Below are 288,358 nucleotides of genomic sequence, written 5' to 3'. Positions count from 1 at the left end.
TAAAATGATTGATTGAGAACTTCACCCCCATCGGTCTACACAGCTTTCTTCGCCAAAGCGGGACAGCGCTATTTATACACTTTCCTGCGGCGGCTCGGTATCCCTTTCTTTTACAACCTTCCTATCTTTTAGGCATGCCCGTAAAATTTTCACATACTGGCAACATAAAGTTCGGGAACCAGTTAAATCACCAAAGGGCGCTTTCTTCACATAATAACTTCATCGTTGTACAATGTACAGCAACGAAGGCTTACCTTCTTCGCCAATGAAGTAGAAACACTTTCCTGTGACGCAAAAGTTGCCAGTCACGTCCGGTTTATATGAACAGAGTCGAACTTTTCAAGTAGCAATGTCTGAGCATAAAAAGCACGAGCACATAGTAAATATTTCTTCAATGTACAACATTTATTTTTCTTACTCAAACATATATTTGTGGTAGCAACAAGATGATTTGGGAGTTAACCGAGCTGATGATAGATACAGACCAAGGCAAAATATGACATTTAACATGAAAAAGTTGTGTTATTAAATAATGATTTGCTAACCAAGAACAATTATTCCACAGATTGACGACAATGAAGGTGAAATGAATTCCACAAGAGTTATGCCAACGTTGTTTAAATGTGCAAAAACAAAAAATTTGCCAATACAATGAATTTGAATATATGGCATCTTTGACTTGTTTCGCTTTGTAACTATGAGCAGAATATAAAAATTGTACATTTCCAATCAATAAGAATACATTCGGGGAACAACAAAACAACAGGCAATGGTTTGATGCTTCCATACAATACAGTATAATTCTTCATAATAATTCGAAGCTTCATTGAACAATTACCAATAACTATGGTATGGTTTCGACTAATCCAACTCATGTATCGTTTAAATCTAAATCAGCTACTAATAAAAGCGTACAAATTTGCTTCTAGTGGCAGCAAAATAATTTATCCACACCCTCACTTTAACTAATTGTACGACTTCTATAAATTATGGAAATAAAACTAAGACGTCATGTTGCAGATCGAACTCTGTGCTGTTTCGTATTGGAGAAAAAGCTCCGAAGAACAACAACTTGTCCTATTGCGACGATAATTAAAATCATCATTTGTAAAAACGACCAAATCTGGACTTTTTCACTCAACGCTGTTGCAAAAATTCTGCCTGTTGCTTCTCGCAAACGAAACTTGGTCTGAAACTCCATCACATTATTCAGCATTTCATGAATTGAAACCACATTTGACTCCATTTGTGTGAGGGCCGATGACCTGGCCATTTCCGGCAATAGTGGTGCTTCAGCCCCAAACTGCCAGTCAAAGTAGACAACCTTGTGTGTAATTGTCGAAAATTCATTGCTGAAGCAGACCTGAAAACAGAATTTATATCGTTTGAAATCAACTAAAATGTCATTGACATATCATTGTTTGGAAAAACTACGGTAATCTAAAACAGAGATAATAGAATAAAACCTCATCTTGATGCTAATCAACTGCTATGCCCAGGGTGAATATTTTTAGCTTTTGATGCATGTAAAGAGCTGAAATTATTATTAGTAGGTGACACTCAAACCTGTAACTAGTCTGGGAGTGGGCATACAATATGAATCAATCCTCCATGTCAGTGGTTAAAATGAAAAAGTATCAAACTATTCATTGGAATTTGGAATAGCCAATCAATTCCGATACATTCGTTTGGTGTATTATCTGACAAAAATAAATGTATTTGAAAACTTGCCACAGCTATGGGATCCCACATGTGGCTAGAGTGACCATGGGGGAAATGGAACAATGAGCCGTAAAAATTTTCCATGGTATGCCTCTGTTCTGACAATATGTAATGACACCATTACCATAACAGACAGGTACAGGGTAGATGAGCTCTCCGAACACGAACAATGTTGGACAAAGTAAAAAATTTATCGCAAAAAGGAAGACAACATAAAATCGTTCGCTTAAATGTACATGTACAGATTGCAAGAAGCCTCATTTAGATAGATATCTCAATGACAATTCTGATTATTCCAATTGTCACGAAAAAGCTGTTGTGAGCAGTAGTATAAACGGAACCAAAGGTATCAAAGACAAAGAATGATGAAAAGAGAATATGTCGAGAAAACTCTGTACGAGTCAATAGATACCAAAACATTTTTGGAATCATACGCGAAAAAGGTATATGACACACTTCAGGTAGCAATATGGAAGTCATATCATGTAAAATATTTCAGTGCGATGCATCCATCTCCTATGGACACATGTTTAAAATAACAGTGATTGAAAAATGGAAAAAGAGACAATAGAAAAAATACCCTATTGAACTTTATTCTTCAAAATATTGAGAATTGATTAATAAAACAATGTTGGTATTAACAACTCAATAATCGGGTGGTCAATAAACTGTTTCCTATAAATTTACCATCTACCCGTATTTATAGGGAAAGCCAATCCCTTTGGTGTTATAAAACTTTGTTAAGAAGACTAGAGCCAATTGTTCTATTTATTACTTGGTGATAGACTATTACACAAGCCTACCTTATAAACACCAACTTTTTGAGTTGTCCATTGTTGAGAATCATACTGTTGTTTCTTTTTTCCATAAAGTTCAAGACCGTCAGGGTCCTCTATTTTACAATCCACATCATATCGCCCTCCACTAATCACTTGAAACTCCAAAGTTACTATCACGTCCCTTTCTATCTCTTGATAAAAGCATTGCTTTGCGTTGTCAGGCAGTTCAAATGTTAATTCCACACCAAAAATGCATGGTATATGTAAAATTGCGAAAATGATAAATATGTGCAAATGATTGGTGCAATATAAATACATATTTTTCAGATGAACCTCAAACGTCAAAACAGCACTAATTTTGACAAATAAATTCAAACACCACAGAAAATGTTTGTATTCATATTAAAAATCAGTTGAACTTGTATGAAATAAAATATTGAAGTCGAATTTGAAATATATTTCATTACAATTATGATAAATAAAGTGCAAAATCATACCAAATCCATAGCAACATACAATCAACATAATTCGATATACGTCACATCACAAGGTCATCCAAAATGAAGTTGTTTGGTATCATCATTCAGCATGTTAGTTAAAATATGTTAATGTTAGCATGGAAATTACAAGATATCAAATAATTAGATAAAACTACAATCATTTATGGGCATTCTACTTTATTCCTGTATTCAGTACCGTGATACATATTCATATTGAATCTTGTAATCTCGTTTTACTTCCTCCAGTCATCAGCCCATATCTGCATATAGTTTTCTTCATTACATTCATGTGGCTTCCTCGCCCTCATGAACTAAAGTCAGAAAACTTTAAAACAAACTCTTGTTTCTTATCATAGGGACAGAAATATTAAATTATCCGTATCAATCATGCCCCAACGATATCTGCCATAAGGGGTACCGGTACTGAATTAACCACTTCCCAAGCTTGTGACACTTCTCCAAAGCGTAGAAGCGGTCAAACCAAAAACAACACGTCAGCGGCGACTGCGATGGCCAACAAATCCAGTTGGATGTTTAGAGAATTGTACCGAATGTCATATCGAAGTATTTCTGTACATTGCACAGAGCAGAACTACTGTATGATAGGGTCAATTAAATGACTTTAAATAGGATTCACACATTTATCCCGGAGGAAGCCGACATGGTCGCTCTAACATATGGCTGGTTATTTGTTTCAGAGGCATGACTTGAGGGTAGCATAGGATATACATATTTAATCCGGGGGAAAAGGCGATAAGACGGCTTAACCATATGGCGAACCATGGCCTTTCGTATGGGTATGGGATTAGTTAGTTATTTGTTTTTCGGAAGCATGGACTTGATGGGGGAGGAAGCCGTAACCGACCAGCGGTTACGTGAACCATCCTACGGAGGCGAGGAGTTCAAAAATCTCCTCGCACATAACCATTACCGCATGGGATTCGAACCTGCGAACCCACACAGAGTAATCAGAGGTGCGGTGGCGAGCGTATTCCTAACGCTTAGCACGATGAGCCACACCGCCGAGGGTAGAGGAAGCCGTGACCGACGCGCGATTACATGAACCATGCCCACTGGCGAACTAATTTAACTATACCCGACATGGACCGGTGACCGGACGAGAGGCCGTGGTTTGCCATATGATTAAACCGTATAAACTTTCTTTTTCCAGGGATAAATATGTAAATCCTATCCTCCTTTTTTACCCCACTATTGTATTGTAGAATGAACAGAATAAATATATCTTGTTTTTTACATATTCAATAATACCAAGACTGCAATATTATCCTAGTAGTATATATTTACGATATTATTACTAACACACCATTAATTATTTGATATTAACGGATTGAACTTGCAAATAGAATATATTTCGAATGTATGAACTACCCAATAGTAATTGGTTCATGTTTCAAATTAACAATACTGTATTGTGATGTAAAATTGTGTCCGATTAATTTTACTTATAACTTGAAAAAACATTACTAGAAGGTTTGCAAGGTTTGCAGGTTTGCAAGTTCTTTTGTATGTTCATTGTTTATGTGTTTCCTATGCTTTAATCAGGGAAATTAAAATATACTTTACAAATGGAAAGTCCAGTAGGTTTTTGCAAGTTATCACTGCCACTAACGATAAATTTCAAAATCAACTCAGAATAAACATGTTTCGTGAGCCCAACCACCCTTACCAGCGGAGACGCTGGTGAGGTGAATCCCCCATTGCCGTGGGAACTACCCACAACAGTATGTTGGTGCAGTGGTGTGCAAGTTAGTTTGGAACAGAACAATTACGGATTTACCGCTAGTGAACTCTCCTGGATGTAGAGAATTCTGGATAAATAACGCTGAATTTTTTGAGAGTACCGGTAATGCTTTTATGAGGAAACTGTAATGACTGAAAAACTGTACAATGGTTGTTTGAAAAAGTACCGCACGTCTTGATGGATGGAAATAAAATAAAAGAGTTTGTATTCAAAATCTCCGTAAAAATGGCAAGAGTGGAAAAGGAGGAATGTGAGAAAATATTGAAAAAAGATTTGGAGAAAAATTAGATAATGCAGTAAGGGAGGATGAGTTTTGACCTCCTTAAATAGGTATGTTACAAAAAAATTAAAGTTCATCCGATTTAAATAAAAACTGCACCAGTGGATAGATCTAAGTGAAAATAAGAAAACAATACCAAGTTTGCGAAAAATGGTCAAGAATTAACGGAGATATCTGCATTTAAGTACCGCCCGATAGGCCAATTTTTTCCATAAGGATTGTATTGCGCCGACTCAAAAACTGTGACCACGAGAATGTCAGACCGATAAACAACAGAATGTATCTCGGCTATTTTTGAAGGTAATCGAAAAAAATTTTGAACGAAAAGTTATTGTGAATAGAAGAACCTAATGCAAAAAAGTTTACAAATTCTTTTTAACGATATTAGCTGCTTTTCAATTAATTATGTACGAGAAAGTTTCTGAACTTTACATAACCTCTGGTCAGCAACGATCTTCCCACTACGCAAGTCCCCGCATACGCGGCAATTAACTGATTTAGCGTTTTTCATATCCGACCTTAATGAACGATTAATTATCATTTAATATTCCTTAACTCGTAGGAGATTTACCGCGCTTAGTGAAACGCAAAACGAGAGAAATCGCTGCGAGGGAAAATGTCGGCATTCAGTCGATAACTGATGCGCGTTGACAGACGCGTGCTAAGATCATACTTCTCGTGCCTTGAATTAATTTGAACCGTTTCGTAAACGTATGCGAATTGACTTTTTTCAATAAGAACTTTAATAAATATGAAAAAAAAACACATATCAATCTTTAATTTTTCGATGTGCCTCACATCTAAGAAAATTCAGATTACTTTAGGATTTTATTCTGGCAACGATCATTGAGGCCGTCGGAAGATCGTCGCAAATCAACCCTTGAGTTGAGCATATTAGTTTGACAGTGCCTCGTTGCGGGTAATAATTAACGATGTTCTGATTGAACAAACTTCATAAAAATTGGTAAGTATCAAGTTAGGAATGACATACATGCGTCCATATATATTTTATTGGTGTCCATAGACAATATCATTAATTTGCAGTACGTATAACTTTAGCGTAATTTTTAAAAGCCCCGAATGTTGGGAAATTTATGCGCTAATGAAAAAATTCGAATACCAAATCATAGTTGCGCATTTTATCTAAGTTATGTCCAAATTTCATGGAATTCCAAATGACAGCAAGCAGTCCGTAGTCGTTTTTATGAGCGGTATTCTGACACGGCGTTACGGTACTTAGCAGACGTGGTGCGTACATTTTTTGGCGTGAAAAAGCGCGTTTTGTAACATTCCTACCTTAAATCTGGAAGTAGCTAAGAAAGATAATCAAGAAAAAGATGAATAAGTTTCAAAAAATATGAGAATTACAAAAAATGCACAAAATCATTTTCAAACAATTAAAAACCAAGCTTATGAAAACAACAATTCAGCAATTAGAACATAAAAGAATGGCAACAATACTGAGTGTTACAAGAAAATATTTGAATATTATTTATTATTATGTTTTTACCTACAAATCTGCAAATGCAGAAATGCTGGGTATAAAATTTGTCTGCAAAGATACTGTTATATTTGAAACACATAACCCTGATTGCCTTATAGTTGTTAATCAAATAGGAACAGCCATCAAATGGCTTAATAATACTGTAATAATAGAAAATCAATTTACTTTGCTAAAGAGCTTGAAATACTTGGAAATTGCATTCAAATTGTACCGGTAATTAGCCTATGCTGTATAGGTATATCTAATAAGTTATTTTATTTTACATACTGTATTATACTTTACTGTACAACAAATTTATCAACTGTATGCCTGTATGATATCAACTTTTTCAAATATGCATGGTTTGGATATATACATAGGAGAAATAAATGCTGAATTTACTTTTTGTTAGTTTTGTTGCTCATGTAGTTATATTACTATGTTCTATATTTTATAACTTATATCTCATTAAAAAATGATTTTGACAAGACACTAAATCTTTGGTATTGCAGATTGCATTTAACCATGCTTCATAGATTTGTTACTTTTATCATGTGTGACTAATTATTGTCTTGTTTTTTTCTTGTATCACTAGAATGGAAATATAGGAAATACCACAACATAAGCTATGCCACGTAGATTAGAAGCACCTGTGTTCTTTACCAGCGCTGCCAAAGTGAAAATACCATTTGTTGGAGATGACACAAGAGCTGTGAAATTTGCAGAAACACAATTTTACCCAATATCAAATCCTTTGGAAAAACATCACAATGAAGTATCGAAACATTTTGTGAGACTGGTCAGTAATGATGTCAGATTTAATGATGATGTTATTTTAGAAAGATGTAGTCATTCGCTTCCTTTCAAATCTCATGATTTTTCTGACCTGTACAGTCCAGACTTCGTTTCAACGAAATCGAAGCCCGAACGAGAAAGAAGGAAAGAGTATCCAGGTAGATTTGATTCCAGGGGTTACAACCGAAAAATGCCTGGACATTTAAAAAAGTTGCATGAACCATCTGTATTGAAGAAATCTTCAGTGGAACAAATACATGATTTATATGAAACACAAAGCAGCAGTTTTAGGAAGAAGCCCCATTTTCCCAGGGAAACAGATGCTTTTACTGAGCTTATAAAGAGACAAATAGCTGATGAATTGAAACTTGCAGACAAACCATACATGTCAAGCTCTACTGGTATTTCTCCAAATGATTGGGACGAAGTAATTCTTGAAAATCTGAGTAAAGATACTGCTCATTGGATTGTTTACGAAGCTTTGCCTACAGGTTTACAAAAAATAAAGCTCGGTAGATTTTTACAAGACAAGTATGGAGAAAAAATGAGTAATACTCACATTGTTCGAGCTGAAGTAAGTGAAAGCGATTTGAAAAAACTTAAGAAAAGCAAAAAAGAAGAAATGAAAAAGGAGCATGATTTGAAGAGAATGGAGTCGAATGAGAGGCATCGCCAGGAAATTCGCTCCGATAAATTGTTTAAAAAGTCCATTGCCGAGTACTATAAATTACCACGATTTTTGACACAGCAACATTCAAAAGTAATCACAACAAGTAATGAAGTCAATAGTACTGCAAGAAATATTAAAGTTAAGCATCTGGTACATTCGCCTCCACCAAAAATGGAAGATTTTTTGAATAAAGCTGCTGGTAAATATATCAAAGCAACGGACAATGAGTTTGAACAGCAGTTATACACTGGCCAGGCAAAACCTGTTCATCAGAAATTCGGGGACAGGTCTCGGGTAGTTATGGATGATCTCTCAGAATATAAAGTTGATGTTTGTCCAAAGTATCCTCTTAACCCTAATAGTTGGGTACAAAAAAGGAAACCAACAGAGTCTGAAAATAAATATACAAAGGGATTGCAGAGGTGGATGAAATTGCCTCAACCTGCGGATTTTATGTCTGAGCGGGGACTCAATCCACCTAAAAGCGAGGAAGCTCAAATAGAGCAAATAAACTACAATAAATTGGACTCGATGGTTAATAATCTGCCTTTGATTACTTTGGTTGAGGAGTGGAGAAGCAAATGGAAATTGGTTGGGCAGTGGCAAGATATTCCGTTATCTGAGATTTTAATTGATATGGACAGTTTACATGATCACATTCGCCTAGGATCTGTAGCAGCATGTGCTATGGCATCGTTGCACAAAAAGCCGATTAATGACATTACAAGCTTGGCAGTTACGGTTATGCCAACGAATGATCTAGCTATGCAAAGTGATGATGAAAATACTGATGGCCATCTTCCTGAAGTTCTTATTAAAAAAGTAGAGGGAAAACTAAAAGATAGCAATAAAAGAGTATGTCTGGCAGCAGCAATATGTTTGTATTCATTAAATTCAACCGATGACACCGTTTTTAACATTCTTAAAAACAATGTGAAGCATGGATACAGTAGTGATAGACTTGCTGCAGCTCAGTGCCTTGCCCTTAGCAATGACATCAGCTCGGAAGTGATTCGCATGATGATACAATTACTGCTTGAAAAGAATAATACCTCATCATCAAAATTAACCATTGGCCAAAGAGAGCAGGCGACGATGCTTTTGATTCACATTAGCAATAATACATCATTAGTACATTCTTTACTGGCAGAACAGCTGAACAGCAGCAGCTGGAAAGATAGAGTAGTGGCTTGCCAGGTTCTTGCTAAACTAACTGGAAATATAAACAAAGATTTGGTTCGTAAACTCACCAATTTAATGTGGCATGACTGGAGCACCGAAGTCAGAAAGGCAGCTGCTGAAACCTTGGGTCGTACAGGACATGGAAGGGATATTCACTTTGAATTGCGAAACAAATTAGCACAGGGAAACGAAGTGATGCGCGTTAATGTCCTCAAGAAGATATCACATCTCGGTATCATGACTGCCGCCCTTCTTCCTGCTTTCATGCAGTGCTTTGCTGATCAGTATGTATCGGTACGAATGCAGGCATGCAAAACTGCAGGTAAATTACAACTTAATGATGAATCTATCGCAGCAGAACTACTTCGGTTAATGGAATTTGATCCATCTTGGAGAATCAAAGCTCATGCCATTAAAGCTATTCGAGAAACCGGATTCAGTACAGACAAAATACATGATGCGTTGGTATGGGCTCTGAGATTTGAAGATGAATCAGGCGTGAGGATGGAGGCATGTCTTGCCTTACGAATGTTTTATCAAAATCAAATTCCAGGAAAAGAAGTGTTACATATTATTCAAGATAGAGCTTTGGTTGAACCTGACCCTGCAGTTAAAGAAGAGGTCCAAAAAACTCTGGAAGCATTCGACACTACATCTTATGGAGATAATTTGGATATGATACAACAAATCAAAACGGAAGTCAGAAGGCTGTGTAATAAGGGTGTGATAGCTGCAAAGATCACAATGTATGAAAGAGAATTGAACAAATATCAGAATAAAGTTCAATACATGGGACTTGATCAAGATAGTTTAGATGATTTTCATAGCACAACAGAAGATTCTGATAATCAGTCCGTGGCACTAGGAACTTTTGTAAATGACAACAGACCGGAAATTATTGTAACCCCATCCACTGGTCACAGATCTCCAAAAAGCCGTTCAGAAACAAGACAAGAGTCCACACCAGTAAAAGTCGATTTGAAATAGATTTTTTTTTTCACCTTCTTCATTATCAGTTTTCACTGTAAATTACCTGGTTCGAACTGTGAATGGGTTTATTGGATTATGATATATTTTAACAAATTTCAATATAAGTATTTAGTATAATAGTCTACTTCAATATAAAAATAACCTCTCAATAACTCAAATTCCCATAATACATTATCACTGTATTTTCTTTTTTAATTCAATCAACTGTGCTTAAAAATGTTTTCAAGGCTATTATGATTTGAACCTCATCTCAGTTAATTAGCTCGCATGATGCTGAGTAATTAAGTAGCAAAAAGCAGAAATAACAAATTAAATAAAATATTTGAATCGTTTCGAAATTACTTATATTTGGGAAATATTTAGAAAAGCTTTATTTCGTGTATTTACAAATTCAAAATTTCGTCTTATACATAACATGGCCCAATTTGGCATAAACTTTAGAATGTAATCAGAACAGTGAAACAGATAATGAACCCGCAAGATTTGTAATATGACTCATGTCATATTGTAGATTTGCTCTATTATTCAAATTTTCATTTAGTTAATTAGGAATATATTTAGGATTCATTTTTATTTTATCCAATTTCTTAATGTATATTGTCAAATATTTATTATCATTGGTATTTCTGTCATATGTGTTACCTAAAAATAGTACCAGTGTTATCCTAACTAATAATACTATCTACCTAATTTATCTATTTAATGAAATTATTCTATATTGAATCACTGACCAATTTCCTTTTACAACATACCAGACTAATATTTCATTGGTATATTGGCAGATTGACTCTTCTTGTAATATAAAATGTTATTTATTAATAATTTCAAAACTGATAAATTAATATCCTGCATATTTTTTTCAAATTTCATATTCAATTTCAACGTTGTATAGTAGGTATTTGATAACATCATTTTTTGCAGTCTTCAAGTGAAAGCTGTATTGCGAAATGCTAAAAAGCTGTATTGCGAAATGCTAAGAGAATAAATTGGGTGAAAGATTTGCATATTAATGATTATAATTTGCAATGGCAGGAAAGTGATTAATTTTAATTTATTAATTTAATTTTTCATTTATTTGATATTTGTGTGGAGAACTTTGATACTGTACTCTGTAGGGTAGAGACTGTTATTTCTTGTATTGTCTATTTTTATGAGTTGTACACTCGTTGATAATTAAATCAATTTTTGGTCTTCAACTATATTTTAAAAAATGTCATTGGGTACATACCGGTAATAGTTTTATATGGGATATTAATTTATTTTGCAAATATACACTGTAATATTTGTGATCCTGAAATTACCTCTAGATTATAATATTTCTAACCGCCTGAAAAACTGTGAATTCTTATTTTTCTAACAGGAACCATAATATAACAAGCAATAAAAGATTTAGGCTTGTGTGTACAAATATGTTTTCCAAGTTGATAGAGTTATATTCTCTGAAGTGTATAATTGCTAATTATTGATTATACTCATCAGTATGAGTGTTTTGAGTAACCAGACAAACATGAAAGTTGTCAGCTGAAGATACAAAACATGAACATGACAAAAATCTTGAAAGTGATATTTCTGTTATGTGGATAGATCTTGAAATGTAGAAATGGTATAGTCTTCAATTCTTCCGGATAATACTAGGTTTACTGTTCTTTCTAACTACAGCGAGTAATGGAGATAGGCGAGCATAGGCCCAAGCAAGAATATCACATCATAATTCATGAATATCGAACTCCACTGGAGATATCTTTACTTTTTTCCAATGGCTGACTCTACATTTCAACAAGCTATTTTGAAAGTCTATATTATAGGGTCATAAATCATAATATTATTATGTCGAGAACATATCATAAATTCCAGTCACAATATCGATATATATATAATCCGGTTTCTCAACATGAATTCAGCCCTACAGAATTGTGGTGATTTTATTCATATCAAATCATTTTTTGTTTTAAGGCTTTCGTGGGCCGTACAAAAATTTATAATTGTTTGTTGGAGTAATAAACAAAGAATATGCCAATCCTCTCACATGTAGCAATGCTTCTTATGTTATCAAATTTACGCACCCCAGTTTATCAGAAAAACTCTGGACTACATATACAAAACAAAATGATGACAGTTCACAAATTGTTTTTATTGAATGAATTAACATATTCACACTTTGTAAAGCTAAACAAGAGGAAAAATGCAATGCAACATGCAATAATAAACGCTTTTTGTTGAAACCCATCGAACTAAATTCCATGTACTGCAAAAAGCTATCAAGGCAACATTAACATCAACAATTGAGCCATCTTTGGCTTCTTTCTCCTTTGACATAAATATGAAAAATCATAGCCATCATGTAAATAAGGAATCTTAAAATACAGCTCTGCTTAAGTACTGTGGTTAATGTAAAAAATATATATCAAGTTTGTTTTCATTAATATTATTTGAAGAATATTGTGCAATTACAGAAGTTTTGTTTTAACAATTAATACATAAGATATTTAATAATAACTGAAATGAAATATCATGAAGCAGATATACCATGCTGAAAACTTGAATATAGCAATATCATGGAAACGTAAATATAAAATATATTTGAGTTCAAGCTAGCAGGGACAGAGAAAGAACGCAGAACTTTATAGAGTTCAATAATTGATGAAAAAAAAGTTTATAATCAGAAAAGTTGAAATAGCTTCAATGTTTCACCAACTTCAAGTAGTGATTTTTTGGAGTTTATCTAAATTTCAACTGTCATATACTACAGTCACGTCATTTTTATATGAGGTGAATATTTGAGTTTAAATATAATCAAATTGTTGGAACTTTTAAAAGCATTGCTTTGGACAGGTTGCATTAGCGCCAAAACCAATTTCTTTGCATGCCATATCAGAGAAGTATTAAACTATAATGATTAAGATCCGGTTCTAAAACACAGTGGTAATATCACAGCAAAATTATAAATAATATACAGGTTTAGTATGAACTTCACACAAAATTCAATAATGAATGGGCCACATCCATATCACAAATGATAGTCTATCACATAGTCAGAGAAAAGGCGTGAGAAATTAAACAACAGTGTCACGGGCATTTATCGTTTCTACTTCAGAGTCGTTTGGCTTGAAAACTTCAGTGCTGGATTCTGCCTGATACAGTGATCTGTCATCCTGATAGTGTGCCATCAAGCGAAGAAGAGGACGTATATTGAGCCACCATTGTGATTTTGGAAGACGTTTTCTGATAAAAATATAAAACATTATTTTCTGAGCACGAATTTTAAAGTAATAATATGTGAATATTTCAAGTTACCAATATAATACGAGCGGTGCTCCCGAAGTATGCGAACCAAGATGGCGGACATCGGATCGTAACATGGGTAACAGGTTAGGCGATAATTTTTTTCCAATTTTCCTTATTTTAGTCCTATTATCAGTTCGAAGACTAGCCAAGAACCTCCCGTAGTATTTATACCTAAAATTATGGCCTAACCCCAACCTAGTACACATATTACATTCCGATGTCCGCCATCTTGGTTCGCATACTTCGGGAGCCCCATACGAGCTGGTGTGAACACCAGCTATGCATCCCGATGTAAATGGAAAGTTCAAAATGACATTCAGACGAGATGATTCGACTAAAGACTTTGAAGTGTCATTCTTGGACACTGTTGTAACAACTTGTCTAGTTTTGTTTACAAAAGGTTGATAAAAGGAAACAAACTTAATATTCTTACTCAAAATCTGTTTCTGCTTTTAATTGCTGGACAGGTTGAAAATACATTTGTCGTTTCTTCATTCCAAGTAAAGTTACAGACTCGTCTGTTCGGCAGTTTACGGTTCCTGTACAAAATTAGTTGAAACATTTGGGAGTTTGCAAGTTATGTGATTGGAACTATGAGACTTTTCATACATTTACTGTTAGCATAGATCAACTGAACTTGCCCAAATTAATTGATTATTGAGTAATAAAATGTTTGACTCGAATAGATAAAAACTTAATTTTGGAAGATAAATATTTTTCAAAATTCAAAACAGGTACCATTACATGTTTAATCAACACTATAATAAACATTATAAAAATATGACTAACATAAGAATTTAATTTTGGAATATACATGTCGGTTTTATGGCCATTAGAAATCTTTGAGAATTGGGATGGAGCGCTTCACACAAAGTACCACACATGTGCTTAAATGATAGATTTGAAATTATTCACAAAAAATTATATGAGGAAGAGCATTGACAAAAGTTTTTAAAAACATATCTCCTTATTGTAGCATAAATCAACATGGAAAACAGTTTCAATGCTACATGCATAAAATGGTAGAAGTTCAATAGTAATTGAAAAGAATACAATCCACCCTCTGAACCAGGGTACAAAATGGGATAATCTACTATTCTGAATACATTCTTAAACTATATTTTTTGAATGTGGAATATCAAGCCAATTATTCTCAATAAAGTCATGTTCAGCAAAGAACACATGTAAGTCAATGCATATTTGATGAGAATAAATTTCGAAATGCAGGAAAGTCAAGATGAACAATGATTTGATTAGTTTTATATTATTTACAGTTTCTAGAAATTAATTGAATCTTTTTGGCCATACTGCAAGACTTCAATCGCTCACCCTGATAAATTTTCAAATGAAACTATTCTGAATTATTTCTGATTTCAAGTGTTTAAAATATCAATCTTGATTGATTTGTCAGTACATCATTATATGGAAATTTTGATATATTGGAGAAAACATTACTTATTTGGCAAAAAAGTCTATTAATTTAAATTATCATTTAGAAACCAAATATTACACTTATATCATATTCTATTAAACACACATTAAAATTTTTCTATCAAACAAAAATAGATAAATGAAAATAACTAAACAAAAACATTATTGTTTGACTTTACCATCTTCTTTTAAGTTGTTTTGTATCTGTTGAGTAATCCAGAAAGCAGCTTTTGCAGCATTTTTTGTTGCATAATTTCTATCGAAAGGTGAAGGCACTCCACCCTGTGTATCAAAAGTTAACAAAGTGGTAGCAGAATTGTAAGTATAAATTTCATCATTAAATATGTTTCATTCAATATCATTGTTTTTTTCTATCCCATAAAAATAAGAATATTTTTAGCAGAGGATTTCAGTGAGATAGCACAATCCCTTGCAGATAATCAAACCATTCAGAACTGGGGTGTGCGACATTTTTTGTCGGTGGACCACATAACCAACTTCAGACATCTAGCTGGACAACACAAAAATTCTAGTTACCGTAGCCATGTATACAACGAATTAAAAAAATTGTCACAATGCAAGATTCAACGTAGCGACAACAGTAAGAAAACATTATGTATTTCTATCCATATGAGCGCCTTTTTAAACATAAACTGTCAAATCAGGATTTTAGCTGTTGACAAGAGCCACACTAAATGGGTTGGCGGGCCAGGTTTTGGCCCACAGTGCAAAATTGATAGTGCATCACAAGTATACCACAGTTAAGATGAGAAATTCTTAAATTGCTAACCAAAAAATTAGAATAGAATAATGAAATTCAGTTTGGTGGAAAAAGATAGAAAATGAACCTGTTGCATATGACCAAGTACATTAGCTCTGCAATCAAAAACTCCTTTTCCTTCCTCTGCATATAAACGGTAAATAAAATCTGTGGTGAAATGTTCACTAGCTTTCTCATTTCTCAAAACAAGGCCACGTTGGGTTTTTCCCTTCATTTTTGACCGTAAATGAGTAATGTTTTTCTGGAAAAGAAAGTAAAAATAAGAGCAAACTAATAAATAAGTACAAAATAGTCTCGCGAAATTTAATTAATTATGTATTTATTTATTTTCTATTTCTCACTTGTAAATCTCTTATTGTGAATAATTCCTCATTAATATAGGCAGCATCTGCTCCAGCTGCCAAACCAGCCATGGTTGCCAGATATCCACAATATCCTCCCATTGTTTCCACAAGAAAGGTTCGTCTCTTTGTTCCACTTGCAGACATTTTTATTCTATCGCAAGTCTACGATTGAATTTTAAATAAATTTTGAATATTGAAGCGGCATTGTGGTAGAAAAATGTAAAATAGGAAATGAAAAAAAAATTTCGAAAACATTTTCAAATCTGATTAGTTATTTTGATTAAAAGATTGAATTTCATATCGTAATTAAAAGAATTATTATGAATTTAAAATATTAATAAAAAAATCAAATTGCTATAAGCAACATTCATACTTAACAAAACATACTGAGCAAGCAAAACCTCTTTAGGTGCATTGATTGATAGTAAGAATTCTTCAAGTAATGCTTTTTCAATACCAAATTAGTCTTATCTTTTAGGGCAAAATAACTTTTGCATTATGAGTTGCAAATAGATAAGCATCAATTACTGTTAAGCATCATAAATTATGCGACTCTTTCATTAAATTTAATAATAACAAGCAAGATGCAATATCAAGGCGAATCCAGCATGAATCAGCACACCAACAGCGTTTCACTCAGAAATAGAAAACTATGAAGAAACAGGAGAAATATAAAAAAAGTAGACGCTACATAAAATAAATAAGAAACAAGCAACTGTATTGCAATTGTGCAATACCAATGAATCGATGCGAGATACCCACAGTATAGTCCTATTCAGCTGAACCAAGTGATATTTACGTCCACGTTCCAGCAACATGACTCTTGAATTTACAATTTGAAGGACAACAATATATACCGGTAGTTTAAATAATTCACAATGATATATTCTTATGAATTACACATGCAAGACTTTTGACTATTGGTGATTCATTTATTAGATTTCTCAGGTGAATAATAAAATGAATATAAAAAAGTTTCAATATTAATTCTTTTAAACACCAAAATTATGAACAATTGCCTGACATTAGAATTTGTACAAATAAATTAAAAATGCAAAACAATAAAATTTGAAATTATTTCACATTGTTAAAGGAAAACTTTAATATGACCAAACCAAATGGTGAGAACTCTTCCACATATTAGAATCAGAAGGATAACCATTAAACTTGCTAAGACTGATAACGGGTAGGTTAAAGAGTAAATGTACAGATAGATACCTCACAGACAGTGTTCAGAGTTGTATCAACGCCAATAGATAGTTCAGTGCCAGGAACATTGTTGGATAGAGTAGCCGGAATAACAACATATGGGATGCACAATTCCTGAAACTTGACTCTCATTTCAGCCAATTGCAGACAGCCGTGAAAAGCCTTTGTGCAGAGTATTTTTTATTTAATATACAATATTAAATAAAATGAGTGAGAGACGGGTGGCATACTGTACATGACTGTGATATGAAAGTTATGTCTCAGAAAAGAAGTGATATTAACATTGATGATGTTGTGTTGTGAATGAAGCAAAATGTTGAGCACTTGTATTCCAAAAATGTTATAAGATACCTGTCCTTTTGTAATATACCAGGAAAATGTGATAATAATGGAAAATGTCAACTTATTTATCAGTATTTTTAGTCACTATGGGATAATAATGTCAATATTACAAGTTTTCACATTGAAAGATTTTGTACAATAGCATTTTTCAAAATTGCAAATTAGAATTACTGGATACTAAGTAAGACTATTATATATAATGTTGATTGATATTCATATTAAAAATATATTCTGTGGCTTATTAAAGTAATGTATGACAATAATACTTCTCGTTTATTTATTTCTTGTATTTATATTCATGAATTGTCAAGCATTTTAGCTGCAGTTCTGAAGCTGTATATGGGCAACCCAAACACATTAGGTGAGTTAGTTTTTCTTCGACTGCAACCTCTGTTATTTGTTCAAAATTTATGCAGAATCAGGATTACAACTTTCATTTTGTACATTGTACTGAATTTTACAATAAAGTGGATGCCATGCATCATTATCATTTGGCAAGCCAGCTAGCTCCCAGTTCCCTGGATTCTCCTATTTGTTGTTATCATCAGTATTAGAAGAAATTATCTTGCTATATGCACATTTTGTCAGAGGATTAAAGAAAGAAAAAGGTGAAAAACAAATTGAAAGCTTCTACCACCAAACAAAACAAACAATTGCTGCACATAAATCACATTAGCGCGTGAATTCACTAAAATACGCTTTTGCAATCACAGATGCACATTGAAGTTGCAATACCAGGAAATAGCAATTCATCCATTCACAAGACAAAATTTTTATTCCGCATGCGTGGACATCACATAGGTTAAAAATATCATCAAGTTATATTTAAACAAAATAAATGAGTTTTAAAGAAGAAAAAAGCAATTTTATATTGCAAGCAATAATATTTTTAAAAAGATCATTTTTAAACAACATAAATCAGATTAGATGGATTTCTACTTTTCAAGCATTTAAAATTTTGTTTAAAAACAATTTGATGACATTTTGAGTAGATATGCAATGAGCACCTGAACAATCGTATTCAGGCAAGTGTCGCTGCCTATACACAAATCTGTTCCAGGGCAGTTGTTTGAGATGGTGCAAGGAATCGTAACACATGGAATACAGAATTCTGGATATTTTTCACGATACTCCTTGATTTCCAAAAGGCTCTGCCAAGCCTGGTTGAGGTTTTATAAATAGTTAGTTGGATGGTAGACTCGACATATCTCTTACTTAATTTACAGACATTGGTTCAAATAAGGTTAGCTGATCAATATCATAATTCAATCCTTTATTAAGCCTAAATTGTCTACTATTGATGGCAACATTGATTGAAACAGTGGGTTGACATTATTGATATTAACTTTCATGAGTTCCATATTATGTAAAGGAGCGTATTATTCATGCCATAATTTTGATATCATGAGGTATATAAGAAATGGTGATAATAGATTGATACAAATGATAACAGATGGAAAAAAAGAAAAGAGAATGTTATGTTCAAATATTCATGTTAAGATATGTGACTTAATGAAATGAATGTGTGAATTGTGTATTTGTTTAATTATGTCAAATGAAATTGGATAATAGAATAACATAAAAAAAATTATAACTAGTTAATTCTGAGAAAAATAACAGCTTGATTTGACTCATGTAGTATGAAATTTTCAATATGTGGTAACAACTGTACAAATAGCCTTACGGAAAGATTTACAGTCATTTTATAAACACAGAAACAAATCTGCAAAATGATATCTCTTTAGAGCTAGGGCATGGAGATAGATAATAACATTTTTACATAAATTTCACAACCTTATTTTTTTAACACATAACATTATCCTCAATAAGTAAGTTTTACAGTTTTCCACCTTCCAAATAGTTTTTCACGATTTCATACTGAGAAGTTCATTTCAACTCGACTTATCTTACATTATCACAATAAAAATAAAAAAAGATCTACCTCAAAGCCTCCAATGCAAATGATACCACTGATTGCGTGTTTTGCCATTTGTTTTGTAATTTCATCCATGTTGCATTGACTGGGTAGAGTTCTGTTTGAAAATCAAATCCTATTAGTCATCAGTTATTTTAGGACAAAGACTTTGTTGAAGAATCTTGCTGCACTTTAACATAATATATTTACCATACTTGGAGACATTATTGAAATATACCGGTATTCAATTTATATTAGTGTGAAGCAAGCAAGCATTTGAAAGAAATTAGAACAGTCATATGTAATATGTTTCCTTGCAATTTATCAACATGATAGATTAATAGATAGGTATGATGGATAAATTGACTCCCGAAACACAAACCACTAGCAAGAAAACTGTAAGTCTGATGATTTTTATATGGCTGATGAGAATGAATCCTTTTTTATTTGTTTGCTATCACACATCAACTATGTCGCAGAATTAAACCTATTGAAAGTGATTATGTACATAAAGTCTTATTAATGAACTCAAGTTGAAATTCATGTTTCTGTAGTAGGTAATCCATGACCCATATCTTGAAGAAGTTACAATAGGTTGAGGTTTATTATAACTACCGTGAGAAAATTCATTCCTGATCAGGTTATCGCTTGTGTAAATCTCCGTTTGAAACCAATAGTCACAATTTAAGATCAAGTTGATAAAAAATTGGCATATTATCCTGAATATTGGACAAATAACAATTTATATATAAACCGATACCAGTACATGTATTTGTTACACAAGGATACATCATATGTACAGTAAATATGAGGCAATGATACTTTTACTGCTCACATATTAGAAAGCTTTGATTTGTCTAATTTTCTATTGATCAAAACACATTGATATAATTTTATCAAATTTGACGATTTTTTTAGCACTACATGTTTTATTGCAAAGATTACTTGTACGCTGGTAATATGGAACATAGGTATTGCATGTCATAAAACTGTAACATCACAAACTCATTTATAAATGCAATATTAATTGATCAACACACCTCTTTGTGCCAAGGTTTGAACCACCCTCTCCAACCCAGTTTGCAACTTTACGCCAAGTACATTTTTCAATCTAAAAATATAATTCATATCAAAATATACCACGAAACGACCAAAAAAGATTCATGACTATTATGAAGAAGAGACAAGATTATTGTATTAAAGTTTTGAAATTCTTCAACATGGGTTATGATTTTGGATGGGTTGAAAAAGTAAAGAAATCTAATATTCTTACTTGAACTTTAAAACTTTGATTGTTCAAGAATATTAAAATTGCAAAATCATGACCCATACATGCATAGTTTTACAGGATAATACCAGTAAATGAATAATTAAATTACCAGGTAAAGTAAATTACTTTGAACATCGTAAACGTGAGACTAAAATTGTACATAAAACCATGCATTATGTTCGTACAAGTTGAAAAAAGGGTAATGAAAACTGCCTCAAAAACCTAAATTTGTTGAAATATAATTATTCTGAATATTTCAACATAAATATCTAAGACCTTAGTATGCAGTTAATCAAGATGGCGTTCTATTGGCGAAGAGACTTATAATTCAGCGGGGAATGCACTCCTTGTGGGATTGCATGCAAAAAATGTATTTATATCTTACCATTCCTTTCTCCAGGCCTTCAAATCCATTATGAATAACTAGGGCCGAATATCCTGAAAAGAGGCAAGTTCGAACTGCTGATCTTACAGCAGCATTCATTCCTGCAGCAGGTGCTCCAACATTCATTATGGCAATGCTGAATGGCTTCTGTCATGCAAAAGAATCAACAAACTTCAATTTGAGATTTGAATGTACCTTATCAGTCAGGCATTTATATTTTTCATATTTAAACTAAAATGAATCAAATTTAACAAATATTCCCAAATATATTTTGGAAAAGAACTATTAAATAGGTATTGAAAACAATTTTGACTGTTTTCAACAAACAATTATAACAACTCTCAAATATAAAAGAGCTTTGGATTTAACCAGGTTGTAGTAATTAACATATTGGAGTTGTTTTGTTCAAGACTAATAATATTCAAGGAAATTTCATTTAGCTCGAGGCAGATTAAAATCATGTGATAATAAAGAAAACCCAACATTTTTTGAGTGAAGTATGTATTCACAGCTCATGCTTGATTTGTTAAACTTAATAGTATATTGTTTTTAAATCATGCATGCGAAGTTCTCGTCGATTTTGGAAAATGGTAAACAACTTTTTTATTTTCCACATGAATTTCATAACAACAAACAAATGATGTTGATTTATCAACTTTCAACATTGAACACTTTATAAACTATTTAGAAACATCTTCTACAATTTCATGAAATGACATGTAATGTAGAGAGCAATGAATTGGAATGAAATGTGAAAGAAACCAAGGCAGCAGCAATGGCTAATAAAAAAAAACGGAAAAAGGTGACTGGAAGCATCTAGCGCTCAGCAACAGCCTAAACCTAAAAAAAAATGGAGAAGACAAAAAATATGATGAATTATTGTGAAGCACATGTAAAATGATATACAATTTGTATTCCACTTGAACATAATAAGTCAAATATTTCATGTCAAATGCCTATGAAATAATATTAGTTTGTGGATAACTTTGTGCCAAATAGGTAAATACTGTGATTGGAAGAGGGTTAAGATATATGGGTACCTGGAATAGGATTCAAAAATTCAACTTTATTACTAATCAATATAGCTAGAATGATGTCACTTGGCACAACATCAAAGTTTCATTTTTATGCAATGTTCATAACATGAAAAATATGAAGATTGTCACCACAAGAAAATTATTGACCATGTAAAAACAGAAACATGAAGCTAAAAGCACACAATATTGAAGAGCTAGATTCTATTTAAAAGCCAAAAGCTTAAAATATTGATACTACACAAGACTAAGAGCAAGCGCAAATTCAACTAGAGCCTATATACGATAGGATAAAATTTACATATTTATCCCGGGGGAGAAGAAAGTCGATAAGACGGCTTAATAGTGAACCACGTTATTAAGATATAAAATTATTATTCTGTTCGATTGCACAGATATTTTATTCATGGCTTTTTATATTTAATTTAGACATGTAAATGTGTGATAAAAAATTAGCAGGATTATCATTTCTTGAAATGATTAGCAGCATTGACAAGATTGTTTTTGTATTGCTGCTTCACAATGCAGATTAAAGCTCAAAGACAATCGCGCATGCATTCCACTCTTGAGGCAAACTCACCAATTCGCATTCAACATCTTCACCTTCACTAGTCAACTGGATAGAAGATGCGGTTCATGATAAAATGCAATAATGATCACAATATGAAACAATGAGCATGCCTAACTGAGATGGAAAACATCACACAAGTCATGAGCATCTCGTGACATTTAGTCTCTCAATATGCATATGTCTTTCAAGAAGTTAACAGAATCAGGCAGTTTTGGTACAAAAAAATTATTGCAATCCTTCAATTTTAAAATTTGTTATGAGATAATATATGAAAATCTTTCAAAGTTTTCTGGAACTATTAAACTATTCTGATTTCCATTTGGTGATCATTTATTACAAAAGTACTATGATGGTTCATGAAATTATTATCAGATATACAAGGTGTTCATGAAGCCCCTTTACAATTTCAATTTTGATATGAAGTCAGTTTTCAATATTCCAAATTCCCTCTGCAATTTTAAAATTTGAGACTTAATGGATATTGTGCGTTTTGACAAAAAAACACAACAAACCCTTACAGAACTAGCCAATAGGCATTTTATTACTTTAAAATGTATCATCAATATGTCTCTATGTAATCCTGTTTATGTAATTAATGAAATGATAATATAGTTGTGTTGTGTTCATGCAATACTTGAGATCATGAATTCAAATGAGTGATAGAAACTCATCTAAGTATTATAAACTATACTTCTATGATTGAAAGTCTACGTTCGTTGCTCAATAATTGCCTCATCCATTCAGAACCCGTTGTCTTCAAGTGTAAAAAAGTTTTAATTGGATTAAAAATAGAATATGAAGAAATTGGTACTGTAGCCAGGGAAGAGAGGAGGGGGGACACTATCATTCAGGCCGTGGACATTTTTATATCGGTTCCACAAATGTGTACATCTTGTGTCAAATTGACATCCGATATTTTTTTCTTACAGAACTTTACGTCTAGTGATGAAAAAACAACAATCTTTTGTTTTTGGAGCTCTGCGACAGATAAATATGTTATTTCAATCATTTAATGTTATATAACACCATTATCGAATGCTTATGTTGAATGCAATTATTATGACGATTTAGAGACTATTACCATTTACCAACCATGGATTGTATATCATACGCAATGAAATGTCAGCAATTTTAAAATAAATTGCACTCACAGCAATTGTTTTGTAAGCCAGTACAAGGTAAATTGCAAGCAGTGGTACGGGAATTTTTACAACCCCCTTATTGAAAGACCTGGCTGCGCCCCCGGAGAAATATACGAAATCGATTTTGAAAAGAAGATGAAATATTATTTTGTGGTTAAATTTAATATATTAAACTTCGGTACATATTTTTAATGAGGCATAATTATAAAATCATATTCTTTGTAATTTTACTCTCATTTCATGTAAGTTAACAATGGAGATACTCAATCAATCATTTAGTACTTTTACATACGAATGAGAATAAATCACTGCATATTTAAAATGGTTGAAAAATACAATGTTTAACTTTACTTGTGATACAATTTAGCTGAATTACTCAGTAAGAACCATACTACATAATGATACAAATTTTGTTGAAGTGGAGAGTTGGGTAAAACCCTAGAAGCCAATTACAAAAAATAGCATAATGTTGATATAACTGCTATTTAATATTACGAGAACTCATAGGTTGACAATAAAAAGTTCAGATAGAATAATCTCTGGTATTCAATCCCATATTTTATCTGAAACACATTTCACATTCGAGGGGATAACCATAAAACAAATACTAAAAACCATACATGCTCATATAACATTCCAAATTTGTCATTTATAAACAAGTAGAAATACAACATATTACAACAGACCAACCTTTACATGGTAAAAATTCATAGACTATTTAAAATAAAAATGTTAATACCTCTGCAACACAACCCTCATCAGTACTTCTAGTGACTGCCCCAAGCTTCTTGTAAATGTTCAAATTTCCCAAGAACGTTCTAAAATATACATGGCACATTATTATCTATATCTTTCTTCAATTAATGAAAAAGAACATATTTTTGTTATTTACCTGATATAAGATGTTCATACAAGATAATACACAATATGACAGGATTTACATATTTATCCTGGGGGAAAGGAAAGCCGGTAATACGGCTTAACCATATGTGAACCACAGCCTCTCTAGTCCTGTTACCAGTTTATGTCGAGTATGTGATTAGTTAGCCAGGTATTGTTTTCAGATGCATGGACTTGATAGTAAAGGAAGCCGTAACCGACCCCGACAGCGAGGAGTCCAGCAATCCTCTCGCACATCATTTACCCCGAATGAGATTCAAACCTGCGAACCCACACAGGGTAATTGGAGGTGCAGTGGCAAGAGTATTCCTAACGCTTAGCATGATGCACCACAATTTATTTCAGCATTCTTAAACTCCATAAACTTTATTTAAATGAACTCCATATAATCCAAAGTTTGTAGAGCAAAAATTTTATTTTTTATTGCATCCATTTTCTATTATATATCATTTCTTTAACAATACCTTCCACGCAGCCTTGCAGCTTCGGCAAAATCCAAATTGCTCATGGCCTTCTGAACTGCTTGTGTCTAAAAAATTGAATATCGAAAAAAAAAAATTTAGGTCTAGTATGATACAAACTGACTGAATTATATATATTTTGAAAGTAAATGATTGAAAGGGATCAAATAAGTGGTATCAAATATTGGTGATTGTTCATTTATAATAAAATAATTGATCAATTTCAGTTCACTACCTGATATGAAATTTTACAGAAGAGAATATTATAAAATACAAATTTTCCAATTTGCACAAAATAGTAATTAAAATCCAGACAGGTCAATACCAAATTCAATTTTGCTGCGCCAAAAGTCTGAAGATTGCCTGTTTTGATTAATAATTCATAAGGTTCTAATATTCATTGGAACAAGTATGAAGTAGCTAAGTGATCAATATTGAACTGAGACTAATAAATAAATTACTTGTTCAAACAGAAACTGGCGTTCATATCCTTATTAAAAATTTTATGAATATATTTGATAAGTTTCACTTATGTATTTACGGTATATTAAATTATTTTTATATAACATTTTATATTCTTAACAGTGACGTGTGACCTCACATTAAAATTTTGAACATCTGGGAATGTGTAAATTCACAACAAAAGGTTACCATAAATTTTGAAAATGTATCAGGATAACCACATTAGAAAATAAATTAGATATCCCAGAGCTTGATGAAAAACGGGTTATTTTCTCCTACAAAATCAACTCATGACCCGCCAGACAAAAAATTCCCATAAAATTTCCAAACACAAATGATATTTCTAGGAATGCAGTATTTGTATCAGAATTTGGTCTATAAGTCTATTAGCTCTCCATCATGTGTCATCAAATGTTTAAAATTTAGATTGTTCAATACAAGTACCATCCCTGTTTTCAGCATTCATTTTGCAAACCAATTTAGGTAGTTAATAGTATTTCTTCTTTATGTTTAAAAAAAACATACTGTTTTAACACATTCCATTAACGGTACACGAACAGCTTGATTTCCATCCAAAGATATAACATGAGCTGGTGTTGATGGAGTTGCTTCCAGCAAAGCAAGAACTGCTTCAGCACCCATTCTTGTTGCTAAAATCCTGTCAAAAGCACTTGGGGCTCCGCCACGTTGAACATGACCTGACAATGTAAAATTAAAATTAAGAAACACATAATAATAAATATGGGAAAACGAAAATCTTAATATTAAAATTAAATATTCGGTATTATGGAACATCCCTATTTTTGAAAAAATTCAGTCATGTAAAATAATAATAGTAGTCAAGCATGTTCAGTGGATCTACTACTATAGGGAAGTTACAAGTTCAAATAGTTTATTATTTAAATTGGGTTATGATTTCATCTACCGTATATCCCAAGGGAAAAAAAGTCAGTATGCTTTTCAACGCTCCAGAAGTGTGTGTACCAATATGGAGGTAACTAATTTTATTCGCTTACTTTACATCAAGGTGTGTAAAGGTCAAGTTGTGTATATCCAATTAACTAACACAGACAGTCCCCGAATTTGAAATAGAACTAAAACGATGGCCCAACCCTAACTTGGTACGTATCGACTTTCATAAAAACTATATCCATGCATCACAGCATATTATAAATAAATTAACAGCAGCATCGAACGCAAGATATATATAGATGAACTAACTACCTGGGTATTTTTACAATATTTAAAGTCTTACAATTGTTTTTCACAAATAAGTCTTTTGACTTAAACCTTTAAACCTTGCGGAATGCGATTTTAATTTGCAAACTACCAAATAAATATATCAAGCTAGAACCGATAAAACTCACCTAAAACTGTTATTCTAGTATCCAGTTGGAGTTTGTTTTTTATGACATTTTTAACCATTTCTGAGGTGATCGGCTCTCCTCGGTTGTTAATAGCACCTTCTGCTACTATGATAACGTTCAAACGATTCCCCCATGATCTGGCCTGAGTTTAAAATTTTAAAGTTCAATTAGATTATTAGTACAGACATTTTACAATATTTGAGCAATATAAAAGTGAAATCTATTTGCCTAACAACAGCGTCATTTTACTTGTTGGATTGCTACTTATATTCTCATTGTTTGACAAATAAAAAACTGTATTTGTCTTTTCCTGTTGTTCAGGTCCAATTTTCATACTTCTACTTTGGGCATAACAACTCTTGATTCTATTTGAGTATAACAGAATTGCACTGATATTTTTTAATAAATACCGGTACATTTAGCAAAAGTAGATTTAGGAAAAAGTTTCAAAAAAAAGTAATACAATATATAGCACATACATTCTCCAGTTTGTTACACATCTTTTCAGGCCAGTCATCACTTGGGGGATTTTCAGGAATAAAAATCCAATCAGCACCACATGCGAGGCCAGTGACGAGAGCAAGGTACCCACAGTGCCGGCCCATAACCTGTGTTAAAAATATAAAAACAATATAGCTGATTTTAATTACAAATCAACAATATGATGTGGATCAAAAAACAATACACGATGGCAAAAAGTAATTGTTTACCATCCAATTTGAGATTTAGGTCAGATATACAATTTTTGAAAGTGACACACTGAAACATAGCACGGTATCCCATCAAAATCATATTAGCTTGGTGTGTTTTTCAAAAAAACTTTGGTGTAACTGTAAACCATCAGTTTTGCCAGTAATCCCAATTTGATTATCAAATCATAGTTTCCCTTAGATATTTACCACTAATCAGTTAGTCATGCAAGAGTACTACTGCTTTAATGGTGAATACCTGACTTGAATGCAAAGATAGACCGGCAAATTACCAATGTAATAATGGCACGATTTACAGGGATGTCCAAAACAAACCAAATATTCGAATACATTCTAAATTTCTTTTCATTCGATATAGGAAATTTTTAAATTTAGGAATAATTTAGAACATTTTTATTTAAAAATTAGGGATCATGAGCCTTCAAAGAAGTAGATTACAATGTACAATATCTCAACTGGTAAGAAATAACACAGAGAAAACAAATCTGATCGCTCTAGATATGATCATGAAGAATATATCAAGAAGATGAAGTGATTAATGTAATTTTCCATATGCCGTCAATTTAGAATTTATTTAATATTTCATATTCAAAAATGTTTTCTCAGAATATATTCAAAGAAATAGTAAAATAATCGGTTTCAGCCATCCCTGGACACAATGAATATTATAAGAGTGAAGAGCCTTTCATGATTCAATATGAAGCAATAAATTTTGAAGTGCAAAATAAGCACTTCACGTTGTATTAAAAGTTCAAATAACGTTCAATTCTGTTTGTCAACCATTCAGTATTTTATTAGCTTGTTTGAAAACATTAATAAAAAGTGACCTCCAGTACAAAAGCACGTTGATGGCTGTGAGCAGTAGTTACAATACAATCAACACATTCAACAATTCTATGCAAAGCAGAATCGGCACCAATTGTCATGTCAGTTCCACAGAAATCATTGTCGATTGATCCGACCTGAATAGTAAAATGTAAAGCAAGTTAGAAGCTGGAAAAGTTTATTAAAAACATTGTTTCATCAAATGTAACCATACAACAAAGATTTGTTGGGTTAATAATGTTATCTTACTATTTTGTTGACTTATTTAGATGGAATTGAAATAAGAGCCATATACATTTTCTCTTGAATCTAAATGAATTGAGAAAACAGTGACACTGAAATTGACTTGGAATAAATTGCACACAAAAAGTGAAGATTATATTGTTACCAATACGTCACATTAGAAGACAGTTAAAGTTATTAACAAAAAAAGACTCAGAAATTATGAAACTTTTGCCAACAAGTTGCAAGTTCAAGTGCAATTACAGAATACTTGTGATTGAACAGAATATAAAGTATCTATTTCTATAGCAACTTTTATATCAGAAGACAGTCAAAGTTATTAACAAAAAAAGACTTAAAAATTATGAAACTTTTTGCCAACAAGTTGTAAGTTCAGGTGCAATTACAGAATACTTGTGATTGAACAGAAGATAAAGTATCTATTTCTATAGCAACAGCACTAATTTTCACTTTATTGTAGATATAATCTAAAACTCACAATACATAACATATATAATTTAACCTCTGCACATGATATTTTTCAAAATGTTCATGATGTAAGAAAAGTCAAAAATCCCAATTCACCATTTATAAACAAAACCAAGTTCGGCCCATTGGCAAAGTGGGCCAAAACAATTTCTCTGTAGTCCATAGTTAGTGACATTCGATTTTGAACTTCTGATAGTGACAAAAATTTGGATGAGTATTCATGGTATTACCGTATATCATAAAATCAAAGGGAAGTTCTCACAATTTGACGTATTTCCGTGCGATGGAAACAATTAGTAGTATGCCTATTAAATTTAATGAGGTATGATTTCTGTTCCTTAGAATAAGCTTCTTAGTTTCTTAGTTTGGCTGACACAAACATATTATTATGCTCGATTTTTTGCTTTTATAAGCTGAAACAATGAGAGGTTAGTAAATTCAAAACAAAGTTATATCCAGTGCTTGGTGACATTGAACAAAATTATAAATTTTATATAACTTGATTCACTATGAATGTGACTATGTAAATCACTGCCATAAAGACCACACAGCTGTATATTATAGACTGATAAAATCTGACCTTCTCAGAATGAATGGCAAGACAAAAATATGCTCATTAAATATGAATGAGATGCTTTTAAGAAATTGGGTTCGCTCAAACGAAGACCTCCTTAAGAATTGCCATTAACAAGTTTTTCGAAAAGATTTATTAAACCAACTCATTGAACGAAATTTTGGAATTTCCTGAACATTTAAAAAATATGTTTTACATTTCAAATCTCAACCTCTGATTTCAAAAACATAAATTTTTATTCACTTTCTGAATTGTAATTATATTGCAACTATAAAAATCATTCATACACTTACCATTCCAACAATATTCAGATAATCATACTTGATCTTTTGTTCTTCACTTATTTTCCCCTCATCAACAAGTTCTTGCAATAAACTCGGCCATTCATTTCGAAATAAATTAGCACCTGTTAGTGATCCATCACCACCTAATTATAAAAAAATTATTAACTTAATTTCAAATGAGCTGTGAAAATCTTCATGACTATTCAACTGAATTTTCAGTTTTACATTTGGTGCTCAATAAAAACCAAAAATAGCATAACACAGCGATTTCCAAACTTTTAATTCGTGCGATGCCATTTATCAGGGAAAACTTTATTTTGTGATCGATAATGTGTACTTCATGCCATTTAAAGTTTGTAAACATGTAGGCCTGAGGAATAAAGGCAAAAGGTTGATAGAACCAAAGGTTCAACAGATAAATAAACTGCAGGTCGCAAAATTGCAGCAAGTAGTATATATCTCTATTGTTACATAACAATGAAGGCAAACACAACATAACAGAAAGTAAACGACATAGAGAGGTAAAATGAATTTATTGATTCCTATAAACAGCATTAAAAATAAGAAACAATAAAACATTTATAATAAATACAATATGTAAAATACTTAATCATATTTTAGTTATGTTGAACAAAATTCTGTTAATTTTCGCGGCACACTAGTGTACCCTTTGGGTACCGCAGACATAACAAATTTACAGCAAAAAAATAAAAAAACAAAAAATAGAAACAACAGTTTGAAATAAAGTCAAATAAAAAGGTAAAAAGCAGTAGATATTCAATATTACCTATAGCACATATATTTGTGATGCCATTGGAAACAAGATTAAACGCTGCCTTCAATCTTCCACTTCTTTCCCGAAATTCAGTACATCTAGCACTTCCTATAACTGTTCCTCCCTGTAAAGGCAGGGATGATACTAATTGTATGACAAATTACACAAGGTTAAATTAAATTTTTTTTTTTCCGGATGGTTGTAAAATTAATATTATTTATCCTAATTTATCATCAAATCTATTTAACTATCATAAAACATCAAATTGTCAAGCTTTATCCCTCAACAGTTGTCTTGTTTCTCAAAGGCCTGGCCGATATGAGGCATTTTACGGGATTGTTTACTATTTTTTAATATTTTTAATACAACAGTTTTATTGAACTAAGATTCAAAGTTTTGAATTTGAATCAAAGAATTTGTTCCACATAATGATGCCAAATGACTATTACTCCTCTAGACATCATTTACATTTAGGTTTGTATATTTCCTTAATAACCCATAATTTGGTACATGTCATGTAATGAGACAAAAGAAAAATCAATATTAAAAGCATCTGGACAGATCTCCAAGGCAACTATATCAACAACAAGAAAGGATTTAAAAATGATTTTTTTATAATTCGAATTTACACTTCACTTTCGACTTATGATAAACTGATTTACATTATTAATTAATACCTCACAGGTTCTTTTAGTATTACGCAATATATTGCACTGTTATTCCTAACAGTTTTTTTACGAACACTTTTGACTAAAAACATGCCAAACCTCTAAAACCAATGTACCAGATAACTACAATCAATACTTGTCATAAAAGAAAGAAGCCAGATGTAGGAAGATAACATGACTTTCAAGTTTCAAGATACTGATGTGATTCCTAATTCATACAATGATGCTTATCCATTGTAGATTCCTCTATACCAGTGGTTCTTAAAGTATGGGTCGCGACCCAAACATGGGTCGCGGAAGGTTTAAAAATGGGTCGCGACAAGGTCGTCAATGCAAGGGCAATCTAAGAGGAGAAGGACGAATTTTCAGCTTTCCCAATGTTTCAATTTAGCTTCTAAACTCTGGTATTTAAAAATAATGAAATAAAAAATTTCATTCACGGAAAGAACTGTCTTGAGCTCATTGTTACATCACAATTCTGATATGCCAGTCACGTGTATTATTTTTATGGTATCGGTAACCATGCACGTCGCTTGTCGTTGAGTTGACCGCGTGGAATGTCGTCTTAGTGGATTAAAATAACCAAAAATGGGTGTCTTTTTGGTAATGAAAATTGTAATAGACGACGCAATGAAAAAGCTCGGTTCTCGACATTAGATTATTCAATATCTAGAGAAAATGTGACCTCATCTCGAGGCACCATTTACCGCGAACGAAGCAGTGCGTGCACATGTGACAAGTAAAAAGTTGTATATTGCGAGAGATACCGAAGGCCAGCTAGGATGTCGTGTTTGCGACGGACAGCGGACGCCTTTTCTGCTACAATTCGCGACAAGGCACTTGTGCGAGCGAGGATATTTGGCACTGACGGTTATCAAAACTAAGATCGCAATCGCTTCGATACCCGTGACAACTTGCGTATTGCGTTAAGTAAAATAGAGCTGTGTATTGAGCATATAATGAAAAAGAAAATTTCAGTTTCATCAATCTCACTGAGTCAATGGACTGTTTCTAATAAATAGTTGTCTGTATTTGAGTCAAACTGTACTAACATTAAAAACACATTTTGCGTTTTTTAGGATTGGGTCGCGAGTATTCATAAAACTCAGATTTGGGTCGCGCTCGAAAAAGTTTAAGAACCACTGCTCTATACCCATTAGAATTTCTGTACATAATCATTAGTAATTGGCAATGATAACGGAAATGTCTACTGAGCGTTAATCCCATATTATCACAGAAATTTATTGTTGAATGTTTTTTGATCGAGTGACAAATAAAATAAATAGAATTTTAATAGAGCAATCCCAGCACAAAATCCAGAATTGGAAATTCAAGCTGATTGAGAATAATATAAAAAAGATTGATATAGTTAAATCTTCTACTATAAGGTCTAACCTATTCTACCAGAATAAATCATATAAATATCAAAACAGTAAACAAAATGCACTTAATGGTGTTTTTGGTATTTAAGGTAAATATTGATTTACCTCAATCTGTAGATAATACATGTTTATATGTTTGTTTTGGGGTAATTTTCAGGATATGATTATAAATAAATATAGGCTACATTTTATGAAATGCTTCACATTAGTAAACAGATCACAGGTGAATACTTTTTAGCTTAGTGCTCAAACTAAACCTATTTTCAAAAAATCAGTACATACCATCTATTTGATATTTGAAAACAAGAAATGACATGTTCAGCAGTAACATGTGATGCAAACTAAGGAACATGAATTAAACTAAATTTTCTGAATGAACAAATATAATTATATCCTATTTAATGAGAAACTGCCTAGATAGCATTTGCTTTGATCAACAGATAATTCAAACACATATCAATAAAACTGATTTATAGCGCAAATAAACAAATCTAACTTAATAATTTACTTTGAAAAATATTATTTAGTTTTATCCTTTTATTTTCTTCAGATATGAAAACCTAATTTATAACATTTACCATTCAATACCAATGCTAGAATTGAAACAATCATACAGTATTACTACCAACATACCAGCTGAATGATTCCAGAAACATCATCCCAATTTGCTCTTACAATATTATCTCCTCCATCAACCATGCCTTGATAACCCTAAAATTAAGAATATTACCATAAATTATAATTAAATTTAGTATTCATTGATAATTAAAAATAATTAAAAATGTTAATATATACAATTGCATTTGAAAAACTTAATATTATCATTAATAACTTAGTAGATGAGTATCCATAAAAAATTAACATTCTGATTGAACTTAATAAACAATATTTTGGTAAGAACTTTTAATCTTAACCATAATCTTTTAAACCTCCACAATTGCATTACCGGTACACAAAAAAAAATTGAGATATGTTGAACAAATACAGTGAATTTCGGATAAATAGCCCACTATCAATATTCAAAATTATGGGATAACGAATGTGGAACAAATTAGGTCTGTTCAATTGCTTCGGTTATAAGATGTGTTTTGAGACAATACACAACATATTAAATCAGAAATAATTAAATAGAAATGTCACAGATGTTTTGCAATGCAGATATTATCTATGGTGAGCAAAATATAATTTTAATTCAAAAATTTATTCATCAAAAAAATTTGACAAATAATCAAAAGATTGTAGTTTGATCATCAAAGTACCTACAATATTAAGATTCCAAGTATAACATTATGACAGTGATTGAAGGTATAAAAAAAGCTCATGAATATATTTCAGAATTTTAATGGCATTGATGTTACCTCTTTTATTAAGTAGGCCTCCGAACCACAGGTAATTGCCATTCTGACAACAGCTCTAACAGCAGCATTCATTCCTAGGAAAAAGACCACAAGTAAAATTATGCAAAATAAAAAATTAAGGAAGATGTGAAAAAAATCTGACTGGTGAGAAAAAATATAAACATTAAAAGCAAAGCAAGTGAGTTTTGTCTAGTCAAATACACTGTGTAACAAAAAAAACAATTTCCTGTTAGTTTTCATATGTACTAAGTGATCAATGTGTGACTACAGAGGGGAACCAATTCCTGAAATTATATTGTACTATAGTAAGAAATTTAAAAATTAATTCACTCATTTGATCAATTTTAGTCGCCAGTTATTTTTTAGTTATTTAAAATGTCTTTCTTCTTTCATCTAATTTCTTCAAGATTTCTTACATGGAATACAAGGAACACATCTCTGGGATATCAAAACTAAAAAAAAGCAGTCTTATACGGTTTGTCTTACCATTTTCCACAAAGAAAAAGAGTTTAGAGGAAACCCTTCTATATTCTCAAAATCAAAATCATTGTCATTTTTCTCAAGTTTTGAATTGTACACAATCGGAAAATAAGCCATGAACAAAAATTGTGTTACACAATAATAAAAGATAACTAAACAAATACACAAATCTGAATAAATGTTGATTTTCCCAAAAAATAAATACATCTTCCATGTTTTTTTAGGTTTTAAAAATTTCAATTTTCTGATTTGTGTTGATTTAGTTTATATACACACAAGAAATTGAATTAATTTTGCTTTTCATTCAAATCAAATATTAAAGTATACATATCCAGTATCAAATAAAGATAATATTAAAAAGGTATTATGCAAAATAGTAACCTTGAGAATCTCCACCACTTGTGAAAACAGCAATTGCTTTTCCTTGTCCAATATCAGTTGTTGAGGAAATACGAGACAAATGTCGATTTTTTATATGGGCATTAGAATCACTTGTCTTTGCTGATGTCGCCATTTCAATTTTTTCGGTATAAATATTATTGGAGTTAAAACTGAAAATTTACTATATTGCAATGAGATTCTTATTAGTTTCTTTTCAAAATAAATCCAAGAATGCTTGTAATAAAGCTGAATCTAAGTAAAATTGCATATGAATGTATGATGAAATTTTGCTCCTTGAACTAATCTTGCTGTTGACTCATTCCAGCATTCCCAAACACCTCTATTGTATATAATCATCAAATCATCCGATTACAAATTCGGAACAGGTTAAAATATCTGAATCCTTTGGTTTCAGGCTTTCTTTACTTACCCTCAAATGTAGAATAACAAAAATAACTAGAATAATATAACTAGAAATAACTAGAATACAACCATCTTCAGATTATGCTGTAAAAACTTCTGCCTTATTAACTCAATGATCCTTCCTGATATTCAAGTTTAACAAATGACCTTTGAAATGATACTTGATAATATTATATGATTATGAGTACCTATAAACAGATCTGTTAATACATTTCCAAGCAACCGTAGTTGACATTCGCACCTAGAGTGCTAAAATCAACATTATAATATTGAATAAAATACATGACGAAGTTTCCTGCGTTGAATGTGGTTTTACTAGACGGCATGACGTCGAACAGGAAGACATCGCACCGGCGTGTGGGTGTACGTGACTGAGCTAACGTATGCAAGATGAAGAGTTATCATCGATTCAAATATTGAGTTATTAGATTAGTTAGCGAGTTTCGTTTCAAAGTTTTTGCATTAAAATTGCTCAATAAGTATATGCATATAAATCATTTGTCACAGCTCAATAACGACAATAAATTAAATAATTTATTAACTAGATGCGATTCGTAGGGAATTCCCCAGGGAAATGTAACCGTTAAAATCGTCAGATGAATACCACCGACTCTAGGTTCTCATCTAGTGGATATTTTACAAAGGCGCGGAGTGACGAAAAAAGCTACTTCCTTTCATCCACTGCAATCCATGATTCACCGACAATGACGGGCAATATAAAATCAACAATATCCGTAGCTTAATGACTTGCTATTTTAGAATCAATAAAATATTTGTATTGCATTCGGCATAGACTTATATATTACAAGCAAAGCCTCCAGGGAGTTGAAGACATATGACCACGTCATCAAGAGGGAATGGGAAAAGGTGGCAATTGGAAACATTTTGCTTCATATTCCCTAGTAGTGAACTAATGCACTAGGCGCATCTTATCCAATCGCCTGTTCATCATGGGGAATCAAGGCCGTTTGGACTTAGTTTATCCAGCCCGGGCATTATCAAGACCGCTTCCATTATTTCATATAAAGCTGAAACTTTATCGACTAGAAAACAATGTTTGAGTTATTTTAATTAGAATAACATACAGTATAACGTTAGCTAAAATCTAAGCAAACGTCTCGCAGACTACGAAAACGGACGATTGACTAATTGGGGGAATACCCGAAAAAGACCGAACAAGCAGAATTTTGTTGTTACGTCATATTTGACTGTGTGTTGACAATAAACAAATAAAAATGATTTACTCTAGCAAATTCGTATCTCAATTTGGGTTAGATTGTCAGATACTATATTGACTTTTATGTTTCAGTAAAATTTCCCCACGCATAAAATCTGACTGCTACTTTTAATATGGATTAAGAAAATTTTGATCATATGGCTGCGTTTATTAATGTTTGATAGTGGGCAAGACAAAATTTCTGACTTAACCAAGGAATAGGTCGTACACAACCCCGGTAAACATGTTTGCATAGATTAGACTAGAGGGTCATAGAGGATAGTCGTCGGAGGCCAAAATATAGTGGTTCATGTAAGCGCTGGTCGGTTACGGCTTCCTCCACCATCAAGTCCATGCTCCGAAAACAAATACCTAATTAATCTCGTACCCGGCATGGAATGGTATCCGGACGAGAGGCCGTGGTTCGCCATATGGTTAAGCCGTCTTGTCGGCTTTTCTCACACCCGGGATAAATATTTAAATCCTATCCTATTCGCCAACGTCTTCAAGCATTAAAATCGCGGTGGATATGAAGAAATGTACAATTTCTTTATAAGCGATAATGGATGCTCGTAGCTGTCAATTTCTATGAATGTCAGTAAAATGAGGGCAAATGGGAAAGGGGGATTTAATGACGAAAATTGCTCAATCATCATCACTAAGAGTCTAAGACTGGAAACGATTTTAGATGGTTACGATCTATATTTACCGTTAACTGAAATCTCAATTAACTGTATTGGTAAGCGGTGACGTGTAAAATTACGCCCATGGAAAAGCTAAATATGCGCTGTTTCAACAACTGTTGTTGAAATTAAATATTTGTATGCTATTACTTGAGTAAAAGAGAGTTTCACCTATTCCCAATTTGAAATTATTTTATTGAAACATTTTACGATTAAGGCTTTTTGCCCTTTTTTGCCCTGTCTAAACGGAGCACATGGCACTATTCATGGCTAGATACGTCCTACCCTAGATACGTCACTGTTAGTAAGCACTAAAAATGCGAAAAACAATTGAAGTAGGCCAACAGTACTAATGTTGCTGATTATAAAAAAATTTATGACAAATTCAGAATCAGTTTCCGGTCGGAATAGATTGTTCACGATTTTATTGCAAGATCGTCTATATTCAATGTCAATCAACAAGTTCGCATTCTGTCAAAATAATATATTTGCATGAATACACTCGTATCACATCGTACGGAACTGATAGCGCTAGTGAGTTCTTGATCGCAGTTGATGCTGTTTTACTTTGCAATATCTCAAAGTAGAAGTTGCGCATCGAACACTGAAAGGATTGTCAAATGAATGACATTTAATAACGGAATCGTTTTTTCTAAAATATTTTCATATGTCCGAAGTGCGCTGCTCATCTCTTGCAGTGGAGCGTGAAACTATCTATATTTCTGAATAATTTTTGAGCAATTCCAGGATAAGATGGCGCTAAATTTTCCGGAACCATTGGGACGTAACTAGCTTAAATTATCACTAATTACGCAAAACGTCACGCTCCGGTTAACGGTTAAAGTGTGTCCCATATATTTCCAGCCATAACCATCACAGATTCAGTCACGGAACGAAGTATGTCAAGAGGCTAACTATAAAATGAGTTCGGTAACATTTTTGGGAAAACCTAAATTTTGGTAAAATACAGTTCAAAAGTACAATCAATGAAATGTAGAAAATTGACATTATCGAAGTGGAGTGTTGCGCTACAACTGATGGTGGCGTCACAGACAATTTAGCCACATTTCTATCTACCCAGGGCTGATTTTTGCTTTATTTAGTCGCATGGAAGCATCTGTTGACCTGTTGTAGATTTACCCCTAGAGGTATATTTCTTTTTGTTCAGGGTAAATAAATCAAAGTAAAAGTTTTTGCATTGGCGTTCCATAGATGAGTGTTTATCTCTACCGGTATTTGAGAGGTAATAAATCAAAGTAAAAGTTTTTGCATTGGCGTTCCATAGATGAGTGTTTATCTCTACCGGTATTTGAGAAAAACAATGTCACTGATACCGGGATAAAAGAAGAGAGCCGTGTCCGCTTCCAGATCCAAAATTTGCCCATTTAGCGTAAATATCAATATATTTAGATAATAACAGACAAATGTGTACTCTTAAATTATTTACAGAATCGAATTTATCATGCAGGGCATATGACTTACCCGAATTGTTCGCATCAACTTTCGGATTAGAGTTAGGATTTTCAATATTTTTGCTTAAGGAAAGAAAATATGATGGGATGACTTTGTCATTTTACAATCGTATATTCGTATCCATTACAAATTAAGCTCGGGTGTATCCGAGAAGCGAACTAAATATGACCCTCTGTTACGAACTTATGAAAACACCGTTCAAGATACACATCTGCTAAATGATACACAACTTTAGAGCCTGATTTTTCGACGCTCCATAAGTATGTGTACCAATATGGAGGTAACTAATTTTGTTTGCCTACTTTACATCAAGTTGTGTAAAGGGACGGAAGCCTGTGGGCATGGGGTATATTCATTTGACCAACACAAACAGTCCCTGAACTCATAATAAAACTAAAAGAAGGAAAATCGGAATAAAATTATGGCCTAACCATATGTTCCTAACCTGGTACACACACTACGGGAGTACCGGATTTTTATTTAATTTTTATTTAAATAATGTATACAGGTTATTTTCAGTCATTTATTTCCTCGTAATCGTAAACTAAAATAGATGATTTCGTGAGGTCACATAAGGTCATGTGACGAGTTTTACCTGGTATAACGAAAGAACAAGCGAAACTGTTCATTTTTAATTTTAAGCATCGAAGATGCCACAATACGGTTATAAATACCGTAATTATTTCTTTTTAATTCCTGCCAATTGAATTGGATTGATTATTTTATTAATGTAATATTCAACGTACCAGTAAGTTAAAATCTCGGGTAAAAATCACATGATTACCACGTCACTTGGAGTGGATTAAATTAGGTAGACAATTAGCTTGTTATGCAGGGTCTTGTCCGGAGAAAGGCGTACAATTACGTTGTATAAAATAAATATATAGTTATACATACTCACAAATTCCAAATAGGCAATATGAATATTATGTTATGTCAGAAGAGAGAAATATCATGAACAAACCACATATTTAGGACGCATGTGTCTCTTGTCTGTTATGAACAAAAAAAAAACGGACTGACAATCGCTGAATATACATCATATAATGTATTGTAATACTAATATGCAATATATGTGGTTGCTGTAAAAAATAGTGCGATGCGAAAACGTAAAAATGGCAAACAAGATTATATTCCCATATTCAAAATTTCCAACGCGGTATGCATAAATTCTGAAACCTTCACGTCAGCGAGAACTACTAAGAATTGTCGAATATAAAAATTCTAGTTTATTAGAAAGGTAGTGAACTTTTGCACCGTTAGCTGTTACCGCCCTAAATATTTATACTCATAATATGGATTTAGAACAGCATCCGTAAGACATAACATTGCGCAGAGAAATGTTTATCTTCTCAATGTGTGAAATGGCCGGCGGTGTCATGACTCATATTTGAGTTGTAAAATGAAGTCAGTACTTCATAATACATCTGGAAAGTTTCCTAATTTTTCTCATATGCAACGCGTTACGACTACTACCATCTACCACCAACATTTCAAGCTTGGATGATAAATAATACCAAAACTGCTTTATATACAACAGAACGATGTTCCGCCAAATGTAACAATTTAATAATACACATTTACCCCGCAGGTAGCATTAAAATGTGACCGGAGGGTGCGGTTTGCTTTCGAGTTATAGTCACATTTTCACTGAATTCGTTTAATCGCTTTACCTAACTTTTGTATCATATCATACAAATCGGTGACGCAGGCGCACGCATTTTTGCGCTTACTGACAATGTCGAACGTTGCAAACGTTGAAATTAGTTCGACTTGGGCTCAATATAGGTAACGACTGTTCATTATTTAATTTCTCATCATATACGCGACAGAAACTTGAATTCCCGAATTCAGATTATTTGAAATTCGAATATAAATAAATGTACATTCAAGACTTCTAAACTGTAGAATAGTCAAGTCAAGTTTATTTTTTCCAATCAGCAAAAAAAGAATCACTCGAGCACAAATTACGAGGAAATGATAATAAGACAGATTTACTGGTGAAGGGAAGACGCGATATTGAGCAGCGACACCCAAGGTTCTAATATCTAATTTAAAAAATTAGAATTTAGAGTTTTGAAACGATTGATATCGAAGGTGAGTACCGTACGAATTATCCAACTAACACCTCTTACTATAATAGATAGATAATAAATATAGATTAGTTGATAACTCTACCCTGCATCAAAATTTCAACGATAAGTTCATCAATTTTAATTTTTGTTATCCTTTGGTTGAATTGGCAATCACTTCTTAATTTATTTAATTTATTGTTTTTCAGAATGAGTATAAATAAACAATACAAACTATAAGGTAATATGCGAATATTTTGGATGCAAAGCCCTTTTTTCGTTTTTTCAATTTACGCTTTGGCTTCCTGTCATGGTCAAAGAATATGTTCAACACATTATCACTGTTACGACAAAAATACAAACATTACTTATAAAGATGGAGATGTTTGGAATTCAATCAATTATCAAAAAAATTCGTGTGCCGAATGTATCTGCATGGAAACTAAGGAATATACTGTGAGTATAAATATAAACATGTTTCAACATAGGCTTATAAAGTCTAGACTTATAAGTCTACTCTAGACCAGGGGTGTCAAACTCATGGGTTTTCGTGGGCCGCATTGCAATTTTGGAATTATTCAAAGGGCCGCAAACATTTCTGGTCAATTTTTAATAATGTATACTTGAAGTATATTTTTAGACAGGTGTAGTTTGTGACATATATTGTGATGCAATTAAACAGCCGAATAGAGTTTTGTTATTTTCTTGAATTTTAAATGCCATTTACATATTAATTTTTCCATTTTACTATTATTTAAATTCACTGTATTTATTACATAAAATCATAAATTTTTATGTGCAACTATCCAAATCATTTTTGAACAAAGTTTTGATAAAGGAAGAATAATACATACACTAAAAATGACTTAATCTAAATATATACCCTCAAAATTTACAAAAATACCAAAGAATAAACTCAGTGTTTTTTTTTATTACATATGTCCTGACGTTTGGCATCTGTTTTGTGCCACCAGCGGTAGCAGTAGCAACTCTAATTAACGAGGTCACATGATCATCGGTTACTCTGGATCGTTGAGAATGTTTGATTAATTTCAGTAAAGCAAAAATATTACGTTTATCTTTTCATGTATAGATCAGTAAACAAGCAAATGACTGACTTTTCGGATCAGACATTTCCCGCCACATTTCGCGACATTTCCTACCATCAATTTCACTTTGAAAAATGTAATATATATATATATTTAGATAAAAAATATATATATAAATATTACAATTATTGTTAAGCGTTCGAGGGCCGCATTGGAAGTTCTCTGGGCCGCATGCGGCCCGCGGGCCGCGAGTTTGACACCCCTGCTCTAGACCATAACCAATAAGTCAAAAAAACATCAGACAATAACATCGATTTGAAAATCAATTATTTATTCACGTAAACGTTGTTTTCAAGACCAACTATATAATTTTGTTCAGCGCTATTTCGAGTGATATTATCATTATATTATCAAATATCAACTCCCTTTTTTCGGAAATCACCAAATTTTGAATAAATTGTAATTTTGTTTTAAAGGTATCTTGCTTTGATCTGGAATTTATCAATAAAAGCGACGCAAAAAGTCGAATGAAACGCCACTACAAAAATTCTGATAGCGAGAAAAAATACGGAGTGCCTCCATCTTCTCGCAACACCATAGTACATTATGACATTGAACACATAGAGGAGGACGCCTTCAAAATAAAATGCCGTAAAGGAACGATCAATGCAACGATGCAACGATCAGGAAAAATTAATTCGAAAAGTGAAAGGATCATAATAAAACAAAATCATCACTTTTTTACTAAAAGAATAATGCATTGCTGCAAAAAGTAAGACTTATTTTTAGCGTAAACCGATTAATTAATTTCAAATAACTCTTTAGCTTTCACTATACCTCCCGGGCACTGTTCTGTGTTATGACCAAAATTTTCCAAACCCGCCGTTTTTCGCTAGTCGATCTTGGTGAGCTCAGGCTGGAATACCGGTCTCATGGTTTCTCGATCGTGTCAATCAATATACTTTCGCATTGTGCTTTCGTTAGTTCATAATGGTGTGAAATGTTATGGTATAAATGTTTTTATGGTTGGGTGCCGAAACAGCATGTAATTCGATTTCCAAAGATGTCCCATCATAGGGAAGCGTTCTTTTTCCACCTTTATTATAGACGGGTGAAAGTGAATATTTATCAATTTATGTGACGTAACAACATTTCAGTCATTTACACCTACCGTATTTTATTTGAACCCTAGGCCATTATGCAGGAAAGACAAGGGAGCACATTTATATACATATATAGCCTACACTTAAATACGTGTGACCGCCTGTGATTTCCAGTCTAATTTGTCGATGAGTTAAAGTGTATTTCATGTCATGATGAATATTTCCATTTCAGGGTATCGTTCTACAGAGATGTCGATCCATCCTGCACTGTCGTATTTGATGAACTTTGTAATTCTCAAGTTGTTAACAGAAGATTTCCAGGACTTCCTTGCAATAAACCATTTAAACTAACTGTTAGCTAAACAGTGCATTTTTTTCTCGACTTTCTGTCTATATCTTTTTTGTGGGTAAAAATGTTTATGAATATAATTTCAGTTTATGGATCTTTTCAAGCATGCCGTTGGCTTGGGAATATTTTACGTACTTCTCCATATTTAAATATTTGATAACTACTGGCTCCTGGAGCGTCGCAATGGAATTTGGAAGTGGAAGATTCAGATTTTTTTACCATTAATACACAAAAATTCAATATGGCGGAATTCTTACTAAACGCGATGTAAGACGCGAGTGTAAAATATATTACTTTTCATTTTATTAAAAGGTTATTCAGCTAAAAACTTGTAAAAAAAATGTTTAGGGTTCTGTGTCGTTCTTTGCAGTTGGTTGGTCGGATTCAACATTCTCCTGAGTTTCGTCGTCGTTAACGGGGGTCGAACTCGCCTCGGGTCCATGTTCCTCGACCACATCTTCGTTGCCACAAGCTTCAATGAACTCAACAATATTGCTTAATACGTTTTCAGCCGTTTGATTTAACTAAAAGAAAAAATTGAAAACGACTTTTTCACCAGTGACAAAGGACAAGTATGAAACACTGGCATATACATATGTTGAATAGGCATACTTCCTGTTGGTCGGGTATGGATGTCACTTCTGCATCTGGTTGATCTTGATTGGAGGGAACGTCTTCCGACTCTGGTAATTGTGCGGTGACGTCATCCGCTGCCTGGAATCAATATACGCAGTCAGTATTACCAATTCCGTTTAATTCATATATACGCGGAACGCGCACAATTAATTATGAAACTCTTCGGAATATTTTCATTCCTAATACAGCTCTTTAGCGCAATCGAAGGGACAAATAACAACGCCGCTTGGAGTGTAAAAGCTCCCGATATAATTGCACCTCATTAAATGGACCATATGCGAAATATAAAAAGATTTTTCTTGCCAAACTGTTTCTTATTATTTATCTCATAATTTCGTAAACGAATGCAGATTGATAAATATGCAGGTGTAAATTGGTGCACTAATTACAAAACTTCAAATCATTTAATAATATGTATCGCATTTTGACAAGTTGGACTAGTTGTTATTATTCGGTTCCCCAACATAAACTTAATCATAAAGTAACATATGTATAACAATATGTTTTTAGTGTATATCTATTTGGGATTTTGGCAACATGACATCATTCCAACAATTGATCTATGAATTGAGAATGTATTTTACATTGATTGAAGATTAGCTGGTATGTTCGATTATTATAGTCGACCAATGTAAAAACACTACATAAAAAGGCGAGTTAAAATCCCATCGTATAACATTACTGAACCGAGGATTGTGAGGTTCATTTTCTTTACTTATGTTATACCCACCAGATATAAAACTGTACTGTACCATTTTAAATCCATCGTGAATGATAAAACCTAATTAAAATTAAATACGAGATTTCTGTGCCACTATGTGCTATTTCTGCGTAAACTAGTGTTAATACCAAGCAGTGAAGTTTACCATAATGATGCGGCGCAGAACTACAACGTCATCTTCGGAGTCTTCGTCTGAATATGCCGTATGTCCTTGTATCAAATCTGTATCAACTATATAATCCACATCATCGTCGGCTTCCCAACCATCACCAGCCGCCCGAAAATCCGCATCAACAGAAGTATCGGCTTGTTGGTCCAACATTTCAGCGTTATTCTGTACAGGCCTCTCGTTATCTGTGATACATTATTTTTAATTAAAAAATGACATTTCTTTCGGTATTCGGATCAAAAATTTTTTTCATAATTATTCTTTCACTGACGTTTTTTCCAAAGCTAAGTCATAAGACTCGCTGAAAATTTCGGTTGGGATTGGATTAGATGGATTAGAATTATCGTCGATTTCTTTTGATTAAAATATTATTCTCACTTTACGTTCTCTATATATATCAATTTCTGTGTGAATCCTTTAATGAATCTACATAATTTTTCTTATATCAATAATTACTAAGCGCGGGAAATATGAAGGGCAAGATTATGAAACTGAGGCTATGCCTTTAGTCAAGTCGATGTGCAATAAAACTTGGTGGCGCGAATAGGTACCGACCGGTAGGTGGTTTCTCGAATTTAGCGCATGAAAACTGAACCAAGGCGCGATCCTTCCCGATGCTATAGTGAGTAAATCCTAAAAGCCTGTGAAATCCACACATTTACAAAATAAGCAAGTACATTTTTAAATGTATAGCGGATATATATATAAACACTGGATGCACTATCGCTGGTAATTTGTGCACAATAAAAAACTCAATCGATTCCAGCACAATGATTAATTAGCCTGCATAACGCGGTTCTCAATCCGTGCAATTGCATCAAACAACATTATTAATTAACGACATAATCAATTGACATAACTAATACCTATCGTGTGATATTATCAAACACGTTACAAATTTAATTCATCTTCTTGGGAGTTTATGAGCGTACTATATTGAGCGTCACCCCAAAACACATAATAGCGAGGGTAGCGGGAAGAAACTGGTATTTCTGGGCTTGTCTATGGGACATATTTTTCTGTCCCTTTCCACCCCATAGCAATTATGGCTGTCCCATCCCACCCCATGGGATTCATTCCCATTGGAATAAAATTGTACATAAAAATTGTTAAATTTAGGTTTAGCGTCTACCAAATAGGACTAAATGTATTATACGAAGAGACGTGCAAAACAACAAAATTCACGGACTTTGTTAACTTTATATTCATAACTATTATACATGTGTCCATCAGCCCCTTCACGAAGTATATTGTTAATGTTGAATATCTTTTGTTCTTTATAACCAACAAGAGAGCTATACTCAAATATATGGACACGAAGTCCATAACGAAATGTTTTACCATCATTTCCCCGAGAATCATACGGTTTTCGTGTCCCATGGGAAATAAAAATGTGTGCTGTCCCATCCCATCCTATGGGACGTTTTCAATGGGATTCCCATGGACAAGCCTGGGTATTTCGATACCTCAACACAGCCAAAATAAAACCACTTTTAAGAGGTCCATTATATCATCTACCTGGTGTTGACTCTTCGGGAGAGTTTTCTTCGTCATTCCTTTGAGATTCCAATGAGGTGTTGAGCTGATGCTGATACTGTGCCGATTGTTCTTTCGATTTCTCCCATAACGAAGAAATTTTAAGCATACAGAAGGTTATATACCTGTAAATTAGTGTAAATCCACTCAATATCGAAGCGATGGTTTTCATAATATATTTCTAGTTAAAGACGGAAGCGTCTACTAATTTTACTCTTTGCCAAATTTTCAGATTTTGTGAATTTCCACTGCTATTCAACCTGCTTGTTCATTAATTTGTGCAATGCACTTTTGTTATTATTATGGTAAATTCGGAATAATGCACAAGATGAGTTTTAGTGCGAAAAGTGTCACATACAATACAAATTATGTTGCCCCGTGTTTACTAATACGAAAGCCAACAAACGAAAGCAAATAATTAAATGCATTATTTTTACAGAATTCAGGACTCAGGAGTATAAATCATTCCTAGATACATATTACAATTACAACTTTGTCTTATTCGAGGTCCCGAGCCCCCATTTAGTGAAAACTGCAAAGGTATGGATGTTGTTACTTGTTAGTATTATCTATTGTTGAGTTTTAAGCGGCAGACACGGGACTTGGGATAATTCAAGTCAAAACTGTCGAGAAGATTTATTGGCGGACGGGAATTCAACAAGCGGATTTCTTGAGAAAAATTTATTAGAAATAGTGAGAAGTCTTTTTCCAGTGATTGCCGTTTGAATCTTGTGCATAAATAATTTGTTAGAGATATTTGCACATAAAGTTAACAGAAAAGTCATTGTATTAGGGAAACAATAACCGGCACTTTAATTGAAGGTACCGTCAAATTTTGTATACTTCTAGTGACATCAACATGGGTTCTGTTACAGTTCGCAGCCGCTCTGACTGACAGCATATCATTTAGCTGAAAATTAGCGCATATGTAACGAAAATCATGAAGTAGTACTACATTCCATATAGTGTAGTTATGTGCGAGAGGATTGCTGGATTCCTCACCGCTGCAGGGTGGTTTACGTAAGCGCTGGTCGGTTACGGCTTCCTCCACCACCAAGTCCATGCTTCCAAAAAACAAATAACTGTCTAAACAATTTCATACCGACATTGACTTGTAACCGGACGAGAGGCCGTGGTTCGCCATATGATTAAGCCGTCTTATCGCCTTTCCCCTCTCCTGGGATAAATATGCAAATCCCTACCCTATGTGTATAAACTGTAGTCTTACCAGGAGATCACAAAAACAAGAACGACCACAGACGACACAACAATATCTTCATTTATGTTTGTCCAATCTCCAGTTAAGAGTCGCGCAAAGCAGCCGAAAACGAGCTCCAGAGCTGATGAAGACTGACATTCTATTCCATCGGGATGTTCTGAACATTGAAACATATTTCATGCCTAACCGTTATCTCTTTATCACGTTTCTTGATATTTACCGCTGTCGTTCACAGACCCCATCCCATCCGTCAGGGCTGTGTTTGCAAATTAAACCATTTGGAAATTACAATTACAGTGTAGGTGCTGTTGTTTCGTCACAATGTGGAAGGTCAGTTACGGGGAAAAACTATTTTGAGGAATCTCATTCTTTATAATATTAAAAAATTTCGGCCTTCACTGATTACATAACGTCGACTACAGAAAAGACATTGGATGACGTAGTAACAAGACCTAGTGCAAATAGAATCTATTGATAAATTGAGCATCGTGCAGATTTATTTTGGCAACAGTGACAAATCAGCAAAAGTTAATGGTGATTTCACAATGGAAATTTGTGCAGTCGCCCGGACAATTTCACGTGGGCGGATTGGTTGGCTCGTTTTCTTGGTATCGGTAGCTACCTGTCAGTTTTAGTGGTATGTTAATCGTTGGTTTTAGTAGTGCTTACCAATTCTAATTATAAAGCAAATAACTCAATTACCATTTTGTCTTTAAAAATCAGGCCCAAAGGCTGCAATAAATGAGGATAGAATTAGCTATCATTCTCTTAGATGCCAGTTAGAAGACTTTTTCTGGGATTAGGGGTCATGGGGCCTGGGAACATGGAACGCGGTACAGTTGTCACGTTACCAAGCAGTGATGCAGTATATACAATGAATTGTATTTCATCTTTCGTCTATAACCAAAAACAAAAAAGAGATGAACAACCCAGACTAAGGCGACGAGAAGATCGATGAAATAGACAAATCCTGAAGCATGGTTCATGACGAGGGCTGAACTTACATTAGTGGAAAAGCACATCACAACATTCTGAATGAAGTAATAACAGCATACATATGAACACGATAATATAAAATTTACGGAAACTTTTACTCAAGTGTAAATTGGGTGTGCCCAAGTAGTGAACAGTACAAAACAATTTGTTACAACAATTATGTGACGAAATGCGAATCACAATATTAACAACTTACGCTTACGTTGTTACGCTGCTGTTTTTGAGGAAATAACGAAAACTTTTGACATTTAATGACATTTGCTAATAAGAAGACAGAAACAACCAAACTTGAAAACTTGTTTTGCAACAAAACATTGAAGTTTCCATCAATTTTACATAACATTTCATAATGTTTTATTCACATATGTGTGTGTGTGTACATTGTGTTTTCCGGTTTGAAAACCCAAAAACTATCTCTCTCATTCCAGTCGTAGTTTGAACTGGTTCACGGCGGCGTGAATCAGTTGTTTTCGTGGGCGGCGTGGCTGCGTGCTCGCTCATTCGCCTGTTGTCTAAATCACGATGCCTGCGCTCAAACGGTTCAAATTTTACCAGCTGTTTAGCAAATTGCTCATCTCTACTAATAAATGATCACTAACTTATTGTTCAATGTCAACAGAGTAAATTATTTTCCACCCCTCAGGAACATGAACTAATGCATTTTGTAATTTCATGAAAATTGATATTTCTGCCGCTCTCTTGTTCAGTCATTTCTGTATTTGTACAGTTGTAATGTTAATTCCCTATCATTGTTTGCAAAATCACAATATGATGTATACAAAGGATATCAGGATAAAATTCAGTAGCCTCAACCGATAGTCTGTGTTGTCAGTTATTTCGTTCTATTGCATGGCTGGGCACGAACCGCGAGCTGGCAATTACGGGTGCGGTACCGGTACCGCTCTTACAGACTTAAGACTCCAGTGTCACCGTCTGACCGTGCATGTACCGGTACCCCTACTTGCACATCAGCATATTGCAGTATTGATTAATAAAAATTAAGCCTTGGGACATCGCTGGTACGGTAGTATCTTAACAATTGCGCAACTGTTTATGGTATGATTTGCTGATTCAGCAAAAAAATAGCCTGAAGCAATGCTTGTTTTTTGCTTTTTCAATGAAGAATGTAGAATTTTAGTCCATTTCAAGTTATCTAGTTGTTTAGTTTCCAAGTTTAGCATACGGTACCAATATTGCAGTAAGCTTCACTATAAATTGCCCCAATGCAGAAATGATTCTGACATACAGACATAAAAAAGTGAAACACTGGAAAGGCAGAAAGGTAAATTTTATATTGAATTTGATGCACCAGACACAAGGTTCATTAAAGTGCAGTATTTCAGTATTTACTCAATCAGATTTATGAGGTACAATAAATAGCCAGTACCAACTGGTTGAAAAGTGGAGTCTATACAGCAATATAGATAATAATGTTGTCGCCAATAATAAGCCACAGAGAAATTGTTTAGTTGGACAGTTCTGGTTCCTGCTGGTTTCAAGTTAAATCAGAAAATGCATTCAAATAAAAAAATATTGTTAAGAGTACACAGCTACTTAAATTTTTAAATGGCTTGTTGGCAGGACTAAAAAGATGATGGAATTCAGTCCACTAGCAACAGTTGTGAGTTTAATTGAACTAGAGTCTGAATGTTAAAATGACAGCCCTGAAAAGATTTGATTTAGTTAAAAAGTTCTGAAGTTCCTGCTTGTTTTAAGTGAAATGCGAAAGATATAAATCTTTTGATTATGGTGATCATTTAGTTAAATGCTATAATGATTGGATTTGATTTTTTAATGCATTAGATTTATTAATCTCGGCCACCAATTCTCATACTAAATTCTTCAAGAATCTAAATCTCTAAAAGAATCTTCAATATTGTCATCTTACATCATGGAAACCTTATCATTCTGTCATTATTTGTCAAGCAAGTTAGTTCTACACTCGGGTGTACAGATGGTTTAGCTTGTAGGTATATCTAAGTAGTCCTTAAGTACTGGACTGGATATACTGGGAATGTCCAATGTTGTTTTTTGATTTATATTGAAGAAAGGTGTTTCCAACACATTTCACCACTGAAATTGTTATTGCAGTATTGGGTGTTGGCGAAATAAAGTGGGAATCGGATCCAATAAACCAGGGCTACTCAACTATTTTTACCGAGGATCCGCATTCAAAATTATTTGGATCCGGTCTTTCCAGATATAATATTTCGGAATCCTTAAATGCGCACTTCCTCGAGCGGATAATGATTGTCTGCTGATCGTATAGCTATTCATATATATTCAAAGTTATAAAATTCATTTTATGAAAGAAAACTTAAAAAGTGGGGCTAATGATCCAAATTAATGGATTAGGTGCGGTCCAAATCCAATACTCGAAAGGTCCGGATTCGGACCGCGGTCTGCCAGTTGAGTAGCCCTGCAATAAACTACAATCTGACATTACATGCCCGCACTCTGTCACTTCTGCACTTGAGGAATAATAATTTTCAATTGAATTAATCAGTTTTGAAATGTATTATATATTATCGTTTCAGATATACAACAGAAGTTTGTAACCTACATTTATGCCAAACTTCCATTATCTGGTATCATTACGTTACGTGCACAAAAATCAAAATGGTTGAAGGAAGCAACTCTAGTAAGCCATCCAGTAATATGAATGGTGAAATTGATTATTGCAATGGTGAAATTGACCAGCAAGATAGTCTCTTACCAGCTGAGGTATATTGCTAAATGTATTTGTTGTTTTTATTTTCCAATTCCTTCTATCTGTTCTATTAAATTTTGCTCTGTGAATTTGAAAGGGCATATGACATGACAGTCACTCTCTGGGTGAACATTTAATGTGAATCTGCGTAATAATAATTAATACTATCAAATATTGTCAGGTCGTTCATTATATGATTTGAGATATGTTACATTTTTTTTCCCTCTGGATAGTTATATTTGAGTATCCTATTCCATAGGTTCCATTACATTTGAACCCACGTACATTTGAACCCATGACAATTGCACCTGTATGCTATTGCACCTATGGAATTTTTTTCGTTTCACGCATAGTTAAACCCATACTAACCCTAACCCATGGGTTTTAGCACCCGCATATAGATTGAACCCGTGGATATACGCATGGGTTCAAATGTACGGTCACCATTCCATATAATGTCTATGACAGCATTACATGATTTTTTTTATTCTGTTGTATGAATTTTTTCATTATTTTAACCAAAATAATTTTGTCTGGCTGTAGATTTGATAATTGAGGTGTACCAAGATTCGGACCTCCAGAATTATGTGCACCAAGATGGCGCACAACCTGAACATAGTTGTGTACCAGGTTAGGGTTCAGGTTGTGCGCCATCTTGGTGCACATACTTCGGGAGCGCCCAAGATTCCTATTAATAAATAATTTGGTCATTCAATTTGCTCATCAATATCAAATTTTATTGAATTATCTGGTCAACTTAAGCTGCACATAATCCTACAGGTTTTGATGGAGTCTGATTTTTTCAATGGGATTGAAAAGGAGACCAAGAAACCTGATTCAGGTGAAGCAATTGTTAGAGAGAAATGGTCTCGAAAAACTGATTTTCTTCTGTCCGTTGCTGGTGGATTTGTGGGATTGGGGAATGTGTGGCGATTTCCGTATCTTTGCTACAAGAATGGAGGAGGTGAGATACCTGTTTTTATTGAACTTACAGTTGGATTTCAATTTTTGTTAGTGAAGCTAAATTCTATCAGGATTTCATTTAGCTTCGATTGCACAAATATTTTGGGTTTGAAAGAATGGGTAATGTTGTAGGAATTTGTTAATGAGATCATACTAAGAATATATTGTCCTCCATATATTTGTTTCCATTTGCCAATTTCCATATCTTGGTATTATCCAAATAAATTGTCAGATAAGGAAATGTGAATCAATATGCAAATCTGTTTCCATTTTTCAGTTCGATACGCCATTACACTTTTCCCTAAAATTGTTTCATGAATTTTATCGATGTGCTCATCAATAAAGTTATATACATTCATTCTTTATACAAAATTGTTTTTTACTTTATACCCTTTTGAATTATTTTCTTTCGACCACTATTAAAGCTTTTCTTAATATTCCAAATCCACAATTTCAAATCAAATTTAGTAGTTTTGTTATTAGTTCAGTTAGCAAATTAATATTATATGTAAAACTACCGATATTACAACATCTTTATCAGCAAAAAAAAAACAATCCCCATTTTTAATTATCAAAACATCTGTCCTAATGCTTGATCTTTCAGTTGCAATAGTATGGACACTTGTAAATTTTTTCAAGTATTTTGTAAAATGTTGCTGCTCAGTTGCCAAGTAAAAATTTGCAGTTACGGTTTTACAACCTTATTTTGCATAATAAATTGTTTTACATAATTATTTATGGTTTTATGATCATGAGCTAATAAGCCTAAATAAAGGTCTTATTAAATTATAAAACAAAGTTTTAACTGTCATAATGCAGTGACTATGATGTTGTGGTAGGCGAATGCCAAATTAATTAAATCACATCAGGAAATGATAACACAGCATAAAGGTTATTATAATATCCTCATGAGAATAGCATGCCTACGAGATATATATACTGTTATATTATGAGTGTCAGATTGCCCTTCATTTTCATTTGATTGCTTGGAGCCTGTGCGCTGTGCCATAACCCATCAGCAAATGCATTCCATTCAGACCACTTTATTGAGGCTGTTATCATCTTATTAATAGTGTTATCATCATAAAATAATTTCCCTCCCATGGGTTAATTGCGCTAAGATCAGAAATATGGGTGAAAATTAAATTTATACTGGTGTGAATAGTCTAATATGACTTGTAAAATGTTTTCTTTTCTTTATTCATGATGGAGAGTGGAGACTCCTCTGGAGTCGCAGAAATTCTTTGCCTATGATATCATCACATGATTATATCATGACATGTAGACTAAACTAACAAATGTGGCTAGTTGTTTACAATGTTTGGAATTTTAAATATGGGATGAAAATGCAAAATAACTTCAAATGAAGGATAGAGCAGGGGAAAATGACACGAGTTTTTCTACTCTAAATATTCTAGATATTTTGTTCGATTATTATATTTAATTAAGTTCAAAATACCGTTTTCATTCAATTCTCAGCATAAACCGATAAACATAACTAACTACCGGTAGTGAAGTCTGCCTGCCTGCACACTTTCTGCCTACAGTCCTACATGTTTTGATATATACTGATTTTTGCCACTAGATAAAGCAATATGTTATTGACAATTGGAATCAAACATATTATAATATTACAGCATAGAGTATAATTATAAAAAGCAAGAATAAATGGTGATTTAGAATTGAGAACTGCCAGTTATAATCAGACACACATTGTTAAAATAATTTTGATCCAATAAGAATTTCAACACATATTAGCATATTTCAAGTTGAATGTGTATGTTGGAAACTTTGAGTGTAGAATTTTGTTGCATAACAACATACATAATCTCATAGTTTGTTACATAAGTTAGCTCATACATTTTTCAAAGCTTGTTTCAGTCATATTTTGCAGTGCATAATCATTGAACAATCCGGAGAGGAAATTGCTAATTTCCTGAAGTCGCTATGTGCCTGTGCGCCGTGTATATGATATTGGATGACTTTTAATGCCATTTGGTTTTTTTATCTTTGCTATAATAAGGTCCTATATGGCAAAGTGATATAACATGATTGTATCTATTCCACGACTGATAAGGCTTGGGTTTATATCAGACCATATGTTTAATTGCTGTTTAGAAAAGCATTCATAAAATATGCTTGCGTTAAAAATAATGACAATAAAACTGAGTTTTTTTTTTAATAAATAAATATTTTTGTTATCTAGAGACTTGAAAATAGCAATTTCTGCAGACATTATCTTGATTTTCCCCCCGAAAAGTCAATATTATTTGCATTTAAAATTTATAATGGTGAACTATGAATTGCATATTGACATCTGCTCCACTTATGGCAACCAAGGTTACTGTGTGGGTCACACAGAATTTTTGTGGACCCAAATATTTATATCTTGCTTTTCACTTCACAACAAACCTGGTAGCCTATGAAATTGAAAAAAAAATGGATGTTCATTCCAAATAAAACATCCCTTTATATCTAAACTATCTGTATTTGCTTACAATCTGATGACAGTATCACAAAGCTCATTCTTTCTCTGATACTATTTAGAGTAAACTAACGGTGGTACATTAGTAGATTGCTTATTCTTGGCCAACCTTATTGTCATTTCAAAAAAATTTTGCGGGCCATATGATATCAATTATGGGCCACACGTGTGGGGAATTAGTAATTACTACCATGTATAAAGTCCATAAGTAAAGTACAAAAGATTCATTTATTTTTTACAGGTGCTTTTTTGATACCTTATGTTGTATTCATGATTGGTGGAGGTATTCCTATCTTTTTTCTTGAAGTCGCTCTTGGGCAGTATATGTCAGAAGGTGGCGTAACAAGTTGGAAATTAGTCCCAATTGCAAAAGGTGAGCATCGATTTTTCAGTTTTTTTACAAGCAGGTTCAACCGCATAGATGACGATGCAACAAGACTCAACAACAACATCTGTGTTGCAAGATATTTTACAAATGCATGCATTGGTGATATTATTAATATAACATATTAATATATACATTCATTGTAGTAGATAAAATAAATGTTTCCCCCCAGCTAGTACAGAAAATATAGAAGCAGATAATTTCAAATCTTTCTATGATCAATGTAATATCATTACTCCCATTATTTTTATTTGAATTGCTTTCCCTACAAAATGTACGATTTTTCTACTTCAGTCAATGCATTTTATTAATGTATTTTAATTTGTGTTGAGAAACACATTTGGTTCATTTATCTATATCAAGAAGGTGTAACCACACAAGGACATAATTATGAGCCACTGTCATTTTTAAAATAATCTTGAAATGAATTTCAAAGCCTAATGCTGACAAGTTTATAAAGGATACTGCCAATGTAATAGCTTAACTGATTTTGTCAGTCTACAATGTGGGCAATTATTTTTCTTGACTTGCATTTACAATAGAAGAAATCTTTTTCACCCCAGAGTAGGTAATGTCAGATGGGAAGCCATGTATTCAGAAATCTAGATTTCGGAAAATTCGATTAATTAAATAATTATTTGTGGCAAGTTATTAGTACACTGCCAGCCATTAATTGCTCGAATCCTAATATGAATTCACTGGTTATTCCCACCTGAACAATCCTCTCTGTTCTGTGATAGCTATTTAATTTTGCTTTCCTTTTGTACCCAGCAGGCAACTGCGACAAGGTGAGGTCGACAGGTATCCTGCTGTGTAACAAAAGATGACCTTTTTGTATACTTTATGCTTTTCTATGCTATATGTATCAAGCTAAGACTGGCCATGAGGCTGGCCCATTGGAGTGTTTTTGTTTGGTTTAACATTTCGGTTTATTGACACTGAATAGGAGTACAAAATGAATAAAATATAGGTTGAAAAGTATAGATCTCTAAAGCGATATAAATATCTCGAGAACCTTTTGGTTGTGAAAAACCTAATAATATCTGGAGTTCAAATTCAACACAAACATGAGAATATCTCCGGCTATAAGTAGCCTATTTACATTTCGAATGATAAAATGATCTATCAACAATACAAATAAATCTAGGAAAAACGTGATATGCGGCTTATTGTGGTTTGCTATCCCAGCGCTCCGTAATTGCTCCAGCTTCATTTCAATGGCGCATTTCCTCAGTCATCCGTCGCCGATATTTAGGAATATCAACCAAAACCTTGTATTTTGCGTTGGAACGAAAGCCACCCGCGCACCCAGAATTAAAATGGTTTTGGTATTGTCAATCGCAAAAATAATGAACCACACCGTGAATACTGATTATGATTGGACTGAAACCCTTCGATAACAATTGAAGTTGACAGTTTGTGTACTGTTGAATTTTGAAGTAACATCGTAATACGGAATTAATCATTATGTAATCATAATATATATTGTAGGTCGCCCTATCATGTAACGGCGCAAAATCGGTCCATGCATTGCAAACCATTTACGAAAATAAAGAGTTGTTGCCGCCAAAATCCATGGTTAAATAACATGACTGCGCGGTGGCCCTGATCTTAAATTCGCCTCATTTAATAAGTTCCAACCGTCTTTTAGTACCAAGAATCCAGTATCACCTGAAATCGTCCTCTCAAATATTAAAACTTCCATGAAATTATTGCAAGGATTAGCGCATGTTTTGCTTTTCAGCAAAATCAATAGATAGCGTGTAACTCTCAATCCAACAAATAGTTATTTTCTTGCTTTTCCATTCTGTTTACTGTATACAAGAGTTTGTTCAGATTAGGTTAGATATCAATTGCCACAGAAATTTATCGAATAGCCTAAAGACATCGTATTTCTTTAAAACTTTTCCGTTTGTCAAAAAGTCAATACACGTATGGTCACGTACAAAATTAATCCGCGGTATTTTTGGTGAAGAGCTCAGGCAACAAAGCGCGGGAGAAAATTTCTTATTGTGCTCAATATACCGCTTTCCAGACGGCCGGCGTTGCTACGCTTCGCGATTCACGACCATGTCGCGTATCACGTCGATAGAAAATCGCTATACACAGTGGGAGACTTACTGGGTATTTTCCTATACGAGCCAGTACATTTCCACAGTATTTTTTCGCTTGGCAACGAAACATATGGTTCGCCTGTGCGCGTCTTTCCGCATTGTGCATTCAAATGACTTATTCAATTATTGATGACGGGACCTGTGACTGCATGTCATTGTATTTTGTTAAAAGATCATGGGTTCACAATATTGTGAATAAACAAAAAATGAAATGAAAATTCTCCATAATATTTTAAATAGAATCGAATAATAAAATTAGTAATTTCTCCGATATATTTCAGTAATTTAATAGTGGATAGGATTCTGACGTTAAATATTCCATTACCGTCAATATGTATTGTGCAATATACACGAGAGTTATATACAAAAAATTTAATTTAACCAAAATCCCGGAAACTTCAACCGAAATGTGGCGTTTGTTTTGATAGGATTTCTTGTGAACATTCATGCACAATAGATTTGAATGGAAGTTAATTTGTTGCTTTTGTGTTGGTTGAGTATTTTCAGTGTTGGAAAATCTTGGATTGTTTTAAAATGCATCGGAGATTGACCACAGCCCTTTAATATAACCTATAAGATTTGACGTTTTTGTTTTGGGAATAAAATTAAAAAAACCAAAACACAAAATCGTTGAAGAATGATGATGATTTTCCAGGAATTGGATACGCTTCCATGGTGATAGTCAGCCTTCTCAACATTTACTACATTGTTATTCTTGCCTGGGCAGTCTTCTACTTATTCCAAAGTTTTACGCTGGACCTACCCTGGGCTAAATGTGGCGAATACTGGAACACTCCATGCTGCGTGGAGGACTTTAAAACCCTTAAGCAACTCAGTAATAATACGAACTTTCTCAATGCCACTGCAAACCAAAGTAGCAACAGCTCCATTTGGTCTTCCACCACCGCCTCAAGTCAAGCCACAACCACTTCAGGGTATCTCGTCAACACGTCGTTATGCGAAGGAAACTTCACCAGCCCCGAAACAGAATTCTGGGAGTCAGTATTGTATCAGTGTAACGAAATCTCTTAAAATATAATATCATCCTTTTTGGAAATGTTTTTTAACTTACATGTTGAATTACAGGCTGCTTCCGTTGGTTTTGTAGATAGATATATTTGTGCATTTGAAATAACGACATTATCTTCTTTTGTAGCCTCATTGTGTTTATGATAAAACACAATTTTGTTGACAGATAATTGGAAATTTTATAAAAATTCTCCTCAAAATTCTCATTTTTGCAAATTTCAATTAATTAATAATTAAATGAGAATTACTTCGATCGCAAACAAAACTGATGAACTTGGTGTTTTTGGTGATACTAATTAATTTAATTTGGCATCGGGAGATGTAAAATGATTGGCCGCACATTTTAAACGAATTATTTGTTTGTCCCGTTGGTCTAGAAATTTTGTAGACCATTCCGCTAATTTTTGCTTCTTTTTTATATGTGCATTCTTATCAATTTCAACATTCGTTCGTCAACGATAAACTACGAAATCGCTTCAATTGTGAACACCACACAGACGACGAGTTCTCGGCCTCTCCTCCGGGCTTGGTGATATAGGTGGTATTAGATGGGAATTGGCTTTGTGCTTGCTGGCGTCATGGGTGATTTGCTACTTCTGCATTTGGAAAGGAGTGAAGTCCACCGGGAAGGTATGGAAACGTATTCAAATTCAATAGAGGTTTCTCGCCCGAAAAATACATAACTGCTATTAATGTTTCAGCAACATACCATGAAGGCACAACGTTGGATGATATAAACAATTTTTTTTTAAGTGACTAGTGTTTTTTAATTCACACGGGACTCATGTCTAATCGATTGTTTTCAAACTCACCTTGTTTTATTAATTCTGCTTTCATCTCAATTTTACATAAGACAATTCCTCGGTTGTAACATGCTAAGAAGTGAAGCAGGAATTTCTATGTTAAATTCTATCATGGTCGAAATTGCTCCGTATTACTGTCCGAACATTGTTTAAATATTGCAATGAAAGTTGTAAGACGAGAATTTTAACGATGCCATTGCCATATTTTTAAAAAACTCAGCGCGGCAAACCAAGACATTAATACGAAATATGTGTACAAAAAATCCGACACCGAATTCATTCTAATAAGGATCGATACAAATTAATGCTGAATTTTCAAATTTCTATCCACAGGTCGTTTATTTTACCGCCACATTTCCATTCGTTATGCTTATCGTTCTACTTGTCAGAGGTGTGACATTACCCGGTGCTGTAGACGGAATTTACTTTTATCTGGTGCCGCAATGGGAGAGACTTTCAGATCCACAGGTTATTACTCATAAACGTTGCTGCTTGCTTCTCTGTTATCGTTTGCACTATCAGTGTGGGAACTGTTTAAATATTCCAGTTTGCTGTGATAATTCAGAAATCTAACAGTTTTGTAGAGCAGTGGTATCGATGTAATAACCAATACGATATGTCATTCGATGGCTTTTTTTGATATGCTTGTATCACGTTCATTATTACCTCTTTCCTTTCGAATATAAATGTGGAAAAATTAGAATTGTCATCATTTTTTAATTCACACTCACAAGTGTCTATTTTTATACAGGTGTGGTTGGACGCTGGAACTCAGATCTTTTTTTCCTATGCGATTTGTCTTGGTGCTATGGTGTCTCTAGGAAGTTATAATAAGTACCATAACAACTGTTTTAAGGTTTGTGTATATTGCGTTTTTTTTTAGTAATTCAACATCGCATGATGACAGCGAGAATCTCTTGTGTGAATGAGCACGTTTTCTAATTTGTGTAAATATTTTGATATCTTCAATTCGTTTATTCAATAGTGGAATCAAAACAAGCCAAGTAGTTTTCAGGGTCACCGCGCTTTCATATCGCAATCTGTCAATGACATACACGGCCTTATTATAGCGATATAAAATAAAATATTCGTCTGCTTTTTTATATAGTGATTCATTTCGTCTCTATTATCTTTATCTGTTCATAATATACAAGGTGCCTAATTAAAACGATATAAATGATATATTCGTCCGCCCTTTTATACAGTAATTAATGTGGACGCTATCGCAGATGGTTTATTAATCTCCTCTCATTTTAATAATCTCCTAATTATTATATACAGGATTGCATCGCACTTAGTCTTTTGAACTCTGGAACGAGCTTTATCAGCGGCTTTGCGATTTTCAGCGTCCTCGGATTTATGGCAAACGAAAGAGGCGTGGACATATCGGAAGTCGCCGAGTCTGGTAATTTTACAACTACGTTTTTTACTTGCCCACCAAACCTCAAATATTTTCAGTCAGTCATTGTTGCGAAATAAAATTCGACACCACCAGCATGATATATGAATTAATTGTTTTATTATCTTAAAATTCCGGCACGCGAATTTAAAAGACCATGTTGCTTTGTCGTGATGTTATGAAAAATAAATCTTATGATTGATTGTTTTCAGGTCCGGGTCTGGCCTTTATAGCTTATCCCAAAGCAATTACTATGATGCCGCTTTCAACACTGTGGGCAATTTTGTTTTTCATAATGATTATACTACTGGGACTTGATAGCCAGGTATATATTGTATATTTTTGAACAGTAGATCGTAGGTTAATATGCCATCGGGGATTTTGTGTTTCATATATATTATGTTGACAATAACAAATTTCAGCGTGTGTGCATGTTGACAATTGGCATATAAAGTTTCAAACGTTTCATCATGATTTCGAATATTCGTTAATCGTCACTGTTGTTTTTCTTCAAATGAATTGATAGATTTTGAGTGTTAGTTAATATTGACCTTCTTATATCTATTTAAACAGTTCGTCGAAGTTGAAGGCTTTGTGACGTCGTTCGTTGACCTCTACCCTAAGCAATTACGCAGAGGTCGTAATCGAGAGCTATTCATAGCCGCAGTGTGTTTTGTGTCCTATCTGATAGGGCTTCTTATGGTTACCAACGTAAGTCTTCATTTACATTCTCCATTCCGCCTTTCAGTATTTTAACGTCATCGATGTAAAATTGCAACGCCTGTTTACAGTTATCTTGGCATTCCGGTTATTTTCTGATTATCAAGATCTCATGTGAGCTGGCGTTGAAGAATTTTACCGCGATGACGTTCGATTTTGGTATTCGCAGTTATTTTACAACTCACTTTCTGTCATACCTTGCATAATATACTATTTTTTTTCTTTATAATAAATAATTTCAGGGTGGCATGTACCTGTTTCAATTATTCGACTACTACGCGGCCAGTGGAGTTTGTCTGTTGTGGGTGGCCTTTTTCGAGTCCGGATGTATAGCTTGGATATATGGTAGTTAATAGATACATTTAATTGAATTACAAAAAAATTGATACATTTTCCAAATTTGCGATTGCAGATTTTTTTAAACTTTTTTTGGATGATTTTCATCGCCTTAATTTTTAGTTCCCTTTTTATACAGCAATTCAGGTAAATATTTCGTTCCACAAATTCTTTTAAATTACCGTGTATGTAGAGCGTTCTTCTTTAAAAATTATTTTCTGCCTTATTCCTGTTTCATTTTTTTACATCATTCATATTCATCTCTTGACTTCCCGTTATTTGTTGAATGGTTTTGCGCTTACGTCACCTATATCAATAGTGATTTTGTAGAATGCCCTTCCCTTAGTTGTTTTCTCTGACGGTGGGCATTGAATCAATATCGACTGACATCTTTCACGTGTCGTTGGGCGCTCACTTTTGACCGGCAGTGTTTTTGTGGTGAAATTGCGGATAAAAATGGTTCGGTCTTTGGTCCACGCTCGTATTGAATAAGCAGCTGGAAAAAGTTCCTTGGTAGAATATTGCCGTCGAATTTCGCCACCGATATGTCACATATCCGTGGGAGATGAAAAAATAGGTGGAATAACTCTGGTGTCTTTTATGGTGGAAATATAATTTTATGTCATCCGAAGATAACTAGACATTATTCACATTACATTATTCATGATATCAATGTGCCATGTTCACGCAGTTTTCTTTCTTTACAGTGATAATATATGATGCCCACTCATTCGCAATTCTGTAATATCTAAGTAACACGAGTCCAGCGTACGAGAATTCAGTTGTATCAAGCATCCATACCATAAAAATTTCCGAGGCAAAATTTGTTAACTTTTCGAAATTCCCGATACTAGTGCAATATTAAATTATGCCAGTTGCCATAGTTCCGTGATATGGATTAATTAATATATTGTGCGCCAGCAGAATAAATTATTGCTGAAACACGAGGATAATATGTACTTTATGATACTTGGTGTAAATCGTGTTGTTCGTATTGCAGGTGCTGAGAAGATGTGGATGAAAATTACAAACATGATCGGTTATCGCCCGATGCCGATCATCAAATACTTGTGGCTTATTGTTACTCCTGTTTTAACCACGGTGAGTGAATTTTTTGAATAAATTCAAATATATATGAAGTCACCGTTCCTCCATTACTGAATTAGTTTGTTATTATCGATTGACCGTGTGTGGACGTGGACCAACACTTTTACCTTTACATGTTATCCCTCCCCCACTCTTCTCCGATCATTTATTCAATCTTTGAAGCATCCTCAACATTTTTTTTGCGCACAACTGGCTTTGCATAGTTCGAGCCACGTCCACAAATTTGTATTACAATAACTCTAAATAACTAAACAATATTAGTGAAATTACACCGAATACAACGTACCGGTAATATGGTAATAATTCCACACCGAAGACGACAAAAATCCCCCGTGGGTACGGGAAGAATTCCTTTCTATCTGGAAAACGCGTAGATTAGTAATTCTTCCAATACAACGTCTTCATTTTCAAAATTATTCGTACACAGGCGACTTTCATCTACTCGATGGTGAAATTCAAGCCTCTGAAGTACAACAAGGTGTACGAATATCCTGCATGGGGCGAAGGTATTGGCTGGATCTTGGCCCTCAGTTCTATCATGTTCATACCAGGATACGCTATATACAAGATGTTGACCACAAGTGGGACTCTTTCAGAGGTATGTTGACGTATGTTGTGTGACGTATGATGTGTGGTTAGTAAACACAACCAGTGAGTGGTTCGGGTGGGAGGGAATACTTCATTCTGGAATTGAATCGATTGATTTACTTATTAGGCCGATTAAGATGGGGAATTTTTAAGTTGGTAATGTATTCGTGTTTATTTGAATTTCTTGGCACAGTATGAACTTCATTTTTAATTCCTACAGAGATGGGAGACATTGACCACACCCCAATTGCGTAGAACGCATCCGGATTACGAAGACGACCGCGAAAAGGAATTAGTTTGTGTAACACAAGTCGGCGCTATTTACCACCAAGAAGATAAGATTGACACTGTGCTTTCGCCTCCTCCTGTGCTATCGCCTCCTCCTGATTATGATGAGGCCAGTAAAATGATTTGATAAAATCTTTTATTTTTGGTCGTTTGGAGCACTCCAAACTAATCTGTGGAAAATGCTTTTGCAAGACTCTTTAGTTAGTAGAAGGTAGTGGTCATTGCATTTTATTACTTGTAGATTGTGTGATTCTTAAAAACATGAATTAAAATCGTCATAGCGATTCTTTCATTTCACTGAGTCTAAGGAGTTGCCGCTTTGTTGTCGCAAAATTGTTGATTCTGGTACCCGCTAAGTTACTGGCAAAAAACAGCAGATTTGAACAGGTAATTCACTGGAAAACCAATGGGAGAGAGCGAGCGGATGGATATGAATTAAGAGATTTCAGTTGGCAACAGTTTAATCCCCACAGTTAGCAAAAAAGAAGAATATTATAAGGAAATGAATGGTTTTTATGGCAATATGTATTCAGGATCATCTCTTCGAGGGAGATTATTCAATAGTTGAGAATTTTTGACGTCATGATGGACAGGGATGGTCAACATGTTCTAATAGCGAATCGAATAATAATTTGTTTACTTCCAGTGAATGTATTATTATTGTTTCATTTTAAATGAGCAAGATTCTCGCGAACATATATTTTGGAGACCTCGAACCAGGTCAAAACGTTAACTCGTTCTGAAAATCTCTGGCAATTTCCATGTAGCACTATTGAAAGTCCCGGGATTTTCACAGTGAGTTAACGTTTTGATTATGTAAAAATACCGTTGTTGCCAGTATTTAATTAACGAGGAATACTGAGAATTTCGCTCTTCCCGAAGTCACTGAAGATAAATTTGTTCACTTAGCAAACGGTGATAATAAGATAAATTTAATTCTGGTTGTGACTTTACTCCTTTGAATATGTTTGACGTCTCTCGCCGATGATCGCTTTTAACATCTTTCGCTGAATGTACAGTTTTGCCAGAAATATAAAGCTAAAAACTGCGATGTCCACAGCAGCTTCGACCACCTAAATATTCGAAAAATAACTATAGCAATTATTAAGCTAGCAAAAAACGCCGCGATGTCACAGACTTTTTCGGCCTCCTAGCAATTTTCAAAAGAGTCCTTGATACGACCCGCAGCTATAGATTAAAATTATTCGACTCAGATTTTGTTCGCCCCTATTCATAAAATGATATGATATTCTGGGTAGTGTAAAAAATAGTATTTGAACATCGTAAGCTTAACGCAAGCAACTGTAAAAACAAATTAATTAGTATAAATAACTGTCGCGGTCAGTTTTGGGTGCCGAGTTGCAAGGCAGGTGTTTTTTAATTCAGTTTGTTTTCACTTGTATGCGGAGTTTCTCATTTATTTTTAGTTATTTCTCTTCCGCGCATTTATGCGGTGGCTATGGTTCTACATCAAGCCATCAAAATCATTCATTTCTACTTCAAAAATCCCACAAAAAATGTCAATCGCACACTTCACAAGGAGTGCCTTCGTGTAGTACGCCACGTTCACGTAGAGTCCACGTTCACCCGAACATTCGCTGATGCTGATTGGATTGATAGGATTCATTACGAATTGTAGAAACGGAGAATGGTAATTATCTCGCATTGGAACGAAGGTACGAATTCGACCGGTTCGACAGCTACATAGATTCTTCATTTAGGAGTGGCGTTTTGGGAATCGCTCTCTGGTTACGCTATATATATTGTGGATCTTTTCCCAACATTTGATGTTTGACTGAGTTACTTTGACGAATAGTTAGTCCAGTAATTTCACATCAACTTTTAATGGCTAAAAATGCATACTGCCTAGTTTATATATGACAAAACAAAGTGATGTGAAACAGAGCAGCGATTCATAACCCTAGTGTTAAATAATACGTACGCGTAAAATTTCGCTAACATTAAACGCATTACTGGGTGAATTGCATGTAGGCTACTGAAGACAATCAAATTGGTAAAGGGGCAATTTTCTGCCGCAATCCGAGAAACTAATTATCGGCACAACAATGCTATCTTGCGAGAAACGCCTAGCTGGATGAATATCTAGTGGAGTGAATTCACCATTCATATTATTTGCCTGAAAGATCGTAGTCCAATTCATTTCTTTAAATATTATTTTATGCAACGCTTTATGCGAATAGGTTGATGACGTATTTCCCGCATTCAATCAAAAGTTGCTTGCCTCTGTTTAATCGTTCTTAGTAGTTCGAATTTGGTTTCGTGACATGTCCGCTTGCATAATAGTATTCGGTGTATTTCATTTTTTTACTATTGGATCGACTCAATTCGATTGTGCAACTATGCAACACAAGGGATTGTGTTTCCGTATCTATTCGAGGGTAATGAAATTTTGTAATTGAGTAGGAAAACCTCCAGCAATGAATTGGAATATTACTAGCTGTATGGTTGCATGTCTTTGTGAAGGTAGTTCACCCCTCGCCAATAGCACTGAAGTACTGGCTTATAACGAAAAAAGTTTTCTGCCCTTCTAGTTGCAATGAGCTCGAAAATAGTCTCCGGCTGAATGTTTAGTCCAAGGTCGTAAACCTCTCTCTCACTGGTAGTAATGTATATTGGCTAAGTTTACTAGCCCTCAAATCAGTAGTTCCCAAACTGGTGGTACTTAACCCCAAAAGGGCAACTTGACATTTTTAAGGGGTAATTCAGATAGGGATTTGTTGGTTCAAAAGGAATTGTTTTAAAACAATTGTTTTAAATCATTTTTTTTGCCTGTTTTGTTCAAAATGGCTGTACTATTTGATATTTTGTATTAAATAGGTTAAAGAAAATGGCTGTAAAAACTTGTCAAGCGCTTCTTATTTGCAATAAACTCTTCAAAACGCCACAAATATCAATAAAGGCCCCTACACACCTTCTCAAGCTGTAGTTCAGTGCGACCGCAAACGTGGTTGGCGCAGTAGGACGCAACCGATAAGTCATTGCGTGACAACCCTGCGACGAAACCACTTTGTGATAATAGAAATGCGATCGATTAAATGAGTTTGTATAACTTTGAAAAACTTATCATTTCAACCCTAAAAACAAAGTATGCTAAGTATAAATTAACCGAACAGTATTAACTGAATAATTTCTTTATTTTATGAGAAAAATGTCAATACATAAACTCGAAATCCTTATCATGGCGTCGTAACAGATTAGTTGTGGCGTCATTGCATCAGAGGGCTGTTACAATTAGCACAGCCTAGACTAGGGTGTCTCATCGTTTAAATCAGTAAATCGCCTCGTATAGTATATTATTCACTATCGTAACGCACTCGTTTTGCCAAAGGCTGGCTGCCTTGTTCCAATTGCTTTCGTATTAGGCTCGTAAGCTGAGCTTCATGATTTTGTTACTCAAAACTTCTTTCTGGTATCTCGGATTAATATCCCGGTTAAAATCTTATGACTTTGGTGTAGACCCAAACGTGGTGATAAATGTACGCAAAAAAAGTAAAAACAATCATTTTTACTTACATTTTTTGAATTTTAATTCCGGCAGCGTATGCAGCTGCCAGAACGCAACGCTTTGGCATAATTTCGCGGGGGTGCAGGGGGTATTTGAATAAAAAATACAGAAAAAATTTGATTTAGAACAAGCCCTTGTTTTAAATCACGATGTTTTTTTTTAGAACTGATAACAAACTAAACCCTAAATTCAGACGTTCAATGTCTTTACAACTCTAAGTGTAATCCCCGTCGTTTTTGCTGTGTTGCGGAAATGCTGGGTGTGAAATGTTCGAATTCGGTGTATGAGCATTGCTACGTCTTTAATGTAGTCGGTCACGTGGTTAACAAAGACGTAATACCAAAGCTACATGGTTACGCGGCTAACAAACACATAATACCAAAGCTTCATTTTTGATTAAATGTCATTCAACTTTTTTCTGTGAAGTATGGTTCTTCGCGATGACATCAATTGAACAAAATATCTAAATAAGCTAATGTTTGACGATGATATGAAATGGTGCCTGTCGTCCATTTTGGTTTTATAGTCTAGCATCGCATATAGAGCCATCCTAACCACTGAGATTAAACCAGGACATCGTTCTTGTGTTCATGGATTCTTATATTGTTGTTTTTAAATTTGATAAATTGCGCGCTGAAAATTTTGTTTCTATGAAAGGGGTAATTGGGCTTTATATTTATACCAAAACGTTTGGGAACCACTGTGTTAGAATCTTTGATTATAGAAGAGAAGGTCATGTCGTCAATAGTTTTTCATCAAATGATGTTAGAAAGAAGAAAGGTCAAGCGTCACAAATTATAGTACAAAATCCCCACTGCTCAAAAGACTTTACCCTGTATTCCAAGCAGTCAAAATGAAAAGCAAAAAATAGATGATTTGATATAATTTCAACTAGAGCTAAGTTCACAAATCAATACAAATGTATATGGTAATTAATGGTAACTGGTCTACTATATAGGGACATGTATATAGTGTGTAGGTGGCAACTAAATTTTCACAAAACGACCATGTTTCTTCCTTTGTCGGTTCATATTTACAATAAAAATAATCTTGACAATTAATAGCAAAAATTAAAGTGAACGTTTCACTGGTGATTTTGTTTTTTCAATTCACAGAAATTTCTACTTTTCTTTCATAGGGTTACCTCTTCGACCCGGAAAGGGAATATTTGTGAAACAATTGAATCACAAGGTAAACCACAGCCTCTTCAAATTCTACTTGGAATACATAATGAAAATAAAGCATTTATCTACCTCCTACAGATTTTCAGTGTGAGATTGCCAGTATGACTAAGCAACAATAACTTGAACATATTGCTGTGAAAATCACAAAGGTGCTATCAAATTCTACTTTAAATAAAAATAATGAAAATTAAGCTTTTACCTTTCTACTACAAATTCTTAGTGTAAGATTGGCACTATCACTAAGCAACAATAACTTGAACAAGTTGTTGTGACAATCACAAAACTGCTTTGCATTAATATTACATATAAAGGACATTGTGATTTCAGAAAATACACATGATTCAGTAGAACTCGGACTAAAAAAAAAGTGATGCATGGAATATGTTCTGTCCAAGATTGAGAGTGAATGATTTTAAACAAGAAAGTTGCTATTTGACTTCTTGTTGTCAGAGTTTAGTTACTGTATTCAATGCACATTTACATACTACCTTTACAATTCTAATAATTATAAAGTTTTTCAGATTCAAAATGTTTCACTTGGTATCACATAAGAGTGCAACTCCGCGCAAAATCCACCTGTCAGGACCATGAGCTAATGTTGTGCACAATTTTAATGGAAATATATATGTGAGGTCAGTCCTACATGGTTTCTTGTAAGTGGGACATTCATAAAAAGCATAACCAGATCGTGGCTTAACTGAAGACGTTCCTCCTGCCATTGCATTGATGGCATATACATGAGCAACAGGCAAATTTGTAAACAATACCTAAAAGCAAATAGGGCAGATTACTAAAATCCCAAAATTATAGCAAGAGGAGTTCACATGAGTTTACAAAACGAAACTTCAGCCTCAAATTTGTTCAATAAGATGTTAAACAATACCATTTCCAGCAACAGCAATATTCATTTAAAAAAAAAAGATGTGAGACAACCACACTGAAATTGGAAGCGCAATATTTTAAAAAATTGTGCAATTCACTTGAATTTGGAAATTCATCTAAAATCAAATTTGAATGTTTCGCAGATTCATTTGGGAGATTGATTAAATGTACCCAACCAAGCCATTTCGAAAGTATGACCAACACAGTTACCTTATTAGCAGGCTCTATCAGCTTCATATTTCGTTTATCCCATCCAGCACCATCAAGAAACAACCCATAGATATAAACTCCCTCATCAGGCGGTGATAAAACATCTTCCTTCAGCATTCTTGTAACATCATTATGTAACGTGACATTATCCAGTGCCCACCCTTGATGATTTCTAGTAATTTCTTGTCTCATTGCGGTAAGAAAGCCCTGTGTAATTAATCAAGATGGCTAAATAGAATCTATTCACCAAGATTGAAGATTTCAAAATGAATAGTTTTTATTTTTATTTTGGTGAACAGAAAGATATTATCTATAACAAGAGCTACAATATTTTTGCGACTTCAATTTGGGACGCCTCCAAAGACCAAGACTCCTTAGCTGTGATTTATTAACTGTATAATTTTCGATGTCACTACATAGGCCTAACGTTACATAAAGTCATCTCGGCTGTCTTCATTGACCATTTTGTCATCGAGAGTTCATGTGCATAGTCTCCGTCTAGCGTTAGTGGGGAAACAACGAAACAAACAAAATCATGCCTTCACCTTCAGTATGTAGGCTTCTGGTATGCTACACAGCAACAACAGTAGCGAGAAATTGCTAATTGGTAATGTTTGTGTATTATGCTAGCTTGCTGAATGCCAAAGTGGGACTTTTGGTTTACCGGTCGGGATGCCAAAACAAGGCGTTAAAAAGTGGGACTATACTGCCTAAAACGGGACGTATGGTAAGCCTATCTATAACGCAATCATGTACTACATGTAAATTAGGATGAGGAACTATTATATTTTTCTCATGATATCATAGAAAAATATTTCTTTTATCATTGAAGTCAAAGCCAATGTGGTAAAACCACAGTAAAAAAATTCATACTTGAGGATTAAAAAATCCTGTCATCCAAAATTGGTTTGGTTTTCCATCAAATAACCAGGTTCGAAATTGAGCATTTCTGTCAAGTAAATCAGTAAACCAGAATCCTATCGTTGATGAGTCCCATGATATCTGAAAAATCATTACAGGAAAAATTTAAATCTAGAAAACCAACATAACATGTCTTCACTTGTTAAATCAATTGGCTAACAACTTAAACCAAAATTAAAGCTTCTGATTGTTTCCAGTCACTGATTTATGATTTTCAAGGATTATTGAAACTAGCGAATAAAGTCATTCATCCTGAAGAAATACAGTATTTCATGGGATGATAGATCATTTTTTATCATTCAAATATCAATTTTGGACCCAAATCTAACATATGATTAAAGTTGTCTTGTGTACTATTTTACCTTTCTCCATGATTCAGGTACCACTGCATCAAAAATACTATTCAATGTATCTCTCAATGCCTCATTCATAATGATAGTTCCTTCAATAGCAAGCTGTAGATCAGTGAGTGCAGTTCGAACTGTGCTTATAACTCTCTGCATTCGGTCAACCTAGAGATAGATAAAGCAATAAAAAAAACTAAGGAGGGAAAAAAAATATTATTAAAGAGAGTGACAATGAAACACATTTCGATCAAAATAAAACTATATTTAAAAATAAATACTACCATACCTCCTGCCTAAGAAATATGTTTAAAGGTTCCAATATTCCCATTTTTTTCAATTTATCTTTCACTTCATGAGGAAGATAACCAGGAGGAAGTTTTTCTAGCATTTCTTTTGCATTTCTCTCAACCACACTCTCTCGAGTTTCACCGCCACCCCCAGAAGAATCTTTTGGCTGAATACTTTGAATTGTGCAGAAAACCTGAGAAAATAAGTGTCATACGTAACAAAAAATGGCATTCACAGTTCATTGCTATTGCATTGTTAAGAAAATACATAGTCACAAGTACCAATGACAATAACCATATCATGGCACTGAAGAGATCTTACAGGGTGGTCAGCTGGTCGCTAGAAAAGCAGAAAATTTGAAGGTCAGATGAGATCATGAGTCAAATGCGTATAGGTTCAATTGGAACGATGTCCCACAAGTTATCATTCAAAACGCTACAGGACAGGACTTGGTTAAGAGTCCACGAACGACATTTTGAGCGTCCATGAGTGTAATATAACATAGGCCTTTAAAAAAGTTGTAAAAACAAATACCGGTAGCTGTTTGACAAATTTCTGTTTTCTAGCATCCACCCTGTATATCTCACCAATTAAGAACATTTAATATAAAACTACATTTCCTGTCAGATCAGTATTTGCAGTAGTAGCTTTCAAATAATTTGTCGTTGGCCTCAGTTTAGAACACAGTGAAATTCCCAACACTGAATTAGAATTAGTCAGAATCAGGCTTCTCAGATATATACATTACTTTATATGCATTAGTTCAATTTGTTTTTAAGGCTCTTCTTATATCAGATTGCTGACATACAACAAACACCACTAATGAAATTCAGCCTACCACAAAAGAAATTATTCAAAAAAGCTACCATGTTTGCAGTATTGGTCTGATAGGTGACATCTGCATTCGGGTGTAATCCGAACACTTCAGGTGAATCTACATCTGGAAGATTTTCAATTTGTAATCGATAATCTTCAATATTTGAACATCGTGGGATAGTGTATCCACCTTAAATAAATATAACACTTTTTACAGTGCTCATTATTAAAATAAACTCATTTGATAATTTGATCATTGTGTTTTCACAACCAACAAAATAAACCATATGGGAATCTTTATTATAGATGCATTAGAAAAAATTTGAATCCATGCTCCTGGAACAACTACTTGTAAACTATTTTATGGCCATAGATTACCATACGAATAAGCTGTCTTATCGGTTTCCCTTTTTCACAGGATGATCATGAAGAACACCTAATAAATCAATACAATTATGGAACCAAAGCTGTGGAGTAGGAGAACTTTTACGCCCGACTCTGACTCAAACTTCAACTCAAATTAAAAAAGTGATTTTGGCTGTTACTCAGGGTTCACAAAAATGTCAACCATAAAATCTTAATTCAGCCTGAACTCAAGAAAACCAAACATTGATAACAAAAGCTTTTGTCTCTGCAGCAACTCAGCAAATCTTGAAGTATTTGATAAAATTGTGCTTAGTCAACTTTTGGAATGCTTTTGAAGTTTTTGTCGGTAGTTTAGACTTTAGGCAAAAATTTTGAGTCTGACTCAAAGAAATTAAAAAATGCGTTGTGAATTCACCACCGATTACCCTGCACGAGTTCACAAGTTCGAATTCTGTGGGGGATAATCATGTGAGAGAAGATTGGATGGAAGAGATAGACAAATACTGCTTCTTGCTCGGAAGTATTTACCTACTCGATTGTTGCGAGTAAACAGACAAAAGACTGTGGTTTGCTATATGACTAAGCAATTTTATCGTCATTCCTTTTACTAGGGTAATTAGGAAAATTTTATCCTTACCTCTGTAGCTACAATTACTATGACTAGCATGATTAAATGCTTGGCCACCTCTAAAGCATAAAAATTGAAATTTATATACAAATAAATACCTTTTGCAAAGAATGCAAACTTTGGATCAAACATATGTTCACCGAGCCATACTCTACAAAAAGTATTCAATAATCTTTTATCATAATCATCAGTTACTCTTCCTCCATACTGAACTTCACCTATCATGTAATTTATTGTCTTGAATGAAACACCCTGGAAATTAGAGTCATTTAGTAGTATACTGATAATAATATGGAACTGATATTGAGAGGTATATGAAATAGAAATCAATTGCATACTATATAAATTGATAAAATATTATACTAGCGCTGTGATAGTGTAGTTCGAATGTGCTGAAATTCGGTGTGAAGCAAAGTAAATTCTATGCATCCTGTAGTTTAAACTCAGCATGAGCATCCAAAATCTGTGTTTTCCAACCTCTTCACCCCAGTGGGCTGGTGAAATTGAATAAAATGTACTCATGTAGTGGCAACAAATTTTGAAATAAATAAAATCGCTTGTTGACCGGTTATTTTGATCAATAAACACAAACTGATGCGATTATTCATGATAAATCGCATCATTAGCAAGTGTAAATTGAAAAAAAATAAATTGGAAATCAATTACGAGCAGTTCTGCATATTTGGTTGGTTTTGTGATCATTCAATAATGAAGCCCATTGCCCAAGTATATATTTCAGCTATATGACATAGACCAGTGATTCCTATATCATGGGTCAGGACTCACGAAGGGGCAAAAAATTGATTATTCTGAATTATGTGTTTGTTTACATACACCAGCGTTCCCCAACCTTTTTTGGTCGCGGACTATTTTCTCGCGGGCGAAAAGCTTTGCGGACTCAACGTGCTTTTATTGCAACCGTACTCTGTGTGAAGAAGTAATAAAACCGAATACAACATAATTTTAACGAATTCAAAAATCGATTTTTCTTTAAATAGCCGACTTTTTAGTGTATAAATAGCCTTTTCTGTCGCACAATATTCAATCCATGACAACGAAGCGAATTTAAAATTTCTTTGTATTTTAATTTAATTGTGTTCGTGGTCACTCGCGGTTGCGTCGACTTATGAGAAGACGAAAGCATTACTCCTTTAAAAATGCCACGACAATCTGTGAACATAATATTGTGAGAATATATTGGCCGATTATATTTAGTTTGAATACATATTTTTTGCGATCCTGCGAATTTATTATCGCCGTTAGAAAAAGCCTACTATCTGCTATAGATTTCCAGAAAGTACAACTTGATTTAGTACTTATTAAAAACCTAATTAAAGTATATACATTAGTAAATCAAAAAAATTTTCATCGCCTTGCTTTAATATTAATTTAATTGTGATCTTTTTAATCTGCGGTTGTGTTCACTAAATAAGAGCAATATTACTCAGAAAATATCATGACAATCCGTGGACACAAAAATGCGTGGTAAAGTGCCTGATTATATTTTGTTTGTATTTGTATTTTTGTGATTTTCGACAAATCTGAGCTGTTCGTACAACACTTTCGGCGCTCCAGTACTGTACGTACCAATGTTGAGGCAGTAAAGGAAAGAATCCCAATGTAATGGAAAATGCCCTGATATGTATACTACAGTAGCACCCGAAATTTTGCGAATTGCAATTTCTTAAAATGCATTTTTAATCGGTCGAGGACCATCATAAAAAAACGTATACTGTTCGCTGTTTTATTTTTAGTATTTTGTATTGTCGATTTTAAATTTAGAAAATTTGGGTTGCCACCATTGACACCTACCAGAAAAAAAATTATTCCTTGTATTCGAGCTTGCGAGAAACACCACTTAGGTATCTATCCACGCGTGTGCCGACTCGTGTTTTCGTCGGAACTCCGCAAGTGAGTTGTAAAATCCAATCATTTGATTAAGCTACGCGCAACCGAATTTTCGAATAGTAAATTGCTATTCTAATAGTTGAATATTCGAATATATGCCCAGACCTACTCAGTAACCAGTAATTATTGACTCGATTATATAAAGGTTACTGAATAAACTTGCTTTTTATGTTTTATGTAAGATATGACCTAAATCGTAACTTGGCTGATGGTTGAGTTTCGCAAAAACGTTTGCGGCCTGCAGTGCATTTCTGACTAAGGATGCTAAGTATGATTACTTACAAGTATTTGATTCTTATCCGATTCCTAACTCTTCGATTCCGATTCTCGATTCCAAATATCGATTCCACGACATATTACCGAGAAAACTTACCCACCTAAGCAATATCATATGAAATCAAACAACAGAGCGATGTTCAAATATCTGGACGAACAAGAAGGCCCAAACTAAGTAGTATGTGTATCCAATCTGTCATAAGAGACAAAATCGCACAAAAAATCGAATCCCTCAGAACCCACAGAGATTTAAGAAATAAATAAACGTAATAAAAGCATTCTAGCGAAATATATATATATATATGTAGTGAAGTTCGCGGCGTCGTAGCAACTCAACCTAGCAGTAAGGAATTGCCATATATCGTTACACATTGTATGCAATCTAAGTTTTAACCTCGAGATTCTATTCCAATGCATCGGAATCGATTCTAGTCGATTCCGCGAAGAATCGAATCCGGACTCGATTCCGCCATCCCCATTCTGACTCGTTGCAAACTGATTCAAACGCTCCGCGGATTCATTTGAGACCGCGGACTCGGGTTGGGAAACACTGACATACACTAACAACTTAAATGATACAAAAGTTTGTACATGTCTGTACAACCATGAAAAGTATACTACATTAATAACATATTAAACAATAATCTTGTTTAGAACATCCTTCCCATAACAGTAAAATGTGACATCAACAAAATTTACCTTCTTAGGATCTATATCATCCAAGTGATTTTGAATAAATTGAATACATGCTGTGAAATCAGATTGGTTGAATTCATATGGAATATTCCATCCTAATGGACCAAATTTCCTCCTTTCTTGAACAACTGAATGTACAAATGCTGTAGCATACAAGAGGGGCTTCCACTGTGGCATGTTTGTCACTTCAAGCTGAAAAAAATACAATTATAAATAGACAGACGTGAATAGAGAAAAAAAGATTTTCAGTTTAGTGTTATAAGCTCGATCAAAATGAAATTAATACTGATAATTAAAAATCGCAAATATTTAAAATTAAAAAAAAAAAGTTTACGTTCACAAGAATTTGATATATGACATTATATATTTTGCTCTGGTATATGATGGCCAGAATAAAAAACCATGCCTGTAAATGTCAAATGCAGGTGTTCTGAATAAAACATGAGAATTCCTCGATCAAAATGAAATTAATATATAAAAAATGCAAGTACTTAAAATTTAAAAAAAATGTTTACTTTCACAAGAATTTGAAACATGACATTATCTATTCTGCTCAGGTATAGATGGCCAGGTTAGAAATATGCCTTAAAATGGCAAATGCAGGTGTTCTGAATAAAACATGAAAATTACATGCTCAAAAAAACAACATTTCTTTGATTTTTTAGCCTCCTAATCAAAAAAATGATACAAGATTTTATATTCATTGGCGAAAACTGAAAATAAGAATACATACCAGCTCCTGTGACACACCGCCGTATGTTCGTTTCAATCCCGCTTTCATTCCCTGAGGAGGTTCATTTGTAAATTTGATAGATGATTGAAGTAAAGTAATAGGAAATTTTGGATTGACTTCAGTAGTTATCCAGACTCTCATACTTGGATCACATTCAGCCATGTCTTGCAACTAAAGATAATTTTCCTTGCTGCATCATCAAAATTTAATGTGAAATCAACTAGCATATGTAAATACCGGTAATTGAAATAAAATATATATAGAATCCTTGTTAAACCTATTTTTTTCACAAAAGTAATTTCGTTTCAGATGCATGAACCTGTTGATGGAGAAGGCTGTGACTGACCAGCGGTAACATTAACCACCCTACAACAGTGAGTTCAGTGCACATTACCCACACAGAATTCGAATCTGCAAACCCATGTAGAATAATCAGAGGAGCAGTGGAGAGCATATTCCTAACCCTTATCACAATGCTCCACACCGCCATACCTATTTACAAAAATCATTACCAAAGTGCTCTTGGACTGAAGTAATACCATGATATTCATCAACACTTACGGTATCAAGTAATTCTTCCATAAAGTCAAGACCAAGATGACAATTTTGAAACAAAACCCAACCACCTTCAGTCATAGCTTGTTGCATTAAACGCCTGGCATGAATTTCTTGTCCTTGTCCCATTGATATAGCTTGGCATCCTATTCATTAAATAATTTGAAATACAATCGTAAATTATAAAAATCCAGAATCTTTAAAATGCAAATGTGTTTTGAAAGCTACATTTCCTGATCATGTGATATATTGCATAAAAAGTAAAGCTGGTACACTGACTCTTTAATATACAATATTAAATGTTTTGATAATGTTTATTTAATCAGAGAAACCTGTCACTTTGTTAGAAAAAGTTTGTGGTTTATAATTCTCAATGACAGAATCATCATTTGCTTTATCTAACCAAATTATTATACTGTCATTAAAAACACAAGTCAGCACAACACTTACTCAAACTGTGTTTCTTTGCCAATTTTTCAATAGCTTCAGTCGGATCAGAACCCATAGACAATAAACAAACCATGGGAGTTGTAGGTATACTCTCCTCCCACATTGTTTCCAAATTCAGAATAACACCTTCAACAAACTGATAACAAAAAATAAGGAGATCAAATTATATTCATGTAAGCAGGAATATAGCTAGACCATCCCGACGGGAGGATTGAAATTACCCAGAGTACCCAAAAGAAACCTTGCAGCGACTTAAAACAATCGCCTCGATTGAAACATTCATTAAGAGAACTGACTTTTTCAGCTGATATTGATCTCCTAACATTTGAAAGTGACTTTAATTAAAAGAGTATATTTCGCACAAAATTAACTGTGTTAGTTTATATTGCATCATTTCTTTATGTAACTAAACAAAATGTGTGCAGTAGTCAGTAAAAATTTTCTCAATTTACATTATTTAAAATAGCGTTAAATTGACATTTTATCTGTCGCAGTGCTTCTAAAGCCAGAATTTAGGATGCTTTTTTCATTTTATTCACAGAATATACAATATCATTTCAATTTGTTAATGCACATAATGTTTATTTTAATGCAGATTGTCTTCTATAATTTATTTTCAACCTCTCCACACCGATGTTCGAGAAATGACTTTTGTCACTATACCATAGGAAAAATAAAACTAATTATCGTTTTCCACTTGAAACTTGAGAGACATGTGTCAATAGTTAATTGTAAGACAGGGAGAATACCGGAACCAATATGAAGATATTCACACTCTATGTAATCATGTTTTGCTGCTGAAAACTATGTCCAGTTTTAAAATGATTTTGGTCTGAGTTGAACTTGGTTTTACTGAATATATATTTAAAACAGCCGAGTATTTAGGTTTCAACCTAAAAAAGTGAAACCACATTATTGATGTAATCATAATCATGATGACAATGACTCATCATGATATTTGTAAAGCAGTTATCCAAATATAAAACAAACTCACTGGTTTTCCCAAAGACTCGTGTATGTAGTATCTAGCCATTGGCATAGTACGATCAGGACACCAACTTCTTATTAATAACAATTTTCTGAATGTATCCAATGATTTATTATAACCTTCTGGTATTTCACATTCTTCTGGAGCTTCTTCATCAAACCATTGCTTCCATGGTCTACAAGATACATTATACATTTTTAAGACAAAAAGAAGTTCTGATATGAGCTTGGGAATAATTAATTCCCAATATTAATTTTATGTCTTTTCAATCAGAAGTAAAACATTTTTACTATAAGAAAATCAACCAAACGTTAGTACGTACAGTATGATGTACTATTTATTATATAAAATTCATCACTCATGTCATAAAAGATATTCCATCTCCATTTTTGCTTGAAATATTGCTGTTCAATCTTACAGATCCAATACAGCATATTGTAAAGCAAGCTGGACTAGATACTAGATTTTATTTCATGCATCATACTTATCATTGGCTGTGATTTGTGTAGTGACTTGCTTAAACTGATGAAGACAAGTCAGTTGTACAAGGTTCAACCATGTGATGTCCAGAATCCATTTTTTGGGCTTAGGAGCAACAGCATTCAAATCTAAAGATGCTCCACCTGAAATATTCATTTTTATAAGGTTAATACACAGGAAAATGACGGTATCAGCCTAGTTATAGTAAGATTGAATAGGTAGAAACCAGAAATACTGTTTGACTGAATGGCCACATTTAAAGACTTTTATGGCATTTATAATTTTGCAATTAATTCAAATGTCAAACTCTAAGGTTTATCATTACTTATTGTACGAATATTTTGAAAAAATAAAGTGATTACAATGTTTAGTAAAGGGTTTCCAACCTTTGATGTTTTTCTAAAGACTCTCATAAGCGGTTAAATCTACATTTGCAAATTTATCATTCATTTCATCACTCATCCGATATTCGCAAAAAAACTATCTCATAAGATATAAAAGTAAGTTGGTTCAAAAGCTTAAAAAAGTTCATTATGATATAAGTTTGCATGAAACCAGTGCGAAACATTTTGAGGTTCTTCATGCAGAAATGAATGAACATGTTCATGTATATGAGATTTTGTTCCCCTGTACTTTGGTTTGAAGTTTATGCTTCATTTGCCATCTTTTGCCAGCTAAGCACAATAGCAGTAAGTTTTATATAGGTAGTTATTTTGATTTCATTTTCTGCATGTGAAGTTCATTGACTCTAAAAATATCTTTGTGATCCCTTAGGACGCCTGGATGAAAAACACTGCTCTATATCTAAGTAAGTTAATAGAACTCAAGATTTGCAACTGCAACTTGTGTACTTGCAGTTATTTAAATATCAGAATAGAAAAATAATTAGTAAAATCAAAATTTGATGACAATACAAATTGAACAGTAAGTTAACCATCTTGATTGACTATCTTCATAAACATCAGGTAACAAACCTTTTATAAGAATATCAAATTCTTGACGATTTAGTTTTCCTCCTTGTAAATCAATTTTCAATGCAAGCAATAAAGTAAATATGAATTTATGTTCCTCATACAAGCCACGAGCAGTATAGCAGAAAATGGCATATGTTAAATGCTCAATAACATTAGCAATTCTTTTTGCTGGAATTGGAGAGCGTGGTGACCTAAAAATAGTGATTAATGTAAAGTAATGACAGGTTCTCTGCTACAACTTCATATAACTAAATAGAGTTTATCAGCAGTACCTTCTCCATATTGACTAAAATGTCTCTGAAATGTTAAGGTAAACTAAAAAGACTGTTGATATTATGCCAGAGATATTGCATTGCTTTGGAAATGGTGACATGTTCGAGTTGTTCTAGTATGTCATGTTGTATTTGAGAAAACTCTGTTTGTATGCTTATTATGACCTAAAAGTAGATGAGATCCATGGATGTAACATTGGCTCACAGAGATGATGAAATCACAATTCTGCATATATTTTATTTCCTAATTCTAGTTGCAAAAATGAAATATCTAATACCTGACTATACTGATATCGAAGATGTTTAAGAACTGAGCAAGTGATGTTTGATACATAACGTTGACCAAACTCATTTCAGTTATTAGAAAATAAAGAATTGATCCTCGTGTAGCAACTGGCCTATATTCTTCTCGCGCTGTATTGATTTTCATTTCTGTGTCTTCAGCAATATTAAGTTTTTCACTGACTTCCTCTGCAGTTCTTTTGGTAGTCTAGAACAGTCAAGAAAAAATGAAATGAATGGCTTATGAATAAGAATGATGTGTTATGATACTTTAATAAAATCATCTGCCAAATCCTTATACATTGACATGCTTAGTAAAGATTAAATTTCAAAATTTGTGGTTTGAAACTATATTATTCCACTATTGTTCACAGTAATTTTTAAAATTCAAACACACTTCTACTTAGTTGTGGTAAGCATTGTACATGTTAGATAAATAAGAAAGCAGTATCAACTTCATTTTTGTACTTCGCTAAAACAACAAGAACAGATATAATTTCCACAACTATGTCGAAATATCAAGTAAAACAAAAGTTTAACTTTTGATTAACAGTTTTATTTTTAATAATATACAATCTTATTTATTTGTTATCACTAAAATGGATATTCATAAATTCTAGTGAATGCTCGGTTGAAATTTCTTAAAATTTTGAGCTCAAATTTTGAATTTAATTGAAGACATTCCCAAAACTAATGATTAATCTCAGTTACCCCTTTTAAAAACATACATATACTCATATCGTTATCACTTTTTCTTTGATCAAAAGTGGCGATCACCAGGGTGGTCCAAGGTTGTCGGCTCCGCGGGCCACCAATTATTTTTGCATTGCTCGTGGGCCACAATAGTGCCAAGAGTTGGTAAACAGTGCAATAAAAAACAGACACTTTTATTGTGCAAACATATAGTTATCAGGCAAAGACATCCCAGGCTAATAGAATCCGCATTCGATTTTTAGTTTTCTATGATGCCTATGTTGTTAGCATATTTCCCGACTAAAAAGATAGAAAGCCAGATAATAATTTAGACTAAGAAGCACATCATTCAACTTCGCTAGTTGCTCGAGCTAGTCACAACACTAGACAATTCAGTGACTTTAGTGATGTAGCAATATGTCGAAAGATTTTTCTTATTAATTATATAACACGAAATTTTTGATTACTTTTCGAATGTGACACGGGCCACAGAAAATGAAGCGACGGGCCACATGTGGCACGCGGGCAAGGGTTTGGACCACCCTGACCTATTGCATATATCAAACCGAATCCAAGATGCTAAACTTGTGTTAGCTCAGCATTTTAGCCTACAATATATATGGCGTAGTCTTGTTATTATGTCTCAAGAACCGTGTGACTGGATGACTAGGCTGATTGACTAGATGCGAGCATTGAATGTCCAGCTTTTCCTCAGTCTAGTCAAAAGTGGGAGGATCGATACAAGAATTATTAAAACAATTAACATCTGGATTACACTCTAAAAACTGCCAAATTACCCTTTGGGGGTAAAAACCCCCAGTTTGGAAACCACTGATCTATGGCATGTAAAAAATAATGAAATTTAACACCTTAATCTGCAGTAATGATTATGTAGCATGTAATAAGCAAATAACATATGTATTTGTGATAGTGACTTTTAAAACATACAAATCCATAACTAGCTACAATTATTATATTTATTTGACCTGCAGCACTTGGATTAAACTTTCATCCTCCACTAATGATCCTTTTGTGGAAGTTAATCTGTACAAAAGATTATCTTCCAGTTCTTTCATTTTCCTTCTGTTTTCACCAACATCTTCCAAAAGTTTCACCCTTTCACTTTCTAATTCCTATCATAATGATTAATAAAAAATTATCTTTCTATCGGAATACATAAATACTACGAACTACATATATCGAATTAAGCAAAGAATGTTATTAAAATAAGGAGGGGTAGACACTGTAGGTTGCATACATTTCAATATTCATATAAAAAAACAGTTATGATTTCCGATCAGGGATTTTGTGTCAAGTCCAAGTTAGATACTGGGTGTCCCAAAATAAATGAAACCCATTAATTTGATTACCAACACTGTTGGTCTTGTTAGATTTGGGACGCCCTATAGATAGTTATTTCTTTTATTTAAAACTTCATAATACACACAAATTAAAACTGAAAATTTCTGTAAAGTGAGCAAAACGTTTGAAAAAGTTTAAAACCTGAGAAATAGCACGTGCTCCCACCAGCACACGTACAAAAAATAACAACAACACAAATCTAGTTAAACGAAGCTTGGACCAGAAATAAACATACCAAAAATACGTGGGAGATTGAACTTTCGGGCTGTTGTATATTCAAAATACTTGAGCTAATGACCAATTCAATCTCAAGACAGAGATAACATGTGGAATGCAATAGTATAAGGTGACGAGGATAGTCAACTACAATCATTGCTGAAAAGTAGTTTAAGATACCTAAAAACTTGGTATAATGATTGGTAATAATTTACCTGTTTTTCAGTTACAATGACTCTGGCGAGTAACTGATCTTCCAAGCCACGAATTGTAACAGTGAAATCAATGATTGATGTCCGTGCGCTAACTTCAGGAGTGTAAGCAGGATTTGCCATCTTAGAGCTAATATACATTCGAAATCCTGACTGAACATCAACTTCTTTATCTCCTAGTTTTACCTAATCGAATATAAACAGATGTTTTATCTGTCTACAGAAAATATGTATTCGATTAGAACAGATGGACAAGAGAATATTGTTTGTTATATGGAATAAAATAAAAATTGGAAAGTTTGTATTTATCATGATCGAAGTCTTATGTCTAAATCAAATAATAATACAGTAGCCTAATCATAAAGTAAATATAAATAAAATAAAAAATAGAGTTGAGAAAGCAACCACCCGGAAGGTCATTCGAGCCCTGGTCTTTGGTATGCTCAACTATCCAGGTATTTTCATACCCCCTCATCATAGGTAAACAAAAATATTTGCATCTGACTTCACAAATTTTACCTTGCACTGGATAAAACTGGGTATAGTCTGCAGTGGACATCAAATTTTCAATTCCAAACGAGGTAGATGAAAATAGGATTTAAACTGAACAGTTTTACCTATCTTACCTACCTATCTATATTTTCAGATTTAAAACATATGATATTAATTGATTATGAAAATGGCCAATTTCCAGTTTTGAGCAAAATATATATTGCTGTTTATGTTTGGCCATATTTCAGCATTAGCATCGATTAGACTATTTTATAAAAGACAATTAAAATAAATGTTATTGCAAACCTTGAATGAAGATCCAGACTTGATGAAATTTTTTTCCAATACATTGTCAAGAACAGGATCTATTTCTTCACCAACATCTTCTATTAGTAAAGGTCTTCCAAGTGAAAGAGCATCCTCAAGATGAGTACGAAAATATTTATGATTGAGAGTTGTCGCCTTGAAGTATTTAATACAGAGCATTATAGACTTTCGAACATGATGAATCAAATTCATATAAAACCAGCAGAAAAGGTGCAAGAATCAAACAATTTATAACAAAACATTACAAAATTATTTGAAAAGTAGTATGGACGTGCGTTCGTAAAACTGTTCCCATTTTCTTGAGACCGGGTCAATGAACTTGTCGAAAAGCAATTATTTATATCCTCTTAGATAGTTTTGATAAAAACCTTTTTGTTTATGTATCATCATAGTTGAAAGAAATATATACTAAAAAATAAACCTGCAAATCATTTTGTGATTCACGATTCTTGATCCAAGTTTTTCCTTGAGTTTGTGGATCAATTATCAGTGGAAAACGAAGCGCTTTTGTCACAATAATTCCATTCTGCACTGATAAATCATCACTTGGCAAACCCTGTGAATAATATAAAACAATATTGAAACAGGAATTTTATATGTGATCAAACTGGTAAAGTAAAGTTTGAAGTTACAAAGAAAAACGCTTGCCTGTAAATTCCAATCATTTATAGTTGCACTTTCTTCTAGCATTGATGAAATGTTCAGATTCTAATAATAAAAATAATATAATATTTACCCTATATAAGCAGGAGATTCTACAACCATTCCCAATTTCTCATTCCAGTTTCAAATAATTCAAAGTACATCATTTATGTGACAAAATGATAATATATTAGGGTAAGTTACTTAGTTTGCTGTAATTTCGCTATCAATAATACACTATGCAAACAATAAATGTACTAGACTTGTAACTACAAAAATCCCGATTTGATGCATATTACAAATATCAAATAATGAAAACTAATCCAACTCATCCTGATTCTGGAGATCTATTTAAGCTAAATGACTTACTTCACCTTTCTTCAGATGAATGATAACTATGAACAAGTGTTTCATGTCAGAATTGATGGAAACTAAATAAATGATGGTTAGTTTAAAAGCTTGCAAAATTGAACAATGTGAAACTAAAAAATACATTTTACTGTAAAGTTTAGTAATCTAGATAAAAGAAAATGAGTAAATGAATCTACTAGAGATGAATGATTATTAAAATATAAAATAGTCACAATAGTCGTAAATCAATTATCAGTAATATTGTTCCTTCTTGATCATGAACTAAAAGACTGAACTGAAGAACTAAATTGAATAAAATAATATGCCTCCTGTAACCTTGATCACAGTGGATGTCACATCAAATGCTTTGGATATTTCAGAAGCTCTTGATATAGTCTGGCATCATCAATTCTTATGTAAAATTATATTATATACATAGTATATCTGGTGAAATTTTTGTAATCACAATGGGTTTCTATTAGATTTCAGGATAAATATGAAAAAACTGTATATTTTTGGACTATGTGTACTGAAACCAGCATTTAGTCTTACGAAAAAGTCTTGTCTACTTTTTGCTACACAACTAACTGATGCAAGTTCCACAATTAGTAATATGATTAGAAAAGCCTATATATATGATTTTTAACATCGAAAGCTTTGTGCTCACCTCAAAAAATAGAACCTTATGTTTTCTCAACTCCTTTTTCCATGAATTAATAAGTTGAGTGCGAAATTCTTGATTGAAAGGTCCAGAATAAGATAAAAATCCACAACAAAGTAATACGTCACCAACCAACCTATTGATTTCCTAAGAGAGGATAGTGATATTTAGTAAATTTTTTGAAGAAGTTCTGAATTTGGTTATAGAATATGATTTATTCATATGGAGCAAGTGTCTGGTTCTCAGCATAATTAGATATGGGATTATTTTTAGACAGTAAATGTATATTCCAAAAAATTCAAAAGTCTTGACACATACTGACACAAAAATATATCTATATGGCTGCCACATATGAATGTGTCTTGTAAATAGAAATATTAAAATTAATTAATAGTTATAAATAAAGATGAAAGCCATTCAAAAATATGGTGAGTCTTTGAAGTTTCGAAATTTTTACATACAACAACAATACTTGGACTACCACCATGAGATTTCACTATAAAATTTTTTTTGAACATTAGTTAGAAAAACAGAAAAAAACATTGTTCTGAGAAGCATTGTAGTTGTTACTACAACTCTTTTCATATTAGCAAGGTTATCGTCATTTGATTCTATCTTGGAATCCAGTGAAATGTGTTAATTTAACACTGTCAAAATAGGCTTTCAAATTTTTCTGTACATGTTTTCAATATACGATAATGAATAGCCAAATGAACTTTAAATATTCAACGCATGTTTCATTTCTCAAAATCTGAGCATGCATTCACTGTGTCACACACCAGTACAACATGACATATAGACTTATCACAATTGCTCAAATTAATAATAATAAGCACTAATATGAACAAAGTCTTACAACATCACTTACTTTAGGCCCCACATATAGACCAGACGGAATATTTCACTCAATCAAAATCCAGATTCCAAAAATTTTTCTTTATAAAATTTGACATTTTTTGTGAATTAGAATAAATGTTTTTTCACCTGCTGAAATCTTCTACTTGCTTCTGTCCAGCGGATTTTTTCTCCACCTAAACCATTGATTAAAGTTTTCGCATTTGTCATCTTTCTTTTACAGGCCTCAGCATCATCTATCAAAGCCTAATGAATAAACATATGGATAGATCAATGTATTCCATCTAGTGACTAGGTTCACTATCAATCCAGGTATTTAAATTAACCTATGTTGGAACATTGATGCCGTGATTTAAAAACATATTTACAAAGAATTAAAATCATTGCATTGCAAGCAAACCATGTCATTCCATGTAACTAACCATCCTGTCATTCTCAGAGTTTATTGAAAATTTTCAACCCCCTCCCAAATAAGGTTGTCTCACATACACAATGCACGTAGTGTTTGATGAAACCTACTGTGCATTTACACATTCTAGGGAAATTTTAACTTCAAGGATATCTCGATTGACTGGAATAGTTGAATATATTCTAATATCATGACCTCCAAATATTGTTTTTACGGTTTATAAGAATATCAAATTGCCGGAACTGCAAGGATATCTCAATCGACCCCAATAGTTGAATATATTCGAATATCATTACCTCCAAATATTGTTTCTAGTGTTTATAAGAATATCATATTTTCGTTCACATGCGCACACATCTATGATGACATCTTTTGGATGTTTTGTTTAAAAATAATTTACAATGATTATTTTATTGTGTTTGGGTATAGTCGTCAGATATACTCAATCACAGCTAATGATGATGATAGTTGATGATGTTGTTGATGATGATGATAGCATAATGGCATTTGCTTTCATATGATCGAATGATCAGTTTTGCGAAAAAAATATAAATTAATCATTATGTCCATGGTGACACAAGACACAATAGTTGTTTAAAGGGATACTACTGAGATAAGTAGAAGTGACGAGATTTTAGCTTACAGATGTTGGTAGGTTTAATAAAACTCGCATAGCACGCTAACAAAAAACAGTCAGAATTTAAAATAAAAATTAGCCATGTGAAACAATGTTTGCCCTCTTTGATTCCACTGCAAAATTTAAAACGTTCCTAGTTGCCCTTATTTCTGTACTAAATAAATCTCATTTCTCACTCAGAAGCAAGAGAACTTTAAGTTTCAACCATGTTAGATCATGGCCAATTCGAGTACCTGTTTGTTTTGCATTGCAGAATCATAGATGGCTTGCACTTTATCAAGTTCAGCTTGCTTTTCATCCAGTGTTGCTTGTGCATTAGCAAGATCTTCATTTGCAACAGCAAGTCTTTTTTCTTGAATGACTAGATTAGCCTACAAAACAATTGGAATGCAGGATTGACGACAACAAAAGATTATGAAAATCATGGCTTTCCCAAAAGCATAAAATTTTGAAAGATACAATAGCTTAAAAGTACACTGTTATAATGAACAATGAATGAGTTTGTAAAACGTGATCGCTCTGAATATATATTTGAAACTGACTAATCAGATATTTGTTGAATAGAAAACAATTAACTTCAACTGAAGTTACTGATTATTTATTGCCAAATGACAAAAACTAAAAACACACCTTTAGTGGTAAGACTTCTCTGTTTATACCATAGAAAGTAGCCATAGCTTCAGTCCATGAACATAAGCCAGCCACATTGCCGCACACTTTTTTTGCACTTTCAAAATTGTAATCTTCCTGTGTAAGATAAGGTTCCATCAAATCAACTGTTTCTGCCGTGATCGAGTCCTGTTAGAAGTTCAAGAATTCGAAGTGCTCGCCAAAGAAATGATCATTGTCTTGAAGAGTCAACCATAGAACTACTACCCCATTCGAGAATGAAATAACTATTTTGTCTGATAATTGCTGGGGGCAATATTAAAATTAGCGCATCATAATCAGTATGAAATTCATTTACTAAGGGCTGGGGTATTGATCAGTGTTTGTTTCCCAACATAGAGGTTGCGACAACGGGAGCAATTTTTATGTATCAAAAAAAATAAAAGCAGACAATTCTCTGGAAATCTTGATATCTCATACAACCATTGTTAAACACTACATCATTGTTTTTTCAGTTTTTTTACACTGTATACTGCAACATATGTAATGTAAAGGTTTAATTACAATATTTTAAATTACCTTTGGAAATTCTAATAATAAAGTCAAAAACTTTGAATCATTCAATAATTTCTGAGCTTCACTCCAAGAAGGTTTTATACATGGTCGTTCAGGATCTTGTTCAACTTTATTGATTTTTCTCTGAAAATTAGACAATTCCATAAAACATGTAAAAAACAAGATAACAATCAATGAATGATAGACTGACCAATATTTATATTGATAAGAACAGTTTATCCCAGCTTAAAGTTTTTCAAAAACAATACATAATATTTTTGCAAGTAAACATTATAATGGTTTACACACCTGCATCAATATGAGAACACAATCCATAATCCTCATGATAAGATGTGGAGGTTTTCCGAGCTTTCTCACTGTTGCAATATCTGCCGGTTTGATAGTCTTGGAGGAAAGTAAAATATAAATATTTCCATATGCAAATGCTTAGTTTTTAAATAGATAAATTGGCATATTTGTTGCTATTCCATTTTATTCAAGAGTCTTGCTGCACACTAACACAAATGTATTCCTGTAACGTTGGACTTCTTCTGACAAGCATTTTTTATGTACATAAATAATGGTCATCAATGATTTGGTCAGTTTTCAATTACGATAGGAGAAATAAAATTGGGTAAAATTGCCAGAACAATTAGGAAGCCAAGTTTAAATGTCAATCAATGATTATTCCACAGTTCAGTGAGTAATTCAAACAATTTTATTTTGTTATATAAGAACTCTGATAGCATCGTTCGCAAGAGGAATGAACGCTAGTTAATTTTGTGTAATCCAACTGATAGTTTTGTTGCTATTTTTGTAAAATTTTGATTCAGAAAATTTATAATGATTCCTGATGATTTTATAAACTGTCATTATTGGTTGATATAGACAGGAAGAAATCCAAATTGTACAATATGATATTTGAATTACTGTATATCTATTCAGCACAACTTCCATAAAATGAGAAGCAATTTTATTCAAAGTATTTTTAATATAATTGTGAATTAATAATACAAAAAACATATCATAGAAAACATCCCTAATGTAAGATTGAAATCCATGATGATATCATTGCTTTATCTATCCTGAAACGAACTTGTAAAGCTTCTTCTGCAGCCTTCAATGCAGGTTTAGCAGCTTCCAGCTTTGTTTCAGCAAGTTTTTTATCCACTGTTATTACATCTGCTACAGCCTGAGCCTTGTCTTTGACTTTTTGTACCTGTAATTGTACAGTAACATGACTAAACCATCATTCTTCGCTAGAAAATAGAACAAAACTGATGAACTGAGACAATATATCAACAGTAAGAACAAAATCTATAATTTCAAAAGCTACTACCGGTATATAATTTCTTTAAGATTTTGTCAAATACTGTTGATTTACAGACTCAAATTTTTTTGACATCTCTGATATTTGCATTGACTTCTGCAGGTGACAAATTTTTTGGTTTTGAATAAGTTTCTAGTAAAAGTCTGCTACAAACACATTTCTTGAATGCATAAAACGTACTTGAGCTTTAACTTTTTCAGCAGCAGTAGCTGATGCAGTGACTGTTATAAGCACTTCATCTGCCTTCTTGGAGGCAACAACAAGATCTTTTTCCTTTTCCACCAGTTCTGCAGACAGTTGATTCACGGATTGTGTCGCTTCTACCAGTTTGTCCAAACCTGTTGAATTTCAAATTAAGGCATTGAAAACTCTCTACAGTATAAAAAAATAAATAAAAAATTAAAAAAAAACCTGTATTCATTCTCTGAGCAAGATTCCCAATAAATTTCAACTTTTCAGAATATATTGTTTTATAGCTGTCAAGAAAGGACAAATACGATTTTGGAGTGACATGTGTCTGTCTACGGAATCGTTCAAAATATTCAATGCATGTTTCAGCCACTATATCCTGATAATATAAATACATCATATTTACTATCTGTACTAAGATAAGTAACTTTAAAATACCAAGTCAAAGTTAACATGAAAATACAAACTCACTTAATCATTATGCATTGGTTAAGGTCACTTTATAAATTGGACTGAAGCAATTTCAACTACTAGCAATTTGTTCCCATGATGGCAACACTGAGTTAACAATGACTGATTAAACTTAAACTGCATTACTTGATTAACTAATAATTTGGTGGCAGAAAAACTATTCCTCAAATATTTTAAATTAGAAAGACAGGCAGCCACCAGGATATGTTCACAATTTTGTCTCAGGCAGTTATCAACTATTTATTGAGATGTCAGGGAATGTATTCTGCTTAAATAAATACTGGTTTCAAGAAATTTCTACAAATTCAAAATCTTGTCTTGCTGTTTGCAATGTTTCATTCATTTTGCCCTACAAACACAAAAGTTTCCTGCAGATGAATTTAGTGTGATGAGCATAAAATTCAGATGGTCAATTTCCTGGCAAACAATTTAAGAAACGAATCAATATACCTGGAAAGATCCCATGACATGATACAAACTTTTTTTCATCTCACTTGTACACTGAATTTCAAAATCCGAAATAAAATGCTTTGCAACTGCAACCAAAGCATCATGTGGCCATCTCGAAAACCAGTCAATTGTGCAACCTGAAATAAGCCCTGGAAACTTCATTGATCTTGAGCGAAATTTTTCTCCAACCTGAATAAAGTTGAAAACTTTTAATTTCGTTTTGATGTGATTAATTGAAATATACAATTAAATGTAAGTCATATAATTCGACTTTTAAAAATACAAGAATTCTGCCAGATTTCACAGTATTTTCTTTTGAAGAGTCGTCACAAGAACTGTTAAATACTGTAGCATTATTGAAGTAAAGGACTGTGGGATTTTCATATCTCTTTTTGCGCTGATTTCCCTGGGGTCATTTTGTATGGGTCACTTTCAAAATTTTTTTTTTATCAACTGTTAGGCTTTAAAGATTCACTCATGGCTTTTTACGAGAGTATGCTAGCTTTAAAAACCACTTATCTAATGAAAAAATTTTATGCGATCAAATGCCCAAAAATTTGTAAAAAACAACCTTGAACTTGAGAGTAGGTGTGCCTAGTAGAAGAATAAGAATTTTACCACCTTTTACTAAGCCTGGCTAGGTGAATTTTTTTATATACACAACAAAAACTGTAATTTTTAAATTTTCAAAAAATGATTAAAATTTTCTGTTGTTTGTTTATTGATAGATACATATTTCTTATGATAACCAGTGGGATTGTTCCAATGCAACGACAGAATACATTTCTGAGTGCGCTGCCATTTCAATTACCGGTGATTATTAATGACTATTTTGAAGAGGAACACACAACTATACAAACACAAAATACCTGCATCAAATAAATATTCTGCTTTTGAATTTCTCGATTATGCAATCAATTTTCTGAATTTAGCAATATGATTTATAGGTTCTCTCTATATCCAAAATCAATTAACACCCACCATTTCATCAAATAATAGAAGGGCTCCATCATGTAACCGTCCTATTTTAAGATCAACTACAACTAAGCATGATTAACTAAATATAAGTGAATAAACTTACTGGTGAAAAACACAGGACAACATGAAGATTACTTTTTACTCTGCTGATAAAATAATCATAAAGATTTTCATTTGTAGGAGGACGCCGGGGATATTCTTTTTTCATGACAGGAATCAATTCATTTGTGATTTCATCGATTTCGTCTCGTGCAAACAAATTAGAAAGCTGGAAAGCAACAAAATATCTTTCAAGATTATTGTCGTAAATTGTTCAACTAGTTTTACAACTTTTCTTCAAACAAAGCTTTGGACAAGCACGCACTGATTCACAGAATTTCCACAATTTGGAAAGGTTACTTGAAAGATGTTTAACCATCATTACAGTGGTAACTACTACTAAAACAATGAGATAAATGAAGTTGTAGAAACAAATGAAAAAATTTCTTATAAGGAACGAAACAAGTTTAATGATTGTAAAGTGAAATGACATCATATCTTGTATTTATAATAATATACAAGGTTAAACCAAATACCGGACATGAGATGATAGGGCCCCCAAAATATTTGCGCTGTTGACATTTGATTACCTTGTGTTTAAAAAGAGAAGTCTACAATATATTGCTGCAATATTTGCAAATGGAAAGTATGTCTAGCAGAGAAGTTCGGTAATGAATTGGCTGAACAATAAAATCCAAGTAATCTAATCAAGTTGAATTCCTTTGCACAAACTTATGTTGCTAGACACAGTTGAGCTCTGCATTAAACTGTAACATTTTGATACAAACCTCTCCAGAAGCTAAAACATTATTGAGATATTCCAAAAATGCCTCTTCCTTAACTTCATTATCAGTGAATATGAATGTAATTCCTAATCCTTCTAATCCTGCATTCCTGTACAATATTTTCAAATCATCAAGAAGATTGCTAGTATTGTAGGATCTATAAATAAAAATGAAACAAATAAAAAAAACTATTTTCGTAGCCCTTGTACAGTCGAGCAAATAGCAAGCAACTAAGAGCAAGAATAAGAAGATAAACAGTGCCAAATTCAAGTATTAATTTACAATTGATTATGTTATATCTACGAATCTAGTCAATTGCTGATCAAAAGGCATTCATTTATGATACATCTAAATGTGATTTAAATGTCCACATGAACACTCTGCAGTAACATGACTTGTGATGATGATAGTATTTATGTAGCAAGTCATTGCCTTATATTATAGTCTCAACCACCAAATATTAATAAACACAGGACTTTTATGTTGTGTTCAATATAGCAGGGTGCCACGGGTCAAATTTTATCATTATTTATCAGACAACGAATATGCAAATGCAAGTAATTAGTCATCAATTACTAATTACAAGTAACTCAGTTAAAGTTTATTTTGATAATATTATGAACTTAATGTAAATATACCTTGTCAATGTAATTTGAAATGATTTATATCCAGCAATGAATGATGCGAGTCTTGTCAGAGATTGCTTTCCTGATCCACCCACTCCAACCAATAAAGCATTTCCTCTGGGAGTGTTCAGAACACGAGATATTTTGACCAAATGGGTCATTGCATCCTATGCATTAACCAAAATATGATTTGGTTAATTTACGATTAGTTAGATATTAAAATATATGAAAGTACCAACCATATAAAAATAAAATAGTTGACTAATGATAACAATGTTTTATTTTTCAAACCATAATAACATAGCTAAAAAAGATTTCGCTTCACAGGTCAATATTGATAAAAAAAATAGTGTTTGTATTATCACTATTTGTTTGCCTATTTCATGTGTAATGTTCACATGTTTTGACTGCGGTGCATGCTAATCATTATTTAATTCTGTATGTCATTCCAAGTACAAAATGCGAGATAATATTGTAAAAGGAGTTGAAGCAAAAATATGGAAACTAAACAACAGTCTCATAGAGGGGAGTAATCCTTACAGTAAAAAATACTAGATCCATCCCAGCTCCCCTAATAGCCTCATTATATTGAGTCATGAACATTTTTAACCGATCTCTCAATTCATCCATGGAATTTATTGGTTCATAGATTTTAGGAGCATCAAAACAAGCATCATCTTCCTCTTCTCCTAAAAGCAGAAATTTATAAATAGAAGTGATATTTTGGATAATTTGCCATTGCCATCATCTACTACTTGGATACCAATAAGTTCACTTTTATATCAACAATTTATATACCCTAACAAGGGTCAAAATTGAAGTTGTGTGCACTATTGCAGCATGTCTAATTGAACATGAAAATGCTGCGGACATGCATTTTTTGTTTATATTACAACAAAGCACGATCTATACAACTCTTTTGTTGCGTGTAACTAAGAATTCATAAAATCACCAAAGACCGCATGCATGCATTCATACCAGTCATCTCTGGGGCATCACGAAGAAAATCAACAAAATATGGTTCTTTTGCTAAATGAGATGAAAATTCAGCCCCAAGAATTTCTGTCCCAACCTATCATAAAAAAGTGATGTGTTAATAATGTCAAAACAAGACAAATAATAAACTAATCGAAGATGCATAAAATAAACTGTGAATACACACAATGAATGTTTGTAATATAAAGGTTGGTTTTGCCAAAAGTACTTCTTGCAGATATATTGCTTAGATGCCATATTCTGTATCCCAATGTATAGCTATCAGTATGTACTACAAACAAAACTATTTGTGAGTGCCAAGGATCACTTGGATTAGATCTATCAATCTGTAATAGAACCTACAAAGATGTGGCTATCATACCATCGTTTATAAATGTGGTCACAGTTTGAGAAAATTCTTAGCAAAGAATATAATGAACTCGTAATAATCATAAGCACCTTCAAGGATCTCTGTTACCAATGACATTTGAGACATGCAGAATCCTAACAGGATTTTACAAGATTTAGAAATAGAAGAACAATTGAAAGCGCATGTTTTTTTTTTTTTTGTGGAAACCTAAACTACTATATAATACACTTCTGGAATTTGGAGAAAAAGCATTTTTTCATCAGTCGCTATAAATCGATAAATGTCTGAATACATTTTTTAAAGCTTTGTGAAACCATGCAGTGTCTTGAGAGTTAACAAATCTATCAGCTATCACTCTTGTACATTCATGCTTCCAGAGTAAAATGATAGTTTCCTCAGATGTTCCAACTTCACTTGTCATTTGAAGCATACCCTGTAATAAATCATAACTAACATTATTTCAATATTTTCAGCACAGAACAAAATAAAATAGAATAACTAATATATACATCGTAGAAGATACAATGCCAAATCATTGAATAAAGCTAATTATAATATCCATGGATCAAATATAATGCTACTTAATAATGTAAAAACAATGCAATCTAAATTAACAGGCAATGGATATTTACTTGTGTTCTGACTTTTTTTGTAAAGTGAGTTAACACAAAAATATTAGACACAAAATCCAGGTAATAAAAAAGAATTCCACAAAGAAGAACAGCACATCAGGTACAATATTAAATAATGATCCCATTAGTATACAGTACCTGCCATATCCTACTCAAATCACGAAGATTAAATATATAGTGAAATTTAGCTGGAGTTGGTAGCATTTTTCCTTTCACCACTTGCCATAGTCTACGGGTTGCAGGAACTAACTTCACTATCAGTGACGTGACAGTCTGAGTGAAGTTTCTTTCCTGGAATTACAAGCAACAAATTACCTGATCAAAACTAAAGTGAAATAAAGAAGAAGTCAAATTGAAATCCTAATTGAGTAACTGATTCAAATCTGCAAAAACAAAGTTTTTCTATTCATTTTCCAGGTTCCTTTCATTTTGTCGTAAACTGAATTATTGGATCATTCATAATTCTTCTTAGTAAGAACTAGATTATTGCATCGTAAATGGTTTTCCAAAAGTTTTAAGAGCCACTGACACTAGAGTAGATGTTGCGGTTATGAGTAAGTTTGATTTTGACGAAAAGGATGCTAAATGGCTCTTTCAATGCTAAAGGTTGTCGACCCATGGATTAGACCCATGGATTAGATCGAATTACTCATAATTTATCATGTTGGCGTGAAAAGGCAAATTTTAAAATGACGAATACAGCTTTTTCATTTCATTTTGAACCTCACAAACTTTTGTCATAATTGATTAAAAGATTATAACTGATATTCAATTTAGGAGTAAAAAATACCAATTTTCGAAAATGCAATTAACAAAATCATGCCAACTTGCTAGCTGTTGTCCGAGAAGATATTAAAGTAAACTATACCTCACAAAAATATCCACATCCAATTGTTGAAAATATTTTATCAATTGAAGCATTTGATGGTAAAGTGCAATTGAAAATAGTGAACTGCCTCTTCAATCTTTGAGGAATATCATTCCTTCCACCACCAGGTTGTATCATTGCAGCAACAAATTGAATATCAACTATGTTTGTGAAATCTCCTGGTTTTTCCAGGCTGAAATGAAAATCATGAAAAAGTAAAATAAAAGAAGTAGTTTCCTGGCATCTAACTGTAGATTGAATAAATACAATGCAGCTTTCAAGAGGCACAATTTGGGCTTCATATTCACAAATTTACAAGACAGAAAGACAAGATATTATGTAATAATAGTCACACATTAAAAATGAAAACTGAAACATGAATTTGTTTGAACATGAGTTTGAATTGACATGTAGTGAAAAAAATTTGTTGAAGTCGATAATATAAAAGAAGTTAGAACTGGGACATTTTGAGACTCGCACATATTTCTGGATTCCTGCTTGTGGCTCATATACTGAAAAATATTGCCAAAACCTATCATATTACAAGTGAAGAGATTCAATTTTCTAGTATGAGTAAAATACATTTTCAATTTTATAGTAAAATATCACTTATATTATATTTTTTTTAACAAAGTGTTTATTGAATAAACAGCTCTGACTAACATATTTTCAGTGATTCAAAATACGGTAAAAACATTAAATTACTGACACAAAATCAAACCTACTTGAAGAACCCTTTGGCTTCCATTAGTTGTCGAACAATTTCGTTTGTAATTTGATCGCCCCATTCATTAATAATTGGCATATTGATATCGTCAACGAACACTGTCATTTTTTTACCTGCTGGAGGGCCAAATGTGGTTCCGACTCTTTTATCAACATAACTCTCAATCGTTCTCTAATTTATAAAAATATAAAGTAACTTCAAATATTCTGGCATGAGAATAATAGCTTCAGCAAAATTCAAACCTTTCCAATATGTTACTTTTGCAACTGCAAGTGTGAGAAGTGGATATATAATATCTGATACTTAATATTTTAAAGACTCGTATAATATACTGTAAAAAAGGTGCAATTTTGAGAGAGATTGCATTGTTTCATACATTTTCAATACATATTCCTCCACTGATCATACAAATTTTGTTAGTCACACCTAAGAAGGAGAGAATAAAAATATTCCATACAAAATTTCATCATACTCATTTAATCCTATGTAATTTATTCATAAACAGAACCTAATGTTAATTTTTCATGAACTGTGTTATTCAATAAATATAATATAAATCAGAATAAAACCTGAAACATAAGTGGGGTAGTTGCTGATGAAAAATTCAATGATTTCGTCATATGAACTTCTGGATTGTACTGAACATTCATATAACTTTTGATCATCACAGTTTTTGCAGTTCCTTGCTCACCTATCAGCAATACAGCCTTTTCCTTGAAATTAAATATGAGGATAATATGAAAATTTAATTATGAAATAAGTTTAATCTTTTTACATTCCTTGACAAACTGTGGGGGGAAAGTGAACCTGCCTCGTTCATGAAGCACAAGCCATTTAAGGATTCATTTTGAAAAACCGTTCGTTATTGGACAGCTAATTATTTTTTAAGCAATTTCATGGATAACTACAAACTACCGGTACTCGCAAATTGAGTTTGGCCTGGAAACGAGCGGATTTGAAAGTGGAAATTTTCTGACCTGTTTCATGATATTATGCATTAGGAAGTCCATTCGAACATTATCTACATTTGGAACAAGTATTGATAAATACTCAGGCACACTGTCAGTTGGATATTCATACACAGGAAGTCTCTTTGACCAGTGTTCCCATTCACCATGATCATTCACCATATATTCAAATATAGTATGTGATTCTCCTGAAATCAGAACAATATGAGTTTTTTATTTTTATCGATGTGAATCAGTTTTCAACTTCCATCCACTCAACTCTTCAGCATGCTCCACACCAATTTGTTTTAAATTTTAGTTCTATTACGTGTTCAAGGACTAGCCAAGTGACTCCCATAGTATTTGTATCTAAAATTATGGCCTAACCCTAACCTGGTACACATAATACGTTCCGGTGTCCGCCATCTTGGTTTGCATATTACAGGAGTACCATACTTTTCACACATAACAGTCTTATTCTTAATAATTTATATGGAAAAGTTTGTTATAATCAGGTATCGGTAGAAGAATGTCCATGCAATTTACTATTATGGCCAGCAAAGGGTTAATTTAGTGATAATGAAGGTCGTATTCTGAATGACTCTTCAACCCAAGCGATGCAATAACCAGTGGATATAAAGTGATAATAGCAAGACTGTGTCTATTCTGTTTCGGTTTTATCACCTTATCTGCCTATGATTAATCACTATTTTTTTGAATGCATCTATCTGCAAATTAGTGCTTTATGTAAAATTCAAAAACTCATGTGAATGGAAATTTGAAAAAAAAAATACAAATCGTGCTAATCAAATAAAAGTATGCTGTGATTGGACGACCCGTAGACGAAAATTACCGGTACTTTCAAAACAAATTTAGAGATCTGAATCTGAAACACTGACGTGAAAAAGCTTCTGGCGACGTGAGAGAGGAATGGAAATCAGCTATACAAGACATACACAGAGACTACTAATGTCTCATGATTCATATGCTAGAATTTGTCTGTGTATTATCAAAGAAGAAATATGGTTTTACCTTCTGGCATTGCAGGCAAATCCGGAACACCATGCTGTTTCTTATGTTCATACAAAAAAGTTTGAAGTTTTTCACGATCAGGTAATTCGAGTAATGCACCAAGAGACCACATAATGGCAAACAAAAAGAGCCTGAAAAACAACTTATGGTTGGGTAATGAACCTATGTTCTTCTGTGGCATTAAATAATCGTACTGTGTTTTTTCGTTGTTTATATTAACAAGCCTTTACAACATAAAACAAATTAAAAAGTAAATCTCACATACTTCATCAATTCGATCAATTTTCAAAAGAACAAAAAATCAAATAAATATCTGTTATACCTCTCGAGATGTGATTTTTTCATATGCTTATATCCATCTTCTGCTTCAGGGAGAAGACCATTGATTAGTTTCAATGCCTGTTGCACATACATACATTCGAGCAAGTCCATTGTTGGAAAAAGCATTGTGGACATATATTGATATGTTGCTGACAAAAAGGCAAAATCACACAAGCTAAAACAATTCTTTTGCAAAAAGATTAATGTTATTAGAATAATTTAATTATTTAAATTCGATCAAGGCTTTACAGAAAACACATGCAACATCTTGTATTGATCTAATTAATACTTGTATAAATGATAATTGGTTACAAAAATAAATGATAGACCACGAATATCAAAATTTTTGTCGATGAATATAACATTTGATAAAATCTAGGAATTTAGACTTTAAACAAATGATGACAATTACTAATTACCCGGAAAAACAGATTCAAAAGCAGGAAGTAAAACTTCAGACATTAGATTTGGAAAATTTTTCAACCACGCTTTCGTGATCGGTTCCCAGTCCATAATAGACGAACTCATATAGACCATTCCTGAAATATTGAAACAAGTGTATATCATATTATTCAGCATGGAAGGAAAATGACATCAGCATAGGGATGAATGTCCCATACTTTACAAAAAGAAATCAAAGTACTTGTATTATTGTATTTGTATCATTAATATTATATATTAGGTAACCCAACACCCAATGACATAGTTTATATTATCTCAAGCACAAATACTGTTTTAACTATTCCCTTTTCTAATAATGTTTTGCAGGCAAACAACAAAAAGACATTTGGTTGTAATCCTCACCTACAGAGAAATCCCTTATGAATGATCATATTATGATCATCCTATAAAATATTTTTTATCAGAAGTTTTTTATTATTTCTGTAGAATAAATATTTGCACAGTCAGTACAGAGAAAACACCCATAATGAAAATGATGGATTTTTATACAAATTGCAATGAAAATTGAATTCTACTTATCAGTATCCATCAGGTGATTTCAAAATACACACCATTCCTTGAAACTGTTGCTGGTGAGGCATTATCAATATTATGAGGTTCAAATATAATTTTGCAGTTTGGTGCCATTGGTATACGATCTCCATTAGCAAGAGTCAGGGTTTTATTGTCATCCAACACAGAATTCAAATTTTCAATCCATATTGCATCAACAGGTCCATCCAAAACCAACCAAACATTTTCGTTCTGAATGTGTATTTGGAAATATTGTCAATTTTTTTCCACATGTAATAAGTTATAACACTTCTACCAGGCAGTCTTAATTTTAACAATATCTTACTATGCTTGCATTCCCATATTATCTGAAAATACTATTGATTTCATGCGAAGTAGATAGATGTGATGGCCAATGCATTGGACAACAACTGTAACATTAAAGTACCTTTTTAGTTTTATGAGTTCTTCTCCACAATGTACTAAAAATACCATCAGTCCAATCATTTGTTGCCACATCAAGCAGTCCAAACATTTGTGATGCAGTGATAGCTTTTGGATTCATTCGCATTTCTCTGTGAGGGCTGAAATATGACAGATTTATTTTAATTACTAGTAATAAATTAAAACAAACTCATCTTTACGTTCGCATACACATATTAAACCCAAATACCCAATAAATTTTAATTATGTTGTAACTAGAATTTGAAAAATGTGAATTGATTAGGAATATATATGCTGGAATAAAAAAATTTAAAAAAAGCATAAGCTAATGACTTTCATCTCAGCTGGTAATAACAACTAATATACCAAATTCAATGTAGTAGTTCGAAGCCAATTTCCCCCTGACAAACCTGCCACATTCAGTCATTGTTTTCATCAACGTATGGATGCATGTTGTTTTACCAGATCCACTTGGTCCTAATGTCATCATACCATGTCGTACTCTTTGTGTCTCATACAATTGAATCAACTTCAATACCCAAGGTGGATGAAATATCAAACCAAATTCTTCAACCTGATAATGGGGGCAATTACTTAGCTAACTGTGTGTGGATATGCATAAGAATCGATAATTGTTTTTGAAAAAGCAAGATACAGAGTAAAAATTACACTTGCATTTGTCAAGTACATTTCACCTTTCGTATGAAAAAATGAGAATACCAGATATTGTTGCACATTATCACAAATGTAGTTAACGACCGGAATAAACTAATAGGCATTTGCATATAGTTCCAGAACTCAAACCATAGCATTTGGGTAGAAATTTTTTTGCCATCCCCATATTCTCAAAATATGATTTTGATATGTATCAAACAAGGCAATGAAACGTAGTACTCTCATGATAGTGGTGAGAAAGTTTTGGTATCATGTTTTATAGCTGATTTCAAACATCCTACATAAGTAAACTAATTCTCTCACAATGCTTTGGCCGGAATTTTAAATAGCACCAATCAAACAGGGTATGATTCCAAAAACAGCATCCATAATCAGTTTCAAGGTCAGGTATGGGATTTGCTAACCAGACTACCAATGTTTCTGACCAGCATTTTCTTTAAGCCTATTCTTTGCAAAAACTTGAGGTGAAAATTGTTTTTCACTTAGTCTTACCACACTCCACTATTTCTCAGCTAGTATGTTTTACATTAGTTCACATTAATTTTTTTATATGTTTCAGTGTATGGTAAAAGCACATTTCTTGATTAGATAAATGAACAAATACCTGATGTAGTATTGCAGCTTCAACTGCAGGATAACCAACTTTATCGAGTATAATTCCAGGAAACAAATCATTTATCAGTGATAGGAATAAAGGTTCATCTTCGTCAACAAGTTTTGATAAATTCATATCCCGCAAAATTCTCATTACAATAGTCATTTCAGAATCTTCAGGATTTGATCGTTTACTTGCACCGAGAGTTCGCAATACCGATAAAATATTACGTAACCCAAAATCATAATGTACCTGCACAGTAACAAGGTGAAAACAAAAATCTCAAAAAATTTATAAGTTGGGGAAATTTCATATTTAGTTTATCAGTCGGGTTTTTCATACCATCTCACATTAAGTTGCAGAAAAGAGGCATCAAAAAATACTCACAAATCAGGCTACAGCAGAAAAGAGTTTCATGGACAACACAAACTAATTTTCAAGATGATAGTGTTAGAATTAATTTGAATAAAGCACATATCCTTTATCATTTTCTTGCATATCAAGTAGGTAGTAGTTTCGTAAAAAAACAGTATTTGCACTTTCAAGATATAAATTTATCTAGATAAACTACGGTAATTTAAATTCTCCGACTATATAACCTGTTTGGTAAGTTGTTCTTCACAAAGCTTATACAAAGTATAAAATTTTCTTGATAAATGAATATTTTCAACAAATCCACATGCAGCCAATTTTACTCTCATTATAATTTGTCGATCTGGAACCATCATGGCAACTAGACGAAAATTAATTTTCAAATTTTCTGGTAGTTCTTGTCTTCCAGCATATCCTGGATTCTGAAACAATGATACTCAAGAATAAGAAGTCAACACAAGCAAAATCACAAATATTCCTTGATTATTGAATAACTGTCTTTCAATTATATAAATATGAAAAGTAAACAATAATCAAATATTAGTATGAAAATGATTTTTTTTCGAACATTCTTATCATGGTGAACATGATTAATTTGTTACGCAATAAAAACACAAAACAATTTAAATAGAACAACAAGCAACATATTATCATGAAGAAAAATATTATGAATATGCATTATTACCATGGTCAAAAACAATCCAAATTCAGGATTCAGGGAAACAACATCACCATCAGTGAATATAAATTGTCTCTTCCTTTCTTTCTTAGCAACAAGAACTATTGAAATCTGCTGAGCAGCAACTGACAGCACAGGCAATTCAATGCGATTAAATTCATCAAAACAACCCCAAGATCCTGATTGAGCAAGTCCTATAAAAAAAATAATTATATGAAATGAATCAAATACAAAAATAGCAAAAATTATTGACCTAATTTTAAAATAATTTGAACAGAAAATGTTAAATGTTTGAAAGAAATTAACAAATATACTATCTAATATAACTAATACTACTATCTAATATGTTCAGCTGAATATAAATGACACCAATTTCAACCTAAATGAATATTCAAAAACGGCATTCGTGTAGTAATAATTCTGAATTTTATTCAACTAAATTCTTTGTACATTCCTAACTACCGTATTTATTATCTCATGATTAACAGAAGACAATTTTCAATTACTATTCACAGAAACTCTTTTATCTGAACATGGAATATCTTTGAAAATAAACTCCAAAGGTTTGAGAAAAAGTAAACTCACGAAACATACCTTTGTAGATTCTCCCTAATCCACGATAATCCATTTGATCAGAACAATTGAAAACAACAACATATTTTCCAAGGCATTTCCCCATATCCTTGGTTGTTTCTGTTTTTCCAGTTCCAGCAGGGCCTGCAGGTGCTCCTCCTAAACTCATTCCAAGAGCCTGGGCAAGTGTGATGTAGCACCTGTATTATTTGATAAATAATATTTGCTGAAAAAATATTATTAAAATGCCTATTAAGAGTTATAGAAGGATTTATAATGGTTCCAGATTGGTGGTTCATTGTTATCATAGTGTTAGTTGAACAGGAGTCGACACAATTATATTAACAAACGTTTCTAAGATAGAGCAAAAACAGAATAGATAGAAACAAAAAAACATTACAATACATCATTTTTTTATCATAGGAAGTGTTTATAAAATAGTTTATGTAAAATCTACATATTGAATTCTGATATATACCAAGAATACATACAACCAAAAAAACTAATAACAACAAATAAATTGAAGCAATTCGTCGCATAAATAATTTCAAATAAGCTTTATTATTCAAAATATTCTTTAATGATATATCCAACCTGTCAGTGAGTGGAGTTATAACAAGTCTATCAGTGCATCCAAGATATTCATTTTGATAACTATGATCAACATCAGTAATAGACACAACACATTTATCTGTATCTTCTTGAAAATAAAATCTTGACTGTTTCAACCATTCAAAGTCGATAGGTGATTTGATATGCATTCTCACCTATAATATAATATTTGAAGCTTCAATATGAATGATACAGACACATTGAAATGCTATTTTTCTCTTGTTTACGTGACTTCATATAAACGAAATGCTTAATTTTAAATTTTTCCACAGTTGCAACACACATAGCAATATCAAGAGGAAAAAAACTGCATGTTCACAGAGTATATTCATATTTTGTTTGTATTGCAGTAGATCCTGTAGAAGCCCATATATATATATTTTATATACCTCCAATTATTCCCTGTAGCCTTGCTATATAGATGCTTTGCATTTATATTCACATAGACCTCCTAAACTTTCTATTTATTGTTCACAAAAGCTATGAACTGGGATATTCTGCACTATAGAATATGACATGCAATGGTTTAAATTTTGCTCTGCTCAAATATATGCTCATCTTTTATTAAGCCTCTTAGGTATTATAATTGCCTCATAATTGATGTATACGCATGCCCCCACACTGTAGACTATCCTATGTCGGTTCACTATATCCTACTGTGATGTGAAAATTGAATGAATAATAAATACCACAATAAAAACATCTGCTGTAAACTTACCAGATCATCAAATATATCTCTTTGATGAACATGAATTGTTACAAGAGTTTCGAACTTAACACGTTCCATCTTGGTCAGGTCTCGAGTTGTTACTTGAATCAATTCATTCAACATATCCAAAAAATATTGATTGGTTGTTTGCATTATCTAAATTTAATGAAGACGTTGAGAAACTCAATGCAACATAAATCAAGGCTCAATACTTGAAAATATCAAAACAATTTTGACAAATATATTTTTATTATGGTATCAATGATGAGAACATCTAAAGTAGTAAAACAGTATTTTTAAAATATCATTTTTTTTGTTAAAGTTAAAAAAATAAGTTAAAATTATATTTCAAGTACCTTTTTATCAGATTTAGCATTTTTCAATGCTTTTTCACTGTCCCTTGTCCAAATCATCTGAATTCCGAGAAGACCTATCTGAGCTGGGAAAATGTTCTAAAAATGATAATAATAATTGGGTAATAGCCTAATAGGTGATAGAAAAATAAAGTAAACTCAAGTCAGAATATGTGAGATTATGAAACAACAACATATTGATTGAATAAAGAATCGTGAATAGCATATATCAGGGATGGCGAACCTTTTTCAATGAATGGGTCAAAAATAATATTTTTATCGCGGAACAGAAGAGAGTGGGTCACAGATATTTGATCAATGTTTGTATTGTTAAGAATATTCTAGAACTAATCTTAAAGGCTTCTGTTGGTGTTGGTGTATTTTGGGCTTTACTTATGCAGCACTTTCATCTGGGACTTTTTATGGCACTCGACTTTATGAAATTAGAGTACGAAAACACGCATATGAATTACCAAAAACGTTTAGGATGATGCAGCAAATTATTTTACGATTCCAAAGAGTTTGGAGGGAATTCCACTCTGATAGTGTTATTTTTTTTCCACAGCATTGTAGGCGCTTCCGAAAGAGACAAACGGTGTGAGAAATGAACATATCAATTGCATTGTTATGTCATAAACGATATCATAGCCAATAGCTGAAAAACGATACACAGCGGTGCAGACATGCGTCCAAGATTAGAGGTTTTGAAAATTACCATACCGACCCAGAAATTAATAATTTGAATATGAGTGATCGCAGCCCTGACTTCCCAACTGACGGTACATTATAATAGTTTAGTTATTGTTAAATTAATTTAAGGCCGGTTTTATCAATTTTGAGTACTGATATTGTGATAACTTGTAAATGCAGCTCAATGTATATATTTGTTTATACAGCTGCAGCCCAGCGATAATTGCTGGGGCGTTTTAAATCAGACACCAATCATTGCTGTGCTGTAGATGTAGTGTGTTAATTCTTTCAACTTTATTCATTTAACTATTGAGCCTACTACTGCTAACATCACCAATTTGCTATGTATTTGTTTTCTTGTTTAATAACATTTACTTGTGTTATATTTTACTTTAGATTCATTCTAAGAGTGCTTTAAATTTAAGTTGAATAAAGCCTTATATCAAGGTACTATATTTCTCATTCATTACAGATATGTTAGCATTTTTTTTATTTTATTCGTGCGTTTGGCGATCACGAATAAAACGCGGTGGGTCACTTTGTGACCCGCGGGTCAGTGGTTCGCCATCCCTGGCCTATATGAATATAAAGAATAGCATATATGACCTAATTTTTATTAAGGTTGTCTAAAAAATCAATAAAAAAAAATTCATAAGATATAAAAGATATTCACAAATCATGATTTTTGCAATCAGACATATGATTTGATGAATGATAACCAGGTATTACTACCAGCATAACAGTTGTATATAGTAATATTTTCATGGTAGAAAGCAATTTATGAGCAATTTACTTCAAATTCTGTGATAATTAGTGCTTTGAAGATAATATTCAATCCAAAACTTGTTTTATCGCTAAAAAATAGTATAGCACATTAAATGAAATTAGGTATAGTAGTGAAAAAGTTGTTATAAAGTACCTGAAACTCGAGCATCTTGAATGCCGTATCTTCAATTCCAAAAAAAGCCTGTCGAATCACACCATGAACACTTCGCTTGATTTCATTCAACAGAGATCCCAACCAAATTTCAACATTACCCTAAAACAATAGGTTAATTTCTGTCTAACTTTAATTTGGTGATACCAGTGTTCCTATTTTTGAATATAAGATTTATATCATCCATTTGAAAATATTAATAGATGATATTAAGAGTTTGCTTTTGGAATATTGTTTTCATCATTCATTGGCTATGCAAGCCGAGCTTTGAAAAAACGAAAAATATTTGATGCGCTTCAATCACTTCGAACTTTCAAATGTGAAACAATTTTAATTGATTGTTATGAATTACTAAACTGCATCAAATTCTTTATTTATATATTTTAACTTGAAAATAATCCATCAAGATCAGGGCCAGAAATTCCGTTTCAACAAATTTCAATACACTTGTTATAAAGGCAGACTTTAACCAATAAAATGAAATGCCAAGAGTTTTTGAACAAGCAGATTTACATCGTCCAATCTTATTAACAAAAAACTCAACATCAGCTGAAAAATTGGCTCTTCAACAGAATCGTTGAGGATTTTTCGAGGCCCTACATTTATCATTTTCAGCCCTACACCCCTTTATGATAATTCTGGCCGCACCTCTAATTAGAGCACTGTGTTGCGTATTGAATCACCACAACCAATATAGATTACATGCCATACTGACTAAAATGATGGCCTTTTCAAAAAAATCATGACTTCACCTGAGCAACAATCGCTTTTTCCAAATCAATATGCTCTTGTTCACGAGAGTTTATACCAATAATTCGATCATAATCCTTCTCATGAAAACTCACTGTGCAGACATTATCAAATATTCCAAGTAAATGAGCCTAAATGAAAGCATTCATAATGAAGAAAGTAGTAAACATCTTAACGAAGCAAAATACAAAAATCCATTTTTCAGAGGCAAGAACATTTGTTGCAAAATTACATTTTGAAAATAGTTCTTAGTGTATAGATATATTTATGTAAGAAATAAAAGTTAATAATAAAATTAAATATATTGCATAAAATTTCAAAACAGCTGCTAATAGTGAAGGAAATGAATTCTATTACAGTGTATAATATACATCTCAAAATTTGATTAAACCAATAAACTGCTGTGATATTACACAGAAAATCAGAAACACAATTTTCAATTGGAAAAATTTAATTGCTATTTGCACCCTAATGATCATGCCAAGAAGTACATAAAGTAAGTACTACACTTGACCATTAATAAGTTGTATAATCCCTCATGATTTCATTTTATTTATATTTTTCAAAGCAAAGGCCAAAATATTATTGGTACCTGAATACTGTGAGAATTACTGGCTTGTCCAAGTATCTCTAGCAAAGCAGGATCAGACACAAAGAAGAATCTAGGAAAAACAAGTCGCTTTTTCTCCAAATACCCTGAAAACAATATATACTTATGTAACATTGGAAGGGATATTAAATTTTGTGCAATAATGAGACTAATTTTTTAGAAATAAACTTCCATGCAGAAACAGTTTGCAAGAACTGACTTACAAATATAAATATAATGTAGTACATAATGTAAATAGTAAATAAAATAATAGTACAATATAAATGTGATGAATCAAAAGTCAAAAACCCACTTTTCCCATAATACCATGCAGTCTAGCAAAAAAACAGAATTATGTTACAAAGCATCCTGTCTTTAATTATCTGACAAATGCGACAATATAATATGTTTGTCATTCTCAAATTCAATTAGATCAAGTTATTGCTCAGATAATTTTTAGTCGATTGAGGATAATTTAAAAGTCACTCACTCCTAAACATATAATCAGCTTAGGAAACAAAATATTGTGAAATTATGCAATACCAGTCAATGACTTTTGACACATCTCAAGCTGCTCAAGCAAATGTGGAAGCAGTTGTGACAGCATTTCATCACCTACACAACAATTGACAACATTTGTTGTTTCATGTGCTCTTTGCATTATCTTCTGCCAAGATTTATCTATGTTAGAAAATCGTTTAGCTTCCTGAAATATTTAAGAATAACACTTTATTATTTTATACAACTTACATTTTACTCCGAGCAAGGTCTGTACAAGCAGCTACTGATATCTAATGATATGTAAAGAGCTACTGTTTTATTAAAGACTTAAACCCTTTCTGGTTCGGCATTCCCTACTGAATTTATTACACTCTGGGTGAGGCGATATATTGATAAACAAAAAGGTATATGCAGATTTCTTCTCTTGTGAAAATATCACAATTTTATTCAGCATCTTCTTAATACAATCAATTTGAAAAATGCTATCCCAACATCTTGAATGCATTTCACAAAGATTGATGGAAAAACTTGTGAAAGCTTCATCAGAAAATATATTTCAGTATTATGGCAGGCTCGGTGTGAATAACTTAAACATTTTATGAACATAAACGACCGCTGAGTAATCTAGGAACAAACCTGTGGTAATTGTTTTGCAATATCACCTCCCACAAACACAGCTTCCAAATATATCCATAAATTTTGAACTGTCATCCATTGCTCTATAATTTCTGTTGTTCCAGAAAGTTTATTAACCCACAATTGAATTTTTGCTTTGAATGGAACATTATATCTGAAAAATATTTCTAAGACCAATCACGAATCGTCGATATAAATAAACGGAAACAATAAAATGACTGCAAATCTCAAGCTAAAGTCAATATATCTGAGAATTTGATTTTCTAATTATGTATATGCAAAAACAAAAATGAAATAATGCCCCATATACATGTCAGAATTTGTTACGGACTCTAACAGAAACGTCACTGACTTTTACAAGTTACTCTATCAGAATCTGGTTTTAAATCAAGAACAGATAAGACAATTATTTGAGTATTCGAACTTTGAAGTATTTTAACCTTTTTCAAACATGCAAACCAAAAATATCTCCCATGAACAAAACAAAGTTATTCACAGAATGCTAAATGCGTTTCATAATATTCCATAAAACACTGGTATTTTTCAATACTTTAGCTCAGAACAGAAGTATCAGTTGGATTGTAAAATATCACCAATGAAACGATGCAAAAATATACGGTAGTTTTGCTTGACAAGAAGTACAAAAATATATTAATTTTATATCAAATAAAAATATTGGTTTGGTATTAGGACTGATGAAAGAAATGAGTACAAGAGTTGAAAATTGAGCAGCAGGCAATGCATTTAACTTGGTAAATGAAAATTGACAGGAACCACAGAGAAAAGTTGTCCCAAGGTTAAATTTAATACAGATGATGTCTTGCCCATGTTTTATTATTCTTTCTAGCATACCGATTACTCATCAGAGACGCCAAAACCATCAAACTATCTTCTAGTAATGCAACAATTTCTTGAATATCTGCACTTTTTAAAAGAAGTTCCCCTCGAGATTTAAAGGCAGTAAATGTGAAATTATGTCCTTCCCACTCTGCAATTGTGGCTTTCAATTTTGCTTCGATATCCTTCTCCTTCGTCGCTGATATACATATATCCTAAAAAAGAAACATAATGGTAAATTTCTTCGTTATTCGCTCTAGCAAAATATACCACACTTGATAATTAAAGAAAAACAATTGTCATTGTACATTTTATTTTTTAGGTTGTGGGGTATCCCGAATTCAACTTTTCCCAACAATGAACATGAACACATGAAACAGTGGAGATATTTACGATATAGTCAGTATCACCTCAATGTCTTCTTTGTGTTGAAGTATTGGTGCTTCCATTATATTTCTCAACATAAAATTGTCAGAGTCAATTTCAAATGTATGATTTGTAAGAGTGGCAATTCTTTCCCAATGTCTTTCTTTCATGGCCTGCAAAATATTATTAAAAAGGTAAAATATTATTTCAAGGTGGATCCAAACAGTGTCTAGGTGTTTTTTAAAATTCAAGGATAGGGGAGGATTTACATATTTCCTATGGAAGAGGAAAGTCAATAGGGGTGGCTTAATCATATGGCAAACCAACCAGTCCATGTCAGGTATGAGATTAGTTAGACAGTTATTTGTTTTCAGAATCATGGACTTGATGGTAGAGGATGCCGTAACCGACCATTGGTTATGCGAACCATCCTATGGCGGCGAGGAGTCCAGCAATCCTCTCGCACATAATTATCCCAACATGGGACTCACACTTGCAAACACCCATGCAGGGTAATCAGAGGTGCAGTGGCGAGCATATTTTCAATGCTTGGCACAATAGCCACACCGACGAGCCCCAAAATAGTCAACAGGTTACAAAACTGATCCATGGAGAGAGTTCATTCATATTAAATATCTTTATAAATGCATGACAATAGGAATAGCACACAAATAATTGATTGTATCTTTCTATTGAAACATCAAGATTGACGGTCACTCATAAAATGTAAATAAATAAAATAAAAAACAAACTTTGTGTGCCATCATTTCCAATAGAGGGCAGCATTCATTGAAATCATCAATTTTTTTCTTCAAATCATTGTATGCTGGCCATTCTTTTAATCCTTTTGGAAGTTTTCTGCATTTATTTTGGAATTCAATCAATTCAGAATTGACACTTTCAATATCCAAATCCTGCCACAAGATTTCATAGTAACCATCTACACTTTTGTTCACCTGTGAAAAAATAATATAGATCAATCATGATAGATAATGATCCAATCAGCCATGAATATAAAATATAATGTAATAAGATAAACAAGGTAGAAACATTGCGATGGAAAGATGTTAATCAATGCATTTATCCTACTATGTTTACTATTATTAAAGATTTAGTAATTATGAAAGGGGGTGGTTATTTGAAGCCCAGGCATCTCAGTAGTCTCCTTTATGAAAAAATACTTCACTCCTGTTTTTTGAGTCTTTCGTTTGCAATATCTGATTGTAATTCAAATAACATTTCTACATTTGTTCCATATTGATACCAAACTAATAATTAGCATATACACCCATCAATATTGAAAGCACAGGTTGTAACTTGTAGATCTCAAATTTATTCAATAGTTAGTCCTAAGACTAATCCTTGCTGGACATGTGATGAGGTACACTATATTGTGTTACCTAAGGGGTATTTAGATGAAGCTGAAGTAAAATTCCTTTATTTTAGGACACACTGGCAAAAATGATTTGCTGTGTATAGGTAAAAGTATCTATTCCCCAAAATATGTACAAAAAACAAATTTTATAATCGACATGCTACATACAGCATTATACAATGAGTATAGCTTCGATAGCATGTTCAATTCCTTCTTTATCTTATGCAATGTTGGATATTCAGTCACTGTCAACCCGAATAATTCCTCTCCTGCAGAATATGTTTGAAATTTGTTCCACAATTCATCAAATCTACCCTGGTACAATGCAAGTCTATCACTTGCTTCTCTCGGAGCAATTCCTTCTTCATTTGGTCCACTGAGAGAGGGAAAAAAAATAAAACTATAAATATAAAAATCCTATCTACAGTATAAAGTAACTTCTCTGCAGAACTTCATTTACAATATCTAAGTCTTTAATCTATCTTTACAATATTAAGTCTAATATTTTATAACTCCATAAAGATTTTTACATATAAAACACCTCAGAGTCATACTACCTCGTGATTTTACTATAATATACAATATTTTACCGATGATATTCGGTCTCACAAACATCTTTATACTCATATATTCAAGTCATTCTTGTTCATCTACTTATTTCAATCACAAAACAATTTAATGATGTTCGAAATTCAATACAATTATTCCCAAAAATCCTCAAGTAAACTTACGATTCCCTATAACTTTTTGTGAAAGAATCATTGTCTTCAGCAAATTGTTGAACAGATTGTGTTAGGTTTGTTCGAAACATTGGTTGTACCTTCAGTAAATTATCTTGAGCTTCAGTCACCTGATTTTGTAGAGTCTTCCAAGCATACCCAAGACTATCTACAGTTTCTGCATTTCCATCCCCAAAACTCAGTTCCAATCTTTAAATGGAAACTTGGCATAAGCAGAATTACGGTATTTAATTTTTCATTTTTTATCTCTTATGAATGCAAGTATTCAAACAATGGCAAAATAATATACAAAACTACATTAAATTGCAATTTTTACTTATTTCTTATGCTTATTCAAGAAAGAAATATTTGCGGATTTGAGCAACGGTGTGTACAGTAATTATCCATTTATTTCAATTTTTATTTTGTTCATAAAAATTTTCTCTGTATGATGTAACTACAAGGTAAATCATTTTACTTGTTCAATAGGTTATATGCTTCCTCAACTGGTCCAATTTTTGAATCAATTCGTATTTCTTCCTGTCTTAATTCTTCAAGTGCACTCATTGTTATTCTGACATCATCGAGATCTTCAAGAGTTCTTGTGACACGCTTTCCAATAGAATCAACAAACTCAAATACTTCCTAGCAAATAAAATTGTGGATGCATTAGGTGATGATACACATATGGTTTAAATACTATCTGAGATATTTGAAACTATATGGACTAACGAACCTGTTGGAATGTTCTAGTATCAATTAATTTGAATAAGTCAATGCAATAATACAATCATCTGTTGTTTATCAGCAAAAACTAAAATCCGATTACATTATCAACTTCGCATTTTCAAAAGATGATTGTGCAATTTCTGCAAGTTTTAGGCAGATGATGATAAGCCATACTTTGTAATTTAGCTTTGAAATGAAAGTGTATCATAATATATGGTGGATGAGACAGAAGGAACGAGTTGTTTGGGGTATTTTTCATAAATTTTATTCAAGAGCGTTTGAACTGAAAGCAGGAACTGAGGGAAGTCCAGATGACTTACCTAATCATATTATGGACTACAACCTTTTTTATATACCATATATCACACAGCATCCAAACACAAAAATCTTTAAACTTTAATAAAATGTTTCATGATTGAATTGGGTCGATAGTTTTTCTTCTTGCCAACTTCAGTGAAATAGTAATTATATACAACTAAACATACCTCCATCATTTGACCAGCTTTATGATTCAAAGCTTTTCCAAAAGCAACTTTTGCAGCCTTACATTCCATCTTCAAAGCAAGTTTTAACTGATTTGTTGAAAAAACAATGGGGCCCTCAACTAGGCTATCTACAATGTTGTCAACTTTTTCCTCCAGTTTCTGAAATAAATATGAAAGCATTTATTTACAATTACATAAAAGCATTGTGTATAAATTGCATATATCAATCTTTCCTTACAAGGGGAATCAATTTTATTAGATTTAGAAGGGGGGCAAAATCAGATCGTCAACCCAAAAGGACCTCATCATTCTTGGCCTACAAGTATAAGCAATAAAAGTTGTCAGCCAAAGTCGAGTAAGCTTATATTTTCTATTTGATAGAATTCATACTCGTTTTGCAGTTTGATAGGAACTATGTTACAGCACGACACACTGTCATGTTGATGGGATATTTGGAGTATATTTAGTTCTATTATGAGTTCGGGGACTGTCTGTGTTAGCCAAGTGAATATCCCCCTGCCCATAGGTTTCAGTCTCTTCTTCAGACAACTTGATGTAAAATAGGCGAACAAAATTAGTTACCACCATATTCGTACACATATTTCTGGAGCGTCGTAAATGCAATGCGTTGTGTGGACAACGGTTGATATATTTAAAAATAATACAGATTTGGATTTACAACAATACAGGTATAGGAAAAGTAAACTGACAAATAGATTTAAAGAAATTAAAAATTGAAATGTGAGGCAGAAGAGTCTCTACTCAGTATAAAAATCTGTTACACAGACGCGATTGCAAAAGCAAAGGCTTGGGAGGAGATTGCAGAAGCATTGAGAAGAAATGTCTTGAAGACTGTAAGATTTAGTACAGGAGTAACGAGATTTGAGTTATTTCTTAACTGAAATAGAGATTCCTTCTGGAATGGTCAATGCTTAGTATACGATCTGTTAATGCATTTAAAACCTATTAGTAAAAAAAATTATAACTACACAATTATAAAATGACAGAATATTATTGTTCTATTGTGACAGAGTCTAAGACCATTGGAGACCAAAGGGGAGTTGTTTTTAAATTGACAAACACAAGAGAATGGTGGCTATACAAAATGTGGAAGTATATCAAAATGATGAGGCTCTAGGACGAGCAAGTCGACTACGCACATAACTAGTTCTTTCTTAATTTACTAAATATTATCATGAATTCCCACTATTCAGAATGACTGATGACGACATTAACTCGTTTCACCATCTACAAATCAAGAACACTCCATTAAATCTGCGTTCCAAAATATGTCTTCAAATGTGGATGCAGTGGTCATTCTTGTAGTGTTCGAAGAAATAATAGACAAATATGTGGGAAAGTCAACGAGCCATCTAGTGCCAGCACCAGTTGAATGACATTAGTATTTACAAAACCATAACAACATAAACTATGATCACTAGTTTGTCAAACTGTTTTGACAAAACACAAAAACAGCAAACTCACATGGTAATATTTTATCTGCTCTTCATATTCTGAAAGAGAGGGATTATTTTGAAGAAAATCCTTTAATTTAGTTTCAGCATCTTTTTCCCATATTTCAGAAAAATCTCCAGCCTCAGAAAGTTTATTAAGTACTTGACCACACTCTGACTTCAATGAACTGATAGTTGTTGATACTTGTGAAGAAAGTTTTACAATATCCTTGTGATCTCCAATTATCTAGAAAAATAAAATAGTTAAAATAGTTTACAACATGAATGTCGAATGATGAAGTTCCATCTAACTGGGAAAAGATACTACTTGAAGCGATCGAAAGGTCATTTATTTCCAAGTATTTTGCCAAAGTTGATGGCACCGTGGCACCAAACCCCGGGATCACTATTTCACCTGAATTTCTTCCATTTTTACCGAACACCATGTGACCCCAATGCTAAAACATGATGTGTGGGTTTCTCCAGTTGCACATATAAAAACTGACATACCGAGCGGCTCTCAAAATGGAGCGTAGCTGATTGTGAATCAGGCAATTGCGAGGCGCTGGCTGTAAGTTTGAGCAATTGGGGAATGCTTGCAATAAATCTGGCAGTATTTAACATTTTTTACTTGGTTTCATTTATTTTGGTTTGACCTAGATTGCTTGTGATTTTGGTGTTGGGAATTTTTCGCTTAACATAAAATATTATTTTTTCTTATCAGTCCATATGCTAAAACACTTACCTTATGCATTGGTTTTATAGGAGACGGTGATTCGTCTCCTTGATTCAATTCAGCTTCTCGCTGTGCATTGATACTTTGTTTCCACTGTGGAAGTTTGCTTGTGCAATTGATAATATTTTGAACAATCTATTGAATAATATTGATTAATGAGGAAATAGGATAAGTACCAGTACTTGTTTTTGCATTTTAAAAGTTTTCAGTTTTGACTCTTTTTTATTCAAATTTGTCAAAAAACTTTTGATGAACAGTTATCTATTTTAGGCAGTGATTCTCAATCTTTTTTGTTAAATTTAGCGCTTTGCCTATTTGAAACTCTTTATTCCTCCCTCACTTTGCATAGGGCTGCTTTATTTGTTATCCTTTGCTAGTGGTATGCATATGTCGCACTTCTGTTTTTGTGCAATATATAGAATATTAGTAATATTACAGTGAATACAAAGCCAAATTCCTCCCAAAAATGGCAAAATTTCTCTCTGGGGAAGTTGCTGGGGAAATGTTTAGCACAAAAAGATATCAGAAGCTAGAATTCCTTTAATCCTAAATTTTGTGCAGTAGTAAAGAATTCACTTTGTTAAGTAGATGCTGAATTTCTTCTAAGCTTGGTTGAATTGCAACATTTGGTAATGACAAAACAATATCTGTCATTATTATTGGTGGAGAATTCAATGATTCATTTCTTCTTAAATTATCTGTAGACGATCCTCTTTTTATCTAAATATCATTATTTCAAGTTATATGAAATTGAACCGAAACTTACGATATACTAATATGATATACACCTATTTACCAATGTATGTATACAGTTAAAGTTTTAGTCAACGAATTCCCAATCAAACAAAATACTAAATATTATATTTGATTTTCCTTTTATAATAGCATACCGTAATTAAAAAAAAACAAGCAGTATTAATTTATTGCTATGATTTACACACCTTCAAAGAACGTTTCATCTTTTCCAAGGAAAACTTTGTACCTAAAATTTTTTTTAAATATCTATAACATGCGGAGTCAAAACATACAGATTAACCCCTTTACCATTCTTCCTGGTTATATTCGTCAAGCCCGTTTGACACTTAATAAGTTAACCCTTTCGCATTGCGCAAGTCGCTGGGGTACCGTTACTTGCAAATACGCACGCCGTAGGTTGACAGTGATGAAACTGTAGGAAATGATAGCAGTGACAGGACAGTTGACTATGGTGCTGCTTGAACTGGGCCAAGTTCCGCTACTAAATTTGTTTGACCTGAAAACTTTGTCAATCAGTCTAAGCTGCAGTTTACGGGATCGCCTGGTCTACAATAAACATTGATAATCTAGTGTAAAATGTGGTGTGAGTTAGTGCACATAGTGTTTTAGATGTATGCATAACATAAATGGTGCCATACATCAAAAACAGCTATGATTTTATTGACTGGGAAATTAGGTACAGTTTTGTAAAATTTAATTGCCACTGTGGGAGCATTTTCTAAAAATTTATTTAACAGTAACGGGGGTTAATGAACAACTAAACATGACTATGATATTCTAATTGATATAGAAAGCAAAATAACTATTGTCTGTAATTGCATCCCAATACACATAATATTTTAGTAATATCATTCATTTGAACAAAAAATTTTCTCCATTTTAGAGAAAACGGCTAAAATTCTTACAATTTGCTTAAAAAAGGCTTCTGAACATGATGAACCTTACAATTAATACCTACATTTAACAAGAGAATCCATGTTTCTTTGGGAAAATGAATTGAGGGTGTTGAATACCAAGCATGATTGACATTCTTGACATCTTTGACCCTTCATCTTTGCCTCATGATGGGAACAGAAATATGGCTCCTAAAACATATTGAATGAAGAATATACCATGTAATCCAAGCAAGTAATAATTAAAAAAAAATTTTTTATATAATAATGACTTACAAACAAGTTTGCTTTGTCTGCAGGCTTCATTCTTGATGTTAGATTGCCAACAAGTTCAATCACACATTTTTCAACAACAGATGTTTGTCGAATCAATCGTGTAACGCTGGTATTAATGGCCTTTTCAGCCAATTCGAAGAATCTAAAATTTGGTGCTTGTATTTTAAGAGCAGAAATGAAGTATTTGACTGGAGACTCAAAATTTATCTTTGCACTAAATCTACGATAATATTCAACTTGTAACTCATTATTCAAAAGTAGATATACTACAAAGGTAAGAGTCGCAAATGATCAGTATCAAGCTGAGCATAACAGTCACAAGCTACAGAGATATTTGCAGATACTCTATAACATGGAACATGATTTAATAAAAACATTAAAAGAGATATCTACAATATTTTTTAAGGAAACTAGTGATATTACAATTTAATTATAATCAGTCACTACAACGTAAACTACAAATTAAAAGTTTTTAACAGTTTAATAGTTGACACATATTAAACTGTTTTCAAAGGTTCAACTATGGTTATTGAAACTCACGTCATTATATTGATGGGCTCAGATTCAGGTATTGCTACAAACAACGTTTGAGACATTTCCTCCAGTATTTTTTCAATTCTGCATTCCAAAGTATCATGTACTTGTTTCAAGAAAAATTCAAACTCATCTTCAGCAGCTTCAATTTGATTGATAACTGAGAATACACAAGCCATATTACGATACAAATCAAAATTTTGCAAAAGTCATTTTCGTGCAGATTGGCCAAATTGAACAAATGTGAACTATTTAGATTAAAATAGCCAAAAAATCAGATGAATGTGTGATGAACCAGCTTTCTCTCTTTTGAGTTTACTAACATTTCCAGATCAGTATGTGACAGGTTACAATGATGACAGAATGAAGCATTATCAGAAAACAATAATAATGTAATGTACTCCTTTCATTCAAAACTCTTCGGACATAATAAGTTGCAATTATTCTCTAATATTCCACAGAAATGCGGAACAAAGTAGTAAATACATGTAGGACTACAAACAGCATCAGGAACTTTGGCTATTGAGACTATTAAGCATATCTGCATATGGATAAATTCTAGAGTGTTATCTGAAAAATAAATTTTAGACATGATAGTGCACTGATCGAAACTATTCTGTTGCCATAAAATAATAAATATATAAAACAATTTATCTTGAATAGTTTAACCAACTCAATGCACTCATTACATTTCATACATAATTAAAACTTCCACTGCCAAATTTGTCTGGATAAATTCTGAAATTGTTCATTACTTTAAATTCTGTAATGTCTAATGTGGGATATAATATTGCTTCAATGTCAATATTGTAAGTTGTTTGTAATGACATTAGCTTGAAAAGCTTTATCTGTACCCTGAATGAAGTTTGACCTAAAAGCTTCCTCTATTTTTACTCAAATCAACTAAAATCTTAATGTAATTTAAAAATTCTTAAAGAAATTTAATATTAGAACTGAATAAATTAAAATATTTTTATACTTATATTGTACTTATATTTATATCAAGATGCGAATCATGCCATTGCAAGTATCAACATATGGTAGAGATTTTTCGTTTTCTTACTGTGCCATGCTCTAAGATTCTTGTGCCCTACCTCAGGGGGAACACCAGAAGGTCGGTTCTAATTTAAAACCAGTTTATAATCTAATTCTTTATAAACTCAAAATTATTCTTCTGATTTTGTATCTATTTTTATCGCTTTATTTAGGAATAAAGATGTCACATTGTCACAGGAAATAGGGAAATATGAAACGAAACAAGCTGAAAATCATTTCTTACATTTGTCAATATTTAAAGAACACCAATTCAGAATTGTGAGACCAGGCATGAAAACATCTTCAAGCTGCGATACATGACTTTTCATCAATGGCTGGAGTACTAGAGGTATGTCTTTTACAATATTATCATAACGCCTAATAAGATCATCCAACCTAAAACATGCAATAATATATAATAATGATAACTTGCATCAGTTACAAATAGCTTGATAGCTGGTTATTCTGATAAGTATTAGCATCAGGCTAGTTATCATTCGCTGTTTCCATACCTGACCTGAACTGGTAAATCAACAGCTACCTTGACCTCAGCGACAGAGAGTGGTTTAGCAGTCAATCACCCAAGCGACTCAAAAATGATTTACACAGGTAAAGCAGGGTGGGAAGGAGCATGTTACTGTAATAATGAGTCATATTTGGCATCCAATTACTCACATACCGGTAAGCCTTACCTCAATTCAATCAGCATGTTTATATCTCCAGAAACAAATTTTAGGCCTCATGGTTGAATTGGAATGTTTCATTATATAAATTTATCTATATTATACAATAAAATGTAGATTACTATATTGGCTTAGGACATCTTTAACCTAGATAATACAAAATTTTGTGTTAGTTTAGGTTAATCCTTTCATTTAAGGATCTTTCTGCCTAATTTAACCAGCAAATATTCTTTTAGACCTTAAATTCGTCCAGCAAGTAGCTAATTTTCTTCCATCGGACATTGATGTTGTTTATAAACGATACACAAAAATGTTTGAACTTGACAAAAAGCAAATTTGAGACACTTACAAATCGGCTCTTCGTTTCAAATTTTTCTCATTCAACCCTGCCATTATTGCAGCAAATTCAGGAACATCAAGATGTAGAGCTCGCATATGGCGGGTCTCACTAAAAAGTTCCAATACTTTGGGGTCAAAGTTGACATGCAAAGTTTTTGCTTCTGGGTGACGGACAATTAGAGATGACATCAGACCTTTTTTATTTTTCTCAATACCACGGCACCAAGTTCTATGGAAGAGAACCTTAAAAAAATTGGGTGATTCAAATTAGTTGTTTAATATTTATTCTTATCACTATATTAGGATTTACCTCATATTCAAGTAAACACGCAGCAACCTTATTGTAAGTCTTAATTACAACTTTTGCTTCATTACTTTTCATTAGGGTTGGTTGCAGTTGCATTGCATTCATTGATGTTTCGAGACGCCTGAAAAGCTGTCTTGCCCACATGATTCTGCCTGCCAGCTGTTGACAAACATTTTGATTACATGAAATTTTAGTTAAAAATTTGGATTACAAAAGGATAAATTCCAAAACTTAGCTTTTCTGAAATTTTATACAAGTTGTAAGTAAGGTATGTAATATAAATATATGAAATACCGTACTATTTTGTATTCATACTCCCATTCATTATCCATTTTATGCAAGTGTATCCAACACAGAAAAAAAATTTTACACCAATTTTTTAAGAACTTCAATTATGTGAAATACGCTACCTCATTACTGTTTTCCTGATTAAATTTACTTGACTGTTTCAAGACTCACATCCTTTGTACTTATGTGCACTATACCATCATATTAGTATATAATATGAGTAGCTCTTGTATTTTACTGATCTCTGAGAGATCAACCTATTTCACTTCTGAACGAGTGCAAGCAACCTTGCTTTGAACTTATTTACAAACGGGACTATTTTCGAAAGCGAACATGTGAAAAATGGTGATAAGATAATGTTTCAAGAGGTTTATCAATACTTGTACATTTTTGTAGTTAGCTCAAAGCAAGATTCTGAGCCATTTAATAAAAGTGGAATGAGTACTGTTAAAACAGTCAAAAAAGTGCACTAAAAATATATCCTGTGTGTGATAGAAAAGTAATAGATACCAAGCCTAAGAAATTCAAGTCAATACCTTTGGTAAAAACATTTAGGAAGAAGTGAGTTCCTTAAAGTAGAAGTTTTGGGCATAGAAATTTTTTTACAAGAGAACATCTACATTGTATGTACAACATTTTTCATGCTTAAACAACAAGCGGTAAACTTATCTTTATAAAAAGGGCAATTTCAGAATTTTTCTACTCTCTTATTTCCTAAGGTTTACAAATTTCAAATCTATGCTCGTTTTTTTTACAAATATTACAATTTGTTATGATGCTGCAAACTGAGCACTGCTATATCATCAACCTTGGTGCGTTGTTCGTCATTATACGAATAATACAAGTCACAGTAAAGCGCATAACTTTACAAGCTAAAATTTATCTTACTGGAGGAGCATTCCTTGATAGCGGTGGATCTTTGCATTGCTTGGCATATATCTTTTTGGTGTTTTCAAGTTCTTTCATGAACTGTTGCAGAGTTTTAAAATACTTTTCCCAGAGTTCAATTTCTACACCTTTGATGAGCTCAAATTTTGAGATCAGTCGAAAACTTTCAACTGTCTAAGCAAATATAAAGTAAATGAAATTTCATGAGGCATGAATGCGGCATATCTTACACTCATACATGCAAATAAATTCATCATAAAAAGACAAAATGAGTGGACAGTGGACAGAGGAACAGGAAGTGGGCAGAGATTGGATTTTTAAATTGTTTTGGTTATTTATGTTGTTGAAATTTTTACTAAATGCATTTCATTGTCAAATTCTACAAACTAACGGTATAGATATTTCTAATTACTTTTATTTACCCCCATTCCCTCTACAATTTCTGAGATCCTTCGTGTTTCCCTTACTAAACATAAAACCAGATAAAAAAAATATAAAAACAATAGACCATATGAAATTATGATTGTTAGATAGGATAAGCTACTTTAATGAAACAAGATTTGTTACCGACATATTTCTTTCAAATAATACTTCAACCAGGTTTTGTATTCCTTCTTGAACACTGTCAATTTGTGACTTAAAATCAGAATATTCAGTATCAAATTCATGGGATCGATGATTGAGATGATCATATGATTTTTTCTTCACATTGGCAACAATTGTTTTGTATTTCATTGCGTAACTTTCAAGACCCTATGAGGACGAGTAAGTATGAACCAAAAGTTACCAAATAAGGGCCCAGGGCCCATAGCTGTTCCCAATGGGTGTGTCATGGCGAGTTGCCAAGTGCGCCACAAAAATTAACAGAACTGTATTAAACATAACTAAAATATGATTGAATATTTTACATGTTTATTTATTAAACATTTTTCATTGTTTCTTATTTTAAATGCTGTGTATATGAATCAATAAACCCATTTTACCTTGTGTCTGCCTCTATTGTTGCATAACAATAGAGATAGAATTACTTGCTGCAATTTCGTGAGCTGCAGTTCCATTATCTGCAGAACCGAGTTTGGCAAACACAAGTGATTTTTTAGCATTTCAATAGAAAATCAGGTGGAAATGAGGAAGAAGAGTTAACAATTTGCCTTTATTCCTCAGGCCTACTTTTTTTAAAGATTTTCTCCTGACAATTCGATGCCGCACAAACAAAAAATTTGGAAACCGCTGCACTATGAGGTTGAATGATACACATTTATGCATTTTCATATGTGTAAGAGTAGGTTTATAATAATATAATGAATGTTACCCAACCGTTACTTTCAAGTCACCCTACGTTTGCAATAATCACATAAATTTTTATGTTTCTACAGATACCAATATATGATCAATTTTCAATCAACCATATAGATGCCTACCAGGCCTCATATATTAACTATAACAGAAATGTACATCTACAAACAAAATTACGAAATACTTGTATTTTTATATTCGGAAGTGTTGACAACTGTTCCATTATCATTGCCATTTCTCTAATTTGATCAACTCTTTTGCAAAATGTATCAAACCTAAAATAAAACCACACCAATTAAAAGATAAAACACTATGAATTGGTCATGAAAAATCTGCCATATTTTTGATTGAAATCAGTAATCAGTAGTTTATTTTTCCATCATACATAAAATACACTTTGTAAACAAGAGTGCAAAGAAAAGTGGAAATGACATTTCAGAGTGGAGGGAGGTTTGAGAAACCAATACTGATTATTGAGCAGTTCCACCTGTGATTCAACCCAACTGTAATATATAATAGCACAGTCAATCAAACCATATTCATTAAAATAAGTATACCTTAAAGTATGTGGGAGTGACCTATCGGTAGATATCCAAAAGACGCCCTATACAGCCTCAGAAAAATGATTAACAACTACAAGCGTCGTTATGCAAGTAAAAATGGGAACAGCAGCAGAAGGCAGTTAGTAATAAGAATCAGATTTTCTATTTATCTGGCAAGAGGAGTAAAGCCGATAAGACAGCTTAATCATATTCAATAACATTGTTTCGTTCATCGATGTAAGAAATCCATAAAAGACAAGCACAAGTAAGGTGCTTCTGTGCGGAAGTATTATCACATAAAAGCATGATAAGAAAGCTATATCGGAATATAATTGTCTGATTATAAGAAATTGATATCATTTACTCTAAAGTACTATTGGATTTTATTGAATCACAAAGATAAAAATAAAAGACTGGGAAAAAGATATTGAATCAAACTTAATACCTTCCAAAAATATAATTTTCACTGAATTCAAATTGTCTTTCAGCTGGATTTTGTTGAAGCTTTTCTTTTGTTTTTTGAAATTGACTTTGATATGCTTCATTCAGTTTTATACACTCATCAATACGCTTTATGAGTTCCTTGCTAAAAATTTAAACAAACGCTAGCCAATGAAAGAGATTCTCAATACGAACTCCATGTAAGAAGGCACATATAGACCTTGGGTATTTTGAATTATGAGTGATATTTTATTGATCCTAAAAAGATGGATCAGTAAAATATCACGATTTCACTGGATTTCATTTAGCAAAAACTATTTTAAATACTGTACTTGAAAACACAGTTTAGTTAGTAGCAGTTATTCTTTTTTTTGTTTAAATTAATTTTATCTGGCATCTCCTGTTCAAAGATAAATATTAAGAATGCCAAAATATGTGACAGTTAATAACTACCTACTGTATATAATTTTTTTAAATATTACTATCCATATGAAATGGTCTACCATATTAGGAATAATAAAATTCTAGCATTTGATTAACAGAACGCGAGTCTTGGTTAATAGTTAGACAAGTGAATTTCCACCTTATTTGAACCACGGAACATTTTTATTTTTTGCTAAAAATCAAGCAAAAATATCCAAATGTGTGGAAACTATTCCAATTACGAATAACCAATTTTGGCATATAAAAGAAATAGCAATAAGTCAGATGGCTTAACGACTAGAGTTGAAAAAAGACAGGATAATTTAAAATCATGAATACAAAGAAGAAAGTACAAATAAAAGATTTGCATACTCAGATCACAAAACGCATGTAAGACAGGCATTTGTACCCATTAATAGCATTGCCATTTTAATATGATATATGAGCTTGCTTCGTTGAACACAAATTTGTACACTTTTATTAGCATCAGTTTTTTATAACTCTTTAATTCATAAAAAATTCCCCTTGTACTTCTACCATTGACAAATTTTGGTGCTTATTTCATGAGTTTCAGTGTGAGCAGGCGTTTGCAAATCTGTTCGAAGAACACCGGTTGAAAATCACTGAGTTAGACCATCACAATATCTCAAAATAGATGTAGGTATACTTTTACCACAGGTAAAACAAGGGTGTGCAACATTTTTTTGGCGATGAGAATGTGGCTATCACCTTACAGTAATAAATGCACCGGGCAAAATAGCAAAAGAGATACTGCAGTGACAAGAGCAAAAACACCTTGTGTATTGGTATACATCTGAGCACATTTTCGAACATAAACTGTCAGAAAAGAATTTTGTGATTGATGGGGATTGATGTATCAAAATAACACAAAAACTGTGCTAATTGTAAGTACCGTGAATGTTCCCAAATCTTTGTCACATCTTGGTACAAAAAAGCCTTGCAAGTAGAAACCATCTGATTAGTTATTTTTACAAACAATGATGTCATTCTTTCCGATGTGTTGTAGAATTGAGATATGCTGTATATCATTCGAACAGTATTCATCAATGAAGCTACATGATCTGAACACATGAAAGAAAATATAGCAAGATTTATGGTTATATTGCTTTTTGCTCTCAGTGGTGCCCTGGACAACCAGCCATAGTTGTTAAATTTGAGACCTGCAGAGGGAAAACACAGCTGTACAGTGTAGCTTGACTTGATATTCCCTTATTGAAACAATACACAGATTAGTTAGCCAGTTGTTTTTTTCAGATGATTGGTTGATATCTTCAGATGATGGGGTCAGGCTTTCTTCACTTAGTGGTGGAGGAAGCCGTAACCAACAAGCGGTTACGTGAACCACCCTACAACAGTGAGAAGTCCAGCAATCCTCTCGCACATAATTATCTCCCACAAAATTTGAACCTGTTAACCCATGCAAGATAATCTTAGGTCTGGTGGCAAGCAAATTCCTTATGCTTAGCATGGTGCGCAACACCGACGAGCCTGCATGAAGTTTGAATTTCAAAAAAATCTTAGGAATGAAAAGATGTTCCAGGTTTCTTACTGAAGCAACCATTGGTATTTTAGGTAGAACAAAAATTGTAGCAATCATCAAATTATGTTTAATCTGATGACATGCACCTTAAAATTGCTAGAAGATTCGTTTGCAAGTCAGCGTTTGGATAATATGACAATCCTATTTTCTAATTCATATATATACATGAACATTTGTATACTTGACAATCAAAAATTTGAAAATTTACCAATCATGCCCATAGGAGTGCATTTTACTAAGGGTCCAAAGAATTTATCAAGAGTGTAAAGGTATTTCACATTGTCTTTTGCTTCATTTGTTGCATCAGTAATATGAGCATCCTGAATGAAAAAAAGAACATTTCTTTAGCATTGAGTAATTTGAAGGGTATATTCTTGGCTAAGTGACTCAATTTTTGCATACCGAAATCCCACACAAAATTGGGAAATTCTGCCTTATAAAGTCTGACCCATTTACACTAATTTTTCAGTATTCTATTCATTTTTCTGAAATGTCAGGCCTATGCTCTACATCAATCACCAATTTTCAAAAGCGTAATTAAATTGGGTTGGACAGAGTTACATCTAGAAAGCTATAATCGATGAACAAAAAATGTCAATGTTTTAATAGAAGTTTTTAAATTCCATGAAGCAGTAGACAACAGAGGATATAAATAGAGATTCAAAATTGAATTTTCATATATCCTACACCCTGCAATAGTGAAAACTATGATAGCATGACTTTCCCATATTCAATGAAACTTTAAATGCTAAGTCAAATCAGAACAGGCCTAAGACTCTGATGCCCAAAATGTGTCACTCTACAACTACGTAGCCAAAGCAATACAAGACAGGTAGAAGATCTTATTTTGCTAATTGAGCACAACATACCATTTCCTTCCATTTTTTTATGCTCTTCGACCTAACAGCATTCAATGCTGATGATATAGAACGCACTCGTGGATCTCTTATTTCGTTCAATAAACCATCAAATTGTGCAGTTCTTCTCTTCCAGTGTTCTAATTCTGCTGCAGGACCACAGTCATCAGCTTCACATAATATTTGTTCACTTGTAACAAGAACCTAAATTAATTGGAATATAAATAGTTATAGTCAATACATATTAATACATATCAGCATTTATGAACTTTTTCAAAATAAAATTTATCGCCAAAAAGTGACATGATTTTTTTATGAGTGTGGCAATATAAAATATAGCGCAAAGTGTTGTAAAATAAAATTATACTATAGTTGAAAAATAAGATAATTTTATGAAGTTTCCCATAAAAGATTACAGTCTTAAATGCAGTGTTGAAATATCGATCAAATTTGAACGGTAAGAAAACTCTGAGACCAACCATCACCAAAATTCGTGCAAGAATATGCAAGCACGTCAGTCTAATTAAAGATATTGTAATATCAATTTCTTTTTTTAATTTTTTTTGTATTATCAAATCTTACTTTATTTTTACTTTAGTTCCTTGAGGGCTGCGAGAAAAATTTGACCGTGCCAAGTGGGTAGTAATAAAAAAAGTTTGAAGAACACTGTAACAGACCATGCTAATTTCATTTCTGCCAGTTGTTGAACTCACTAATACTGGTATAGATGCCTCAATGACTTGGTTAGTTATTTCTGACAATGTTATTTTGACAATAAAAATGAATATATGAAGCATTCTATGATCTTAAATTGAAATGTAAAACAATTACCGTAGGTAACAAAAAATGAAAAACCAAATTTTCCTTTCTTGCGAAAATGGGGTTTGTTTATATCAAGATTACGTATAGGCTACGCCTAATTAGCTAACTAATTAGCAAGTCTTGATTCGAGTACATATCCTCCAGACCTATTAATTTTATTCTAACATTGACAATAGACGAAACAAGCCTCTCACATATAAGTGCACTTATAATGGCAACTGAAGCCACTTTATGCATCTCAAAAGTGATTCTTGTCTTTTGGAATTCCCAATTTAACTTTGACAAAGATCCTTTTACAAACTTTGTGAAAAGTATTAAAATGAGCCTTAAATTACAGTAACTAAGCCATTGGTAAATCTTAACCCATCATAGTAGAACACACCGAAATCTATAGCTAAAAGCGAGAGTGAGAGACAGATAAAAAGTTTGTGCTTTCAGTAGCAATCATTTTTTGCTTGTTTTATCAATAATTTTAATATCATAATACAAATATAGGATAGGATAAGGTTTACATATTTATCCCAACTCCTGAGGGAGAAAGATGCCGATAAGACGACTTAATCATATGGCGTCCGGTGACTAGTCTATGTTGGGTATGGGATTAGTTAGTTAATCAGTTATTTGTTTTTTCGGAAGCATGGACTTGATGATGGAGGAAGTCGCGACCAGCTGTTACGTGAAGCACCCTATGGTGACGAGGAGTCCAGCAATCTAGCACATAATTAACCCCACATAGGATTCGAACCAGAGAACCCGCAAAGTATTCATGCATTGGCATCTAGACCTAACATCTGATGTTGTTAATGTCACTGCTGGGTTTTAGTCGGAGGCTGATACATCAAGTTTTTAGTAATAAAAGCGTATGACACAATTTCGTATTGTACTGTTTGTTATTCTTTCACACATTGAGCTAGATGAGTGAAACAAAAAAACTTTTTATGACAATGACATTGTTATACTTAATTAAAAGGATTATCAAAAAGTAGTATGTTCCCTAGCTAAAAGAATCTATCAACTTTTTTCATCCTATACCTTATTTTTTAATATAACAAAACAACTATCATTCAATTTTATAAAGCAAAGTACCTGATCGATTTCTTTTGTCCATATTAACATTTGTTTTTCAAGATTTTCAAGAACCTGAGGGTCTGCAGCTAAATATAAAAACCATGAAATACATAAAAATTTACCACCGAAAGTGAACTACTCATGAACAGAATTATGGTGATAAAATATGTGACAAAAATTCCATTCCAGGTCTATTGCACTTAACTGAAGTTTCCACAAAGACTGCCAGAAATACACATTTAAGTACAGCGATACTTCCGTAGTCGTACTCAAACAATTCGGTAGTCGACAAAAAAAATGTGACGAGATGACGTCATCCGAACTGTGCATCTGGGCTGCGTTTTGACCATTCAACAAGAAATCGATGCTCAAATATATGGACACGAAGGCCAAAACAAAGTCGTATGCATTGTGACAGTACCTGTACAACAATCTTAGCGACTAATGCAAAAGCGGAATCGCCAATAGGTGCACAATTTTTGATGATGAACTCCCACATAAAAAACGCATCCAATAGAACCCACAAATATTTGCTTAAACATACTGTAACTGTTACTATTTTTTTTATATTTTCATCTTTATCAGGTACACATATAAACAGTGGCGTAGCCAGGGGGGTGGTTTTGCGGGTCAAATCCTCTCCCCCCCTTTTTATATGTAAAAAAAATAAAATCAATTTTCTATATCCTACATAACAATTTTCTGTAGCTTGAAATGCTTTTTAGCCCCCAAAGACCAATAAAAACATGCGTATTCCAGCGTTCGATCGGACCCGCTAGCTGTTTCGATCCAACTTGACAAATAAAAATTTCAGAACCCCCCTCCCTTTGAAAATTTCTGGCTACGCCCCTGCATTTAAATAATTGATGTTGTTTAGGTACCCGGTTTGTTAATATTTTGGGTATTTTGGAATACATAAGAATGATTAAAACAATTACCATTGTTTCTAATGGCAAAAAAAGTTTTGGTATTTCAACTACTCGATACTCGAACACCAATCCTAACCAATTATCTTCGACCACCAAGGTATCACTGTACAATAAAGTCAAATATTTCTTACACATTGCTGAAAGCTGACTGGGAGAAACAGATTTTACATCAAATCCCAAATCAATATGGGTTAACTTGATAGTTTGACTTTGTAGGTTTGCATTAGCGTTCCCAAGACATTCGATGAATCTTTCAAATTCTTCCAGAAACCAAACTTGTAAATCTGTTTTTCGTTTTCCTGTTAGTACTCCCCAGTTCTACAATAATAAAGGGCCTGGGTTATTTATAATATGTACCACAAAACAACAACAACAAAATGAAAAAAAATGTACATATGTACAGAATGTTGACTTTAAAGATGACTTAATAGACACAAGGTGACTGCATGGACTGTTTTGCTATTATGTTGTTGTTGGACAAGGATTGACCCTATGGATCTCTTTTTCTTTAAAAACTCGATCGATTGTTTTGAAATTTTCAGTGATTAAAGATTGTATTTGTCGCTGAAAGGCTATTACTTTTATTAATTTCTAAATTTTCTATGAATCTTATGGGATGTAATGTATTTCGTGAGAAATTTGTGATGTATGGGGAACTTAACATGAAATTTTATTTAAGCCACTATATTACTACTTTATGATGAAGCTTTTTCAACATAATGAAAACTCTTAGGACCCGAATTGAAGCAGGTGCAGCCAAATGTAAGAAGAATTTTAGTTTTTATATGTTTATTTCCATGTCACACACATTGGTGTTGGAGTGAAATCAAAAAAATATATTTATAATTTTATCGATAGCAAGCCGGCAAATGTAGTTTATTTCTGGAAACAGCTTCATAGTGTTCAATGATTGTGAAAATATCAAAATTTTTATCATAAACACTTGAAACATCTAAAATATTTCATCATAAATGATACCTTTGTAGCTGCAATTTGTGGAAATATTACTTTTGACATGTAAAATTTCACTGCATCAAGAAGATTTCCATTTTCTACAAGAAAGTTTCCAAAGAAAACATCTTTATGTATATTTCCAACTTCAATTGCTGACTCATTAGAATGGCGAACAAAGAAGAAACACCATCCAGTCAATGGCTGATGTAAAATTAAATAAATATCAGTAATATGTCGGTAAACGGTACAGTATTTCATTTAAATAATGAATTGAACACCCTAGCAAAATAATTTTAAATGTGAAAGAATCCCAAAAAATTCAAACAAATATTTTAGCATGAGAGTTGATGTGGAAAATTGCCAATCTAAAATTAAATTAAAATATTGACTGCTTCTGTGCAATTAACTCAGAAACTAGTTCAAGTTCAAATTTAAAATTGTATAGTTTAAACAAAATTTTTCGCTTGCTTTATGTGCAATTTTTTTGACTTTGCTTATTTATTGCACTCCAACTTATTATCACAAAATGGAAAATAGTTTATATAAATTATTGGAACTAATTAGCAATTTGATAGTTTCATTTTCAATGGTGCATTTTGCACATGATGATTTGTTTCGTAAGTACTAAAATTTTTCTATAATTAATACTCATTGTGTCACACTCAGAAGTTATGGAGATTAAAAATTTCAGATTGAATTACAAAATTCAAACAAAGGTTAAAGTTCACCTCAGTATCTCCTTTTGTAAGAAAGAGATATTTTTTCTTGAATTCTGTTTGAGTTTGTTGTACTCCGTGAGCTCCTCGGTCAGACAAACTTGCTAAAAATAAGATAAATAACATATCATTTATGGCCAAAGCTTTTGCATAGCCTTTCTTATTCAAATCAATTTTGAAACAAGCATTTTGGAAAAAAGCATCTGCTTGTTCTATGAAAGCCACTTTTCTGATTGCATATATTTAAATAATACCACCTCACAGAATATTCTTAACATAGCTTGCATATTAAGCTTTTGTTTATTAGTACTTGACTCTTGAAACTACAAAAAAGTACAGTCTGGATAAAATAGAAAATATAAACTTCGACCATCGGACATCATTTTATAAAAAGTCTTGCAACCAATATTTACCAGGTGGTGGCCTATTTCCCCTATCTGGTTTTGAATTTTTTTTCTGTTGAATCATCCAAGCTGGCTGATGCTCTTGATAAAACATTGTTAGAACTCGACAACCACCAATCCGAAAAAATTCCTCAAAAAAGCTGAACTAAATAATATAACAAAGAAATGAAAGTTACATAAATATTTTAATAATAATATATTATTAATCTTCAGCTATTTAAAATTCAACAAAATCTCATAATATACTATATTATTTATGGAAATGAAATTGAACAATATCATTAATATTAATAATCACAAATAGATATGTATTAACAAGTATTTTAAAATCCTACATTTTGATCTTTTAACAGAATTGACTCAACTACATGTGTTTCCATATCAATAGTACTTCCCACCTGTAAAAATAGAAGTAGACATATACTGAAATAAATTCCCTCATTTAATTTAGCATTTTATTTTTTTATGGATCAGGAATTGTATTATATGAATTGACTCCTCAAAAAATTCTTGAAATACCACATTGAAAAGAGTAAGTTTTCGACCAAATTATGTTTCTAATACAAAATAATCAAATCATAGTTTCAGGTGAAATTGGATCAGTTCTGAAACGTTTCAATATATACCATTATGGAGAAATATGATCCTCACCAAAACTTAAAATAAAATTAAAAAAAAAAACGTTATTATGAACCTATTCCCCTATTCCACTTACATGCCAACACATGTAGTGATGACGCTCGTCCAATTTCTGTGCTGCAGCCATCTTTGTAAGTCTTCAGGATTTTCACTATTTTTTGATTAAACCGTCATGCTATTATTTAATAGCTAAAAATCACTAAAAAAATGCATTTTTGAAACAGAACATTATTAGTGGTTGTTAGTTTACTCAGACACATTTTTAAGAACCCTAACTTCAAATGGTCTGAAATTCATTAACCAAAAGCTTCTTACTCATAAAAGACGGGCAAAGTAGATTCGGAATCCTCTGCCACACATGATAATGGGAAATGGTGGATAATTCCTGAGAGTTGAAAAAACTTACAAAATGTAATTTGTAAACCATTATCCTGGTCTTTTTGAAATTGCTATGCGTGAAGTCGGATCAACTTCGCCAGAAGGAAAAATAGTAACGTACGATAAAATGAAAAACGTACATGAATGAACAGTTTTTGTTATTTTTTTATATACCATTGCAAGGTACTGATTGAATGTTTTAGATCAGGGTCGTCCAACCTTTTTGGGCGAAGGGCCACATGTAGTTTACTATTAATTGCCCGGGCCACTTAACATGGCATTATGTTCTAGTTTTGCTACACCGACTACAGGTTAATGGAAAAACAAACAATACCCTCACACCAAACTTTCACAATTAATATATCAATAAAACTGTTGTTTCCCAATTATTGATGGGGCGCCATCGATAGTTATTTACGAAAGTTTCACCAAAGACAAGCCAAGACGCTTGATGTTTTTCATCACAGCTCCCAACAGACCAATGCCTCTAGTCGTACCCTTAATAGGGACAATGGCTACGAGCTCTGCGGTAATTTCAAAATCATTATCAACTACCCGCAAGAAGATCGTCAAATTGAGCAGTAACCTTGATGTCAGTGCTTTCGTCAAGCGCCAAGGAATACGATGACAATTTTCCCACCTTTGTAATTAAAGTTTCCGCTATAGAGTTCTCAAGCTCTTCGACCTAACAAGTTATGGTCTCTCTTGACAGGCTATTTTTTCGAACACCTCTTTTATTTCCGGACGTAACACATTGGAAACTCGAACAATACATAATATACATTCCTTAACGAATTCTCAATTTGAGAATGGCTTCGATTGTTTTGCGATAACGTCATATAGAGTAGTAAAGGACCAAGTGAGTAAGCGGCTATGGCACCTTTATTTATCGATATATCCTCCCAGTTGGTTTCGATTCAAAATGGCACTAATGGCTCGTTTGAAAGGGCTGCAGAGCGCATTTCAGGAAAATAAACAAATCGTTTGTATCACATCTTTGTATACTATATCACTCGAAAAATAGTTTTCTCCAATTTTTTTATTCAATTCTGAAAAATACAGCGCGGGCCACTCGAAATACTTCCGCGGGCCACGGGTTGTACGACCCTGTTTTAGATTATGTTACAAAATTCAAACAAAGAATATTCAATGACTCTCTATGCTCGTTGTTAATGCAATACACAACCTCGAAGCAAAGCCACATCACATAGGACAGCGAATACCAGTGGTATAGACTTAGATATCCCACATTTCTTGCGCAATTTCTAATTCGTCCCAAACTACAAACGGGGTGATGCACCATTCGGAAACGTATGACACTGTATCATTGTTGACAAGCTACGAATGATATATATGTAACTGGAGCTAATACATGACCTATCACCGAGGAAAAGCGTTTATTAACCGTACGCGTACATATAATATACAAGTAGCAGCTAATCGCGATAACGCGAAGTAAGCACACGGTCAATCACATCTTTCGTCCTGATTATATCGATATATTACCATTTTATCGACAACCACCCAGTCATATACTATCATAGATTAGTTAAAATGTCAAGCCACATCCACATGCATGCCTGTGCACTTTCGTCCTCCTTTCCCTATTTTGGACATTACTGCCTCGAGAATGTACTTTTACGGAACAGATGTCAGTAATTTTTCGTAAAAAGGCTCTTGACATCATTTAAGTAGCTCTGTTGAGTGCTTAAATAGTCACAAGAGCCTAATTACAAATGTGAAAGCTTTTTCGAATATTTGTAGAATCGTACATTATTTATTTTAGCATCATATCCTCCTTGTTTTTCGAATTACCGTAAATGACAAAGAGTACACGCCCATTTCTCTCACGACTTTAGGTGTTATAAATCGGGTAATTTATCCATGTCCGCTCGCGTTTCCTAGCTTTTTCATTACGATTGATGGTACATTCTTCTTGTTCAAAACTTCAAACTTAAAAAAAATTGGAGATAATTTAGCTTTTGGATACTATTGGAAATTCGATCAAAAATTGCTGGTCCGGCATGTGTACGCACCTTTAACTGAGCCAGCTAAAGCTGCCACCTCAAACGCCGTTTAAATCTACCGTTTCATGTTAATTTTTAAAACTGTTATTTTCTGAGATGCTCTCTTTATGGGATATGAATTAGTTGGCGCCCAGAACGGTCTATCGAACAAAGCTCGTATCACCGATGTATATGATCTACTCAAGTTTGGCTAAGTTTCGATTTAGGACGCCTAGTGCAGTGTTGCCAACTTGGATTATTTTAATCTAGATTTAGATTATTTTCGTATGATTTGGATGTAAGAATGAAATACCCATTTCGATATTAGATTATTTCAGCATTCATTTAGCTATATTTAGATTATTTTTACAAATGGTATTTTGCATTGTTCCTTAGTGGCAAAGAAGTGAAGTGCAGTTCACCAATGCCTAACATCTGTAGATATAGACTAGAAAAAATACAGAAAGGTTTTCCAATCGAAGTTACGGTAATAGTGCTCGAAACAACAAGGGAGGTTCGTCAAAATATTGGCAATTATTATTATTACCCTGAAAGTAACGTGAACTGAACGCTGTTATTATGCTAAAATCTGAAGTCAGGAAATACTGTTGTTCACTATAATTCTACCCCTACTGCCCTATAAGAATGTCTAAAGAAACAAATGGCAAACGATATGACCAGAAAGAGTGGTTAGCGCCCATGGCTGCTGATGAATCTAAGGCAGTGGTTCCCAAACTTTTTAGAGTTGGGAGTTGGGACCCACTATTTATAACCACAGCTTATGGCGACCCATTTAACTTATTATGACATGATACAGCAATGGCTAATCATCGTAAAACTACCGTGTTTCCTCGAAAATAGGACCTGGCCTGAAAATAAGACCTAATTTGGATTTGAAAAATGATTTTAATTAAACCCTACCCTTAAAATAAATTTAAAATGTGTGGGAGAGAAAAGGTTCAATGACCTGAGGTAAGGTGAAGATCACACCACTATTCAAGATTGTGTGATTCCACAATCACAATTATGATATTTGTCACTTGATTTTGGTATAGGAAATACAAATAAAAACAATGAATGTCGGTTTTTATATAATGTTTATTAATAAATCTCGTGATTTTCTACAATGTAATTTTATTTTTGATAAATGAACACAAGACCCCTCTTCCAAAAAAAAAAAACACAGTGTTATTCTTCAGAAGAAAATAAATCTAAATCCCGTCTTCGGAAAAACACGGTAAGAAGTGCTGTACAGTGTACAAAACTGCTATGCGTAAAAAAGCCACATGCAGACATAGTCATTCTTTGTGTAGCAAATATTTGTTCCTTTGAGAAGATCGTAAAAAGGAAACTTATAGGTTATAGGAGTCGCTGCTTGGAGTCTATCCAGGTATCCTATCGCACAACCAACTTTATTAGTATATATATTTTCTCTACTAATTTTTGTGCATACGTTTTTTGTGACGACAGATAATCGATTGACTGACGCCTCAGTTTTCCAAACACTTTGTTCTTAGTTCTAATACTACACAAGACACAATGAGCCGATGATTATTTTATGTCATGTTGAGTCTGCCAAAGTTCTCAGAGATACATCGAGCATTTAAGCTAGAATACCGTATCTCTGTGTTCTTCTGTATGGCATCCTTTATTTCAAGGCACATGACTTTGATGTCGGAAATGAAGTTTTATCAGCGCATTTATATATAGATTTTAGCAGTGGTAAACTGGTTGTTAAAGCAGTAGAAGTTAAGATCGGAGACAAGCCAAAATCTGGAGGGAGAGGGTTTGACGTATTTGATGTAACTCCTGAAGCTTAGCTTTGAAATAACTTTCATTTATCTTCTTGGCATTTAGAACGGACCGCCCATTTTAAATTTGACCTGAAATTATCTGGGACGCCATACTGAATTATATTGATCTCAACACGAAACAAATGTCCTGAATAATATCGCAAATGATACTTATTGAAATCGGCTAATTCACTTCCTTTGAGTCTTCTATGCGGAAGTGTATGACATACCAATGAGACGGCGGTCATGACGAATAATTTGGAATTCAATCAGTCACTCGTTTCTTTGTCATCACAAAAAACAAGTGCAGGGGTAGACAGAGGTCGCTAGAGACCTCGTGAGATCACTTGCCATTTTGCAAAATAAAGCCAGGAATGTGAGATAGATGGGACAGCGTCGTAGTTATGTATAAATTACTGCGTGATTAATTGTAAGACTACATGAGAGTCGTCCAATAATTTTGCTATTAGAGTGAATGATTTTCAATAGCTTAAATCCTAAGTCATGTCCACATTAATCAGTTGATAAATTTAGACTATTGGCCTTATTTTGGAATGACTCTGAGTGCTATGAAGCTCGTTACTTCACGCAATATTTTGCTATTTCTACACGCATTGCATCACCCCGTGGCGCCAGGCCAAACTGACGTCCTACGAGAAAGACAGTGCTCACTGCTTACCGGTAGAGGTACCGACGTAAATCGCTGCGGCGATGGAACTTGGATTCAATTTGAATGTTCAGAACGGATTACTCGGATTTTAGTATACGTCGCTTGGTCTACCGATAATGTTGTAAGTCACTGAATAGCCATGCGTAATCGACATCCGACCACAACAAAATAATCGAAATAGGGAATGGATGGAATGCTGCGGAGCCACATTTTTCCATATGTGTATATGTGGAAAACTTTTGACAATTATACTGAAGAATAAATTGGTATCTAATATTACTCTTCTAGATATATTCATTATATAAAGTGTTGAAATAAAAGCATGTATCCGACGTTTATTTTTCCGTGTAGTCTCAAACGCAAAACTGTATATATACCGTATATATATTGAGCAAAAATGACTGTGGATGCAAATATGGGTCACTAATAAAATCATATTCTGGTAACACCGAATTTTTTGCAATTAAAGTGCAATCACAAAAATGAAGCCACAGGGAAACTATTTTGAACCAATTGTCAATCAAATTGCTAAATATACTTGTTAATGCTGTACACTTTAAAATAATAATAAAAATATTTGACCCTTGAACCTAAGTTTAATCGACAGTAATATTAATCATTCATTTATTTAATTGTATAAGAAATTTGTATACCTAGTAGTTTTATAGAAATGGTCAATTTCTAAGTGGAGTCTCCGTACCAATCTGGTTTAAAATACACTATATGGTTACCGGTGACTAGTAGAACTTTTATTGTTGTGTGCTACACTGTGCTTGCGTTGGATTTGTTTGCCTTTAACCTAGTAGTATATATTTACGCTTTAACTGGAGTCTCGTTCTATATACATGGGACATTACAAGTTAGTTAGCTGTCTATCCGTTAAAATATATATTTTATGAGTATGTTAATGAAAATAAAATTAAGAAACATTATTTTGAAACAGAAGCCATGTTTAAAATTAAGCAGTGCCATTCAAATTGAAAAAATATTTCTAGTCCGGGGTAGACGGATTATAATGTAGGAATAACCATTTTGTTAACAGTGGCGGCGCGTGGTCATTTTGACAACCGGGGCAAGCTACTGCGGGACCAAGTCACCCCCATCTACGGGGACAGGATGAGCGCTGTAAGTTCTCCATAAAAACCATTCCATCGGTAACAACCAATCGGCAAAAGCGACAATTTTTAGCGATAAGAAAGTGTCTTTAAAACCGGTCCAAGTCAAGGGATTAATAAATATAGACATAGTTTATTTTGAAACCTCTTTCAAAAGGAAAGGCAATATTTACCCAGATAAATACAATGACATATTAACAGAAACTTCGGGAAAGCAGACAAAACCTAAAATAAGGTTTAAAACGTTACTATGAAGAAAGGAAAGTTAATGCAAAGATAAGGACATGCGTCGCTCACTCATAGATATATATGCTGCTAGACTTCTACTGCTTGAACATATATGCAACACGCCGCGGTTTCTTGGAAGCAAAATGCTCAATAACGCGTCGATTAAAGTCATGCATCCCAGAAATAACGTCTCTGTGAATGAATCAAACAGCCAAGGAATTTAATCTATCTTGCTTCATTGTGTTTCTGAGATACGTTTTAATACGCTTCAGCGTGCTGAATGTTCGCTCTGCGTCGGCGGAAGAAATAGGCGTCGTCAAAATGATGTCCAGAAATTTTGCAGACGCCGCAAAGGTAGTTACTAGAGTGTTATCTATGAGGAACCCATAGAGCGCGCAAGTTGATGTGATGTTCAAAAAAGTTTAATTGGTGTATATACATCCCAATTCATTTTCCAATTTACCCACGTTTATCATGGGGTAAAATTTGGAGACAGTAGCCAACAAATGGATGGGAAATTGACGTGCAAATTTTGAAAAATTTTTGGGGTTCATCAAAGAGAACGCGGCAAGGTGTTCAGTGCGCAGACGATCGCCTATTTGATTCACCAGAATGTCACAGCATTCCTTTGCAGACAAAATCAAACGCTGCGTTGTTTGCCCGCGGCGTAAAGAAGCACTCCATGTGTCGTCGTATTTTATTGTTTCCCGGATACGAGATACAGCATCGCAGAAGTCTGAAATACACGACTGCACAGACGCTCCATCCATTAGCCTTGACTGCAATGCGCCGTATAATACATCCACGTGATAGAATATTGTGGAGAAAAAATGAAAACTCACCATCTTCTAGCAGACGCTTTAGACCTGCCGCCTCCCTCACAGAGCGTTCGTCCCAAACCGGAGAGCTCTGAATGCCATTGAAACACTCAATGAGCTCAGACCTAATTTCGGACACGCCCTGCACCACGCGTGATTGGAAGTTCCAACGTGTTGGTGCACAAGCTGGGAGACGGCGGCTACATATCTGGCGAAGGAGGTCAGAGCGCTTCGGCGAAACGAAAAAAAAATGAAGAAAACCCCGAAACATTTGCAAAAAATATACGGACGAGAGGGGTAACAAGACACATATTTTTAATACCGAGGTTAAATTGGTGTGCATAACAATGTAAAAAATGCGCATGAGGAAAATCTTCTTTTATATAAACTTGAACACCATGTTTCGACCCACTCATGACTGCCGCGCCGTCATAAGTTTGAGCTATCAATTTTGACTTCGCGTTGTAAGGCTGTAACACTTCTTTCAGTACAGCCGATATCCCGCAAGCCGTGCGATCAACGATTGGTACAAAGCTGTGAAATCTCTCGGTAGGTTTACCATCTTTCACAAACCGAAAAATCACAGCCAGTTGGGAAACGCACGTGATGTCAGTTGTCTCGTCAGACTGAATCGAAAGGAACTGGCAATTCTCAATTTCCAGAGCCAAATGTTGTAAATAAATTTTATGGTTCCATTACATTTGAACCCACGTATATTTGAACTCATGACAATTGCACTTGTATGCTATTGCACCTATGGAATTTTTTTTGTTTCACGGAAAGTTAAACCCATACTAACCCTAACCCATGGGTTTTAGCACCCGCATATAGATTGAACCCGTGGAGATACGCATGGGTTCAAATGTACATGGGTTCAAATGTACGGTCACCAAATTTTATACATTGAGTCGAGCAAATCATTTTGGATATCCTTAGATGTTCCTTTCGAAACAGTTGCGGCATCAAGATGATCTCTCAATACTGTATCTAGGGATGCGGTGTATTCCACCATATCCAAAAATACCCCTCTATTAGAAGAGCCAGCCCGTTCATCGTGCCCACGGAGGGACAGCTCGTGACAACTAATGAACTTCAAAACATCTATCAATCGACCGAGAACATGGCGGTTTTTCTCGACGTTTTGGTTGTGCCGACGAATAGAAACCGCGCGTCCTTCATCCAACTGTGCTGCAATATTAACATTTCCGAATGTTCGGTATTTTACTGCATTGTCCAGATGCTCCATAGAAGATTGATGATCCCTGGCACGCTCGGAAAGATGTTTAAGATCTCTAAAACCAAATTTACACCAACGTGAGTCACGGGCGGTAGCAAAAAGTAGGCAATAAAAACAAAAAAAGTGCATTTTTGTCCTCGCCGTAACACAACCATTCGTGTTTTTTATACCAAGTTTCTGCGCAGAATGTACGCCGACGCTTTCCTCCGTCATGAGATTGTTCCAGTGAACAATTTTTTGGTTGATAAGGCCCAAGACGTTGTACCTCTAATTTTTGTTCCAGCGGCAGCTGCGAAAACGGAGTGCGAAGTAGTGCATCAATCTTATTCATTATGAGGTCTAAGGCTAAGAAATGCGGAGTCGGAAAGAAGTGAGGAGCTCAAAAGGAATGTGGGAAATCGAAAGCAAATGGACTAAAGGTCTCTAACTGATTCAAATAGCGAAACAAGCGACGAAAACGAAGGCGAGGAAACTATCAACTCTTCAAGCAACCAACGAACGAGAAGGAATGCGTGAATATGTCAACACGTTGTTGTAAGAAACGTCGGCATTGTGTCGTCATAATTTCGGGGCTAGCCCCGATCGGCCCCGATGATTTAGTAAAAGAAACAGAAAACAAACGAGACAGACGCGGCGAGTGGAAGATAAAAGAGAGAATACGATATACAATGAGCAACCGGGGCAAAATCGGCGTCGCCCCGTCGACGTTCGGCGAAGGCTTTGCGAGCGAAAAATGAACCATGTCGGGAGAATATGGCTAGTGTAGACAGTCTGTGCAACCGATATTGAGGTATTTTTCGAATATTTTTTACTATACCGAAAAAACAACCGGGGCATTGCCCCGGTTGGTCCTATTGACGCGCCGCCACTGCGATTTTGAAATAGAAAAAAGCCATTTTTAAGCCACAGTTGAGTGAGACAAATAATTCCAAAAATTCTAATTTGTGGTTTAATAACGTAATTTGTACAACATATCACAGGCTGCAAGCGGACCAGTTTCAGATATCATTCTGATTTCGTTCTCATGGCAACAATCAAAATATTGCTGGTCAGATCAGTTATAACGAACGTACTGTAAAAATCAACAAATAACTCAATTGATTATTGACTGCAGAATTTTCCCCGTAAATTGGAATTGTAGATTATGTAACAAAAATCGGCATACAACGACACAGTTTACAGGTTACTGACGTCAGAAATGTATTCCATCTCACTTGTAACAGCTGTAATTGTTATGTCTGTTTATATTTTTGCGTATATATACATTCAATTAATTAATAAAAATTAGTTTGTTTAGACGGTTGCGATACAACGAAACCTAATTATATTTTAGCGCGAACGAAGAAATTCGCGTCAACGAAACTATTAACAGGTCATGACACTCGAGAAAAGTAAACAATAAAACGGAATTATTTGAACAATTGAAATAATCGGTACAAACTAATTGACGAAGGAAGCATAATGTATATACTGCATAAAAAACAAACGATTAACAGCTACATCGCTGATTTACGTGGAAATTGTAACTTAAATGAACACTTGAAAGTCTCATTAAAATGATATTTTGTAAGTAATAACAGGACTATCGTTTCCCATTTCTGATAATTATTTCCATGCTATATATATACAAAGTGTAATTAATATGAGAGACCAACTAACCAACGGAACACGATAGCAATAATAACAGCAGAATCAAAACTTGCACATAATTTGTCTTTATACAAGGGTATTCCAAATTGAAGACTTGGAGAGTGAATGTAAAATGAACAGGGATGTTACTCATTTACACGGTTCCTAATAATTAAGAATATTATTGAAGTGTTAGCAAGATTTTTGATAAAGATGGGCGATTTCTATTGACTGTGTCAACATAATATATCCCAATTTGATGCCCTTGATTAGTTGCTTGAATATGAACCATGTAAACACAATTTGTGAACGGATTCGTTTGTTGAATATTTATTTGTTGACATTATGTTTATGACGCCATAGTCAACCTGGCGATGTCGTCATCATACTATTTGTGCGACGCATGAAATGACCTTTGTTCGTATGATATGATAAAAGAGAAATCAGGCTATCATTTATGTGTGCCAACACAAGAACGTTATCTTTTACGGCATTCCTATCTTAGAGTAGAGTGGCTTCTATATGAAATATGCTGAGATCACGATGACAAGTGAACAATAAAATCGTTTTCGTTCCCATATATTTTTAGAAAATGATGCTGTTTGTAATTTAAGTCAAAGTAGAAGTTTAATCGTTTCCTGAAATTGTAATGTAACATGCCAGGAATTATAGATAGAAGTACAACATTCTGCCTCACCAACATCGTCCTGTTTTGAAAATTGCACAACGTTTTAATTTTATAGGTACGTTTGCATTACACACTGACATGGACAAACTACGGCACGCGGACCGAATCCGGCCCGTTGGATTATTCAATCTGGCCCGCCTGATGCTTCCATAAATTTCTGCTTTTAATCAATGCTTCATCCACTACATATTTGTTGTTATTGAAATATGTATGGTACAATGGGCTTGTTACTTTATGATTGTAGTCCGTGTAAGATGTATTTTAGGTTGCTACAGACCTTCATGTTATGTGGTCGTTAACAAAACTTTACGTTCTCAACGGCGTGCTATTCACACCTCTTTCTTTCGCCCCGCGCGCTTGTCGTTTTGCTTTTGTAAAACTGTAAATAAAATTCTGTACATGAGATGTACGCCACACTTTCATGGACCGGGCCAAAAACCTTGCCCACCCCTGAAACACGTGAACAAAATAGTTATTTAGGTTCTCGACCTTTGCTTGTTTTTAATACTAAAATTGTTGCGCAGTGGGCACATGCCGAGCCCAAGATAACAAGTGAGAAATGCTCAAATATGTGGACGCAAAACTATGTAAGCATTATACCACCTCGTGTCAAATAAAAACATAATTCGATTTTTTCCGAGATATTGAGTCTAATATTTGTGATTAAAAATGTTCGGGTTTGAGTAGCCTACTTGTTTTTGTGTCCCGGTTTAGTTCAGTGTCCCCGGCCTAAAGTGGGGTTGCTATCTGTTGTGCATCAGTCAATACGCTAATCTTTTCCATATTTTCAACCATGTATACACGAGATATCAAGCATTTTGTTTTATTTGCGATAATAATAATAATAAATATAATAAATTATCACCACAGTTATAAACAGAATAACAAAACAAATATTTGAATACCAGCTTGTATTGAAATGGAATATGAACATAATATATATCTATACATGCTGTATACAATGCTTCATTTTTATTTATTTCATCAACAGTATTTAGTTTTAATATATTGCACGACCAAAAATAAATAATCTGTCATCTAATATTTGTATACGGATACAGCTTAAAAGTTTGCGAATACTTTATTGAATATATATAATACTTAATTGCAGGATATTGTAAATACACATAATTCTAAATAATAGTCTGACAGTCTGTGACTGGGGTGATTCGTCAATTGCAGATGAACACTTCACATACTTTACATTTCGTTTTGACATCGGTAATTTTCCACCAAAGTTGAAACAGATACGGTGATTATTCCGTCCTTTTTTGTGGGATGAGGTATGCGTGCTGGAAGCTACTTAGAAAATTTTTGTACTGCAATAAAAATTCGTATATTCTGGCTTTCTCAATTATCGGACTTGGTGCATGATGTATCGGATACCCAACTGGATCGATGGTTATTTCCGTCGGTGTTTCACAAAGTGTGGACATGACCTGAAACAAAATAAATTCATTTGATTCGTTCACACATTCCTATTAACATGACTCTTGAGCTGACATGGGCAAACTTCGGTCTGCGGGAAAAATCCGGCCCGTTGGGTGATTCAATCTGGCCCGCCTGATGCTGCCATAAAATTTTGCATTAACCCAATTCTGCATGTACTACATAGTTGTTGTTATTGAAATATGTATGCTGCATGCAGAAGGCTTGTTAGATTGTGATTATAGTCTGTGTAAGTTGTATTTTAGGTTACCGCAGACTTTCATATTATGAGGACGTTAACAAAACTTTACGTTTTCTCGCCTGCTCAAACGACGTGCCTTTCATAAATCTTTCTTTCGCGAGATCCAATTTAGTACCGACAAAGTTTGTTATTGCCCCATAACGCTCTCGTAACGTTCTTTTTTGTTCATAGCTTAGCTGGTTCAAAACCTTGCCCACCCCTGCTCTTGAACAAGCGGGCATAGCCAAGCAAACTTTTACGTCAACTTTAAATTCTAGAGTTTCTATCATTAAAATATCTGTCTTTACGAGACATTGATATTAATCTATACTGCGTGTTTATTGAAAAAACTTAAATGCTATACTTACATACTGAGAATGTTTAATTTTAAACCGAGCGAAAGCATTATCGACAGTTTTAACTTCGCGATCAATTTCGGTGTTTTCGATCCATTTTAAATAGTGAGCAATGAAATACTGGAATGTTTGTAGAGATTCGTAATTTTCTTGAATTTTTTTACATATGCTTGAGTCGTCCTGTAATATAAAATAAAACATTAATATGATGTTAAGCAATTTATAGGTTTTATCATTCATCATCGAACAACAGACAAGGCTATGCGACATCTTGGTGCGCATACTTCAGGAGTACCCAATTTGTATTCTTAAATCCAACTGTTTTAAATCTTGGAAAATGCGAATTGTTTTTATTACTTGATTTATTTTTTGACATTTATACTCGTATTCTCTACCTCATCTGTAAGTGACTTGAACTTCGGCATTGCTGTGAGTTCCAACGTCGTGTGATCTTCTGTGCAGTCGTTCGCCCCACACTTCATTTTTCTGTTAACCTAAAATGTGTGAAACAGTTGTTAAGGATTAAAATGCCTCGAAAAATTATATTTCGTTTTATGATTGAACTTGATGCCATTGGAAGTTTGAAAGATTACTTCATCCTCATTAATAATTTTCCGTATCAATTTTAGCGAAATAAATGCGAATAAAAATGAATTAGTAGATATATCAATACATGAATTTTATTTTATAGCTTTTGCATTGTTCGAATTATACAAAAAGTGGATTTACAGACAGATTAAATTTGATACTTACAAAAGCGTCAAAAGCTTCTTCTACTGAGATGTATAGGATACGCATCATTTCTGGGGCTGAGAATCCGCCAACTTGTTCCACAGTCGAATAAGCGTTTACACCGACATGGATATCCGGATAAAGTAAAGCAATCAGCATGATAATAGTAAATGTTTGAATCTTTCTTGAGCTCGTTTCAGCTCCGACCCCAGTGCGAAAGCAGTAGTGTGTTGTCATTTCTATACTAATATATTAAATTTAACCCAGATAAAAATTTCGTTAAAATTATTTCTGAAATGCAAAAGAAATTGTCATCATTTTATATCAAAGCATACAATTGCAAGTTTTATCACAATGCCAAAGATATTATGTCAATTACCGTTCTAATAAACAGCTAATGTACACGAAGATTTTTTTGAAAAGGATTTTTTCTTCAAAAATACAAAACGAAAATGATATATCTCAACTGCATTTTAAACTCAGCAGTCAGCACATCTAATATTTTCAGGTAAATATACCGTATTTTTAATAATCTTATCGCCGTCCCAACTGCTCATCAGAATGATTTTCTGAACCGATTACACGCTTTTATACACGCTTACCAAACGCTTTTTCAAACATAGATTTTAAAAACGAAAAATGTAAACAGAACGAATGTCATCAAGTACGAGTGATGCATACATTGTATATCGCTATTCATCCATGTAATTACTGTTTATGGAATACTATTTCCGCTACATTTTCCAAAAAACAATTGTTAAAGGTGGCCGGGGTATTTCTTGTAATAACTAATAATTTTTCACTCTTTTATCGCGACATAAGGCGCTTACGTCAATATGAATTCTCTCACTCGTAAAGTAAGATGTAGGAACGAGAGTTTCATCTGCTCCATAAATGAGTATCGCGGAAATAACCCACGTTGCTCCGTCACTATTTGAACCCAATGGAATCTCATATTGTAAGAAAAGTATTTCCTATTCCTTTGGGGAGAATTTTTTGGGGATTGCTTTGAACATGGCTCTATTCTTTAATTTATATAATTCAGAATCAGAGCACTTGTTATAAAAAATTTAGATAGTGAATTATGCGTTGTTAAAATGAATAAAATATCTAGAAATTTTGCAAGCTGATGGATTCGCTGTGTTTCATTTTTCTGCCACGCTATTAAATTAACATGAATAAGTTTTGTTTGTTGCATTCTGTGGGTAGCATTAGACCAATGTTTCTTAACTTGGGTTCGATCGAACCCCTGAGGTTCGATGGAACTGTTCCATGGGTTCGTCGAAGGTCCTTTGTGGATTTCCAAGGTTGCAATTTTTGCCTTGGCCGTATTTCCCCTTTTCAGCTGCACTAGTTTTTCCAGTCAAGAAGTCACCTGCCTCGGACGCTATTGTGGCACAACAAAGGCTATATCGACACGATTTATCGTTATCTAAGCTTACATTACAACGATCGTGGTGATTCCAAGTTTTCCGAAAAACTCTTTGCAATTCTGATATTTTTATGAAATATGTCAAACAAGAACGAGATCTGGTCGGATAACTACGTGCAGTTCTCTTGTTGCAATTTATGTTGACCTATACACAACAAAATCGTGCTCTGTATATTGAAGGCGGGTTGGGGTTCGACGAAAGCTTCCACGTAGTAACGTAGGAGTTCGGCAGGCCCGCAAAGGTAGGGAACTGTAGCATTGGACAGTCGCAGTCTCATCACATAATTTGCCAGTTTAGTAAATAGTTTTCTACTCTCATTGAAATAAACCATTATAACTATAAAAACCGTGGAGATAAAGGAAATTTAAGAAAAATTTTATAAAACATGTTTAAACAGTGTTCTATTTTGACTTGCCTGTTAAGTCATCAATAAATCATTTCTCCTCTCAAATTCGTTGGTATCCTGTTGTCGTTCCCCATTTTCCGGTTTATAAATCAAAATTTATTACGTTCCGGTCCATGCTCTTTAAAAAATTTGAAATTTTTGGTTGATTTCTAATTGTTTATAACTGTCGTCATGAAAGCACAGAAAACAACACGCCTTCATACAATTTATGAATCATTTTTAGGGGGAATTATGACGTCAAAGTTAACACCCATTGGTCACGTGTCTATTCATAAACATGGACTCGGACGACAAATAAAATTTAACTACTTTTGTTCAATTTCCCTTGGAGATCAGAGGTAAATTCTGATTGCATATAGTGAAAACATTTTCGAGGCGAATATTCTTAAAAGCCTTCTCAGATTGTTTTTAGTTAACGTGCGTTACTCTAAACTAAATGGAACAATATTATACATATATCTGTAGTTATGAAACATCGTTTTGTAACCATGTACCCAAGTTGACCCTGTGCCTACGAATCTAGAAGAATCAACGCAACGTGTATCCACAACAAATACCACCTTATAATCATTATATATATAATTTTTCCGGGATTCCCTATCGAGATGTAAGACAGGTCAGATTTTATGACAGTCAAACATGAGCAATAGGTGCTTTCATGCCAGCACATCTTTTTCTCGGTATCAGATAGGAATAAAATTGCAATTACAATGAATTTCGCAATTAAATTATCAATAACAATAATTAGGAAAAAAGGCGAACATTCGTTACTTCTGAATTCTAATGAAAACCGGTTGGTTCATTCACTTCATTGTCATTCGATATACTATCATAATCAGAGAATTAGGATCAGAGGATTGGTTTCGCCAGATGTTACCCGATTTGAAATTTCCGGTTGTGGTTCTTTGAACTCTTTTACATAAATTCTATTGCAATGTCCTTCCTCCATGCTCACATGGCGACGATTCTGGCGACGTATTTTCTTTGCGCCGAATCTTAACTAGAATGCAAATAAATCAAATAATATTAACGCTTTTCAAGCCTCGTTCGAGTACCAGTTTAGTAAGTCACATAGCGACGACGATAAATCCATCAATTCCTTTGCACATCACCACCTCTTGGAAATATCAGCGCGTTGCGTCGTTTTTCTAAGGCTTTGCAAAATACGCCTCGCGCCGTCCGACAAAGTATATTTGGTAAAATCATTTCAAATCGATGATAAGCGGCTTCCGGTGTCATAGCCGTGATATGAAGTCAATCAGTGAAATATTTACGAGCTACTGATTATAATATTGCAAATAAAAAATGTACCACTAGAAATCATTTTATGAAGAAAAAGATCCCGAGAAAAACCCGCATTTGAAGCTCACTCTTGTTATTAGATATTGTCGAGGGTGGTGGAACGTATCGATCAAAATAATCTTGTTTTATCTCGTAATATTTACTGATCTGTGTATATATTGTAATAAACCGATAACGGTATTTGATGAACACATCAATATCTAGCCGGAAAAATATATAGATACCCAGACGCGTCTCAATTATTGATGTTGCTGATGCAGAAAATGGTCTTTACTATTGGCGCGTACGAGAGAGAGTTTATTTGATTTGTCGAATCGGAAAACACAATGTACACACTTATATAAACAAAATAAAAATAAACGAACAAAAGGATTTCGATAAATGACTGGGTGGTAGAGATAAGACCGTTAGAGGGCTACCAGAGTCAGCTACCAACAGATATAATTGCATAGATAATAAATAAAAGATCAGTATTGTATTGAATTCAAAAACCCACACGCGACTTAGACCAAGGATGGGCAAGGTTTTTGGACCAGGGTACAAAAGTTTTGCACGACTGGACTGTCGGGTATCCAGGCCGGATAGCGACTGTCAAAACAGCGACTGTCATAATGGCGACTTAATAATAGCGACGTAATCAAGTGAGCGACTGTCATAATGGCGACCGCATTAAAACAGCGACTGTTATGATAGCGACTTAACTTTTTGTACAGGAATGACAAAACAAAGTTAGGGTTAGGGTGTGGGGGTTAAGTCACTATCATAACAGTCGCTGTCTTAATGCGGTCGCCATTACGACAGTCGCTGTTTTGACAGTCGCTCACACAAAGTCGCGATTATAACAGTCGCCATTTAGAGCCCGAGCCCAATATGCTGGGAATGATAGGCTGAAACTGCATTCGAAACGAAGTGTCATCATATACTTTATGTCAAAGACTATTTCGGATCACATATAGGCTTGCATAAAAAGATAAATGTAAGATAAGCCTCTCAGGAGATTTTCATCCCAATATTCAGGCAATTTTTGGGCAAATATTTGAGTGCAATTCAAATTTATTGAGTTGGAAATATTTTAAAGCTAATAACAAAATATGTACCATCCTCTGAATTTAGAAACACCTCCCAAAATGATGGTGATTTATTCACGTAATTGTAGTTTATTCTGATCGAACTTTATTCTATAACAACGTTGGCCAATCAATAACCACGTTCATCGAAACTGTATATCTAGCTTAGCCATTTAACTTCAATAATATTCAAGGTTTTGCAAACATCGCATTTATTACAAAATATACAAATTATGCATACCAATTTTTCAATGCTACTGCAGATTGCAGATTCTTTAATTATTTGAGCTTAGCGCCAAAGAATTAGCTAGGGTTCAATGAAATGCATTTCAAGTACCAAGTTTTTTGCCAAGTAGTCGTGTTGATTTGCGTCATTCTTAAAAAAAAGAGAGTATCAAAAACCATTCTGTTATAAAAACGTTTTCGAAAAATCTTGTTTGGAAAGTATTTCCATTTATTCCATGGATTTTTTCTTTTAAAATTAAAAAAAGTACAATTTTGTATTAATTTTTTTGTTTTTACTCAAATCAATTACAATTTTTCAGACTTGTATTGATTCGTGATTTAAAAATCTTGCGCTACGAAAACCACCGAATAGAGTTATTTTCTCCAAGTGGGAATTATTGTTTGATCTCTTGTAACAAATCATTTATTTGACTTATAAATATTCTGATACAAGGTACATTTTTCAATTCTAGTGTCTAATACGAGGTAATGGCATTCGAATTTGATTCTCTTATCATCCTCAAATAAAAACATCTGTTTGACTATTCGTTGTCAAGTGCAAGATGTCGCGAGAAGCTTGGAGTTTGGGTACGATGTAAAAAGAATTTCTCCTTTCAACCTTTGACGTATGTGTGGGATATAAATAGGTAGTGGTTAAACATACATATGAACATCGAATCACATCATAATAAAATGTGTAGGTGTTTTCTATCTGGGTATTTCCCTTTATGTACTTAAGGTATGTTGGCGTTATTTGAACAGTGCGTAACAGAGCAGAATACGGTAACCAATTCTCATAATTCTAATTTTACACGCACTTTATGTAGAAGCCAGGGGTTTTCATATGGCCATTGAAAGGCGCATGCCTTTATTTTCTCATATGAATCAGACTTACAAACCGCGAGAAAGGATTTAAATGCTAAAGCTCATAGATAATGATCTGACAACACAGAATCCAAATTGGAACTTAAAATCAAAAGAGAATTTTGTTATTTTTGTATACATGAATTATTTGCTTTGTTTTGGGTATTCAATTTATAATTTATTTGATAATCGTAGCAATTTTTCTTGATTGGAACAACAATACTTCTATACTTGAACCATCACATTTTGGCTCATGTGACCAAAGCACAATATTATTTTAAAACTGCAAATATGGACACATTATTTTTAATTTAATCACCCGAAAGAAAATAATAAAGCAACAAGACGAAGAAACTAGGGGAACTTGGATATTGTGTATTGAACTGCAGGTTCTTTCTTGTTTACTTTCTACTTCGGATTTGTATGTGGTACTCCCACAAGGATGCTATTGCTGTTTGATTAGGTTATATCTCATTATCTTGTATTGTTTGAAGAAGTTAGACCATGATCTAACGAAAGCTCACAAATATAATTGCTATTTCGTTGAAAGAGATCATATTATTTTTACTCAACAAGATGAAAGTTAAATATTTGACAAGCTTGAACAAACTTTCGTATCTTCCGCAACCAATGGTTTCAATATATATCAGGTCAATGCAAGTGGAATACGCTACAAAATAAATAATCTACATTCCTATGAGTGGTAAATATTAAACATAGTACCGATGGTAAAAGTTTGTTGTCTATGCAATGAAACATATTTAGCATGTCTAATTTGGGAACGCAATGACGCACTACGAGTTGTAATTAGTAGGTGCAAGAAACTTATACATTTTTATGGCCTTATTACGACTCTTGCTAAATTCTCGCGTACAAACCATTTATTTGCTTTGCCATTTATGGTCGTTTATGAAAATTTAAAAGTAATCACTAAAAGTCTTAACCATTTATAACAACATATAAAAGCAGTAAGAACGATAAACAAAAAACACTGCCAATGTTTTACTGAAAGAGAAATTCGCTGATTGGAAGCGTTTAGGAGAAGCCGTCTTTTGAAATACAAAACGAACATAAATGAATGAATCTCAGCACAGGCAGGCTCTAATTATTTCCCGAGCCATTCAGCATTACATTTTGACAGTAACTACTTGATGATCCGATTTGAGAAAGCTAAATTAATGTTCAGATCATCGGGGTAATGAATGACACGTATTATTACAATGGGCAGTAAATAAACCACGGGATAAACAAATATCTTCCGATAGAGTATAATATTGCTGGTGTGATGATCATATTTTGTTTTGTGAATAATATAGGACGTAGAATTTTAGATATTATGCATCCTCGTTTGTTTCTTTCATTGCCCATGTTTCTTTCATTTTATTCATATAACATGTATGTTTAGATTATCCACATTTTATATTCCGAAGGAGAATTCTTTTTTATTGCATGCCTACAGTAAGATTGCTCATTAAATGTGCGTTTGAACATCTTTCGAAGTTTAGCGACATCGTCAAACCTAAAGCCCTGCCATATGTCTTTATTTGAGTTTGTCGTAATGTTCGGAAATTTGATTGCGAACTGTGAAACTGCAATAGTTTAATGCTTCAAAAACTTCATTAATTAATTGAGTTTATCAAATCTAGGCTGCAAAACATTGTGCATAAAAAAGCAGAAAGCTGTAAATCTTGGGGATTTCCGAATATTCCTGATATTTCTGTCTTGAAATCAATCACCTTAACAGATTTTCCCTCTCACAAATGTGGCATCTCCTCATATGCCGTGTTCCAATGGTATGTTAATAGTAAATTTAAATTTGATTAACGATAAATTTATTTATTGCTGACTAACAAACGGAGGTTGATTGGTGATTTATTGTGCAACAATTTATCAGGTTACTAAGAATGGGTTAAATATAGGTCATTGATGACGCAGCTGAGGAAAGCGCATCCCATATGCTGAACAATGTCGACAAACAAAAAACAACAAGTAAATGATCAGAGCCAGAAAAACTGCAAATATTAGTATGTTCATAACAGAGTGATTCCTCAACAATGTCTTCCGCATTGTTATTGTTATATTTCCATTATCGTATATGGCCCGAGTGGACTCTTAAACTCTATACACACCATTTCTACCATTTATCAAGTTTTTGTGAATTATTATTCAGGATATTCATTCGCTTTTCAACAAAGTCGACTTCATTTTTTTTCGAAGATGGCCATTTCCGAACTCTACTTAATGAATTATTCATCTATACCCAAAATCTAAGAAAACGCTGATATCTTTGATGCCAAACTAACTAAATTGCAATTATTTGCTTCAAAAATAAACTTCGGAATATAAAAATCTAAATTTTAGAAGTAACTATAACCTTGCTAAATACGAAAAATGATGAAATTCAACAATTCAAGAATTCTGATGAAATTTAAGCTCAGTCAGAGACTCGTTGTTTTCTAAAACTTTTTGTTTTCTAAAACTTTTCGTTTTGTTTTCACAACGACCACTTGTCGTCAATTTACTCAAGTGCAACATCAACAAAAAAGAAATGTAAAATTCTCCAAAGCCTGTTTACAGGAATTCTCTATCCATTGAAATTACGCAATGTTTCATAAGGCAGGGATGATTCCCAAGAAGAAGTGTATGAAATTATTTTATATTTAAAATATTTTATCGTTATAAATCAAGTTGTTTCGATCAAATACGAATAATTTCTTTTATACATCCTTTTTCTTTAATGAATTGTTTTTCTTGAACGCCGGTACGAGATGCGATATTATATACTATACTACAAGGCTATCTCGTGCATAAAAGATATTTCGGCCTTCAGACTGAAAAAATTATTTGGGGTAAAAATACCGCTAATTTGGATACTGGTTCCCTTTTATGGTATCAAATATTGCTCCAGAAAATACTTGTAGTGAAAAACCCAAATTCTCTACCTTGGATGGCAATGAACGTATTTTATTATTTTTTATAATAACATAGTTTAGTTAGTAACTATAAAATACATGGGAGGTGGAATCCAGTAAATAACTACTCAAATTCTCAGTCAACGTTAGGTATTAATTTTAAAAAAATCAATGTTTCATCTTTCTTCCGTTTCACGGTATGAAAAATTCCGACGTCGGCGTTCGAAGGAAATTTGACCGCCAAAGCAATAACTTGTGATAATAACCTCATAGAAACAATAAATTATCCATCTGAGCCATGCTTTAACACCAAGAACCATAAATGCTACAATTGCGTATAAACATTTCACCTGAAGACAGTGCGAAACCGGGTTCTTATTTACATTGTGCGTCGTCTATTTTTGACATCGTATACGTTAAATCGTACCGCAACCGAAGGGCATAGTTTGTTTTTTGCGTAATCGCGTAATTTGATACGATTTAATTTTTTTAAGCAATTAAAAAATGTATAATGCGGTGCGTGATATATTTATAATCCGATAAACTTAATTGCGCGCGGTAGATGCTACGTCACAAGGTAGAGCAAACAAATTTCGTTAATATAACATTATTATTGGTTCGATTTCTACCGACACAGAAATCAATCTTCGGGAATTCCGTGCTAGGGTTGTTTTTCTTTTCCTTTTTTCTTTCTATATGCGTTGATATTGTATATATAAGAAAGAAATTTACAAATTAGATCAAAATCGTTTCAAAATCTATTGATATCAGTGAATCTCATTTAATCTCGTCTATCGTTTTAAAATGGAACGACTTTGTGGAAATCAATTAGTTTTTTCTTCTATTATGCTTACATTTATCGTGTTGAATATTGCTGTCTTAAGTTCGTCTGCACCAATATTGTTTGATGAAGGAGACTATATTGGGACTCTGGATATTTTACGAAGTTCCGTGGAACACGCTTTTCGAAGATTTGTAAGTATATCTGAATCTCTAAAATATTTTCGTTCATTTGGCCCTTTTTTCGGAGTGTTCCGCAACACAAGCAAGGAACCGCATCAACATTTTCTAAACGATTTACAAGTTAAAATTATTCCAACATTTGCACACTGGAATATATATAGAAAATATTGCATACATTTTTTTGAACGTTCGGAGACTTGCCCCTACAAAGATTTTTTTTATAAATTTTCAATAATTTCCAAAAGTTATTCGATATTCAAATTGTTTGTAATTATTTCGAGATATAAAACGAAAAATTATTTTTTGAGTATAACACGTAACAATGACATTGGTTCGATATAATCTATATTTTATAACAAAATTTTAACATAATAGGTCGCAACATTTTTTTTACTTATGTAATGCGTAATCAATCATTGAAGACTATTTTTTTCTAATGTTTGAGTCTTTTAATAACTATATTGATTATGAATACGAGCGTAGCATACGATTAGGGACATTCGAATTTTCATCTAAATCATAAATCTTTTTTTAAGACTCACAAGAAAATGGATTGCAGCAGACGAGGTGGATGTTTAACAAATCCAACTACCTTGAAACTCACGAATATGCCTGACTTCAAAAAACTTAATCAATCGGTAAGTTTTATTCATGTGCACATACAATACTTTATCTTTACAGGAACAGTTCCCAAAACAAAAAAAATATTCGACAAATCAGTTTTAAATGAAAAATTGATGTTTTTCAAACATATTCGGAAATTACTTTTGCAGGTACTAATTTCGAGGTTTTTGAAAAATCTATGAGATGGACTACTCCTCGCTTTACAGAATAAAATAACCTTTTTTATGAAAAAAAATTGTTATTTTCGATAATTTCAAATAAATTCTTTTCAGGGCGAAAACGACAAGCAGATTTTACAGGCAAACTACGAAGCTCTTCACACCTATCAGTACTTTATAAATACGTACCTAGTTTATTCCCCGGAAGCAAAGTCATCAAAAATTATTTCGTCTTTACAAAGAACAAGAGAAGCTTCTGACAAAGTCGTTGCATCACACGCGTCTTACGTGAGTATTTATAAGATGATAATACCGTTGTATTATTCTATTATTATTGATATCATCATTAATTTAAACCTAAAAGCTGACACAATTGACACAAAATTAGGCGTACACAACGTGCTTCACGGAGTATAGGAGAAGATTGAAAAATCATAAAATTAATAATCAACGTATAAATATTTCCATATACAGTACTTATGTCGATAAAATATTGACTATTCAATTTTCAGTTTTCTTTTTTTGATTCTGGAAGATACTAAAGTCATAAAATAACTTTGACTTCTCATCCAACATGTTGCCGAAGTAGATTACATTGTTTAACTTAATTCTTATTACTTATTTTTAGATGACAGGAAGATCGTGCGAAGAACCAGTGCAATACATAGAACGGGGTTACCCAATTCACCCAGCACCGAGTTCAGTATTGGAAAAAGTTCGAATCTACGAATTTTTGAGGCAATATAACGCATTTATAGAGAGTTTTAAGCAGACTTATGAAGGTTTGATGTGTCAATGAATTATATCCAGACATCAAATTAGTTCTGCGTTCGATGAGTAGCAATTTGCCGATTAAATCTTGGATGAAAAAAATCTTATTTTCTGCCTATAGTTGGGCAAATCGACGTATTTACACAAAACAGAGCTTACATAAAGGCAATATATATATTAACTGACATTGGTGCAATATTTCATTTTGTGATTTCTAGTTTGTGTTTTTGACTTAATATTATAGTTTTTTACTATACATAATATTACGCAAATTTTATACTTTTCACTTTATTTAAAGTAATATATTTATTTTCATTGTCATTATTGTTGTTCAACTACAATCATAGAATAACAAAACACTCCTTTACTTGACTTTTTATTTTTTATTGCGATCATAGCATCTACACAAAAAATGTGAAACTTACTGTGATATCACATACAATCAACACATTCAAAGTGAGATTATTTGATATATTTAATATTTCAAAACACGCTAGAGTAGACTAAGCATCATTCAAGGAACTGTTTAATTGGTGTGAAAATTTTCGGACGTAGTCGATTTCTTATTGAAATATCAGTTCTTGGAGCGCTCTTATTTTATTTATTTTTTGTTTCTTCATTTGTACTCTATTATTGTCTGTTCGTTGTTATATATTAATATTTTTAATATCACATTTTCACGTTTTTAAATAAATTTATTTGACCTGAGTAACTTTTTGTTTTTTTTATGATGGAATAACGTCTACTCACGGTTCTGTGTTTGTTCAAATACGGTAGGGTGGTAAAGATTATCATCATGATTGAGGAGGGAGAGAGATTTATTCTTTCGTCAACCAAATAAAATAACAGTCATCGTAATAATAAAAATAATAACAAGTAATAAATTAGTTTAGTAAAAACAGGAGGGAGTGATACGACCAGGCGGTCTTAGTCTGATCCGCAGCAATATATGCACAGCGGGTAATCATAGGCTCTAGATATGATGATATGAAACGAGCCAAAATATAAATCACCGTTTCTTGTAATGTTTTACTTTTCTCAGAATGCTAACATTAGGGGAAGGTGGGCCACGGGGCACAGTGGAAAATCAGCTCTCACACTCATACTATATCCGGAATCAGGTCTGCGGTTCGATGTTTGAATCCGCCCTTCGGTGAGTTACAACGTCCCCGCAAACGGACAACGATTGTGTAGAGAGACGCAAGTTATGGGATGAAATTGGAACTAAAAGTTTACCATATAAGTTTTTTCGTTTTTTTACTTTAGCCTTTCCAACATGACAAACCACCGTCTGATATTTTTCAACTTTAGTTTACTGTGAAATATTCAGGCTTGTCCATGGGAAACGTCAGCATTAACAACATATTTCGTGAAGGGGCTGATGAACACATGTATATAGGATAGTTATGAATATTAAGTACCCAAAGTCCGTAAATTTTGTTGTTTTTCATGTCTCTTCGTACATGTAGTCCTATTTAGTAGACGCTAAACCTAAATTTAACAATTTTTATTGAATTTTATTCCAATGGTAATCCCATGGGATGGGCAGGCATAATTTTTATGGAATGGAAATAGGACAAAAAATATGTCCCATGGACAAGCCAGAAAATATTCATAACGTTGGCGTGTTGATGTGCCTTCCTAATCTCGACGCGGGACAGTCGAAAATATTTGTTTCTTATGGGGAACAATGGACGGGGTTCAGTGGGACATGCTCCGCTGGGCACAATTCGACAGTGTTTGATTCATTAAATGATTATAAGCCTAGAGATGTGTTATATTTTTTGTAATATCATGGTATCTTTCGACCCATGGCCCAATATGAAATATATTCTAGATTCAAAAATATTTTTCAGATACAGGTTCGAAAAAGTAAATAATTTGCCTTTGGCCGGAATTAGAAATATTACTTGTTAATATATAAATGCTGGTTTTATTTTAATTTTCAAAAATTACACCGTCGATTTTTTTTTGAAGGTGCCGCAGGGCCTGTGAGAAAGTGCCCCACAAGTGGGGTACAGTGGGACACTTGACAGACGTTTTTTGAAGCATCCAGGTGAAAAGATGTGTGTCGCTAGAAAATTTCTTAGTTAATGAATAAAATTACATTTACCCCTCTCTGCGTTCGCCCCGCAAATTGAAATGAATGTAAAGAATATAGGTTACGCAAAAGAAAAAAAGTGTCCCAACCTTCCCCACTTTCCCCTATCTCATTCTATAACGTGACTTTGACATTTTGTGAGTGTTTCGATAGGGCTCATATATGCTTTTTTATTCAGGCTTACAAGCGGAAATATAATTTAAATAAGAAATGAATGATTCAAAATTGAATAAATACTTTGAACCGTAATAAATCTGAAAATACTGGGAACCATGGTATTGTGTATTGAAATGCGGGTGATTTCTACCTATTACTTCGGGTCCGCATGTGTCCGTTGCCAAAAGATTTAGCATTAAAAAGAGAAATAAGAATAGTATAATTTGTTCGCAGGAAATAGCAAGTATATATATAAGTGAGCCTCCCTTTTGCAAGATCCGGATAAAACTGAAGTGAAGCTTTCGTTCCGCACGAAGTTTCATTCAGTATATGATATTAAAATACACGAAAACTCAAATCTTAAGGGTTTTCCTAGGTATGGTCTGAATAAAGTGTCATCCAATTAATAATATATAGAACATTTCTAAAACAACATGTAACAATCACAACTTGAACGTCGCATATTTTTCAACTTCAACAATATAAAACTAAGAACGCAATATTTTGCATGTTCTTCAAGTCTTTTCTAGTATATATATACTTTTAAAACTATTCCCTGTGACGTTTTAATCATACATACAAATAAAGGGAATGCTTTCGGTACTCCCGTAGTGTGTGTACCAGGCTAGAGTTAGGCCATAATTTTATTCCCAATATGCTTATTTTAGTTCTATTACGGGTTCGGGAACTGTCTGTGTTTGCCAAGTGAAAATACCCCCTGCTCATAGGCTTCCGTCCCTTTACACAACTTGATGTAAAGTAGGCGAACGAAATTAGTTACCTCCATATTGGTACACATACTTCTGGAGCGCTATGCTTTCGACTGACGCGCAGATCGGAGAAAAAAATATGTACCAAGCAGAGGCGTAGCCAGAATATTTTGCGCCCGGGGCAAACTATAAAATTGGCGCCCCGACCTCCACGTTTAATCATATATTCTATTACATTCAATTGTATATGTAGAAACAATTCAAATTTTAATGGAACATTTTATTTAAAGAAGAAGCAAAGCTATACAAAATATATATAGCATATGTCCATAACGTCTTTTCCAGTTACTGTCAAAGATGATTTACATAGTCTACAATAAATTTATTTTTCTTGATTTCACTGTCGCAAACTGGTTATCAAAATCTGTTTTTTTTCCAATGTTTCTCTTTCAACACTTAGAACAGGGTTCGGCAAACTCCCGCCCGCGGAACAATATAATCCGGCCCGCGACGCTTCACTGAATTATATTAACAAAACAACTGTATTGACGATTATATTCTTTACGTAACAGAATTTGTTTTGAGACACCAAATTATATTATAATCTAACAAGGTTATAATTCACAATCACTCGTTCAAATTGATTATAGATAGACAAAGGGCAACAGAACGTAAAAAAGTTGATGCTGAGTGCAAATGCTTTAATGGCGCAGATAATGATCAGTCTTCGCGCGCTGCTTGAAATTTAACTGGAATCTGTGTGAAAAAATGTGATTCATTGGCCATTCCCTCGGTTTTAAACTTTCTAAAAATATATGCGTCCCGTAAATGACTTGCAACCTTTAATCTTGGCCTACGAACGACAAAAGTTTGTCGACCCCTGACTTAGAACATCACTGAGACGATCCCGTCCCATTGATGCTCGCGAATACGACAAGATGAGTTTCAATTTGTTGAAAGACCGTTCACAGCTTGCAATTAAAACTGGTATATATTGTTAACAAAATTTGTAGAGAAATTCGCAGATTCGGGAAAACGTCGTCTCCAAAAGACACAATAAAACCAAAAAAAGCCAAAGGGGTTTTTGGTTGACACCGATTCATCAAACTGAGTTGTTGCGATGCCGTTGCAAGTTGTGGTTATTATAAATATTAGGCCCAGTGCTCAGTAAACCACACTTTTCACGAATGCCGTTGCCAGGCGGGAACTGAACAATCCCTTGCCACCAAAGTTAGGTCTGCGTCGTGGGCTACCTGGAAACGTTTAGCAGCTTACCACGAAATACAAAACCACGTATTACTCAAAACATGTATTACCAGCACTTCGCTGTTTAACATCATTCAACCAAATTCCGTTGCCTTCCGTCTCCAGCACAGAACTAATATCAACTTACATGTGCGCAGGCAAGAACTTATCGATACAGAACCACGTAATTAACCCCGCGCATTTTGTTACCTAACGTAACATTACCGAATCAATTTTTGCTTTGTTTCCCGGTCAGCTTTTTTGGTCATGTAATTGCGATGGAAATCTGACCGTGCGCGAGCTATGTGCCTGATGACGTCGGCGGTCGACGTATGTGGTCTGACCAAGTGTGCAGTTGACCATGTACTAAGACTAGATGTCTGCCGCCGGTGCAATCTTGCTTGTGACCGTTTTTTTACCCTTGTTGTGAAAATTTTGCAAGCCCCATTTTGGCGCCCCTGTACCTTGGCGCCCGGGGGCATATGTACCCCATTGCCCCCATCAAATTCAGATAAAGAACTTAAAAAACACTGTAGAATATCACCTTTTACGTCATCTCCTAACGGTTCGGATAATTTTCATTTTTTTATTTAGTCTATTTTATTTTTTATTGGGAGGATACCACGGTGCGTATAGTGTGACTTAGGAGAGGTATCATAATTGAACAAACTGGATGTATCTCAACACTTATTATACGAATTTCTATGAGATGAATATCTCCGTGTTGATGGCGACATCGATCAAAACAAAATAATTTTTGTGGTGACCACAAACATGTTCTAAAGCAATGGTTCTCAACCGGTGGGACGCGTCCCACAATGGGGCGTAGGCTATTTCTTTTGAGGGGGCGTGAAGCTAATTGGAAATAAAAACATTTGTTAGATGTGATCCTGCCCGCCTTGTTTCGGATATCCACATATCTTTATTGTCTAGAGATCTTGATTCCATCCACGTATTTTCAACGTGTTTTTGGACACGTTTAGTGGCCATAACGATCGTTTCAATATTATGTTGTTGTTGTTGTTGTTCTTGTTCTTTGACACGTTTTTAAAAAGTCGCTTTTCTCTTCGAATACTGGACCAATTGCTTTGAAATTTTCAGTGGTTAAAGATTAATTTTTTCGCTAGAAGGCTATTACTTTTATTTATTTCAAAATTTTTGCGTGAATTCTATGAAATTTGATATTTCGTCTAAAATTTTGCTGTATTATTTTTTATCCATGGGAACACGGATTTTATTCAGTGTCATGACTGGCTGTACGTTTTGATTCTGCAAAATTCTTGCTACTGGAAATTCAGAACTTTTTTGAGGGTACCGGTAGCGTCAAAGGTACCGGTAAGGACTGATTCGCTCTGGTCTAACGTGTCCATATATTTGTGCGTAGCTCTCTTGTTTAAATAAAGCATACTTTTGCCTCACTATCTGTTATTTGTACCTTATTGTTGACTAGTTATTTTTGAGGTGGGGCGTGAGACTTGACAGGTTCTAAAAGGGGCTCTAAAACCAGTGTTATAAAATCTAAATGATGGACAAGTAACTTTTTTAAATAAAAAAAAAATTTCGTAATATAAATTGTTTTTTGTCATGCCGTCGGAGTGATTTTTGCTTGTTGATTTCACACCCAATGAAAAAGTACAAGGCCAATATTCTGAGTATATTCGAGATGAAACCATTATGCATCATAAATATATATGACAATAAAAAAAGAATCTTGTTTGAAGTTGCGTGTGTGTTGATTGTGGCTTTTTGAGTAGATTATGCGGCCAAATTGACGTAAATTGAATCCAATATTCGGATGTGGGTTCTGATAAGTTACATTGAAGAAGACTATATTTAGAAACAAATATAGGAAATGCGTTTATATGACAAATAAATATTTTGGCTGACGACATATGCTTGGCTACCTATATATACTTAGTAAGTCATACCAGTAGGGTTTTTATGATGACGTCAAAATATACACCAATACAACGAATTACTTAATACTGATGGGCCAGTCAGTGAGGTCATTTCCTGCATAAGTATACATGTATTTAATGATAATATTTTTTGTATTACACCATCAAAAGCACGGAGCGGGCCGTGTAATCACGTAAAATAAATACTTATATATATACATACAATATTGTAATGATGATTTTAGAATCGATTTCTCTACGACAGTTTGAGGGATTTTAGATATAATTAGTTTCGCGATCCTATGAATATCGATTGTATATTTGGTGATAGGTTGTTTAATTGAGAAATGTAAAAATAATTTATCGGTCAAGTTATATTTCTACGTCAATTAATGAAACATCGCAAATATTAGTTCTATTTTAATAATGAAAATCATAATACGACGATTTACGAAGTAATTTCAACACCAAAACGAAAGAAAATATGTATTGTACGTTGTTGTATACGTATTGTAATAATTGTATAACCAATAGTGTTTAATATTGGCATAGGGATAAACATGTCTATCCTAATTTATGTTTCTCTACTTAAATTCACAATGTTTAATATTACTTATCGATCTCGATCGGTGAGTATGTTGATAGGTACCGTATTTCCCGGCGAATAAGTCTATCCGGTAAATAAGACGAGGCCCGTTTTAAGCCTTAAAAAATGAATTTTTGCATATAACCTGCCAATAAGTCGGGGTAGTAAAATCGGATCAACATCGGAACCTCAAATTACCACGCATTGCCTTTTGAGCGGTCGCCGCGTTTGCGCACTGATTAAAATAGCCTATAATGAGGTTTTCTTGTAGCATAATATTCAATCCATAATAACTACGGGAATTCAAACTGTCTTTAAATTTTAATCTAATTGTGTTCAACTCGCGATTGTATCCACCATAAAAGAACATTACCTAATATAATAATATAATATAATAAGGCGACACCAAAAAAATGAAAATTATCATACTCGCCTAATAAGACGACCCCCCCCCCAAAAAAAAAATCAGGCCAAAAATTTGGGTCTAGAAAAGCGACTTATTCGCCGGGAATCACGGTATTTGTCTGTTTGTTTGTTTCACTTTTTTATGTTAGGCAATATCTCACGAAAGCGAGGTTGAACCTGCTCCACATTTTGCGAGTTATTAATTAATTAGTTATGGACCACGCGTTGTCGCTATTGAGTCAGAGCGAAGGAATCGAAACCGCAAGATCGATAACTCGGCGGTCTCTGATCGTTATCTAGTTTTACTTATTGGTAATTATACCTTTTTATAGGATATTAATATCGTTTTGGGAAAAAACTTTTTTGGCGTGCACAACCTATACGTCTATGAGTTGATGGGGACAGAGTTATAAACTGAAAATTGCTTGTTCCCCAACAAGAAATAGGGATCAAAATTAAATAAAAAGACCTTAATTTGTTAACTCATATTGCATCACCAATTCAAAAATGAAAAGGCGTTTTTGCATTTTTCGCATAATATTGTGAACCAGAATTTACTAGTTTGTGTTATGCACCTCCATATATCTGTATGATTTTCAGAAGATTTTGGTATTCAAATATAGTCACCTGTGAAGTTATTTAGAGATAAAACTTCCTTTACTTCTGAGTGAATGAGCGCGACTTATCCCTGGTCAAATCAATCTGTTTCCCTTACAGCTATTATTTTATTTTAAATGGAATGGAATAAAAATGGTAATAAAACGTTTGCATGACATAAAGCTTCAAGTAAATTCTGAATAAAAACTATATAGGTTGTTGATTCGACATCTGAGTTGTTCATGTTTCCTTTCGAGCAACTGTATATTTGCTTAATGTTTTCATCTCAGAGTCTTTCTTCCGAAAATTAAACATTACCATAAGTATTATCATATCATGTACCGCAGTCTACCGTTCCCAATAAAAATTCCCATTTCGCTTAACCACCGATGTTCGCTGAGCACTGGGTCCACTGATATGCGTTCGCGTACCACCACAAAGTGCGCGAAAATTTGATGACGTCTTAGCACACAAAAACGAATCCCATAGAGCTCACAGATATATTTGAAATAAATAAAAGTAATAGCTTTCAAAATACAATCTTTACGAACTATAAATAACAAAAAAGCAATTGGTCCAGTGATTAAAATAAAAAAGCGATTGTTTCAATAATAAAAAATAAAGATCAGGCGCAACAACATAATAATAACAAAACGAAAAAACTTATATATGAAGTGGGAGGCGTCCGCTAGCTATTGAGGGCCGAAAATACACACACACCAATATTACGGGTCGCACCTGACTACTGCTGGTAGAACATAGTGGGTAAACAAGCTAGAAATAGCGTAATTTTTCAATTTTCTTCTCTCCAAATTTCAATAAAAATTCTCTGAAATTACAACTGATTTGTCCACGACTGTCCTTAAATTATTGCGTTATGGCAGTACTTTTCAAACTTTTTTGTGTTATGTCGCAACAGCGAGGTGAATTTTGTACTGGCACTATGAACTTGACACACACCAACAAACTTGTCGGAAAAAATGTAACACTATCTCCTTTAAGTTTTCAGTCTTTTAGTGACTTCAACAACCCCACCTTCCGTCGAACGAAATTTCATCCATTTCTTCTTTTTGGGATTCAGCGTTTCAGTGGCTTCGACCACATTACCATTTGTCGGAAGAAATATCTCCTCTTTTCACTTTCCAGCATGTTGTTAGTGACTTCAACGATCTCACCATTCGTAAGAAAAAAAAACTCAATTCACTTCTTTCTACCTTGCAAGGTTCAGTCTTTAATTAAGTGTCTTCCACCACCTCACCAATCGTCGGAAAATACTTCATCTGCATCTTCCTTTTAGTGACTTGAACCACCCCTATAAACCATACCCTAAAAAAGAAATTCCATCTACTTCTTCCGTTTTCAGTCTTTTCAACTTCCGAATTTCGTCTCACCTGCGTTTTAGCAAGTTTGAGCGTGTTTTCAGACAGTTTTGTACAAAAACCGCGCTGAAACGTGTGAAAACCCGTCAAAAACACGTCCTTTAATACTCTGAAGGAGCATATTCGCAACATAAGTCGAACCTCATTCATATGACGCCTGTTGTTTGCTTACTTCACACAACGAACGCGAAGCGGCGTCTCGAAAATGTCGTGTCCCACGTATATAGTTGAACTACACCTGATTAAATTAAAGTATTGTAATAACTACTTACAAAAAAATAGCTCGCAACTCAAAAACCTGAATGGTGATACATGCATTGCGATATACCGATAATATTGGATTATCTTCTGGGTCGAAGGGAATGACAAAATAAGTAGTTGTCTACACAGCGCTGCACAATAATTAATAGCCGTACGCCGTGGCCAAACGATAGTATTAAACATGTTCATCTCACACTTGCAAAGGCAGGTTCTTATTTATTTTTTTTGTTTTAAATATTCCCAACAGTACATTGCACACCAAACACATAATATAATAACATATGCAATTAATAGCACTATTTCGAACGTGGGTCACTTTCAATCTTTGTGTTTAACTTCTGGAATAACACTGTTTTGTGTTATGTCGACCTCTTCTTTCAGTAAATAAATTGCATTTGTCTCACTTCAAGAAAACTTTTGAAGGGAAGGAGAACACAGAACAACAACAAAAGTAAATATGGACAAAATGAATCATTCTATGTAGAAGTGTGCACTTTCGTTTACCAGTGATTTATTGTTTATTGCGAGTTCTATGACTGGAAGAAATATATATTGAAGCATATGTATTATTAAACAACCCCAATTAAGTGTCAACAAACGCCGTCTGTCCACTAATGTATTACATCTTTCACCTTTTCTACCCAAAATTTGTTGTTGAGGTTGTCAGGTAAAAAGTTCACATTGATCGTTATAATTTGAAGTCCATGCATTTCTTAGAATTTTAATCTAATTGACTGTAAATAATTCATTTGTAGATAATTACTTGAAAAGGTAGACTCTTGTCACATTTTTGACAAGAAAATGGCATGTTGAGGGCTACACACAATTCATAGTATGATTCATAGGATACAGACAAATTGCCACTACGGCAAAACTAGAACCACTTGGAAACAAAAAAGCAATCCTAATTATGTGCATTCATCACAGCACATTTTACATATGGAATACTATTTTGAATGAAATATATTACAGATACTGTGAAATTAATATAAAACACAATAACTTAGACAAAAAGCACCAAAAAAAAAATACAATTTTACATCACAAAGTTTGACTCAATCAATATCATTCCGCATTTAAAAACTTGAATTAGAAACATTATTACAGTATTATCATGATTATGAAACAGTATGGAGCGAATACAATCATAAACGCACACCACATCATGAATCTGATCAACAATTCTACTTCTCGGACACTCATGATGTGTTACTTTAAAATATATTCTGATGTCAAACTATAACACTTTAGAAAATAGTAAACATTTCACAGTAACTTGGCACAAAGGGCTTATTGCAAAGTAAAATTCCTCTCACTATATTTATCCCAGAATCACAAAAATAGAAATCCAAATGAAACAAGACCGTTTCATCTGTCATTTTTGCTTAATAAAATATCTTGTAAGATTTCTTGCTCTGCTGATGATTTAGGGTTTATAATCGGCGTAAAAGTGGGTAGGATGGGGGTAACTGGATGTAATACCACTGGATGACTTGTCGAACTTGTAGTGGACCCCTGACCTAAAATGAAAAAATTAGAATGATAACTTGTAGGAAGAAAGTCAAAAGAAACAAGATCATGATGACTGAAGTTTTGGAGTGGTCAAATATAGCACCACTATTGCTATTTATTGTCGTCCATTTTGCCTAAAATCAGCTAATAACAAAGCAATAAAATGAGTCTTTAATTTTTCTGCTGTATGTACACATTTGTGATGACTATGACTATTGCATTTTAAATTATGTCACCCGGCACAAATTTCAAATCCGCTTATGAGCTGTGCTATATAGAATTCATGAAGATTTTTTTGTTTCATACCTTATAACAAGAAAATATTCATAGGGACACTTGAAAAAAACATTATGATACAGTGAGATGTTAGTAATAGAAACAGTCTTTTTGTATATATTAATGCATCAAATATGTATTAGGTCCAATGGTCAAAGTTACTTTACATTCTGATTAAAAAAATTTGTTTACCTCGATGAGGCGTTACTGCTCCGGATGTAGATAATAAGAATGGACTGTATCTTCCAGCGACCACAGGTCCAGCTCGTTCTGCCGCAACCGTGCCTATTGGGGTTGGTACTGATGATAGCACTGTTAAAAGTCGTGATTATATTCATAAGATAAAATTAAGCTAATTAACAAAAAAATGAATTATAAGTTCCGTTCCTGTGCCATACCTGGTGATCTCGGAGGCCTTCGCAAATTCGTTTTCTGTTGCGCTTCATTTATCATGGCTGTTGTTGGTAACTTGGCAGCTTGGTGAGGTACAGACTCAGTTTCCAAAAATTTTACGAACATTTGTGTAAAGGACTGAAAAATACAAAAATTACAATTTCAAAAATTCATAAACGATTCATTATAAAGATGTCAGCTATATTCAGAGAATAAACCTTGGACATCAATCAAAATGTATAGTGAAATAGACAGTAGTCTCATGTATGTAGTACAATGCAATACTATGAACACAGTGATATCAACCAGCAATAAACAGGGAAGTTAAGTTCTAAACCAAATGTCCTAGCTTAACAGCATATTTTAACTTTTAAATGTACTTTTGAATTACCCAGACCAAACATGAAATTTTTATGCATCACCTCATTTGTAGATCCACTTCTCGGAGAAGCAGGAAGACTCATGCTTGGTCTAGCTTGTTGTGAGCCACCTTGCCGAAACCAACTACCAATCCACCCTCTAGCTCCTTCTGGTGGTGCCCCAGCATTCATTCGCTCAACGTCTTGTTGAGAGAAGCGAAGAACAGCTGTGATCAGCCGAAGCACATCGGGCCGTTTATTGTTTGGTGATGTGAAGTATCCAATAATGAGATTTTTGACAATTTCTCTGCAAATTACAAAACGAACAGTTCATTAATTAGTATTACAGTATAACTGATGACTACCCTAATCTCATTCTGATGTTGACCACATCAAAATGAGTGCCCACTCTAACAGCTTAAAAATTTTTCTCTCGACTATCGAGTATCGATATTAAAAAGATTAAATATTCAACTTACTTGTCCACCATTGACTCATTTTTAGAAGTGATGTCGTGCAACCTGTCTTGTAATTCGTCAATATGTAGTTGCTTTTCACCAACTAAAAATACAATTATCGTACTATAGTCATAGTCACAAGTGAAGATTCCAGAAAGTTGTCTAAAACAAACAAGTGATTCAACAGAATAGGCATTACTTAGATACCTATTCCTACTGCTAAAAACACAAAAAAGGAAATTTTTTTTTAAAAAATGAGCGGCCTAGGGAGTCTGCAAAAGCAAAGTAGGTTATGCAATTAATAAAACAAACTTCCCAAATGCGAATCTTTCTTTTAAATACATCTTTGAAGTAGGGATGAAACTAGGAGTAATGCATCGAGAACTGAGTGAGATATTTTATTCCATCCAATCAGTTCCTAATGCAGTATTCCTAGCATCACAAATCTTCCTACCTCATCTATTCTGGTATTTATTTAATTAAACAACATCTGCAACTAGAAACATCATCCCATATTGATATTACAAAGGGGTGTGATTTCTAACAAAGGGGTGTTCAACAGGCAGCTCGTGGGCCCAACCTGGTCGCCAAGCCATTTAGTGTGGCCCTGATTTTTCTCTACCAAGCACAAAATCCGACAGTTCATGTTTAAAAAGTCTGTCACATGGGTAAAAATACATAATGATTTTTGCTCTTGTCGCTGTGGTAAATATTTCACCATTTGTCAGGTGACTTTATCACTGAGCAATAGCCTCATTCTCTTCCAACAGAAGAATCGATATAAAGCATTTACATCAGCCAGCACAGACATTATGACCCTGACCTAGATCTCCATAATAACAAAACTTTTACTTTCGGTATGGATTGTTCCTATCTCAATTTAAACCACATTCAAATAGAATGCGCTATTCTGCTGAAGAGATATCAAACTGAATACAAGACTACAAATCCACAAAAAATGTCTATTTACTGAAAAGCTTGAATAGTTGTTTTTTCACACTTTCCACAAAATCTCAGATAACAATGTGATCGCATTTTAATTTACATCACAGATTGCCAGCTGAGATTATAAGGCAAGTTGACCGTTTTGACTTCACTCAAGTAGAAACTTCCCAAATGCAACAAACGAAACCATTAAGCCATCGCATGCAACAACAATTCTAATCCACTACATGGTTGAAAATGCCCCATTTTATAAAACCCCAGCAGACGAATGTGAGCTTAATAATGTGGGTAAAAATGGGTGAATTACCCTTTTTACCCAAGAGATACCCAAGTAAGTATCACAGTTGCCTGCAGAGATTACACAACATGAAGCAACACAACAAACACAAAACTAAATCTATTTCCACCGCAGTTACACTTCTACCGACACTTGCGCCATAGAATGACCTGAATCGGAGTCTATTTTCATGGTTTAGCATTTGTTAATAATTAATTTGATTGACCTGAAAACAGCAATTCGTACCAGTACTATGTGCGCTTAAAAGTAAACAGAGTAAAACTGTGTTATCTATATCTATCACCCAAAAAGTGTACAAACATATATCTTGTTAATTATAGAAACAGGATAATACTCACATTCACCATTAAAAGCACACAAAATAATTAGAAATACGTGAGCACGTTGTTTACATGCAAAATTAACAGGGCATAACAAAAACAAATGATATATACCCATGTTTTTCAATTGAGAAATATTTTCTTCCTTCAACTCAAGTTGTTGGTTGAGTCTTGATGCAGACTTCAGAGCTTCATTAGCATTTTCGAGTTTCATCTGTAATTTACAACAAATATATAGGTTATATATTCAAGGGTTCTCAAACTATTGGTGTTGTGGAGCTCGTGAAGAGGTTGACAATAATTTAGGAAGCCCCACAAAAAATTTGCTATTGGAACTAGAAATTCATATTTAGATATTTCATATTCTTTAACTAGCAATTCATATTTGAATTGCCCCCTTGTTGCCGCTACTGACGTCAAATTTCATTAATTCCATTATTGCTCCTTTGAACAGTTATAAAATTAGCCAAGTCAGTACTTTATTAGGTAAACGAATAGCTCGCAGAGCCCCCTATGTTTCTCTCATGGAGACCTATGATATAATTGACATTAACATTAAAAAAAGTAATAATAAAATGTAATGAAATATACCTTGAGTTCATTTGCTAATGTTTCAAAAGCATTTGCGTCATTATTTCTAGATTCCAATTGTAATTTGACTTTGTCAAGTTGTTCGGCAAAATTAGCAGCATCTTCTCTTTGCATCCTTTCAACTGCAACTTGTAACTTTTGTAACGCTGATGCATATTGCATACCTTGTTCTTGAGTAAGCTGAAAATATATACTATAATATTTAATATTATATACTATTTAATATTTTAAAAATGCACCTGGTTTTACTACTTTTATCAAGAATTTTGCATCGATTTAACACATGAAATTTAAAGAATAGTACTCAACTAAAAAGCAAAGTATTGGAAACGTATGTAATGGAGGCACATCTGGAGTAAAATCGTTCCACAGCAATTTAAAAGCCCTGCCCAAGCATATCTGCATCCCTTTATGACAGTGGTTTCCAAACCTAGGGCCAATTACGGACTGCAGAACGATTTGATATGGCCTGCCAAACATAAGTGATAGCCTGATCATGTTCTTACCTTTTTGCATTCTAAATATCGCCAATTGTAGTTTAAGCATGTGTATGTTCGAAACAATCCAATTATACTGGTATATTAATTATACCTTGCGTCCCCTGGCCCACGAATATCATTTCGCATCTAATTTTGGCCCCCGGTCAATTAACTTTAGGAACCACTGCTTTCGAATGACTAAATCATGTACTTCTATATACTTTTTTTCATAAATTTTGCTATTGTCAATTTTTCCAACCTGGAGTTGTTGGATAGCCTGATCCCTCTGAGCTATTGCAGTTCGCAACTGTTCTTGCAGACTTTCCGCTTGTTGTTGTGTCTGTTCACTCGCCTCCCGTGTCGCCATATTTGTTGATCGAGTTTGCTGCAATTGTTCCTTAAGGTTATTTTCTCGTTCTTCGGCAAGCATTGCTTCTTGAGTATAAACTTCTTCGACCTAAAAATCATTTAATAATTTTTAAATTTTTCTGTATTTAAATTTAATCACAAGCTTCGTTTTAAAGATACTGAAAAATGACCAAAAGGTTGTCTAAGGCAAGCCATAGGTTATCAAAGTGCTCCATAAGGAGCCCCAGGGCTCCATTAGAGAAACCAGGGTCTCTCGCGAGCTATTCGTTTACTCATGAACATACTGACAATTTTAAGAACTGTCCAAAGAAGCAATAATAGCCTCAATAAAATTGGACAGTGGCAAATACATCCGATTCATTACATAAGGTAATTTTGATTTACTCAGGAACATTAAGTGGTAAGTAGTGTTTTTTGTTTTTATTTTTCAAAATCTATTGTGGGGCTCCGTGAATATTAATCCTCCTCATGGCCCTCTTCACAAGCTCCAAAACACCAAAAGTTTGAGAACCTCTGGTCTAAGGTATCCTTGGCCGTTGCTAAATTTAGACATATTTATTGTTCTTTATCTAATATGAAAGTAATCAGATATTTATGTCAGGATAATTTAAGTCAAGTTTTCAGTTAAAATATTCAAACCTGTATTAAATGATTGCGTAGTCGAGAGAGTTCCGATTCAAGCTTAGTTTCCTTTTCTCTCAAAGCTCTTGCCTCTTCTGAGTATTTGTTCGATTCTAGTTTCCGTTGTTTCAATGATAACATGACCTAGTTAATGACATAACATGATTTCAAGTTATTTGTTAAGACTTATAATTCAAAGAATTAACTCGAAAGTAAGTATCATTTAGGTTAACCCAAAAGTAAGTGATAAAATAATCAACGCAAGATGCCATGCACACAGTAAGATACCATATCTGAAGTAGTGTCACAATCCCGGAATCCCGGGATTTTTGACTTTTTCCCAATCCCGAATTATTTTGAATATATTTCAAGGATTTAATTTGGGACGTATTGTTATTCTAAAACAAATTTACTGTACATTTCGAAAATTGTATGCACTAAACACAATCAAACCTACGTCAGTTGCGGCTGAGTGTGCATTTTCTGAACAAAATCAGAAATTGTCATGATGACTCTCGATGCTCTCATGTTTTTCGGGTCAGTTTCAATAAACATGACTGCTTATAATATTTTTTGTGTGTTTTTAATTTTTTTAATCTCGTGTGAAAATCGAGACCCCGGGAGGTCAAATATGGTCCCGAAATAGCAACCCTAATCCGAAACCCCAAGTATGGGGAACGCAGGATTGAGAGCACATAATTCAACGCAATCAATATATATTCTAAATGTACCTGATCTCTCTCATGTCGAGCAGCAATTAACATTTGTTTTGCACTATCCAATTCAACCAACAACTTCTGTGATTCGGACTCTTCTCCCTAGATTTAATGTGTAAAAATAACAATAAAGTCAATGCTAGATATAAATGAAATAAACACCAATGGAAACTTTGAAACAGACAAATTATCAAAAAATTAAAAAAATTATTTAAGCAAATAGCCATTGAAAACATATTTCTGTCAGAAATTGAATGGTAACAGTTCGGGATGTCCGAATGAGTATTTTCTTCTGTGGAGGGTAGCATTCTCGGGATTTTAATATTTTACTTGGTTGACAAGGAGATGGTGAAAATTTATGAGAAGAAATGAATATTTTCAACGATCGGAGCGTTTTTTCGCTGCAGTCATGGAAACGGAACATCAATCCGGACTTTCGGTGAAACGCACATAACTAGGGTGACAGGATATCCCACATATGAAATTTTATGCAGATCGGTCCAGTCGTAAAGACGCTACAGCTTCGAAACACAAACAGACAGACAGATACACTAACAAACAGACAGACAGAACGACTGAGAATAAAGGTCTCCTAGCGCAGAGATCCAAATGAATGTTAGGAAACCAAAATATCGAATTACCTATTGCCATTCACAAGATAATACAAACCTGTCGATTTTGTTGTGCCATCTCTTGTAGTCTCTTACATTTTTCACGAGCATTTTCAACTTCATATTCCTTTTCTTTAAGCAACATTGACAACTGCCCATTTGTTTCCTGATTTAAAATGATGATCATTTAGATGAAAAAATGGCACTGATCGAGCGTAATGAGTTCAAAACAAGAAATCGCAAATAAGGGTAGTTGCCGGTATTAATATATTACATTATAAAGAAAATTATAAAATGGGATATATTCAGTGGTGGGATTCAGCCGGTTCGCACCGGTTCTATAGAACCGTCTCACGAATTTTATGAGATCAGCGAACCGGTCAGCATTACTGAATAAACCATGACTTTTTGCAACAGCACCGGCTGAAAAATATCACTTTTCAGAACCGGTTGACAAAAAATTTGAATCATACCACTAGATATATCTCAACAAATGATAAAATGGCAATTGCCAATGATTGAATTCCTAGAGTTTTTTCTGTAACATAATTCCTCGCTTAAAATATTTTATAATATTTTTAATTAATTAATTTAATAATTATTTAATTTTTTAATATTTTACCAGTGAAAACTTTACAAAATAGTTTATAAATAAGTTGACTTCAGGAGTATGTAACAGTCCATTTACTGGTTAAAATTTATTGATTAGAAAAAGTTTAATAATAGAGTAAGGCATACTTGAAATGCTCGAGATTCCGCATCCTTTTCTGATAATCGACTTGAGTAATCTCTCACTTCCGATCTCGCCTCTTCACAATTCTTACTCAAACCAGCAACCTGAAAATTGATGATCAGAACATTAGAATTTTTTTGTTTACCATTTTGATTAAATCAGTGCTTCTCAAACGGTGGGCGCGTCCAACAAGGGGGGCATAGACAACTTTTTGAGGGGCCGTGAAGCTGATTGAAAATAAAAGTATTTGTTGGATTTGAACTTGCCCGCCTTATTTTGAATATTTACATTTCGAAACTTTTCATTTATTTCATTATTTACGTTCCATCTACATATTTTTAACATGTTTTTTGAATAGAACATACTTTCGCCTTACTATCTGGTATTGTAGCTTATTGTTAGCTAGTTATTTTTGAGCTGGGGTGCGAGACTTCACAAATTCTTAAAAGGAGGCACAGCTTAAAAAGTTTGAGAACCACTCGATTAAATTATACATCTTCCCATATATGGGCAAGGCATTGTAGTTGTGACAATACCTGTTCTCTTAAATTTTCTACCGATTTCCGTAAAATTTCGACTTCGTTTAATTTCGCCATCAAATCTTTTTCAGATCTTGTTTTTGCTTCTGTTAGAGAATGAATCAACAAATCTTTTTCTTTTGAGTCATTTATCAATTTTTCAATCTGTTAACAAAAGAAATGATTATAACTAACAATGGTAAACAATCTAAAAACCATAGCAAAAACAACTTCTTATTCCAAGAAGTAATTGACTACCACTTCTGGTGCTCCAATACCAATATGGACAAATATGGAGGTAACTAATTTTGTTCGCCTACTTTACATCAAGTTGTGTAAAGGGATTGAAGCTTATGGGCAGGGGGTATATTCACTTGGCTAACACAGACATTCCCTGAGCTTGTAATAGAACTAAAATAAGGAAAATCGGAATAAAATTATGGCCTAACTCTAATCTGGTACCCACGCTATGGGAGTACCCCACTTCTAGTCATATTGGAACTCTATTAGGAAATATCATTGTATAATATCAACAGACCTCAATACTTTTCTTTGTACTCTCTTGTGTTACTTGATCAACAAGATCTTGTTTTTGTTTCAAACTTTCCTTCAAATTCCTCATTTCACTGCTTGATGTGGCTGCAAACATGTAATTGCTTTGTTGTTGAAAATTATTCATATATACAAGCTGGCATATAAGACAAATTACAGTATTTGAACGATCAGGAATCTTCAAAGTTCAGAATACCATACCAAGCGCATTACATCGAGAATAGAATGGTAATCTTGAATTATTGAATACACTCAAGGCCCGGCGGTGTGACACATCGTGCTGAGCGTTAGGGCAGTGTGACACATCGTGCTAAGCGTTAGGAATATGCATGCCAACACATGAGTTCACATGTTCCAATTCCATACAGGGATAATTATGTGCGAGAGGATTGCTTGACTCCTCGCCGCAGTAGGGTGGTTCACGTAACCGCTGGTCGGTTGCAGCTTCCTTCACCATCAAGTTCATGCTCCCGAAATCAAAATAACTGGCAACTAATCCAATACCGACATGAACTGGTAACCGGACGAGAGGCTGTGGTTCGCCATATGATTGAGCCGTTTTATCGGTTTTCCTCTCCCCTGGGATAAATATGTAAATCCTATTCTAAAGTGACTTTAAATTCTTCAACTACACAAGCGACAGCCTAGCAGAGTGAATTTTTTCTTAGCATGGTCTAATAAAATGGGGTGGTTGCATTGTTGTACCTGTATAACCTTGACTTGAGTTATCAGTAGCACTTCTATCTTCATTTTTATCTCTGGAAGACATTTGAAAATCCTCAGACACCAACTTGACTGCAGTGTCATCATCCAACTTTTTCAACAATGCTTGTTTTATATTCTGAATTTAAATTTGATTTTTTTTTCAAAATATTCTGATAACCCACGATCCTACTGCTTAAATAAATGGCAAATAATGATGGATGAAGATGAGGTACCCATTTATGCATGAATGAAAAAATAGTTCACCATGATTTACAGAGCAATATTTATTTGTATTGTACTCAAAATGCAATGATACCAAAAACATCTTCACTTGCTTCCAAGCCACTTCGATCAGTATTTGATTTGTCATAGCTAGGGCATTTCGACTTTTGGCTGAATTCGAGATAGGCTCGGCGGTGTGGCGCATCATGCTAATCGTTAGAAATATGCTCACACAGCACCTCTGAATACCCTGTGTGGATTTGCAGGTTCGAATCCCATGCAGAGAAATTTATGTACGAGAGGATTGCTAGACCCTTGTTGTCGTAGGGTGGTACACATACCCGCTGGTCGATTAGGGCTTCCTCCACCATCAAGTCCATGCTCTCGAAAGCTATTAAGCCGTCTTATCGACTTTCTTCTGCCTCTGGAAAAGTTTTGCAGTTTTTTAAACGGCACTTACCTCAAGTTCTATCATTTTTTCTCGAAGTGGAAACAAGTCTCTTTGCATCGACGACAATTTCATTTGAGTTTGCTCGTAATCATGAACGAGATTTCCATAATCGATTTGCAATTTAGAGTTGTTGTCAGAGTCATGTTTGAGTGCTTCTGAAGCTTTTACAACTTCCCCTCTGACTTGCTCAACCTCAACTTGCCGTTGGTTTAGGAGTGCCACCAAGTGGTTTCTTTCAGTTAAAAGTTGTTGGACCTAAAACAAAGGGTAATGATATAAAGAAAGGTATCGAAAAGTACTTTATATATGCATGAGCCAATGAAAAATTATACAAGCACACATCTATGACTTTAAGCTCAAAGATACAGTAATTAGGTATACCTGGCCTGTAAGTGTTTCTTTATCTCTGATTAGATTTTGTACTTGTTGACCAGATACAGCATTTTTGTCTGGCACAGAACCTGAAAAGACAGCAGGAAAAAGATTATAGAAAATATACAGGCGGTCCAATTTACATGTGATGGTTTAGCTTCTATTGTAGGAGGCACTCCCATCTTTAAAACTAAATTCGAGAGGAATTGGTCAGGTAGGATAGGATTTACATATTTATCCCAGGGGAGAGGGGCGATCATATGGCGAACCACAGATCAGGGGTGTAGCCAGGAATTTTCAAAGGGGGGGGTTTTGAAATTGGCGCTCCGGAAGTATGTGTACCAAGATGACGCACAACCTGAATTCTAACCTGGTACACATACTATGATCAGGTTGTGCGCCATCTTGGTACAAATACTTCGGGAGCACCCTGAATTTGTAATTGCCAAGTTTGACTGTAACAGGTGGTCTGGCCAAAGACTCCACTTACCCCCAGTAGTTGGTTGTTGCTGAAGAACTTCTAACAATGTTCCACATTTCTGTTTTAAAGATTCTATTTCCAGTTCTTTCTCTGTAACTAATCTAGATAGCTTTCCAACAGCTTCTTTTGTCATCTCTCTATCATAACCTTCATACTTTGCAAGAAGTGCCATATTTTCTTGTTGTACCTGCAATAAGATTATATATAGCGCAAATTAGGATAGGATTTGCATATTTATCTTGGGAGAGATGAAAGCTGATAAGACGGCTTGATCATATGGCAAACCATGGTCTCTCGTCCGGTTACCAGTCCATGAAGGTTACGGGTTTATTTAGCCAGTTATTTGTTTTTTATTTGCCAGTTATTTGATGGTGGAGAAAGCCTTAACCGACCAGCGGTTACGTGAACCACACTGCGGTAGCGAGGAGTCCATCAATCCTCTCTCACATAACTATCCCTGCATGTGATTCGAACCTGCAAACCCACACAGAGTAATCAGAGGTGCAGTTGCAAGCGTATACTTGACGCTTAACACGATGCGCCACACCGCCGAGCCGAATTAGATACATATGATAAGAATGTTTAGGTGTCACTTCAAAAAATATACCTTCTGGAGAGCAGCATTGCTTTCAGCAACAATTCCCATCATTTTATGAGCTTCGTCTTTCAGCTTTTTATTTTCTTTCGTTTTTTCAGAAATCACAGCTAAAATCTGATCTTTGTCGGCAGTGAGTGCACGGTTCTCATCTTCCAATCTCCTGATTTCTGCAACCGAAGCCATCGTATTACTATCTTCTTCAGAACGACGTTGAGTCAACATTGAAATGACTTCATCTCGTTCTGTTGGTGAAATAAATGAAGAGTTAATAAAAATAACATAGGAACCATTCAGATGATCTTGAAATGATGAGTAAAACTTTAAAAATAATTATCTGAAGGTGAGATCTACTCAAATCTTGGGAAAAATTGAAATGATATCTTGTTCATAATGTTGAGTCTGTTGACATTCATCGATGAAGGATTTATCAAATTGCAAAATACAAAATAGTTTGAAAGAATTGTAAATTTTGATATAAAATAATGTTCACTAAGTTCAATGAAGTTTCGAGTCTAATGTAATTTCATCATTAACACAAATATCATATGAACCTATTCAAATTAATACTCTGTTGAGTCCTTAATAACAATGATTTGGAAAAAAACTTTTGAAATAAAGAAATATATTTTGTTTATACTTACGAAAATAACAATTAATTACCTTTCACCAACTGCAACAATAACCCAATATCATCTTTTGAAAGATCAGATTTTTCCAAACCAGCAATGTCTTGCCCATCGATAGAGTTCAATAATTTCTCCAAGTTCATCTCAGGCCTAAGATGGAAATAAATATTAATTCCACTTCATGATGTATTGCTAAAATTAATAAAAGGAATGCTCAAATATATGAACAAAACAAAGTAGTATTAAATCTTTTACAGTACCGGTAGTCTGACAACCAGATTACTGAGATGTGATCACGGAATCATGGCACATAGTTTTTAATTTTGATGATATCATCACACAAAACTTCGAAGATCCCATCGAGCCCACAGGAATATTCGAAATAAATAAAAGTGATAGCTTTTAGGCAAAGAATACAATCTTCAATCACTGAAAATTACAAAGCAATTGGTCCAGTAGTTGAATAAAAAAGCGATTTTTTCACAACAACATAATATCAAAACGATCCATAGTTGCTCTTTATGTCCAAAAATAATTGGAATGAAAAAGGCAATTTTCTTTATTAACTTGACGTTTTAAACACCCCAAAATTATACTCAAGACGTTAAAAAATAATGTTTCAACCACCTTGCACTGGGATGTTGCGACTCAAGTGATAACCTCATCTTCAAATTATCAATTTCTGTCAATTGCCGATTCAACTTTTCTTCATATTCTTCACGAAGAGTCTGCAAAGCGCTATTTTCGGCTTGATCTGAATCGATATCGTTGTTTTTTTTTACAAGAACATTTTCAATTTCAGAAAGAAAGTCAATTTTTTGCTTTGCTTGTTCCAACTCAACCCTCAAAGTACTTAATTCAGAAAGCAAACCCGTTTCGCTATCTTTGGCTTTTTGTAATAAATTTTTTAGTTCTGAACACTCTTTTTGTAGTTGTATTTTTCCATCCGTTTCTAATTTAAACTTGTTTTCCAAAGATGCTCGTTCTGTTTGAAAAGAACTTATAAGTGCATTATGATCATCTAAAAGTGCATTGTACTGATCTGTAATATTTGAGTATTTTGATTGGAGGTTTTGTATCAACTCATCATTGTCATGACTGATTGTCGCCGATTGTTGGAAAGCTTCATTTTCATTCTTTTCCATTTGCTTCTGAAGATTAAAGTTTATTTTTTCCAAATGTTCAATCTTGTCTTTATAGACCTTCTCAGTTGCAGCAGCTTCCTTTTTAAATACTTCTTGTTCGTCATAAAGTGCTTTTAATTTTACTTGAAAACCATCTTCGATATTTTTAATCAAGTCCTGATTATCTTTCAAAATTTTCTTTTTCTCTTCCATGTGAGAAGATTGAAATTCTGCCATTTCTCTGCCAGCATTTTCCAACTCTGTTCCGAGACTTTCAATTTCTTCATGCAAGCGAGAAATTTCAGAAGAAGAACATTTCTCAGTTTCATTTTTCTCGACTTGAGTATCTTCGAGAAGACCTTCTTTGACTTGAAGTGCTTTTTCTAATTGCAAGTGACTCTGTTTCATATTCTCATGATGACGCTCAAGTTCTTGCAATTTTACTCTAACATCTGCTAGCTCACCATTCTTCTGTCTTATATCTTCCTCAAGTTGAGTGTGTTTTTCATCAAAGAATTGCTTTTCTTTTTCAACTTTATTGAGAGTTTGTTTGAGTTCTTCAATGACAGATAATTTTTTCTCATTCTCATTTTGTAACTTTTCCATACTTATTACATAGTTTTTGAGTTTCAATTCGATGTCATTCTTTTCTGACTCAAGCTTCGATAATTTCAAGTTCAGAGAAGAAATTTCATCATCATTTTCCTGGGAACATTCATTGTTATTTTGTGAGACATCCGCCAGTTGCATTTTTGTATTATCTAGGTCATTTGACAGTTTTTCTCCAGACACCTGATAAAAAGATCATAGATAAATAAGGGAATTCCCTCAAATTCAAATATTAACAATTTGACATACTTTTTCTTCCTCAAGTTGAAGCTTGGTAGATTTGAGTTGTTCCTTCAGATCATCTCTCACTGTGAGTAGTTGTGCCATCTCATCCTGATGTTGAGTATCAAGGGCATCGAGAGCTTCATTTAAATCATTCTTTTCCTCCCTTTAGAGGTAAATTTTAATTTTTTGATAAGTTATGATAGTTTGTCTATCTATGCATTATCCAAAATAGTGCTCAATTCTCAATTTTCTCTCAATTTTCAGAACACCAAACTAAATTTCAGATATCCTATCCATTTATGATTATTCAATATCTCTGATATTAGAATTAAAAATATTTATGTAAATAGCTTTTTCAAATACCTGCTTTTATTCAATTCTTGGGTAAGTACATCGTATGCCGCTTGCAATTTTTCTTTTTCGTTCTCAAATTTGTCCAATTGATGTCTCAGTGAGTCCGTTTGATCTAATAAAATGGAATAGGTGTTAGAAAACATACTATCCTTGGAAACAGATATCTTCTGCAGTTTTATTACTGAATAACTGAAAAAGTCCAACAAATAGATATTATTTAAAATTGAATACATCATTCTTATATCCCGCCTATGAGAATATACGGCAGCAAATATGGAGACTAAACGACTTTTCTTGCTATTTGCTTTAATTATAACGAGGCAAACAAAACATTACACAACTCTCAAGTACTTCAAAAATGAGGTCTACAGTTTCAAGTGGATACAATAGTAACAAAGAAGAAAGATGCAGGTGCGATATTATAATATATGAAGAAATACTTTTTACTTATATTGTACTGCCCTGTCTACATAGGAATGGTGATGATGGCATATTCTATACCAGCTTATGATAGATTACCAAAACCAAGATGCGAGAGCTACCTACCACAGTCAAATATTTTTAATCTGATTTGTTCAGTCTATTTGTTTTAAAACCTTATGTTTAGTTAAAATCCTTGCAATAACAGTGCTGATGTAAAGAGTCTGTTACCACATATTTGGACACTTCCGAATTGAATTTCGAATAAAATTTTTTGAGCATTTCCTGCATTTAAATTTTAATAAAATCTAATTAAACAGAATACAGAAATTATCGAGCCAGCATCTTTCAGAAATGGCTCATAAAATGATATTTCCATAAAATATCAAAACGAAAATATTGGACCGAACAAAAATTGTATCGACATCATCCTCTATAAAAATAAGCCGCCCATTTAATTGATATATCAATCACAATTTACTGAATTGTTAAAGACATCAGTCAAACAGCTATAAAACCAAGCGTTTCAAAATTTAGTCAAGCATGAGACCATATATTATTCAAAAAAAAAAAATAGATCAATGCTCATCGATGAATCATGCTTGATTTTGAGTGAACATAATATGATGAATCGGGTTGTGATATTTTAATATCCTCAATTACTGTAGACCACAGAATAGACCAAAATTGCATTTTCAAATTTCAGAACTGTCAAATTGGAAAGATATTGTTTTATTACTGAAATAGACTGAAATATCAAACATTAAAAACCAAAATGAAAGGTTCTATTGCTGTTAATAGATCTACTAAATTATTGAATATTATTTAAAAAAAAAGGGTAAATATGACTGTATATATCCAGAAATTTAGTTTGTTAGTTTTTAAAGTTGAAGATATTGTGGAACAATGTCACAAATTATGATGATCAAATAAACTGCTGTGTCAGTTATATTTGATTTACATGTATTCTTCAGGAATACGAAATAAATTAGTAATAGATAAATAAATATTTACTTCTTTAATGAGATGATATCTTTAAATTTTGAACATTTTTATTTTAAAAAAGTGTCGTAAGATTAGTCCAAGTACAGGGGCTTATATTTCAAACAACTAATGACAAACAACATTTTATAACTGCCGGGTTTGCAATCTTAAAATCTTGCCCTATATATTGCAAAAATTACCTTTTTGAGTTTGTGTTTCTGATATCGATTCATTCAATTCTTCTTCAAGATTCTTAGTTGCAACTTGTAACTGTTCCTGAATGAAACACCAATATTTTCTCCAATTAAATTATTTACAGCTACCTAATCAAACTACCTATGTAATAATATGATTCACAGTAATTTCGTCACAAGGTAAGTACATTGCCAATATAGGTAATCAAATTGAATAGAAATTCGTGGCCTTTAAACTCTACTGCCACCAAGATTATAGTTTTCCAAGACACAATCTCTTATCAATATTTATATTTGAACTTAAATCTTCATCAAATAGAGTTAATGAGCTTTTCAGTGAGCATGGTTCAACAAGATTTCATCTAATTTATCTGCGAATATGGTTGTTTTTATTCATCTTTCGAACGTCATGAACATTGGTTTCGCAGTTACCTTTTCTTGTTGAAGCCTGTTAGTTTCCTTCTCCAAGGCACATCTAGCTTCTTGCAATTCATTCAATTCTTGTTTCAACTTTTCCAATGTAACAGCACGCTCATCTTGTGGTTCATTTAATGACTGAAAAGAAAATCGTTATTATCATTCAATATGTTTAAAACAGTGGTTCTCAAAAAAGCGTCCCATGGGCCAATTACGGCACGAGTAACGATTTAATATCGCCCACGGACTTAAGTGAAATGGTTCAACACTTTATGTTTTATTTTATTTACGTGTTGGTACCGGTATCAGCGCCTTGCGGGTGCTCCCCCCTCCCGACCTGCAAATATCAACTTCTGGAACTACTGGTTCAAAAGAATGTAGATAATCAATATAAAAAAAACTCTCACTTGTCCTTCAGGGTCACTCTGATATCTGCTGAGTAATTCTTGAAGTGATTTCTTTTCAGCTTGCCACTCACTCTGAACTTGCTCATATTGCACAATTTCAAGTTCATAGTCCTCCACCTGAAATGAAATTGACCGCACAAGATGAAAATATGCATCCACAGTATTGAATTATTATGGCAAAGTAATCTCATGGAATTTTAGTTGAAAATTGTTCACATTGGACAAGCTGTTTCATTAATAATTCAAATGCATATCATGTATTATTTCAAGATATTCGAACATTCAAAAAATTTCAAACATTCTGCAAACCATATGCAGAAGTCACCAATCTAAAGACCAAACCGCAATGTAAACTTGTGTAAATAAATATTATCCATTACTTAGTATAGTACTGTAATACCTGCTTCTTTAATGCTTGCAAAGTGAGAGTAAGATCACCGGGATTAGTTGTAGGTGTCGAGAATTGATTTTCTTCTCGCAATCTTCGTCTCGAATGTGAAACAACTTGAGGTGAACTGTGACTGATGGGAGAACCTGATGAAGATAAAATGAGATTTATTACCACCCAACTGAACAATTATACTGAAACATTTATAGATTTATTTTATATATTTTATCAAATCATCATTAACAGGATATTATATAAAAGCAAATAGATAGCTATCTTTACGTGTAAAACTGAATACATTTAGCAATAGATAAAACGAACCAAAATTGAGATGATGAGGCAATCGTTGATTATTTCTTTTTTGATGCTGATCTGATTCAACATCATCAGTTTGCTGTTCAACATTTTGATCTTCTTCTGCTACTTGATTCAACCTAGAAATGTATGAATGTTATCGAACTGTAGCCATTTGTAATCACCTTGCTGGTCAAGTGTTCCTTTCTCACCTGAATCTAAACTAAAATTAACTAGGCAATATCAATCCCAGCGAAAAATTTGAAAAGGTAAATTGGTAGCAGTTACGAAGCAGTCGAAAAATATAAACAAAAAACTCACCCTTCTTTATGCCATTGATCTGATTCAGCTAATTCTATGTCATAATTGTCTTCCTCCGCTTCACTCTCCTGAACATTTTCTCTTAGTAATGTTTCAAGTTCTGCCACCTTGTTATTGAGCTTTTCGATTTCAGCATGCTGCTCATCATTTTGGGTTAAAACAAGAGTTCTTTCTTCCTCCAAATGACAGTAAGATTCGCTAATATTTTTGATAGTTTCCGGAAGATTTTCAACATCAAATAAAACTTGTATATTGGCTTTCGTGATTAATTCTGAAAGACCTGAGAATTATAATTGAAACAAGCTTAAGATTAAACAAAAATATTTGGCAGAATAATAGAATGTTTTTTCCATGGAAGATAACTAACATGTAAAATAACTAATTCTAACAGTAATTGCATATTACTTATCTGTCTCACAAATAAATGACAATCTTTCAATGAATACATGACTCATCCATTGCCCATTATACAACAAGAAAAAAGTTTCCATACTATCTGCATTTTATTAAAACATGTTCCGATTAATAGGATCTAAGATGTGGTCGCACTAATCCGCCCATGTGGGTCATTCTACGCAATTCTAAACACTTTACAGCTTCCAACAATCGCTAACCGCCTTTCAAACTATATCTTAAGTGTTTCGTTGTCGAGAAAGGATGACTTTACCGTTTATTTCTTCTGTGTATGCCGTATTACAAAACAGTACAAAGGGTAACTCAATATTACGAAGAGAAAGAACATAATGTAATTCTAGATTTCAAATCAGAGAAAAAGAACTCAATGACATTCGGTAGCGGTTAACTACTCTACTGTAATAATTATGATAAATGGATTCCTAGACTACAGTAGTATTACTAATGAACCAAATTTCATGGCATGGTGAAACTGTATCTTTTAAAAAGTAACAAATTCAAATTTTGCCAGCTCTAATCGGAGCTGTTTAGACCAATTTGATACTAAATTTGAGGGAAAAAGATTTAAATACTTGTGCATTTTGAATATTCGAAATTATTGCCATTGAATTCAAATTTGTCTGTATTGCAATATATTTACAAAAGTTTTGTCATATTTACCAAAGCAGATTCTAGTAGTACCTTTTTCATGATTACTCGTGAATTATGGGAATGAAGATTACCAAGTAATCACTGACTACCGTTTGAATGAAATAGGAATGTTATTCAGGTGTCAAATACCTACAATGTTCTTTCAAGCGTGCTAGGCAAAACCAACTATGACTAGCAACATCCATATCATCGCTAGGAAACGCGGTTTCAAAACACAACTTGTTAGATTTTGAAGAAGATAAAATTACAACAAATCATTCAAATACCAGCATCATCACCAGTTAACAGTACAGAGATAAAACATGATTGAACCATTACAAGTTGGAGATTCCTGTGTCACTGTATGAATCAGCTATTATGGAAAAGAAGATATTGCATATATGTATCAGTTTTGAAATGGTATTCTCTTCCCATTAATATAAAGTTCGATTGCCAGGGTAAGAGTTGTATATTCGATGATTGGGTTCAGAAAGATGGACATTTATGTTATGTATACGATCATTGAAAATGAAACTAAAAACTACAATGTTTCCGAGGCATTAACCAAAACATCAATTCGATCAGTTGCGGGGTTGGATGGGTTGTATGACCCCCGATTCCCTCCTCAGGCTACGCCAATGTAAAGTATATATATTAATTTTGACATGTACTAACCAGATTTCACATCATCAAAATTCTGCTCCATTTCTATGCATTTTGAAGTGAGTTCAGCAATCTCATTTTTCATTTCTTCATTTTCTTTACGAAAGAGTGTTTCAGTCTCTTTTACTTCAACTAGTTCAATTTCCTTTTCCTTTTGAGAAGTTGTCAATTCCTGAATTTGTGTCTTTTGGATCTATCCAAAGTAGAAGAAATCATAGTTCAATAAGAATAAAAATAAAATTTGCATAAAAAGAAACTATTACGTCCATTAATATATCTGATTAGTCTAGTACTCCAGAATTTTATCTTAAAATTATTTCCAATCTCGTTCAAAAGCAAAATAATGACATTTTTCAAAGACAAATGTTACATAAAAAATACTTTTTATTATACAAGTTTATCCAAACTAAAATAATATAGATGCCAAATTCGTACCAATATACCATACAGCATATTAATTCACAGTTTAAGACGTACTCACCTGTAACTGTCTATTTCTGGTTCTCATTTGTTCTTTTAATAAATTGAGTTCTGAAGTTAAATTTTCGACTTCCTGTCTATTGTTGAATGGAACTTCTTTATCTAAGTCGACGGCGTCATGTGAAGCAGGTAGATCAGATCTACTTCTTTTCAATGTCCGTATCTGATTGAAATCAGAATTTTTAAAATTTAAAATGACATTCATATGTTCCCAACGTAAATGAAACCTATACAACAGCAGTTGCCAATCCGGGGCCACAGAGCGATTGGAGAAGGGCCACAATGCTAGGCGCAGAACTGATTTTCCTTTTACTATACTAAAAAACTCCCAGTTCTTCCTAGTTTCATTGCTTAATAAGGTTATTTCACAGGGTGTTTTCACTTTGTTTGAACTGTTTGAACATAATGGAATTTGGATTCTACTTACCGGTACCTAAATAACACTATCAATACCACTGGAATGATTAACAGGGGGGGCCATGAGTGCTAAAAGCCTTCGTAAGGGTGCCGCGAGCCACAAAAAGTTGAGAACTACTGCTCTATAATAATACAATACATTAATTGGTAGGCACTGCTACAAGATAGTTGCCTGGTTTTATAAGGTGATAATAATATCACTGAAATATCATTTTTTTCATCTTATTTAAAATGAAGTTATGTGCATTACTATACCTCTTCCTGATATTTGCTGATTGTTGCATTATTCGCATCTTGAATTGATCTGATCTCTTGTTGGTGATGAACTGATTCTCTTCGAAGTGCATCTTCAAGCTCCTAAAAAGTTGATATCATTTGTTTCTATCAAAACCATAATTGATAAAATTTAACATACCGGTAAAGCGGTAATTAGTTTCAATTACTAACCTCATTGGATTCATACTTCTCTAATCTTGGAATTATTAAATGTTACCTTTTTTTAAACTATAAAATTAAGAAATAGTCATACTTATACAAAAAAATAATTTTATTAAATGTTTTATTATATTGTTGAAAGTCGTGAATATTCTAGTGACAACCACTCAAATACTTACCCTTATACGGGATTGCAGTAAGGCTAAGGCATCTGTGTTTTGTCCATCGAAGCTTTTCGCCAATGTGGCGCTCTAAACATATTACCAAGCCCAATTTACTTATCTTGACTGTCAACAAATATCTGTAATATGTCTGTGAAAACTTTCTCATAATTCTTGAATATGATAACAGTGAATTAACTCTATTTTGTCCCCCATACTTTGTTCAGGAATGATGACAAAATACCACAAGTATGGCCCAAAGAAGATGAATTGATTTTTTGAATAAATGTTATTCTGTCAATAAATGATACCTGCCTTTCCATTTGAGGCAGATATAACCACGAGGTTTATTTAGGACTTTACAAACACATCAAATTCAAAATAAACAATGTTAAAGGTGTGGTGTGACTTGTTCTTGGCAGAAATGTAATAGATGTCCAGATAAAATATAGTCAAATATTTATACCATTAGTATACCCAAGATATAGTTAGTTACTAAAGATATTTTTGTTGTTGGCCTGATATTTTAGCATCACAGGGCAAAAATCCCCAATTCAAAGAGTGGCTATAATAAAAGTTAAGACACAGTCCTTCCAATTCATAATTTTTCCCATATCAAGAAAGAACATTCATTTCCATACCTTTGATACCAGAAGAAATCTATTCCTCAAGATTACCAATTCATTAAAAAAGTGGTTTCCAAAAAAATTTGCCTATGGTAAAATAAGCAGGTAACTACACAATTAAAAAATAGGGCAGACTGACACGAGGTCTGTCAGCGTGCTAAGATAGCAAAGCCCTTCTGCCTGTTTGTCGCGAGAGACCCAGAGTCGCCAAATACGACTGAGACCCCCATTAGTTATGATCATGATGATTAATAATGACTATAGGATGTACCTTGGCATTTTCCGCCTTTTCTTTCCACTTTTGAAGCTCATTTTTAGTTTCTTCTAATTCTTGAGATAATTTGCCGATTTCTCTTTGATAGTTGATAATTTCATGAAATTCTTCATCTTCATCGTTAAGACTAACATTGGAAAATGATGATGAGAATAATGGATTACCAGCTACCCCAATGTCATGAGTACGAAGACCAGTGTGATCAGATAATTTTCGCTTCAATTCATTAATTTCTTTCTGTAAAATATTAAAAAACTATTGCTTAGATTGTAGATAAGCTAGATAGATTATGAAATGTTTAGGAATTATGTATGACTAAGAAATTAAAAAACTAATTTAAGAAAATAAAAATCAACATGGTATGATCCAAATGTGAATAGTTATGAAATTCACATTCATTTCGAAAAACTGGAATTTTTTTTGCTGTTTAACCTTGAAATATTATGAAAAAATGTTACTCAAACTATCACTTTGGGAGTTTCTAGCCTCTAATTAAAATTGACAACAGGATAATCTAATGAAAAACTCTTATTAATATAGTGCGAATAGGAACACACCTGATATGTTTTATTCGTAAGTTTATTTTTAGATGGATAACCATACCCAGTAAATGGGTGTGAAACAACGTGGCTGCCACGCGTCACAATGCTCGTAATTCTATAATTTGCGTCAACTGTGTTGTTCACACTCCATTAACCCCTGTTCAGGATTGCGCGCAATTACAGTATAAAAACGCCTTGGCCAAATTTATGATTTAAAAGCCGAAATCAAACCTAGTCGTTCTACACAAAAAAAAACAAGGAAACTACATTTATTTAGGTTCGGTTTGTTTGGTCTACTTTTTGATGACACGTTCTTTCAGACACAAATGGCAAGACGATTCCGTCAGTCAATTTCCTGATTGTCAGTCTTACCGTCTCAATCTTAACTAGCGGTAATAAAGCGGGAATATACAAAGCGGGGTAAATGACTAAACGGGACGTTAAATAAAAAATAGGTTTGAAAATATATGAATATTATAGTAATTTTTATATACAAAAAGCGAGATGCCTTGGCTACATAAATGTGGCCGATTTGTGAATTTGAAGATGAGATCGGCATATTTTTAAGCCGTTTTGACCGGTATATATATAATATATATAAATCTCCAAATATGTAATCTTTTAACGAGGGACTACATTCAATTTTAAAAGAAAACATTGTCCATAGCATAGCGCAGCTGAACAAACAAGTAATTTTAAAAGGCTTTGAAAATATTAGTAAAATAATCTGACGTACATATTTCGTTTATTCATTGCCACCAGTGTGACAGTCGTACATTTGCGGGTGATAGAAATAATATTCACGTGAAAAGACATTTCCCGACAACAAAAACTAATCGCACAGACGATTTTATGGAATCGCTGTGGCATGACAGCATTGCCAAAATGAAATCGAACATCGACCGAGCAGCAAGTAAGCAAATGTTAAAAGTAAGTCAATTTTGGTTTTCGTGTGATATTATGTTGTTATATCACCACTAATCAAGTAAAATACGGAGGCAAGCTTCAAGCCTATAACTGCCATAGGTACGATATCCGTAAGTTAGAGTCGGATCTCGAGCAGCAAACTACTTTTTTTTTTAAATTACGTTAGAAAATCGCTTTTTTAAAAATATTTTCACGGACCTCTGAAACGCCAAAATAAACACAAATTTGACATTTAACAAACCGTGCACGAATAATCAATATATATAAATATGCGTGCAATATGTACCTAAGTTTTACTTCCAAAAAAAAGGTATCATATTAAATTGAATCAGGCACAACAATTCCTCATCTGCAACAACACGACATAGCTAAGTTATACAGCATGTCCTATACCTTATTTGCGAACTCAAATAAACCCAGCATTCATCGAATACGTGGTCAATTAACCCATGCGTTCAGAAACGTGGAAGCCGAAAATCCCGCCAACTTGAATTGATGAGATTCAAATCGTAGAAGTCGCCTCTTTACCTGGGTGTGCGACCGAGTGGAAAGGGGGAGAAAGTAAAGAGAGAAAGATTTATCTGGAGCAAGTGTATAAAAACATGATTGAAGTGGTCTTTGTTCCACTAAAACACGGATCTACGTTTCAAAACCATCAAAATAAGTTGCGTAGGAAACAATTCATATACACCCCATACCTGGTTGTGAAAACCTTATGGCGATACTGACTTATGACGAATGCCGAATCACAGAGCTCACGACGGGGAACTAGGTTGAATGAAACTGGCATAATTACGAAATGAGTCCAGCGCGCCGGCGACTACACGTTGTTGTGTGGTTTTTGCATTGTTGAATTGTAAAGCGCGTCAAGATTCAAACGAATTTTATTTCTCTAGATTACAAGTTACGATACAACAATCAAATACAGACGACTTGCGAATCGAACGAATTTTGAGACACCTGAAATGGTAGAAAATACAATAGCACTAGGCGCATTTGCAACCTGGTATTATCTGCATATAAATCTACACTGGTGAAATATTATCTAAATATCGTGTTAGAGATTGGGACCTATGCTTCATACAATATTCGGGCTAACCAGGCACGCTTTATCATCATGACGAATAAAATAGCTCGTATACCTCCTGTTTTATTAGTTTTTGGATACAAACAACACCGCAGTTTGAATAATTAATAAAATTTCGTCCAATATTTACATTGAAGAAATGCGATCATTTACTTTATAAACTAAATAACGCCCGTTCATGAATGGGTCGGAGAAGCAAAACGATTCTTTTATACCGCATCACCTATGATCGTGGCCGATTCAGAATGTGTTCAATTACAACAATACTGATATATTAAATACGGTAAATAGTCTAAATACAAATCGAATTTCGAAAAACCGCTAAAACTAAAACACCGTACAAACGTTGATAATATCTCAAGTTTGCAAATAAATGAAAATGTAGCATAACAAGGGTAAAATGTTCTTCGCCTACAAGGCACCCTTTAATAAACGCTTACGCATGTTTAAAATACTGATACGGTACACAAAAGCTTGTTTACTTTGTAAGCAGCATGTCCTACCTGCCCTCCAATAAATGAAAAATCTGGAACATACCACGTTCCAAATGAATGGCTATATTCTTTATACTCACTTTAAAAGCCTATGATCATCTCGAATTAGTTATCCCCACTGTGTCAAGCGCGTCTGGCGATAACACCAAATCAGAATGGCTTAATTTTGAGAACCTAACAGATAAAAATGGGGTCCGGTACGCTTAGTTGGTAAGTGTTTCGTCATCGAACCAGGATGTGAACTTAGTTGAAATCAACCAAGCATGAATCTCGTAATGGTCTAGGCTAGGCATTACGGTAGAAGGGTTAGGAAAATCGTTATCAACATTTTTGACGTGGATGATGACTGATGACAAAAACCAATAACACGTCGGTATCGAATCAGCGGAATGGTAGATTTGGCTCATGTGCCAAACATTAACCCGATAAATAAAAAAAATTAAAAAAAAAACAGTTTCATAAGCAAGTATCGGGCGATTTCTGTGAATGTTGCAAGCGAAGGCAAATTATCCGTTTAACAAAAAATTCTAATATCCTACTGCGAAAAAAAAACTAGTTAACTTGGAATGCTATCATTTTATTGCACACTAATTACAATTATCAAACATACAATCTGTATAACTTCCTGAACGGTCTTTTATAAGTAATTGCTGTCTAGGAACGATATCGGTTATAATTTATCAAACTCTCGGTGTCGTGGGCTATATGCTATATCTTGATATAAATCCGTTTGAAGTTTTATAACATTTAGAAAGGGTCTTGAAAGCCACGTCACCACATCCAGTCGAAACGTAGCTCTCAATTCCGCGTCCGGGTGATAAAACACTTCATTGAACAAAATTTAGATAAATCGGTATATTTCGCTTTAAATAATAAAAAACACTTTGCGCTGGATTATGAGTAATGCACCTAAGATTTTGACATTGTTAAAAGTAATATGGGATGGTTATCCGAGTAAGAATCGAGCCGGCGTTAACGAGCAGTACCCGCACAAAGCTGGGTTTTCTAGAATTTTCGTACATGCCTCCATGAAACCCGGATGTAGCGATGCATTCGACATGGACAAAGTAGCGTCTACGATGCAGCTGTGACAGAGACCGGTTCGATTGGGCTCTAACCGGTTCGCCACCAGCTGAATACTCTCGAGTAGGCAGGTGAAGCGTCCGACACAATCCAGATGCAAATGCTTGACGCGTAGGCAGGCCACTGTAACGATTGTACATATGCTCATAAGTGCCAAATGATAATGTAATGAGTTGTATAAATTGACGTGTGTGATTACAATCTTCAAACTTCCGGGTTTTCGATCAAAAATCACAGAAAACTATTAATCTAAAATCAAATACTCTTTGTTTTACGTGGCGGTGTCGACAAGCCCAAACCAATACATGAGTGAGGAGTGCTGTCCTAAACTGAAAATAATGTGCCAATGACAATATTTTCTATTTTCGATTGTCGCGAGAATAGATTTTCAGATTTCAATTTAGCTCAGAACTCGATATATATACAAATTCACAAAGATGGCCAGGTCAGAAACCAATGTGGTATGTGTCGCACAGAAGATAAAGAGCTGTTTATAGAATCTCCAAGAAAACCTCGCCGCCTGCATTGCAGTGAGTGCTGGGCACATATAATAAAACGAGATATGTGCACTTGAGAAACGAAGATTAGTCGCGTCTGATCATACCTCTCTGATAACCATCCTGTTTTAATCAAGAACGAAAATGGCAATGACTTCACAAGTGGAAGTGGTACGGTATATAACCCCGATATAGGAATTTGGCATTCTTGAGATTTGAGACGGAATATTGCGTACTTGAAAGTACTTACAGACTAGTTGGTTCTGTTAGAATGCATTCAACTATGGGAACAACTTTAGTATCGAAAACACAATGCAGAATTAACATTTTGTAGAAGAGCTATTCAGAAAGCGCATCTTCCTAACGTTATAGATAAACAGGCAACAACGTTAATTTTTAAAATAAGTGTCCTGAAAACTTTTATCGAATATTGATTTGGAAGCCGTTATTACAATAATTAAAAGTCTCTGTATCTATTCTCCATTAAGCCAAACTGATTCTGTGCCAAAATAACATGTCCAAATTTCAAAAGTTACTTGAAATTTGAAGTGTACAAAAAAGGTAGAAGCATACTTTTATACCAAAATGGCATAGGGAGAGGTTTGTTGTCAAATCTCAAAAAGTCTGTCTAACATTTTCAAGCCAAACGATTATCAATCCTGTCATGTCCTCAACAAAAAGTTGAGAACTTTAATAAACTATGAACGATTCAAAAAATCCAAGAAATTTGTAAATATTTTGATTCCGTGACCAGACTTTTCTCATTTTAATGATAGGTAGTGGTTCATCTGCCAAACCATGTGAATACCTATTTTTCCACTGGAAACAAATAAATTTCAACTGTGATAGGCGCAACTTAATCTACCGATGAAAAGAGCACAACGTTCCCAATAAAGCCGCAAAATTACGTACTGTTCAACAACAACAAAAAGTGAATAGACGCCTATAATGTCAGATGTGTGATGTCATGACATGATCTGCTAATATTACGCTGAATAACAATTGGAACTTGATTTTATTTTAAACTCATTGAAACGAGTTTTGAGGCAAAGGGCGGCGTTGACAAATGTATTCCGCATATGAAGTGAATTGTGCACCATTTTTATGTTAGTCAGACCTTCAGGCCAATTCATGAATCCAACCTCTGGTCATAATGATCGAGAACACACCGTGATGCATTACCACAAACTTGCTCCTCGCACACATCCCAAACTTAATGACGATTTTACGATGTCCACGAGTTACGATTATTTCGAGAATGCTCGCCCGTTTACTTTGTCTAGCCATGTCTTAAAACCGAATACATTCTTGTTCTTGTGAATACCCAGTTACCAATGAAAGAAAATTGATATTCGATGCTCCAAACAGCGAGATGATAAAACAAAAGATTTTAAAGTAAGTGTGATAGTAACAGAAGACAATCTCAAAAAATCAAAAAAGGCGGGAGATTTGAATAAAAATAAAACGTATCCACGGAAGAGAAAGCAGGTCTGAATCTGTTGAAAATTCCATCTCTCCATTTATGGCGCGTTTTGCACTTTCTCGACCAAAGCTTTTGATCGATGGGCTTTCAAAATTCACGGTACTCAACTTCAATCAAATGGAAGCAAATTAGTCAATGGCCCAATGGCGCCATTTAGTGGCCATTTCTTACATTCAAGCACCACTCAAAAGGGATGAGTATAGTAGAATTTAACACGTGGCAGGATACGCGATGAAGTGTCCTGTTCAAGCGGAATTCTCCGTACAAAAATGGCGCCGATCATTTTTACGTGATAGGTATACAATACCATAGTAATAATTGGGTATAGTAAAGGAATATCGACAATGGATCAGCGCAGACGGGCTGTCAGGCCGTCCAAAATGCAAGTTAATATCGGAACTTGGAAATTCCTTTACAGCGACAATCGCCGCAAATTGAATACTTGTTTTTTTAAATGATGTTGATTATTTTTGGTCCGGCCGGTAATAACTCCGGAAATATCTTGAAAAAATAATAAAGTTTAATTAGAGACAAGTTAATTTATAATGCTACGATACTTCAACTATGCCACAACTACAACTTATTTCGGTGGAAGAGCAAAGCGATTTAAAATACTTTACAATGATTGGATTTTGTTTCAGGCTAATCCGGAATAAAGAGCGGCGGAAATTTATATTGCGCTCGTTTTATTAGATAAACGGACACATTGTAAGCGGAATTAACTGTTCTCCATTTTCAGCGCGTGTGGTATCGCTTCTGTATTCTGTTGATGACTGAGCATAACCCAGGAAATTTATGTTTTTGCGATTTATAGTATCTAAAATAGAGTTTCCAAATTATTTTCCGCGATTTACATGACTAAAATATCGGTATAAAGAAGGATAACATATTTTATCCACTACAGGGCTCCTGATTCAAAATTCATGATGCTTTTTTCGTTTATTGTAAGAGTATAAGATTTCATTTCAATTTGTACATGAGCGCCAATAACAACAGCTTTTTCATCATCGTACGACAATTCAAATTAATGATATTGTTCTCAACCGTGATTTAAAGGCACGGTGCGAATTTGTGTACCTGTCCCTAAATGTTTGTTTTGTTGACAGTGACAGTGTGGGCATCCAAAATTCACCGCTGAAATAGTAGTGTTTGAAGAACCGTTCTGTTCTGCGCTAGGGCAAAATAAAGATTTGGACTATATTTCATGCTCGTCATGTGATAAACTCGATTTAAAGAAGGTATTGAGAAAATGAATCCCTATGGATCCACTTTATATTATGCTATATTAATTTGATATGAAAAAGCAGATACTGACTTTACCTGTGATAAAGCATGTTTCATTTCTGGCCAAACCAAAAATTAAAAATACATTGCACTAATGCATTATTACCTAAGTTCATGTGTCAAAAAGGTTTAATAACACATCATAACGATACAGCCAATTACTATAGTTTGGTGAAGTATCCCCAAAGTGAAATTTGTCTAATAAGTCACTGTAATACATTATCAATGTACGTTTTAAAAGATATAACCATATAGGTTTAATAATTAGATTCTGTTTACCCTGATCTTCATAGAGGTGAAAGATGATGTGCGCTTGATGCGAGAAAATTTCAAAGGGCAAATATAATGAAAAAAACTTTAAACCTGGTTTGATATATGTGTTGCAATAAGCGAAATCGACTCACACAATGATAAAAATCTAATTCGATGTTTTCCAATACCTAATCAAGATTATCTAGCAAAAGCTGTAAATCTGACATGGGCAAACTACGGCCCACAGGCCAAATCCAGCCCGTTGGGTCAGTGGCGCAACCAGCGGGGGGTTACGGGGATCGTGTCCCCCCGTTTGAAATTCGTTTTTTTTTTTCATTATTCATTATAAAACACGTTTTTCCATCTTTATTCTCCATTATTGGCGGACGGAAATTTGGGAATCGGGTTTAACTTATTTGATTATGATGACGATGGTAAACAAAAGTACACAAACATACCATACCGTTCTTAGTCGTTATTTCTCTGTCCTTTCTTCTAAAACGTGTTTTATTTTTGAACTCTGCGCTGATTTTAATATTTCGTGTCGACTGTTATGTATTTTTGTTTGTAAATGAATACCGCTAACTTAAACAGAACGATGTTGCCATCAACGCCGGATGCCGACGAAATCCGCGATAGATATTAAATACGAGCTATTTTATACGCGCTAAATTACAAGAAATGAAAAAATTTCCTGTTATGTTCGGTCACTATCGAAACTGAGGATGAAAACAACTAATTAAGACACAATTTGCCGAGGACGCCTTAACCATCTTGACTAAGTTAAAATACACGATAAGAAAATATTTTCAATCAAAAACGTCCTCGAAGTCTTATAAGTTCTTCAAGTCGGCGTTTATCGAAATTCTTCCATGTCAGCTGTAATATATTGCCGAACCACACATGGACGACGACGCTAGGATATGTGCGCCATATTCGGGATTATTATAAACACGAACAAACAGTATTTGAAGTTTGCGATATTTGAATTTAAATTTGATTTGGACATCCCTGCATTAAATTAGTCAGTTTTTAGTTGTTTTTAGTCTTGACGAATTAACCCAATGAGCAAGGCGCGGCACGAGGAAAACACTGGAATTTATTCAAGCCGTGTTTCAGCGCAAAGCGAGGGAAACGTTGAAAATAATTAACAGCTTTTCGTTAGCAATTCGCTGGAATGTAATGAACGCCGTTAATGAACGAGTGCAAGGCAAAGTGACTATAAATTTTTTAGCCACTTTGGTGCAAGGTAAGCGAAAGGCTTTCCTTTTAACCACGAGCAATTTATCGTGTTTCAGCGGGGCGACACCTAGTGGCGTTGCGACTTACGTCGTGGTTGCACTGTGTAAATTCCTCTACATACTTACTTCACTGTCGAAGTAATCAAAGGTATATAAGCGCACATTATCATCTATCTCGATTGATTCATTTATTTATAACAAGCCAGGAAACGACCGGCTTTCAGTCAATCATTCAAGAATAGAGTAAAATGGTATTTGAAGAGGCGTAAGAATTTATCTCACTGCAAATCCAGCAAAATTGCATTTAAAAAATATTGTTGAAAATTTCTGAGAGGGGGCCATGCCATGGCTACACCTATGACCAGGTATTCCATCGATCTGGAACTCAAAATAAGGCTGACTGAAAAAATTTCTGCATTATGAGCCTCCAGGATAATGTAACAATTACAGACATCACAGTGTGCCAAGCACTCACCCTTCAAACTTCGTTTAACTTTGAATTCTTCCCCGTACTAATCACGAAAAACGTTCTTACATTTGCTCATTTTTAAATCTGGGCTAAAATAACCACCACCACGACAAAGGATCGCCACACTAACAATGCTTCATGCCTATTTGTGTCTTGCTCGTTTGTGTTCCAAATAAGATTGTGTTGCTTTTATGATGCCACAATAAAGCTTTGGCGATAAAACAAACAACACAAAGCTTGCTTTATGAAATACAAATATGACAAAATAAGGACATGCAAGCCAAAAATGAGGACGCAAGCTAAAAATATATCAAAAATAAGGACAAATCTCAGAAATAAGGACGATATGGATTCCCTGTCTATGACTGATGGGAGGTTCATTACAACCCTGGGGTCATCAACCCTCTTCAATTTAAAATCACTGTCTCCATACCCGGTATACATACTATTTTGCACAAACTCGAGCAAACCAAAATAAAATTCGCATGAGTCTTAAAGTTTCTCAAATAGTGATAATCCACAATTGATATGGTAGAAGAACTGACTGCAACTAAGTAGATTGTCACCTACAGGAGTGAAAGAAGTAAGGATAATGGATGATAACACTTAGGTGTAATATTACACTTACAGTTTTCTTTTCCAATCTTGCTTCATATTCAATCCCAGAAGTACTTATGTGTAGTTCAGCTGTGTGAACTTTCTGCTTCAAATCTATATTTTCTTGCTTCAAATTTTGTATCTGTTTTATAAGAATATAAATTCAGTAAATGGAGTCAATAAAACAAAAGTTCCAGCCAAAAAACAAAACTTTTCATTACTATTGTTCTCAATGACGAAGAAAATAAAAAAGTGAAATCTAAATTACCAATACTGCATTTTGTTTTTGTTGATCTTCCAACTTTTTTGCTTCAACTCCATAATCTGAAAGAAAAATATTGGTGATGTTAAATGTAACAGAATAAATTATTAGTCCTGACATAAAAAAAACAGAAGCAAATAAATACAGCAACCTAAGATATTTTATTAAACACTGGTAACTGTAACTAGTTTTTGCTGTCAGTTATATACCTCTTAGAAGATTGATGTAACCCCTAACAAATGTTTCCACTGAACATTTTTGCTGAATATCAAATATTTCAAATATCTTTTTAAATAGGTAAATGTGAAATGACCTTTGACTTGTGACCTATAAACTCGTCATTTTTTAAAGAACGATGGTCATTTGGGCAATCTTTTATTCCAGGGTTCAATATTTTACTCAAGATATATGTTTTTTTTGACATAAAATGATCAAAATGAATTGATATGAGTGATAGAATAACAGAATAGTATTAATTTCTAACAATTTGCAAGACAACTCTAGGAATATTTATGTCAAAATTTTTCTGCTAAAAATTTAGCATCCACGCTGATATTGGCTGTCGCATTTTTTAATAGAATATCAAATCTAAGGTTCATTGATTTGTAATATTGGCAATCAATTTGTCCTAAAATATACACAGTGATTGATATCAGGAAGAACCTCAGAGCAAGCATTTGGAAAAATAATAGAATAATAATGCAATAGGATACTCGAGTAAATAAAAATCAACTAAATATATCAACTGGTAAAACTTGTTCCCCACATGATTCCCCACAAGCTCTTCGCGGAACTCTTTAATATATGCATAAAAAAAACATGCTGGCATAATCGAATAATAGTTTATTTGTATTTTTCTATATTATGCATCCAAGACTTGACAACTGGGCATACACCGCTAAGATTCAGAAAGTATTAAGCCCTAAACATTTGTCTCTATACCCAGAAAATTTACAAATAGGTGATATGTCGAACCATCTGCAATATAAACAAAAAATCTATGTAAAATATATGTGCTGAGCACACAGACCAAAACGAAGTAGTACGGATGTTCACAGTATCGGTACGGTAGTCTTCTAGATTTCGACTGACCACCAGGTCGCGAACGTCAGCGTAGAAACCACAAAGTGCGCAAATTTCAACTTTGATGGTGTCATCACACACAAAAAAAACAATCCCATAGAATTTTTCGCACTATATACAGAAATAAAAGTTAGTCTCATAGCGAAATAGCCTCTTAGCCAAAACAACAATCTTTAACCACAGAAAATTATAAACCAATAGGTCTAGTAATGATGAAAGTGATTTTTTCACAACAATAGGAGAAAGAATACCAACATCAATAACGTAATTTACCAAAATTATCCGAAGGTCCAATTCGTATCAAATAAGAATAGCGTAATCTCTTCTCACAAAATTCCAAGTACCAATATTTGCGAGCTTTGGTTAGACCATAGTACAACTTCTTCAGATAAAACTAGTTGAAGATGGAGGTGCGACAGAATTATACCAAGAACACTAATGAACATCAATAAGATAGGAATCATTGTTTTAATTAAACATAAAAAGTGATGCAAGTTAAAAAATCATAAAAACTGGTACAACTGTATAGGCAATAGTCCAATGTATAGATCCTGTTTATCTGAAGAAGTTAGACTGTGATCTATCGAATGCTTAGAAATATGGCCTACTTTCTATTTCATGGAAAAAGAATATGTTATTTTTATTCATCACTCCAATACCATCTTGTTCAAAATTAAGTAATTTTTTTTAATTTTTTGAGAATATATAAAATAAAATTGGGTTCTGGGATTTGGATTATAAAATTAATATCCTATAAATCAATAAATGAATATATCATGTGGTGTCTTAAACCATAACCAATCTAGGTTATCAGTGTTGGAACGAGAGCTTGTTTGCTAAGTTATTTCCGTAAATACAGAAATCTATTGTCATTCGAAATAACATTGCTATTGCTGTACCGGTATTGACCGAAACCAATATGAACTATAAATTTCAATATTGATTTTATTGTGATTCTATTCCTATTTCCATTGGAAGATAAACATATTACAGTATTAAAGCGGTACTTCTCAAGACAACAAAATTGTGTGTCTGGCCTAGTACAGTAGTAATACAGTAATCAGGTGATAGCATACCAATTTCATTATCAGCATCTTCGGTTAGCACTTCTTTTGTAAAATTAGATAATTGTCCACCTAGTTGTCCAGTAAAGGAAGAAATTTGATTAAAACTGTCATTCAGTCCTCCAAGCCACGACATATTCAAATTAGGTTAAACTAGTCTAGTTTAATCCATGCTTGACTGAAATATAATTATGAATCATAAAACATTACCGTATTTACAGCATAACGGTACCGGTATCGTACGTCGAGGGTCTCATGTAGTTTCTTACCTAACGTACTTATAGTGGGCGTAGCATGACAATTTTTTCAGGTATCAATCCTAACCCCCACCTGACTACACCATCCAAACGGGTCTCGTGTAGTTTCGTACCTAACGTACTTCTAGTAGGCGTAGCATAACAATTTTTTGACATGCCAATCCTAACCCTCACCTGACTACGCCATCCAAAAATTACGTCACTACGACGTCACAATCACGTCATAGAGCTTGTCAAATACTCGTACGATCGCGCGAAATAGCATCGGCGCCGACGATAAAGAACTGACTGACGTCAGCGACCTCTCTCCTATCGGGATCGTTGCGACGAGAAAACGAGAGAAATGGCTGTTCGATTTCGGGTTCTCGTCTGCGCGTCTTGGATGACAGTTCGCATAGTTTGAAGCGCTCTATTACGTCACTGTGACGTCGTAGTGACGTAATTTTTGGATGGTGTGGTCAGGTGGGGGTTAGGATTGATATGTAAAAAAATTGTCATGTTACGCCCACTAGAAGTATGTTAGGTAAGAAACTACATCAGACCCTCGATTACTTAGCTGGGTTGGATCGTACCGCTCGGTAGCGTTAGCGATATTGTTGTATCTATTTGCAGACCATCATTATGTAATCAACAAGACCTTCCGATTGCTTCTGCACCAGTTCGTATAACTCGTATAGCTGTAGTGTAGGTACGGCACATATTCTCTACATTCTACCAGTGACCACTGGCCACACAATCACGTCAGTCAAAAAATAAATGTATATTACCGAGTGTCATGTTGAGGTGTTTACACGAACGTTTTGGAGTCCGATTTACCAAATTTGGAAAATTTGTTCCGATTGTAAAATACCAAATTATTACCTTGGGACTTTCGGTTCCAAATAAGACAAATTAATTTAACTCTAAAAAAGATAATGATTTGAAAACATTTTCCCATTGCAAATCTGTGTTGACATCTAGAAAATTATCTTTCTGATGATTGACTATTTACGATTTTTGGAAGACCAATTTTATGACTATGTAATGATATAAAAATACTTACAATTATATTTAAACATGCGCTGGTTATTTACCAACAAAAACCAGTCTATGTTGAAAAATACCTATAAGCAATCGTTAATTTAATTGTAACCTTCTTTGTACATGCAAAATTTTAATTCTTGCTTCCCTTCATCATGAAATTACCATCCTCTTTCATATAGTCTACAGGAGGCCTACTTCGCAAGATCCTACTTATGCAGTGTATAGCTGAATCATTATTCAAAAATGCTCATTGGGATTAGTTGAATATTCACTAAAATAATCACTGAGCCCAATTCTCACTCAGACATGAATACATTTTTATTTTTAATGATGTTACTTATTGGCCGTTGCATGCATATACAGTAACCCAATGTGAATTCTCTACATAACAGTGATAATGGGAAGAGCTGAATTGAATGGCCGTATGGTCGTATCACTCCCTCACGTCTTTACCAAAAAACAATGTTTAGTATAAGTATAAGTAAGTATAAGTTTATTTCGACTTCGTAATCAGCAATAGACGATAAAATAATTGATGAAAACAAAAATAAATAAAACTGATTGTAGAATCGAGAAAGCAAACGAAACCTCAAGTAAGGTTTATAGCGTATTTTAGGTGGGAAGGTATTGATAAAAGTAGTAGTACGTGTTCGCTTACCCAAAAGTATTAAAACTAATTAAGGTACGCACGCACACACGCATACAATCATCATGACTGAGACATGATAAGTCGGGAGTGAAAAAAGCGAGAGAATAAAATTAATTAATTAGTAAAAAGAAAAATATACAAATAAAAAAAAAAGAATAAATTATTTTGCCCCACCAACTTAATAATTTTATGAGAATTGCCGAATTGGATACCGAATTAAGCAACAGGAGTTATATACTTTGGATAGAAAAATATTTCTCAAAAGATATCGTCAAGCTGATTATAATTGGAGTCACCTAATGCCAAATTGCCCAATCAGAATTGCCAAGTCAGATGCATGAAGAAGTGGGCTAGACCTGCTTCACCGACCAGATAGAAGCCAAATTAACGTCCAAATATTTTCTTTTTTGTATGTGTGTTTTTAATTTTTTTTTGTTTTTGGTTGACAAATCACTAAATATATCATTCTGACTATATTTACGTAACGACACTTAACAACTTGTAATCAAATATTAATATTTATTCATCACCCTGTATAAATGAAACACACATTTACAAAAGGGGGCAAAACATTGCTAATCACAGGTGATGAGAATCATAGAAAGCCTCCAAAGGTTAACTAGCAGTGACACCCTATGAATTATTGCAGCTATTTAAAGATGAGAATTATATGAAAGAAATAAAACAAACTATGGTTTTGTATACACGGTTGTTGTTCGAATTGAGAACTGCTAGTGACGAAATTATTATTACAATGGTAACACAATCAAAACTTGATCAAAATCGTTTTTTTTTTATATAATCTTTACGTTCTAAATTCCTGATTTTTAATATAACTACTTGAATATGAGAAATAACATGGGATCTATTATTCCCATCTATTCATAGTCACCAGGAGATGATTTTTAGTCGTTGGTTCGATATATTTACGGTTGTACATGAGTTGTCTTCAATACATAATGGGAGATTTTTTCAAATAAAAACATTTTGTTTTAGGCGATTATTTTGCTATCGAAATTGAGCACCGATGCATGAAATAAGTTCTTTTTGTGGTAAGTAACTTTTCTTGTGGTATGATTATGGATGGTTAAAATTCTAGTAAAAAATTCTAGTAAAACTTTGAAGGTAGTATATGATTTTTATCTAGCTTGTATAATAGTGAGTTATGAACGCGCCGTGATTCGGAAAACAGCATGCAGCGAATGGACTCCTGTAGAACCAACTTTGTGTAGGATCACTGGTAATTTTAGATTTAGAGCGTCATCCCGAACTGATAACGCTATTTTTCAAATGGGAATATATGATATATAATATATATCATTATATAACTTTCAATGCATCGATTCTATGGACTTGGCGTAAGTAATTTACATTCCGAGCGATCGTGAAACTTTTTTACATAAGTTATCAATATGATACTTTCAAGACAAGTTCTTCATTTAATAAATTCTGTTCTTTCTGTTTTTTTTATCGTCAATTTGGAGCTGCCAAGACGTTTGTCTGATACCCTGAACCTTGAATTTAGTTTTTGAATGTTTCAAAGATAATTTATTACTTTTTAGCAGAGGTTGACCATCTTGATTTTTCTCTTATAGAAAGATGAAGTTATTCACATCGTGTAGCGGAATCAATGAGTGCCGTCTCGAGTTCAAGCTAGTTGCTACTCGTAAGTCATTAATATATATTAAAAGTAGAAGAGGTCCAAAAGTGCTTCCTTGTGTTGTGCACCACATGTTATGTATTTAATGTAGGCCTACTGTTGTCTTGACATTTTACCAAGCACAGTTTTATGGTTTACAGTAACAATAACCTTTAACTAATTCCAAAAAAAAAACAGTAGCCTACTAGTAACTCTGCCATTTGACAAATTTTCAAATATTTTCCCATCGATTCTGTTATTGCGAGCTCGGTTGTGGAGTCTTTTCTGAAACCAAATTTGAAATCTTTCAATGCATTTTTCTTTTCAATTTTACCGGTACCCACTTTTATATGGAAGGTAGTTGGATATATTTAATCAAAATGATGGTTTTTAAAAGTGCAAACTAGGTTGTAATCGCCAACTCGCGAAAACGGTCTCAAAATAATCATGAAAAATGCAATAGCAATAGTAAAGTATAAGAAGAATTTTTCTAAGGTCAAAAGTCTATGTCAAAGTGTCACAGATCGGTTTTTATTTTGTGTGTTGAAAGAATCAGAAGACTCAGATTCCGGATTTGTGGTTTATTATGAGGCAGCTCCACAGTTAAAACACTCAAAACAGCATAAAATGGATAACACATGAAAACACGTCCGACATCAGTCCTTTTCCTCACGACCTGATGGTGGTCGGAGTCTCACAGTAACCGGACCCGAATGAAGTATATCCAAATTAAGGGTCTTCAAAAAGCATATAGACAAATATAAAAAAACAGACTAAACTAAAACACAAGGATAAAAAAATCCGTTACAGAATTCCTCCCTTGTTTAAGATGAAACTCCACAAGTTTAATTCTCAAAATTGAATAAAGTAATCATAATAATTTTTTTTTTAATTTAATTTTAACCCCTTCCCCTTGTAAAAATATCTCACCTCATAGCCAGATGGTTTAAACAAGATGATACAATAAAAATAGTCATAAACGAAACTGTATAAAAGCAAATATTTATCTACAGTCGTAATCCTTCAAGTATTTGGGTCGCTTGCGAACACGACCTCCAGAATCAATATTTGGACTAGTGACTATTTTTTGATCCTGGGGGACATCTGTGTCTATGCACTCCAACGCCCCAGCGCCAATTCCAGCAACGTCACCGCTGGAAAAGGTCTCAAACTTTCCACATGGACAAACAATCATCCCCCTCCCCCTTCCTTTCCAATACGACACGCACAACTGGGTAAAGGCTTCACAACTTGACAAGGGCCAACTCAGCCAGAGTCAAGCTTCCCCGCCCCGGCAGGTCAAAAACAACACACCAAACCACTCGCATGAAAAACTGTCATATCCAACGGCGGCCCTCTGCAACTGTCGACGAGCCAACTCAAATGACCCCCCGGCAACCAAGAATCCTTTTCGTGGCTCCTTAAAAGAACCCCACCCTCAATGAAAAGGGATGACCACGGGACACAAGTCCACGAACAAAATTTGAAAAAAGGAGCAACTCAGCACGAGAGGGTTCACCGTCACGTTGCCCCAAGCACCCAATTATATGTGAAACATGCGAATCGGCCCTTCTGTAAACCCCGCATCCGCTCGCAATTTTCGCATATAAGGTGACAAACCCTCGGCAGAAACCAGTGAATCCGAGGAATGCTCCTACCCCTCCGAGGAAACCAGGACTTGGCCGATCTCGAACTGCTGGAATCTTCCCTCCGCCGCACACAACCCTCTCTTCCGCACTCTCGTGACCCAAACATTCCACCAACCCAGAAAACAGGTGACATCCCGTTGGCCCAAGTTTCAAATCTGCCCCACGAATTTTCCCAAAATCCGCCCGCAGGTTGCAACTGGCAGAACCGAAATCCTGTCCATACGACAGAACGCCGCCCAAAAATGAAACGCATGATCCCCACAAAACATCTTTCAGCATGTGCTCTAAAACGCGGCTGAACTGTGCTCCCGAGTCACACAAGCCGAAGGGGAGCACACAGAACTTGGAATGCCCTCTTCCAGGCACAAAAAATGCAGTTTTCTCACGATCTCGTTCATCCAGTTCCATCTGCCAGTATCCACCCGCAAGATCAAGCGTTGAAAAACCTCTGGCTCCGCCCAATGTTTCGACAACATTCTCCATGTGTGGCAGGCTATACGCGTCATTCAGAGTGACCTCATTCAAGGCTCTATAGTCGACACAGAACCTCCACTTCCCATCCTTCTCAGGGACAAGCACGATCGTGGCATTGTATGGGCTTACGCTAGATTGAATGACTCCAGAAGATAGCATCTCATCTACTTCTTTCTCTGCAATTTTTCGCTTTGCAAATCCTATTCGATATGGATTTCGTTAACAGGCTGAGCTGATCTTGTTACTATTTGATGTTTTGCTATTGATATCCTTCCCATGGGTGCCCCAGGCTCGGCAAATATATCTTGGTACTTGATTAACAGTGCCCGAAGTTGGCTTTGCTCATCTTCATTTAAACGTTCCACTCCACTCCACGGATCGAGGTGCTCAGGCAAACTTTCCCCCTCTTCAGGGGGACATACTGGGACCTTTATCATTACACCAGGGCTCAGCCAAGTTTTTTTTTTAACAAGGGAAACATTTTGATCGTCAAGTTCACCGGAACGCAATTTAAGCGTACAGTCATGTTCGACAAAATAATTCATGCCCAAAATCCCCTGAGCGACCTTAATGTCAGGTACTACTATGGATTGTTTAACACAAACATGGTCAATGCAATGCACAATTTCGCCATTAAATGACCAAAAGCTTGGGCAGAACCCTCAGCAACTCCTCTGATTGCGACAGAACATGGCCCTAATTCCCCCCCCCCCAAATGCATTCATATAAACTAGGATCAATTAACTTAGGAATAGAATAAAATGATTAAGTTTTCGACATCATATTGTTCCAAACAAATGTTTGAACAAGTGGGCGCAGCAAAAAATGTGGACCTTATAATCGCTGTTGAGATTTTAAATCTACTATTCCTTGTAGCATGGGGGCAAGCTTGACCAGAATGTCCGGGATTATTGCAACGTGGGCAGGGACGATGTGGACAATTATTACGATAGAGGCCAAAAGCACCACAGGTATAACATGCTCCACGTAAGCGAGAACGACGATTATTACTATTGGAATACCTATAAGGGGGGCCAGACTGGGAAATGTGGGCAGACAGCGTTTCTACCAACTGTTTAAAAATTACCTGCAATCCCTCAATTTGTTTGGAAGAATCACAACATGGCTGTTCCTGTTTTTGAATTGTTTCTCCCTCCGGTTTGTCGAAAACATTTTGGGCTATTGCAACAATCGGTTTCAGGATTACTTAGATGCAAAACGAAAACGTTCTTAATCTTCAAATGCTACTGCTGCCCTCACCTGTTCCTCAAATGACTCGGGCTCTGGGTAACAAAAGTGCCTCTGCACGTCAGCCTCTAAACCTTCGAGAAATTTTGAACGCAGCAGCGCATCAAACACGTTTTGGGCTAAACCAGGGAACGCTTTTACGGCCAGAACGTTCTTAATCTTCAAATGCTACTGCTGCCCTCACCAGTTCCTCAAATGACTCGGGCTCTGGGTAACGAAGGTGCCTCTGCATGTCAGCCTCTAAACCTTCGAAAAATTTTGAACGCAGCAGCGCATCAAACACGTTTTGGGTTAAACCAAGGAACTCTTTTACGGCCAGCCAGTTCAATTCCATCCAAATCGGGCACAAAATTTATTGGAGTAATTTTTAAATTTGTGATGGAATCGTTCCGTTTGGCACCAGTTGTCAATGATGTTGGATAACTAGAGGTCGGGTGTTTCATATATCAAACAATTATAAATTTAGATGGGGTCGAGATTCTGGAGGTTGGACGGGTTCAAACTGTAAAAACGGAATACGGAAAAAAAAACTACCACCACCATAATTGATTCAGCGGGGTGGATTTGTATTTATGTGTCCAAAGCATTTTTAATACAATTTGAGGAGTAAAATAAAATGCATGAACGGTGGGTTGGGTGGCCAAATTGTGAACAAGAATAGAACGTAGAAGCAATCGTCAATTTTGTTTTGTAATAAATCGAAAGCGAGCATTTTTTTTTTCAATACATAGTAGGAAACCAAATGCATATATTTGAAAAAAAAAACGAAACTCGCAAAAACCCGGGTTAAAGATTGCGAAACCCTATTTCTAGGCTTACTATATATATGGAGCTAAAAACCGGGACGGTGCCGATTGGTAAGCTAACTTTGGTTCCATTCCGAGGCTTACTAATAGTTTAAACGTTACGCACTTTGTTTTCGACGTTCCGGAGATTCAACGACAGTACAGTTGGTGTGGTTCAAACTTCATATAATTATGGCATAACAATATTCAATACTCCGACCAGTTCGGTGTTCATTAAAATATTCACGTCATAACTTACGGAACTTAGAGAATGTTTTTCAACAAAGATGCTCAACAATATTCGTTTTCTCAATCATCATTAGGCTTCTTTCTAATGACCGCTGGTGTTCCTGGGTCATTTTGACACCCCTCTATAATTTTTTTAATATTTCATCAACCAAATATGCCAAAGACATCATTAATGTGCCCTAAAAAGCTTATTTTCGTCGCTTTCCACTAAAACGCGCCCACATTACGTGGCGTAAATGTGTACGGCCGTACGCCGGTAAGAAGAGAGAAATTTCAAAATATTTCGAGAAAAAGTTTCTCACTTTTAACGCTGTGGTCGACACGTGATTGATATGCGAAAGAAAGAGTTCTCTTTTAGAAGAGCTTTACGTCACCTTCAAAATAAAACAAAAGTGGGATTTGTGGGGGAAGTGATATTCGTTTTATCGAAGAGCATTTGATCGCGTGCTGTCTGGTATCTTTGTTTGTTTATTATGAGCCGGAGAACGTTGCTCGCGCGTTCAAAATACTTCGTTTTCAACTAACAACAGATTCTTTGTTTATTTTTGGGCTTTGAAATACTCATACAAATAAAATTGACCTTGTTGCAAAATAAAAATTATACATAAAAAAAAAATATGATGACGTCACCGTAATTAAGAACACTCGGATCAAGCATGGATAATGTAAACTCAAACATTTTGAGTTCTGAAATTGGTTTTGTTCACATGCAGACCACTATGAAATACTATTGACCCCCCAAAATACATTTAATTTAGACATAATCCCAAATTATGACACAGATTAGCCATTCATGACCAGGCCGATTCTCTAGGGTTCAATCTCCAGTTCCTAAAGGCATAGGTTGTTAAACAAGTTCCTACTGACGTTTGCCTGATCTCTGCAAAATCACAACGGTATCATGCACATTTGGCTACCTTCTAAGTTTGCAAATAAGCATGAAAACAATATACAGAATTAGCTGGTTCCAGTGAATCGGATTCTGACAAAAAATTCAATGTATTTCATATCTAATTTACACTCCCAAGTCCCAACTATTTCATTTCAGACTCTAAACATGACAAATACTCGTTACTTTACTAGCCATGGCATTAGTATTTCAAGATATATATTGGGGTAAATTTAATACAATACTTGAAATTGCAGATCATTTTCCCAGTACATTTGAAAGAGTACAAACAGTCTACTACAAATTAAATTTAATACAATATGTTAAACCGCAGTTACAAATTTAAAATCGAACCATATTGGAAAAATCTCAGAGACTTTGGTCCGTGTGAAATAGTCATCAAATATGACGAATTGCAACATTTCGACAAATAATTGTCATGGATGAAATAGAATAACCCCATTTTTTTCGAAGCGAATAAGGATTATATGTCCTTCTGTAAACTCAATATTAAAAATTTAATGGTATTGAAAAATGCAAGTCTTTCAACACAAATATAACATTTTCACAAAAATTAGTGGGACAAGGTTGGTAAGCCTGTTTGATGATAAGACTTAATCAAGGCCCTACCCAGTCGCAAATATACATATTATAATTGCCTGAGAAAAATGGTCAATGGGGCCCATGACATTCCCACTAAGGTAGCTTTAGAAAAGAGAAAAGTAATGTCAGGAACAGGTAAATGATTAAAATCCAGATATAACTTACAGTTGGGGTACCACCAGGGCCAGACATGAGATAAGACAATTTCAGAAAATATCTATTCAATACTCTCAAGAATAAGAAATTAGTAAACACATCTATTAAAGCATGTAACATAAGGAAGCAAATACTTTATATGGCACTTGGTATTTGATATTATAACTAAGCAAATAACATTGTAAATAGTAACTACTGTTGTTCTTCAGGGCGTTGCAGGAGAAAAAAACAATCTCTCCTATTTTTTTAATGTGCCCTGCTTTAGATGAATGGTGACAAATATACATACATAGTTCTGCTATAACTGATTTCACAATGCTTTAACCAAAATATTCGAGAACTACGGTACATACATATAATTTACATTTTCATAGAAAAAAATATCACCAGAGTTCCTTTAAATTGTCAAAGAATTGATTTTTAACAGAAATATTTTCCAGTGCATCACTTAAACTGTAATTAGAAGTTGAATGGGTCTCAATGATCAGCAGTTGTCAATGCGCACACCGGTTCATCTGGAAGAAACCTGGTAGACACAACAGGATATTTACCAGTATATTTCACTTCAGTTCTCAGTCGAGAAATTGGCAATACCAATGAAAATTTCATTGCTTTGAAAAAATTTATACACAACATTGCAGAAGCCCAGAACTAGCTACAGCTGGGTTGTTTTCAAAATCATCAATATTGCAAGGGCGGAAAAAATACTAGGCAAAGAAAATTACAAAAATATGTGTTACAGAAAAAGTGCTACAGAAATAATAAAAAATTGAAGAAAATTCATTGGATTTCACAGTAAATTAATGATGACAAATGCTTCACTGAATTATGATTAACAATATTGAAGTACTCAATTCAAATCAGGTGTAATTAATGAGTTATATCTCAATAAAAAATTATTGAGGCTGCTATTAGGCAAAAAAAGAATAAGAATATTGCTGAAGTACATGTAAAAATCCATACCATCAAAACTGTGTAAATCACATAACAGTTCAATACTGAACTAAAGTTTGATCTTGGTTAAGAAACACTCAGAGAATTATGAATTTTGCCAGATAGCGAACATATTTATAACAAGGATTGAAACATGATCATGTTTTCAGAACCATAATAAATGGAATAGGTATAACGCAGACACAAAAAGAAGTGCAAATGTACCGTTGGAGCCCATTATTGTAATATGCATGGTCAAACATATATGAAAAATAAAAATAGCGACCTACATTTTCTAGAATATATAGCATATGAGTTTATATCGTATATGTATCGGCCGAGCAACTCTCAGGTAAAAGTAGAAAAACATCTATTTAGCAAGATATGCTAATTTTTGATGCTCAAGATCCATTTCAAAACACAAAGAACTGTGATACGAAGTAAACTCAATTAACTTGATAGGTTACAGTTACTTAACCATGGAGTTTGTCTTGTTTTCATTTATTTCTTGGTTTTAAAATCTCCATTCAGAGCTACTTTATCTATGCAATAGTAATAATAACTTTTGGAATATTTTGTCATATTATAGGAATATTTCTAGTTCTAAAATATTTATGTTTATATCAAACAGATCACGCTTTCTTTTCCAGCAAGTATGGATGGCAGCCCATACCAATAATTTTCCTAATAAAGGCTTGTCATCAAAATTCATCTTCAGAAGAGCCTTCCAACAAAGTAACAGCATCATTTGAATAACGATCATTCTGGTAAAAGATAACATAAATTTTCAAATTAGATTTTAGAAATATCTTTTGTAGCAATACTTTTTATTTCTACATGTAGAACATGAAAAATTCTGAATTGAAAAATCAATATATTAAATCGAGGTTTAAAGCTGACATGATCTAGTAGAAGAAATATGTAAAAAGTGTATTGAAAGTCAGAAATCATAGCAATAGAAAATATTTTTGATAGTATATTTTGTATATAATATTCTTTATCCAACTTAATTCTTAATGTCATTAGGAGGTCGACTAGCAAAATGAATAATATGTTTAGTGCTGTGTGTAGATTTATGGCCAGTATTATATTCATCAATTGCTACCTCACAGCCTATAAAATTTATAGTATAAATCATTTCCCAACCGCTGGTCCGCAGACTGGTGTCGGTCTTGCACTTTACTAGTAAGTATAGAAATAGTAAATATAGAATAGTAAATGCATTGCTCAAGAATTATTGAAGAAAATTACCTTTTTCCTATCTCTTAGTAAAAATTCTTTTTCTTGTCCAAATTCCTGCAATAGAAAGATCAGCAAGATATTTTATTATCTGATGGGAAATATGACAAAAAATATTTTTCTCAGTACATATTAAGACTAAAAGGTAAAAATTTTTTTTTAAATTTTCATGAGTTTGATTTATTGTTTTTATTTAAGCTTCAATGATTGGCCTCATATGTTCACAACACCGGGAAATACTCTCGAAGTAGGCCACAGCCCACAGATATAATACAGTGTCAAAAATGAGTTACCAATCTGGGAAAAAGAGTTTCAACTTCCAACAATACGGCAAATTGCCGATAATTTTCCAGCATGAAAGCGACACTCGGTAATAATTTTGTTCACTGGTAGGTGTGGGTTAAATTATGATGACTATTTTGGTATAGAAGCGCAAGCACCAGTTACACGAATGAACGAATAACAACTAAGTGTGTTGGTATTATTGAATATTTGATAAAAGTAAAATATCCTCAAATGTACACTTTCTGAAATCATGGATGGAAAGCCACAATAATGATAGCTTTCGATTATCAAATGTACTCACATGTTTTATTCCACAACTGTCATGAACATGGAACTATAATAATCCCAGCAGCATTGAAATAAATTACATAATTATAATTCGATAAAATATTTATGAAAAAAGGTTATAAATCTGTAGTCAGTAATATGTACACTGAGACGTGGAACCGATCTCTCATTCTGTTTGATGCAAATCGCCATATGTCACAATTGCAAAACCTAAATGCTGAATAATCTGGCGTATTAACTGGGCAAATGTTGGATTAACATTGGGAGTGAGATTGCAATGTGGTTTTCAGAGAGTTCTTGTAAGTGATAGTCAATGTTTGAGTAAAAATTGAAAAAAAATCTGGTAAAATTGTAACAGCATCATATGTCATATATGAATTACTTATAGCGCGTCACAACTAGACATAGTAGGATGTTGTGGAAGGACTTCAAGAAAAATTGGTGAAGTATTATTACAAAACAAACTATGGAAGCGGAGCTTTTCACAACTCATTGAGTTAGTTATTTGCATTTTCTCTTCCAATACTTATGCTGTAATTTTCACAATATCGCGAATAATTATTGTATCAGTTCATGTTTTCTGTCATACATTCGTCTCTCACGTTATAATTCTTTCATTTGTGAAGACTTTAGTGTCCATATAAGATGAAAGATTTACTAGCTGATATTTTAATTTTGCACTTGAATAGTTTCATCACTTCCTGACTTTATTTAATAAAGACTTGATATGTGAGGACCAAACTAGATTTGCCTTCCAAGAGATAATTCGTTGAACACTTTCTATTGAACCAGGATGTAAGAGGGTTTCATTGTCAAGTTAAATTACAGTTAAAAATTAACTATAAAAAATAGCTACTTATATGTATCACTATCCTTGATTTCGATTGTAGTACAAATGATTGATAATGCTGTTTTCTGCTATTGAATGGTAATTTTCATTCTAATTAAAGGGAAAGTGTCCATTTTTGCACAGAGATTTTGATTTTTCTTTGGTTAATGGGCCACGAAAAAAAAAGAAACAGTTTTCTATTTGCAAACGAAATTCGGCGAATTTATTAGGTCTGAGTGAATCAATATGACAAAAGCTGACTATAAGCGAGATATCTCTAGCTAATTCCAGAATTGTTTGATAACATTAGCTCATAACAGCTGCATCATACAATCATAACTAATTATGATATACAATTCAAGGACGCCATGTTTCAATGCAAAGTGCTCAGAGGGAAAATACCTAAACATATAAACTCACCCTCAACCTCCTCTGTCGCATTTTATACGCCCTTCTTCCACAGAGCTTGCAACAACAGAATATTGAGATGAACATTACAAAGATCACAGCAAGCATAATGAGAGAAACTTGAAATGCTCCATATTTGTTCTAGGCAAAGAGATACATTTGTGAAATATTGTCAAAAAACTAACACTCTTATTAGATAGAAGATGCCATTAGTTAGATCTAGATTATAATCTGATCAAAATAAAGAAAAACATATACACACCTAACAGACATATTAGATAAAAGATGCCATTGGTTAGACCTAGATTACAATCTGATAAGGATAAAAAAACATATACAAATATTACCACAACATCCTGAGCAGTTTTCTTTATTGTATCCAATATACCTAATATGAAAAGAATAAAATAGCAATAAAATCATTCTTATTCTCATCCACTGTTAATTAGGGAGTGTCCCACATACAAAAGTCTGTCCTCAAGGCAGAATGCTGACAGAAAACTTATGCGGTTCAGTACCCAGTGAATCAAGAGGTGCATATCTCGGTATCTGTAGTCTGTATCGCGTATTATCAACATGAGCAAAGCCCATCCACTAGAATTAAAGTAGTTTATGGATAAAAGATTGGATTTAAAGTTGAATGGTGGACGATTTGTTACGGGTATATTGCGAGGTTTCGATCTTTTTATGAATCTAGTCGTGTATGATGGAACAGAGCGTAGAAAAGATGGGATCACTGCACCTGTTGGAATGGCTGAATGGTGGTCGTGCGTGGAAATTCGATATTAATGTTGGAAGCATTGGAACGGATACAATGATTTTAAAGTGAACCAACCGAAAACGACAAAAGAACCTAATCCATGATTTGTGCATAGACTGCTATGGAACATTCAATCTATTTACCCAACTTGTTTTTTAGTAAAAAAGAATTTGTCACTGTGTTATTTTTGCAATATAATTGAAGTAGGCCCACAACATCACCATTTTTCGTCAGCGAGTGTTTTAATCGATATATCTGTATAGGAAAAGCACATACACGTCTCACATTTTAATTTGAATTTACAAGTTGTTGCCCGATGTTACATCGTGTTTTTGTTTTATTCTGTTTTTGGGGGACGGGCACGTACTTGTACGTATTTAACTTTTTTATTAAGTTATGCCCGTCCTCCAGGTCCCCTGTATTTTGTTTGTCCCTTTGTTGTTGTTTTGTTTGTATCAGAGTGACCGAATAAAATTGATTGATTTATTGATGAAAAAAATGCTGAACCTGGGTTTCCAAACATTACTGGGAAACAACTAGGATTTCCATATTTATCACGGGGGAGAGGAAAGCTGTCAGGGCGGCCCAATCATATGGTAAACCACGACCTCTTGCCTCGGGGTATGGGATTAGTTAGCTAGTTAATTTGTTTTCAGACTTATGGACTTGATGGTGGAGGAAGACGTAACCGTCCCATCGTAACGTGAACAACCTCGCAACGGAGTCCAGTAAACCTCTCGCACATAATTATCTCCCACAGGATGCAAACCTGCAATCTCGAAATTTGGGAGTTGGTGATATCAAGCAACATAATTAATAAGAAGTTTTATATGATCTCTATATATCATTAGTCTAAGGATCTTTCTAGTCATCTAACACTCACCTTTGTCTGTTTTCTCCTCCGTGCCATTCACAGTTGACATTTCTGAAAAAAAAAATGCAACCATAATGTTATACACGATACTGTATATTTTACTAACAAGCAGGATAAAATAGGAATTTCATATTTATCCCAGGAAAAAGGAAAGTCGAAGATTGCCTAATCATATGATGAGTCAGAGTTCTCATGTGATTCTCAGTTCTTATCATGAGTAACATTATCATGAGCACATTTTCTCAAATTTCTGAAAATCATGCTTCAGTACACACTGAAAATTTGCTATTTACCGGTAATAAAAAAAAATGTCTATGAGAAGGAGTCAGGTAAATCAAGATTTTTTCAAAATGATCAGAAAAGAAAAATGTAGTTTACTGGTGTACAAAGAATATGATTTGATGTTGTAACGCGAACTACGACCTTTAGTCCGACCTACCAGTCCATATCGAGTATAGGATTTCTTTTAAAAGCATGGACTCGATAGTGGAGGAAGCAGTAGCCGACCAGCGATTACGTGAACCACCATACTAACTCACACATAACTATCTCCCACAGGGTTTGAATCTGCAAACAGTGCAAACCCATGCATGATAATCAGAGGTGCGGTGACAAGCGTTCTTAACGCTTAGCATGATGCGCCACACTGCCGAGTGATCAATAAAAATTCAATTCATCACGACTCCAAGCATGATGTTTAGTTCTTTTTTGCTAATTATACACCAAAAGTGCCAATCAGTGGTGTGACTTTATTCTTTTATAATGATGCTACATTGGACAGCTCAAAAATAATTGATTGATGCAACATACCTGGTAGTGAAGTTGATACAACAGAAGCAGCTGTAGGTTCTTCTTTGTAAGTATCATCATCAATAGGCTCACCTTCTCTTCCAGTAAAATCTAAAGAGGGTCGCTTTCTGAAAAATATCAATAAAAATTTGCTTCAATATCAAATGGCACGTGCCATGGATTGTGACTTTGTAATGTGTTGAATAATCAGTGTTTGATTACCTGTGTTGAAAGTCCACCGGCCTATGATATCATGCTTAGACCAATCACACCACAAATCCCTAGCTTACATAAATCCTGTCTAGCTTGCTTATTTTCTCCATTTTTGTGCTGTTAATTATTAACTGGATTTGCCTGCTCAATATCTTAGATTGTATTACAAACAAGGGTCTTTTGAATTACCTAAAAATTACAACATGATATTGAGATTGGACTTTGGGTTTCTAATCAATAAAACAAAACGCAGCAAAGAGGCTCGAAAAATTCTTGCTTTGTAAATTATTATCATGCATATGTTTCCCAAATCCCAAGTATTAGAAAATCTGCATATTATACAAAGAAAATATGAGAACATTTTGACCGATTTTATTCTACTATTCCCAATCATGTCATAGAAAAATAGCTGTCAGCGGGATATGTGCACATCGGTTTTAAACATTAAATTACTTCTGATCATGCAAGGACCATTTCAGGATGATACATAATTTTAGTATTGAAGTCAGCACTCCTTTGAATAGCTACCTCTACTATTAATTGACAACAATATATTTTCCTGAGAGACCTAAATTCTTGAGTCATAAGTCATTGACATAAAACTGGAGTTTTAATTAACCTCAATAACACAATTGTCAACAATCAACATTTTATGCAAATACCTTCTTCCATATAAACTAAATACCTCATATATTATTGGCCTGATATAAAGCCTGATGAAAACCCAAACAACTAATTCATTTCAAAATATTCCTGATTAAGTTGAATAACAGTTGATTATTAAAACATGAGTCATACTATACTAAAACTACCATAATTTCATAATTTAGTATTAACCTCGTTGTGTTGACATCACACTGCTTAGATAGCTTTGAATTTCGCATCGTCACATAAGAAAGCAATCATAAAGCAAGGTTACTAATATGTGTTGTAATTTTAGATTGATAAAACGGGAATAAAAAAAAAAAATTACCTGTTGTGGGTTACAACTTCTGTGTTTTCAATAGTGGATTCTCCTGGCATCTCAATTTCAGGAACATTATTTATGCCAGAAGATGTTGTCTGGAGTGATGGTGTTGTTGCTTTGGTTGTAATTTCAAATGAATTGACAGGTTGTGTTGTTTCTTCAATTGAGATTTGCTCAGGTGTTGTAAAATGACTGGTTTGCTCTGTGGTATAAATTATATTTGTGGTAGTTGCTGATTCTGTAATTTCTTCCGCGATAGATGTGGTAGTTTCAAGTTTTGTTGTACTTGTTAATAAGGCATTTGAATCTTCAGTTGATAATGTTGGAGAATTCAAAGGACTCTCTGAAGAAATATTAGAATTTTCTTCAAGATCATTGGCAGTATACAACTCTGGAATGTTAGTTACATATTGTGGTTGTTTTGAATTAGGAAAGACTGTAGTCAAAGGGATATTCTGAACTTTTCCATCTCTGGTGGTCAATTGATAATAAAGTGGACTTGTCATACGACCTGTTGCTTGTTGTGTCATCAGCTGTCTGATCATGGTTGGCGAAAAAATTTCTTGGACCTCTGTGGGAACATTGACACCATCATCATAAGGTTGACTGGTACTTCTAATAGTTATAACCTTATCATTCTGCGAATTTTCATCCTCTTCAGTAACTGGAACAATGATTTCTTCATTAATAACAGTAGAACCAGTTGTTTCTGTAGACTCTATATCTAGACCATTGGGAGATGTTGATGGAATGATATTTTGCGGATCGGTATTGGAAGTTATCACATTATCATTGGGAGGCTGCACACCTTCTCCATCAACATTGGGAGGCTGTATACCATCTCCATCATTATTTCTATCATCATTCGGAGGCTGTACACTCTCTCCAGCATTATCTACATCATCATTGGGAGGTTGTACATTCTCTCCTGCATTATTTCCATCATTGGCAGGCTTACGCTCTCCATTATTATCTCCATCATCATTGAGAGGCTGTACATTCTCTCCAGTATTATCTCCATCATCATTGGGCGGCTGTATATTCTTTTCAGTATTATCTCCATCATCATTGAGAGGCTGTACATTCTCTCCAGTATTATCTCCATCATCATTGGGCGGCTGTATATTCTTTCCAGTATTATCTTCATCATCATTGGAAGGTTGTGCATTCTCTCCTGCATTATTTCCATCATTGGGAGGCTGCATACTCTCTTCATTATTATCTCCATCATCATTGAGAGGCTGTACATTCTCTCCAGTATTATCTCCATCATCATTGGGCAGCTGTGTATTCTCTCCAGTATTATCCCCATCATTATTAGGAGGCTGTATACTCGCTCCTGTATTATCTCCATTATCATTGGGAGGCTGTACACCCTTTCCAGCGTTATCTCCATTATCATTGGGAGGTTGTACACTCTCTCCAGCTTTATCTCCTTCATCATTGGGAGGTTGTACACTCTCTCCAGCGTTATCTCCATCATCATTGGGAGGTTGTACACTCTCTCCAGCGTTATCTCCATCATCATTGGGAGGCTGTACACTCTCTCCAGCGTTATCTCCATCATCATTGGGAGGTTGTACACTCTCTGCAGCGTTATCTCCATCATCATTGGGAGGCTGTACACCCTCTCCAGCATTATCTCCATCATCATTGGGAGGCTGTACACCCTCTCCAGTATTATCTCCATCATCATTGGGAGGCTGTACATTCTCTCCAGCATCAGATCTTGGAGAATCTAATGGTGCATCTTCATCATTGTCAATGTCTCCAATGGGATCCACAAGATCACCAACTGATAAATCATCATTTGAAGAGCCTATAACTTGTCTTCGAATTCGTAAATCTACAAGAAATTGATATAAAATTTGGTATGATAACATTCAACATTTCCAACAGTGTTTTGAGCATAAATTTGTGAAAATCCCAATTTTATTGTTTAAGTGTTTATTTACAATATTAAAAATTTACGCTTGACTTTGAATATTGCAGTATTGTGTCAGAGAGGATGGCTAACAAATCAATTCAGAACTATACAGATAACTAAACCAGCGGTGAAAGAAGACAAGGTATTCATCACTCATGTAGGTTCTTCTGTCTGACTCTGTTGAGCATGTAACTTATTATTCAGTTATTGTAGTAACTTACCTTTTAGCTCTATGCAAAATCCAGAGTGAAACAGAATAATTGCAGTGAATAGTAATGCATGTATTGTAGATCGAGACATGTCCACTCCGCTACGGTATATACAGATAAAAGTGTATAAGTCTATAAACCTTACTGCCTCAACCTGTTACAAGACAGAACAAAAGCTGACAAGGTACAAAATAATTTCCCTTTTTCCCAATTAAAATCCAGTGCCAATATAGAATTGATTTTATGTACTTATGATATCCAGATCCTACGTTATGTTCATCATAGATCCATTTGAAGTGAATATTGTCCAAAATATTATTATAATATTGATTATTTGGTTTATATTTGCATGATAAAAAATATTTTGAAAAGTTAAACAAAAATATAACTTATATAGTAGTAGCCCATATTAATGAAATCAAAAATTTTTTTGCCAAATATTTTACCAATCAGAATATTAAAATTGAACTATTGCGTAATATACGGTACATATTATAATAATACAGTAATATGTAACATTTTTTTTTAATTTTCCCCATTTTGGGTGAAAGTAGATAGATCATGTGTATTTTCGATTTTTCCAGTATATTATGATTTATCAATGATATATCACTACAATAATTACAGAATTCCTGGCTTCCCTGCTCCATTCACTTGTCTGCTTGTTACAGTGTTAATTATTTTGGACATCAATTTGACTTATAAAGCATTTAGTTGGGAATTTCAATGATTTTTCCCATTTTGCGTAAATTACTATTGTCAGCTCTTTTTCAGTTGTTGTTGGACCTGAATACCACGGTACTGCTGTACGAGCACCATATTCAACTATTTCTATGACTGTAAGTCCAGCCACTCCACTTCCAAATCTCGGTACCTTGGGACGAGGTGCGAGACAGACGCGTCGATGCGATCAGATGAACGAAGATAACAACTCCGTTGGCGGACTTGGAAACATGTGTCATGTATGGATATAAAAATTCGGAACAGTTTACAATTGAAATGGCGGGCAACGAAAGAACGGGATTCAAATAATGTGGATTACTTTGGCATTGTCATTCCAATTTTACATACCCAAGAAACTTAGGAAGAAACGGTGAGAAATTTTCTGTTTATATGAAACTACGTTGCACCTCGTGCGCTAGGCTAGAGCAGGGCTACTCAACTGGCGGACCGCGGTCCGAATCCGGACCTTCCGTCGATAGGTTTAAATATATATATGAAAAGAACTCTAACGCCATAATAAACAATCTTATATAGCTAATAATCATTAGTCTGTCGAGGAAGTGCGTGTTTAAATATAATTTCTGGAAAGTCCGGACCCAAATATTTTTGAAGTTTTGTATGCGGATCTTCGGTAAAAATAAGTGAGTAGCCCTGGGCTAGAGTACAACTCGTCGAATTTAGAATACATAACACACTATTTTGCAGTTCTATAACATAGTAGTATATATTTACGATATAACTCAATCAATTTATTAGTTTGCAGAAATCCGGCTATTGTCCATGTGCTCTTAGCTTAGGCGTGTAAACATTTATACTGTATATGGGAAACCGCCGTGTCTGCAGTTTGTTTATGCTACGCAAGTTATGTTTGTGTATTTCAACGTGTTTTGAACGTTATTATAGGTTTTTCCAACCTTTTGTGTATTCATTGTTTTTGTTTTATGTCTGTTTTACCTCAGCATATGTCTACATGTTGTTCCGGTCAGGAGGAGCAAGATTTATTATTTCCTATCCGAACATGCGAGTTTCCGCGAAAGTAAAGGGTTCAAAAAGTCTGTAGGGCAGATATAACAAACCCTTAAAATCTGTAACTGCCTTATGACCAATGGAAACAAGAACGTTATAAATATTTCAATACAGTGATTTGTATTACATCTTTCAAAAATACAAAACAGATATTTTACGAATACAAATGCAAAATAAGTATGAACATCAAATAGCATTCCATTTCCAGGAAAACCTAAATAGCGATGTTAACTGAAGAAATATATAATATATAATCATATAAGATGACGCTAGTAGACATGAATAAATAAATAATTGGACTTATCCGTTGTAACCCGCACAAAGAATATTTCCAGGATAATTCCTGCAATAGCACGTCATTTGGTTGCACTTTTCTGTAACCGGTTTGGGAAAGTTGAGGCAATATCCTCTAGCACCATTGTGATCACAACGAGGAGTTTTCTTCCTGGTGCACGTTTTGTAATCACACTCAGACCATTCACTCCACGTCATTTTTCCGCAGTAAGATCTACATCCAATTTCATTAACTGGATCTTCTTTAGGGCATCCGTAGTCGCCCCCATTTTCACAAAGTCTGAATCGTAACTTTTTACCTTCTCCACAAGTGACGCTGCATTCGCTCCATGGCGTCCAGTCTGAGAATACAGGGCATCTTCCTGAGTTACATACTGCTTCTGACTGTGAAGATCCCACACAACCAACACCTAAACACTTACGGGTGCGAGTCGTTTTACCCGCTCCGCAGGTCACGCTACAGGGCGCATACCCACTCCACTGTGACCATTTCGGACACCTCCTAGTATTGCATTCACGCGTTTCGTCAGCAACTCCACCACATTTTCCTCCTGAGCGACTAACGCAAAGTCTTGTACGTGACATCTGTCCTCCGCCACAGGTTGCGGTACAAGTAGTCCACTGGGTCCAGGTTGCATAATAATTTGCTATTCCAGACGTTTGTATGTTTTGAGTTTTCTTTGGAAGATAACATAAATTTTTTTCACAACATCCAGTAAAGCTTCCTTTGAGTGGAGGAAAGTTATACAGATTGACCTGTTGATATGGACAGTTTACGTTATCAATGCTTTTTATTATGGGTGACTCTGTAAAAGAGTTGCCGAGGAACCCCATGCCATTTAAACTTGCTGTTCCTGTAAGTGTGTTGCCAAGAAGAGAGTTCAGTGGATTCTGATTTAATCCAGTGTTTAAAATACCATTTCCTAGAATGTTTGGTGTTGGAGTAAGGGAATGCAATAGATGGCTGACTTGGAAATTTGACCCGGTGTTGATGGAATTCATCATTGAAAATCCACGATCTGAACCAGACATTTCTTGGTACTTTTTGATTTGTTCTTCAAAGTTGTCGGCTCTCATATTGGACTTTGCTATATCGACCCATGAAAGGTATTGGAGTTGTGGTGGAAGAGACTGCGTCAGGTTCCAAAGATTATAGTAGTACAACTGACTGGTTACAGAAGGATCGAGAGAACATCCCGAAGACAAACAATTGTGATAACTTCTGAGGAAGTTTTCAGGAGTCGAGCTGTCGAAATTCTGACATTTTGGCATCCCGAATATCTGAGTTGCTGACGCAAGTTTCCTGCCACTGATGTCTATATTTGTAGATTTCACAATGATTTCAGACAGTTGCATTGGATAGAAGCAACCATGTCCCGGTCTCCAGCACCCATTAATGAGATAACATTCTTTTTCTAGAATTCCTATAAAAAAAAAAAAAATTACAAAATATTTTAGTTTTCTTTCAAGCATTATGTAAAGTTTGCTTCTATAGTGAAATTTTATGCACCTGTCCATCCTGCCATTTTTGGTAGATATCCAAAGTATTCAATTACTTGATTCATGTCACACCCTTTCGGAGGAGAATATATTTCACTGTAGTGTTGAGTCATCATGCATTTTGTTAAAGCTGGATTCCATTTTCCAAACTAAATAAAAAAATGTATGTTGATTGAAAAGTCGCACTGAATAAGACGATTGGTTACATGCATTACGAAACGACACACTATTTTTTTCGTTTAATATAACTCATTTCGTTAAAGACTACCTAATTAATTCCGCGAATAAAATCATATTAGACATCTCGTGAAAAAAATAAGAAAATGATAAACCTGAAACACTTTTGCTGAATGTTAGACACTTCATATTATTTATGCCATTGTCCAATGGAAAGAGGGGGTCGGCCATGTTAACAAATCAAACAGCAGGCGATTCATTTTATCTACTTAAAAAAAACGGCCATGTCTTTTGACATTACGACATTTTCGAGAAAAATCGAGAAGTTTTGAGATATAAAACAATAAATTGAAGAGCGAAATGATATCTTACCCGCTGAATATGTTTCTGACATTTCTTCTGGAAAAAATGGTTCTTGATAGCGATGTGACAAACTGGAACTGTTGGTAACACGCGATGCCCAAAAGCTTTGCGAAGTGAATGCAATTCCCGGTCAAAATAACAACCAGGTTGCATCAGACATGCCTCCAAGTTATCTTCTAGTGAATAGTCGGCTAATGAGCAGTATTCTCTACAAAGAAGGATATTTTGAATTGAAAGTTTACAGAAATATCGTTTTTATTTTCAACAAATGATCGCCTGTTCATTTGACTTATACATTTAAAGAATTGGGTGTCTGGACGAACTGAACTTATACTAACTACCTCACGATCGATAAACCACATTGCAAAGGCAGTTTCCATTCCAAAAAAATATCTCTTCTAAGGCTATTTACAATTATTTGTTTACTTGTAAAGTCAGCCGGTATTTATACCGTCTCAACCCCTTAAATATAAGAATTTACATTACCTTTGGCAGTAGGGAATGTTTACCGGTGGAATCAAAATATCGTCAACATTTGTCACTGGTGGACAGTTAAATGGAAAAATTAAACAATTTGAAGGGGATTGTGATGGAATTGATCCAAATGGTAAAGCACCGTGAACGCCAAGTGGGAGAGGAGGTCCTGGAATTCCGGGAAATCCTGAAAAAAGTACATGAAGTTTCAATAAGTATAGTAAGCTATAAGGATAAAGTAAGTAAAATTAGCTATGTTATTCAGAAAACGATTGTTTTCGTAGTCGTTCCTTTCGAATAATATCCATAGAGGAACAAATATACTTTTGATATTGGCAATATGGACATTCCATCAAAACGCATTCGTAGTATAATTAATCAATTTTTATTTTTGCTTGTGGTGTTATATGAAGCTGTTCTCACCTCCCATATTGAGATTTCTTGCCGACAGCATGCTTTTGTGTGATTCATCATTGTCATCCGGTTTTTCCATATTTTTCTTGAATTTTTCAAATACTGCCTTTTCTTCCTCGCTTTTCTTTTCTTCCTCAAATGTAGCTGCTACCACTACGTTAAAAATAAAACACTATTGTAAACTATTGAAAGAAAATATGTATATATATAAAATTAAAATCAATCTAAGTTTCTACTCAATTCACACTAATAGGAAAATTTTGTCAATCGTCCTAGACCCGTATTAATGACAATCCGCATTCAAGAAAGTACTTACTCTCTTTTGGAACACATCGATTTTTGACAAAACAGCACTCTGGCGTATTTTTGCATTCTTTCCGTGCAGTAATCTCGCGACCATTGCAGGCGTCGTAACAGATAGCATTTGATGAAACTATAAAAATGTTTTCAAATATAAAATTATTATAAGTGTAATTTACCTATATGGTGTTATTATAAATTAGAGCTTTAGTTAGATGGCTTATTTAGATCAGTTAAACAATATTTTTCGATATTAAATGGAGGTAAACCACAAAACTAGTAAATATAATTAATATCAAATATACCAACCTTGTGGACACGTTGCCGTGCTGAGACGTGTTCTTGCGGCGCATTTTACGGGTTCTGACTTATTTTCTTCTCCAGTCACCAGTGCACAAAACAACATAAAGGTACAAAGCATGTGGACAAGATTTCCCATTTTGATTGAAAAGAGTTCGATATCGGTAACTATGTTACCTTATACAAACAATACAAACGTTGTAAACTGTTCTGATTGAAGGGAAGTCTTCGTTGCTTTTATATATACTTGCAAGGAATATGTCGTGGCCCCAGGCTAAATCCATGTTATTGAAATAGAAGGCTTTAAACTTTTCAATGGAACGTCGGATTGCGTGTCCGAACGTCATGAATTACAATTCGACGCCCCAATTAAACACGTCAATGTGACATATTTGTTATAACAACAATATAAGGCGTAATTAGAATCATTCGTCCAGTTATAATGCACTTCTCATAAATAAAAACAAGGAATGACCTGCCACACGTCGCAATGCACGCGTCACATAAATGCAAGAACGTGTAAGAATTCATTTCTAATTAATCAATCTGATGTTATATTATGTGAGTCAGGGCTGGATCGACCATAAAACAATATAAGCACGTGCTTAGGATACCAAGGGAAAGGGGTAAACACAGAAAATTTGCATAGAGGAATCTTCGATGGTGCCTAAGTGTTAAATGTACAAATTCGAGTTGGTCCGGTGACACAGACTTCAATATATATTTGGTTTCAATAAATCCGTACATATTTTTCGTTCACAATTATCATCTTATTAAACCCTCCATCTTATTAAAAAAAATCAGACAAATTATTCATAACTTGGCCCTCAATTAGTAGTGAATCGATGTCTTCTTGACCCTACAAAAGTTTTCCCTGTAATTCATTGGTCGGCAATATAGTCCGGCAGAATCGGGCCTCAACATTGTTTTAAGACATAAAGTTTTTTTTATTGTTTAGATATAATGTAGATGACATATATAATGATACTCAGGTGGGTGTGGAGTATATAATGTTGAGCAATTTTTTTTTTGAGTGGATTAAAAGTATTCGTACCAAGATGACGCACATCCTGAACCCTAACCTGGTAAACATACAATGTTCAGGTTGTGCGCCATCTTGGTACGAATACTTCTGGCCCGCCTTTTTGTTAAAAACAATTATTTCATAACTACATGGTTTAGTTTTGCATACATAGTAACATTGAATCTACTTACAATGTCAGAAATTCAATTTTAGTAGAATAAATGGTAGTTTATTTCACTAATACAAGCCAAGATCCATCGACAGCATCTAGCCACTTTCTATTGCGCTCTTCAAACTACATTTTCGTTGCCGCGTGCATTTCGTTTTCCTGGTTTAAGCTTAGGGACTTGGGAAATATTTTATTAGTTGCATTGGATTGGAATATTTGACCTCGTCTTTCACTCCGAACAAGGCCATGTAAAACCATCCACTGGTATCTAACGATGTGTAACGTGTTTTCTTTTGGAAGAACCGGAACCTTTCAGTGCTGCATTGACTTTGGCAAAATCAATAGATCCTTGTGGAGATGTGCACCTGTTATGCCAACCTAGTTGAGTCAAACGTTTTAATTACTAGTACATCCCTGCGTGCTTCGGTTGTACGTAGTAACGCGCACATTTTTGCGCACATGCATCAAATTCCACTTGATTATTGAGCTATAGGTTTTTGAGCTTTTGTCGTATGATTTCATTCCATAGAATTTGTATGCTGTTCTAAAGAATACTAGTTTCAGCTTTTTCATTCATTCAAACCGCGTGTTGAAAGTAAGTTTTGTAATATTGCGTTTTGGTTTCCAACATCCTTAAATCGGTGATGCCAGTAAATCTGCAATACGAAAAGATCAGTAACATCTGCAAATAAAAACAGCAGTACCCACTCAAATGACAGCTGGGGGATGGATACTCCTAGTATCTGCTCCATTGCGTGCCTCTTACGGTCTTACCAGTTTACATGAGTGTCAATTGGTATCTAAGCTTAGCCAGAGACAAAAAGTTTCGGACTGCAGTTGGCGTGACGAAATGTTTTAAAATATATATTCTACAATAGGATTATTTGATTGCATACTACTGAAAGTTCTGCATTATATGTTTTTTCCCATTGCACTATTCCTTTACTGATATTCGATAATATGACGCTCATCTGACATAGTTCTTAAAGTGTGTAGATAGGTATAATCTTTTCCACGCTGTTCAGTTGGGAATGCGCGAATATATATTGCTAAGAATTGCTAATATTGGTTTGCGATGCGATGAAATCCCATCTTGGCATTTCTGCCTCTCGCAATTGCTGCGTATACTTCTCGGATAAGTTCTGTGGCGTGGTTATCAAATAAAAAAAAAACATGGGAGCACTTTTTCTAATACTATTAAACCTTGACATTTTGTGAAAACTTTTTACCATTCAAACTTTTTTTTGAAACATCCCCAGCAACCACAATTAATTCTGTTATTAAACTTCCGATACAAACACATAGAATCATCAACAGATGCATATCACCAAGTAGATATTTCTGAATTGATCTTTATTTTACCATTTTTCATGTAATTCTTTTTGGTAAACCTGTTATCTATCGTAAATACAGCACATTTGACAATGTTGTAGTGTGACTTTTTTGGCCTCGCATTTTTGATATTTCTAGTTAGAGCTCTTGGGGCTCTGTCAAACAAAGTTACATACATAATATTGGTTGTAAATTGCAAAACATGATCATGTTGTTGGAATAACTTGACATTTTACCACTCGTAAATCATTTTATACCCGTATTCATGGTTGAGAATATTATTATTAATGAAATCATAAAATTTAAAAATCCGTTTTCGTGAATTTTTTTTGTAGCTGAATTCCAGGGACAGCATGACAACAGGCAAGAGAAGCACGGTCGCCTCTTCTAGTTTATGACAGGGTTTCTTAAAAGGGGACCCCGTCCTCCTTGGAAGCCGCTGATCGGTTATCTGGAAGCACGAACAAACAGATGGAAATGCGAATATATAATAACAATATATTTTTATAGAAGAGAAAAAGCAAAAGTGTTGAGAGTCTTTGGTAGTTTGAAAAGCATTGGCATGGAACATAAGAATGAACTACATTCTTTCCCAGGGAAATAATATAGAATGTAGCAATTTTCTCATTCTTGTTCTCGTGATATCATTATCTTTCACTGCGTCGTCGTGATCATCCCGCTGCATAACAATTCTCGCTAACAAATAATTGACTGTTCTCCACCGGGTGTATATTCACTTGAACTACTGGCGATTGCATTAGCAGGCTTGTATTGTTAATTGCAACAAAACGGGTATTTTGAAATAGTACTCTTTATTTTACGCGTAGGTTTCGACAGTATTTCCATGTATATGGGTCGCGACCCAAAGCTGGGCTCAACAAATGCCTAAAAGTTATTGATTTTATTTCCTAGTAAATTTGGTGCTTGCGTAGTTTGTGCACCAAGATTGCGCACATCATGAACATAGTATTGAAACATGTTATGGTTCAGGTTGTGCGTCATTATGATGTACAGGTTTGAGGAAAAACACTGATACAAATATCTCAACAAATACCTAAAAGTTATTGATTTTATTTCCTAGAAATTTGGTGCTTGCGTAGTTTGTGCACCAAGATTACGCACAATCTGAACATAAAATTGTAACAGGTTATGGTTCAGGTTGTGCGTTATTATGATGCACAGGTTTGACGAAAAACACTAATATAAATATCGAGCCGTAAAAAATTGCTCAAGGCTGCAAACTCCACACCCATGTAGAAATGATTGGCAATGCCCCCAAGATGAATAATCACAAATACAAAAAACTTTATGTCTGAAATCAAAGTTGGGCCGAAAAGTTCCCCTTATCTGCCAGACTAATATACGGCTGCTAATATTGCTATGAAACAAGCTTTGTCGCAATGCTATTACTAATTATTTCGTCATAGAACAAAGAGAAAAGCGCGCGAGCGTACTCTATATTTATGTAGTTAGGAAATGTGTTGGCTACGGTATCTGGTGATTTGTCGTTGGATATTCAATTATTTTTTGTCAATTTGGAATGTTGAAAAAAACGTCGGAATTTTCATCCATACAAAAAAAATGCAAAATTACCAGTCTTAAACTCCGCTTGGAAAAGCAGGGTAGTATGCTTCAAGAGTAAAACACTGAATCAGAAAAACGCACACGAGCAAGCACTAAGGTCGTGGGCTAATTTAATGATTTACTGACGGGATATTTTTTTACTGGTATATCCAACGAAGTCTTGGAGTTTTTATTCAACGCCGAAATAATGCATTCACGATAATAATATCAATATGCTTTCCGAAGTCTTTAATGCTAATAATATTGTCCAATATAGCTTTAAAAAAACAAGATCTCGTATGCTGATGATTGCGAACATTGCAAGAACGGGTTCGCATGAACCTCCTGTATTCCACTGCTTTTCACCTGTCGCCGATGATCGCATATTAACGTTTTGTTTCGGGAATTGTTTGTTCAACTGAACGCACAGTTTTGCAAGAAACAAAATTAAGCTAAACTTGGATGTCTGCCGCGGGACAAAAACTAGTTAGTATTTGAACAAAGATGAATTGGCAGAAAGATTTACCAACATGAGGATGCCGGCCAAAAATAATCACACTGACAACGAAATTCAGCGATTATAACAAAAAAATTTCAATCAACGTTTATGCCTATTAGAGAGTGTTTTCGAGAGATGGCGCTTACAATATGGTTTAAATGTTTAGAAACATTATTTTTACTAAAACTATTTGACCACGTTCCGCTTACAGGAGGCTCAGTCTGTCGCAGCGTTCGTGGGACTTATTTACGATCATTGCAACTAAGCTTCTCGGAAGACATAATGGCCATTAAGTTGGTGGTTCGAAAACAAATAAGTAACACGCAAAACAACGAAAAACGAAGTATTGTTTACGATGATGGTTGAATATCTGTCTGAGGGTTTAGACAAATTTCATTCCTTACGTCATTGTTAACTCATTGCTGATGCTGATAGGTCGATTTTATGGGTAAAGAAACAAAGATATATATATATTGATTAACATCCACACTGAAACTTACTTATTCAATTTCAGATGACATGGAACACTGGTTTCAATATTATTATCACTTTTTACGTATAGGGATGGGTGGCCAACCTGCTTTCGACTGCGATCGACTAAAATTTTCAAAATAGATCGCGATCGACTGATCGGGAATAAGGTCCTAGACAAAAACGAACGGGCACTGAATATTCAGATAACTGCACACACACATACATAAAATTCCACCGCTGAAAATAAGAAAGCTTTGTGGACACATTATTATTATAAATCGACACAAAATTTGTATTTTCTATGTTATATTTAGATTGTTGATTTGATTATTCAATTGTACCCGGAGTAAATATTTTTATAAGTATTCATGTATATATTATCCAAACAGAGAAAAATAAATATTCTCAAACCATGAATGTTACATGACTGTAACTTCAGTATCTAATTTACAATTTGTTCCTTCCTTTTTGTTCGAGGAGTTGACAGTCAAATGAAAGTGACGGAGGAATTCCTCGACGTTCTGAGCTTAAAAACTACAACAACAGGAAGGGACATAAAAGAAGCTGCGATAGAATACTTGAAAGATCATAAACTTGGTGTGAAACGTCTCATAGACATCGCAACAGATGGAGCAGCGTCGATGATTGGAAAAATATCTGAGCTGTTACTTTGATTCGCAAACATATCAAACGCTTGGAGGGATGCTCCATTTCTGGAGCGGAGATGTTTGTTTGTCATTGTTTTTGCACTTGGAAAACTTATGTGCTCAAGCACTGAATATGTCACATGTGGTGACAGTCGTAGTCAAAGCAGTCAATTTGATTAAAAAAAGCCCTTTGAAACATCATCAGTTTAAAGAGTATTATAATGAACAGTGCTGCGATATTCCTGAATTCGGTGATGAACAATGGCTTCCGGATCTTTGCTTTCTAACTGATATAACAAAAAAGGTAAATGAACGCAATCAGAACCTTCAAGGTGAAAACAAATTAATTACAGACTGTTATGAAGATATACAGGCGTTTATCACAAAACTTGAACTGTATAAAGCTCAATTTGAATTGAAGAAAGCAGTTCATTTTCCTTTACTAAATAGCTTCGACAGCATTAATAAGGATTTCTGTAAATATTGCAACGAAGTCGCAAAGTTGTTGAAAGCATTTGAAGAGAAATTCGCATACCAACAATAGGGATTTCTGTGAATATTGCCACGAAGTCGCAAAGTTGTTGAAAGCATTCAAAGAGAGATTCGCCTACTTGCAAAAATTCGACAGTCTCTTTAAAATTTTTATGTGTCCATTTGCCATTCGGGTAGAAGAGACGCGAGAATATATATGCAACTTGAATTGATCGATGTCCAGTCGAGTACGGAACTGAAAGAGATAGAAAACTTGAATTCTACAGTGAGTATGTCGACGAAGATAAGTTTCCCATCCTCAGACAAATGGCAATGCGTATTGCGGCGGCAATAGGAACAACATATTTGTGCGAATCTTTCTTTTCAAAATTGAAAACTTTTTTTTTTTTTTTTTTTTGGCGATTATATTCTTTACGTAACAGAATTTATTGTGAGTCACGTTTAGACCAAAATATATTATATTCTAACAAGTATAAAATTCACAATAACTCGCTTAATGAGAATATAATTTAATATAATTAGACAAATTGCAACAAAACATATTAAACAACAAAAAAATATTAAACAGTTGAGCAATGACATTCAAAAGCAAGTTTTGCACTAGTTGAAAGGAATAATTGCTGACTTTTTTTTTTCTTTCGATTTTTTATGCCAAAGTATAATATTGCTTGAAAGTTGGGCAGTTTGCGTAAAAGTTGAGTTGAATTTCATGGTCTTTGTGTTCAGTAATCCGCATAATTGTTGGGCATAATCAAATCCAGGGGTTTGATTTAGTGACGCTCAAATTCTAACGTAAATCGGAACTGGGCTGGTGTTTAAGTTTGATAAAAACGTTTGCGGCCCGCAATGAATTTCCTCATGTGAAAGTGGCCCGCGACACTAAAAAGGTTGGACATGCCTGGTCTAGACCCGCGATATTCGGCACTTCATTTTTAAACCTTGGCAGCGGAAAAACTTGCATTTTTACGTGATAATATGCTTTATCGGGCTTGCCCATACTCAAATACTGTATGTGTATATTGTATTTTGCGCATGTAAAGTACTGTATGCTTCCTGTTGTAAAACACACAACTGGTTCAAGGCAATTTTGGGTGGTATTTCAATAAAATTTACTCAACATCAGACGCGATCGACTGCTCGAGACGTGGCGATCGTGTTGTGTTCGATCGTGTTGGCCACCCCTGGTATAGGGCACCAAAGTCTGAAGTGCTTAATTAAGTCTTCTGGAAGGCATGATCCGGACCAGATGGAAGTAGCCTACATCTTGATTATCGGGATGTATTGCAAAACAAAATTAGAATTATTGTGAGTAAAGGCTGAATCGAAATTATAATGAGCTTAATTTGTAATTGATCTTTCTACGAATTGCCCAATTTGTATGATAATATAGTTGGCCAGAACATTTGAATTATTTCAAAATAATTCGATTCGAAATGATTATTTTAAAAGTAAAAACAATTGTTCACATAATTGAGAATATCGAACATTGAAGAATTCGAAGCGAAGATTCGTTTCGTCACAATAAAAGTTATGGTATTTTCCCTCAATTATGAACTAAATTAGAGTTTTTAGAAGCAGGAATGTTCCTTTGTGTGAGGTGGGAATTCTGTTTTTATTTTATACTGGAACACGTTAATATGAAATTTGGCAGTATACGTCCAATAATTGACTGGTGTATCAGTGGTTCGCTAACATATTATGCTTTCGGTACGAACTCAGGCATCCCTGGTACCCCGATATTTCTCAAAATAAATGCGTGAGTTCGGTCAGGATTGAAATGGCCAATGACATCTCCCTGCTTGTTTGTGTTTATAAAATCCTTTAAAAATACACGTGAATAGCAGACGGGACCTGCTTTTCCATGCTCCGAAGAATAGCAAAACGATGACGTAGTTCATTACCAGTCTAGCAAACAGCCATGAGTTTTTCAACAATACCATAAACATAACATAGGACTACATGATAAAAATAAATTAGCCTAATATTATATTTACTAATGTATTTAGCGTACATTAACATGAACCCGTAACCAAAGTTAAATTTTTCAGAAGATGCGAAAATACACGTCTACACCACGCTTTTGACTTTCGTGTCATTTCCGCATTTTGAGAGAAAGTAATATAGGCGCAAACAAGCAGGGTGTTTCCCCCAGCATCGATTGACTCCTTGTTTATTGCCGTAACAACGACCAATCAGCAATAAGTCAATAATGGCGTAACAATTACAATTTGTGCAGTCGCTCAGACAAATATTCTAGAATGGTTGTAAACATTGCCATATTTTCGTGTTTTTTTGTGTTTTAAGAAAACAGTAGTAAACCAAATAACTCAATTGTCATTATGTTTTTCGAGGACATTTAGTTTAGTTGCAATAATTAAAAATTGATACCGCAAACGCTGAGATAAACTAGTCTAAAATTATCTATCAGTACCTGTAGGCGGCACATGATTTAATGTTTTGAATGGAAATGATAGTTTTAAACATGCGAGCCAGTGGTTAAGCACTAACTCTCCAAAACTATCTTAAAGTATGTGTTCAAAAATTTGCAATGGTAAAGTACAGGGAGAATTTTTCAATGGTCATGGGTCGGGGAAACGTCCACATGCATAATAATAACTATTAGAAAATTAACTGCTTTTCTTTATAAAATGTACATAATATTAATATTGCACTTGTCCAGTGTGTAAGCACGTCAGAAGGTATTGGTAGTGAATCTTGAAAACGTTAATTAAGCAAGCCAAGAAGTCCGTTGAAAATAACTATATTTTTAATAGTCAACAATTGATAGAGATTTCACGTGTGTTATGTAAACGTTTAAGTAGAAAATACATTTGAGTGCGAAAAGCACTGCGTCTAGTTTTAGTTAAAATGTAGTTAGACTTTACCAGGTATTGCAAAATGAGCGGAACAAAGTATAATGGCGATTATCTTAGGTATGGCTTTATACATACGACAATGAATGGCGAAGTTGTACCGCAATGTGTTTTATATTTTGAAAATCCGAGCAGTGACGCTTACAGCGCCATCTTAAAAAAAAGTACCCTGCCCATCAGAATGCATGTGGCCTTTTTAAAGCAAAAAACATTCTTGAAAAGAAGAGAGTTGCAGTATGAATTCCTTTTTTTAGTCGCCTCCTGTAGATAGTAGAAGCTTCTTTGAAATTGCTAATATGATTGCGAAGCGAAAAAAACACCTAACGTAGGAAAAACGTTGATAAAACCATTTATTTCAAAGTCATCGAGGCATCGTTTTATAAGATCAACTTCGATTGAAGAAGATATGTTGCTTTGCAAACCTCCCGAGACGACTTTTAAATCTGAAGATGTGCAGCTTGTCGCTGCATTTTTTTTTTGAAAAAATAAATTAAAATGGGAGAAACTTGTAGGTGTCTGCACTAATGGTGCGCGGCAACACTAAGATCTCGAAGTGAAATCATCGCCAGAGAAAAACTACGACGGTATTGGATATCGCACTATGTAATCCATCCACGGGCTATGGCTTTCAAGACCCTATCTACTGCGATGAAAGATAAGCTTGCGATAATAATAAGAACCGTCAACTTCATTAAAACAAGTGCCGTCAATACAAGTGTTTGCCAAGTTCTGTAAGGAGATGGATTGTAATTACGAGAATCTGCAGAAATGAGCCTATGCTATTTCTTGAAGCCGAAAGAAAACACGATCTCCTACTGTCATTTAGATCAGATTAATTGTGGAAATTTTTGAATTAAAATTTCTTTTACATTGTAAAAAAAAAATAACCGTATAACTGACTACGATCACATTCGTACTTTCATAGCGAAGCTTGAATTATAGTATCGTCGAGCTCAAAAGGAAACGCGGCAACATTTCCCAATTCGACACTGTCCTTCAAATCAAACTGGACGGCGATATTGTCCCCCAACTTCGACTTTTGATACAAGAATTTGGACACAATTTTTCAAACTTGAACAACACAGAACTTCCGGAATGGAGACTAACAAGAGATCCATTTCGCCTCGACGAAGAGGAATTTTTGGATATGAAGTTCGATTCATCTACAAAAGACGACTTCGAAGCCATGCCATTAACAGACTTCTGGGCAAAAAATGTACGCATATACAAGAGAGTAGGTTGCGTAACGAAACACACTCTTCCACCGTTTTCATCTACCTATCCAGATGCACTCTTTTAACTGATGTTATTTGTGAACCCAAAAGGCTCTTGACCGACAAGCAAAAACAAACTCGTTGTCCGACCGTAACGTGCATAGGCGTGATTGCGCGAATGCTCTGATCAATCATGGAACGGGGATAGACTTTCACTACAGAGTCCTAAAAACGCCGCTCCAGGGCGGACCATTCTGAAACACTTTCCGACATCCCAGAAACAACAAATTAGCATTTAATTATGACCCGTTATGAAATTGCTCATCTAATATTTACCGTCCGGAATACAAAAGGTCATCTCAATGTAACAGGGAATGTAGGGAAGAAACAAGAGAAACCCCCATACAACTACAGAAAGTGTCAATTTTAGGATTTATTTGAATTTTTTATTTTCTTACCAAATAGCGCAGACTTAGATTTGACAGAGTTAAGAAGTGCATCAACATCATTTGATTCAACTCTATCAGGGGCCTTCACACAGTCAGTATTACTACTGCTTTCAACTCTTGATTGTCTTTCTTGAATTAGTTTTTCCATCGCATCAGTTTTACGATACATAGAACTTGATCTATCTATTGCAAAGTTTGATTTTTGGTACACAGCAGAAAATCTTTCATCATTAACATCAATTTCAAATTCAGGATTTGTTTCTTCATCTCCCAACATAATCATTTCTAATTCTGCCTTACTAGTTTCTTCACCATTGTCTATTGAAATAGGTTTTTCTTTCTTTTGTTTCTCTTTCAACAAATCTTGTTTGACAGTTGGTATCAGGTCAGGTTCCCAGGTAACTTCCATATCAATGTCATCTTTTTCATCTTCAGATCCAAGAAGCAGTTTTCGATACATTTCCATACGCTCCTTGTCTTCCATATCACCCCTCCGCTGAAGCGAGTTACTATTCATATTTGAATTACTCCTATTCATAGATTGAGATTCGTCACCACCTTCAGAGTCGCTACTACTCGATGCCAAAAAGTCGCGAACATCCATATTTTCTAACTCATCTTTTGTAAACTTCCCCTTTGTCAAAGCAGTTCTTTTATGATCAGTTTCATCCCAAGTCAAGTTAACTTTGGTTTGATTGAGGGCAGCAGTTATGAAAGATATTGGTTTGTATTTAGCCAAATCTGGCATAGAAGCTGCAGTTTCTTTTGGCGGAAAATCGTTAAACTCCATTCCATCAGGAATAAATCTTAAATCAATTTTAGAACAACTTGTCTCAAATTCAGTACCATCACATTCTTGATAAATTTTCTCTGCAGTAGCCATGGAATCACATTCAATGACTGCATAATAATATTTCAATCTGTTTAGTTGATACTGTCTCAATTTCTCCATGTTAAATTGTTCACCTTCTTCTTTGTGCCATTCTTCCTCTAACTCATCCTGTTTCATTTCTTTTAATTCTGCGGGTCCCATTTTTTCTTCCTCTGCAATTCTCTTTGATCCATATTCAGATGGATAAATAGTGATGCTTTTGATAGATCCACCAGAAGGCTTGAATGAATCTAGTAATACAAACAAATCCGCTGCATGGACTCTGTCCCAGTCCATACCACACAAAGCAAGTCTGTTACTCGTTTCCTCTGATCTCGGCGCCATATTGTCCATCTCTCCCCAGTCATGATCAAGAATATTACTATTATTCAATGCCTGATCAACTTCATTTTCTTCATCTGAGCTTGATTCAACATTCCCTTTACCTCTTGCGAGATCAATGTCAGAATCTTCATCCTCCGAGCTAAAATAACTAGAATCGCTATCAGAATCATTTATTCTGTCTTTACTGGCTGGCACTTTATGATCTTCACCTTTTTGCTCAATGTCATGTTCATTCTGAAATTCATGTCCACCCAGTTGTTTTTTTAGTGCCGCACGAGTTTTTATTCGTTCTTTATGAATTCGTTTTCTTTCCGCTTTCGATAGATGATAAAATTTTCTCAAATTTTTTGATGTGCTTTCTTTGATTGGTCGACCTCGTTTGTCAACAGTGAAATGTTCCCGAAAGCTCTTTTTAGTAAACACCCCATGAAAACGATTATCAATCTGAATTTTACGTTGTTTTTGTCGTATGGGGCGAAATCGATGATCACGTTTTACTATTTCAAATCGTTCATCCATGATATTTTGAAATCTAAAAATGCAAAAAAAATACAATGAATTAGCAGCCAGTCATTTTTTTCATGTGTCTCTTAAATATAACAGTTGACAATTACTCTGATAAGATATCCTGCAGATTTGGTTAACAACATTTGAATTTAAAACACCAAATACAAGTCACATATTTCATCAATGCTTTCTATATGATTAAGTTCCAGAAGGTCATCACACTCAAACCAAAGTTATACTTAAAATTTGACAGTGATAGCACTATATAAAATTTCAGAATGTTGCTGTAGGTAGCCAATTGGATATTAAACAAATTCTATTAATCCTTTGTTGAGAAAAGTAATAATTCTGAAAAGAATGATTAATCAAACTTGGGTGTCAGTCTTCTCATCTTGAATATACTGGGACAATAAACTAGCAGTTTCTGTTTGATTTCGTTGCAATAAATTATGTGTGGATGAAGAATGACTCGTTAAAATGAAAGACAATTGACTATGTAAGTTGTCAATTGGTGGTAATTTGCTGTAGTCTATCATTTGCCTAGCACTCATTGCATGGTCATCAATGATCCCACCTAGCAAAGCCACATAAGGATTCTTATTGGATATTTTTAAAAGGTCTATTATGTTTGTACCCTCCGAATAAACCGTTAAAGTTCGACCTTGATACAAACTAAGAAGGTTTTCTAAGCGAGTGTTCTTTAGGACATGTTGCATTACATGATTTGGAAATTCATCAAGAAAAATATTAATTTTCTTTAGTTCATGACGCATTCGGTAAAATTCAGTTATTTCCATTTGAGCTTGTAAAAATACTACTATCATTTTGCTCTTGTTCATTGCTTCTGTGGCTTCTTGATGTAAAACAACATCGAGTCCATGAAGTCTATCGTCCTCTTTATGCTGTTCTTCAGGTTCATAATCAGAACGTCCAAAACGAGGTAAAGTGATCATCATCATCTTTTTTCTCCATTTGTTTTCAGGCCTTGCTTCCCAATAATACCTGTATCGCTTTATAATTGTAAATGGCAGAATTACCTTGGAACTAGTAAATGATTTTAATACAGCACAGAGAGCCATTCTCATTCTACATAATACATTAAAAATCAAATGTTCTGCAGAAAACAAAAAAGTCAATCGGTTTAATAACATAATTCTAAGTTGAATGCAAATCCCAATAATGCCATAGCAACTGGTTTTTAATAGACATACAAATGTAGATGAACAAAATTAATATTGATGATTTTAATTATAAATAAATTTATGCAAATGTAGAAGCTGCATTGATTTCAACTAAAGAAATAAATCCACCCCAAGTTTCAATTTTTTTCCGAAGTACCGGAATTATTACATTATGTAATGTGAAAACCAAATAATGCCACATGCAAAGGTTCACAATCTGATGTACCAAACTCTGCTAATTATGACCTATGAGGTGTAAATATCCGCAATTAAAATTCTAGCAAAGTATTGTTGCAGCTCAATGGTTGATGACTTGGCAACCGAAAGGAACGCGATGCGAAAACTGCTTAAGTTCTAATATATATTGTGTTAACTTGTGCATTGTTTTTGACCCTTAAAATAAGATAAATCTGGATCATCTTGATAAATTAAGTATTCTTTTTTAACACTCAAATCACCATCATTTGAACAGTTTTTTGAACATGTATATACAAGGACAGTAGAAAACTCTAGGGAGAAGCTGTCTGTCTGTAAACATGGTAAAAGGGCTGGCATTAATTGCATTTCATACACCCGGAGAGATCCACAGTCAGGACAAATGGGTATTTTATCATTTGATTTTTTCGCATGCAATGGCGTTCCACCATGGCAGTAACGAATAATCTGCTCAGGGCAGATTTGATTAGTTTTCCAGAATTTGTAAAATAGTTTATCATTTTGCTCAGTACGCTCATAACTTTCAGGATTCAATGTGCATTTACCACTGGCAAAATCAGCATATTGTTTCATTTCATCAGAAGAAAGAGAATAATTTTGCTCTCCTTTCTTCGTCTTCTGTGTTAATTTGACACATTCAGTTTCATCATATACATTGATATAATATGCAGGAAGATAAATTTTAGATGGATGTTCCATAGTTGCATTATCATATTTACATGAAATAATGTTCTTGTGATTATTTGAGATCTTCATTTGACTGAGTTTAGTAGAAACATCTTTTTCTTCTGCAACAATTTTTCTAGAACTATTCATATCGCTCTCATCTCCCCATTCAGTTTCGTCACCATCTCCCCATTCATTCTCGTCACCATCCCCCCAAACTTCTTCCGAAACATTTGTGGACTTCTCAATTTCCAAACTGTTTTTATCAGAAATCAGTATTCTTAAAACCGTCCAACCTTTGCTCTTACTCCAACAAGATGAACGAGAACAACTAAATACACACAGTATTCGGTGGTGTGATGAAACATCTAGTGGACAATAGAGATGTGTTACTAAAATTTGGCTATCACCACATAACACACAACTAGGCACAACAGTACCAACCGACTTTGACTGATTTAGATTGACTCTTCCACCAACTCTGTTTACATTTAATGAAATTGTTGATGTTCCAATTTTTTCATCCAGAACACCAAGAAGAACTTGATTTCTTGAAGTAGCCATGGCAGCCATCGGTTATCGATGCTGATATCTCAGATTGTTTGTATAATTATGATTCAATCAATGAGTGTAAGTAATAATATTCTGATATTCTTCCATTTCACACAAAACATTCAGTTTTCATATTAGAGTAAGTTTCATGATTTCCTATAGGTTATATAATTTCTATAATTCGATTTGTCTAGCCTATTTTGACATATAGCAAATGAAAGAAAATTAGAAATTTTGACAGCAGCAAAATATATTAAATTTAACATTTATAATACTGTAATACGGTAGTACTTTGCATAAACTTTATTTTCGAAAGGCTGATTTACTCTCGAACTTTCTATATTTCTTCTAAATCTGTCAATGTTACCGTACCTACAGACTTATGAAAATGTTTCTGCTTATACAGTTATAAGAAGAATTAGTCTACATTACGATAACGTTCAAAATAGATTGTACCGGTAACCGACTAACCTTTAACCACCTGAAATCGGTTAACCATTCCCAGCACTAAACTTTAGTAATTTATTAGTCCACCATGCAGGATGCAGCCATGCGTTAAACCGAAATCTGAAGATATGAAAGGAATTCACTAAAATTTGGTCTTGACATCTCAGGTACGGTACCGATACCCGGTACAAACCACTTTGAAACTGTACACATTTTTCAAAAAAGATTAGTCCATCGCAAATTTTTCTTTTGTGTCATTTAATTTAAATGAATATCACTACGACACTACCCGCACCGTACCGACCTTTTTTTTTTGCCAAATTAAATTCCGGAGCCAATATGGAATTATTGAAATATATATTTTTTTAAGCCAATTATATTGTCAATTTTTTTTTTATACAATTTTTTTTTTGGAAAACAATCGCATGTATTGAGTTTCGATTAGTTGAAAACCTATTCGAAAACCTATCATGCTACTAGGATTTTCTTTTTCGCTGTCTACGTTATGCAAACATGTTGTGTTGTTGTTGTTTTGTTTTATACCAGAGCGACCGAAATAAAATTGATTGATGTATATAGACAAACCTAAATAAAGACAATCTAACTTCCTTTACTTTCAACTCACTGTACCGGTACTCAATCTACTGGTAAGCACCAAAGAATGTAAATAATACCAGTACCGGTACATGAACTGGGGAACACGTGAGACTGAGAACTGAAAGGCGGGGCCAATTTCGCACCAGGAAAAATTGGGCACAAAAAAACAGCAGCTCTAAACAAGAATTTCATTCAAAGAATTATAAACAAAAATTGAAATTAGGTGTAAGTCTATTTCGACTCCGTAATCAGCATAACAATAAAACGAGAATATCGGTCAGAGACCGAAGACTTAGCGATCGTAAGTTAGGGGATCCCCCAAAAAAGCGCTCTTACTCCATCAGCGTTTCCCAAACTGTGTTCCGCGGAACACTAGTGTTCCGCGAGCATCTTCCAAGTGTTCCGTGGGAAAGGGACCAAAATTATGACTAAATTGGTCGCCATGGCTATCTCGGGATCGTGAAGTTGTCGCACAACTGGCGACCAAACATTTTTGGCGAGAGCACGCCAGGATATCTTCTAAACATAATATGTCACGCAGAAATAGAAAGAACACTCCCAACCAGTCTTTGAACTCGGAACAGCAGGGATGAGGTCCACACTCCCTGCTAACATGATTTTGGATGATAATATTGATCCACTTCTTTGTATAAAAAACTTGAGATAACTTAATTATTTAATGATTAAATCTTGCGCCTCTTGGGCGGAAGAAGTTCCTAGTTCCTATGGACTTTTCCCCGACCTTTGACCCTCGGAAAATTATCCATATGCTTTACCATTGCAAAATTGTCAAGGCTATTTTAAGAATGCTTTTGCGAGTTGGCGTCTTTAAAATGGGGTATGTGTTTCAAACAATCATTATGATTCATCGCATACAACAATCTGTTTTTTAAAAGTACCGGTAAAGAATTTCAGGCTAGTCTATCCCAGCTATTTCTACACTAATTTTTATTACTGCAATTAAATTAAAACTCCTAGAAAGACAGAGTGATCATTGAATTATCTGATTTTTATTTAAGTTCCCAAAACACAACTGAAAACTAACGAATAGAGTTCAGAAACGCGAAAACGAGGTAATGTTTACAATCACGCTTGAAAATCTGTCTGAGTGAGAAAAGTGTCTGAGCGGATGCGAAAAGGGGGCATTGTTACGTCACTTTTGCATCTTGGCCAATGTCACGAAGTAAACAAGGAAGTCGATGCTCGGGGAAAGGTCCATTAGGATTTCTGCTGTACATATTCACCTTTCCTCTTCGCCGCACACAAAGGTCAAATTGCTCCTAGCTTCCCGTTCCGCGGTTCTAAGCAGTAAGTAGATGGGCGGCGTGCCTATTTATAATACTATTACATCATATCGAGATTAAAGTATTTAGAAAGTTTACTTCTTTTCACAGATTGTTCTGCATAAGCCTTCACCGGTATATCAATTGTGTACTTTCTATCCCGTACGCCATTATGGCAGCCATCGTGATCCTAGCGAAATTGCGGCGAAATATTTTACCCACAAATCCCAGCAGTGTTCACTTCAAAAATCTGACATTGGAGTGCCATTACCGCGACATATAGAAATATACATTGCTGGGAATCAGAGTGTATTCAAGAAATTCAATTTCGATTTTCTAAAAGATCTCTTATTAGGAGTAGAAATATTTTTATTGTACATTAAAGTATATTAAATTTACTTGTCTTTAGAATTTAAAAAATAAAACGCATCCACATTAGTTCAAAAGATAAAAGGGCGTTTCGACGTATTAATCTGCGATTCTCTAAAATATCCCACATTAGGAGTAGAAATATTTTTATTGTACATTAAAGTAGAATAAATTTACTTGTCTTTATAATTTAGAAAATAATACGCATCCATATTAGTTAAAAAGATATAAAGCGAACATTCTCGAAACTTAGCAAAAAACGTATAAAAGGGCATTTCGACGATATTCATCTGCGATTCTCTAAAATATCCCACATTAGGAGTAGGAATATTTTTATTGTAGATTAAAGTAAATTAAATTGACTTGTTTTTAGAATGTAGAAAACAATGTGCATCCATATTAGTTTGAAAGATATAAAGCAAACAATGTCGATAATTAGCAAAAAATGTATAAAACGGCGTTTCGACGTATTCATATGCGATTCTCTAAAATATCCCACATTAGGAGTAGAAATATTTTGATTGTACATTAAAGTACATTAAATTTACTTGTTTTTAGAATGTAGAAAATAATACGCATCAATATTAGTTCAAAAGATATAAAGCGAACAATCTCGAAACTTAGCAAAAAACGTCTAAAAGGGCATTTCGACGATATTCATATGCGATTCTCTAAAATATCCGACATTAGGAGTAGGAATATTTCTATTGTAGAGTAAAGTAAATTAAATTGACTTGTTTTTAGAATGTAGAAAACCAGGCGCATCCATATTAGTTCAAAAGATATAAAGCAAACAATCTCGATACTTTGCGAAAAACTTATAAAAGGGCGTATCGACGTATTCATCTGCGATTCTCTAAAATATCCCACATTAGGAGTAGAAATATTTTTATTGTACATTAAAGTATATTAAATTTACTTGTCTTTAGAATGTAGAAAATATTACGCATTCATATTAGTTCAAAAGATATGAAGCAAACAATCTCGAAACTTAGCAAAAAACGTAAAGAAGGGCTTTTCTATTCTATTAAATTGCAATTCTCTAAAATGTCCCACATTAGGAGTAGAAATATTTTTATTGTACATTAAAGTACATTAAATGTACTTGTTCTTGTTTTTAAAATGTAGAAAATAATACGCATCCATATTAGTTCAAAAGATATAAAGCAAACAATTTCGAAACTTAGCGAAAAACGTATAAAAGGGCATTTCGACGATATTCATCTGCGATTCTCTAAAATACCCCACATTAGGAGTAAAAATATTTTTGTTGTGTATTAAAGTACAATAAATTTACTTGTCTATGGAATTTAGAAAATAATACGCATCCATATTAGTTCAAAAGATATAAAGAAAACAATCTCGAAACTTAGCAAAAAACGTATAAAAGGGCATTTCGACGATATTCATCTGCGATTCTCTAAAATATCCGACATTAGGAGTAGGAATATTTTTGTAGTAGATTAAAGTAAACTAAATTGACTTGTTTTTAGAATGTAGAAAACCAGGCGCATCCATATTAGTTCAAAAGATATAAAGCAAACAATCTCGATACTTTGCGAAAAACTTATAAAAGGGCGTTTCGACGTATTCATCTGCGATTCTCTAAAATATCCCACATTAGGAGTAGAAATATTTTTATTGTACATTAAAGTATATTAAATTTACTTGTCTTTAGAATGTAGAAAATATTACGCATCCATATTAGTTCAAAAGATATGAAGCAAACAATCTCGAAACTTAGCAAAAAACGTATAAAAGGGCATTTCGACGATATTCATCTGCGATTCTCTAAAATATCCCACATTAGGAGTAGAAATATTTTTATTGTACATTAAAGTATATTAAATTTACTTGTCTTTAGAATTTAGAAAATAATACGCATTCATATTAGTTCAAAAGATATAAAGCAAACAATGTCGATAATTAGCGAAAAACGTAAAGAAGAGCGTTTCTATTCTATTAAATTGCAATTCTCTAAAATGTCCCACATTAGGAGTAGAAATATTTTTATTGTACATTAAAGTACATTAAATGTACTTGTTCTTGTTTTTAAAATGTAGAAAATAATAAGCATCCATATGAGTTCAAAAGATATAAAGCAAACAATCTCGAAACTTAGCAAAAAACGTATAAAAGGGCATTTCGACGATATTCATCTGCGATTCTCTAAAATATCCGACATTAGGAGTAGGAATATTTTTGTAGTAGATTAAAGTAAACTAAATTGACTTGTTTTTAGAATGTAGAAAACCAGGCGCATCCATATTAGTTCAAAAGATATAAAGCAAACAATCTCGATACTTTGCGAAAAACTTATAAAAGGGCGTTTCGACGTATTCATCTGCGATTCTCTAAAATATCCCACATTAGGAGTAGAAATATTTTTATTGTACATTAAAGTATATTAAATTTACTTGTCTTTAGAATGTAGAAAATATTACGCATCCATATTAGTTCAAAAGATATGAAGCAAACAATCTCGAAACTTAGCAAAAAACGTATAAAAGGGCATTTCGACGATATTCATCTGCGATTCTCTAAAATATCCCACATTAGGAGTAGAAATATTTTTATTGTACATTAAAGTACATTAAATGTACTTGTTCTTGTTTTTAAAATGTAGAAAATAATACGCATCCATATTAGTTCAAAAGATATACAGCAAACAATCTCGAAACTTAGCGAAAAACGTATAAAAGGGCATTTCGACGATATTCATCTGCGATTCTCTAAAAAACCCCACATTAGGAGTAAAAATATTTTTGTTGTGTATTAAAGTACAATAAATTTACTTGTCTATGGAATTTAGAAAATAATACGCATCCATATTAGTTCAAAAAATATAAAGAAAACAATCTCGAAACTTAGCAAAAAACGTATAAAAGGGCATTTCGACGATATTCATCTGCGATTCTCTAAAATATCCGACATTAGGAGTAGGAATATTTTTGTAGTAGATTAAAGTAAACTAAATTGACTTGTTTTTAGAATGTAGAAAACCAGGCGCATCCATATTAGTTCAAAAGATATAAAGCAAACAATCTCGATACTTTGCGAAAAACTTATAAAAGGGCGTTTCGACGTATTCATCTGCGATTCTCTAAAATATCCCACATTAGGAGTAGAAATATTTTTATTGTACATTAAAGTATATTAAATTTACTTGTCTTTAGAATGTAGAAAATATTACGCATCCATATTAGTTCAAAAGATATGAAGCAAACAATCTCGAAACTTAGCAAAAAACGTATAAAAGGGCATTTCGACGATATTCATCTGCGATTCTCTAAAATATCCCACATTAGGAGTAGAAATATTTTTATTGTACATTAAAGTACATTAAATGTACTTGTTCTTGTTTTTAAAATGTAGAAAATAATACGCATTCATATTAGTTCAAAAGATATACAGCAAACAATCTCGAAACTTAGCGAAAAACGTATAAAAAGGCATTTCGACGATATTCATCTGCGATTCTCTAAAATACCCCACATTAGGAGTAAAAATATTTTTGTTGTGTATTAAAGTACATTAAATTTACTTGTCTATGGAATTTAGAAAATAATACGCATTCATATTAGTTCAAAAGATATAAAGAAAACAATCTCGAAACTTAGCAAAAAACGTATAAAAGGGCATTTCGACGATATTCATCTGCGATTCTCTAAAATATCCGACATTGGGAGTAGGAATATTTTTGTAGTAGATTAAAGTAAACTAAATTGACTTGTTTTTAGAATGTAGAAAACCAGGCGCATCCATATTAGTTCAAAAGATATAAAGCAAACAATCTCGATACTTTGCGAAATATTTATAAAAGGGCGTTTCGACGTATTCATCTGCGATTCTCTAAAATATCCCACATCAGGAGTAGAAATATTTTTATTGTACATTAAAGTATATTAAATTTACTTGTCTTTAGAATGTAGAAAATATTACGCATCCATATTAGTTCAAAAGATATGAAGCAAACAATCTCGAAACTTAGCAAAAAACGTAAAGAAGGGCTTTTTTATTCTATTAAATTGCAATTCTCTAAAATGTCCCACATTAGGAGTAGAAATATTTTTATTGTACATTAAAGTACATTAAATGTACTTGTTCTTGTTTTTAAAATGTAGAAAATAATACGCATCCAAATTAGTTCAAAAGATATAAAGCAAACAATCTCGAAACTTAGCGAAAAACGTATAAAAGGGCATTTCGACGATATTCATCTGCGATTCTCTAAAATACCCCACATTAGGAGTAAAAATATTTTTGTTGTGTATTAAAGTACAATAAATTTACTTGTCTATGGAATTTAGAAAATAATACGCATTCATATTAGTTCAAAAGATATAAAGCAAACAATGTCGATAATTAGCGAAAAACGTAAAGAAGGGCGTTTCTATTCTATTAAATTGCAATTCTCTAAAATGTCCCACATTAGGAGTAGAAATATTTTTATTGTACATTAAAGTACATTAAATGTACTTGTTCTTGTTTTTAAAATGTAGAAAATAATACGCATCCATATTAGTTCAAAAGATATAAAGCAAACAATCTCGAAACTTAGCGAAAAACGTATAAAAGGGCATTTCGACGATATTCATCTGCGATTCTCTAAAATATCCCACATTAGGAGTAGAAATATTCTGTGACTTATGTATCTAAAGCATTACTTTTACCGGGTTTCTGCGAAAAATGAGACCTAGCCGGAAAATTAGACCTCGTTTTAATTTAAAATGATTTCAATATAAGCCCACAACTTAAAACAAGACCTAGTCAATAGGGCCAAATAACAACAAATTTTTCCTACTCGTTTTAAATGATTAATAATCTGTGATTGGCAATTATTTTAAACGCGGTATTTAAAGATAAATAGATATCGTTTTTATTTTACTTTCAGGTATTTGAAAATCTCCCCCCCCCCCAAAGATATAATAAAATAAACATTCAAATATCTTTTTTAATGACATTCGTTTTTTTTTTTGAAATATGAAGTGCTCTGCGCATGTACCAAGATTGAGACGTTCCATGAATAATAGGTAAAATAGCAATGCATTCTTAAATAAGGCCACCAATATTTACTGGACTCATAATGTGAATATCGCAAGCATCCAATTTCGGATGCTGTAGTGCAAATTAAAATTTAAAAGCGTTTAACTAGAATTTATGACCACCCAACATAACTTACACACTTTCATTTTTGACCTAATACATGAGTACATTGTTTCATGCTGTATTTTTTATTTACAATGCGGTAGAAGTAGTATCGTTACATAAATTAGCACACATTAAAGGTTCAAGGAACCCACAACAATCAGCCACAACAGTATAACACTAAATTAAATTGGATAGTGGCGTATAGAAATAATGTACAATCAGAATTGGATATGAATATTATGAAAAGTGGAAGAAAACATGTTTAATCGACACATGTAAAATCGGTATCTTAAAAAGTCCATCAAATATGTAACAATACTAATATACAGTTGTGTTAGTTTGAACTGAAATACACGTGATCTGCTGGCTCTTGCCGTCGTCAAAGTCGTCAAATGGACCCCGATCTCGATGCGTGGTTGCGAACAAACATACATTACTCCAAATAGTGGACAAAAGTTTACTGAAATAAGGTTTGTGAAATATCTTCATAACTGCAATTTTTAGTTTTCAACATAACAAATATGATGACGGCTCATTCAATATAACCTGGTCTATATATTTCTTGACAGACAATTTTTTGGATATGAATGATAAGCCTAGGTCCGAACTGTTTTTTATTATTTCTGGATTATGGAATGGGATCATTGGAGTCGCGTGAAATGCTTTGCGGCACCGGTGTCTCAAAAATGTCGTGTCCCACTTGTCGCCGTGTACCATGTGTACCACGTGTCCCACTTGTCCCACGTGTCGCACTTGTCCCACATGTCCCACTTGTACCACGTGTACCACTTGTTCCACGTGTCCCACTTGTCCCACGTGTACCACGTCTACCACTTGTCCCACGTGTCCCACTTACGGGTAAGGATTATCATATTTTTCAATTTCCAATTTTGAATGAAAGCGAGTCAACACTGTTTTTGTAAATTTAGAATTGTCGAACCAGATAAGTACGACTGGTAAATTTTGTATTCTATGTAAATTTTGCGAGATATTGGGAGCGGGGAAACATATTATTTTGACCACGTAGAAATGCCATTATTGCAGATTTATTCAAGTATTTAGTATCAGTGTTTATTCCAAAGCTGAGTTACGTTAATTCTCAACACTGAGTATTAGAGAGATTACCAATTTGCGGAGTTTTTAATTATTATTATTTAATACGAAAGTAACACGGACACGATATAAAATTAAAAGCATAAAAAAGTCAACTATCATCTTCACATATATCGCATTCCGAGGTCAGTAATACTGTTCGCTTCAAATTGGGAAATTAGTTTACAAACTGTGATACAAATCCTACAAAAAAGATAAAAAGCAGCATAGAATTAATTTGTGTTATGAATGCACTCCTTAATAGTTGTCTTTGACACCGTCGCCGATGTGAAATCAAATTTCTGTTTAAAAAATAAAAATTAAACTGCGATATCCGCCGTTGCATGAGAATTAATATTTACTAGTGGATAAAAAGTGCTTTAATAGAGTTTATCATCATCAATTGGGATGTCAAGCCGCCGAAAGGATCGCCGTGACTAAATTATTTACTGCGGCCTTGGATTATGACAAAATTAGGAAATAAAAATCGCTGCATTGTTGCGAAGTTTTCAGTCTTCAAGTAAATTCCAAAAAATAAAGTTGTCACGGCGATCGTTTCGGCGGCCGACATCCCAAATACGGTTGTTTGAAATGACAATACTAATTATTCGGTGTTGTGTTCGTTGAAAATATTCGAATAATTCGACTAAAAAAACTATTTTCCCACCACTAATCACGACGCATGTTAATTATCATTGAATGGCAATTAAAAATCAGCTTGTTTAACATTAAAATCCAAGTAATAGTTTCCCATTTAATGCATTCGATCGGCGCTACATGCGAGCGTGTTTTTGTACCTATAAACGATTTTGACGCTACTGACATCCGCGAGTTACACTTCTTTCAAAATTAATTCTCACGATTTCTAATGTTCTATTTTCAAATGCGGGTACTGCTGACTACGGATTAAGGCTCGGTATTTGAAATAGGACTTGCAAAATATTCACCATAAACCGGCAGGCACATATGGGGCGGGCTACACGTAACTGTGCTATTTCGCTGTGAACGACGCATTCTTTTCAGTTTGCACTTTGAGTGTGCTCTGTTTTAATTTCACCGAAAATTTTGGCTGCGCCCATGTCGGTACCTATCCGATATCAACCCGGCTATATTCCGGAACTGATGAACCAAGTCATAATTTGTCACCCATGTCATCAATAACCAAAACTTTTGTGCTTGCTATTACCAGAAAGCTTATGTTGAATGAAAGTGCGACCTGTATTAAATGTCGCACACCCTTGATTTTAACTACTTAAATTTCTTTGCAACCTAGTTCTTCGCTTGCTATTTATGTTTTTTCGATTTTTGTCATTTTTTTCTGTAAATTTAGAGCAATAAGAGAATAATTCAGGTAGTTTGTAGACTAATATGATATGTAAAAGTTAATGATGTCCCGAGCAGATGTTGACATTATCTATCGAACCAAGAAAATATTGCCCCATCTATCATGAATACCACCATATTATTTTATGATATTTTTATCATTCTATTGCATTTTTCTCTCCGATTTTATATGTAACTGCAATACCTTATATTTTTTTCTGCCAAGAGGTTTGTTATTTTATTGCAAGCATCAATTGCTTTTACTAGTTCATACCAATTTTTTATTATTTCTATGTTAAGTTCCCTTATTTTTTTCATCTTCAAGTCATTCGTACTTAATGATACTAGCCCAATGGAAAAAATACTACAATCACAATTTCCTAAATCATTGTGATCATATATTTTTGGCGCATTCACTACAAAGAACATAAAGTCATGTTTTTGATGGAATTAGTCTGCTTTACAAATGCGTCTTTCTAACAAAAATAAACGAATTGCTTCAATCGTTCATTTAAAGATTGAGCATATGCTATATGTAAAGATAGGCTTATTCGTCAGGTATATTTCCTACAAATATCTCATTCATTGGAGGCACGTTTTCCAAACCGGGAAAAAATTCATCCCTGTCGAGTAACTTTGTCGTTTTGGGGAGGAATCGGCTTTGTATTTGCTGTAGTATTACTGATTTCCCAAAGTTCGTTATGCTTATTATAATATAATGCACACATTCAATTAGAAAATACTGGAACTGTACAAAATCGGTTTTTCAGTCAGCGCACAGACAAATATCTAAGGATTAAAATAATACAGTAGTTTTTATGCATAGTGAGAGAAGAATAAAAGGTTTAAAATTTTGAGAAGGAAGAAGTTTAACGAAAAAGGTTGGGAATCACATGACTTGTACACCTACATCTTATTCATCAGATGTTTTGTCCACATGTATCCAATCTACCACACATACCATTTAACAGATGTTTTGTCTACCAACATCTCATTCGCAAAGTGTTTTCTCTTCATACTCGTACATGTCGTTCAGCAGATATTTTTTCTACATACATCTCATTCACGTGATACATCTCGTATTTTGTCCACATACATCTCGTTTCCATAATGCATCAACAGCTCATTCGCGAAGTGTTTTCTCTTTATATATGTCGTGCAGGGGTTTTGTTCATATATATCTCATGCGCCAAATATTTTGTCCGGTGACCGTACATTTGAACCCATGTGTATATCCGCGGGTTCAATCTATATGCGGGTGCTAAAACCCATGGGTTAGGATTAGTATGAGTTCAAATATCCGTAAAACAAAAAAAATGCCATGGGTGCAATAGTATGCAGGTGCAATTGTCATGGGTTCAAATGTACGTGGGTTCAAATGTAATGGAACCATTTTGTCCACATGAATCCCATTTATCATGCATCTCATTCACTAGATATTTTGTCCACATATATCTCGTTTTGCTCATGAAACATTCGCGGTGATTATTCGCTCGTTAGAAAAAAAAAGACTTTTCCAGCGAGATTTTTCTGTTGCGTAAAATATTCAACCCATGGCAATTAACTTAATTGTGTTTAACGTTACTCACAGTGGCGTCTATTTAATACATTAAATACAAATTTAATATGTGGACATAAACACATGAGATAAACTGCCTGGTTATATTCAGTTTTGATAGGTATGTTTGCAATCTTGCTAATGCGTAATCGTCGTTAGGAATCCGTATACCCGTTATAATCTCACGAAGTAAAATATATTTTAGCGCAATAAAACTTGATTGGATTAATTAATTTATCATCACAATCCGCGTCGCGTTTACAACTTTGTATATTGTTTCAGTGATTCGATCCGATTTTAGTCGGTTGCTAATGCTAACCAACAACAATGTGTGCCTAAGGCGAAACAACCGACGATTTTAGCGATCGAATATGCTTAGAAACGCCTTTTTTACGTTTTTCGCTAATTATCGACATTGTTTGCTTTATATCTTTTGAAATAATATGAATGCTTATTATTTTCTACATTCTAAAAACAAGTAAATTTAATATACTTCAATGTACAATAAAAATATTTCTACTTCTAATGTGGGATATCTTAGAGAATCGCAGATGAATATCGTCGAAACGCCCTTTTTACATTTTTCGCTAATTATCAACATTGTTTGCTTTATATCTTTTGAACTAATATGGATGCACATTGTTATCTACATTCTGAAAACAAGTAATTTTAATGTACTTTATTATTCTACAAGAAAAATATTTCTACTCCTAATGTGGGATATTTTAGAAAATTGCAGTTGAATTGCTTATATCGCCATTTTTTTACATTTTTCGCTAATTATCGATATTGTTTGCTTTATATCTTTGAAGAATGCGTGTTATTTTCTACATTCTAAAAACAAGTAGATTTAATGAACTTTATTGTACAATAAAAATATTTCTACTCCTAATGTGGGATATTCAAGAAAAATGCAGTTGAATTGCTTATACCGCCATTTTTTTTCACATTTTTCGCTAATTATCGACATTGTTTGCTTTATATCTTTTGAACTAATATGGATGCGCAGTATTTTCTACATTCTAAAAACTAGTAAATTTAATATACTTTAATGTACAATAAAAATATTTCTACTCCTAATGTGGGATATCTTAGAGAATCGCAGATGAATACGTCGAAACGCCTTTTATACGTTTTTCGCTTCTTATCGAGATTATTTGCTTTTTATCTTTTGAACTAATATGAATGCACATTGTTATCTACATTCTAAAAACAAGTAATTTTATTGTACTTTATTCTACAATAAAAATATTTCTACTCCTAATGTGGGATATTTTAGAAAATTGCAGTTGAATTGCTTATACCGCCATTTTTTTTACATTTTTCGCTAATTATCGATATTGTTTGCTTTATATCTTTTGAACTAATATGAATGCGTGTTATTTTCTACATTCTAAAAACAAGTAAATTTAATATACTTTAATGTTAAATAAAAATATTTCCACTCCTAATGTGGAATATTTTAGAAAATTGCAGTTGAATTGATTATACCGCCATTTTTTTACATTTTTCGCTAATTATCGACATTGTTTGCTTTATATCTTTTGAACTAATATGGATGCGCAGTATTTTTTACATTCTTAAAACTAGTAAATTTAATATACTTTAATGTACAATAAAAATATTTCTACTCCTAATGTGGGATATCTTAGAGAATCGCAGATGAATACGTCGAAACGCCTTTTATACGTTTTTCGCTTCTTATCGAGATTATTTGCTTTTTATCTTTTGAACTAATATGGATGCACAATGTTATCTACATTCTAAAAACAAGTAATTTTATTGTACTTTATTCTACAATAAAAATATTTCCACTCCTAATGTGGAATATTTTAGAAAATTGCAGTTGAATTGCTTATACCGCCATTTTTTTTACATTTTTCGCCAATTATCGACATTGTTTGCTTTATATCTTTTGAACTAATATGGATGCGCATTATTTTCTACATTCTAAAAACAGGTAAATTTAATGTACTTTATTCTACAAGAAAAATATTTCTACTCCTAATGTGGGATATTTTAAAAAATTGCAGTTGAATTGCTTATATCGCCATTTTTTTTACATTTTTCGCTAATTATCGATATTGTTTGCTTTATATCTTTTGAACTAATACGAATGCGTGTTATTTTCTACATTCTAAAAACAAGTAGATTTAATAAACTTTATTGTACAATAAAAATATTTCTACTCCTAATGTGGGATATTTTAGAAAAATGCAGTTGAATTGCTTATACCGCAATTTTTTTCACATTTTTTTGCTAATTATCGACATTGTTTGCTTTATATCTTTTGAACTAATATGGATGCGCAGTATTTTCTACATTCTAAAAACTAGTAAATTTAATATACTTTAATGTACAATAAAAATATTTCTACTCCTAATGTGGGATATCTTAGAGAATCGCAGATGAATACGTCGAAACGCCTTTTATACGTTTTTCGCTACTTATCGAGATTATTGGTCTTATATCTTTTGAACTAATATGGATGCACATTGTTATCTACATTCTAAAAACAAGTAATTTTAATGTACTTTATTCTACAATAAAAATATTTCTACTCCCAATGTGGGATATTTTAGAAAATTGCAGTTGAATTGCTTATACCGCCATTTTTTTTACATTTTTCGCTAATTATCGACATTGTTTGCTTTATATCTTTTGAACTAATATGGATGCGCATTATTTTCTACATTTTAAAAACAAGTAAATTTAATGTGCTTTAATCTACAATAAAAATATTTCTACTCCTAATGTGGGATATTTTAGGAATCGCAGATGAATACGTCGAAACGCACTTTTATACGTTTTTTGCTAGGTATCGATATTATTTGCTTTATATTTTTTAAACTAATACGGATGCACATTGTTATCTACATCCTAAAAACAAGTAATTTTAATGTACTTTATTCTACAATAAAAATATTTCTACTCCTAATGTGGGATATCTTAGAGAATCGCAGATGAATACGTCGAAACGTCGAAATTTTTTACATTTTTCGCTACTTATCGACATTGTTTGCTCTATATCTTTTGAACTAATATGAATGCGTGTTATTTTCTACATTCTAAAAACAAGTAAATTTAAGGTACTTTAATCTACAATAAAAATATTTCTGCTCTTAATGTGGGATATTTTAGAAAATCGCAATTGAATTGCCTGTAACGCCCTTTTACAAATTTTTCGCCAATTATCGCCATTCTTTGCTATAAATCTTTTAAACTGATGCAGATGCACATTATTTTCTACATTCTTAAAAAAATTAAATTTAGTGTACATAATGTAAAATAAAAATATTTCCACTTCTGATGTGGGAAATATCATAATATCGCATTTGATTTTCTTGGATAAAATCTTATTCCCAGCAATGTACATTTTTATATCTCGCGGTAATGGTCCTTCAATGTACGATTTTAAAGGGAACATTGCTTAGAATTGTGGGTAAAAAATTTCGCCGGAATTTCGCTAACTTCACACGGGTATTATGGCACAACACTGTGCCCTGCCAGGATGCAATGTAGCAAGAGGTCGAGGTAATCACGGTGTTTACATATTGGAAATAAATCCTTATCCGCGAATAAATAAAGAGTGGCAAAAGAAACTGTTGGAGTTTTGTTACGACTATCGTGATAAGAAAGATATTTTTAAATTGGCTAAAAAAAGACATCTAGGAATTTGTGAGAAACATTTCGATTCAAATGAATTCAGTTATCGTAAAGGAAGAAAACGTGTTATTGTTGGAAGCATTCCTACAAAAAACTTACCCCAAAAATTTCTTGAATCTTCGCAACCGAAAGCTTGGAGAAAGATAGTAAAGTCTGGGTTGAAAAAAACACCAAGGCATAAATCTTGGGCTGATATAAGCAATTCCTTTCTTAAGTTGAAACAGCCAAATTGGTTTATCTTTCAAAATTTTGAAACATTCAAGTTAGTGGGGAACATGGAATCTCACAGAATATTCATCAACATTGAGAAAGATTTGACCATAGGGTGCACATTACAAAACGAAATAGAAGAGCGAATAATTGAGTGGGAAGGCCCTAATATTGTTGAAGACACAATTTCGAGTGTTTTGTTTTATGCGAAAAGTTTACAACTTAGAAATGGTGTTTGAAAACAAACGGTCAGTGAGAAATCCTTGAATAAGGACTTTTAAGACTTATTGCAGTATTGTACAGTACCCCAACCGAAATTATAAATTGGAAAATCCTGTTGAACCAAAGAGTCACATCTACCTATTCAGATTCACCACATTTATTGAAGGTATGTATATTTCTCCCAGAACCGTTGCATTTTCATTGATTTCCATTTAGGTTTTTGAGGTATTTCACATTTTTATTTAAAATAATAATAATTTGTCGAAGTAGCTCTTGTACTTATATATGTATATATACAAGGCTCAAGCCCTAATTGTTGTAGGCAATTTATTTTGAAATACCTAAAACATCAACTGTTGCAGACTGCTAGAAACTCACTTTTAAAGAATGATATTTTGTCTTCGGATGGCGTTTTGGCATGAAAACACATACAGGAAATTTATGAAGATATGTCTAAAAACATCTGAAGCAGTCATGTAAATTAACAGACCAACATGTTTACCTTAATAGGTTGACAAAAATGTCGGTTAATAAATATTCAGCCCAGGTATAGCACAATGTATTGATTTAGGTATTCACTCGTTTTAAGTAGGATTGATCTTCAATTGAGTATTAAATACTGGTAGCATGATTATTACATCCTTGAATTACTAACAGTATTCAGGTCAATATTGACCAGGAAAAATTTTTTTTACAGGTCCTTTCTCCATCTGTTGCTAGAATTTTGAAAAGATCAGGATACGAAGCGACTGCCAAATATTTCAGACTGTGGAACACCTTTTTTGACTTTTGATATATGTAACAGCACTACTGGTGTAGCCTAGCTTTTCCAAAAAATGAAAATGCACTACTATTCATTTACGTGAATATCCATTGAGGTGTACACAGTATGCTCCCAGCTTTTTATTGGGGGGTCCAAAGGTATGGGGTGGTAGATGTTTTATTTTATTCATCCCTTTCACCATACAATTTGATATGTTGGATTGCATTTGTGACATATCACCAAATTCAGTATTTTCAGCAATGAAATACACAAAAATATGCCTACCAAATATAGGAAACATAAAACTGGGACAGTGCGGATTCGACAAGTCTTGCTTCGTTCCTCAGTTTTAGTAATATTCAGGTCATTGAACATTAGTAGTATTCAAAGCGTGCACTTTCTTTTAAACAATTTAAGGGCAGTACAGCTAATGTTAGACGTTACATTGACGTATTAAAAGTAAAATAAATAGTACAATAGCAATATATTAGTTCTTTATCTTACTGAACTAGTAAAGTGAGTCGAAAATCTGTGAAAAGTGAACTGCCTCCATTAGGGTTGCCACTTATGGATACATTTTTTTTTTCGAATCCAATCTCGAATCAAAAATTTTCGAATCGAATTTTTCCGAATCTGATTCAATTAAGTTTTTTTTTTTTATTGCACGCATATGTTTGCTCAAAGTCACAAAAAAGCGAGAAAAACTTAAAAATGGAATACGCCATATAGCATGAATGATAAGGGTTTTTCAGTGAATAAGCTACACTTGTTTCCATCATGATAACAAAGATGTAGGTCATAGATATCACCAATAAATGCATTGATGTAAAACTTGCTGTTGCAACTTATCTGTGAGTCTTACAATACTGAGTTATTATTGTGTTATACTTGTATCAGGACTGAGGCAATTTGATGGAATTTATATGAGAAAATGAGCAGGGAACAGTTGTACTGTTATGTCATAAACACAGTAACAGCACTGCTTTCACTAGTCCCACACTAGTATATTGTGAATTTGTGACTATGGTATTTCACTTCTTGTTATATTGAATTAAGGCCGACCTTATTACCGATTTTTTATCTTCAAAATTTTAGTACAATGTTTTAAATTTATGCTAGCAGCATAGTAATACGACAAAAACATTCTAATTGCATCTGAATTACTATAAATGGGGAATGCTTGCAAGAATATGCTTGAAGACGATAAAATTAACCAAGGGTAAATTAAGTTAATTTCGAGAAAAACAATCGTTCACCCGACTATGATTGCGAACAAAAATTTCCATTAGTATTAGAGACAATATATTTTTTGTGGTTAACAGCGTTATTGGCTAACTCGGGCTTCATTATTATCGTGGTTTAATTTCGTAATTCAGAAAGTCCAAATGTGCATAATGGACGCCGCGCTGACGAGCGAGAATTGGTCGACGCTGTATCTCGATCAAACATGGTCGCTGGAGTAAAGTAAGACGACATTCGCACAGTATGCTTGATCTGGTATGAAATCTGGCACGTGTTACGATATTTGCTAGAAATAAACCGAAACGTTTTATTCTGGCTTGTATCGTGCTAACAAATTCAAAAGAAAGTAATACATTTCTTTTAATGTAACAGCTGGAAAAAGAAACGTATATTATGTTCCTCTCATTTCGTTTACCGCCACACGAGTGAAAGCCTGACAAACGCAAATAAAATAAATATATATTTAGGATGAGAAACATGATCGTCAGTTAAGATAGTGGCCAATGAACTCATTCAGTAATAGTTCTCTTCAAATGTACACGAAATATTTCACTCAGAACAAAGTTTAAATTAAATTTCAATCAAAATTAAATATTATCTAGACGTCGGTAGTCGATTCTTTATCCAATCATGCCGGGACGTACAATAACTTAGTCGCAGCGCAGGTGTGCTGTTGAAAATTTTCATCAAAATTCTCACGAATTTTCAGGTATACGATCCTTTCAAATTCGCGCATAATATAAAATAAGGCTATTCGGTGGAAAACTGAACTCGCAGTTTGGTGGAAATTACGCGACACATCATCTCGAGTGATGCATAGAAGAGTGTGTTGTGCCGAACTTGAAACAAATGACGGCAGATAAGTAAAAAAGTCAATCACGAAATTTTCATTTATTTCCGTCCCGTAATTTGGAGTGCCGCATAAATGCATTCGGCAGTTTTAACGCAGCCGAAAACAACAATTAACAAACGTTCAATGTTTTTTTTCTTCAGCAAATCGCTCTCTTTTTCCGAATCGCGTAAATCTGATTCGAATCGATTCGGAAAAGATGCGATTCGAATCGATCCGATTCGTAAATCCAAAAGTGGCATCCCTAACCTCCATTTACAAAATGAATAATCTGTATTAAATAAAAAGATTATTTGTTTTGAACTACAAGGCCCGACCTGCGATTGTTCGCTAATGCAGACAACGCCACTCTAAATGTTACGGCGTCACAGTTCATTTTTATAAATTTGGTGTAAATATAAGCAAATAACGTAAGTTCCAAAGATATAAAAAAAAAGTTATTTAATAGAGGAAAAATTAGACATATCCTAACTTGGTCCAATGATTCAAAATATAGAATTAGGTGCGGTCCAAATCGAATACTGCAAATGTCTGATTCGGACCGCCAGTTGATATATGGCAGGGGTGGGCAACCCCCGGCACTTTGGCACGTGAGCCCGTTTACAGCTCATGTTGGATATAGTTACTTGCTAACTTACTGTTATAAATTGATTTCCAAAAAATATAAGCGATTAGAGAAGGGGATACGAGAGAGAAGTGCAGAAAACGGACTGTAGCGTGATTGGGGTGCCATTCCCGAAATTTTTTCGTGTCTTAAAAACTTTGCAACTGCATTACTCACGTTTTCATCTACATATGCTTGTGAATCTCTGTTCTCAGTTATGAACTTCATTAAGTAGTCTCGTACCGGGAGTAGCCTGAAAGATAAAACCAGTATTTCGTGTACTTCTTTAAAAGTTACAAAATATAAACCCAATGTAAAATCTCTATAAGCGGTAATGCAGCAGTAGAAGTCTCACTGATATAAAATGAGAAAATTAATCAAGTCTATTTGTCGGACTGATATTTTCCCGAATAGTGAATCTATCTGTACATGTTTAAAAGGTTTATTATTGTATATTTTCGCTTTGAAGTAGCAAAGCATTGTTTTTAATTTTGGTCGGCACGCGTGCTGGTATCTGGGGCCACCCTCTATTGTCGTTTGATATAACTTAACTTAAACGTGCGAATACCGCGACAGCGGAGCCTGTAGTGTCAACCTTGATTCTATGGACTAAACAGATGGGGCGGTTTTGTTGACGAAATAAGAGCAATACTACTCAGAAAATACCATGACAATCCGTGGACGCAAAAATGCGTGGTAAAGTGCCCGATTATATCTTGTTTTGATTCGTATTTTTGTGAAATCGACAAATCTGTGTGAATTCGACATTACTACTGTGCGTACTTACTGTGCGACATTACTAATGTGGAGGCAGTAAAGTAGAGAATCCTAAAGGAAAATGCCCTGGTACGTATACTACGGTAGCATCCGAAATTTTGCGATTTGCGATGTCTAAAAAAGCGTTTTCAATCGGTCGCGGACCGCTTTTCAATTTAGAAAATTTGGGTTGCCACCATTTACACCTACCAGAAAAATAATTTATTCCTCGTTGTTCGAACTCGCGAGAAACACCTATTACGAACCTATCGAAGCGTGGAAATCCACAAGTGAGTTGTGAAATCCAATCGTAATAATCCATGTTTAGCAATTTTAATAAATGAAACGTATTATTCATATATAAGTAAAGAAATATCGGTTTTCACATTTTATTTGAAAATCTCGTAATTCTCTACCTTGTAATTTTTTTTTTTATAAATGAAATAAAAGACATCCCCCGAAAATAAGCCCCATTGTTATTTTTCAAAAAAAAATTGTAACTGGATTACTAGACCCAGTCTTATTTTCGGTGAAACACGGAAATTGTGCGCGAGATTCGCGGCTTGGTGAAATCAGTGAAATGTGTTGACGTACTAAGTATCTCATTTTGAACCACTTCATGAAAAGGGTATAATAGGCTACATTTCAAATATCTAGATCAGCGTTTCCCAAACTTTTTCGGTCACGGAATACTTTCACTTTTTATCTCGCTTCGTGGAACACCAAAAAGGGTAAAATTGATACAGAAAAACGGTGTAATGCAGCGGTTCCCACCCAATGGGTTGGTCTTGGCGAGTTGCCAAATGCGCCGCGAAATAGAATTGTGTTGAACATACCTAAAATAGGATTGGATATTTTATATATTTCATCTATCATAAATGTTTTATTGTTTCTTAATTTGAATGATGTGTATATGAATCAACAAATTCATTTTACTTTTCTACGTCGTTTACTTTCCATTACGTAGTGTTTGCCAGTAATGTAACGTCTAATGGAGATAGCAGTCAGGGGCGCAAACAGGTATTTTCAAGGGAGGGGGAGGGTCTGAAATTTAGGTGCTCCCGGAGTAGATGGCGCACAACCTGAACATAGTATGTGTACCAGGTTACGGTTCAGGTTGTGCGTCATCATGGTGCACATACTTCCGGAGCGCCGAAATTTGCAATTGCCAAGTTTGACTGTAACAGGCGGTCTGGCTGGAGGGCGCAAAACGCGGGTTTCTAAGAGAACTGATGTTCTAAAAATTGCTATGTGTGATACAGAATATCTTTAGAAATCTAAACTGAATACTGTATGTCAGAATTCGCCAGGAACAAGGGCTTCAAATGGAAATTGCCCTATTCAGTCACAATCACGTCGCTTCTACTTGACGGCATCTGGAGCCATAAAGTTTTGTGCGCTTATTCGGCTCGTGACAAGTCGCACCTATTGGTCGTCGTTTTTTACACATTCCAAAAGGGGGGATTCATTTTCCACGGAACACTCGCGGAAAATAGTTTGAGAAATGCGGGTCTAGATAATAAGTCTTAAGTCTGCAAAAGACATTTGGAAGTAGACGGGACTGGTCATAATCATAACCTTTTTAAGGCGGAATACGTTTTCATGAATTACCTAAAGTCGCACAAAGCGAGAGGTAAACGCTAATATCATTCCATATCTTCATCCTAATACTCAACCCTAACTCGTATCTGCCGTTTTGCCATCAGAATACACGGAAAAATATTTTTCTTTCTTGCGCATACCGAAACCAATTTGCTTGATATGTAGGGATGGGCAATATAGAATTCTGAATCCGTAGGATTCGAATCCCAAAGTATTCGAATCCAACAGGATTCGGTTTCCGCCTCTCCGGCGCCATCAATTCATCCAAAATCAATAGGCTTCTGGTCCGAAATATGATGAATACACATGCAAAATTTGGAGCAAATTCAACCTCGCTTTCGTGAGATATCGCCTGCATCTAACAGACAGGCAAATACCTATCAACATACTTACCGATCACGATCGATAAGTAATTACAGTGTTATTGGGTAGTAGTTTACCGGTTCTTAGCGAGTTTCTGGTCCGAGATATGATGAATGCACATGCAAAATTTGGAGCAGATTCAACCTCGCCTTCGTGAGATATCGCGTTCATCTAACAGACAAGCATACAGACAGACAGACAAATACCTATCAACATACTTACTGATTAAGATCAATAAGTAATTATGTGTGCCGACTTACTAGCGATATTCCGATAATCTGATTGCAACAATCTTTAAATGTTTATAGATGTGCCTTGCTTCATTTTACATTAAATGATTGTTCGCGACCTGCGAGTTTTCCCCAAAAAATGATGCATGTAAACCAAAATCCAGGCGTTAAATGTTATGACATTACTTGCGATTACTTTAAATCAAATATTATTTACGAATAATTTTATTACACCATTTTCCGAAATACAAAGTTTTATCGCAAAACACGTCAATCTGTCACATTTAAATTTTACTCTCGAAAGACTACATATTATTCGGTCCGTTTCTATCGTTCAGGATAGACGCACGTTTGATCGAGTGTCTGTAGTGTTTTAATCGCCGATAAGTATAAAAAAAAGTTGCCGCATCTGGCGAAGATAGTGACGTATTGCCGTAGATAATGATATGTACACAGTGTTAACTCTAAGCAAATTATGAGTGCGAAAGTGCTTCGCAGTCCAAAAAAAAAGTGCGAAAGTGCTTTTGCCGATTTTAACAAGTTAGGTGCCCTAGCCTTTCATATAACCCATTTAAAACGGCATAGATACTCGAAAAAGCGCTCCTCCGGTTAATATTATGATTTAAAGAGAAGCCTTTTCGTTAACCGAGTTCCCTTCAAGCGAATTCATGTTTAATTAAAACAAGCAAATTCATCGGCAACGAAATGACATCTGCTAACACCTGCCGCGGACAAAACTTTCATGCAATGTATCACGGTGTCAGTTGCTTACTCGCGTAAACAGCAAAGACTTTCACATTTGTTACTCCTTCCATCTAACAGACACGAGGCCGGCTGGAAACCATATTAGTTACAGGGTGGATCGTTTGTACAAATCCGGTGCAAAATAATCCCCCCCCCCCATAATATATAAATAGCAATCAACTAATTAGGGTTAGGTGCGCTGGAAATTCAACTTTTCGATTCATCCCTAAACCTAATCTGATAATTATTAATTTGTGATTTTGAACCACTTTGAAAGTCGCCACCCGCTGTTTTAAAAGATAGGTTAACCTACCTTCCCTCCGAAATATTATGCAGGATACTCCCCTGTTTTAGGAGATAGGTTGACCTACTTTCCTTTCAAACTTTTTTCTCCGAAATATTACACAAGATCACTTTGAAAATCTTCCCGTTTCGTGAGCTAGCGTGACTTAATTTCTCATATACATTTATATTATACTATTTCAGAGCTTACCCAAAGACAAGTAATTTTTAAATGTCCACATGCCTTGGTTTGCGTGCGAGTTAGTTTAAATCGGGCAGAAAACATCATATATTGGCAAAATGTTTAGTAATGTCATGTACTTTCAGCATTCATAAATAGCACTCTTTGTAATGCTGCTGACCTAGTATCAAATATTCGCATCACAACGCCACTTGCGAGATTTCCATATATTTCAATTACACTAATAGGAACAATGACATCAAAGAGTTTACTTTGCGAAGGTACACTAAATATAACGAGGGTGATTCTTGAGAAAAACATGAATATAAAAAATAAACGAATGTCTGAATAATTTTGAGAGTGTCTCGAAATACCAATCCATTTGATAAATAATTTTTATTCGACCACATGAACGCTGATATCCTGAAAATTAATGTTGAAAGAGAATTACGCATTCTCAGATATCGGACATCCAGTCGCGATATTCAATCGTTCATATGCACAAATCTCACATTAATAGTAATTGCTACCCAAGTTTGTAAAGTTTAGAAACCAACAAACAGAAAATAACTAACCTAAAACACAATTAAAATTCAGTCGGCAATAAATTTGTCGCCAAGACGATGCCATACAAAACAAAAAAGATTTGGTCGCGAGAGTTACGTGAGATGACTGCCGTTGTTTTTTAAGCAGAATGTAAAAAAATTTATAATTAATAAACGGGAGTTACGACGCCCTTTACACATCGTGTGTATTAAACTTCCCTGGTAGGTACTTTGGTAAGTACTATTATTATTGTACCTATACACCTGTTGAAGTATTTCGGACAATTTCGAATTTAAAATAAATGAAAACCAGACATATATATAATAAGGAGGCAAAAGTAAAATGAACATTTATTGAAAAAGTTATTATTTAAGAAAGACAACATGATCGTACAATTCCGCCAAAACCTCGATGTTCGCAAGTGAGATGATAAATGAATACTTCCCTGTATTCGATCAATTAACTTTAGCGTATCGTTGTTCTGCCAACAAACAGCCGGGTGCAAAATATTTCCGTCCTGTGATATGCTCACAAATATTCTCAATATTAATATCATACCCTCGCGTATGTACTTTCTATTAGCTCTTTAGTGATCCCTTCCATCCCTGGCCAAGTCATGTTTCAAATATGTGAACATTTTATTCGACCATACATGGCCGGCGGGATGTTAAAATTGTAAACAAGAAAGAGGTAAAATCAATCGCGAATTTCGTTATAACGGCTCGTTTACGAATTGTTGCGCCTGTTATCGTCGAAAATGATTACATTTGTTGTATTTTGAGGCATTTAAGCAGTAATAATTAGGGCATGACATCATCAAAATCGTCAAGTGAGATCTTGAAATTGCAAATTCCGTAAATAAAATTGCGAATTATTCGGTAAAGAATTCAGCTTTAATGACCGTCGGGGTATTGTTTTGTTGAAAATTATTATTAATTTGAGAACGCCAAAAACATACAGTCCATACCGATGCGACTGCAATTTATATGGTCGCAATTGGTGTGGCGCGTTTATTAATAGTATAAAATAAATTAAACGAATATCAATTATAACCAAGCCTGTCAGCGTGTTTATTTTCTGTGGGCAGGAATCGTAAAATACCATCTTGAGACAAATTCACTTCTATTATAAAATCTTAATTTTCAGTTATTATGGTTATACAAACAACGTGTGGCAACTTTTTAATTTATCGTCGATCAAAAAACCGCACCACACTCGTCCAAACGTGTGTCGAGCTTGAACGACAGGAACAGATTCATCGACGACCTTAATTAGGGAAAATATGTATTTTATTGGGAATGCAAAATAAATGTAACAAAACGCATTTTTTGTGATATATATAACTTTGTATTTTCGGAAACGGGTTGCCGTGAAAGGTAAAATTTGATCTAAATTAATTGCAAAAATGTTTTATTTTAAATGTAACAAAACACATTTTTCGAGATACAACTGTATTTTCGGATACCGGGTGTCATGGAGAGTAAAATGTGATCTGAATTCACCGTAAATAATGTTTCATTCCAAATGTATTATAACGCATTTTTTTGAGATATAACTTTGTATTTTCGAAAACGGGGCGTCACGAAAATTATTAATTTAATGTTTTATCTATCGTCTAACTAACGTCTGGAACACATCATTTTCGGGGAGAACTCTAGCCCGCGAAACGTCATTCAATTTAAAATAGAGAATGTTTCACGCATTTCAAAACGGAAAATCACCAGTAAGTGGTCAGGGATTCAACCCTCCGGATTCAGTATTCTATATCCCCCGTGTCAGAACTTTCTGAAGAATGGAACAAAGAACCCGTCAAACCGCCGCGGAAGAAGGGGAGTATTTTTTTGCACTAATAATTAGGGCGTGACAATATCAAAATCGTCAAGAAACTGGTGAATTTGCAAATTCCATAAATAAAATTGTGAATTGCTCGGTAACATTTTAGCTATAATTATCGCCGGGGTATTGTTTTGTTGAAAACACGTTGAAACTTGAGGGAATTAGTTACAATTAGCGCCTGACCTCTATTAGGCACTCGAGCACTCGAAAAAAAAGCACTCGAGCCCAATCTTTTTAGCAATAAGTCGCATACGTGAAATATCCTGTAAAAGAAGTGCTGTTCATTAACGTCATCTCGTCTTATGACCACGCAGAAATGCCTTTATAGCCGAATTATTCAATCACTATTTCAAATCAACATTCAGGATTGGCACAATTTCAGATTTGCGAAGTTTATCACCATAGACATTCATGAGAAAGTTAATTATCGTCTTAATAAATATCTGCATCACGGTATGGACAATAATATTACCATTCGCATAAAATTGGGACGGTAAATTTACAAATCTTGATAGGTAATATTAAAGCCAGCGCAAATGTTAATTTGAGTCCTCAATGTCTTCAACAGCTGTTGCCGATGTGAACGAACGGGTATACCCGAAATATAAAACTTCGATGTCCGCCGACCCACAAGAATTCATATTTGTAAAAAAGAGAGGGCGGGAATATAGATTACCCAAAACCTGGATATCGCCGCCAAAACGATCGGTGACAAGAACAATTAGCGATTACAACGGAATTAACCAGTAAAAAGGCTTTGTTGCCGATTTTTTAATGTTTCCACCACGTTTATTCGGTACTTAAAAATATTCGATTTAAAAAAATATTGAATTTTGCCCACCCCTCCCCGCATATCAATGAGAAATAGTTGTGTAAATATCGCAAAAATCCGAAAAATGCCACGTCCTTTCAACATTGTGATTACAATAAAATGGCATTTAATGGTATTTTGTGAATTTGTTGATTTTGCAAATCTGTGACATGCTGCTAAAAGTTTCGTCCGATTTGGAAATCGTGCAGTTTGGTCACAATTCATCCAAAGTGACTATAACACGTTACTAACACTTTTTATAGTCATTTTGAATTCATCGATATCATTGATAGTCACATGACCACTCTCGTTCAAAGAAACGCCCCTGGAGCGTTTTTTGCAGGAGAAGCGGAATCCGTGTGCTTGTATAATAATCATATTATAAACAAGAATTTTGCCGTTAATGCAAAAGCTTTATCTCCTATGTCTGCATCTCATAGGTTAGAATTCCGGTAAATATCGTTATGATATGCAGAATTGAGTTACAAAAGTACCAGTATGTTACTTATTTGTCAACTTAATACTCGAAAATATTTGTTAACTTTGAATTTTTATTCCATTCAAAATCGGAAAAAAGTGCTATTTCTCTTCAAAATCGGAAAAAAGTGCTATTTCGCAGTCCCTAAAAAAAGTTGCGAAAGTGTTTCGCAATTTTCGCAAAAAAGTGCGCTAATAGTGAACACTGATGTACCATATCAGAGAAAATGAATTCGTCTTTAGATGTTATTACCTAATACAGTGTTTCCCAACCCGAGTCCGCGGAGCGTTTGAATGAGTCCGCAACTAGCCAGAAATTCATTGTGGCCGCAAACGTTTTTGCGAAACTCAACTATCAGCCTAGTTACGATTTACGTTAGAATTTACATAAAACATAAAAAGCAAGTTTATTCACATAAATAACATTGATCGAGTCAATAATTACTGCTTACTGAGTAGAGCTGGGCATATATTCCAATATCCAACTATTAGAATAGTAATTTACTACTCGAAAACTTGGTAACAGGTGACGCGACAGATTGATTTACTAATATATATACTTTAAATATTCTTTTAAGTACTAAATCAAGTTGTACTTTCTGGAAATTTATAGCAGATAGTAGGATTTTTTCTAACGGCGATAACAAATTTGCAAGATCACATAAAATATGTATCAAAACTAAATATAATAGGATAGGATTTTACATATTTATCCCCGGGGAGAGGAAAACCGATAAGACGGATTAATCATATGGCGAACCACGGCCTCTCGTCCGGTTACTAGTCCAGTCGGGCACTATATATATTTTCACATTATTATGTTCGCTGATTGCCGTGGCATTTTAATTAAAGAAGTAATGCTTCATCTTGTGGTAAGCCGACGCAACCGCGAGTTACCATGAACACAATTAAATTAAAATAGAAAGACATTTCAAATTCTCATCGTTGTCATGGATTGAATATTGTGCGACAGAATAGGCCATTGTTGAAATTCTTTAAAATTCTGTTGTGTTTGGTTTTATTGCTTCTTCACACAGAGTACGGTTGCAATAAACGCACCTCGAGTCCGCAGAGGTTTTCGCCAGTGAGAAAATAGTCCGCGACCAAAAAAGGTTGGGAAACGCTGGTTTAAAGCGTGTTTCAATTTAGAATATCATTATTTAGTAGGGATGGGCCGGGATTCGGATCCGGACTCGGATTCGAGTCCACGTCATTTTTTACCGAGTCCATAATCAATTCTGTTTTTACTAATTTACGCCTATGTTTGTACTTTTGCCTCTATAAATCCCACCACATACCTTAACTAGTTAAAATTCAAGGTTAGATCTGTAACAATATCTCTCGTGTGCATTATAAACACTCCTAATAAAACGACGACAGATATCCAGATAATATAACGCAAGTTAAAAACTATTGATCGCTTATAACAATGATATTGCGCCAGTCGCCTTCAAACTATCTATCCTTTTTGGTATACATGTGGTACACAATAAAATATGTGTTATTGCAATATTTTTGAGTTTTTGATTCGCGTAAAAATGAAACATGCTCTGAATCAACCCAATGTGGAATCTCATCAATACCTTTTTTAAATCGAGTTTATTGCGTGCAATCCTTTCGCTAAAAAGGCAATGGAAACCATGGAGGGTTTTTGAACGTTTACATGAACTACTAAATTGCAAGCAGATATACCACATTGTATTGACGACGAGTGGGATTTTTCTACCATATGCGCACATGGCATAGTAAATTTACGGCTAGAAATTTCTGTAATTATGTGAAAGCATCGTAGTCGAAAGCTTTTTATTTTTCATGTTGACATGTAAAAATTTCTGAATAGCCGCCCAAAATTGACGCAAGGTGGGCTGGAAATCCAGTTTACAGCCAAGGCGCACATTGCCCCACGTTTACGTTTGTATTATGGCCGCCAATAAAAAGAGGAAAAATATATATTTAAAATAATTCAACAGCTATCTGCGTAACCATTAGGCAAAAAATATGAGCTACGACGAATGTCTGTGAGCGCACGATGCTGTAGCACGGTCAAAAACATGTTTTTCTGCTTTTCCATTACGACTTCACGGACTCGGCAGATTCGATTCGAGTCCTTGACCTATTAGGCTATTACTCGGATTCGTCGAATCTCTGTAATGCCGGACTCGTCCCATCCCTAGTATTTAGAGATTTGGAACAATTGAAGGCAAAAAATATTGTAATATTCTTAGATTTTATTGTCCTGGGAAATGTCTGTTTAGTATCAAATTAAATCCAATGTTAAGGATATTTCCTAATAAACAATACATTTATAGTAGGCTAATACATTTACAATTTTTCAACATCTAAATCCAGCAATTTGCAAAATTCTCACTATTTGAATAAATATGAAAATAGGATAGGATTCGATTCAACTATTCTAGAATAGTAAATTATTCTACATTGCCCATCTCTATTGATATGGCAAGTCAGAATCAGTTATTCAATGTTATAAGTCATTACGAAACGTGCCATTGCGAAAACGAAATTCGACCAGAGACCGTGTCCGTACTCAAATCTGAGTAGTGCCAAACGTGTAAGGAGCATGTTCGAAAGCATATTCGTCTATGTATTACATCAGGATTAAATTTCGTACTCGCTTGTAAGATGTTATTTTGACGACGTACCGAAGGAAACGAAGTTGCATAGAATTTTAACGCTTTGGCCATGACACAGAAACAACATCATCCCTCACATTGATAAGTATAAGAAAACTAGGCACTCCCAAAGTATGTGCACCAAGATGGCGCACAACCTGAACCCTAACCTGGTACACATACTTCTGGAGGTGCGAAAACAATGCATCGTTTGATATCTTTTAAAAAAGTCAACATGCACGTTTCATTGTAGCAGGCTTTTAACACAGCAATAGAAAGTGCAAGTGTGCCATAATTTGAAGTTTAATATGGCGATTGTTTGTTCGTACACGAAAATATTGCCATAAAAAATGCTCTACCGGAAATGCATATTTGGCCTGCGAGTACAAAAAAATTGCCGACCACTGCCCCAAGGCCTCAGTCCTAATGCACCTTACATGCATACCCCAAAAGCAACAAAGTGTCAAAGAATACGTAGCTGAAATTTTTTCTATTTGATGAACTTTTTTACCTAGGAAAACATACAAATGGTGCCAAAATATTCATTTCCAAGGAACCGAAATACTGACAACTTTGTTACAGATTATCACATAAAGAATCCAATTTTTCTCGGATTTCATCAATGGAATGCTGATTTTTCTGATCCTCCGGAACATACTTCTCTTTGGTAAGCCGTTTGGATACAAGTTGCTCAGCTAGTTGGATGCTACGGTTGTATTTTTCCATAAGTTTCTGATCCATCCTCATCACGTCAGAAACCTGAGAAACAGAATAACAAGGTTTTTTAATGCATCTCCAGTTATCAGCTTCTACAAACAAACCACTACAGTCTAACGCTGACATGGGCAAACTGCGGCCTGCGGGTCAAATTTGGCCTGTTGAGCAATTCAATTTGGCCCGCCTGATGTTACCACTAAAACCAAATTTTGACGTTTCAACTAAAAATTAGCTCAAGGAATTTGGTGAGATTGCGATTAAATTTAGTTTTGGCACCAGGTTTATTGTTTTCCACTTTTGCTTTTCTAACACTGTAAATATTGTTCATAAATTGTAACCTTACGTTACACTTACATGGCTCGCCTGTCCAGGTTGTCAAAATTTTCAGCCCTTAGTCCAAAAACCTTGCCCACCCCTAGTCTAACGTCATTACTTTCGGAGTGCAGAATTGATGAATATCAACACGAAAACAGTCCGAATAGCACATGTCAAGAGTTAACAATCTTTTGAACATACCATAGATAGTGAAATAATTTTGACTAAACATTGACTGGCACTGGCAGTAACTGAACATTGTTCTTGTTATCTGCTAGGTAAAATGTGACATAGCTAATCTGAATGACTAACCACTGCATCTCTTTTTGCATATTTCACATCTAACTGTCTCAATCCTGGACTGGGAAATATATGACGATCTTTGCCATCTCTCCTTCTTCCAACCTTCTTTCTGTCTAAAACTTCCTGCCGAAAAATTTCATTTAAAAAGTCATCGATCACAGAGAATGTAGTTTATTTATGCATTTGGAAGTAAGTTTTAATGCAACCTCCTATTTACTGTACTGCAAGGCAACCCCTTACATTTTACAACTCTCTATGGAGATTGACAATTGCAAATTGGAAGGGGATTTTTTATCCTAAATAACTTGAATCTGTACTGTAAATTGATACATCAAAACGATTTAACTTTCATGTAGCAATATTCATTAACTAATTTTGGCATCTATGTCGATTATAAATAGATATCGATATATTCATCTGGCCAATACAAAAGAAATGGTTTCAACTAATAACCTGAGTTCCCAATTTAAATAATGTAGCTGTAAATAAAGGTTACAATATACAGAAGGTGTGCGAACATAAAAGTCCATCAATTCTTTCAAATGCATCATTGACCTATAGATTTAGCCACAATCCTAACTCAATTATTTATTCTGTTTGTATAGTTTTCCTAAACACATGCATTGATTAGATTCATTGCAGTACATTGCAAAAAAGGTCAGTATTTTCAATCATCTCTCAAAATAATGAATACTAAGCAATAGACAAACCTTCTCGTGCACATCAGGTCCATCTTCTCGAAGTTTAGACATCAGTCCATTAATTGTAGTTGTTGTTTCTTTGTGAGATTTATCAATCGACTTACGGGAGTTGGCAAATGCAGACGAATCTTTGTTGGCCTACATTTGGATAATAAACAGTTGGTATTGGACATTAACAAAGTTATTCAATGCACTATTACAATTTTTTATATTATAATGTACTTATTTTAGAAATTGGGTACTATGTGACATACCATTTAGACAGGACTCAGGGGTGGGAGTAATTTCATTTTACATTCGCAGAAAAATTCAAAATCTTGATTGATACCACTCAAACTGCCACAAAGCACACATCAGTATACCGAATAATCAGTTATAACCAATTATCAGTTATCGCTTCTCTTGCGCAATGGAAAATAGCACCTGCACACATATATCATTGTGTATAACTAGCTCATTGAAAATCAGCAAATGCACTTTCGCCTGCATATCGTGATAGCATTCTGGGTATACTTAATACTGATTTCACTGGTTGAAGTCAAAGGTCTGAAATATGCAACAGTTGGCTTTATGCAGTAGGGTTGCTGAGTTCCTCATTGTCAGCAAATGAGTCATGTGATAGCTTGCGAATCCCAATTTCCCACCCAGCTTGCCTTGACAATAACCCTTAAACAGTTTAGGCCCAATTTTATTGAATGACTTAAATTACAAATTTACCTTGAAATCTTTGATGGCAGTTTCATAGGAGTTGTAACAGATTATCCTTTTGGAGTGTTGTGCCTGGACCTGAAATTTCAATACATAAAAATACAGACTATTTACTGGAGTCTGGAATAAAACAAAAATACCAAGTTGCTCATTTTACCCAACGTTACAGCTAATGAGTATTGAATATGAAAAACACATTACCTGTTCAATAACACCCTGCACTCTCATTTTTGCTTCTGATACACTGTCATGTGTGATGGAAAAATCAAGTCTTACAATGATGATTACAGTGAAGAACAGAATGAAAAATGCACTGACAATCAATAGAGGTTCTTGAATCAACATCATAGGATTGAAATTGTAGGACAGCTGAAAAATTTCATTATTTAAATTGAAAACCTCAGCAATGAGCGTTGAAATCATAGCAAAGAAACTTGTCTAACATAAAATAACGAAAGCAATAGCAAACTAGGCATTCATTTATTTTCTAAAATTCAACATTCGATTTAGTATATACACATAAATAACTCACAGTAAAGTCCTGAATATGTTGTTCCAGTACATTTTTCTTTTTGAAAGTGATCACTGGCCTTCCAACAGTATCCAAATAAGTGTAATGCAAAGTGTCTTCCAAACGCTCCGCTTCATAGGGTAGCGATACACTTATCTGCCTATAATAAATATATACACCCCATCAAATATTGTTCCTTTTTGACTTGCACATTGTATGAAACGCTTACAAACACAGAAATACTCGAAGCAAAAAATACTAACTTTGAACTTTCCGGAAGAATTAATTTAACAGTCAAGTCATCAATCACCATATCATCATAAACATGGTCAACAAATCTCATTCTTAGGGCTAGTAGGTCACCTGCAAAACAAAAACAAGACTTAAAAGTGAGAAACAATTACTCAACCGAGATAAGATATTTGTATACTGCCTCCTAATCATTTAAGCTCAATGAAGGGCGAAAACTAATTTCTGCCCTATTGAGCAGTCCGAGACTAAACTGAACACTGATTCTAATGGGTAGATATAAATTTATCCAGTTATTAGCAAAATTACTTAGTATGCTAATAGAATTTTAAAAATGATGATTAAAATTAAATAATACAAACTATTCTAATATGGACATCTGCATTAAACACCAAAATTTTCCAGTCGCTTTAACTATTTAAAACAATACCTGTTTTGTAAAGATAAGTATAACTTGGGAGATTATATCCGATGTAATAATGAGTCTTCCATCCACCAAAAAGTGGGAAACGAGGTCTGATTTCCACTTCAACAGAATCATCATTAGTTATAAGGTTGGATGTTGATATGTTTCCTATCTCATCTCTGAAATGTAGCTCAGAATTAGTGCTTTTTAATTCACAGTATTCATTTCCTCAGAATACAGAAGTTAAAAGTAAGATTTTAAATACAATTCTCTTTAAAATGCTAGAATCTTGAGGTGACAAGATGATAGATAGCAGTTTTTATTAAATTTTGAGTTTTGGAATTCATTTTCAAACTATTGGAAAAAAATAACCCCAAAGTGAATTACATCAAACCTCCACTGTGGACATGTGCACATATATGTATGTGCTTAATTTTGAAAATGTTAAACCGGAAAAAACTGTGCGTTTTTGAAGGCGCACACAGAATTGCAAATTCCTATTTCAACAATTCTCTCCCATTTCCACCTGCCATGGTATATCAAAATTTGCATCCAGTTTTCAAACGCAAATGGAACAGTTCTTAATATCGCTAATATTTTATAATCACTTCGAAAACCCTTACGCAAATCTTTCTTAAGCAATGACATGCGAATTCAAGTATTTGTTCAAACAAACGACGCAAAATGTTACCAGTATTGATTTGTATTATTTAATTAGGATAAATTCTCATGCATGAGGCCTGCGATAATAATTGCGCTGCCTCCAACATACCTGTAATACACATCTGACGATGATGCTGGTAAGATTGTTTTGAATGACTTGACTGCAGATATTCCACTATTTGGCAATCTTTGATAATCATATCGACTGAATGAGCCCTTGAACTTGGCACCAGTATGTCGAATATCCAAGGTTTCTTCCACAGATATAACACCCCAATGTGATAGTTCAATAACTCTGGTCATTTTGGTAACAACGAGAAAGGGGCTGTTGTTCTCAAAATGCAATGTCATTGAACTCTGAAAATAAATAACATCAGGAAATTTTATTTTCTCGCTTTTCATATTATATATTCAATGGAAGTTGAATAAGAGATAATGTGCGTTCGCCACAGATCCATAATTGAATAATATTTGTCGCTATTTTAATTAATCATTTAGGTTATTACATCGGCCTAATTTTTGTTTGAGGATGGAGCATAAAATATTAGATAAACAGGGTGTCCATGAAGTCCCATTACAATTTCAATATTGTCAGATCTCAATATATTTTAACCATTTATTTTTTTACAATCAGTAAGTGTTCAAGCATTTTTACTTCATTTATTACATCTGTGAGGGCCAAAACAATATATGGTATATAAATTCCTTCGCAATCCCTCAAAAATATTTTAGGACTTTATGGGCACCCTATATGTCTGGTTTCCAGCAAGAAAATCAGACAAGTCCTTTATGTTTTGGTAAACATAACCTACTTGAGACAAAGGCTTGACATTGTCATACTCTTCAGATCCTCCATACTTTATTGTGCTGTCCTGGATCTCAGTTTTTCCTAATTTGGAATGATTTTCAACAACATTAGAAAACAATTCTACCGTTGTAGTCTGGGACTCAGTCATGTATGGAGAGTAAAACAAATGATTCCCGTTATATGTCACCAATTGTTTCTGAGATTGAGATATTTCTCTGAAGTATAATAACGATAGAAATGCTATTTATGAATATTCATAGATTCAGACATGGCAATGCAGGCATGGCTATATTTTGAATTTTGAAAGGTTATATTTAGATTGGTTTGGTATGAGCTATCAGTGCATGCAATTATTAATTGAGGTACTGTATATTCACGCATATAATATGACCCCCTAAAACCGATAATAAAATGGTGAATTTATGAAAATTCGCATATAAGCCGACCCTACAAATTGTTATACGCCGTACACGCAACAAATGGTTGCAGAAGAGAATTGGTGCGATCAGAGTTATGCGAGAAAAGAAAAATTTTAGTGTGATCAGAGTTATGCACAGATGAGCGGAACCCCCAATTTGGCAATTTTTTTTTTGGGGGGGGGGAGGGTTCAAACTCTGCTTATATGTAAGAATGTCGGTATGTAGAGGGAGAGATAGGGAGTGAAAACCACTCGAGATGCTAATCTCTGCATAATGGTTGGTAATCAATATAGCCATCCTAACCACAGCATAATGATGTATCCCAACAATATGCTATTGTGTAAGCAGTTTCCTTTTCATAGGATTTTTTTTCATAAATACCTCTGGTCCACTGTATGGACAGTACAGCTATCTTTTTTAGGACTTATGATATGATAACTTACTCAGGAAACGCTTTCAAAGAGTGGGTAAAGTATTCCTCAATGGACAGGCTGACAGAATCTCCAGCAACACAGGCTTTGGGTAGAGTGACTGAGTATATTCCCTTTCCTTTCTTGCCGAGACTGAGTGGATTGTTTTCTCCATCAACCTGGAATATAGAAGATTGGTATATATCGGAATAAGAAATTAGCAAGAGATTGAGTTATATTTAAACACGCTCAAGGACATGAAATTTCCTTTGTCATTCATAGCATTAGGCTTTATGTAGACATGAATAGGACCTTATCCATCCTATCCTATGTAACCTTTAGTGCGTGAATGTTGCAATAAAGCTGATAGGGATTCGCCCAATTTGGAGTGGAAGTGGTGACTCCTTTACGGCCAATGTGCCGGGGCCACGGCCCATCGAGTTGTGTAAAGAGACTATTCACTTGGCTAACACAGACAGTCCCCGAACTCATAATAGAACTATATTGTGAAAAATCTGAACAAAATTTTGTCCTAACCCTAACCTGGTACACATACTACAGGAGTATCCTTTTCTATAGCTTGGTATTTTGCTTTATTTTTAAATAAAGGCTCATCGTAAGAAAAAAATTTGGTGGCATCCCGCATTTTTTTGGGTTTGAATATTGACAATTTTGTAAAAATTGGAAATTTTGGTAAGCTAATTAAATTTTTTCTGATGGGGCCGCGGCCCATAGCTTGATGTGGCCCAATCAGATGAGCCGTGGCCCCGACCCAAGGGCCGTAGAGAAGTCACCACCCCTGTAGCCAATTTGGGTGAGAGTCACTTTGCTTATTAATAAACAAATACACAAACAGTGATAACAATATTAATAAACAAATACAAAAACAGTGATAACAATAATTAAAGACTCTGAACTGAAAAATGCATGTTGTTACGACATATATTACAAATACCTTTGAAGAGAAGTATTTAAAATTGGCTTCATTCTTAACTACGGTATTACCTACCAAATTTACTTCCAAAAAGGCAAGCTTATCGAACAGATCTGGCTCTACGTGAACAGCGATTTCACTTTCAGATGAAGATCCATCATTTCGCATAGTAACGCTTGTAGTTATTTTCACAATGTGAGTCTTAAGGTCTATCGAACGACCAACTTTAGAATTGACCCAAGCCCCTTCACTGGCGTCCATCAACATTATAAAAATCAGATTAACAAGCAGCAAATATTTTGCCATGCCTGCAGATTTGTTCATCCAAAGGGAATACTGTATAAAATAATCTATATCTGTATATAAATATTCAGGAAAAATTGGTCTATTATTAACACTTACTATTGAGATAGAATTTCAGTGACTGGAGGATAAACAAACTGTGCTTGTAAACAGTTTTATACTACTCACTACTGTATGACACAGATCCGATTCCAAGAACAGCTGTATAGCCCCCACATTGAAAGGGTCTGGTTTAGTACCCCATGTACTTCCAGTTGGCATGGCTCAACAATTTTTGCATATGTCATCTATAATCCTGTAATCCTAACTACGTCCAGACGCCAGGTATACAGATTTTTCGCCTCAGTCGTCTCACACCACTGACTTTTCAGATCACAAGACAGCAAGATAGATTGGATTATGATTTTGTTTTACAGTCGCCTTGGGGAGTTTGAATATAATAAATATACAAACAAAAATAGATACACATGCTGATGTCAGGATGTGGATTTGCTACTTTTAAGAAACTACCAACAGCTCAAGGCGATTGAAAATCAAACTATCATGTGGTCGCAAAGGGGCTGTAAAGCACAACATCCGTTGGGCCAAAAGTCTGTAAACCAAATTAAATACAATTTTCAAATTTTGTGGTTGATAATCCATGAAATTGTACCATACCTTCTGCTTAAAGAGGGAAATCAGGAAAAACAAAGGATAAAAATTTGGGTCTGGTGCAGTTTCGTACCTCAAGTCGGCGTGGCATAACAATTTTTGCATATGTCAATCCTAACCCCCACCTGACTACGTCATCCAAAAGTTATGTTACTACAAAGTCACAGTGATGTAATACAATAATAAGGCCCTCCAAACTATACGAACTGTCATCAAAGACGCGCAGATGATCACCCGAAATTGAACAAGTTATTTCTTTCGTTTCCTCGTCGCAGCGATCCCAATATGAGAAAGATCGCTGCCGTTAGTGACTTCTTTATCGTCGGTGCAGATGCCATTTCAGGCAATCGCAGGTCAGCAGGTATACTTTGGCAAGCTATATGACGTGATTGTGACGTAATTATTGGATGGCGTAGTCAGGTCGGGGTTAGGATTGACATGTTCAAAAATCGTTTTGCTACGCCCACCAAAAGTACTTTAGGTACGAAATTACACGTACGGTACACGTAAAAATTCATGAAATTTGAGAAGCAATGATTATAAATTAGCCTAATGCATATTCCAGTAGTTTATTAGCTCTGGAAATAGGCTATAAGCTGTTTGATTTAGAAATTTTACAATCCGAATACTACGCAATCATTTTCAAAATCTAATAATGCAGAAATAACGCTAGGCCATTAGTAAAAATCTTAAAAGTTTTGTCTTTTTCAGTTTTTAAAAACTTTTGCACCTTTCGGCTCTCTTCTAGCACCAACGGTGTCGGTACCCTAAACATCTGTGAATTATTTGTTGTACGTAGCCTATTTCGATTAATTGTAAATTGACGTAGACTTATCATTCCTGTCGAAGAAAAATGAAAAAACATCCACACCAACCAGCATAGACCATTCTTTTTTTGCCAAACGAAATTTTCTTATAGAGATTTCAGTGTCGAATCAGTATAAATAGCCCCAATTTTATTTATTTATTATAATTTAACAGTTTCATAATTTTAAACACATTCCCCACAGGTTCAAATAGTAAAAGTAAAAATTAAAATATAAAACCACCCGATTTATCAGACTGAATATCAACGAATGCAAGATTGAAGTCGGCATTGACGTGGCGCGGAAGAATGCCGGCAAATTTTCGCTGTAGCAAAAACTCCAATTCCGTACACGTAGTAAGTGCGCGTTACCAGCATAATTTAGGCGCGGGCGAAGAATCGAAATGACGATACGGAGCCACTTGCTACTGAGGTCAAAGGTCAAAGATAATTCCCATCTACATTAGTTTTAAAGACATGTAAAACCACTAATATCGATACAGGACAAGCGTTAAGTCGCCGCAACCAATACAGCCGCAGTGGATCCGGCACCTCGCCCCGCGCTAATTCTGGGTATAAATTACTAAACTTGGAAATAAATATTATAGGGCTAGACTAGAGTGTTCATTATATGCATGCCAAGCTCGTAAAATGAAGTTACTTCAATTGCAATTTTGTATTCTGATAAAATGTAATTTAATGTAAATATAGTCATAGTCAAGTTTATTTTATCCAACCAATGACATTAAACAAAGTCATTGATCCAACCAATGAGCATATATATGCTCATTGATCCAACCAAGAAAGTAATGAACAGATACAATGCAAAAAATATGCGAAAAAGTGAGGAACATAATTTCACTGGGGAGGGGAAGCCACGGGGATCCAAAGTTGGTTATCTAGCAGCGGCACCCAAGGTTCGACTATTTAATTAGGTTTTAGAAGATCAATATATTATTATTAATTAGTAATGTTTTGGCGAGAAATCGTCATGACATTAGATTGTATCAAAGAGCCACGCACTACACCAGATTTGAGGTATTCCCCGATAAAACCATTTTTTATTACAAATGCAATTTTGCACCTTATTCTTTGGTTTGATCTCCTTGTCATTCTGTGGGTTGATGAGAAATGCAAAAATACCTACATTTTACTACTTATTTATATATACTATGTTTTCTGAAGAAATGAACGCTCTATGATGAGTACCTGGAAAGCAAATTAAAAGCGTATACCGGTACTTACTTTTGAGACACAATGTATGTAATAGAATAAATATATGAATTCAGTGGTACGTTCGAATTGATTAATATATATACGAGTACATAAATAGTTGATTGCTGCAAACGCACATGACATCACTTAAACTGGATGTATGTGCATAAGTCGGCTGCAAATTCATTGCTATGTATATTGAAAAAGTTAACATTTTTGAATAACAACTAACTTCTGATGTTTGGATCCAATCAATCAATCACTGAACCAAAAATATCCCGGTTTGATATCTACCATTGGCCGATTGCATGGGACCATGTTCCGAGCGAATGGCGTGAAAAAGCGTTGTGTATAAAAATGACAAATCGACATGAAAAGAATCTCAATATATCTACCTAAGTTTAGGAAGAAGAATAAAAGCCAGAAAAGTCTTTCGACTACACATTAAAAGAATTACTGGAATTTCACAAGCCTAATTAATACATCACGTACCCCTCGAGAACCATACATCGAAACATAAAATTTTTGACCTCTTTAATATCGTTATATAATAAAACCTTAGGTGTCCCTCAACGACTAACATACGGGTGTCCCTGCATAATTATTTAGCAATAGTTCTCCGTAGTATCTCCTCCAATCAACCTGTATGTTAACTTGTTCTTGTTATCTTTTGTATGCAAATATTTTCTATTGGCTGGAAAAATGGAATTAATCATGATTATATATATGTATACAGAAAATTTGAGCAATGCGAATAAAATATATTTCATTCAAACAAGTTCATTCAAATGTTACTGAATCAGGATATTTTATGTGGAACTGCCACAGATTTGTATCGCCACAACATGAATTGATTTTTTGCGTGTATCCTGTGCGTCCTCTGACTCAGAGAATCTTCACCCAAATTATAAACAGTTCATTTTGACGTAAAGTAAACATAGGAGGATAGAACAAAACAATGAGTAAGATTTCATTCACGAACTATGAAATGAAAGAGGGGCCTTGGGAGGCATAAAAGCAGCACAATAGAATATAGATTATAGCAGCATTTACATTGCAGCTATGTGAACAACAGTTCATTCTATTTTTGGTTGTTTCATTGAAATAAACTTCTATTTTTTAATAATATAGTGGAGATGTTTTAAATAAGGCGTTTTAAAGTACCTTTGTTTGATACATATAATACAGATGAACTTTTATAAAAAGCAAACCTATATACGAACAATGCGTTTTCCTATTTGTTACAGGTAAATTAGGAAAATCACGAAGCGATTACGGTCATAATGAGCATGATTTCAATTGTTGAATTACTCTTACTATTGTCATCAATTGCACTGATAACAAATGAAAGTCAGTTACAAGAAAGCTGTATTTCAGAGGGCATGGAAATCGATGCTGTAAAGGTACGGTGGAGATGGAGATACCAACTCAAATTGAGAATAAATTATAGAAGAGTGTTGAACCCACTTGTTTTTGCTGATTGTAATGAAAAACATGACTCTTTAGGTTAATATTCAAGTAATAACTTCCAATCCGTTATTAGTCAAAACCATTTTCGTGTAACTAGTATTAAATTCTAATCAACCAATGCTAACATATACCGTGTTTTTCAAATATAAGACAGGGTCTTATTTTAATTTTCTTTCGAAAAATAACACTAGGGCTTATATGGGAGGATGTCACTAACAAAAACAAAATTACGAAGTAGAAAATTACGAGATTTTTAAATATACAAAATATGAACCCGATATCCATTTACTTGAAAATAACACGTTTTTATTTAAAAAAAAACTGCCATTATTCAAAATTGATCATATCATCATCCTCTGGAATGTCATGCCAGTCACTAGATTCATAAATTCCATTGAAGATTTCACTCATTGAACCTTTTCCTTTCTCACGCGTTTTAGTTTAACCATTTGAAACGTGTAAGAGAGATTTCTTGCCATCGATTAGGTCAAAACAAATTTCACGCTATCGGCTAGATCTTATTTTAAGGGTATTAGGGCTTGGATTAAAATCATTTTATATTTAGGCTAGGTCCTCTTTTCAGGCTATAGGACTTTTTTTCGGGGAAACACCGTAATTTAAGTTTTTCCCATTTTATAGTTATCAAAAACTACGTGGTATTCTGGACCGATGACATAACGTCTAAGGTCTCTTGTGTCAGATTCACTAATATCACGTCTACAGAAACTGGATTCCAAGCTGTTTCAAAGGAACATGGGTCCAGGTAAATACATGAACACAAAAAGCAAAATCTACAGAGTATAAATGTGTTAAAATATTGTTGAAAACAGCTAAAATTAAAAATAAATTATTTACCTATAGTGATTCTTATACATTTTCATATGCTGTTTAAATTACCAAACCTACCTGAGAACTCGTCCAAGAGTTACGAGTTTATTGCCTCGGATCTGGTAGCATACTAATTAATAATGCTTTCCAATAAATTCTCGAAAACACAATTATAAAATTAGATAACAGGTTGCATAGAAGAACAATTTTTGTAACACAGACTTTGACAGATATGTTGAATTTGAATTTCATGTTGACTATGAAGGAGATGGAACTTATCATATTAGGAAATCAGACGATGGTATGTATGTTGTGTACACAAAATTTATCCCAATTGAATGCTTTCAAAACGTCGTGGAAAATTTTTGATTAGCATAACAATAAAAAGTACTAGTAAACTCTTTTATTATTTTCCTTCTAATTTAGGACATTTGTTAATTTTTTAACACAAATTCAACGTTTGCAGAATTTATTCACCATGAGCACGGAGAGGAAATGAACGGACTTGAGAATGAAGCGGTGTCAAATATGGGTAAAATTACTACTACATGTACATATCTAATATAATATTCGATATAATGATAAATTATTATTCTTGTGTTGGTCTGCAGTTAAACTCATTTAATTCTATTTGTTTTTATCAGACAACCTTTTAGACAATGCAGCTATAGTTTTTCCTTCTGACTACGAAAATTATTTTTCGGCTTTGTTATGTCCACTCGACAAAGGTATGAAAACTTATATCAAACTTTTTAAGTACTGGAAGATATTGTAAATTAAATTACCAAGTCGAAGTATTTGTTGTTGCATCATGAACTAGTACAAATACCGGAATATAAATACTTCTTCCATTGAGTTCAAACGTTTGTTCTCTACCCATTGTGGACGTGAACAGCAGTCTCGTTTTGCCTTAGGTATGTATAAATGCAAGGTCTGGTGATATCAGAATTTTATCGAAAAAACTTGTGTGCTTTACTTTGTTCAGATCATCAGGTGATTCGTGAATTTTTTCCAAGTCAAAATCCAACTTTGTCACAGGTTGCAGCCTTCATTAACGTCCTGCGTGATGTCGGAATATCTGCAAAATTTTCTCCTTCAACATGTTCAGAAACTGACTGAAGTCATAATTTGAGCTAACCAACTATTATTTATCAGTGTTATTCATATATCTATATATATACTAAATTTATCAACAGTTCTAGATGTTTGCTATTATTCAGAAAATTGTATTTTAAAAAATAACGCTGATTACGTTGTTTTGTAATTATCTAAATATACTTTATCACACCAGTATATGAATGAAAATAATGACTAACTCGTAACTTGTAAGATAATATCACTATTTGACAATTTAGCCATTGATAAAAAAAATGCTAAGATATACGTTAAATATAACTACTATAACCAAATTTATTGTTAATTAAGTTTTGATTTGGTTATTTTGAGAATTTCGAAAAGTATTGATTTTACGTAGAGCGAACTCGCCACGAATTAGCTTGGTTTGGGACAAGATTGTGCTGTCAGTTTAGTTCATGCGATGTGACTGCTATACCTTTTCTCAATATAGACGCCGTCGGTAAAAAGTAATGGTCAGAAAGATTGGCAAGATTTACACACAAGACATTCACAGATTATCACTTTTCTTTTTACTCACTTTTCTATTGCAAAACATACTAATAATTTCAAAAATTCGAAATCTTCATTACGGTCAATAGAGTATAGTCAATAATTCGAGAAAATTCATTCCAGCCCATACATGCTCTTATCCTCTACGTTCATAATGGTCTCCCGGCAGCTTATGCATATACGTACGCTTTCACAAAACATTTTCATGCTTCCGAGTTATATTCCTCTGTTTTAAATCATTCCTATTTTTACATGTCAATTTGTCGTATTATTTGCAACTTGACACTTCAACTTATTCATCAAGTACATCTGCTTGCTGTTGCCAACCTCCGTTTCTTTTTTGAGAGCTCCAGAAGTATATGCACCAAGATAGCGCACATCCAGAACATAGTATGTGTACCAGGGATAGTTCAGGTTGTGCGCCATCGTGGTGCACATTACAAAATATCATTTTGTGATAAATTTTAGCATGAATATCAATCGAAAACGAATTTAGCAATTCGCCTTAGCCATGATCCATCATATATATACCAGCTTGTCAACAGAATTTCGCAAGTTAAACCAGAGCCAACCTATTTTTACTTAATCATAGCTAAAAAAAGACAAAGTTATTAGTAGATTATCAGTAGCATCGCGGTATGTTAGTCGTTGGTAGCATTGTGCTTTTCTTTATGTATATATATTTATTGGTATTCGTTATTCACCTTATATTTTATTTTCATATAGTGGGTAAATCATTATTTTCTGATAGCCTAATAAACAAATAGTGATTTATACTTATGATTTATCTTATGTGGGATACCTTGTGACATCAAGATGCCAAAGATCAGATGCCCATTCAACGAATGTGAATTTGAAACAGAGGATGTTGAGGCCTCTATTGTTGCTGCATTGCTGAATTTACACGCTACCACACACAGCGCACAAAAAACTCAACAACCCACAACCCAAGTTGAGAAAGTAAAACGTCCAACCATCACATCTGCTGGCTCAACTGAAGAATGGACATATTTTGAATCAAGATGGACAGACTACAAAGCTGCCACAAAAATATCTGGCCAAGACATAATTTCCCAACTATGCTGTGACGATCCACTGGGCAAAGATCTATTGCACCTCACCTAATCTTACAGGAAAATCAGAACAAGACATTCTGAACGCTATCAAAACACTGGCTGTACGTGAGGAAAATACCATGATCGCCAGAGTCAAGCTCGCCAACATGAAACAAGACAGAGACGAACCTGTAAGAAACTTTGGCGCCCGTATTCGTGGCCAAGCGACAGTCTGTAATGCAGTCCCTCATGCAGTCAAGATGTGGACTACACAGAAGAAATTCTGCGCGACGTCCTCTCTAGAGTCTAGAGAAATAAGTGACTCCGACATTCAACTAGATCTTCTTGGGCATCCGATCCAAAACATGACCCGAGAAGAAGTCTTCAAATTCGTCGAAGCCAAAGAATCGGGCAAAAGATTTGCCTTCAGACTGTTCGATTCCCAGTCCACAGACGCCATCAGCTCATATCGAAAGTCAAGGAAGGGGCGCATTCAAGTCAAGCCCACATCCGATAAGATGCAAGCCACATGTACTTACTGCGGAGAAACAGGACACGGCAGAAGTTCTCCACTGAAAATCAAATAACGTTCCTGTCCTGCCTTCAAGCAGACTTGCGACCACTGCTTGAAACTACTCCATTTTGAATCAGTTTGTAGACGCAAAACATCGTCAAAATGGTCAAACCATCACAGGAACCTAATGACATGAAGAACTCTATGTCCAATTCATTATGCTCAGTTTACAAGAGTTCATCCAACTGAATGGCTCTGGACCACCACCAATATGTGCCAAAGATGGGAAAAACGCAAGTCAGATCCACAGCCATTTTTCGATATTATGATCGACATACTGCCATCTGACTTTGCGCTAAATTGGTGTTTAAATAGATTTTCAAACCCCAACAACAATGACTGCGACCAATAACAAAGGGTTAACAGCGACGCTGCGTCAAAATGATGTTCTCATTGAAGAGAGGCAACGTCTCGTCACGCACAACTTTACGTATATTACGCAAATGCAACAAAACGTGACGATATCCGCAATAACGTTACGTCGAGATGTTATTATTTAAATGTCCGCAGGAAGTAATTAATTAACCCAATGTTACGCATTCAAAATTCGCACTACGCTTTGACTTTGACTGCCCGCTCAAGCCCCATTAAGTTGTGGTTACGTATACGCAATAGGAACAAGATTGTGATTTTATTAGCAAATAACGGAACAATAAAGATTATGAAGAATGTATGTACATAAAAGACTGCTTGCTAAAATTTTTAAATTGAATATTGTACTTTTTTGTGCCCGGAACAATGAAGAACATGAAAATATTATGCAGATAAAAGACACCTTCTAAATCCAATATTGCAATTTGTTGTGCCAGTTATACCAATGGTTGTTGGTTTCGTTACCTATACATAGGTACTCATTACATTATTTGCACTTATATACTGTCTTGCATCGTTTCAGCAACGCTTTATCTTTAGCAGCTGGATTGGATTTTTGGCAATAATGTAAATTTTGCTGCATACGACGCATCTATTATTAGAACTGGCGTTTTGCGGTGGGGGTATCTAGTTCTGGCGACGCATATGATCTTCTTGGAATAAGAGTTGCTCATTCTGGATTATTAATTCTCTCAGATATTGATCCATCCACTTGCTTCGCCTAACATTCGTACAATCAGATATTTTGATCTGCAGAGCAGGCAAGTACTTATTTTGGTTGATATTTGAACAAATACTGATGGGCGAATAAAACATTTTCCACGGGAAATTTAATATGACGATATTAACTTTCCTTCACTTTGCTATTACTGCGCGCATTACTCGACGTCGGTACTTCACTCCATGCAGGGTTAATATCATATCGAAACTCGGCGACCGATGTCCCGCTGAGAACGT

General features: G+C 34.0%; 16 protein-coding genes and 1 long non-coding RNA gene across 20 annotated transcripts; 5 read left to right on the top strand and 12 right to left on the bottom strand.

Moving 5' to 3' along the window:
* Positions 1-385: 385 nt before the first annotated feature.
* LOC120348300 (transmembrane emp24 domain-containing protein 7-like) lies at positions 386-3,431 on the bottom strand. Its single transcript, XM_039418419.2, has 2 exons — positions 2,526-3,431; positions 386-1,363 (listed from the first exon to the last, which is right to left on the bottom strand). Exons 1-2 carry the CDS (start codon positions 2,817-2,819, stop codon positions 1,010-1,012), a joined length of 648 nt encoding a protein of 215 aa, XP_039274353.1. The 5' UTR covers positions 2,820-3,431; the 3' UTR covers positions 386-1,009.
* A 191-nt stretch (positions 3,432-3,622) lies between these two features.
* LOC120344293 (HEAT repeat-containing protein 4-like) lies at positions 3,623-11,553 on the top strand. Its single transcript, XM_039413433.2, has one exon. The coding sequence runs from the start codon at positions 7,155-7,157 to the stop codon at positions 10,158-10,160; it is 3,006 nt and encodes a 1,001-aa protein (XP_039269367.2). The 5' UTR covers positions 3,623-7,154; the 3' UTR covers positions 10,161-11,553.
* A 720-nt stretch (positions 11,554-12,273) lies between these two features.
* Positions 12,274-35,452, bottom strand: LOC120338191 (ATP-dependent 6-phosphofructokinase, muscle type-like). 4 transcript variants are annotated; one of them, XM_039406146.2, is made up of 21 exons: positions 35,211-35,452; positions 34,350-34,423; positions 33,625-33,702; positions 30,954-31,065; positions 30,176-30,309; positions 28,600-28,734; positions 27,542-27,670; positions 27,063-27,204; positions 26,221-26,393; positions 25,237-25,301; positions 24,612-24,690; positions 22,740-22,775; positions 21,126-21,272; positions 20,511-20,581; positions 19,498-19,588; positions 17,223-17,375; positions 16,002-16,166; positions 15,728-15,901; positions 15,059-15,161; positions 13,882-13,987; positions 12,274-13,385 (listed from the first exon to the last, which is right to left on the bottom strand). In XM_039406146.2, exons 1-21 carry the CDS (start codon positions 35,341-35,343, stop codon positions 13,217-13,219), a joined length of 2,469 nt encoding a protein of 822 aa, XP_039262080.2. In that variant the 5' UTR covers positions 35,344-35,452; the 3' UTR covers positions 12,274-13,216. The 4 variants fall into 4 exon arrangements, with proteins under 4 accessions (XP_039262080.2, XP_039262071.2, XP_039262095.2 ...); XM_039406137.2 differs by lacking the exon at positions 17,223-17,375 and adding an exon at positions 18,563-18,715 and having other exon boundaries at positions 35,211-35,450; XM_039406161.2 differs by lacking the exon at positions 22,740-22,775 and having other exon boundaries at positions 35,211-35,450.
* A 5,512-nt stretch (positions 35,453-40,964) lies between these two features.
* Positions 40,965-43,668, top strand: LOC120344776 (uncharacterized). Its single transcript, XM_039414089.2, has 4 exons — positions 40,965-41,102; positions 41,287-41,533; positions 42,603-42,898; positions 43,462-43,668. The coding sequence occupies exons 2-4, from the start codon at positions 41,324-41,326 to the stop codon at positions 43,589-43,591; spliced, it is 636 nt and encodes a 211-aa protein (XP_039270023.2). The 5' UTR covers positions 40,965-41,102; positions 41,287-41,323; the 3' UTR covers positions 43,592-43,668.
* A 191-nt stretch (positions 43,669-43,859) lies between these two features.
* Positions 43,860-48,137, bottom strand: LOC120344766 (uncharacterized). Its single transcript, XM_039414082.2, has 5 exons — positions 47,869-48,137; positions 46,623-46,765; positions 45,081-45,289; positions 44,191-44,292; positions 43,860-44,102 (listed from the first exon to the last, which is right to left on the bottom strand). Exons 1-5 carry the CDS (start codon positions 48,030-48,032, stop codon positions 43,923-43,925), a joined length of 798 nt encoding a protein of 265 aa, XP_039270016.2. The 5' UTR covers positions 48,033-48,137; the 3' UTR covers positions 43,860-43,922.
* Positions 48,138-48,879: 742 nt separating this feature from the next.
* Positions 48,880-64,066, top strand: LOC120338506 (sodium- and chloride-dependent taurine transporter-like). Its single transcript, XM_039406527.2, has 15 exons — positions 48,880-48,899; positions 51,393-51,579; positions 52,346-52,529; positions 55,255-55,386; positions 58,168-58,510; positions 59,039-59,171; positions 59,678-59,812; positions 60,096-60,200; positions 60,626-60,749; positions 60,956-61,068; positions 61,317-61,454; positions 61,706-61,808; positions 62,800-62,900; positions 63,334-63,504; positions 63,715-64,066. Exons 1-15 carry the CDS (start codon positions 48,895-48,897, stop codon positions 63,907-63,909), a joined length of 2,169 nt encoding a protein of 722 aa, XP_039262461.1. The 5' UTR covers positions 48,880-48,894; the 3' UTR covers positions 63,910-64,066.
* A 4,110-nt stretch (positions 64,067-68,176) lies between these two features.
* LOC120342287 (dynein axonemal heavy chain 8-like) lies at positions 68,177-132,950 on the bottom strand. Its single transcript, XM_039411061.2, has 90 exons — positions 132,823-132,950; positions 132,443-132,505; positions 132,117-132,252; positions 131,716-131,807; positions 131,012-131,188; positions 130,165-130,351; positions 129,123-129,190; positions 127,227-127,418; positions 126,566-126,677; positions 125,710-125,878; positions 124,378-124,518; positions 123,575-123,665; positions 122,662-122,847; positions 122,095-122,268; positions 120,922-121,077; positions 120,622-120,854; positions 119,834-119,985; positions 118,561-118,714; positions 118,021-118,162; positions 117,810-117,936; positions 117,037-117,077; positions 116,672-116,815; positions 116,105-116,230; positions 115,391-115,606; positions 113,906-114,064; positions 113,170-113,336; positions 112,704-112,901; positions 112,141-112,348; positions 111,350-111,553; positions 110,642-110,770; positions 110,247-110,446; positions 109,395-109,548; positions 108,801-108,963; positions 108,261-108,364; positions 107,671-107,799; positions 106,901-107,020; positions 105,295-105,390; positions 104,948-105,094; positions 104,212-104,384; positions 103,639-103,817; positions 103,051-103,238; positions 102,593-102,787; positions 102,003-102,245; positions 101,134-101,297; positions 100,728-100,863; positions 100,339-100,531; positions 99,745-99,864; positions 99,327-99,474; positions 99,005-99,135; positions 98,003-98,181; positions 97,595-97,738; positions 97,024-97,196; positions 96,299-96,491; positions 95,569-95,721; positions 95,091-95,231; positions 94,432-94,525; positions 93,994-94,142; positions 93,466-93,620; positions 92,831-92,984; positions 92,107-92,271; positions 91,026-91,214; positions 90,327-90,483; positions 90,096-90,253; positions 89,682-89,804; positions 88,895-88,990; positions 88,610-88,729; positions 88,052-88,219; positions 87,655-87,792; positions 86,505-86,621; positions 85,527-85,667; positions 84,515-84,574; positions 84,288-84,422; positions 83,846-84,001; positions 83,051-83,233; positions 82,244-82,390; positions 80,561-80,772; positions 80,011-80,201; positions 79,041-79,179; positions 78,563-78,731; positions 77,569-77,704; positions 77,125-77,264; positions 76,564-76,734; positions 75,834-76,022; positions 73,049-73,202; positions 72,007-72,146; positions 71,139-71,333; positions 70,868-71,017; positions 70,458-70,586; positions 69,585-69,791; positions 68,177-69,259 (listed from the first exon to the last, which is right to left on the bottom strand). Exons 1-90 carry the CDS (start codon positions 132,871-132,873, stop codon positions 69,026-69,028), a joined length of 13,722 nt encoding a protein of 4,573 aa, XP_039266995.2. The 5' UTR covers positions 132,874-132,950; the 3' UTR covers positions 68,177-69,025.
* Positions 132,951-144,117: 11,167 nt separating this feature from the next.
* Positions 144,118-146,390, bottom strand: LOC120348264 (uncharacterized). Its single transcript, XM_039418374.2, has 4 exons — positions 146,087-146,390; positions 145,729-145,827; positions 145,346-145,513; positions 144,118-144,747 (listed from the first exon to the last, which is right to left on the bottom strand). The coding sequence occupies exons 1-4, from the start codon at positions 146,300-146,302 to the stop codon at positions 144,565-144,567; spliced, it is 666 nt and encodes a 221-aa protein (XP_039274308.1). The 5' UTR covers positions 146,303-146,390; the 3' UTR covers positions 144,118-144,564.
* An 8,666-nt stretch (positions 146,391-155,056) lies between these two features.
* LOC120348554 (uncharacterized) lies at positions 155,057-157,431 on the top strand. The gene is made up of 4 exons (XM_039418713.2): positions 155,057-155,249; positions 155,774-155,875; positions 156,134-156,307; positions 156,648-157,431. The coding sequence occupies exons 1-4, from the start codon at positions 155,079-155,081 to the stop codon at positions 156,816-156,818; spliced, it is 618 nt and encodes a 205-aa protein (XP_039274647.2). The 5' UTR covers positions 155,057-155,078; the 3' UTR covers positions 156,819-157,431.
* An 8,881-nt stretch (positions 157,432-166,312) lies between these two features.
* LOC120338216 (uncharacterized) lies at positions 166,313-201,713 on the bottom strand. The gene is made up of 37 exons (XM_039406170.2): positions 201,549-201,713; positions 199,396-199,451; positions 199,159-199,269; positions 189,169-189,408; positions 188,290-188,361; positions 187,931-188,032; positions 187,260-187,421; positions 186,791-186,971; positions 185,072-185,351; positions 184,778-184,890; positions 184,469-184,602; positions 184,069-184,185; positions 183,677-183,799; positions 183,251-183,326; positions 181,656-181,758; positions 181,317-181,455; positions 179,962-181,250; positions 179,369-179,484; positions 178,718-178,950; positions 178,120-178,297; positions 177,639-177,718; positions 177,267-177,512; positions 176,585-176,720; positions 175,866-175,966; positions 175,346-175,492; positions 174,815-174,913; positions 174,135-174,242; positions 173,481-173,567; positions 172,768-172,893; positions 172,019-172,216; positions 171,281-171,460; positions 170,804-170,903; positions 169,148-169,229; positions 168,732-168,975; positions 168,315-168,447; positions 168,109-168,228; positions 166,313-167,648 (listed from the first exon to the last, which is right to left on the bottom strand). The coding sequence occupies exons 1-37, from the start codon at positions 201,670-201,672 to the stop codon at positions 167,497-167,499; spliced, it is 6,288 nt and encodes a 2,095-aa protein (XP_039262104.2). The 5' UTR covers positions 201,673-201,713; the 3' UTR covers positions 166,313-167,496.
* An 8,753-nt stretch (positions 201,714-210,466) lies between these two features.
* Positions 210,467-221,201, bottom strand: LOC120325491 (uncharacterized). Its single transcript, XM_039391600.2, has 8 exons — positions 220,891-221,201; positions 218,749-220,588; positions 217,584-217,690; positions 216,783-216,824; positions 215,487-215,527; positions 215,152-215,280; positions 213,342-213,386; positions 210,467-212,854 (listed from the first exon to the last, which is right to left on the bottom strand). The coding sequence occupies exons 1-8, from the start codon at positions 220,967-220,969 to the stop codon at positions 212,792-212,794; spliced, it is 2,346 nt and encodes a 781-aa protein (XP_039247534.2). The 5' UTR covers positions 220,970-221,201; the 3' UTR covers positions 210,467-212,791.
* A 1,529-nt stretch (positions 221,202-222,730) lies between these two features.
* Positions 222,731-226,660, bottom strand: LOC120325492 (uncharacterized). The gene is made up of 7 exons (XM_039391605.2): positions 226,459-226,660; positions 226,166-226,282; positions 225,859-226,002; positions 225,448-225,622; positions 224,971-225,169; positions 224,432-224,570; positions 222,731-224,345 (listed from the first exon to the last, which is right to left on the bottom strand). Exons 1-7 carry the CDS (start codon positions 226,586-226,588, stop codon positions 222,928-222,930), a joined length of 2,322 nt encoding a protein of 773 aa, XP_039247539.1. The 5' UTR covers positions 226,589-226,660; the 3' UTR covers positions 222,731-222,927.
* Positions 226,661-237,160: 10,500 nt separating this feature from the next.
* LOC120340109 (ESF1 homolog) lies at positions 237,161-238,922 on the bottom strand. Its single transcript, XM_039408365.2, has one exon. The coding sequence runs from the start codon at positions 238,918-238,920 to the stop codon at positions 237,163-237,165; it is 1,758 nt and encodes a 585-aa protein (XP_039264299.1). The 5' UTR covers positions 238,921-238,922; the 3' UTR covers positions 237,161-237,162.
* A 10-nt stretch (positions 238,923-238,932) lies between these two features.
* LOC120340135 (large ribosomal subunit protein uL10m-like) lies at positions 238,933-240,410 on the bottom strand. The gene has a single exon (XM_039408396.2). The coding sequence runs from the start codon at positions 240,057-240,059 to the stop codon at positions 239,274-239,276; it is 786 nt and encodes a 261-aa protein (XP_039264330.1). The 5' UTR covers positions 240,060-240,410; the 3' UTR covers positions 238,933-239,273.
* Positions 240,021-242,401, bottom strand: LOC120340120 (programmed cell death protein 2-like). The gene has a single exon (XM_039408377.2). It carries the CDS (start codon positions 241,542-241,544, stop codon positions 240,459-240,461), a length of 1,086 nt encoding a protein of 361 aa, XP_039264311.2. The 5' UTR covers positions 241,545-242,401; the 3' UTR covers positions 240,021-240,458.
* A 14,433-nt stretch (positions 242,402-256,834) lies between these two features.
* LOC120347572 (uncharacterized) lies at positions 256,835-259,652 on the top strand. The gene is made up of 2 exons (XR_005570111.2): positions 256,835-257,607; positions 258,139-259,652. It is a non-coding gene; the product is annotated as an uncharacterized LOC120347572 (long non-coding RNA).
* Positions 259,653-271,833: 12,181 nt separating this feature from the next.
* On the bottom strand, positions 271,834-278,879 carry LOC120347547 (dolichyl-diphosphooligosaccharide--protein glycosyltransferase subunit 1-like). The gene is made up of 11 exons (XM_039417579.2): positions 278,578-278,879; positions 277,602-277,747; positions 276,744-276,954; positions 276,041-276,288; positions 275,293-275,447; positions 274,877-274,976; positions 274,635-274,773; positions 274,304-274,471; positions 274,112-274,180; positions 273,404-273,532; positions 271,834-272,117 (listed from the first exon to the last, which is right to left on the bottom strand). Exons 1-11 carry the CDS (start codon positions 278,824-278,826, stop codon positions 271,935-271,937), a joined length of 1,797 nt encoding a protein of 598 aa, XP_039273513.2. The 5' UTR covers positions 278,827-278,879; the 3' UTR covers positions 271,834-271,934.
* Positions 278,880-288,358: the final 9,479 nt, after the last annotated feature.

The sequence above is a fragment of the Styela clava genome, chromosome 1, assembly GCF_964204865.1.
Source record: "Styela clava chromosome 1, kaStyClav1.hap1.2, whole genome shotgun sequence".
Lineage (NCBI taxonomy): Eukaryota > Metazoa > Chordata > Ascidiacea > Stolidobranchia > Styelidae > Styela > Styela clava.
Note: the sequence above shows the minus strand (reverse complement) of the source record. Positions and strands in the feature narration are given on the sequence as shown.

Bases quoted from the DNA above. Each gene is read 5' to 3' on its own strand.
- LOC120342287 (XM_039411061.2), bottom strand. From the start codon at position 132,873: ATGGCTGCAGCACAGAAATTGGACGAGCGTCATCACTACATGTGTTGG. The intron at 88,991-89,681 runs GTTCGTTTCAGG...CTTTCCTCCAAG, and splicing joins CTGCAGAAGAAGCTTTACAA to ACTATCAAACCGGCAGATAT. The intron at 69,260-69,584 runs GTAACTGTGTTG...ATTTGCTTTTAG, and splicing joins TGATAGAGCCTGCTAATAAG to GTATTGTTTACAAATTTGCC.
- LOC120338191 (XM_039406146.2), bottom strand. From the start codon at position 35,343: ATGGCGACATCAGCAAAGACAAGTGATTCTAATGCCCATATAAAAAAT. The intron at 27,205-27,541 runs GTATGTGCTATA...TTTTAAACTCAG, and splicing joins TGTGTAACAAACTGGAGAAT to GCCAGATCATGGGGGAATCG. The intron at 13,988-15,058 runs GTAAAGTCAAAC...AATTTTGTACAG, and splicing joins AAACAACTTAAAAGAAGATG to GAACCGTAAACTGCCGAACA.
- LOC120344293 (XM_039413433.2), top strand. From the start codon at position 7,155: ATGCCACGTAGATTAGAAGCACCTGTGTTCTTTACCAGCGCTGCCAAA.
- LOC120340109 (XM_039408365.2), bottom strand. From the start codon at position 238,920: ATGGATGAACGATTTGAAATAGTAAAACGTGATCATCGATTTCGCCCC.
- LOC120340120 (XM_039408377.2), bottom strand. From the start codon at position 241,544: ATGGCTGCCATGGCTACTTCAAGAAATCAAGTTCTTCTTGGTGTTCTG.
- LOC120338506 (XM_039406527.2), top strand. The intron at 59,813-60,095 runs GTTATTACTCAT...ATTTTTATACAG, and splicing joins AGAGACTTTCAGATCCACAG to GTGTGGTTGGACGCTGGAAC. The intron at 61,455-61,705 runs GTAAGTCTTCAT...AAATAATTTCAG, and splicing joins GGCTTCTTATGGTTACCAAC to GGTGGCATGTACCTGTTTCA.
- LOC120347547 (XM_039417579.2), bottom strand. From the start codon at position 278,826: ATGAACAAATCTGCAGGCATGGCAAAATATTTGCTGCTTGTTAATCTG. The intron at 276,955-277,601 runs GTAAGTTATCAT...ATTATACTTCAG, and splicing joins TCTTTGAAAGCGTTTCCTGA to AGAAATATCTCAATCTCAGA. The intron at 276,289-276,743 runs GTAGGTTATGTT...ATTTATTTTCAG, and splicing joins ATGTCAAGCCTTTGTCTCAA to AGTTCAATGACATTGCATTT.
- LOC120344776 (XM_039414089.2), top strand. From the start codon at position 41,324: ATGCGAATATTTTGGATGCAAAGCCCTTTTTTCGTTTTTTCAATTTAC. The intron at 41,534-42,602 runs GTGAGTATAAAT...TTTGTTTTAAAG, and splicing joins TGGAAACTAAGGAATATACT to GTATCTTGCTTTGATCTGGA. The intron at 42,899-43,461 runs GTAAGACTTATT...TTTCCATTTCAG, and splicing joins ATAATGCATTGCTGCAAAAA to GGTATCGTTCTACAGAGATG.
- LOC120325491 (XM_039391600.2), bottom strand. From the start codon at position 220,969: ATGTCTCGATCTACAATACATGCATTACTATTCACTGCAATTATTCTG. The intron at 217,691-218,748 runs GTAATTTTTTTT...GATATTTTTCAG, and splicing joins GAAGTTGTAACCCACAACAG to AAAGCGACCCTCTTTAGATT. The intron at 216,825-217,583 runs GTATGTTGCATC...TTTTTTTTTCAG, and splicing joins TGTATCAACTTCACTACCAG to AAATGTCAACTGTGAATGGC.
- LOC120348300 (XM_039418419.2), bottom strand. From the start codon at position 2,819: ATGTATTTATATTGCACCAATCATTTGCACATATTTATCATTTTCGCA. The intron at 1,364-2,525 runs GTAGGCTTGTGT...TTCTGTTTTCAG, and splicing joins AAAAAGTTGGTGTTTATAAG to GTCTGCTTCAGCAATGAATT.
- LOC120338216 (XM_039406170.2), bottom strand. From the start codon at position 201,672: ATGTCGTGGCTTGGAGGACTGAATGACAGTTTTAATCAAATTTCTTCC. The intron at 184,186-184,468 runs GTATTACAGTAC...ATTTCATTTCAG, and splicing joins TGCAAGCATTAAAGAAGCAG to GTGGAGGACTATGAACTTGA. The intron at 168,448-168,731 runs GTGATGCATAAA...TGTATTTTTCAG, and splicing joins GAAGTGGATCTACAAATGAG to TCCTTTACACAAATGTTCGT.
- LOC120325492 (XM_039391605.2), bottom strand. From the start codon at position 226,588: ATGGGAAATCTTGTCCACATGCTTTGTACCTTTATGTTGTTTTGTGCA. The intron at 226,283-226,458 runs GTTGGTATATTT...ACATTTTTATAG, and splicing joins CACGGCAACGTGTCCACAAG to TTTCATCAAATGCTATCTGT. The intron at 226,003-226,165 runs GTAAGTACTTTC...TTTTTAACGTAG, and splicing joins TCGATGTGTTCCAAAAGAGA to TGGTAGCAGCTACATTTGAG.
- LOC120344766 (XM_039414082.2), bottom strand. From the start codon at position 48,032: ATGTTTCAATGTTCAGAACATCCCGATGGAATAGAATGTCAGTCTTCA. The intron at 45,290-46,622 runs GTAGATGATATA...AATGTATCACAG, and splicing joins TCCCGAAGAGTCAACACCAG to ATAACGAGAGGCCTGTACAG. The intron at 44,293-45,080 runs GTAAACTTCACT...TATTGATTCCAG, and splicing joins TTCTGCGCCGCATCATTATG to GCAGCGGATGACGTCACCGC.
- LOC120340135 (XM_039408396.2), bottom strand. From the start codon at position 240,059: ATGTTATTAAACCGATTGACTTTTTTGTTTTCTGCAGAACATTTGATT.
- LOC120348264 (XM_039418374.2), bottom strand. From the start codon at position 146,302: ATGACAACACACTACTGCTTTCGCACTGGGGTCGGAGCTGAAACGAGC. The intron at 145,828-146,086 runs GTAAGTATCAAA...CACACATTTTAG, and splicing joins AAGAAGCTTTTGACGCTTTT to GTTAACAGAAAAATGAAGTG. The intron at 145,514-145,728 runs GTAGAGAATACG...TTTATATTACAG, and splicing joins TCAAGTCACTTACAGATGAG to GACGACTCAAGCATATGTAA.
- LOC120348554 (XM_039418713.2), top strand. From the start codon at position 155,079: ATGGAACGACTTTGTGGAAATCAATTAGTTTTTTCTTCTATTATGCTT. The intron at 155,876-156,133 runs GTAAGTTTTATT...AATTCTTTTCAG, and splicing joins TCAAAAAACTTAATCAATCG to GGCGAAAACGACAAGCAGAT. The intron at 156,308-156,647 runs GTGAGTATTTAT...ACTTATTTTTAG, and splicing joins TTGCATCACACGCGTCTTAC to ATGACAGGAAGATCGTGCGA.